This window comes from Microcaecilia unicolor, chromosome 8 (assembly GCF_901765095.1).
Source record: "Microcaecilia unicolor chromosome 8, aMicUni1.1, whole genome shotgun sequence".
Classification (NCBI taxonomy): Eukaryota; Metazoa; Chordata; class Amphibia; order Gymnophiona; family Siphonopidae; genus Microcaecilia; species Microcaecilia unicolor.
Window position 1 is genome coordinate 61,428,249 of NC_044038.1, and position 260,584 is coordinate 61,688,832.

Consider the following 260,584-nt stretch of genomic DNA (forward strand, 5'->3'; position numbering starts at 1 on the left):
CCTTAGGCACTTGCCTAATGAAGATGTACTTTGGTACTACAAACTTTCCAGTCATTAGAACTGTATAACAGTGTGTAAGAGGCTGAGGCCTATTCCTTCCCACTACCTCTGTGACTCATACATCTTGTTACTAGTCATAGGGTAGTAGAGCCAAGTGAAGAACACCATGCATATTAATACATACATACATCCACATTCAGAGTATCTCAGTGGTTCTTCTCAGGCATAAAATAAAAAATAATCAGAAAAAAATATTTATAATTTTTAGATGTTTGCCCAGAGTGAGAGGGGTGAGAGGCAGAAGGCATGATTAATATAAGGCTATTCAGGAGACAAGGCCAATAAATGTGGCTTACACACACAATATGCAGAAAGAGGTCCTCAAATCCAGCCACAAGCCAGCCTGGTTTTCAGGATTTCCACAATGCATATGTATGAAATCTATTTGCATGCAATGGAAGCAGAGAATGCAAATAGGTCTCTGAAAACCAGGCCGTCCTCGAAGACTCCACCTTACAACATGCAGGTAGAAAGGTACAGAGTATTTTATTTATTATGTATTTATTTATTAGGATTTATTTACCGCCTTTTTGAAGGAATTCACTCAAGGTGGGGTACAATAGGATGCACATTCAGAATTCACATGACATGTATGCTATCATCTGGAGTTAATATTCACATACTTAGCAGAACGTATAACGGGGGTAATTTTATAACCAGATACCTATGCTGAAAATCCAGGAAGAGGCCTATTTTATGCCTTTGTGCCATTCTAAAACAGGAACTTAAACCAACCCCAATAGCAAACAAATTCAAATGTACAAATTTATGCCCACTCTGAAAATAATGTTAATGTGTGTGCAGTCTTCGGGTGTACCTACATATCACAACTCTACCTCCACTCTGCCCAAATTACACCCCGGGAATATGTGGGGATTATCTTTCAGCGTGCATATTTTTCTGCATGTATATGGCCGCCCAATTTGATAAAAAGTATTTTTTATGTATAAAACAGGCTTCCACATGCAAGAAAATCTTTATGATTTAAGATCTTGCTTTTATTAATGCTACTGCTTTAACTTTGTTGTGTAGTTTTAACAATTCTTGTTATTGTCTTCATCGCTTTGCTCCATCTTGAAAATATCCACCACAAAGTACAACCAGTAGAACTGGCAAAAAAACAAAAATTTAAGAAGCTGCCACCCCTGGTTTAAAACAATGTCCATTACGCTTACCTTCATCTTTGTCAGCTTCTTTTGCCGGCATCTGTTACGAGACAGGGCCAAGACCACATTGTAATGTCAAAATCACGATTTCCTAAAGAGGACAGGCTTCTCAGAGGTAAAAGATGGTGCAGCTCACGGAGGAGTCAATGCTTGTGTAACAAGCACAACTCTTCTACTAATTTATTTCTGATATATTTTTTTAACTATTAAGAGGATTTCTGGTTTGAATCTTTGTCCATGGAGAGCTCGGAGAGTTAGATGTCCCAGGTGCTCTTTCTAATTGGAAGATCCTGGAGGACCCTTTTCAGAGTAGGCACCATTCTCGTGATTTTCCTTGACAATCTCCAGCAAAGATAGCCCCTTTTTGCTGCGGCAGAGATAAGAAGACTTTTCTCTCAGCTTTTCTACTTACCTCTTCCTGTGCTGTGTGGAGACTGCTTTCCTTCCTGTCTATTTTTGAAAGCTGCTAGACCGTATGCAAATTTCTGGTGCTGATCTTCTCAGATACTTAGTCAGCCATCAACAGGTAGAGTTCTGGCAGTGGCTCAGTGGAGACTTCACAACAAATTGACATAGGGAAGGAAGTCCTGCAGGCGACACCTGTAGAATGCAACAAACTAACTGCTTCACTAGAAGATTTTGCTGTCCAATGTGTGCTCCAAATGCTCCTGAAATTCCAGCATTTACTGCACCTGAGGGTATGGGAGATGCGCTTTGAACTCCAGCAAGTTTCTGAAAAAACAAAACAATACAGGAACGCAAGACCTTTGAAGTCAGAATGATTAAATATTTTGACACCCACCAGACAGGCCTTAACAAAGATCTGGGTTTTCTAGCCCAATATAAACCATAAAATTGTACTGCTTTATCACCCTCCTGTCTCCATGCATATCTCCCTGTCCCTCATCCACCCGGCTCTTCCTGTCTCTCACCTAACCACCCCCATCCTGTTATACTGTCACTGGAATGCTTTGATGTTTCACTTATATAGACTGTCATCTACCAACATTTGCTTATTTCCGAGCTGACGAAGAAGGGCAACCTTCGAAAGCTAATCAAGAAATGTATTAAGTTATGTCCAATAAAAAAGGTATCATCTTATTTTCTTTTCCATGTTTTATTTTGTATTATTTCTATTGGATTACCTTTAAAAGTGGACTAACACGGCTACCACACCTCTCTACTGAAAAAAAAAATGAAGCAGAACTGTTTCAGAAATCACCAGAGCAGCAGTGGTGCTCCTTAGCTTTTTAAAAGGTGCCATTAATGAGATGCAAGGTTCGTCATTAAAAGTCACCGACCAGGAAAGGGATCTAGGTGTCATTGTTGATGATATGTTGAAACCCTCTTCTCAGTGTGGCTAAGAAAGCAAATAGAATGTTAGGAATTATTAATAAAGGAATGGAAAACAAAAATGAGGATGTTATAATGCCTTTGTATTGCTCCATGGTGCGATCGCACCTCGAATACTGTGTGCAATTCTGGTCATCACATCTCAAAAAAGATATAGCGGAAATAGAAAAGGTACAGAGAAAGGCGATGAAAATGATAAAGGGGATGGGACGACTTCCCTATGAGGAAAGGATAAAGTGACTAGGGCTCTTCAGCTTGGAGAAAAGATGGCTGATAGGAGCAGTGGCGTAGCTAGGGTAGTTGACACCCGGGGCCGGTCATTTTTTAACAACCCCCTCCAAAATCCAGTACTAGGCATACCGAGAATACAAAACACTCAGGATCTCTAGAATAATTTTACCATACCATAAGCAGTAATTTCTACGAGTCACATAAGGAAAAGGAAAGCACCTTAAACACTACAGTGAGCACTAGAACCTCAATTCGCCTATTGTAAAACGTAACCAGGCAGAATAGTACAGATCGTCGATCCTGCACAGTCAATGCCAACTGAAAGCCGTGTCTTTTTCACAAACACAGATAAACCCTAAACCACTATAGAATAAGTAATCAAACTTTCTATTTAAACAAAAATTAAACTGAACCCCAAGAGGCCAGACTGAGCATACAATGCAACACCACAGAAACAGAAAATAAAATATCACCATTTTATTGGACTAATACAGTTAGCTTTCAGAGACCAAAACCTCCTTCCTCAGATCAGATCAGTACAGTATAGTGATTTTACAATATCCTATCCTGGCCTGAGGAAGGGGGTTTTGTTCTCCGAAAGTTAGTCAAAATATATTAAAATTAGTCCAATAAAGATTACCTTATTTCCATGTTCTATTTATTAACACAGCTACAATACTACTTTATCCTAAAGCAAAAAAATAAAAATATATATTTTACTTGCAGTTTGTTGTCTCTGGTTTCTGCTTTCCTCATCTTCTTTTCACTGTCTTCCTTCCATCCAGCATCTGCCTTCTCTCTCTCTCCCTGCCATCCAGTGTCTGCCCTCTCTCTCCTGTCCCCTCCATCCAAAGTCTGCCCTCTCTCCCTGCCCCTTCCATCTAGGATCTGCCCTCTCTTCATGTGCATCTCCTTCCTTTGTCTTTCCTTCCCTCCATCCTTGTCCAACATTTCTCCTCTCTTCCATCCATGTGCATTTCCTTCCTGACTTTCCTCCCCTCCCTTCATCCATCCATCCATCCATGTCCAACAACTCTCCATTCTCCCCTGCACTCTCCTCCATCCACCCATATCAAGCAAATTTCCTCTCTCCCCTGCCCCCATTCATCCATCCATATCCAGCAATTCTCCATCTATGTCCAGGAACTCTCCATTCTCTCCTGCCGTCTCCTCCATCCACCCATATCTTTCAAATTTCCTCTCTCCCCTGCCCCCATTCATTCATCCATGTCCAGCAATTCTCCTCTCCTCTGCCCTCTCCTCCATCCATCCATATCCAGCAAATTTCCTCTCTTCCCTGCCCCCTCCATCCATCCACCAGCAATTCTCCTCTCTCCCCTTCCCTCCCCTCCAGTGATCTCTTCTCTCCCCCATGCCCTCCTCTTCACTCCCCCATGTCCAGCAATCTGTTCTCTCCCCCTGCTCTCCCCTCCCATCCATGTCCAGCATTCTCCTCTCTCCCCTGCCCTCTCCATTCCTTCCTTCCCGCCCATGGCAGCCCTCCTCCTCCTCCTCTCCCCCCCCCCCGTATCATAACCCTTTACTTACCGTGGTGGCAGCGGCATCAGTTCCGTTACGAAGAAGGCACTGCAGGCTCCCCTCCAGGGTTGCCAGGTGGAAAATTTTTTCCCAGCCCAATCGAGCCCAAAAAACAGCCCAAAACCCGCCCAAACACAAACCCCGCCCCTGACACCCCCACCCCCGCGTCATCACCCCCGCCCCCGCCGTCACCGGCCCCGCCTTCCACGTCACCGGCCCCGCCTCCCCGTCATCGGCCCCGCCTCCCACGTCATCGGCCCCGCCTCTCCGTCATCGGCCCCGCCTCCCCGTCATCGGCCCCGCCTCCCACGTCATCGGCCCCGCCTCCCACGTCACTAACCCCGCCCAAAACGTCATTAACCCCACCCAAAAACGTCACTAACCCCGCCCCCCCGCGGCCGAAAAAACCGCCCTGAAGGCCAAAAACAGCCCAAAAAACCGCAACCCGCCGCGGGCAAAAATTTCCCGCGGCGGGTCGCGGAAAACCGCCCAATTGGGCGGTAAAACCGCCCACCTGGCAACACTGCTCCCCTCCGGCTTCAGCTTCTCCCTTCGCTCTTCACACAGTGAGTGAGTGTCCCGCCTTCGCGGAAACAGGAAACGCGTCATCGCGAAGGCGGGACACTCACTGTGTGAAGAGCGAAGGGAGAAGCTGAAGCCGAAGGGGAGCCTGCAGTGCCCTTCTTCGTAAGTAACTGACGTCGCTGCCACTACGGGAAGTAAAAGGTTATGATACGGAGGGGGGGCGGAGAGGAGGAGGAGGGCTGCCGAGGGTGGGAAGGAAGGAGGAGGAGGGTTCTATGAGGCGCCCATGGTGGGGGGCGGATTTTGGGTGCGGTGGGGGGAGTGCTTGGAAGCAGCGGGAGCGGCGGAGCACCCCCCTTGTGCTGACACCTGGGGTGGACCGCCCCCTCCGCCCCCCCTTGCTACGCCACTGGATGGGAGATATGATAGAGGTCTATAAAATAATGAGTGGAGTGGAACAGGTAGACATAAATCACTTGTTTACTCTTTCCAAAAATACTAGGACTAGGGGCACGCAATGAAGCTACAAAGTTGTAAATTTAAAACAAATCAGAGAAAATATTTCTTCACTCAATATGTATTTAAAATCTGGAATTCGTTGACAGAGAATGTAGTAAAAGTAGTTAGCTTAGCAGGGTTTAAAAAAGGTTTGGATAATATCCTAAAAGAAAAGTCCAAAAGCCATTATTAAGATAGACTTAGGGAAAATCCACTGCTTATTTCTAGGATAAGCAGCATAAAATGTATTGTACTGTTTTGGAACCTTGCCAGGTACTTGTAACCAGTGACATTCCTAGCCTGGTGCCACTCATGGCGGGTCGCTGCTGAGCCCCCCCCCAGCGCATCACACCCTCCTGAAGCACATCACACCCTTTCAAACCACATCACGAGAACTTTCCTCCCAGCAAGGGAGTGTGCGGATCAAGCGTGCGGCTGTCGGCTCTGCCAGTCCCCTGCCCCAGAACAGGGCGGACCACCCCCACTCCCTGCCCTTGTTACGCTACTACTTGTAACCTGGATTGGCCACCGTTGGAAACAAGATGCTGGACTTGATGGACCTTCGGTCTTCTGTCCCAGTATGGCAATGCTTGTGTTCTTATGTTCTCAGATAAAGGGATTGGAGGATGTTCAAAAGAAACAGCAACCTTCTCTGCTAGCACTGAACATGTAACTTCCTATTTCCTTCTCTTTTTCTTATTTTGTGGCACTCATGTGCAGGTAAGAAGCATCACTGCCTAAACAGTGATTTCTGGAGTTTATAGAGCACAGTTTTCAAACTGCCTGCAAATGCATCATTGTAAAGTCTGACAACACCTTTTACCCTCAGTTTCTGCAGCAATTTTCAAAGTACATACATACTTTCAATTGTAAAACTTATAATTGAAAAAGTAATCATAGAAATTCCTAATTGCTACAGGTACTCCTTCCTTACACAAAATCAATACATATAGCTTTGAAAATCCAAAACTGAGCCCCCCTGGAAACACCTCCACCACAATGCAGGTAAATGTGCATGCGTTATGGAACTCAAGCAAGGAACAAGGAGTAGAGGATGACACAACGACTTCCAAGCCAAGTGTAGAAGCAGAGGAAACTTTATTGAAGCACCAGAGAGGGAGCAGACATGGGGCCACATTTCGGTAGGCACAACCACCTGGCTGCTTCAGGGGTCACAGCAAACACTGGATGTAGTGTCTGGTGCAACAGCTCGATGTTTCTGCTTGTTCGCTGTGGAACTATACGTGTACTGCAGGCTGGGCAATTTTCAGACACCCAATTTACATGGGCAAAATGCATTTTTACCCACAGAAATTGCTATGAAAATTGCTCATCCCATGTGGAACCCCTGCATTAAAGCAGTATGCCACAGTAGCCACTATAGATAGATCTAGGTTTTAACTGGGCATTTGCTAAGAGAATCTGGTGAGAAGAAATCACACCAGAGGGAAGGAAGGTGTGGAACCAACAGAGGGTGGTTAAACTTCAGATAGCTTCTGAAACTAGTTGAGTAGCAGGGTCTTTGAGAGGCAACAGTTGGTAGTCTTGCATGAAGGAAATATCTATTGCCCGAGCCACAGACTAGGTAGAGGCTAACTAGCCACCTTAACCTCTTAGGGAGGATCATGAGACTTATTTATTTATTTATTTGTAGCATTTGTATCCCACATTTTCCCACCAATTTGCAGGCTCAATGTGGCTTACATTTGCCGTAATGGCGGTTGCCATTTCCAGGTAACAGAATTACAAATGTTGTTGCGTTAAGGTGCATACATGCATGGTAACATACATGGAACATAACATACATGGAACAGATCATGGTATATATATATACCATGTGCATACATACATGGTAAAGAAGAATACATTATGGTATTGCATGAAGGTTCCTGAGTAATTGGATTATAACATACATTAGGTCATCGACTATGGAGAGACCATATTCAACATAAGGATTGAGGTGGTAGTGCAAAGAGGTTAATCAGTCAAGTGATAAGATTTCGGTTGTGTCTAGGTCGTGTATAGTCTTATTATATAGTATTTAAGATGGATGTTTATAGTATGCCTTCTTGAACAGATCTGTTTTCAGTAGCCTTAAACACTTGTGTTCTTTCTTTTCTGGAAAATCTTTTCCTGTGTATAGCCAGAAAGTCACACACAATGGAGGCCCTGTCCACAGACTAGTACTCTGAATCTAGGGGTCCTGCTATGATCAGATTGAGCCAAAGAGGGAACAGATTCACAGGTACGTAGGGGGGGGGTAGGTTCAGCAGCTGGCCAACTTCCTAATTCTGTTCTTTGTGGTGGTTAGTGGAGCCAAATAAGATGCAACAGTTTTCCTAGTTCCTCATTGTAATGTGTATTGTCCTAAGTTCTTCTGTGGAAGGAAAAGAATAGAAAAGAGTCCCCGATTCAGCTCTTGTAATATAGTTCAACTGCTCACCACAGAAACAGAACTGCTACAACTCATAGTTTCCTGTGGAAAGCAACAGTCAGATCGGTTTGCAAGCAAGAATTACATCTGCAACCATAAAGGAACCTCTCCTTTACTTTGAGCCTGCTCCACCTAAGATCATTGCACCAGCTGATCGACCTATTCATCAGGAACTCATTCAGGCCTTTGCCTGAACAAAGTATTACACATATATGTTAGAAAATACTGAATAATACTCAATCTGTGGCTAATTTTCATTCAATGAAGTTCAACACAAATCCCAAAAGTACACCAACTAGGATATTTTCTGTGGAATCCAGTAGATATTCAATAGGTAACTTTTTAAAAACCATAAAATCTTCAGTATGATATTTTTACTTTCACTTTTACCTAATTTTGGTGACCTCAGCGGTGCTCATTGCTCAAGATGTACACGTAACAATGTAATTAGCACCAACGTCTTCATCGGCACACCCGATTATTACATTTTTATATTTTCACTACTTATTTTTACTTATCTTTTCATAGCAGACCCAGGGGCTCTGTTGTCCGACATGCATGCTGTATCAAGGACATTCCCCTATAATAAAAAGAAGAAAACATCAATTTTTCTCATCCCATTGCCAGACAAACCAACATTACTAGCTTCTCAAGCAAAGGATAACTTCGAGCCCATTTTATCAAAAATTCTTACCTCAAATCTCCCTTAGTGCCAGCTCTGCTATTATTTATTGGGACCAAACCTTTGCAAAGATGGCGCCGGTGTTCCTTATACCCCATTTAAATATACTATCAATGATGTCATAACCCCCCCCCCCCTTGACTCCTATTGGACATGAAGAGCAGTACTTCCTCAAATCAACGATGCCCATTCTAACTCGGCATTTAATCCGGCTGGCGCCACTGTCTGTAAAGTGAAAATGTAAAATTGTTCCCTGTAATTGAGTAACTTTCTAACTGACCCCCCCCCCCCCCCTCACCTGGGCCCACATGTTGTATTATTCTCCATCTTATATCTTCAACAGTGTGATGGTACTGTATGTAACCAATGGTCCACTAATGGTGCTTGAACAGTCTGAGTGGTAATTCTAGATTTGTGCTCAGTAAGACGCACCTTGATGGGTCGGGCGCTCCTCCCTCCGTAAATCAACCCACAGGGGCATGTTATACTATAGACTACATCACTCGTATCACAAATTGTTATATCCCTAATTTTCAAAATCCTATCTCTGCCTGGAACTTGCCAGGCATAACCCGTAATCGCTGTTCTGCACCATTGACAGTGCCCGCATTCCAACTGTTCCCCTTTAAAATGAGTAGGTCGAGAATAAAGCCCTGTCAGTCGCAACACCTATATTGCTCGCATAGAATCCATGCTAATTTCTGAACGATTTAAAGCTGTGCATATGTGGAAACGTTTTTTAGATGATGTATTTTTCCTTTGGACTGAATATCAAGCCCATGGTCTTTAAATATCTAAACCATAAAAGGAAAGATACTAAAATTAAATGCTAAAAGAACACAGACTGTGGTGCTGTCCAGGGGTTATCATATAAAGTCAGATTCAGTGTTGTCTAACTTGTGGAAAAGCCTGAGCAAAGAGATAAGTTTTAAGAAGTATTTTGAATGTAGAGATTGAGATTTCCACAGTGTAGGAGCTACGACAGAGAAGCTAGAAGGAGCAGCATGTGACTTAATATGTGGATGAGAAGGAATAGGAAGTAATTTGTGTTGAGAACAGTGTAGAGGATGAGAGAGTGAGTTGAGAATGAGAAATATGTTTAAGAACTGAAGAACTCCCGGCTTGATGAACCTAAAGTAAAAGAATAATAAATGTATACGTAATATGAAAAGAAACAGGTAGCCAGTGGTCACTAATAAGTAGAGGGGAGACACTCTTGAACTTTTTAGCACCGTGTAGAAGTTTCACCACAGTATTTTGAATTAACTGCCAATGGCAGATCTGGTATTGAGAAATATCTTGAAGGACAGTAATCAAGCCAAGAGACAATTAAAGAATGAACAAGAAGACAAAAAGAAGAGACAGACAAAGACAAAGAATGGCTGAGAAAGCCAAATTTGTCAGATTATAAAGAAGCATTTAACTACAGCCGAGATGTGTAGTCTGTATGCTACCTACGGCAAAACAGAAGACCTCCATTGTCAGTGCTATAAAACTACTTTTCATCTGCACCAGAATTCATTGAGAAAATATAAGCTTGCCATGAAAGAATGTAAATTTAGTATTTGACACAGTTCAGACTACAAGAGCTCCTGGATAAACCACAATATAACTAATACAGTCAGCAAGGTCCTCTTTCCTCTCCTTTCTGCTTTATACCAACAGGAATCACTGTAGTGAGGGGGAAGAGTATACGTCCAGTTTGTTCAGTGGTCCATTTAGGTGGTCAATCCCAAGGCAAGTGGTGTCAGAAGCTGACCAGCCCAGTAGAAGATTTGAAGCAGCAGTGCCCAATTTTTTTAAAAGAAAGTTTATTTTTTAAGATTTCCAGAATTTCAAATAAATATACTCCCATCTTACTAGTTTCAGGAGAAAGTTCCACCATTTGGTACATTGGTAAGGGAACTGTCTATAATTTTTAGCTATAAGCTATACAGTTTTACTTCAGGTATACTGCACTATTTCCCATCCCCCATCTCTCTTTTCCTATCAGCCACATGAAGGAATTTCTGGCTGGTCACATGCTCTGATGGGGTCTCATGTTGCTAAGGCAACTCAGATATCTGGTATATCCTGTTATGAAAATAATTTACGGAGAAAAGGTATGGCAAGGACCAATTGCAAGCGTCCAGCACATATGAAAGTCCCAATTACAAGTCTTCAGCCCATATGCAGCACCTATGATTGGTCCAGGGTAGAGGAAAGGTGGATGCTCACCACAGCCTATAAAACCACACTGCAGACAAAGGAACTCTGAAAAACTAGGCTTGGAGAGAGAGAGTTTCAGATCCTTCCAATGGTCTATGGTTTTCCCCGAAGGGGTTTTGCTTTCCCCCCTTCGTAGAATCTAATTCTCTATATCTAAGAATCTTTCTTTCCTTTATTCTAATCTTTCATTCATTCTTTCTTTCTCTGCCTTCTCTCTGTTTTCTCTCTGTTCTGTGACCTTTGTATGAGGAACAAACATTTCTTCCTTCTTCATATAATTAGTCTAATTACTTTTAATTACCAGAGGTACTGATGTTAGATTTTGTAAGTTTTGTTATAACTTTACAACTTATGTCTGATGCTGTGATGATGGGTGAGTAATTAAAAAGACTTTTAATTCTCTCTAATTCCTGTACAATTTTTTCTATAATATTTGATAGAATTTGTAAGTGTTTTAGCGAATAGCAAACCAAATTGCACAGCCTAGTACAGAACCCTGCCATGAAAGCTGATTTTTATATAGCAACTAGGATAATGGAGAGTTAAATAGTCCCTGGAACCAGGAAGAGCATTACATAAGGGTACATTAATTAAACGTTAATTAATTCAATTAATTAAAGATTAATTCATTGAAGATGATTTGCTGCTCTTCAGTTTGTCAATTTCTAGCCTTATAACTTCCAGGTTTTACCAAGATTTGTTTCAGATCCTCTGAATCTCACCATTAAATACCATTTCTTTCATGGGTATCTTCCCAGCATCCTCTTCAGTAAATACAAAGCGAGGAATTTATTTAGAGGCCCTTTTTCTAACCCGCGGTAGGAACTAGCGCATGCCTATCATGCGGCAAAAACATTGCCACTGGACGCATCCTGCAGTAGTGTGTCCATTAGCGCACGCTAGTCCCGCACTAAAAAATAGTGTTTCATTTTTGGTGTGGGAGGTATGTCTATGGGCAGAAAGGAGGCCTGCCCTGTGCTTATCAAGTAGCATAGGTACATTACCGCATGCTGCCTGATTAGAGTGAGAGCCCTTAGCGCCTTCTAAATAGTTGGCAGTAAGGGCTCCCGCAGTAATGGCCACATGCTAATGGGAAATTAGTGTGTGGCCATTAGTGAAAAATTTAGAAATGCAGCCATTTTATCACTGTGCAAAAAGTGGCCACAGTGCACAGAAAATCCACGCACTAAACACAGCGTCGGCCACTTTTTAGTACAGCTTAATAAAAAGACCCCTTAGTCTTTCCACTAATGACCTTGTCTTCGTGAGTGCCCCCTTTCACACCCTCACTATCTGATGGTCCAACTGAGTCCTTCACACAGGCTTCTTGCCTCAAATAGTCCTGAGTTGGTCTTGGGACTGACCTTGGGACTGACCACCTAAATGGACCACTGAACAAACTGGACATATACTGTTCCCACTCATGATTCCTGTTTTTGTCTCTGTAGCAAGCTTCTTTTCAGATTCTTGTTTTGCCTGCATTATCAGTGATTTACAGCTAATTTGCTTGCCTTTACGCTTTTTCTTATTCAGATTAACTTTCTATTTTTTTAAAAGATGTTCTTTTGGATATTATAGATTCTAGTGCCTTTCCTTTTAAATATGCCAGCAGTTGTTTGGCATTCCTTTTGCCTTTTTTAATTAATGGAATTTAAATATATATATTTTTTATTGAGTATTTGCATTACCACATTAATTGAACACCTATTCTCCCTATCTCTAAGGAAGTGACAGGGAGAATAAATGGCATGGGTGGGCAGACTGGACGGCCCATATGGTCTTTTTTGCCTACATTTTTCTATGTAGGTTTACAAATCAGAATATTTGTAAACTGAAGAATAAAATGAAGACAAATATAAAACAACTTCAAATATTAAAACAGCCAATAAATTAGGCAGCACAAGAGGGTGGGAATGAATAGCAGAACAAGCAGCAGAGTTATTAACATAACATATAAAATAACACATCTTAACTGTAGCCCACATTGATCATTTATTCCCCCCCCCCCCCCCCCCCCCCACTGGTCTGGTTTTCTAAGATATTGTGCATTCAAGTAGCCATGACAACTAGCTATACTGTTAGCTGGTTGTCGCGACTGTTTGAATACATATTCCCCTGATGCAGCTTGTGTGAAACAGGGGCCTTTGTTGGAAATCTGCTGAGCTTTTTTGGATGCCACCAGCTCTTTTCATTTAGTTGGCTACCCCAGTAACTGAAAGCGGTTTTGAAGACACTTTAAAAGCTAATTACTGCTTTCGGTATTTAATGCGCTTGATTATTGAAAGATAGGAGAAACATTATTTGAATTATTTTTTGAAGGATGGGATACAAAAAGTATATGGGATTTGTTTTTCTGATCAATGATGGTGGGACACCTGTATTTTGTGAAGATGTCACTGAGATCTTTTTTCTCCATATATAGGGCCCTGTTTACTAAGCCACACTAGAGGCGCCTTAGTGTTTTTAGCACACACTAAGCATTAACACATGCTAACCATGTAGATGCCTATAATATTCCTATGGGTGTCTACACGGTTAGCACACGCTAAAAACGCTAGCACACCTTAGTAAATAGGACCCTTAATGTTTATTCAATATAAGTTTATAAGTTCATGAGGTATCTGTTTAACATTATATACAAACTGGGTTTTGGTATTTGTTAATAATATTTAAACAATATCCATGGTGAAAAACAGAGAAACAGCAACCCTTGCAGTCACACAAACAAATCAAACACCGCGAGGGTGACAAAAAAATAGAGCAGCAGACGATGTCCAAAATATTTGTACTCCAGAGAGTTCAAGCGTTCATAGATTTATTTGATAGAAGCAAGCAGCAAGGAATCAGATAGCACGTATATTTCATTAAGGCTGGCTTAGAATCCTCATACATCCAATAGAAGACTCCTGAGGAAGGCCTTTTTAGGTCGAAACACGACTCATGTCGAGTCTTAGATGTTCTAATAAAGCACCAATATTTTGTATAATTTACAATGTATGATTATTTCCTTTAGATTATATGAGTAATCTTACATCTTGGATTGATTTCTTATTCTTGTGGTCGATAATTATATGAAACTTAAATAGTATTTGCTTGTTTATATAATTTTTCATTTCCAAATTGTGTATTATCATTCATAAATGTGAAATTATGTTTGTTAAAAAGCTTAATAAAAATAAAGTTTAAAAAAAAAGCCACAATATTTTGGACATCATCTGTTGCTCTATTTTTTGTCACCCTCGCAGTGTTTGACTTAAACAATGTCCATGCCATGCCTGATGTAAACTCTTAGCCTTTGCAGCAGTGGCGTAGCTACGTGGGGCCTGAGGGGGCCTGGGCCCCCGTAGATTTCAGTGGGGACCCCCCTCCCGGCGAACCCGCCCCCGCCGCCGCCTACCTTCCGTTTTGCTGGCGGGGGACCCCACTCCCCGCCAGCCAACGTCCTCTCCCGTAGAACGCAGCGGCACTGGCAGAGAAAAGTCTTCTTCCTTGCAGGCTGACGTCCTGCACGTTAGGACGTCAGCATGCAAGGAAGAAGACTTTTCTCTGCCAGACAGTGCCGCTGCGTTCTATGGGAGAGGACATCGGCTGGCGGGGAGTGGGGTCCCCCGCCAGCAAAACGGAAGGTAGGCGGCGGCGGGAGGGGGTCAGCAGAGACGGGGGGCGACAATGGCGGCGGGAGGGGGGCGGCGGCGGGGGGCCTAAAATGTGTCCCCTCCCCTCGAGCTGTGGACCCCCCTCCCATGCAAGTCTGGCTACGCCCCTGCTTTGCAGCAGCTCTTTTTTTTCTTTTCTGTTTTCTTCATTTCATCATAGACTCCATTTTGAAAGTTAAGTGCTAGAGCAGTAGTTTTACTTAACTGGAGGGAGGACACTAAAGTCAGATTCGATTGTAATGTTGTTATTACCAGTAGTCTCACTACTGTTACCTCTTGCACCACATCCTGCATTCCATTAAAGTTTAGGTCTAAACTAGTTTTCCTTTCAGCAGTTCCTGGCCTGTCTGCTCTATGAAGCAGTCATTTATTTTATCTAGAAAATTATACTTCCCTAGGATGTCTTGATGTGAAATTTACAAAGTCAACATTGGGGTAAATTAACTCTCAAAACTACAAGCAAACTTCTTCCAAACAACTGACTGAAAGTAAAGTGCTCTGCCGCTTCTAATACAGCACTTATGAAAAAACAAGATGTGGGGACTTTAGCTTCCCACACTCCTTTATATTTCCATTTTGGATGCTCACAAACTTAGAGCATTCCAACCATCTGTCTCACCAACATCCAAACATATCAAACCTTTGGGCAGTCTTTTTCTCCTACTTTAAGATATGTTTGGATGTTGGTGGTCCATTGAGAAGCTTTGTCTGCCCCTAATCCACCTTGGCAAAACGAGGAACCCTTCTAGGGATTAAAATATCTGCTGTTATATATATGAGGATTTACAGTGTATTGAGATAAGTAACCTCTCTTGTATTTTGGACTGTTTTGAAAGTTGAACTTTTGCAGCAGATTGTACAGACCATTAACTGGATACAAATTCCTCTTGGTATTTTTGTTTTGGGTGGGGTTTTTTCACTCTGTTTGGCTGATTTTGGTTGCAGTGTTTTTCTCCATCTGTGATATAAAAAAAGGGAGAATTGGTGACCGATGATTAAGGTGTCTGTAGCCTTCCAGTTAGGCTGTTGACTTCCTGGGGTGGGAGGTGTTTGGCGATGATGTTGCCCTCTCCATAAAACTTATGTCGTGTTTACAGTTTAGTGTGGTGAAACCTGTGAACAGGATAGGCTTTTTGAGTCTTTATTTTGAGATTACTAGTATCCTGTTGTCTCTGTTTTAGTATTACTCTATTCTTTCCCCCATGATCTTGTTTAAAAGCTGCTCTGTCTGCATTTTGAATGTTAGTCCCAGCAGTTGGGTTCTACCTTGGTTAAGGAGGAGCCCATGCTTCCAGAATAGGTTCCCCTACCCAAACTTTTGCCCAATTCCTAACAAGCACTCTAACCTGCACTATTGTCTCATCCATGCATTGAGACTCCAGAGCTGTGCTTGTATCTGGGGTCCTGTGCATGCACTTCTGAGAAAGCTATCCTGGAGATTCTGGATTTCACCTTCCTATCTAAAATCATAAATTTGGCTCCTAGAACCTCCCTTCCATATATTCCTATGTTGTTTGTACCCATCATAGCCAGCTCCTCCCTACCAATGTCTCAGTTCTATCCAGATGACATGTGAGGTTTATCATCTTTGCACCAGGCAAGACTACCAGCCACCCAACTATTTATATTCTTTTTGAAAACATTTTTATTTATAAGTTTCAAATATAACAACAATCAAGCAAATCTACTTGTACAGATGGCTGGGGGGGGGGGGGGGGGAAGTTAAATAAGGAAAACAAAGACTACCAAAATATCCAACTTAAGTCCACAATATGGAAGATCCAATATCAACAATGGAGGTTAAAAAGAAAGGAAACCAAAATCAAATCTTCCTACCTCATCTTCACCTCTGGCAGCAACAGGCATTTGTCCAAGTTTCCAAGTTTATTCAGGACTTATATCCCCATCAAATTGAAATATCTAAGCAGCTTACAAATATAAAGAGGGAGGGAGAATGGGCATACACGAAAGTGTGGGGGGGGGGGAGACAGGAAAGAACAGGAGGAGAGGAGAGGAGGGGAGGGGGAGATAGGAAAGAACAGGAGGAGAGGAGGGTATGAACTATAATAAGTGATAGGAAAGCAGGGGAGGGGGAAGCACAAGAGGAAAGGGACATGTGGTTCAGGCCGGTCGACAGTGAACCTGAAGTGGGACTGAGGTTAGCCATAGGCCTCAGAGAAACGTTTTAGCTCAGATTTAAAATGCTGAAGGGAGGAGCATAGTCTAAGGTAATAGAGCAAATTATTCCAAAGTTTTGGATCCTGGACTGAAAAAAAAAAAAAAAGAACGTTGAATGATCTAAATGAAATCACTAAATCAACCAAAGCAAACCAAAGCTTCCACATCATGCACACCTGGGCAGATGCATTCCAACTAAAACTTAACGCAGAAAAAACACAATGTCTTATACGCACCTCACAGCATAACACAAAACACTTCTCCACCATAAACACACCATACTGTTCTCTTCCTGTGTCACAAAACTTGAAAATTCTTGGAGTTACCATTGATCGAAACCTCACTCTCGATGCCCACGTGAAGAACACGACGAAAAAGATGTTCCACTCCATGTGGAAGCTCAAAAGAGTAAAACCTTTCTTCCCGAGACACGTCTTCCGAACCCTGGTACAGTCAATGGTAATAAGCCACCTGGACTACTGCAATGCACTGTATGCTGGCTGCAAAGAACAGACTATCAAAAAACTCCAAACAGACCAGAATACTGCCGCCAGACTCATATTTGGAAAAACTAAATATGAAAGTGCAAAACCCCTAAGAGAGAAACTTCATTGGCTCCCACTTAAGGAACTCATTGCGTTCAAGGTCTGCACGATTGTACACAAAATCATTCAAGCAGACGCCCCAATCTACATGCTAAACCTTGTGGACCTACCTCCCAGAAACGCCACAAAATCGTCCCGCTAATTTCTCAATCTGCACTTCCCCAGCTGTAAAGGTCTAAAATACGAGCTGTTCTATGCCAGTACCTTCTCTTACATGAGCACGCAGTTATGGAATGCATAACCCACAGACCTGAAAACAATTGAGGAAATAACTAACTTTCGCAAATCTCTGAAGACATATTTCTTCAACAAGGCCTACAAAGAGAACCTAAAGCCCAACAATCAATCTCATCAATCCATCCAGTTATGAAAGTCCACCTTCTAAACTTACCCGCCCAATCACTTCCTTCTTCTTCCCCTTACTTAATCTCTACATATTACTAATTGTATCTGATATCCTGGAATGACAATATCATTACTAAACTATGTAAGCCACATTGAGCCTGCAATTAGGTGGGAAAATGTGGGATACAAATGCAATAAATAAATAAATAGTGTGACAGAGTGTGAAAGGAAGGAACAATGAGAAGATTCAGTTGTAAGGGACCTAAGAGATCTGAAGGGACAATAAAGAGTCAAAGATTCCAAGAGAAGTAGCGGTTCGCCATAGACTCGGATCTTGTAGACTATGAGCAGTAAAATGAAAGGAAGGAAATGATCCAAGAATCGCTTAATAATACAGGAGGGTAGGGGGTCATGTGGAGCTGTAATTTTCAAAGTTTGATAGTTTGTCCAGGGGCTCCTGTATCTTGAGACCACATTACCCCCCCCCCCCCCCGCACTGCCAAGTTGTTCCACAATATTCTCCTGTGATTGACTTTTAAGGGCCTGAACCTCACCTCACCCTCTGGTTGCTTGCAATCCTTCAAAGAATGAGCTCCAGTATCTCTGGGTGGGGGACATCATCACAGCAGGTGCAGAGCCAGAGTCTTTCCATCTAGGCTCAAGATGGCCTCTGACCCCAAGGAACGCTCACCACCTCTTTGTTATCAGGAAGTTCCAGCAGGGCAGTCTCCAGATCTATATATCTGCCATCATTAATCTAATATTCTTAAAGATTGAGTTGCCAACTAGATTGGCCATCCAAACCCCTCTCACTCCTGAATACAGGCATTAAGAGATACCATATTGCCTGAAGGGCAGGTCCAAGTTACAGGAGCACTTCCTGCCACACCATTGCTCGCTTTTCAGGTGACTTGGTTCCTCCAAAGCAGAGTTGGTATCTTACTATTATATCCCTAAAAGTCTCTTCTATAAACCTCTCAGTCTGCCTCAGTTCTTTCAAGTCTGTCATTCTAGCCTCCAGACGTTGGACCTCAACTCGTAATACATATGTGGCACTCTGCACAAATCACTGGATAGCCCCCATCTTGTTGCTGGACTACTGCCTGAATTCCAATCAGTGGCGTAGCCATTGCCCCCCCCCCCAATTTGGGTTCAAGCCCCCAAAGTCTGCTGGTTTGTCTGGCAGGGGTCCCCAAGCCCCACCAGCAGAAGCATTTTTATGGCAATATTTACCACCACACTGCCTACCCTGCTTTCCCAGCATGCTCAATTTCACTAAAACTGAGCATGGCCACAGGAAGGCTTCTACTGGTGGGGCTTGGGGACCCCCACCAGCCCAGGTATGTGAGGTTGTGCCGGGGATGGAAAGCAGCGGGGAGGTGGGGCAAAATGTGCCCCTCCCCCCCAAAGTTAAGGTCTGGCTACACCTCTGATTCCAATATTTTGTTTTTAAGTTGCAAGGGAGTAGGGAATGTTTAATCTGATGTAAATCCTTCAGATTTATTTGGTGTATATTTTGTTGGTTAATGACTTACAAAGGGACTACAATTAATCTATGTATTAGGTCAGGCTTGCTCCCTTCTTAACTGTTGTGACAAATTTCCATTGTCTTATTGGGGTAGTCTGTAAATCAAGGACTGTGCTTGGGATGGATATAAGTTGGTGAGGGAGGGATGAAACAAACACACAAGAATTTTAAAACCATCTAAAGGCTATTAAGTACACTATGGTACAAGGATTTTACAATTCAACCCACCCTCTCTCTCCCTATACAAGTTTTAAGTCACAGGGAAGCCTGGCTGGTCAGGTACTATGGGAAAGGTTTCACCAGATAACAGCTAGTTGTGTCAATAGAAAATAAACAAGGACTACAATTGTAACATTCTGATGGAAATTTAAGTCTCAAATAGGGTAAATCTAATCAGAATGACTGAACACTTGATCATAGGTCAGCTGTCTATTTATTGTACTTACATTTATACATATGATGAACGTGGCTGCTCTCACTGACACTGCAGCTGCAGCCACACACATGATCTCTCTCGCTCTCGCTCTGACTGAAGTTTTCTATCATTCTGCCTCTTGCTGTGTTTTATTTCCTGAGGCTTCTCAGAAAAACCACAGTTTATTTTTTCAGTCTGATAATCAGTATCACTGGCATTTATAAACAATCTGATGGTGCATGCTGCTGTGTAAGACAACTGTGGCCTATCTTGTTGATCTGGTCTATGCTGTGTCCAGTTACGCACCTTCGCATACCTTCTGTTGTATTTGGCAGAGACGGGTTTGTTACTTTTTAAAAGTAGTTAAGTAAAAAGTAAAAGTACTGGCTTCAAAAGTAATGAAGTAGAAAGTCTTATTCCAAAAAAAAAAAAACTTAAGTAAAAGTAATAAAGTACAGTTCTTAAAGCTACTTTTTTACTACAAAGTAAAACGTATTCTTAATAAGTTGCACCACAGAATCCAGTATGTTTGTAAGCTAACTTCCAGGGGGTCACAGAAGGTCCTTCCTAGAAAAAAAAAAAACACCCTGAACATTGCAGTGACAGAAGAACATTAATACACCTATTGGAAAACAAAACAAGCTGAGGACTCCTTATACAAAGCCACAGTACATGCAATGAAGCCCATAGGAATGGAATTGGCTTTATCACATTTGCTGTATGGGAATCAGTACTGCTGCTTTATAGAAGGAGCCATGAATTAATACAGATCAGTCCTACAAGGACACTTGATGCTAACAGAATACCCAGCCTTTTTCACACATAAAAAGAGGTATCCCCTCATGAAGTACTGAATAAATAACCACAAAGTAAAAATAGAACTATGTAGACAAAAATTAAACTGAACTGCATGAAGCCATGCTCTAGATACAGTGCAAAACCAAAGAAACAAACAGTACACATTAGCAGAACTGTGGGGGCTGCTCAAAATGGGCCCCTCTTTCTATTTTCTCCCTTCCCTCTCTCCCCGTAGCATCCAACATTCCTGCCATTCCCACCCTTTCCCAAGGTGTCATACCATGTCTGGCTCTCCCTGCACCCATACTCCACCTTTTTACAACCCCCCCCCCCCTTCCCCATGCTTCATCTATAATTTTTTACAGGCCCTGGGCCTCCCCTTTTTTTTTTTACAGCCCCCCCCCCCTCCACTCACTGGCTGGGCTTGACTGGCTGGCCCCAGGCCACCCCTTTTTAATAGCCCCACCCCCACTCAATGGATGTACTTGGCTGGCTGGCTAGCCCTGGACTCCCCTTTTTTACAGCTCCCCCCCCCCTCACCAGCTGGGCATGGCTAGGCTTTTTGGGGCAGGAAGCCCACTCCTTCCTGCCTCCTACCATTGCTTTCCAAGATATTGCTGTGTATTCAAAATGGCCACCAAGACTTCCACTGGCGTCTCACAAGGCTGCCGTTTAAAGTTAAGTGGTGACCTTGCAAGACTGCCACTTGTCTTGGTGGCCATTTTGAATACGTGGTGGTATCGTGGAAACCAGCAATAGCGGGTATGAAGAAATGGGCTTCCTTCCTGACCCAAAGAGGCCACTAGACTACCAGGTGCATAAAGGCAGGCTCTAGGAGTGCACACAGAGGGGCCCAGGGGGTGGGGGGTGGGGCAAGGTTGACAGCCTTCCTTTTATTTTCCCTGCCTCTGGCTTGAACTCAATAGGATACCGTGTTCCCCGTTCCCGCAGTATCCAATCGGGTTCAAGCAGAGGCAGGGAAATACTTTAAAAAATACTTTCTTAACTTGTATGTGGTTACTAAGTACAAAAGTACTGGTTATTTGTAATGAGTCACAAGTAAAAAGTATCACAAATAAAATACAACTCGTTACAAGTAAAAGTACTGAAAACTGTACTTAAGTACTATAATGAAGTATAAGTACTTTGTTACTACTCAACCCTGGTATTTGGTATCCTGTATGTGGACATTGACCATGAATGTTCTAATGCGTGCTTATCAGGTGTTTCATTAGTAATATGCTAACATCGTATTATATCTCTGTTATTTGAATACAGTGCTGTTCAATCAGGGGCGTAGCCAGACTTCTGCGAGGGTCCACAGCCCGAGGTGAGAGGGTACATTTTAGTCCCCCCCCCCGCTATTGCCGACCGCTGCCACTGCCACCACCATCACCAACTTTGACCCCCCCCCCCCCGGCCGACGACCCTCTCAACCCCCCCTTCCGCCGCCAACCCTCCCCCTCCGCCTACCTTTGCTAGCGGGGGACCCCAACCCCCACCAGCCAAGGTCCTCTTCTTCTGGCGCAAGGCTTTGTTCCAGGACGTCCGACTCAGAAACAGAACGAAGCCTTGCGCCGGAAGAAGATGACCTCGGCTGGTGGGGGTTGGGGTCCCCTGCCAGCAAAGGTAGGCGACGGCAGGTTGGCGGTGGGAGGGGAGGGGTCGAGAGGGTCGTTGGCAGGGGGGTCCAGGGCCAAATCTACGGGGGCCCAGGCCCCCGTGGCCCCACGTAGCTACGCCACTGTGTTAAACATGTATATTTTTTTATACTGTTTCATGGTAGTCCTATTAGGTTTTAATTTGCTGTTTTCAAGTTTACCTCATTTAATTGTATTTATGTTTATATTTAGTCATTTTTACTGTTGTTATGCTGTTAACAAAATTGTAAGTTTTATGTTAAAATGTATATCCTGTACACCACCTTGGGTGAATCTCTTCATAAAGGTGGTTAATAAATCTCAGTAAATAAATAAATAAATAAATAATTTACCAGCGGCAGCACCTGACTCAGTACATTCAACTATATCAAGAATGCATCACTATTGTCAGTCACATATTGGCAGAGTGCCAGATTAAAGCTTAAGGTGTGGGGCACCCCTTGTGGTCTTGTCACAGGGCCAGCATATACAATTACAAGCAAGTGAACATCCTTTATGCCTTCAGACATTAGCACACTTTAAAGACATGCATTTATAATATGCTTTCTAAGCCTTATTTAATGCCCAGTGTAATATAAACACAAATTTAAGAACCATATCAGTTGACATTTCCTTTTAAAATAACATAATATTGGAAGATGGCAAGCAACACCAATCACTAATGTTTTACTATTCTTTATGAGTAATTTTATAAAGGAATTTTTACATGTATATGTTTTTTTTAATTATCCTGTGGGTTACAGAATGTTTGGGGTGTTGTTAAAGCAGAACAATGGTGGAGTAATGAATTACATGTGTAATTACAAAATAGAAAAAAAACAAACTTTCCTGCTTTTCAAAAAACTTTTTCAACACAATATTTTAATTTAGACAGCAGGATGTGAAAAATATACAAGGTCCTATAGGTTATGTTGATTTCTGTAAATGATGTTTTGTTTAAGTGCACAATTCCCAAACTTATATTTTATTTATATTTGTCAGAGTTTGTTTATGGAATATTTTATTGGATGCTTTCCTTTTTATGGTTGTCTTCTGACTTTTATTTAATTGTCTGCTTTTGCATTTTTTTTGTCTTTCATTTATAATGTATGTCATATACTGGCGTTTTATAAAATTTTGTAACTCTGACACATCCTGTAAATGCATGGCAGAATTCTAAATAAATAAGCAAACATACATACATCAATACATTTTATTAAAATATAAACTATTTACAACACAGAGCTGACACATGAGGGTGACAAAAAGGTGAGAGAGGTGACAAGATGTTTCATCTACCTCCTCTCCAAAAGACTCCTAAGATTTGCAGTGCTGTATGTGTAATTTTAAAACAGATTAGGGATTTGGGAGTCCAACTTGATTCTGCATTTTCAATGAAGAAGCAGGTTCAGACATAATGTTTTTTACAAGCTTAGAATAGTCAGACGTATGAAGCCCTATGTTACTGATCAAATCTTTCAAAAGATAATTCAAACTGTAGTCTGTCCATTAATGGACTATTGTAACGGTCTTCTTATTGGCATCACAAAAAATTCAAATCCTGAAAAACTCCAAACTGCCCAAAACACAGCCAGACTCATTTTAATCACGATTTGAAAGCACAACACCACTCCGTGAAAAACTCCACTGGCTCCCTATCAAAGAACGAATAAACTTCAAAGTCCATACACTGATCCACAAAATTCTCCACGGAGAATCTCCAAGTTATATGACCAATCTGATCAACCTTCCAACCAGAAACGGGTCCAAATCTTCTCAAACATATCTCAACCTTCATCTTCCCAATTGCAAAGGTCTCAAATACAAAACCTATTATGCATCCAACTTCTCCGTCATAGGCAGCCAACTCTGGAACGCCATACCAATATATATCCGAAGAACAAACGAACACCTACCCTTCAGAAAGCTGCTGAAAACTTACCTCTTCAAACAAGCCTACCCAAATGACCCAAAATAATTTACAAACCTAATCCACATCACCAACTTTACCTATACCTCAATCCTCACCCCACATCTCTTCCTCTTGTACTACTCTATACAATCGTGTTATCTCTGTGATACTCTGTACTCTACATTGTAAGCCGCACTGAACCTGCTATCGAGCGGGAAAGAGGGGGGTATAAATGTTACAAAAATAAATAAATAAGTTCATTGAAGGCACTTCACTTGATTCAAAATTCTACAACTAGGGTAATTACAGGTACACCACGGTTTGATCACATCTCTCCTATTCTAAAATCTTTGCATTGGCTCTCTATGAAATATTGCATTGAATTTAAAATTTTGTTACTCATTTTTAAAGTTTTAAATAATTGTGTTTCTCCATTGTTGTGCTCTGTTTTGAGACTTCACCAGCCATCATGTTTCCCTGAGATCGTCTCAAAAGAATTTGCTTGATGTTCCATCCTTTCTTCAAGTGTATATGGAAGAGTACAGATCCTCTATTTTTTACATAATTGGCCCAAAATTATGGAATGTACTACCTGTTGGGCTTCGTTCCATACAGAACATTTTAGAACAATTTAAGAAAGAACTGAAAACTCATTTCTTTATCCAAGTATATGGACTACTAGAGCAATGAGGACACTTTTTTTAATATGCTTTATGAACTTTTTCAGTTTACTTTATTTGTTTCCACTGCTGATTGTTTTGATAACGTTTCATAGTGCATTGCCTGTAATGTATTATTTCATTATGTATGTAATTTTGTTCATCTTTGAATGTTATGATAATGCGGGTTATAAATACATTTTATTATTAAAAGGAGTGGGATCTGCCTGTCAGTGACCGGTGGGATATAGGGCCTTGTTTACTAAGGCACGCTAGTGTTTTTAGCTCATTCTCAAAATTAGCGTGCACTAACGCTAGAGACACCCATAGGAATATATGGGCATCTCTAGCATTAGTGCGCTCTAATTTTTAACACATGCTAAAAATGTTAGCACACCTACAGCACAGCTTAGTAAACAGGGCGCAAAGTCTCTGAGCCTATCCTGACAAACACACTGAGCCACCCCCTGTGTAGTGGCAAGACAATGGGGTGCACAAACTGGAGGGATAGGAAAAGGAGACAGATAGTGAAATGCTAACAGAAATTGGGAAGACTCAAAGATTCGATAACGCTATAATAATAGGAGATTTCAGTTACCGAATACTCTGCCAATTAACCAACATGAAGCAGATGCAAAATCAATAATCAAACAAATACAATCAAAGAAATAAAGAGGTGGAGAACAAAAACCTCCAAGTACTACAGAGACTCAATTCCAGGTTCTGCTAAACCCATTATAGGCCATTAAAAATGCCACTCTTAGCATGCAGAACTATATTTTTCAATCCATTATTTCAAAACATTAATTTGCTCTGTGCTTTGGGAACTTAAAGATTGGGATTTAAAGGAGGAATTGTAGGTTATTGATAGGCAGAATAAAATTATAAAAATGCAAACTTTATCAACTAGTCTCCATACTCTTTCCCCCCTAGTTCTAAAGCTTGAACTTTGTACTACAGCATTAACAGGTAGCCTATAGCAGGCACACATCAGGAGGGTGAACAGTGCTATTTAACATATTTATAAATGATATGGAAATCGGAATGATGAGTTGCAGATGACACAAAACTATTCAAGGTTGTTAAAACACGTGCGGACTGTGAAATATTGCAGGAAGACCTTATGAAATTGGAAGACTGGGCATCCAAATGGCAGATGAAATTTAATGTGGACAAATGCATGGTGATGCACATTGGAAAGAATAATCCAAATCATAGTTACCTAGGGTCCACCTTGGGAGTCAGCACTCAAGAAAAAGATCTAGGTGTCATTGTAGATAATATGCTGAAATCTTCTGCTCAGTGTGTGGCGGCACCAAAAAAAGCAAACAGGATGCTAGGAATTATTAGGAAAAGGATGGCAAACAAGATCAAAAATACTATAATGCCTCTGTATCGCTCCATGGTGCGACTGCACCTTGAGTATCATGTTTGGTTCTGGTGGTCATATCTCAAAAAAGATATAGCGGAATTAGAAAAGGTTCAAAGAAGAGAGACCAAAATGATAAAGGGGATGGAATTTCTCTCGTATGAGGAAAAGCCAAAGAGGTTAGGGCTCTTCAGCTTGGAACAGAGACAGATGAGGGGTGCTATGATTGAGGTCTACAAAATCCTGAGTAGTGTAGAACGAGTAGAAGTAAATCGATTTTTTACTTGTTCCAAAAGTACAAAGACTAGGGGACACTCGAGAAAGTTACATGGAAATATGTTTAAAATAGGAGGAAATATTTTTTCACTCAAAGAATAGTTAAGCTCTGGGTAACAAAAGAAAAAAACTCTTTGCCAGAGGATGCAGTAACAACGGTTAGTGTATCTGGGTTTTAAAAAGATTGGACAAATTCCTGGAGGAAAAGTACATAGTCTGCTATTGAGACAGACATAGAGAAGCAACTTCTTGCCCCGGAACTGGTAGCATGGAATGTTGCTGCTAATTGGGTTTCTGCCAGGTACTTGTGACTTGGCTTGTCCACTGTTTGGAAAACAGGATACTGGGCTAGATGGACCATTGGTCTGACCCAGTATGGCTACTCTCATATTCTTATAATTTCAAGTCTTTAAAATAATTAAAAAATATATTAAACAGGCTGGCTCATACATAGAGAGCCCAGATAGTCTTACATCAAAAAAAGTCACTACAAAAGAGATATTTATCCAAATAGAGACCCACCAACTTCTTCCTCTATATTACACATGGAGGAACAAAAACATAGGCAGTGTGAGAAGCACAGAAACCACAGATCCCAGAATGCATGGCGGGAGAGGGAAAGCCGGAGCAGAAAAACTACAGATCCCAGAATGCTTTGCAGGGGCGGGAAAGACAAGTCCAGAACAGCTACAGAACCCAGAATGCACGACGGGAGGGGAGGAGGCAGGAGCATAGAGAGCACAGATTTCAGACTGCCTGGAAGAATAAGGGTGGTCATGACAAACGAGAACCGGAATGGCAGGAGAAGGAAAGAGAGGTGGCTGATTGGGAAATGGAATCAGCTGAAGAGAGGGTGGAACGTCTGAGTGAGGGAGTGGAGAATGAGAGGATGGAATGGGTGGGGGAGGAGGAGGAGGAGGGGGTGGAAGAAGAGATGGAGGTGGGTGAGGAGGTGGCTGGAGGAGAAGAATGATTGCTGGAGGAGCCCAAGGTAACAAGGAAAGCATAATAGTCAGGGGAGATCCGGTGGGTGGATGTCAAGAGATAAGTTGTTGACAGTTGTGGGTGGTGGATCGTTTTAGCCTGACTTGTGGAACTGTATTTAAAGCTGGGCTGGCTAAAAGGGAGTTTTGGGAGGCCTTGCTGATTTCTGAGGCCATACTAACTAAACTGTGTAGAAAAGCCTGGCTGGCTGAACTGTGAATAAAAGCCTGGCGAGTTAAACTGAGTATAAAAGCCTAGCTAGTTGAACTGGTGTCAGCCTCACCGCTCAGCCGAGTAATTGTCTCTCTCCCTCCCTCCCTCTCTCTCTTTCACTCGTCCGTGCTGTCCGTCACCGACTTCCCACTCGTCAGTGCAGTTTGCTCTTCTTTTCACCGTTCAGCTAGCCAGGCCTTTCTCCACAGTTCAGCTAGCCAGGCTTTTAAACACAGTTCAGATAGCCAGGCTTTTATACTCAGTTTAACTCGCCAGGCTTTTATCCCCAGTTCAGCCAGCCAGGCTTTTCTCCACAGTCCAGCTAGCCAGAGTTTTAAATACAGTTCAACTAGCTAGGCTTTTATACTCAGTTTAACTCGCCAGGCTTTTATTCACAGTTCAGCCAGCCAGGCTTTTCTACATAGTTCAGTTAGTAAGGTCTCCCAAAATTCCCTTTTAGCCAGCCCAGCTTTAAACACAGTTCCACAAGTCAGGCTAAAACGATCCACCACCCACAACTGTCAACAACTTATCTCTTGACATCCACCCACTGGATCTCCCCTGACTATTATGCTTTCCTTGTTACCTTGGGCTCCTCCAGCAATCACTCTTCTCCTCCAGCCACCTCCTCTCCCACCTCCATCTCTTCTTCCACCCCTCCTCCTCCTACCTCCTCCCATTCCATCCTCTCATTCTCCACCCCCTCACTCAGATGTTCCACCCTCTCCTCAGCTGATTCCATTTTCCAATCAGCCACCTCTCTTTCCTTCTCCTGCCATTCCGGTTCTCGTTTGTCATGACCACCCTTATTCTTCCTGGCAGTCTGAAATCTGTGCTCTCTATGTTCCTGCCTCCTCCCCTCCCGCCGTGCATTCTGGGTTCTGTAGCTGTTCTGGACTTGTCTTTCCCACCCCTGCAATGCATTCTGGGATCTGTAGTTTTTCTGCTCCGGCTTTCCCTCTCCCGCCATGCATTCTGGGATCTGTGGTTTCTGTGCTTTTCACAGCAGATAAAGACCATATGGCCTGCCCATCCATGCCATCTACTCTATCACTCTCTTAGAGATCCTATGTACTTGTCCCAAGCTTTCTTGAATTCAGATATTGCTTTCGTCTCCACCACTTCCACTGGGAGACCATTCCACAAATTCACCACTCTTTCTGTAAAGAAGTATTTCTTCTGATTACTCCTGAGTCTATCCCCTTTCACCTTCATTCTATGTCCCTTGTTCCAGCTTCCTTTAAATTAAAAGAGACTCACCTCCTGTGCATTTATGCTGCATATATATTTAAATGCCTCTATCATTTCGTCTCTCTCCCACCTTACTTCTATAGAACACATATTGAAATCTTAAGTCTGTCCCCATACACTATAATGAAGACCAGTGCCCATTTTAGCAGCCGCCCTCTGGACCAACATCATCCTGTTTATATCTTTTTGAAGATGTAGTCTCCAGAATTGTACATTATATTCTAAATTAGGTCTCACCAGAGCCTTACACAGGGGTATCATCACCTCCTTTTTCCTACAAGCCATTCCTCTCCCTATGCATCAATGCATCCTTTTAGCTTTCACCATTGCCTTTTCTATGTATTTGGCTACTTTAAGATCATCATATCTTTTTTACATCTCTCACAGGGCTCTTATTACCCTTCTCACTGCAAGGGTGCTTTGTTTCTTCATACAGCTTCCTCGGGGATATCTGCAATTCAGTTCACTACAACACAACAAAGATGACCATCAGTTATAATCCAAATGCTAAAATTGAATTAACCAGTGAGCAACATTCCTCTTCAATTACCCAATAACCTCATTCTCATGGAAGCATAATTGCTTTCAGTTTGCTATTGTACTCACCAAGCAAAACTACTATGTCCATCTAACAAATAGCCTACCCCCTACCTTTTCTTTACCCCATTCTCCTCCTACCCTTCTCATATCTCCTTTGCCTATACCTGACTGCTTCTATAACAAGGTTCATATGAATAATTTTGAGGTCTCCAGGGGGCTTTCTTCATCTTCCCTGCTTCAGTCTTTTTCCCTTGGCTCTATTGTCCTTTCTTTCTTTTCTGCACAGAGAGCTTTATCTTCTCATCTCCTCCAGATGTTCTTGTTCCTCTGACCCCATTCCTACCCGGTATTTCTGTTCTATTTCCCATTCATTATCTCCCACAACTGCAGTCTATCCTTTCCACAGGAACAAACCACATTGCCTTCAAATTCACTACGATTACACTTCTCAAAAACCTATACTGAGCTCTACCTTTCCTGATAACAATTGTCCCATCTCATGCCTGCATCTCATACCCAAACTACTCAAATGTACAGTTAATCTTTTCTGTCTTGACTTTCTCGCATCTTAAGCCATTCTAGATCAACCCCAATCTGGATTTAACCCACCAAAGTCTTCAATGACCTCTTTATGGCTAAGGCCAGAAATCTTGAATCAATCCTCATCCTTCTTGACTTGCTCACTGCTTTGACAGAGTTGATCATCACATATTCTTTGATATACTGTCTCTTTCAGTGTATCCTCTGGGGACCCTTCCTCCACAGCTGTCCCATTATCAGTTAGTGTGTCTGAGGGCTCTGGCCTAGGATCTTGTCAGACAACAGGCTGGCCTAGCAGCGCCAGAACATCATTCCTCCAAAAAGAGTTATTAGCACTCCTATGAATTGTTGTCCAGCCTCCCACAGCTTTCAAAACTATGTCTGTGTTGATAACTCCCAGATCTACCTCTCTGCATCAGAAATTTCACAAGGAATCAGTTTCAGCTCTCAGGCTGCTTGTCCTACATTGCCATCTAGAGATCTTGTTATCACCTTGAATTCAACATGGCCAAAACAGAAATTCTCTTTTCTCCTTTGCCCATCTCTGTGGAAAACAGTTAATCATTCTCCCCTCAGTCAACAACCTATGTGATTTTATGAAAGTTATTGTTGTAATTCACTTAGAAATTATGTGACAGGCAAAACGTGGTTTAATAGTAATATTATTTTACAATCACCTAGAAAAAAACATCTTTTTTATATAACATTTCTTCCACAGTCATCATGATCCTGCAACCACTCCCTTTTTTGTTTAAACCCATTATTTTGCTTCTTGCTTGTTCAAGCTTCCCGTACTCATCTACATGTGTCTTCACACTGCATTTTAAATCTCAAATCCTGATTTTCCATGATCATAGCTTTTGTTTGTTAACCATGTTTTCATAAATACATTTCCTGAAGCCTTTCATTTTAATTTGATGACTACTACTTATTTCTATAGCGCTACTAGATATACACAGCGCTGTACACTTGAACATGAAGAGACAGTCCCTGCTTGACCGAGCTTACAATCTAATTAGGACAAACAAGAGATAAGGGAATATTAAAGTGAGGATGATAAAATAAGGGTTCTGCACAAGTGAATAAGGGTTAGGAGTTAAAAGCAGCATCAAAAAGGTGAGCTTTTAGCTTAGATTTGAAGATGGCTAGAGATTGAGCTTGACGTACCGGCTCAGGAAGTCTATTCCAGGCACATGGTGCAGCAAGATAAAAGGAACGGAGTCTGGAGTTAGCAGTGGAGGAGAAGGGTGCAGATAAGAGAGATTTACCCAGTGAACGGAGTTCCCGGGGAGGAATGTAGGGAGAGATGAGAGTGGAGAGGTACTGAGGAGCTGCAGAGTGAATGCACTTATAGGTCAATAAGAGGAGTTTGAATTGTATGCAGAAACGGATAGGAAGCCAGTGAAGTGACCTGAGGAGAGGGCTAATATGAGCATAACGACACTGGCAGAATATTAGTCATGCAGCAGAATTTTGAACAGATTGAAGAAGAGAGAGATGGCTAAGTGGGAGACCTGTGAGAAGCAAGTTGCAATAGTCTAAGCGAGAGGTGATAAGAGTGTGGGTGAGGGTTCTGGTAGTGTGCTCAGAAAGGAAAGGGCGAATTTTGGTGATATTATAGAGAAAGAAACGACAGGTTTTAGCAGTCTGCTGAATATGTGCAGAGGAGAGGGAGGAGTCGAAGATGACCCCAAGGTTACAAGCTGATGAGACAGGAAGGATGAGAGTGTTATCCACAGAAATAGAGAATGGGGGGGGGGGGGAGAGGAGAGGTTGGTTTAGGGGGAAGATAAGAAGCTCAGTCTTGGTCATGTTTAGTTTCAGATGGCGCTGAAACATCCAGGCAGCAATGTCAGACAGGCAGGCAGATACTTTAGCCTGGATTTCGGCTGACATTTCTGGTGTGGAGAGGTAGATCTGGGAGTCATCAGTGTAAAGATGACACTGAAAACCATGGGATGAGATCAGAGTACCAAGAAAGCTCAGGTTCAATGCAGCTTGCATAACAAATTAAGAAGAAGCATTACAAGACAATTAATATTAATACTAGAATACGACTATTTAAAAATATATATTTTCATATTAGCTGAGAAGAGTGGACTACCCTCGCATCATTGCGAAATTCTGGAAGCATTGGGTGCTCTAGCTGAGAGAACTTCCAGTCCATAAGAAAGGAAGACTGTAATGCTTGAATGCGGGTCATCATATTGCTGACAACCAGGTCGGTACAGTCTACTGTCTCGAGAGCAAGAGCCCCCTGAAGATGGACAACCAGAGGCTTTTGGCTTATCCTCCAGCAACCCTGCTGTGGCTTAGTTTCCCCTAGTTCTTTCACCAAATTACAGATATCTTCTCCAAATAACCACTTGCTCCAAAAGGGTAGTTAAATTTATGGGGGGTGCACAGATATGCTCCTAAAAAACCTACAAACTGCCCAGAACACAGCTGGGCCAGGCTCATCTTTGGTAAATCGAGATTTGATAGTTCAAGACCACTGCGTGAGAAGCTGCACTGGCTTCCTGTGAAGGACCAAATCGCTTTTAAAATTTGCACTCTGGTGCACAAAATCATCTACGGTGAAGCCCCTGCTTATATGGACACCCTAATTAACCTGCCGCCTAGGAACTCTCACAAATCAGCTTGTTCGTACTTAAATCTCCATTACCCAGTTTTTTGTGGCATCAAGTATAAGACCACCTATGCATCCACCTTCTCCTATCTTAGCACTCAATTGTGGAATGGGTTGCCTCAATTGGTCAAATTTACTCCTGATCACCCAACCTTCAAGAAGCGCCTCAAGACCTTCCTTTTTGTTAGAGCATACGCTCCAAACCCGCCTGGTGTCTCTTCCTTCTGAATTACAACTGTCGTAGCGACATACTGATCACCGCTACTCTTTCCCCTTTTCCCACCTTGCTATTTGTAGCGCTTTAGAAATGTTAAGTAGTAGTAGTAGTAGTAGTAGTATTTCCCTCTCTCTTACGATATTGTTTGTTTGCTGAATTGTTGAATGTTTTTATAGACTGTTGTAAGCCACTTTGACCCTGCCCATGGGTGGGAATATTGTGGGATAGAAATGCTATAAATAAATAAATATGTGACTTTGACGCTCCATCGGATGCCAATGCTACGGAGTGGCTGACATGCCGCGACAGCCAAAGACATACCATGGGCCGTAACCCATAACAAATAGCATCCTCCTAATAGGTCAACCCCACTTCCAGCTGGGCATTATGGCACCCATCTTGTGTTGCAGACTGCTAATGCCTCTTCAGGCATTATGTCCCAAGGGATTCCCAACTTGTATGCACTGCAATGCCCCAACACCACCAGGAGACGTATTTTCAAAGCACTTAGCCTCACAAACTTCCATAGGTTACTATAGAACTTTGTAAGTCTAAGTGCTTTGAAAATGAGCCCCCAGGTCTCACAGCGGGAACACTGCTTAACTGCCTCCGTGGGAGTCACCATTCACCCTGTCATAAGCACAGCACAATGCGTCCCAAGCGGTGAGTTAGGATCCCTCACCCTGTACCAAGTAGAGCTTGCAGTCCCCCAAGCAGTTCAGAGTCAAACTTTAGTTGGATTTACCACTACCGTCTGCTCCCCACAAGCTCAGTGTCTCCACCAGTCTTACCCCAGAAGGGAAAGGATCAGGACTGATACTCTGTGCTATGTACTTCAGTAAACCTCTTTCCTTCTTTTTTTTTTTTTTTACATTTATGTATTTATTCTCCAAATTTTTGTACCACTTAAATCAAGGCTGTTGTGCCAGATAAGGAGAGCTCCACAGGAAACTGGGGAGAAGTGAAAGGAGGGAAGAAGTAAATTCACAGTGCACCAGAGACGGGTATCTTAAGACCTCCAAATATGACTCTGCAGACTGTAGCTACCCACAAAGCTCAACTTGGGACCAGCAGCAAATCACTCAGAAGCTGAAAAGTGTGTCCATCCACCTTCTGGAGACAGAAAATACTGAGGAGCTAGACTGAGATATGTCTCAGCTCAGTTTTCAGTTCTCTATCTCCACCTGCTGGTTAATGAATACTATTCCACAGGCACTGTTAAAACTAGATGTAGTCTGGTGTCCTTCCTCCCCCTCAAGTTCTCAATTGCTTAAGCCCCACTCCCACTCCATATTGGCTCTTCAGACACTCCACCTACCCCTAATAGCCTCTCCCCAATGCCTACCTTGTTCCAGAGGTCATGTGACAGCAACAATCCTTTAAGGCTAACACTAAAGAACAAGGGTGCCATTTTGAAAATAGTGCTGACAGGCACAGAAGTGACTGGGGATTGCTCCTGTCTTACTTTAACATAGGCTCAGAGGTGGGGGCAAAGCTTCAACATTTGAGAACTTGTGTGTCCTGGAAAGTGTGTGTGTGTGTGTGTGTGTGTGTATGTATGTATGGTGGGGGGGGGGGGGGGGGGGAGGTGTTTAGGACCATGCATCTTTTTGACAGTGCCAGTCCCTTTAAGAGAGGGTTCTGAGGAGCACTAAGCCACATGATTCTGTGAAGCAGAATAATGTAGCTTACAAAAGGTTGATCACAAGTTGATTTATTCATTTACTGCAGGAGTCACTAGCCTGGTTATGGACTCCTGCGGTAATCTTAGCTGCCATAAAATGCCTTATTTTACCACAGCAAAGTAACTTCCCTCCTTAGTCATGTTTTTAGGATACCGCCATGAGAGAAATTTGTATACAACAGAAGCAGTGCGTACAAATCTATCTTGACAATATTCATTGCAGATACCCTGAACACCTGACTAGATGGAGGTCCCCAAGCCAGGTTTGGAACCCACCCCTCTACCTGATCTCTTTATATCCCTTTTGGATTCTGGCACTTCATCACCAAAAGGCAGGTATAATGCCCAGTTAAATATTTCTTTTCCAGGGTGCACCCCTGGGCAAACCTCAGGCCAATGAGAGTTTTCCATGAGCAGCTGTACTCTTACAAAATGGATACATTGGGGTTTTTTTTTATTATTGTACATATTACACAACAACCATAAAATGCAGACTACACTGTACAAAATATTAAAAGTCATTCATTCATGAACATCACAGCCATAAAAGATTTTCTGTATGGACATTCAGTACTTTTTTTAGGGTTTTAAATGACTGACAATGTTTTTGAACATTTCAAATTTATATTACTTCTGTAAGCTATAAAAGTGTCAATATCTTTATTTACAACATAAGCTTATTTATACATTACTGATAATGTGATTTAGGGGCCAAGATAATGGCATTGCTCTATGCCAGCATAAACAAGACTTGGGTTCAATTCTTTAGACTTGCTCCCTTAAGCTGGTGGACAAGGAAAATCACATAGGCAGTGTGTCTGCAGCAGGGGCGTATCTGGAATCCGGCGGTAGGGGGGGCCAGAGCCAGAGAGGGGGGGCACATTTTTGCCTCCCTCCCCCCCCCCGCCGCCGCCTCTCTCCACCCCCTCCCCGCCGTCAACCCTCCCCCGTTGCTTACTTTTGCCTGCGGGGGGCCCCAACCCCCGCCAGCTGAGGTCCGACCCGCAATCTCCATATTTCATCTTCCTCCGTGGCCATGTGCTTCAAGGAAGTAACGCTGCAGTGCTGATTGGTTGAATCCAGTTCGGCGTCAGACGCCGAACTGGATTCAACCAATCAGCACTGCAGTGTTACTTCCTTGAAGCACATGGCCACGGAGGAAGACGAAATATGGAGATTGCGGGTCGGACCTCGGCTGGCGGGGGTTGGGGCCCCCCGCCAGCAAAAGTAAGCAGCGGGGGAGGGTTGACGGCGGGGAGGGGGGCCAGGGCGAAATCTGCGGGGGCCCAGGCCCCTGTGGCCCCACGCAGATACGCCCCTGGTCTGCAGCACTCAGAATGGAATCCTGACCATTATTTAAACCTAAGAGCATAGTTATATAAGGTTCTGCATCTGAACCAGATATTTGCTGAAATGATTCAAGTAAGCAGGAGGGAGGAAATACAAAATATGGAAAAGTCATCAAGTAGCTACGTACATATCGAAGGGTCATAACCCAGTTTCAATCACATTGGAGCCAAAAGTACAGGAGGAGATTTCTAAGCAAATATCAAAGGAAACTGAACTAGATAATAGAAGGAAATCACAAAGCAGATATACATGTAATGTTATCCAATAAAGGATAATATTATTGAACCATGTGCCAAGATCTTCCAAGTGGTCTCAATGATGACCAAGAATAAGATCAAAGTCACAGCTTGGCATTTTGCTACATTTCACTTGCTGGACCCACTCAAAGGTTATATTTTTAGTGTGCTGGTACACAACACAGCTACCTAGAATTGGTAGCATTTTGTCAGAAATATCTTATCATAAAATCTAATCTATAAAAAGAAAGAATAAATTAAAAAATATATTTTAAACCCTCCCACCTCAAAAACATTGATTTGCAATATAACAACTTTTCAGTCCAAGGGGAAGAGACAGACAAAAAATATGCTGGGGGGGGGGGGGGGTAGGGGGTCAATATATCTCTCAGTGCTACCTCTGCCAGGGGTAGAGACTAAAGCCATTTGAAAGATGCAATGAATACAGGGGCATAAATTTGTATCCTATGACTCAGAGGTTGGAGTTCAAGCACTACCTTCAAAAACTGGTCCTTGAAGTGATGCAAGCTGACCTGTGTTTTTTCAGAGGAGTCATACAGAATATTCCAAGAGATTGATTTGCACAAAATGGTTAACTTGGTGTTAAGTGACAAAGTTAGCTTCTTTAAAACCACAGACAATTTGGTGCTGGTGTTCAGACAATGACAGAACTTCAGTTAACTCTTCCCTCCTTTTCTCCTGCGCTTGCTTTGCTTTTTCTGTAGCTTTTCCTTCCTAGCTGCAGCCGTGGTGAAGGTGATACAATGAGAATCCAGGAAGTCCAGCAGCTTCCCTGCGGAGATCTTAATTCCATTCTGTTTGAGCTCTGCCTGCAGCTCCGCCAGCTCCAAGGGCTGGTACAACAGGATCTTGCGATGCAGCTCAGGGTTCAGGCGGATGTAATGCCTCAGTGCTTCTGTCCTGTCCTTCTCCTGGATTGCAGCTTGAGAGGGTGTGATTGCTGCCTCCTCTGCTTCATCCTTTTCCTCACTAGCTGAGAATGCCATCTCAAACTCATTAGTCAGAGAACTGAAAATAAGCAGGAAAGTTATCAGGTATAAGGATAAGAAGGTAAGAACTGACCCAAACATGCATTATAAAAACCTTATTTCTGTACTATACACATTCATGTAAAAAGTTCATGTTAACAAGTCGTTTAAAAAAAAAAAAAACAGAACTGTATACATGATTTTTTTTTTTTTAACTGACATGCATATTTCCCTGTAGTTCACCTCCTTCCCCTAATGTGCAACCCCTATGGTGATCAACCACCCTCTCCTTCTATCTGTGTGACTCAGTGGCGTAGTCACAGGTGGGCCAGGGCCCACCCACTTAGGGCTCAGGCCCACCCAACAGTAGCACATGTTTATCGGTAGCTGGTGGGGATCCCAAACTCTGCCAGCTGAAGACTTCCTCCTGAAGGTAATGAAAATGCTACTCTCCACGATACCGGCACCTACGCATCCTCAGTTTTCAGTGCATGCCTGCTGTAGACTGCCAAGGTGGAAAGAAGCGTTTTCCCTCCAGCTGAGATTTTTTTTTTTTTTTTTGGGGGGGGGGGGGGGGAGAACACTTGGTGCCCACACACTTCTTGCCCTTGCCCACCCAAAATCTGTTGTCTGCCTACGCCCCTGGTGTGACTCTTAATTCTTGACTTTCTTTTTTTAAATCTAGATACATTTTGATGACTGCAATTTCATTTGATAGTATGCATCACATTTTGGGTCTTGTCTTGAGATGAAATACTTTTTAATTACAAAGTAAAAAGTATTTATCATCTTAGTACTTTTGTACTTCCAAAACTAGTACTTGTACTTAGTAATGTTCACAGCCCTGCACATATTTCAGTGTGATTTCATATTGAACTGATTATTATAACATGGCTCATCTGTCGCTCCCATAGCCAGACAGTGCCCTCGGAATTCATCTATCTATGAATATCAGGACTTCTTTCATTGTAATAACTCATTACGAATTCTGTCTTTTGGTTGGATGTTCAAGCAAAACAAAACACACACACACAAAGACAATTAAAGGACTCAGTTGGCAAGTCAGAACAAATGTAATCAGAAAAATTCACACTTCTCTTTTAGTTTTTATTTCATTCCTAAAGAGATATTAATTGTAATTCATCCATTTTACAACCAAAAATCAGGCTGGAGTGAATAACTATTCATGCTGGCTGGCAAATAAATAAGTTTATCACAGAAACCCAGAAGAGGGGCTGTGTAATAAATAAGGCACAAAGAAGCATTTAATAAAGTATTTCAGGCCTGCTCAGCTCCAATCCCTCAGAATACACTGACTGTTGCATATCTTTATGCATGTGCCTCATTATCCCTCATCAGACATGCCAAATTACTCAGCTGGAAGTCAGTCCCCTATATATACAAAAGGAAACTGCACTGAGCATATTTAGGCAATGATATAAGCAAGAAATGATACATGCTTGCCCATACTTCTACTGTCACACTGCCCTAGATCTATATGAGTCAATGGGGAAAGCCCCAATGTTCACACAGAACACACTAAAATAAATGCTCATTATAGTCGGTAACCACATCATCAATGCCTTAGAAAGCTGTAGGGCATGAGAAACTACTAGTATACAATGTAAATACATGTCCAAAATAAACCAGTTACTTACGTGTAGCAGGTGTTCTCCAAGAACACAAGATAAGAATCCTCACATACTGGTGACATCATCTGACAGAACCTGCACGGGACGTTTCCTCAAGCACTTTCCAAAGCTTTTGAGAAAGCTTCACTGTCAATGCACGCCTGTTCCCATCTATTGCTGTCATGTGGGACATCCTCAGTCATTGCTAGAATACAACTCCTTGGGGACAAAGGCGAGTTGTGAGGATTCTTATCCTGCTGCCCTTGGAGAACAGGATAGCAACTGTGTTTTCTCCTTGGACAAACAGATTAAGTGAATTCTCAAATATGGGACACCCTAGATACAGCCTGCCTTCAACAGCAAAAAAGGGAAATAAAACCCAGTGGTGCTGTCCATAAGCCATTATTATTAAGATGGACTTGGGAAAATCCACTGCTTATTTCTAGGATAAGCAGCATAAAATCAGTTTTATTGTTCTGAGATCTTGCCAGGTACTTGTTACTTGGATTGGCCACTGTTGGAAACAGGACACTGGGCTTAATGGACCTTCGGTCTGTCCAGTATGGCAACACTTACACTCTTATGTAACCAGCAAACATCCAAAAAGATTTTTGTTGGCAACAAGCCTTATTTAGAAGTTTTAATTTTGGGGGGGAAGAAAGCCTGGAAGTGAAAGAAAGAGGCTTAGGGGAGTTCTAGGCATTCATAAGTGCCTAGAACTCCGCAGCCCCTCCAACCCCATTGCTCTAGTTACCTATTGTTGCTATCTTTACAGGGAACCAGTAGAGCCTAGATCCTTAGTCCAACAAGGTTTTTTTGGTTCAAACAGATAATTAGGTAGCCATGCACTATGTGATCCTCAGATAGGGACAGGTTAATACCTCTTGTGTTGGGAAATTGTCAGTGTGAAAACAGACCATTTCTTATGGAATGTTTCTCAAAGACACATATCTGGAAGGCAGGAACCAACATCCTGGCAGACGAGTTGAGCTTTCTCCCAAATGAGTAGTCCCTGGATGGCAGAGTCACCTTTAGGATCTTTCAAAAGTGGGACACCTTCTTGATAGATAAATTTGCCACTGCAAGAAAGTTCCTCAGTTCTGCTCCAGAATAGACGCACATGGCAGACTAGCCTCAGATGCCTTCTTCCTTCAATGGGTCTTTTATATCCTCCATTTCCCCTTGTAGCAAATTCATATCAGTGGTGGGAGTACATTAAAAGCATGGTATTTTGGGAGGTCTACGGGATTCAAGGCAGAGGTTCTAGACTTTTTAAATAAAGCATATATACTGGGGAAAATATATTCTGCCTCATTGATGCAAGATATATTCCCATCTTATTGGTATTGGAGAAACAGACTCCATGCACTAATGATGTAGGAAGCACAGGGAGCGCACAAAACTCTTGTATTGGACCGATTTTGGAATATGATCTAATCTTAAAAGGAGGAGAGAAGTACTAGGATTGCAATTGCTACTAGCCAAAGGCCATCCTACGCATAAAATTTTCGTATGTAAAGGGGGGAGGGGTTGGGATAGATAAGAGTGTAAGAAATATTTTCTTAAAAACTGGGATTTCGGATATGACCTCTCTTTCTTTCTTTGTTTCAGATGAGAATGATTCATTACTAAGTGTACGGCAGTATGTACGCAAAGTTGCTTTTAAATGGGCACCTGGTCAAAAGAAACCATACAAAAAAAGTTTCAAACAAAAAAGTTCCCGACATAAAAGTCCCTGACAAAACAGGCTCCTGACAAAAGGGCCTGATGAAATAGATTTATTTTTGAATGGTACGAATTTGAAGGGTACAAAGAAATGGAGGAGCCATAAATTACTGAGAAAGTCCACGGCTTGTCACTTGAAAGTCCGGGCACCTGCCTACGGCTTTGTCTTCAATATCCACACTTGGTATCTAGTAAGAATCATAAATCTGCTTGAAAACATAATCCAACTTGATTAAGAGTCTATTTTGTCTTGGGTTTTTTTGTTGTGGGTTTTTTTTTTTGGGGTTAATCGTCTGTTTTGGTTTTAGTCTGTTTTGTTGGGGGGTTTTTGTCGGGGTTTTTTTTTGTATGGTCTATTATGTCGGGGTGCCTTTTAAATGAAACTTGTTATTATAAATTTTTGATCCTGAATAAAAACCATTTAAAATTAAAAGCCAGGGATTTTGGGAAGATGTTTGGGACAAGACTATAAAAATGGAGTGGGGTAGATTGGCCATTGAGTCCTGAGGTTTGCTTGTTGGGAATCCTACTTACTGCCCCCCATAATCAGAAGGAACATCTAATGCTATCCTTGTTGCTAGCCAATGACATTTGCAAAAGGCTGGAACAATATGGGAGGTTCCACTGTGGCTACCTGGGTGCAGATATGCGCAGAAGTTAGGGAATATGAGGAAAAAAATCACTGTTTCTTTGAAGGGACGGAAAGAACAAGTTAAGGAGAAATGGGCAGGTTTTGCACAACAATGTGATAATTCGCACCTCCAACGTTCTGAAGCCAACTCCGTGGCAGTGAAGCCGTGTAGGGTTCGGAATCGCCCCGCCCTCAAGGGAACTCTGTATAGTTGCCAGGGAAACAAACGCGACGTCAGAAAGAGACGGGACCAACCACAGGCCTCGCACTCGCTCTCAGTGCCACGCCCTCGGAGGGAAGGGAAGGCTGCATATAATATTCACCCACTGGAAGTTTGTTCCCTCCCTCCGAGTTCCAGGGTCATCGTCCATCCATCCCTCCCTCCCTCCCAGTTCCAGGCCCCCTCCCTCCGAATTTTAAAAGTCATCCTGACTTACCTCGCGCGGTAAAAAGCGTGCAGGCTCGGCACTTCCTTTTTCCCCTTCTCTGTCTCTCAGCTCTGATCCTGCCCTTGTGGAAACAGGAAATGAGGGCGGGACCAGAGCTGAGAGACAGAGAAGGGAAAACTGAAGTGCCGAGCCTGCACGCTTTTTACCGCTGCTGCCGGCTGCCGTAACCCCGACGAGGTCGGTCAGGATGACTTTTAAAATTCGGAGGGAGGAGGCCTGGAACTGGAAGGGGAGGGAGGGAGGGATGACAACCCTGGAACTCGGAGGGAGGGACGACGACCCTGGAACTGGGAGGGGGAACGGACGGAGAGAGGGGGGACCCTGGAATTGGGAGGGAGAGAGGGGGGACGCTGGAACTTCCCTTAAAAACATTAATGGCATTTAAATGAGAAACGGGCTTTTTTACTAATGTGATAATACAATGGAACCTTTCCAGAACTTACAAAGAGAAGATTGGAAAGTATGGGCTGGGGAGAGTAGGCAACCTGTGGCTCATTTTTTGGCTAGGCAATATGTGCATAGCTTTGTAGAACTAGAAGTCCCAGTTTCAGTGTTCTCCCTTTGGCCCACCAGTGCCCATATGTTGGCTTCACTTGAACCTCATTTTCCCACTTCACTCCAGCACTTATTGGCACTTTGTCAGTTCCTTACTCTTGTCCTTGGTTGGAGCTATGGGAGGGAAGGAAAGAATATGCTGAGATGGGGGAGGGGGTAGATATTTGTGTATTTTGCAACTGTTTACTGTAATTAAATTGCAAATAAGTGTATTGTCTTTGTAAGAGGTTGTTGCATGGGTTTCAGTAAAAATCGAATGACTTAAGAAAGCCTTTAGAGTATTCCATATTGCCCCTAGCTCTACGAAATTTATCTGATGAAGTTTTTTCTGAGCAGACCACATGCACTTGATGTGAAACTCATCTACATGAATTCCCCAGCCCACTTTGAATGCATCCATCAGAAGAGTTGCTTGAATTTGAAATGGTACTCCTTTCATCAGTTTGGAATGATCTCTCCACCAGGAAAGCAAGTCCCTTGGGCAACTTGAGAACACAGTGCAGTTCTGGGGACCCACAGAGACCAATGCTTCTGATGCTGATAGACCAATCTTATTAGTGCTGAAAAGCCTTTCCTTCTGTTTTTCTCTGCCATGAATGCCTCTTTAACATCTGGGAAAACAGAATACAATGAGAGGGGCCATGGTTGGGTCCCACGCATTACATTCACCAGTTGTGAGTATCTGTTATCAATATGGTCCTGTTGCACTGGGAACACCTCCACTGGGGGTCTTCTTAGATATATCATCTGGAAAAACAGCCGCAGCAAAATCAAACAATTCAATGATGAAAAATATCCAGATGGGAACCTGAGGCCTACAAATGGCCTAGTCAGGCTCACAACAAAAAATAAACTTGGGGAAAAAAAAACCACTGGTAAAACATACCTAGGGAAGTCTAATGGATGAAAATGACTACATAATAGCAACAGGACTTACACAATGAAAAACCACAAATCCAGGTCACTGAAAAAGGCAAGCTGTGGCAAGGGCGATGCAAAACACATTCATTAAGCTCCACAAAAAAACTAAGGACTGAGGAGGACCTGCACAGCTGCAGCAGACAGGAACAGGCACATATGCACGGTGAGCTCTCTCAAAAGTTCTGGAAAGTGCTGGAAGAAGCTTTCTGAGTAGGCTCCGATGGATAGCGTCACCCATATACGAGGATTCACTTATCCTGTTGGCCTTGGAGAATTTTTTCCTATCTTTTGCTTCCATTCTAATGAAGTCCAAGCAAAAGGAAACAATGCACCATGGAATAGTTTCCACAAGGACACAATTAAAATTTCATTTTTCCCCCATGGAAAATACATGGGTAAATAGATGGCTGCCTTGACATACCTTTACACTGAGTTGGTGTAAAGATATTTGTGGAACAAGGTTTGGGCAAGTCATTAAAGCTGCTGTAGCTAGGTAAGTGAATTGACATTTGAGTGTGGGAACAGAGGCAGAGAAGAAAGCACAGAAGGGCTGCATTTCTCGATTGCACTAAATATCTTTATTCTGGCACTTACAGAAAAACTGTTACTTGTCCACTGTAAGAGTAGAACGGTCACGTGTAAAACAATCTGATTGTTCCTACAATAAATCAAAGTTTCTTCTTTCTTAAAACCTTCTTCCCTTATGTATAGCAATTATGTGCCCACAAAATACAGCACAAACTAAAGAATGGACTTGGGGATGATGATACAGAAGTGGTGTGACTATGTTAAAAGATATGATTATTCTTCTCATGTATTGTATATGTTTATGTTTCAACGGTTTTTATTGAAAACAGTGTACACTTTTATCAACATCAAATATTCAATACGTACAACCAGTCATGAAATTCCCTTCTATGTTTAAATCTGTTTATTGACGTATTATATAAAACATATAGACATCATGCCCAACAAATAACCTTACTAATTCAACAGACAACTTGTAATCCGTCCACAAACATCAAGTCATTTTCTTCTTTTATCCCTTGACACTCCCTCCCCCCGCCCTCCCTTCCTTTTAGTATAAGGTTCAACAGTTTTTGTTAATGACAATTCAAAGATAACATTGTTAATCTGGTGCATATACAGAAATTCAGAGTATTTAAACAAGCTCTGTTTAAACCGTATGATACAGCTCGTTATCAAACTTTTACATTATTATCTCTACCCCTCCCCCCCTCTAAGTGTGAGTCGATATGTGCATGCTTTGACTTTCCATATTGAACTAGCTCCCTCCCGTCCCGGAGGAGGTCCTAGGTCTTATACTCTGATGACCCCCTCCCCCGTTCTGGAAGGTGACACTTTTATTGTGCAGACTTCGTCTACTATTCCAAGCTACCAAGTGCTTTGGTTTGTTCTATTAACCATGTGTGTATCTTAGGTGTAGCTTCTACTCCACCTTAACAGCTCTCCCATACACTGTGACATTTAACAACCCCACCTTCTCCCTTTACCCTCCCACTCCCCCCAACCTAATAATAAACAGAAAGAAAGAGAAAAAGAAGAAAAGAAAAAAAAAAAAAATGAAATTCCCTTCTAATCAAACATCAAACAGTTCGGGCCTACTGCTTTCACTTTTTATTCCGTTTCTCCAACCCCCCCCCCTTTCCCAGTTCCCCCCACCCCCAAAAATTCTCCTCTGTTGACCCTCCTATTCTCTCCCTCCCCACGGAAAACTCATAATCATCCTAAAGAGGAATTGACCCACCTACAACTTCAATATAGTGTCTACAGCACATTAAGTACAAAACTCTTACCCTTAGCTGATAGGGTATCTATATATTTTCCCCAGATCTTCAAAAACTGATTTCTTCGTTTTAGGGATCCTCTGGCTTATCTTGCCTCCCACATCAGCAGCTGGTGCACCATATTCCGCCAGTGCCAAAATTCTGGTACTGCCTCTGAAGTCCAGTTTTGAAGTATACATTTCTTTGCCAGAAGACACCCCTTACAAAAAAATAATGTTTCCTCTGAGGTATTTCCTCTGAATGACCCATATATATCCAGTAACATCTGTGAGGGGGTTCCTATTATTTCACAAGACAGCAGGTTTGACAGATAGGTGGCCACTCTGGACCAGAAGCCCTGTATGGCTTCACAGCTCCAAAATGCGTGATAGAATGTGTTTTCTGCGGTTTTACATCGCGAGCATATTGAATTTTGTGTTCCCCCAAATTTTGCTAATTGTACTTGTGTGAAGTAAGCTCTATGAAGTACTCGAAAAGCACATTCCCGATATTGGGCTCCACTAACTAAGTTTGCAATACCCTTCCACTTGTCTGTTAATGTCCCAGTTGGGAAGGGCTATTCCCAAATCTTTCTCCCACCGTTCTTTAACTGTTTTCAAGTCTTTATTCATCCCAACTGACCCTAATGCCTTATACACATCAGAGACAGATGGTTCAGTATCTGAAATTTCCTCAAAGAATTCTTTCAACTTGGACCCTGACTTTTGTCTCAATTTTTCCCCATCTAAAGAATGTATAAAGTGCTTCAGCTGGCAATAAGCAAAAGTGTCCCCCCATTGCATTGGCTCATTACCCAGTATTTGCTCTTGCAGTTTTATCTGTCCCTTGACTCCCATTACTTCTTCCAAACACGTTATTCCTCTTTCCTCCCATCTTTTAAATACTGGATTCTCCAAGCCTGACACAGTATTGTATGTTTATATACACACATATAAATATGCATCTATATTATATTGTACACTTGTAATGGAACTCTCTCAGACACCATACATAGTACCACAGGCACAATGACAAAATTTAAAACTTGAGACAGTTTCCAAAGATACTGAAATTTTAAATTGAAAAAATATGACACACTCTTAAAGGCTATTTGCCATTCAAATATCACTGTGGTGTGCAGTGGCCTTTGTGTGGCAGGGAGAGGAGTGAAGGTGGCAACGGGAGAGATGGGGGAGAGAAGGAGCAATGGTAGTGACTTGTTGGGAAGAAAAGGGAAGTGAAGAAGACAGCCCAGAACAAGTAATGGAGGCAATTGTTTTGGGAAGAAAGAAATACTGATAGTTGTGGCAGTCTCAGTGGAGTGAGGGAGAGACAGTAAGCGTGATAATGGTGATGCAAAGGGTGGGGGGAGGGGGAGAGAATGACTGTGGCAAACCACAGGGTGGTGGGAAGAAGGGTTGGAGAGAAAGGCGTGATGGTGCTGGTCTAAGCTGGCAGGGAAGAGGGTGAGACTGTAAATTTGGAGTGTGTGAGTTGGGTCTGTAATTCTCATAACAGTTTCTGAAGAGAAGCATAGTGCTTTGCTGTGATGTCTGATTTAGATGGAAGGGGGCAGAGTGCTAACACTAGAAGAAATCTCTAGATAACTATAAATGAAGACTAATGATACCATAGCCCTAGTCAGGTTCTCAAATAGGAAGATATGGTTGGATTCAAAAACATATTGCTCTGGGAGAAGTCAGGTGTGTAGCTTCATTGCGACAAGCATTTTTAGCAGCACTGAAACATTTGCTTTGCTCATAGTAATAGCTTTGGTGAATTCATTATTTCTCCCCCTTACCTTTGTGATCCAAAGGAGTTGTCACTACCAGCAGCTGATGAGCCTGTAGATTCCTGTGATGCTGTAGGCTGCTGCCTGCAATCAGTACTGAAAGGCCTGTCCTTAACTGGAGAGGAAGCAGAGAATAAAGCTTGTGTCTCCTCTTTCCTGGTCATCTTCTTGTGTGGCCTTTTAAATCTTCTGTGGCTTACTCCTGGGGGCTTCTCTGTAACTTCAACATTACCTTTAACTGGAGCTGGCTGGGAGCAGCTCGATACACCTGGCTGATGCTTCCTTACTGAAATGGAGGTGCTAGCACCTAATTTCAGGTTCTTTGGAAGTGGCACAGGTTGGTTAGCACACACTGTTACTTTCTGTTGATGCAGCTGCGAGGACAGGATCTCATCTTCCGAATCGGAACTCAAAGTCTGGTGGGTATATTGAAAAATTTCCTTCAGCTTCAAAACCATCCGACGCTTGGGAAGACAGCGGACCCCAAATCTGACAAAAGCAAATGCAAGGTTTCATTACAGGAAAGAAGCAAACAGCCAGCACAGCCACATCACATCATATTCTATTCTCTTGTTCTCACTAATGCTATTTTTTTTTAATATTAGGATTTAACATTTTTTTTATATATCTGTAGCTACTATAAATATTACCTTACTACTGTCTTGCTATTTTGCCTTTGGTGGCACCAGCTTGTCAGGAGCAAACTCCCCCCAGGCATATGGGTTTCAGAGACAAAGAAAAACTGGAGGATTTACTTTCTTGAAAAGGTTGGCTATAAATGTATGAATTAAATTTAATAGCACATAGACATATATCTTATCATTATAAAATAGCCTAGGCAGGCTATTATAAAATTAGCTTCATAAGGGATCATTTTAGAACAGTGAGTCTATAAAAATGTTCAAACACACAGTTATTTTACACCTCCTTGATAAAGGCAACACAGATGCCTATATACCTTTATAAAATAGCTCCCAGACAATGATGCAGTGCTGAATGCTGGAAAAGAAAAGGGTCGGAGACTTGGCCTCCAGACAGGGAGACCAGTTCTGTAAGACTTGGTCGCCATTTTGGGACTCCTTGACACCTGTTGCAAGAAGTAGGCTTTTGAACTGTTGAGGATAGGGGAAGGGTAGGGTTGGAGGTTGGTGGAAGGGGGGAAGGAATAAAGTAAACAGACACAATTTTCAGACTTACAGGCGAATGGTTTCTTTGCGCTATTATCAAAAATGTTTGTCATTTACTTGAGTTTGCTAAGAAACAAGATTCTAACGACAAATAAGAGGGATAAGGAAGGGGTGAGGGGGTGGGTTGATTGGGGATAAAAAGGAAAAACAGTGACGACTGGAGAAATATTAATAGTTGTTTGTCTCATCAGTATTGTCTTCTTGTTGCAATATTATGTATTTTTTTAAATTTATGTCAATAAACAGATTTAAACAAAAAAAAAAAAATAGCTCCCAGAACTATCTCCAATAAAGATACAAATGCTCTAAGGAAGCTATAAATGTATGGATATGGATATGCACCTATCTTTATAAAGTACACACGCACCTCACAAACTCCATTCCTGCTCAAACTACACTCCTGGGAACACACCTATGCAAACAGTATGTAAACATAGATGCTATAAAAAAAAAAACCACTTTTTATTTATAATCCACATACATTATCCATATACACTATTGTTCTTCAATGCACCAGTGGTACATCTTCATATAACAAGAAGCTTTATCAGATTTTGAGTTATCCCCTCATCATCCTCTTGCCCTTTTTCTCTCTCAACTTCCTGCCCCCCCCACCCGCCCCCGATGAATTCTATTTCATCCCTTACAAGATAATTCTGGGCTGCCTTTGACCACTCAATTCTCCATGATATATTACTTATCTCTTACACTCTCATTCCCAAGATTTTGCCATCCAAATACATTTCCATATATCCTCAAATAGTTGGGAGTCTACTGGCCCATAATGCTGTCAGATCATGTGCTGCCTGCATCTCTTCCCCTCCCCCCCCCCCCCCCCCCCAATAGTCCAAACTTCCTTCCACCAAAGAAAATAAATTTCCATACTGGTTCACAGCAACGAAGCAACCACAGTCAAAGCACTAATATGTGCTTGAGAGCCAGCCCATATGCTTGCTTCCAGCTAAGGCCCTGCTGATCTTGCCTATGCCTCAGAGAAAGCAGGGCCAGCAGGTCCTTCAAGGGCTGGTTCTCCTGCAAATATTGGTGCTTTGATCAGAGGGAGGGAGGTAAGGAAGAGCTGCAGATAGAGAGGGGAGAAGAGGGAGAGAAAGAAAGAGGTTAGACTTAGCAAAAGACTAGGGATTTAAGGATAGAGAAGACAAGAGTGATAGGAAATGGGAGAGTTGGGTTGAGGGAAAGAAAAAGTAGGTGTTATAAAACAGTCTGTCCTAAATTTATGCGGAGAGTTAACCAAGCGCTGGTCTGAATACTGGCCAGTGCCAAGTTAACTTCTGGGTCCCTGCTTAAGTGTCGTGAATACCCTCTCACCCCCGCCCCCCCCCCCCCCATAGCACCTAGCCCTCCATTCTGATCCTCCTCCCCCCCCCCCCAAAGAGGCAAGATTCCCCCTTCTACTACCAAAGTACCGTAAGGCTGTCCCTATTGTCAGTGGGGTGGGGGAAGTAGGGAGGAATCTTGCCTCTTTTAAAAAAAACACTGACCACCGTGGCCTGGGTATCTTCCATAAGAACAGTTATACTGAGTCAGAACAATGATCCATCTAGCTCAGTATCCAGTTTCCAACAGTGGCCAAGCCAGGTCACAAGTACCTGGCAGAAACCCCAATGTCAAATCTGAATTTGTGTGCGCTACTACTATGCACTTACATACAGCTATGTTGTATGCTGATGGGTGGGGATGGGAAACACAGTTGAAATTTGAAACAGTGATAGTTGACTTTTGCAAAATTTAATTTTGAATTTGTTTTTGTCTATCTACTACTACTACTTATTTCTAAAGCGCTACTAGATGTACGCAGCACTGTACACTTGAACATGTAGAGACAGTCCCTGCTCGACAGAGCTTACAATCTAATTAGGACAGACAGACAGAACAAACAAGAGATAAGGGAATATTAAAATGAGGATGATAAAATAAGTGAAAATGAAGCCACTGCTTAATGGTCAATCTACCTTTAAAGATCAGCAAACAGTGATTTGCAAGTTTTGTAAAGGCGAATTCAAGTATCATCACAGCACGACATCTCTATCCTACCATCTCCACAATAAACACGCATTTTCTTCATCCCAACAACAATCTACTTCTAATCAACATCAGCCTACCCTACTTCAGTTACAACAGAGTCAGAATAAGCCGATGGATCCAATTAACAAGGAAAACCTTTTCAACTGTTATCACCAGGTGGTTAGCCAAGGACAGTTGCCCCATTAACATGTCAAACCTATGTACTTCCGAGCAGGCCAAAATTGATGCACGCATCAGAGATCTGTTCAAAGCAGAAAAGAACTAGGTTAAAGCACTTGTGGATGAAGCGACATGCTAAATTTACAGCAGATTATTGGACATCATTAGCCAATGACAGCTACTTGGGAGTCGTGTGTCACATGCTGGACCATACTTGGACTCTACAGTTTTATCTACTAACTGTTTTACCATGTGGCAGAATGCCACTTTACTTCAGCTTGTGCAGAATACTTCAGACTCCCCATTCCCTTGCATCCCAACTATGACAAAGTCACAACTATCAGTACTGACAACACTTGCAATGTAACTGCTGTGGTTGGTCTGCTGCCTTTTGAGTACATGCCATACTTTGCTCACAGTCTCCAGTTGTCTGTTAACAAAGCAATGGGCGAGTGTGGCATAGATGTCTTGGAAAAATATAGAAAAATTATCGGCCACTTCAAACACAGCCCTTCAAATCAAGTGGAGTTGGAGGACCACAGAGAAATGGATTTTGAAATATTTGTTCAGGACGTGTTCATGAGGTGGAATTCTGAAATGTTTGTTCAGGACGTGTCCATGAGATGGAATTGTACCCTAGACATGATCGAGAGACCGTTTCAGAAAAAAGAAGCGGTGATGGCAACTTTGACCCAATCTTCTGCGTGGGAGAAGCTTCACGTGATGCAGACCATTCTTGAACCATGTAAACATGCAACGGATTTGCGTGGTGGAGATTGATATATCTCATGTTCGGTGATACTGCCAACCATATGCCATCTTCATCATGCTATGATGGTGTCCGACAATGATCCAGCAAATGTGGTTTGCTTCAAGAAGCATTTAGTGCCGATATAAGAGGCCGACAGCTAAAATGGTCCTGGTCAACACTGCAAGTACATTGGACCCCCACTTCTGAAGTATATGCCAAAGAGTAGCAAAGCAATGTCTGGAAGGAGCTGCAGAGTCTAGTATCAGGTGATGAAACAGATGCTGAGACTGATACCCCATAGAAAGAACCATCAAAAAAGAAGGTTCACTTATACACAGAGTATTCATCAGATTCTGACAATGAAACATTATTGGAACCAATACCTGGTAACAAGGTTGTTGACCATTACATTGCTGAACCTCAGATAGACGAAGTGGTGGAAGAAACATGAAGTGTCACATTTAATCATTGTTAGACTAGCTATGAAATACTTAGAAAACCAGCTACAACTGTCCCTCGTGAGAACTTATTTTCATTAGGACACATTGGGGGGGCTCATTTTCAAAGCACTTAGACACACAAAGTACCAAAAGGATAATTCTATAAGGGGCGCCTAGTTTAAGAGAGCAAGCAAACTGTTAGTGATTTGCAATTTATCCTTAAAATCGAGTGTGGTACCGGAAGATTGGAGGGTGGCCAATGTATCGCCGATTTTTAAAAAAGGTTCCAGGGGAGATGCGGGAAATTATAGACCGGTGAGTCTGACGTCGGTGCCGGGGAAAATGGTAGAGGCTATTATAAAAAACAAAATTACAGAGCACATCCAAGGACATGGATTACTGAGACCAAGTCAGCACGGTTTTTGTGTGGGGAAATCTGGCCTCACCAATTTACTTCAATTCTTTGAAGGAGTAAACAAACATGTGGACAAAGGGGAGCCGGTTGATATTGTGTATCTGGATTTTCAAAAGGCGTTTGAAAGGTACCTCATGAAAGGCTACAGAGGAAATTGGAGGGTCCATGAGGGTCATGGGATAGGAGGAAATGTCCTACTGTGGAGTAAAAACTGGTTGAAGGATAGGAAACAGAGAGTGGGGTTAAATGGGCAGTATTCACAATGGAGAAGGGTAGTTAGAAGGGTTCCTCAGGGGTCTGTTTGCTCTTTTCAATGACGAGTGGTTCCAACTTCTCACTCCCATCCATATTGCAGCAAAGGAGGATCATCAGACGGTCCTTCGACGTTTTACCTCCTGTAGTTTCAGCTTGTTTGAATGCAAGTGTTCCATCAGGAATCGCTCACCAGTAGAGACCGTTTTCATCAGCATTGAAAATGTCATGAGGTGCAAACTCGTTCAAGATGGTAGGAAGAACTGAAACAACCCAATTTTTAGCACCAAAGTCATCAGCGTCTTGTTTTTCACCATGCTGTTTCTTGAATTTTATGTTGTTCCTCTCCTTCCATCTTTCCAACCATCCAACAGTGGCTTTGAATTCAGTTAGTCCAAGACTTTCAGCTAGCTGATTAGCTTTCTCCAAAAGCAGTGGACCACTGACAGGAAACTGTCTGCTCCTGACTTGAGAAAACCACCGAAGAAGAGCATCTTCTACCTCCTCAGCTTTTCCCGCCCGTATTCGTTTCCGGTGTGGATTTGTATTATTTTGCCAGTCTTCCAGAAGCTGGTCTTTCTGCTTCAAGATACGTGAAATTTGACTGAGATTGACACCATATTCTTTAGCAATAGATGCTTGGCTTTGTTTTCTAATTTTTTAAGAACTTCTATTTGTTCAGCCAGTGTTAAAGTCTTACAGTTGTGTGATGATGACGACTCCAGTGTACACTCTAACAACATTCTTTCGCTTATTCTGCATGTGGAAGTTAAAGGGGCGGTAAATTTGAAATCTCGTTGGTTGTCACGCGCCATTTGGCTTCCATATTCCGTGCATGCACTTATGCGGAGTCTTTCCTGCAGAGGAGCGGTCTTAAACCATGCATATAAGCGAATCTTGCACTTATCAGTGGTGCGCTAAAACGAAGTTTGTCCCCATAGAAATTGATGGCGCCAAAAACGGGACCGAAGTGCGGCATGCAGTTAAACAGAGCATGCGCTTATCTGACGTGCACTTAAATAGAGTGCACTGTATATACATCCTTCTAGGGCCCTGATGGCGAACCTATGACACGCGTGTCAGTACTGACACGCGTAGCCATTTTCGATGATACGCGGCCGCATGTGGCCGCATACAGAGAAGCAGCGGCGTTCCTTGCTGACACCCGGGCGGATCGCCGATGCGCCCCCCCCCCCCAATGTGCAGCACGACCTCCCCCCCGGCGAAATCACACCCCCCCCGGTGCATGTTTACCCGTGTGCGCTCCTATTGGCTCCCTCCGAGTCCTCCACTCGTTCCCTCCCTGCTGCTCCCTCTGCCCCGGCTCCTGCACGGCCGTTTGACCTCACTTCCGGCCGGCGGAGCAGAGAGCAGCGGAATGCCGTGGGGGACGCATCTCTGAGGGCCCTGTGATCGCCATTACCAGCAACCATCATCCAATCTACTGTTCTGGGGTGTCGTGGATTTCTAATTGACCATCATTACTGAGATAGGTGAGGGGGAGGCTGGGAGAGGCGAGGGCATGTGCTATGGGTGCCGTTTCCCGCCATTAGAAATAGCGGCAGCCATCTTAATTTACATAAGGTGGTCAGTTAGGCTAGTTAACCCCTAATTGCCTGCAGGGCTAACAGGCTATCTATAATTCTATCTTCTGTCACTGCCCCCCTGATGGAGAACCCAAAAAATAAAAAAACAAGGTTAAGTAAAGGAAGTGGTAGTAGCAGTAGCCGACCCTTTCAAGAGACATGGACCGAGATGTATGGCATTATAGAAAAAAATGGCAGATCATTTTGCGTTCTATGTACTGAAACGGTAGTAAGCAGAACGTGGAATATAAATAGACATTTTGAAACTAATCATTCCCAGCTCTTGAAAAAAAGTGAGGATGAAAGGAAGGAATACATTTCCAGGCAGCTACACTTTTATAAGAGCCAATCTAATTCCATCCTTACATTTGTAAAAGGTTCTACAAATTTAACATCTGCAAGTTTAAGCATTGCTCACTCCATAGCTCAGCATGGAAAAGCACTCAGTGAGGGAGGATTTATTAAAGAAACTCTCCTAAGATGTGCACCAGTTCTATTTCACGATATGCAGAATAAAGATGCAATTATTAAGAGAATATCTGAGTTACCAGGAAATTTGGAGTGCCTGGATCCGATTACCAGACACTTTTAGCACCCTGAAAAATATAGCAATGGCTTTACTCACAATTTTTCCCTCTACGTACTTTTGTGAAACCTTATTCTCAGCGTTAAATAATATCAAAACCAACAAAAGAAACAGATTGAAAGATGAAGTTAGTAGTGCTTGCTTGGGCTTGAAGTGTACAAAATACCAACCTTCAATTGAAGATTTAGCCAATGAAATTCAGCAACAAAAAAGTCACTAATAGGCAGATTAGTTAAAGAATTCCCCCTCCCCCTCACTTATCTTAGTTCACGGCACCCCACACAAGTTAAATAATATCAAGACCAACAATAGAAACTGACTGACAGATGAACAAAGAAGTCACTAAGCAGGTAAGTTAAATAATTAGGTTTTGGTTTATTAAATACAGTTATATATTACAATTATACATTTTTGTTATTTAAACTATAAATATCGCGAAATTATGGTTTTTTTCTCGAAGTGACACACCACCCGAGTTATGCTCGGTTTTTTGGCGAATTTTGACACACCAAGCTCGAAAGGTTGCCCATCACTGTTCTAGGGCAAAAAATATGGGTATGCCCATAACTGGGGTATGTGTCAGATGTGGCCATACGAAAGTCTCTTATCAACATTCTATCTGGGACTGCCCTCCCATTCACGCCTTTTGGACTAAAGTTTGGGCTTTATTGGGTACAGTTTATCAGCAGAATTGGATGGCCACGCCATAGATGTGTATTTTGGATGATATCACTGGCATTGACGAGGGCAACCGTAAAATAGTTCTTTATCTGCATAAGGTTGCCCTTATAGCTACGTAAGCGCTGTATTTTGCTGCAGTGGATTCACCCCACCCACTCTGACACAATGGAAAAATCTTACTTACGAATTGCTCACCATGAATGCCTTACTGTGGAGAAGGGTGGCATGAAAACTCGGAAGCGCTCTGTTAAACTTTGGACTCCATACTTACAGACCTTTTCAACCAGAATTTGTTCTGCTTTTTCTAATAGGGGATATGAAGTTTGGGAGAGGGGAATTTGGGGGGGGCCTTTGAAAAGTTTGTCAAACTTCAGGTGCTTTTTTGTAACAGTTTTGGTTTTGCTTTACATGTTGGAATTGCATTATTTGGCTATATTCTGTGCGACAATAAACATATTTTGAAATAAAAAAAAAAAGAAAGGAAGAATCAATAGGACAGAATAGGGACAAAGGAAGAAGGGGAAAAGTAATATGATTCACAGATCCAGCTGCAGTGATTGCTCCACCTAAAGGGTCTTTTAATAGAAAGGTTTTTAGGCCAGTTTTGAACTTCTCACACAAATGTTTGAGGTAGAGATGCAAGGGAGGGAATTCTATAGTGAGGGTCCACTAACAAAAATTTTTTGTCCGGATGTGGTGGAAAGATGGGATGACTAAAAGTTTAAGGTGAATGGAACAAAGAGTTCTGGATGGTGTGTAAGGAATCAGGAGACATGAGAGGTAAAGGGGAAGTCCCGAATGGAGTACTTTTAAGGTCAGGAATATAATTTTGTAGGTAATATGGTACAAAATGGGGAGGCCAGTTTTCATTCCAGAGGAGAGGGCTGATGTGATCAAATATCTGTGATTGGGTAGGCATATAGCAGAATTTTGAGCAAGTTGAAGGTGGCGAAGGTCCTGAGTCTTAGTGCCCTAACGGGCATTGCAATAGTCAAGGCATATCTTCATGAGAGTGTAAAATGTTCATCTTGTCTATACGATCTTTGAGTTGGTTAAGGACAATGTTTTTCTGTTAATTTGCATACAAAAGGTTGGGTGATCAAGTGAAAGTTTGACACCAGAGCTGGCCCTACTTTGGGGTTCTTAATTGTGGGACAGATGTAGGCGGCCTTATATACTTTAGAAAAGCAACCAGAGCTCTAACAATTAACAATCAGGGATTCTTCAAAACGCTTAATAAAGCAAGATAGGAGAGTTTTGTGTGGGGCCATCATAGGTTGGATTGTGTGAAGCACCTCGGAGAGGAAAGGTTAAAAGTTGCTATTTAGGGTAGAAGAATCACCTTTGTCTCAGTGAAAAACGTTGGAGACGTCGATGGTGAGGTTCTAGGGAGGGTCGACTGGAGAGAGATACCAACCATAATGTCAGCCATCACATTACGGTTGGTATCAAAAGATGTACTAGTGTCATTAGTAAGGGATTGTAAGATATGGTAGATTTTGCCAGTATTAGGGGTGCACGCATGTGGGTGAAATAATACTTTTTCTTTGCTGCTGTGATGGGTATTTTGTAATAGTGTGCAGTTGAGCGATAGTTGCTCAGTCTGGAGTTAGAGCCATGCTTTTTCCTCCATTGCCACTCAACCTGCCTAAGTTGACATTTGACCAATAGAAGATTGTGATCAAATCAGGGGGCTTTATGCAATTTGGGGAGGGATGCAAGATGATTAATCAGAGGAGCAAGGTTATTATAAATGCTATTAAGTACTTCATGCCAAAGGGTAACTGAGTATCCAAGTTAAGTGTGGAAAAATCATCTAAGGGAAGGGAAAAAAACATCTGGAGAATGTTTCAATTGTGATGTTTCTAAGATCTCTGGATAGGGTGGGTAAGGGACAGGTATTAATCACTACTAGTTAATTGATTGTGAGGTTAAATTTAATAAAAAAGTGGTGTGGATGCCTGGAGGTTAAGAGGGGGGTAAAAAGACTGAGTGTATGTCTTGCATTATGGGTTGGTAGTATGATGTGAGAATAGAGTGGCAAACTTAAGAAAATGATGGACGTCAGCGCTGTGGGGTGCGGGTTGAGGTCCTCAAGAATAACTGGGTGGGGAAAGTGAAGATAGTGATCACTAGTGAGTGATGGGAGGAGGTTGGGAACACTGACCCCCCCCCCTTGGAATTTGAGATCTCATTTAAACGACTGGACTGCATATGGCTTTGCCTGGCCTGTTGTGGGAGGCCGGCAAAGCGGTAATGAGAGGGGAGATTATATCATACCTGGCTCATCGCGCAAAGACATTACATAATTAAATTCTTGCATTGACAGTGCAGTTACAACAAGCCCATGGGGAACTGGCTCGAAATCTCACTAGGGAAACCAAAGAGCAATATCTTCAATTACAAAATGCATTAAATAGCCTCATTCATCAGAGAACACTGCATACATTACAATTCAGTTGCCATTGTTTATTCAGATATAGGAATCGGATGGGCACTTGTTTGGCCAGGCTGGTACATGCCGAGGCAGGGCCACGTCTTGTCCCACTTCTGCGCGACCCAGTGGGGGCTACCATCAAAGAAAATCATTCTATAGCCAAGTTCCTCAAGAATTATTATACTACATTATATGCTGCTCAGGATACTGATATAGATGTTATGGAGAGCTTTTATGCAGATCTGCCACTTCCCACCTTGCAACTGGAGGAGTCAGACTCGCTCAATGTGCCTATTCATGTGGCTGAGGTTTGGATGGCTATGCAGGTAATGTCAGGTCGCAAGACTCCGGGGCCTGATGGATTACCTTTGAAGTTTCATAAAATTTTAGATGAACAGGTGGCCCTGGTGTTGGGAGCAGTTTATGAAGAGTCCCCCTGGTCACAGGCCTTTTCCCTAGCACTATGAGGGAGGAAACTATTTTGCCAATTTTGAAACCAGGGAGAAACCCACTGCTTAGTAGCTCATACTGTCCAATCTCACTCCTCAATGTGGACATTAAAATATTGGCTAAGTTAATTGCCCATAATCTGCTGCCACGATTAGTGGCCCCACATCAGGTGGGGTTTTGTAAAGGATAGAAATGTGGTGGTCAATGTCCGTACTGTTTTGGGGGCCATAGAGATGGCGCATAGGCTTGACCTGGATGCAGTGTTGGTTAGCTATGATATTGAGAAAGCTTTCAACACTGTTTCCTGGTCGTGCCTGTGGTACGTCTTACGATATAGCTTTCATGGTCCCATTTTGCATCTTTTGCAGACATTATATATGGAGCCCAGAGATCAAGTATTGGCGAATGGGATTTCATCCCTCCCATTCTCAGTGCAGAGGGGCATGAGACAGGGTCGTCCCTTGTCTCCCCTGTTATTTATCCTCTGCATGAAGCCACTAGCCCAAAAACTATTATTGGAACCTCAGGTTCAAGACATATGCAATGGCACTCAGCAATTCAAGTTGGAGCTTTATGCTGACGATTTACTGACTGCCTTGGTTAATCCGCAGAATTCTCTTCCTAGGACTTTGGACATACTGAATCTGTATGGTTACTTTTCGGGACTTTGGATCAATGCAGATAAATTTGAGGTCCTTAGCTTAAGACCTGGGCAAGGGAGAGACTGGCGGGGAACTTTCCCTTTGTCTGGGCAAATGTAACTTTGAAATACTTGGGATTGGCCATACCTAGTAACCCGGCTTGGCTGCATGCAGCTAACGTCCCAGCACTCTTGCAGATGTCTAAGATCCTCTGTTCCTGCTGGGCCCCTCTGCCCCTCTCTCTGTGGGGTAGAAGTTATCTTATAAGATGGTGTTGTTGCCAAATTGGCTATACCCATTTCAACATTTACTTATTTATTTTAAGGCCATCTGATTTAACTTGCTGGAATGCTATCATTACGAGATTTTGGGGGGGGGGGGGGGAATATCACCTACCATTGCAACATCTTCAACTGCACCACAGGGAGGGGGGTACGGGTCTGCCGGATTTGAAAGGCGTACAATGTGGCTTGTCAGTTCTGGCAGATCTGAGATTGGATACATGATACCTCGAGTATTGTAATATAGCATTGGAAAAAGAGCTTCATGCGGAATAGTCATTGGGGTACTTGCTACATGCATATGGTAGACAACTGCCTTCTTGGCTGCGGAAACATTCATTGCTGAGATCATTGCGATGGGCATGGAACTATCTCTGAAGACACTTTCATCTGCATCCCCATTGCTCTTGGTTTCTACCTCTGTTGGGAAATGCATCCTTCACTCCGGGACAATTGGGATGTGGGTTTAGAAGTTGGGTGGATAAGGGCATTAAATTATTACATGTCACAGAGGAGGATGAACCGGAGATAAGATCTTTTGAATACTTGCAACAGCAGTATGGACTCTCACCTCGAGATTGGTTATAAGTATACCAATCTTGAGGTGAGAGTCCATACTGGACAGCTTTACCACTATGTCCAGTCTTTATTTCAGAAATTTCGTTTTGATTTTGAAGAATCCAGTTTTGATGAACATTGGCCACAGTTGGCAACTTGTAAACATCTATTGGGCAGTTATTATGATAGCTTTCAGAAACCTCTAAGCCCTCCCTATTTATCGACTGTTTTGGAGAAATGGCTTGCTGATTTTGGCCCATATGATTTGGATGATTTTTTGACACATCTACAGGAGGGACCTAGGTTAGCAGAAAGTGTTACACTGCAAGAACTTCACTATAAAGTTTTGATGCGTGCTTATATACATCTTTCTCGTGAACAGAAGATGGGTCTTCCAATGGATGGGAAATGTCCAAAGGGTGGCACAATGAATGCAACATATAAGCATTGTATGTGGGATTCTGGTCCCAATAGTCACTTCTGGGGCTCTTTATGGCAAAAATTATGTCAACTGTATGGAAGCCAGTGGGATTTGACCCCACAGCATTGCCTCCTGGACAATATGGCCAATATAGAGGATGGCATAGGAGTGTCAGTTCTGTTCTTATGTAAAGCTGTCCTAAACGCTAAACGCTGTATTCTGATCCAATGGATTAAAGATCAATCCCCAAAACAAGCAATGGAGGAATCAGATGTATGAACTCCTGCTCATGGAGCACCACACGGTGGACACAAAAGGGCCCTAGAGAGAAGAAATGCTTTCTAAAAATATGGCACGCATACTTGACAACTATGTAGATGAGAGTCCGTTCTACGTTTTTGAATACATTAGAGGTGTAACTATGTACTGATGGCATATTCCAGATTCAAAGCTTCTTTTGGTTTCTATGGGTGTATACTGCATATTGAGGGGGGGATAGGATTAAGGGTTCAGTTGGGTGAATATGTATAAACCTTATGTTGTAGTCACACAATAGCAATGGTGTACATTGTGGTAGATTTGTGCATCTGTTTGCCCAAGTTGTATCTTTTGAGATATATTTAAAAGTTAAACGGCTGGACTACTTCATCTCTAGAGGCACTAGACAGGAATGCCCCCCCCCCCCCCCCCACACACACTTGCCCTTGTTAATTTTTAGAGCCTTTTCTGTGCCAGATTAGGGCAGATCAAGTTATTGAGGGAGTGTCCTTCGGACTACTGGCAGTTAAAAGTTTTAAGCTTATGCAGATGACATTCTTATGATGCTCCAGATCTAAGATTACATTTATTTGATTATACACTTAGGGTCAGACCATCAAAGCGGTTAGATATACTAAAATAGTAAAAATAGAAAATATAATCCCTAATAAAAAGCAACATAGAATAAAGCAAACAATAATAGTTCTGCTGTGGCCCAACAGAGATTGCTGCTGTATATACTGGAGCACTTTAAGGAGTTCAAGACACTGTCTGGCTTAAAACTTAATTTGACCAAATCAGCATTGCCAACACAAAGAGAGCAGTGACAGGACTCTCTTCCTCTGGTATGGGCCCAAGGTTCACTAAAATATTTGGGCTTACATATCCCCAAATTGGGTTAATCTTTATGATCTCCATGTACAGCCTCTGGTTTTGGCTTTGCATGACAAATTATTCAAGAGGCAGTCATTTCCAATTTTCCTTATGGGCTGAATCCATCTCTATAATATACTGACAAATGTTTCAAATGCTGCCTATCAATCTTTCCTGGAGAGATCAGCAGCAGATTCACATTTTCTTAAGAACATATTTATGTCAAATGAAAAAAAGCTAGGATTCCTCATAAAATTTTATTAAAATAGCAGCAAAAGGGAGGTTTACAGTTACTTGACCTACAACCACAACTTGGCATGAGGAAGGGGGCATTTAAATGATTGGTTTCGCAATGCATCTCAGATAAAGTCCAAGCTGGGCACTCCTTTACATTTCAATTATCATTAATATGCCCCCCCTCCCCCCGTGGGTAATGGCATTATTTTCAGGTTGTACACAGTGAAGACAAAATTAAACCTTTTCGAGATCTATAGAGTTGAATTTCATAGATGTCCTAGACATCACTTTGCCTACTCACAATTATGCCATTATGTGACTAACTTGTCTTCAACCTCTTTGACAGAAGATACACATGAATCATTAAGTGGGCAGCTAAGTTTGGAGGCACAGGCTCAGGTGCGTCTTTCATTTTTCCAAAAAGACATTCAGTGGAGTACTCCAAGGTTGGAGTATGACACATTGGTGGAAGTCTGGCAAAGAAAATTGCAGTATGCTGTGACAGGAGATCTCTTAAAAGCTAGTTTACATAATATTATTAAGGAACCATTAAAACAGTGAGTTGTGAGAAATGCAGCATATTGGTTTGCACACATATATCACATATTACAGCGTACTCTACACATATCACTACTAGAGATGAACACCCAAAGTATAATGCACAGGGTACATTACTCAGTTTAATTTTCACAGTGGGGGAACTAATTCAAATTAGATTTAAAAGGGACAAGGGGGTTCTTTACAAATGCATTTTTGATTGCACATAAATGTATCTCATTGAATTGGAAATTCCAAGAGGCATCCTTGGTGTTCCAGTGGCGAGTACAGATGACCTCTGTTGGTCATGAAACGCAAAATGGTACATGCCAAGAGAGATGCAGTGGAAAAATTTCTAGTCTATATGGGAACCACATTGCACATAGTAGTCTGTTAAATAAACAACACCTCCTGGTCCTCTTGGAAATTCTAGTATGATAGTGAATCTTCCTATGTAATTATATTTCTTGAGGGGAGAGGGAGAATTGCTGGAAAACTGTATCTGTGTTATTCTTTTGTTTTAATAGTAAAAGATGTGCTTTGTTGCATTAGTCGCTGAGTGTAAGAAACAAACACACTCCAACTCTTTTGGAACATTGTTTGAATGCCCTTAATAAAAAAGAGTTATGAAAAAAACAATTAACAATAACCAAAAATTTGTATTTGGGAAAAATGTTTAGTACATCTAACCTGAAGTGTTAATTTTATAGACTTGTTTACCACACTGTTCTGTTTGTCAGTGAGGGCGGTATAAAAAGTCTAAATAAACTGTAAACTGTAAGTGTTGGAATGTAAGTACTATAACTATGTAAGTTGACTGGAAATGTGTTATACATCTCAATAAAAATATATTTCATTAAAAAGTATATATTTTATTTCTAAAACATTAAAAACTTGAATATAGGGTTGGCTCAAGTCTTCCATTCCTCAAGTTGGCTGAGACTGGGGATTCTGCAGATGCAGTGTTCACAGCCCCTTTGGTGGGGAGAGCCTCAGTCACTGCACAACAGTGACACCTAATAATAGGATTTAAGGCAGGGTTCTGGAAGGTGCCCTGGTCCACGGTCTCCAGTCATGAACTGGTGCTGCAATGACTGGACTAGAAATTAGAAAAAATGAGAGGAACAAGTCCCCAGATAGTTGCAGATGAAGGTTTATGGCACCAGATTCCAGCCCTGGTTCCAACTGAGCTCAAAGCTCAAATGGTTAAAAATATGAATATACCTACTTTCAAAGGAAAAGCACAAGAGACAACACTCCCATAATGTGCTGAATATGTGCTCATTAAGGAATGGTTGCCTTGTCTTGGTGCCGTCATAGTCTTTCATACAAAACATTGACATAACAAATACAAAACACATATCAACCTGTCAAGTTCCTTCTTCAGTTTTGGTGTGTCCATGTCTGAATAAGATGGCATTGGTGTGATGGGAACTTTGGGCACCTGGTTCCTCTTGTGGCAGACAGCATCTACAGCAGACGACATTATTGTAAAATAAGAGACTATGAACCTTATATTTATCATATATCACACTCTGCAAATGTCACATAGAGTGTTGCACAGGCATGCAATGCAAGAATTCTCTTAGCAAAAACAATCAGGTTGAAAGTTGAAAGAACATATTCGGTCAGTATAGTTGCTGGCTGCATATATGTTTTTGTTTAAAAATATTCCTCTGGTGAATGGATAAATTATTTCCATATAACTCATTACACAGCCAAAACTTACCCATTTAAGCAGATGCAGGATCAGAGGCATTTCTGTGGGTGATGCTAAAAGCTATATAATTTATCCATATAACTTACCTGTTTAAATGAAGCCACATAAATGAGTTCTAAACTGAAGGGATACATTAAGGGAGTCTTGGTTCTTTCACCCCCTCAAACCCCAAATAAGGAATGGCATGGCATGTTTTATGATCCCTTCCAGTAGTGGTTCTTTGGATGAGCAGTGCTCCATAGGAGGCTCCTCTGAAATTCGAAGTGCCACTAGAGCTTGTGTGGTCAGGGACAGCAATTCTTCCTTCTCTAGAGTATCATCTGTACACTCGACCACTTCTCCAGGAAATTCCTTGAGCTACTCCAGGGACTCCATGGATACTAGATAATCTAGTACCTTCTAGGGTTTCATCGAGGATGCTTAGTACCAGATGTTGTCATTGGTCTACGACTTCCCAAGCAGGGCTATGGAGTTGGTACACCAAACCTTCAACTCCATCTCCTCTATTTTTCTACTGTAGAACTCTGATTCCTACTGATATTAGGCTTTAAATTTTTTATTCTGGATCTAAAGTACTGGTAAATATAATGTAGATCCAGGAAAAGATATGTATATATAAGTATAAAATGATAAATACACCATATATTATGTTTTTTTATTTTGAAGTTGAAGTCAGAGTCAGTACATTTTTATCAACTCCACCCAAAATTGCTTCCAACTCTGGGACTCCACAGCCCTGCTCCCAAGGCGGGTGGGTACAGAAGGAACCCTTACGGAAGCAGGCGGCCTGATATATTTAAAAAAAAAAAAAACACCCTCTACAGTATATGACTCATCTACACTAACTACTGAACTCTACAATCCCTTTCTCTTCCTCACAAATCCTCTGTGCTCGTCCCATGCCTTCCTAGGTGTAGTTCTACCATGGATCAATATAGAGGTATTATTTCCTTATCTTTTCTACAGACTATTTTAGACATGTGTTTATGCTCTTCTGTCTCCAACTGTTGGCAGAAGAGAATAAACCCATGTGTCTAAATCGGTTTGGAGAAAAGATAAGGAAATGATGATTTTCTATTGAACCGTGTTGCAACCACACCTAGGAAGGCATGGGATTTCTGAGGAATTATGCTCTTCTATCAGCAGATAGAAACAGAACTAGTGTTTTTTTATATTATTCAATCTTTATTCAACATTCCAAAGTGTCTCAAGTAGTAAAAAACAGTACAACAGGTACAGCAACTAGTTTGATGACATCACCATACATAAGATCCTGTGCAGCCTTCACTAACTCAGTATTTCTGTTTCCAGCAGATGGTAGACAATATTAACTATGCAGCATCAGATGGCAAATAGTAAAAAGGGCTCTCAGGAGCAATGGTCCTTTGAAATTGCTATCCCTTCAGGGCATTCGGTCCAAATGAGAGCGCCTGGATGTGGTTGACACCAGGCTTGGGATCTAGAGATGCAGAACCCCTAAATGCCAGCAATTTCCATATGAAAAGAGGGCAGCCTGAACGCATGCTCCAACTCTGTCACACGGTCCACAGAAATTGTGATGAAAATATTTCCCACCAAACTGCTGCCTGCTCCCAGCCTAAAATCTACCCCTGTAGTCATTACCAACATGCTGTCCACTCTCAGGAAACTCCCTCCCATGTCTGGATCCTCCCCCATGCAATCTCTAAGACTGCTCTGCTGATTCCCTACACAAGGTAGGTATAGTGCATCACTGGTAGGAGCTGCAAGAGGGACCCCACTAACCAGCCTGGCACATATGCCCTGCAGAAGAACTGAGCTGCCTACTCACTCCAACTGATCCCTGGAAATCGTTCCCCCTTCACCTAGGCCTAATGTAATAGAAAAATTTGTGCTTGACATTGAGTTCTGCTAAAGTACTGTTATCATATTAAATTATGCACTGGTCTGTATTAAATGGATATTTAATGTTTCTTGAAAGTACATGACTGTTATCATAGTTAATGCTCTCTTGAAAGTACATAATGGACTCTCAGGACAGGAATTGATAGCATTATCATATTAAATGATGTACTGATTTGATACTAAATGGAATAAAAACATGCCTAGGGCTAAGGATGGCATTTCAAATGAGTCCCTGGAAACCTGGCCAGTTCCTGGGGATGCATTAGGAAACTGTCATCCTCAATTACACATCAGCCTTATTGAATTAAATGATGAGATCATGTTTATTGGTAGGTATAAAGACAGGAGCTCAAGGAACATATAGACAGATGTCTCTCCTGCGGAACAGATGTGTTGCCCAAGCCCACTGTGCCCGCTGAGACTCTCTGCCTGACTACACCCAGGACCTCCCAGTCGCTAGCGAAGATGTTGTCTGCAACTCAAGCGATGATGTATGATTTATGATTTACTTACTTGAATAAAGTTTATGTAATAACTTTTGAACACCACTATAGTATATGTCTGACAGAGATATACCCGTAAAAACCTAAAGCAAAACACCTATTCTCAACTAGGTTGCTCTTTTCTCCAACTGCTTTACCTTCTTTTTTAATTTTATTGAAGAGCAGACTCTACCATTAATACCCTACCTCCCATCAAAAATAGAAAAGACAAGGGGGGGGGGGGGGGTAAACCTGATCTAGTTGGGTTTTGCCCCCCTATACCCCAAATCCAGCATCAACTAGATCCAAGTCTGTTTCTCATCTGCTGGTAGAAGAGCATAGACCCACACATTTGAATTGGGCTGGAGAGAAGATAAGGAAATAATACCTCTGCAATGACCATATCTTGAGCTGCCACATCTCAAGAAAGAGATAGAAGGGCAATAAAATAATAAAGAGGATAACACAGCACCTTTATGAGAACAGGCTTAGCGAGTTAGGGCTTTTCAGCTTGAAGAAGAGAAAACTGAGATCCACCAGCAAAGATAAAAGGATGCTGCTGTTCTGGAGATGGAGGTAGGGTGGACTGGACTGGACTGGGCTGCCCCCCCCCCCTACACTACTGGAATGTACAGGCCAGGAGGTGCTGATATGTAATTCAAATATTGGACTTTTCTGATTTCTACTAAAACAGGGAATCCAATTTTATATTTTCTTTTTGTTTCAAATATACTGTAAGGTATCCAAACCAAATGGGGGTGGGAGCTGAGGTTCATCAGAGACTATACACAATCTTTGATGACTTGTGAGATTTCACTTTTGGAGCTGGCTTTCCTTCTAGCACCTGGTCAACATGGAAGGTTATGCTTATCATGGAGAGGAGGCATGGTCTGTGTGTGGAGAGGACAAAGAGGAACTGTGGAATAAGAAGTAAAACTGCTTCTCAGGAAAGTAATAAATTGATTGTCTTGCCCACCCTCTGGGGATGTATCAGCCCAAGTTGAAATTACTTTGAGCTGGAGATTCTGAAAAAATGGGTTTATTAATTATGATGCTGATAAGGTTATGCAATAGCAGTACACGCTAACTATGACATAGCTCACTCAGATTAACTTTGTCTGCAATGAGTCCAGCATTCAGCAATTCTTTTAGGGGTAAATGTAGTCTTATGATGCTGTTTGCCAATTAATATTATAGTATAGCTATTGCCAATAAGGGTACACAGTATCATTTAAGAAAAATTATGTACATGCATGGACCAGCCCAGAGGCTCAGTGAAAGGTCCCTGTTGTGATCCTGCTCTCTAGGTTGGCTAGAGCTGATACTGGGAAAGGGGGGTGGGAGTAGCTGTGGTCATTACTTGAAGGTGACACCAAGCAGTCAGATTCAGGATCCATGATTGCAGGCTCTGGAATGAGCCCTGGTTCATGGCCTCTGGCTCAGGACAAATGATGGAATGATCAGACTAGGTTCATGGGGCTAGGGGGGAAGAGATGAAACTAGGGGGTAAATGGTGCCAGATCGCACGCCCTAGTTCTGAATAAGTTAGAAATACAAAGGGACACGATAAAACTGCAGCGTGGGGAAAAAAGTAATAGTGTGTGTACATTTTAGATGCATTGAGCCAGGACAATGTCAAGCTAGTTGATTTATGCACAAAAATTGCTTTTTGCCTATGTGGCTTTTCAAAATTGTCCTTAATGGTGCAGCTTCTGGCTACTCAAGAACATCACAAATGAAAGCAAAGACAGATCAGATTCACTGTCCAATTATGTTGCACAACAAAAACACCACTGTGAATCTAAGATGAGCACTCTGGTACACTAGTGCATAGTGCCTTAGTACACTGATCTAATGTAATATGGAAGGAAAAAACCTCATACCACTGTGGCTAAACACAGTTCTTAAAACCGGACTGCGATATGAGCAAGCTGAAAACACACAGTTCAAAAAGTAATCATAGGTTAAAAAACCTCCCGTCAAACACCCGATTTCAAAAAGGGAAAACAATTTTCTATAAATTAGTGGTAAGCACTTATCTTAAAATGTGCTCAGAATCCGTTCTTCAATGCTCAATTCTGGCGGAGTCAATCTCAAAACAGTGAGGTCCCGACGAGACCGACTCCGCCAGAATTGAGCATTGAAGAACGGATTCTGAGCACGTTTTAAGATAAGTGCTTACCACTAATTTATAGAATATTGTTTTCCCTTTTTGAAATCGGGTGTTTGACGGGAGGTTTTTTAAGCTATGATTACTTTTTGAACTGTGTGCTTTCAGCTTGCTGATATCGTAGTCCGGTTTTAAGAACCATGTTTAGCCACAGTAGTACAAGGTTTTTCCTCCCATATTACATTAGATCAGTGTACTAAGGTAGTATGCACTAGTGTACCAGTGTGCTCATCTTGGATTCACAGTGGTGTTTTTGTTACTCAAGAACATCACCAGAAGTGTGGTCCTAGAGCTGGAATCACTTAGCTATTATTAGCAATGCTGTTGAACAGCCAGGGCACCTCACTGTCTCTACAAATCACGTTTCTGTGACATCAAATTCGTGGGCCAGGTAAATACAATGCATATTTAATTAGAAACTACCTCAATCATAGCTAAGATTTAGCTCTACTGATATAAAAACACAGGATTACTTGCCTGGGGTTTTTAGTTCCTTGGACTTTTGAGCAGGCTGTGAAGAAGATATTCTTTCATATAAAGGTTGGACCTTTGAGAATTCATTATCTTCTCCATCCCAATGATCCCATACCATGGAGTTTAAAAAACTGTCTTGAGAAAGATTTGCCTGGTGAAGATTCTTTTCATATAGTGGCAAAGAGGTTTTGCTATTTGCACTTTTAGTGGGAGTACTACCAAGCAGTTCCTTACTTTTTGTTAGCCTTTCCCCTCTGTCACTCTTGGAACCAGGGCTATTGGTATTTGCATGGTCATTCCCTTTAAACACCTTACTGCTAACTTCAACAGGTGCAAACGTATCAATATGCCAGCAATCATCATCAGCTGGAATGGGCGGTTCATAGACTACCTGGCACCTGTTGCTTAAGGAGAATGGATCCGTTTCTTGGTCATCGTTATTGTCCTCAATCTCAAAAATGTTGCTATCTAAAGGTTCATTTTGTACTGACTGGGTAAGGCCTGAAAGTCGTTGATTTGGTGAAAGTGGATTTCCAGGGTGTTTGCTTTTTACATTAGTAAAGCATTGGGAAAACAGAGGTGGAGGCACAGGAGAAAGAGACAAACAGTCCACAGACGACTGCATTTCGAGGGTCTCAGCATGAACATCTTTATTTTCTGTGTTGTTAGAAAGCACATGTTTTCCTGAAGCAGTCCTAGTCAGATCATCTGATGAAATTTTGGTTATAGTTGTCACATTCTTTTCATGTTTTCTACTGCTGTGATCTACTGAGGAACCTTTAATAGTCTGTTCAACTTTCTGATTGACCTTTGGCAACAGACAGAAGCTTGTGGTCTGAGTATGTACAGAGTTGTGCTGGCTCTTGCTTATAAGAGGTGTGGCTGGCACCAGCCATGATGTCTCCATGCTCTCTTCGTGACTATAGTCTCTTTCACAGCTTTGTTCCAGTTTTAACTTATATGTACTGTTTTCTACGTGGCTGGTACAATGTCCATTTGGAGGCAAGTTTAAATCATTTCCACTGTGCATGTCACCTGGAATTTTCAAGAGATTTGAATCCATGTCAACATAAACTGATGAAACGTCAGGTTCAGGTGATTGTGCCTCTTTCACTATTTTCTTAAGGGTTGATGACAATGGAAGAGATGTATCTCTCCCTCTTGAAAGATGGCTCGATACCAAATTTATGTTTTTATTGGACTCCAATTCTTCATCAGAATCCAACAAGATAATAACATCCTCCTTCTGACAGCACACTAATGATGGTGGTTTCTTAGTTTCATCACTGAAGGAAGAAGAAAGGCTCTGGGGGTGACTTTGCTTGTTTAATTCCATGGATGGATATTTTAAGGGGGAAACCAACTGGACATGCATCTCTTTCACCTCTTTGTTCCTACAGCTTGATGTGCAAGCCTGTTGGTTTGTCTTCTGGAAGACTTCATCAAAATGGAGAACACAAGCTTTTTTATTTTTTAATTGCCCTGGTGATGACAAGAGATTATTCTGCATTAATGGAGACATTTTTAAGGATGCCCTATTTGGTTTAGGAGATGATGGTGTCAGACCAACAGCAGGCAGAGTAGATATAGATGGACTAATATTATCACTTCTAAAAAACTTTGACTCAAGTGACAGGTCTTTCTGCAGCTGGCCACTTTTGTCTACAACAGGTGACTTAAAAACCTTACAGTTGTTTTCAGTAATGGCCCACCCATGGTCTTCCATCTGGTAAGTTGCCTGTGAAGGCTCAAGATATTCTCCCCACCTCTGTGAAAACATTCGATCATAGCTGTCATTCAAGTCACCATCAGAACCCTGACTATGTGACATGTCATGATCTCTTTCTTTTTTATCCCAAGAAGCTTTAGATAACCTGGAGCAGTTAACTACTACAGATGGTCTTTGAAAACGCTCTTTTCCATTAGAAACACAAGCATTAGACTGTATACCTTTACTACACTTAGAAGAGTTTTTACTGCATTCCAGGGCATTTGTATTTGTACTACACAAGTCTTTGCATACAGATACCTGCTGGCATTCTGATTCTTGTTTAGATTCCCAGTTGGCACCATCCACACATTCTACAAAGTTCTCCTGTAGGTCTTCACTTGTTCTTTCAGTTGAAAGAGACTCCAACATGACCCCATCATCTTTCTGTTGATGAACATCCTGGTCTTCTTTAGTTTCACAGATAAGATCACCCTCAGCATCTTCCACTTCTGCTTCATCTTCGACAACCTTTCGTTGTGTAGCTGCAAACTCATAGATTTCTTCCAGTTCCTGCTCATCCACCTTCTCATTCTCTTGCTCTTCATCTTCACCCTGTCCTACTTCCAATGTTGCTAGTGCTTCCTCATCTTCATCCACCCACACAGACTTCAGCAGCTCCTGGAAATTATCAGCTCTGTTGTAATTATCTTCTTCCTTCTCTTTGGAGAACAGATCATCTTCTGAATGATACTCATTCTCCTGGTCATCAATGGGGCTGTTTTCACATATATCAATGAGCTCTCTCACACCAAACCTGCAGTTAGAAGGAGAGTATTTATTGTTTGTGCTTCCCTTCATTATTCATTCATTTAATTAATAAATTGCAAAGAAATACATTTCAAGATAGAAAACATTGTAGGAAAGAAAACAGTTTAGTTGTCAGTTTTGGTTGTATAATGTTAGTGATCCTTCTTGTAGCATTTCCATATCTGTGTTTGTGGCTTATTTACATTTTCAAAACATCAAGCAAATCCTATGCTACACAAACAGTCAGATGGTGATAACTGAGAACGCATTGTATGTAAAGAATGCTTGCAATGGAATATTGATTATTGGTCAAAGCAGGCCTTCTGGTGACCTCCATGTCAATATCTTCTTTCCAGGATACACACAATATATATTTAGAAGATCAATTTGCATATACTAATCTCCAACTCATACCAATTCATCTCATGGCGGTCACTGTGAATATCCTGAAAACCTGTGGGCTGTGGAGTCACCAAGCTAGGTTTAGAAAGCCCTGGGTCAAAGTTTTTTCTTGTTCAATATATCTTAACTGGGGAGACCAGTTTTCATGGAACCTGCAAGCAGGTGCAACAGAACATCTTTTTACTTAGAAGAGCCAAACAAAGGAAGCCTTCTGCTCCCCATCTCCCTGGCTGCTGACATTGTGTAGAGTGAAAAATTGGTAGGGTCACGGTCCCTGTGGCCCATCCCATTCCACTGCTTATGCTTGCAACCCTGTTTTCAAAAGGGATCTCCCTGTGACGAGATGGTGCCACAGAGTTTCTTACCATATCTACATTACTGCTATAAACTATGCATGTATGTCAAAATGCCCCCAATGTAACCCCAATTTCCTGTGAGGGGGGGTGAACAATTTTCAAAGGGTTTCTCCCCATACATAAAATGTCTTCAAAAACAGACCTTAAGGGACCAAGTTAAATGCACCAGGTTTGCCTAAGACCTATGTCATTTATCTTGGGCGCTTCCATTATTTGAATTTGTTACCCTATTACATATTTCAAATTTCTGGCAAACTATAAAGCATGGACTATTAGATGACTACTTTATATACCACATCCCTATAAACATCTGTGTGGTTTCTGCCACAAATCTACCACAACAGATATTTTGTGCAAAGCCTCATAACTTACGAGGGCAGCAATTTTCAAAGCATAAACAGCAATTTACCCAAATAAACCTGCTATCTGAAAATCACCCTCTCTCAATTCAGCTAAAAGCATGTTAAAGTCTTCCAAACTACGAAGAAGCATTCCCAGAAATGTATTTAGGTGGGAGGAAGAAAATAATATTTAGGAGGGAGGAAGTACACAGATTTCAAATCTTGCAATACTCTTGCCAGATAGCATTTTGGCAGCAATCTATAAACTTCCAACATGGGTGCAAAGTCTACAGATACACCATGGACCTAATTTTCAAAGAAAAAAAACATGTTTATTTTCCCTTCAAAAGCTGTCCATGGGTGCAACAGACCTGTGTAATCTGGACCTATGTGGAAGTTTGAAAATTGTCCACAAAATATCATCTGGCAGGACAACTGCAAGGCTGTACAGTGTAAGAAACACCTTGCAATATTGCCGCACTTTTGAATCAAGAACTAAAGTCATATGGAATTTAAAAAAAAAGAGTTGCATACACAAAAAGCAAAACAGCTCTGCCAAATGTGGGCAGAGAAAATGCTTTGAACACACACACATGCTTTTGCATTTATAGTTTTTAAATATATGCAGCTGTGGATTTTTTTAAATGCTACATCCAGCAGGGTGTGCTAAACTGTTTCCCTGCTTGTGACATTATTAGGCAATACTTGATTATGCAATGATGCTAGAAGCAAGGATGGTACAACCTGAGCTGCGACATGCAAACTGAATATGGAGGGGAGTAATATTTAACGAACGAGGTAAATCAACATATCATAGATATAGAGGCAACCCAAAAGTTTATTTTCACATAGAGATTTAGACGCTAAAATACTTGCACAAACCTAAAAGTCAGCTGTACTGACCTGATAGCCAATGCAACAACATGAAAGCGCAAGCAGGAAGGAATGTCTGTGCTGGCAGAGTACAGGTACTGCAGAAACGCTAACACAGCCTCTGCTGAGACATCATTTAACAATACTCGACACATCCTCTCATTTCCATCTTCCTCAGCTAAGAAACCTTCAGAAAGTGCCTGATGGACAAAGGTGAAAAAATATTCATCAGCAGAGAGAAAGAATGACAATGAGTAGGCCATGCTACTCACTGTCATTCAAGTTAACCACTCCTCAGTCAAGCTAAATACCCCTCGTGTACTACAATCTGTCCCAACCACATGAGAAATCCCCACTACTAATGTCTCATGGATTTTATTTTCAGTGAAAGGGTAAAAGGGGTAAAGGGTCATGGATTTGATATACCGCCTTTTTGTGGTTCAGCCAAAGCAGTTTACATTTATTATATGCAAGTACTTTCTCTGTCCCTAGTGGGCTCACAACCTTAAGTTTTTACACCTGGGACAATGGTGGGTTAAGTGACTTGCCCAGGATCACAAGGAGCCTAGTGGGAATCAAACCCAATTCCACAGGTTCTCAGCATATTCTGCTAACCATTAGCCCACTCAGTGTTATCAAAACTGATCTCTCCCCAGAACTACAGCGCTTTCTGAAACAGCAAAAAGGTGGTCAAAATCACCTATAACATATAAAGTCAAAAAGATGAAGACCCCCCCACCCCCACCAAAAAAAAATTCTCTATTTCCAACAAACCAATTATATATTAAACTCTAATTTAGTACCTCATCCTTTCAGTGTATTTCAAAAACCTTTAAAAGAAGGAGGTGTTATCATATACCTTGTCTTATTTTAAGGCATTATGAAAACTCCCAGCACTCACAGATTGCGCATACCTGTTTACCTCATTTAGACAATTCTTTGAAGATTTTGTTTTTGAAGCCTTATTCTTGAAAAGCAAAATGTCCGACATCTAATGCACAAAAGCCATAAATCTGATGCAGATGGATGTTTACTGTCTAGATGATTTAGGGAGTTTTAGCTATACAGATGCAGGGGGGATAGTCAGCTGAAAATCAGCTTAACTAGCCACAATTTGGCAGGATAAATTAGGCATTCTACCCTTTTTTTGAAAGTTGACCCCTTGCTGATATCAGGCTATTCCCTGATAGAAATCATTTAAGGCTTTAGCTTTATCTGTACAGTTTTAAGTATGAATATACCTTAGATAGTAGAGGAAATGGCTGCTAGCATATATCTGGGACACTGCAAGAATGGAATTAAATCACAAGGAATGATCATTAGACACAGGGATCACCCCACTCTAATAGCTCTAGTTCTCCTAGCAGGAACACCCCTTTCACTTCATCCACAAAAATCTTAGGCATCATCCTTGACAACACTATGGAATTTCCAATCAAAAATCTCCAATATAATAAAAATCTTCTTCTTCAAACTTAAAGAAATCTACTCAGTATGAAATCTTTTTGACAAATCTGCCCTTCGTATTCTGACCCACTCATTATAACCCGCTTGGACTACTGCAATTCACTACTCCATGGATCTCAAACCCAAGATATCCGTCATCTACATATTGTTCAAAATTTAGCAGTAAAATTCATAACAGGGTCTAAAAAAACCTGTCTTCTCCTTACTCAAAGAACACTGGTTACTGATTTCTCATTGAATTACTTTCAAATCTTCTCTTTAGTACATAACACACGTCATTCTGCTATTCCCTCATATCTCTATCATTTACTTATACCCTACTCCCCCCCCCCCCAGGGCATTCTATTCCACACAAAGCAATAATCTCACTATTCCCTCAATTCACACCATTTGCTACGAGTTTATTAGTACCAGAATTTTTAGTGTAACATGTCCCACTCTCTGGAACTTCTCCGCTTAGAAGAATCCTTCAAAAAATTAAATCTGGCCTTAAAACCTTTTTATTTAAGGATATATATCCTATATAATAAAACGCACCTCCAACATTCTCAAGCTGACTGCATGGCTGAGGCATTCCTGCTCTCTGTATCCATCTCCTGAATTGACATCACGTACTTCCGGGTTCGTCACAAGCAGAAGTGACCAACCACACGAGGTTTCTCGGCTTCAGAATGTTGGAGGTGCATTCTATTAAATAGGATTGGTCACCCCTCCGAAGGGACACCACCTTGTAGAGGTGGAGGGGCTTGTGTGTTTCAATGACTTAGAGGGCTATGCTGAAGGGTTACCCATATCAGTCAGGCCTCTGAGGAGAAACCACTACTACTACTACTACTATTTAGCATTTCTATAGCGCTACAAGGCATACGCAGCGCTGCACAAACATAGAAGAAAGACAGTCCTTGCTCAAAGAGCTTACAATCTAATAGACAAAAAATAAATAAAGTAAGCAAATCAAATCAATTAATGTGAACGGGAAGGAAGAGAGGAGGGTAGGTGGAGGCGAGTGGTTACGAGTCAAAAGCAATGTTAAAGAGGTGGGCTTTCAGTCTAGATTTAAAGGTGGCCAAGGATGGGGCAAGACGTAGGGGCTCAGGAAGTTTATTCCAGGCGTAGGGTGCAGCGAGACAGAAGGCGCGAAGTCTGGAGTTGGCAGTAGTGGAGAAGGGAACAGATAAGAAGGATTTATCCATGGAGCGGAGTGCACGGGAAGGGGTGTAGGGAAGGACGAGTGTGGAGAGATACTGGGGAGCAGCAGAGTGAATACATTTATAGGTTAGTAGAAGAAGTTTGAACAGGATGCGAAAACGGATAGGGAGCCAGTGAAGGGTCTTGAGGAGAGGGGTAGTATGAGTAAAGCGACCCTGGCGGAAGATGAGACGGGCAGCAGAGTTTTGAACCGACTGGAGAGGGGAGAGGTGACTAAGTGGGAGGCCAGCAAGAAGCAGATTGCAGTAGTCTAAACGAGAGGTGACAAGGGTGTGGATGAGGGTTTTGGTAGAGTGCTCGGAAAGAAAGGGGCGGATTTTACGGATGTTGTAAAGAAAGAAACGACAGGTCTTGGCGGTCTGCTGGATATGAGCAGAGAAGGAGAGAGAAGAGTCAAAGATGACCCCAAGGTTTCGAGCTGAGGAGACAGGGAGAATGAGAGAGCCATCAACAGAAATAGAAAACGGGGGGAACGGGGAGGTGGGTTTGGGGGGGAAAATGAGAAGCTCGGTTTTGGTCATATTTAATTTCAGGTGGCATTGAGACATCCAGGCAGCAATGTCAGACAAGCACGCTGAAACTTTGGTTTGGATGCAAGGTGAGATATCAGGGGTAGAAAGGTAGATTTGGGAGTCATCAGCATAGAGATGGTAGGAAAAGTCATGGGATGAGATTAATGAACCAAGGGAAGAAGTGTAGATAGAAAAGAGGAGGGGACCAAGAACAGAATCCTGAGGTACGCCGACAGGCAGAGGGATAGAAGTAGAAGAGGATCCACCAGAGTGAACACTAAAGGTGCGGAGGGAGAGGTAGGAAGAGAACCAGGAAAGGACAGAGCCCTGGAATCCAAGTGAGGACAGGGTATCGAGAAGTATGCTGTGATCGACAGTGTCAAAAGCAGCGGAAAGATCAAGAAGAATGAGGATGGAATATTGACCTCTGGATTTAGCCAGTAATAGGTCATTGGAGACTTTAGTAAGCGCAGTTTCGGTTGAGTGGAGAGGGCGAAAACCAGATTGTAATGGGTCAAGAATAGCATGTGAGGAGAGAAAATCAAGGCAGCGGCGGTGAACAGCACGCTCAAGTAATTTGGAGAGAAAAGGAAGGAGGGAGATGGGTCGGTAATTAGAGGGACAAGTAGGGTCAAGTGAAGGCTTCTTAAGGAGAGGTGTGACCACAGCATGTTTAAAGGCAGCAGGGACAGTCGCAGTGGAAAGTGAGAGGTTGAGAATGTGACAGATAAAAGGAATAAGAGTAGGAGAGATGGCATTAAGAAGGTGGGTGGGAATGGGATCAGAGGAACAGGTGGTACATTTTGAGGAAGAAAGGAGAAGTGTAGTTTCCTCAATAGTAACTTCAGGAAAGGAGGAAAGGGAATGAGGGGAGTGGAGGAGTGAGTTAGAGGTATATGCTGAGACGGGGGACGTTTACAGCAGAACCCGAATCAGCGGAACCACTCCTAAGGTAAAATTATGTATCATACCTGATAATTTTCTTTCCATTAATCATAGCTGATCAATCCATAGACTGGTGGGTTGTGTCCATCTACCAGCAGGTGGAGATAGAGAGCAAACCTTTGCCTCCCTATATGTGGTCATGTGCTGCCGGAAACTCCTCAGTATCTCGATATCAAAGCTCCATCCGCAGGACTCAGCACTTAGAGAATTACACCCACAAAGGGACACTCTGCCCAGCTCACCACCGCCGACACGGGGGAGGGGAATTAACCCAGCTCATCCCCACACAAGTGGGGGAGGGGAATCCGTCCAGCTCATCCCCGCGGAGCGGGGGAGGGACACCACCCCGCCGATGCGGGGGGATCTGGCTTATCCTGCAACCGCAACCGCGGGAGGAGCTGACTGACCCTAACACCGCCGAAGCGGGAGGGGTACAAAGCTGCCCTACAGCCGCATGAAGCGGGAGGGAGTGCCGGCAGAATTTATGTCTCAATCCAGCCCGTAAAACGGAGGGGAGAGGAATGCAGCAGCTCACTGTAACACAAACTCGTCTCAACTCTTGAAGAATCCAAGTGAAAAAACTTGAACACGAAGTCCTCCTGAAGTAACTGAAGACTAAACTTGAACCTAAAATTCAACCAGAATATAAACAGTACAGATATCTGGGAGGGGCTATGGATTGATCAGCTATGATTAATGGAAAGAAAATTATCAGGTATGATACATAATTTTACCTTCCATATCATCATGCTGATCAATCCATAGACTGGTGGGATGTACCGAAGCAGTACTCACCCAGGGCGGGACATTGAAATCCCTGACCTCAACACTGAAGCTCCAAACCGGGCCTCCGCCCGAGCAGCCACAGTCAAGCGGTAATGCTTGGAGAATGTATGGGCCGATGCCCAAGTTGCCGCCTTGCATACCTCTGCCAAGGAGACGGACCCAGCCTCCGCCATCGAGGCCGCCTGAGCTCTAGTGGAGTGGGCCTTCAACTGAATAGGCGGCACCTTCCCCGCGGCCACATAAGCCGCTGCAATGGCTTCCTTGACCCATCTTGCCACTGTAGGCTTAGCAGCCTGCAGACCCTTACGAGGACCTGCAAACAGGACAAACAGATGATCCGATTTCCGGAAATCATTGGTCACTTCCAAGTATCTGATGAGGACCCGTCTCACATCCAGACATTTGAGAGCAGAATACTATTCTGGGTAGTCCTCCCTACGAAAGGAAGGGAGACAGAGCTGCTGACTCACATGGAAGCGAGAACAATCTTGGGTAGGAAGGAAGGCACTGTGCGAATAGTCACTCCTGCCTCAGTGAACTGCAGAAAAAACTCTCGACAAGAGAGTGCCTGGAGCTCGGAAACTCTTCTGGCTGAAGTGATAGCCACCAAAAAGACTGCTTTCAACGTCAGGTCTTTCAGAGATGCCCTCGCCAAGGGTTCAAAAGGCGGCTTTGTAAGGCTCTTAGCACCAGGTTGAGATTCCACGCAGGCACCACTGAGTGCAGAGGAGGGCGCAGGTGATTAACTCCCTTGAGGAAACGCACCACATCTGGCTGCGAAGCCAGGGAAGCACCCTTCAGGCGGCCCCTGAAGCAAGCCAGGGCCGCTACCTGGACTTCCAGGGAACTGAGCGACAGGCCTTTCTCCAGACCTTCTTGCAGGAACGCCAGCACTGAAGAAATTGGAGCAGTAAATGGAGAAAGTGAACCTGCTTCTGTAAGCAGTAGAAGTAGAGCACTTCCTCGCTCTCAGCATAGTGGCGATGACCTTGTCTGAGAAGCCCTTCTTCCTCAGACTCTGCCGCTCAATAGCCAGGCCGTAAGACCAAAGGGGGAGGGATCCTCCATCACCACGGGACCCTGATGTAACAGGCCCTGCTCCACTGGTAGTCGCAGAGGTTCGTCCACATACCAGGGACGTCTGGGCCAATCCGGACCCACCAGGATTATCCGGCCCGGATGCTTTGCCACCCAGTCTAGCACCCTGCCCAACATGGGCCAGGGCGGGAACACATAGAGAAGCTCTTGTGTCGGCCACTGTTGGAAAAGAGCATCTACTCCCAGGGATCGAGGGTCCCGTCCTCTGCTGAAAAAGCGCGGCACTTGGCAATTGGCCGATGACGCCATCAGATCTAGGCTCGGAAGCCCCAGCGCTTCGTGATGTCCAAGAACGCCTGAACATATAGCTGCCACTCTCCGGGCTCCAAGGTATGGCGACTGAGAAAGTCCGCCTTGACATTCATGACTCTGGCAATGTGGGCCGCTGACAGCTGTTCCAGGTTCGCTTCCGCCCACTGGCATAGATTCATGGCCTCCTTGGCTAGAGGGGCGCTCTTGGTACCTCCCTAGCAGTTGACATAGGCCACAGCCGTGGCATTGTCCGACAGGACCCGTACAGGCTTCAACGCCAGTACCGGGATGAACTCCAAAAGCGCCAACCGAATGGCTCTGAGTTCCAGGAGGTTGATAGACCACTTTACCTCTGCAGGAGACCAGAGCCCCTGCGCTGTCCTTCCCAAGCAGCGGGCTCCCCAGCCCGACAAAGAGGCGTCCGTCGTGACGACAATCCACTCCGGGGTCACCAGAGGCATTCCTGCAGACAATTTGTCTGTCTGCGTCCACCAGCTCAGCGCCTTGCGCACTGCTGGGTCCAAGGGAAGGCGCACAGCATAATCCTCCGACATCGGAGTCCAGCGCTGCAGCAGAGAGTGTTGTAGTGGTCTCATATGAGCCCTGGCCCAGGGCACTACTTCCATCGTGGCCGTCATAGAGCCCAACAGCTGCACATAGTCCCAAGCCCGAAGAGGAGAGGCTACTAGGAACTGGTCCATCTGAGCCTGAAGCTTGACAATCCGATTGTCTGGCAGGAACACTCTGCCCACTTGGGTGTCGAAACGAACTCCCAGATACTCCAGGGACTGAGTTGGGCGCAGCTGGCTTTCCTCCCAGTTGATGATCCACCCCAGGGAGCTCAAAAGAGCAACCACCCGGTTCACAGCTTTGCCGCACTCTGCATCAGAGGGGGCTCGGATCAACCAGTCGTCCAGATAAGGATGGACTTGTACTCCTTCCTTCCTCAGGAAGGCCGCGATGACCACCATTACTTTGGAGAAGGTCCGCGGAGCAGTAGCCAACCCGAACGGGAGGGCTCTGAACTGGAAGTGTCGGCCCAGTACTGCAAAACGCCGAAAGCGTTGATGAGGAGGCCAGATGGGAATATGCAAGTATGCTTCCTTGATGTCCAAGGATGCCAGGAACTCTCCTGCCTTAACTGCCGCTATAACAGAGCGGAGGGTCTCCATGCGAAAGTGCCTGATTGACCCCTTGAGGTCGAGGATAGGCCGTACAGAACCTCCTTTCTTTGGTACCCAAAGTAAATGGAGTAACGTCCCTTGCCAAGCTGATTTTCTGGCACCGGAACGACCGCACCCAGGCGGATCAGATTGTCCAAGGTCTGCTGCACTGCCACAGCTTGACCGGAGACTTGCAGGGAGAGAGTACAAACCCGTCTCTTAAGGGTCGGCAGAACTCTAGCTTGTAGCCGTCTCTGATGACTTCCCGCACTCAAGCGTCTGAAGTTATTGTGATCCACTCGCCCAGAAACGAGGACAGCCGTCCTCCAATCTGCACTGGGGCGTGGACCAAGGCCCCGTCATTGGGTACGAGACCCTAGGGGAGGACCGGAGGGAGCACCTCCGGGACGGCGGTCTCTGCGAAAGGAATGCTGCTTGGAGGAGAAGTTCCTCTTGCAGGAAGAGGGGGCAGAGGAGCCCGACCTGCCCGGGCGGTACCGACGGGCTTCCTGAAACCGTCCTCTGGAGGTACCGGGGCGAGCACTAGCCCGAGCCCAGACCTCTGGTAACCTCTTGCCCTTAGACGTGCCGAGATCGGTCACGATTTTGTCCAGCTCGACCCCAAAGAGCAGCTTGCCTTTAAAAGGCAATCTAGCCAGGCGGGATTTAGAGGCGTGGTCCGCAGACCTATGCTTCAGCCAAAGCCACCGCCGCGCAGAGATTGTCTGGGCCATGCCTTTAGCTGAGGCCCTCAAGACATCATACAGCAAGTCTGCCAAATAGGCTAAGTCCGATTCCAGGGCCGGCCAATCAGCCCTCAAGGAATGATCCGAGGGGGAAGCCCGCTGCACCATAGTCAGGCACGCCCTGGCCACATAGGAACCGCAAACTGAGGCCTGCAAACTTAAAGCAGCCGCCTCAAAGGACGACCTTAAGGCCGCCTCCAATCTTCTGTCTTGGGCGTCCTATAGGGCCGTGCCACCTACCACTGGCAACGCCGTTTTCTTAGTCACCGCAGTGATTAAAGAAACCACGGTAGGCCACAGATAGGCCTCACGTTCACTTTCAGGCAAAGGATAGAGGCGGGACATAGCCCTAACCACTTTAAAGCTCGCTTCCGGGACATCCCACTGAGCCGAAATTAAGGTGTGCATGGCATCATGCACGTGGAAGGTTCTATGCGGGCACTTCGTCCCCAGCATAATGGCAGAGCCAACAGGGGCTGAGGGAGAGACGTCCTCCGGAGAGGAAATCTTCAAAATGCCCATGGCCTGCATTAACAGGTTGGGCAAATCCTCTGAGCTAAAAAGAGCGGGGGAGAGACATGCTGCGCATCCAAGATGGCGTCCGGCGCGACACTCCGCGAAGGAGCCGCGCGGGAAGAATGGCGCTTAACTTTAGCCGCTTGTGCCGTCGCCCAAATTAAGGGCGTTCATGGCATCAATGTCTCCCACCTCAAGGGCGGCCCAAGAAGAAGCCGTCCGAGCCGCGTGGCCGGCCAATATGGCGGAGGCGAGCAGCGGGGGATGGGCGTTTATGGCGGGAAAAACCGCCACACCGGAGGAAGGACCGGGACACTCATCGGTCACGAAACTGTCACCCAACAAGGGCGAATCAGACTTTAAGACCCCCGCATCCCCTCTAGAAGCGCACACGCGATCCGGGGAGCGACTCTTTGCGCCCTCGCCCTCCGACGCCATAGGCCACGTGGAGACCAATCGGGGAACCCCCTGCCCGCTATAAAAGGTAAAAATTACCTGCTGTCCGCTCCGAGCTGTAACGACCTGGTGTCCCAGTGAGTAGCTGCAATAAACGTTTAAATAAACGTTGAAATAAACGCCTTTAAGGACGTTCAAAATTTTTTTTTTTTTTAAACGGAGCCAGCGGGAGGGGGGAGAAAAGGAGGGACCTGGCGCCACCAGGTTTGCACTTGCTCAAGAAGAGCCCTCAACCCCAGGCACTCAACAAAACCTAAAAATTAGGCTTGGAGGCCTAGCCAGAGCTGCTGCTGTGTGTGACCACCACCTGCTGAGATAGAGAACATACAGAGGAGTTTCCGGCAGCACATGACCACATATAGGGAGGCAAAGGTTTGCTCTCTATCTCCACCTGCTGGTAGATGGACACAACCCACCAGTCTATGGATTGATCAGCATGATGATATGGAAACACCTATGAGAAATCAACTTGGAGTTTTGGCACTTCGAGACCTAATGGTGGCAGTAAATCATTTTGTTTCAGATATAATTTTATTAGAGAGTTACATGAACTGTTTAACTGAACCCTTTGAGAGTAAAAAATTGATATAACAAAAGATTCTACATAAGCAAGAAGTGGTTATGATAATAGACCAGAAATTTTGAATAATAAAATGAATATTATTATAGATGATTAATATCGAGATTATTGTTTTTCCCAGAGTTCCGGGTATGACTCCTAAAGTTTTCCTCAGAAATATTTCCTCAAATTATTACTTTAAAAGGAGTGAAGCCTGTGAAAACTGGGATTACTTTAATCAGTGGGATTTGAATTAGAGACTTAAGTATATGTATTGTTAAATAATTTCTGGTTTTTAAAAGAGAAAGAATGTAATCAGATGTATTATTTCTAACTAATATTGGACAACAAGTATGTTTTTCAATGAAATGATTTGACTATACACCATATTGGCCTTGAAGAAGCCAACCAGATGATCAATGTGGAATAATGAATTAGACGAGTAATATCTGGGGATAATCAGGTTAATACCACAGTTTTTTTTCTTCTGTTTAATTGATCTCCTTATCTTGTTTCACTCTACCTATTTAGTGGTCTAAGGAAGAGAATAGAATTACCTGAAATAATTCCTACATATTACTTTCTCTGTATTTCCAGCAAGTTATTCTATCGCTTGTAAAAATTTAAATGGTTATAAATAAAAAATAAAAAAGGACTGGTCAGTTCCTTGAAGCACAGCCAGAGCTCAGCATCCTGCACAGTAACGCTCAGACACCAGAGAGAGAGGGGGGGGCCTGACACCAGAGAAAGAGAGGGGGGGGGCTTGACACCAGAAGGGGAGGAGGTATCTCTGTCACACACACTCTCTCTCTCTCTCACAGTCAATGTCTTTCTCTCTCTCACTCTCACACACTCTATGTCTCACACTGTATCACATTCACTCTCTATGTGTCACACAGTCACTCACACACTCTTTTGGTCTCATACACTCAGTCTCACAGAGAGTGTGTCTCACACACACTCTCTCTCTCGCACACACTGTATCTGTGTGAAACACACTCTCGCACACACTGTCTCTCACATACGCACTTGCACACACTCTCATTCTCACACACACACACTCTCTCTCTCACAGACACACTCGCACCCAGACTCACTCTCTCTCTCTCACACTCACATACACACTCCGAGGAAAACCTTGCTAGCGCCCGTTTCATTTGTGTCAGAAACGGGGCATTTTTACTAGTAGTCTATGATATCCTGCTTTTGTGCACTTTCGAAGACAGTTCAGAGAGCTATACTATATATTCTCTATTGTTTTCCTATTTATTGATGTATTTCTTTACATTTTCTTATTACTTATTGTAAACCACCCAGAAAAGCAACTCATAGGCAGTATATCAAGTACTATTAAATTTGAAACTTGATGTGGATGGCAACAGAGCTGAGAAAGAGTACTCACCGGATTACATTTTGACATTTTGACCTTTAAAACTTTAGCAGTCCCTGAGCCTCTCTGTCTTTTAAAATAACACCCCTTACACCCAGACACATATTCTGAGGTCATCCAAACTCAATTTACTATCTACTCCGTCTTCTAGAGAATTATTCCATGAGCATAGGAGGCATACTATGTTCTCTTATTAAGGCCCAAAACTGTGGAACCCCCGGCCACCCCACTTGAGACAAATTACCTCATTGTCCATCTTTAAGGCTGAACTTAAGACCTTCTTCTTTAAAAATGCTTATGCTTAAGCTTTGTCGAACCCTGTTGTTTTTACCTTTAGCTTACCCATCTGGTTTGTTTTTCCCTTGCCCCCCTCTTTCCTATTCATTTTGTAGTTCTGTTTACCCCATTTGTTTCTAGTTGGTGCTGTTTGTCCTCCCCTTTTTGTTTTTTTTAGATTGTATGCCGCCCAGATGGTATGTTCTATTGGGCGGGATAGAAAGTCTTGAATAAACTTGAAACTAATTTAGTATGGAAACATGTAATTACCACTTGATCCCCTAATCCTTACCAGCTGAAAGAGTTGAGGACAGCGAGCATATAGCACAAACTTGTGGGCATACAGAATGTCACCAGAGTCCATCTGAAGCTGCACATCACTCAGGTGTGGGTTGTTGACCATCCCACTGAAATCAACAGCCAAGGTATCAAGTGAGAGCTAAAAGAATAGAGAGATAATTGTAACACAATACAAGAACCTATTCCCTCTCATTATAATAATCAGTGACAATGTCAAGGTGAATAGAAAATCAGCATTTCCCATTCTAAAAATGTTGTAATAAATGGACTGGTGACAAGATGAACGTGTGTCAAGTAAACCAATCAATCAATTCCCCTTTACTGAGGATGACCTCCCCCCCCCCCCCCCCCAAACAAAAAAAACAAACCCTTTAAAATCACCAACCTATGGAGATAGTGTCCACAGCCACAGGGAGGTAAAGAAAATTAAGTTATTGCACAACAGTGACATCTACATGTGGGACACGTCATGTGTAACATATTGGATTCTAAGGGCTGGGTAAAGGGAGACTGGTGAGGCCTAAAAAGTGGGGGACTGGAAGCTTGGGCATAAAAGGAATCAGTTAAAAATTATTATGGATTTACATACACATCATAACATTACCACAGAAATGTTTATGAAGAATATTCTTTGTTATATGCATTCTGGTAAAAAAAAAAAAAAGACACCCTCCCATGTAGGGTGGAGCAATTCCTGCCAGTGCTGCATGATATACCACAGAGTAACAAATTAACTAAACAGCAGTATTCTGTATGGTTTGTAGTTCTCTTAATAAATGGTTTACAACATCCCAAATAAACAATGTTACAGTAATCCAATTTTGACAAAAATAATGCCTGAACAATGCAAAACTTTTAAACATGAAAATACCTTCCAACTATCGATAACGTATCACCTGTCTGCTTCCTACCTATTTAGGCTCAAATGTCTTGTTAACTATACCCTGTTTAAATTCAAATATAAATAGTGAGTTACCAGGACAAATCTCACATTTTGAATTTTCTGCCTTGTACACTGAACTTGCTGTCCAGACAAAAATTAACCAGTTAATGCACAAGGAGGAGAAGGGTATGCCAAAGGAGTGATTAAATTTCAACTGGATAGTATAAATATTTACCACTATCAAGATAACTCTGGTTAGAAAATACCTGGCCTAAAAGTAACCAGAAGAGTCATTTAGTCAACTTTGATCTGGTATATTTGGTGGTGGGCAGTTAGCCAGGTAAGTTTGAGTATCTGGTCAAACCGGATACCTTAAGAGTCTATGCTGCACATGAATATCAACCTCAGTACATACTGGTGACTAGGAGATTCAATTTCAGCATTGCTGATTACATACATAATAGATGACAGCAGATAAAGACTGTCACATAAGGTATGATGTGAAATTATATATGCATAATTGATCTAGATTTGTCTTGCAGACCGTAGAAGTATGTCTGGCACAGGCCCTGTTCTCCAACTACTGAAGATGTCATCGAAGCCCCTCTCCAGCCCATCTAAATCTGTCCAGCCACAATAAGGGTACAGACCATAGAAGTCTGCCCGGCAGTGACTTTGTTTCCCAGTTGCAAGAGCTACAATCTACGTACCACTAAGCTTGTTGGGTTCTATTCTTTACATACAGGATTCCTTTGTGTTTATCCCACGCATTTGTGAATTCTGTTACAGTTTTCATCTCCACCATTTCCCACAGGAGTGCATTCCAGGTATCTACCATCCTCTCTGTGAAAACGTATGTCCTGATGTTATGCCTGAGTTGGCCCCCTGAAGTCTGATTGCTACAAGAGAGGAGTCTCAGCAAACCAGAAAAATACTCATAACAGTCAAAATGTTGTTTCTTATTTTTTAAAACTGTATGGTTTTTTTTTATCCCAGTAAATCTCTGATTTCCCACAAGTTCTATCGAGGGTAGAGCACAGAAAGCATCCACCTTCTATTTGGAACTGATGGAAACCAGAGAGTAAAAAGAAAGAGAATGAAGCAGGGCTGGTGTTAAGATATTCAGGGGCCCAGTGAAGAAACTGGGGACGGGGCCCCAAAGCTGGTCCTCAGCTTATGCCTTCTTCAGCTTGAGGCAGGCCCTTGTAGTATGGGAGCCCAGGGCAATTGCCCTGTTTGCCATCCCCTATCGCTGGCCCTGGAATGAAGTTTCTGGTGCTCATTACATCAACAATTAGAGAAATGACTCCAATCATTACAGCGAAGTTCTATATAACTCCATCCACCTTAAAATTTATATTTACATACAGCTCTTACAGTGCAGTGGCTGCCCATCCTCCTCCTCTTCTTTGCGTTAGGTGATGGGACAAACCCACTAGGGATAATATCACTGGCCTCTGACCCATTTCCTGGGAGGGGAGAGAAAAAAATGGATGAATTTGGCTAATGTCTTTCGGAAAAAGGACAAAGGAGTGGAAATCCATTTAAGGAGGACAAATGTCGTAAACTACGAGATCAAAGATATATCAGGGGTTCAGCTCATGTTATCACTTAAGTTCATCCTTTTATTTTACAGACTAGTTAGGTACAGTTGATACCTTAAAGGCTAACACAGAATTAAAGTATTAAATATAAAAGATAAGGGTGTAATAAGGTCACCTAAGGTTAGGCACCTAAACTGTGCGCACTAAGCACGAATTCTATAACGGCAATTACATGTGTAATTACTATTATAGAATACTAGTGTCAGGCATTTAAACTGCGGACTTACATTAGGCAAGAGCTTGAATGCTAGATCAACAGCTGGTGTAAATGCCTGCACCTAACTGCTGTCTATAACCTTAGCGCTTAAGTGCAGTTATACGCGTAACTGTGATTAATTCCAATTATAGCCAATTACTATTTGAAAATGCCAATCAGCACCCAATTTAACAATTCATGTACATGCGTAACTGGCAGTATCCTATAACACATGCGTGCAATTTTGCGCATTAAGCATGAAAATCGGCATGCAAGATTATAGAATTAGGGAGTAAATTAACACAAAAAGTCTGATGTGCACTACACATGAACCAGGCCTGACCCCTTTCTCCTTTTTTCCAACTGTGCTGTTTGACCATTGGTGAGCATGAGCAAGAAAAGATACAGAGGATGGCAAGCAAAAAATGAGAAAGGGTAAAGCAGAGAGACAAAAAAAAAGGAGGATGAGGGGCTGAACTAGGGAGCAGAGCAGTTGTTCTTTTGCTCCAGGCTCACCCCTTCCCCTCCTCTGTCCTAACAGGCTGCCTGGAGCTCAAACACACCTGCTGCTCTAGTTCTGGAGTCTGAAAAGAAGTAGTGAAACTGCATTCCAGGCTATTCCCCAGAAATTAAGCCCTGCTTAAATAGGAAGAGGAACTACTGTAAAAAAAAAAAAAAACAATGATGTGGGGCAGTGGTGTGCTGGTAAATTTTTAACAACAGGCTCTCTCCCTGCGCCCCCCCCCCCCCAAAAAAAAAAAAACAATTGCAGAGCTGGCTATACCCGGGGAGACAGCATGCTTTCAAACAATCCTTACATCCAAATTTACCTTCTTTTAATGTAAAAAAAAAAAAAAAAATCCTTTATCCTCCATCTTTTAAGACACTGCCTACCTGCTGGACAGTGATGGCACTTGAAGGAAAGCAAGTTTGGTCCAGTGAAGACCAACTCAAAATAACCTGGCTGTTCCTTAGATGGACTCTAGTATTGTCATATTGAAAATGCGACCATATCATGACTCTGCGGTTATGCTCCACTAATAAGTTAAAAGATTAACTGGATTTCTTGAAAGGATTATATAAACTTAGGATGCAGGACTAGGGACACACATACACATATTTAGTCAAGATCATAATTCTTCATGTACAGCCACAAAACAACCTTATAGGGTGGATAGTGTTCACAATGAGCTCCTTTTATTATCGACCAGATAGAGATAAGAGTTTTCAGTTTTGGCACAGTATAATTTATCTCAAGAACAAAATATAAGAAAACCAATGGACTGCATTAGGGACTTATGGCCCATTTATGTTTAAACCAAAAAATGAAACAATATTTATTTTTATTTTGACTAATAAAACCACTTGCCCCTGAAACATGTTCAAAACAGAATAATATATGTGTGTATTTAAAAGGTAAACTGCTACAAAACAGATTAAGATTTGATTCCATGTGCCCCTATGAAAGGAGAGTTTAATTCTACTTCCATTTAATTTCAATATATTCCATCATCTTTCTAACACCAGGCTTCCCAAGGTATATTACAACAACAGTTAAGATGAACCCATCAGGAAACAGGATATCCTCACTGAAATTTGGTCATCTGTATTGTATACAGTGTATTTATTTATTATTATTTTTTTTAGTGTAGAAAAATGAGCACAAAATACAGAGTTTAAAATTGCTGGAGGTTGTTGATATATATATGAGAAAGTTTTGCGATAAATATGTTCAGCTATGTGGGAGTTATGTAAACAAAAAGTTAATAAAAAGAATTTAAAAACAAATTTGCTGTTTCTACCAGCTATAAAGCGAATGCTACATACCTGTAGAAAGTATTCTCCGAGGACAGCAGGCTGATTGTTCTCACTGATGGGTGACGTCCACGGCAGCCCCTCCAATCGGAACACTTTACTAGCAAAGGCCTTTGCTAGTCCTCGCGCGCTGATGCGCACCGCGCATGCGCGGCCATCTTCCCGCCCGAACCGGCTCGTGTTCGTCAGTCCTATACGTAGCAAGACAAAGACAAGGGAAGACACAACTCTAAAGGGGAGGCGGGCGGGTTTGTGAGAACAATCAGCCTGCTGTCCTCGGAGAATACCTTCTACAGGTATGTAGCATTCGCTTTCTCCGAGGACAAGCAGGCTGCTTGTTCTCACTGATGGGGTATCCCTAGCCCCCAGGCTCACTCAAAACAACAAACATGGTCAATTGGGCCTCGCAACGGCGAGGACATAACTGAGATTGACCTAACAATTTATCCAACTAACTGAGTGTGTAGCCTGGAACAGAATAAACATGGGCCCTCGGGGGGTGGAGTTGGATTCTAAACCCCGAACAGATTCTGAAGCACTGACTGCCCAAACCGACTGTCGCGTCGGGTATCCTGCTGCAGGCAGTAATGAGATGTGAATGTGTGGACAGATGACCACGTCGCAGCTTTGCAAATCTCTTCAATAGTGGCTGACTTCAAGTGGGCTACCGACGCTGCCATGGCTCTAACATTATGAGCGGTGACATGACCCTCAAGAGCCAGCCCAGCCTGGGCGTAAGTGAAGGAAATGCAATCTGTTAGCCAATTGGATATGGTGCGTTTCCCCACAGCCACTGCCCTCCTGTTGGGATCAAAAGAAACAAACAATTGGGCGGACTGTCTGTTGGGCTGTGTCCGCTCCAGATAGAAGGCCATTGCTCTCTTGCAGTCCAATGTGTGCAGCTGATGTTCAGCAGGGCAGGAATGAGGACGGGGAAAGAATGTTGGCAAGACAATTGACTGGTTCAGATGGAACTCCAACACAACCTTTGGCAAGAACTTAGGGTGAGTGCGGAGGACTACTCTGTTATGATGAAATTTGGTGTAAGGAGCCTGGGCTACCAGGGCCTGAAGCTCACTGACTCTACGAGCTGAAGTAACTGCCACCAAGAAAATGACCTTCCAGGTCAAGTACTTCAGATGGCAGGAGTTCAGTGGCTCAAAAGGAGGTTTCATCAGCTGGGTGAGAACGACATTGCGATCCCATGACACTGTAGGAGGCTTGACGGGAGGCTTTGACAAAAGCAAACCTCTCATGAAGCGAACAACTAAAGGCTGTCCTGAGATCGGCTTACCTTCCACACGGTAATGGTATGCACTAACTGCGCTAAGGTGAACCCTTACAGAGTTGGTCTTGAGACCAGACTCAGACAAGTGCAGAAGGTATTCAAGCAGGGTCTGTGTAGGACAAGAGCGAGGATCTAGGGCCTTGCTGTCACACCAGACGGCAAACCTCCTCCACAGAAAGAAGTAACTCCTCTTAGTGGAATCTTTCCTGGACGCAAGCAAGATGCGGGAGACACCCTCTGACAGACCCAAAGAGGCAAAGTCTACGCTCTCAACATCCAGGCCGTGAGAGCCAGAGACTGGAGGTTGGGATGCAGAAGCGCCCCTTCGTCCTGTGTGATGAGGGTCGGAAAACACTCCAATCTCCACGGTTCTTCGGAGGACAACTCCAGAAGAAGAGGGAACCAGATCTGACACGGCCAAAAAGGAGCAATCAGAATCATGGTGCCTCGGTCTTGCTTGAGTTTCAACAAAGTCTTCCCCACCAGAGATATGGAAGGATAAGCATACAGCAGACCCTCCCCCCAGTCCAGGAGGAAGGCATCCGATGCCAGTCTGCCGTGGGCCTGAAGCCTGGAACAGAACTGAGGGACTTTGTGGTTGGCTCGAGATGCAAAGAGATCTACCAAGGGGGTGCCCCACACCTGGAAGATCTGTCGCACTACACGGGAATTGAGCGACCACTCGTGAGGTTGCATAATCCTGCTCAACCTGTCGGCCAGACTGTTGTTTACGCCTGCCAGATATGTGGCTTGGAGCACCATGCCGTGACGGCGAGCCCAGAGCCACATGCTGACGGCTTCCTGACACAGGGGGCGAGATCCGGTGCCCCCCTGCTTGTTGATGTAATACATGGCAACCTGATTGTCTGTCTGAATTTGGATAATTTGGTGGGACAGCCGATCTCTGAAAGCCTTCAGAGCGTTCCAGACCGCTCGTAACTCCAGGAGATTGATCTGCAGATCGCGTTCCTGGAGGGACCAGCTTCCTTGGGTGTGAAGCCCATCCATAGTCAGCACTTTTTGTGGCTGAGGAATTTGGAAAGGACGTCCCAGAGTCAAATTGGACCAAATCGTCCACCAATACAGGGATTTGAGAAAACTCGTGGACAGGTGGATCACGTCTTCTAGATCCCCAGCAGCCTGAAACCACTGGGAAGCTAGGGTCCATTGAGCAGATCTCATGTGAAGGCGGGCCATGGGAGTCACATGAACTGTGGAGGCCATGTGGCCCAGCAATCTCAACATCTGCCGAGCTGTGATCTGCTGGGACGCTCGCACCCGCGAGACGAGGGACAACAAGTTGTTGGCTCTCGCCTCTGGGAGATAGGCACGAGCTGTCCGAGAATCCAGCAGAGCTCCTATGAATTCGAGTCTCTGCACTGGGAGAAGATGGGACTTTGGATAATTTATCACAAACCCCAGTAGCTCCAGGAGGCGAATAGTCATCTGCATGGACTGTAGAGCTCCTGCCTCGGATGTGTTCTTCACCAGCCAATCGTCGAGATATGGGAACACGTGTACCCCCAGCCTGCGAAGTGCTGCTGCTACTACAGCCAAGCACTTCGTGAACACTCTGGGCGCAGAGGCGAGCCCAAAGGGTAGAACACAGTACTGGAAGTGACGTGTGCCCAGCTGAAATCGCAGATACTGTCTGTGAGCTGGCAGTATCGGGATGTGCGTGTAGGCGTCCTTCAAGTCCAGAGAGCATAGCCAATCGTTTTCCTGAATCATGGGGAGAAGGGTGCCCAGGGAAAGCATCCTGAACTTTTCCTTGACCAGATATTTGTTCAGGGCCCTTAGGTCTAGGATGGGACGCATCCCCCCTGTTTTCTTTTCCACAAGGAAGTACCTGGAATAGAATCCCAGCCCTTCCTGCCCGGATGGCACAGGCTCGACCGCATTGGCGCTGAGAAGGGCGGAGAGTTCCTCTGCAAGTACCTGCTTGTGTTGGAAGCTGTAAGACTGAGCTCCCGGTGGACAATTTGGAGGTTTGGAGGCCAAATTGAGGGTGTATCCTTGCCGGACTATTTGAAGAACCCACTGATTGGAGATTATGAGAGGCCACCTTTGGTGAAAAACTTTCAACCTCCCTCCGACCGGCAGGTCGCCCGGCATTGACACTTGGATGTCGGCTATGCTCTGCTGGAGCCAGTCAAAAGCTCGTCCCTTGCTTTTGCTGGGGAGCAGAGGGGCCTTGCTGAGTCGCACGCTGCTGACGAGAGCGAGCGCGCTGGGGCTTAGCCTGGACCGCAGGCTGTCGAGAAGGAGGATTGTACCTACGCTTACCAGAAGAGTAGGGAACAGTCTTCCTTCCCCCATAAAAACGTCTACCTGTAGAGGTACAAGCTGAAGGCTGCCGGCGGGAGAAATTGTCGAGAGCGGTGTCCCGCTGGTGGAGCTGCTCTACCACCTGTTCGACCTTCTCTCCAAAAATATTATCCGCACGGCAAGGTGAGTCCGCAATCCGCTGCTGGATCCTATTCTCCAGGTCGGAGGCACGCAGCCATGAGAGTCTGCGCATCACCACACCTTGAGCAGCGGCCCTGGACGCAACATCAAAGGTGTCATACACCCCTCTGGCCAGGAATTTTCTGCACGCCTTCAGCTGCCTGACCACCTCCTGAAATGGCTTGGCTTGCTCAGGGGGGAGCTTGTCCACCAAGCCCGCCAACTGCCGCTCATTGTTCCGCATGTGTATGCTCGTGTAGAGCTGGTAAGACTGGATTTTGGCCACGAGCATAGAAGAATGGTAGGCCTTCCTCCCAAATGAGTCTAAGGTTCTAGAGTCCTTGCCCGGGGCGCCGAAGCATGCTCTCTAGAACTCTTAGCCTTCTTTAGGGCCAAATCCACAACTCCAGAGTCGTGAGGCAACTGAGTGCGCATCAGCTCTGGGTCCCCATGGATCCAGTACTGGGACTCGATCTTCTTGGGAATGTGGGGATTACTTAAAGGCTTGGTCCAGTTCGCCAGCAATGTCTTTTTTAGGACATGATGCATGGGTACTGTGGACGCTTCCTTAGGTGGAGAAGGATAGTCCAGGAGCTCAAACATTTCAGCCCTGGGCTCGTCCTCCACAACCACCGGGAAGGGGATGGCCGTAGACATCTCCCGGACAAAGGCCGCAAACGACAGACTCTCGGGAGGAGAAAGCTGCCTTTCAGGGGAGGGAGTGGGATCAGAAGGAAGGCCATCAGACTCCTCGTCAGAAAAATATCTGATGTCCTCCTCCTCCTCCCACGAGGCCTCACCATCGGTATCAGACACAAGTTCACGGACCTGTGTCTGAAGCCGTGCCCGGCTCAACTCTGTGGAACCACGGCCACGGTGTGAGCGTCGAGAGGTAGACTCCCTCGCCCGCACCGGCGAAGCTCCCTCCGCCGACGTCGTCGGGGAGCCTTCCTGGGAGGCGACCGGGAGACCTCACCCCGGGCAAGGGGCCAGCCGGCGCCTCACTCGACGGTACCGGAGGCGCAAGCACCCCCGGTACCGGAGGGGAAGGGCGCAACAGCTCTCCCAGGATCTCTGGGAGAACGGCCCGGAGACTCTCGTGCAGAGCGGCTGTGGAGAAAGACATAGAAGCCGATGCAGGTGTCGATGTCAGAGTCTGTTCCGGGCGTGGAGGCTGTTCCGGGCTGTCCAAGGTGGAGCGCATCGACACCTCCTGAACAGAGGGTGAGCGGTCCTCCCGGTGCCGATGCCTACTGGGTGCCGACTCCCTCGGCGACCCAGAGCTCTCTGTACCGACGCGGGAAGGAGACCAGTGTCGATGCTTCTTTCACTTTTTCAAACGAAGCATGTCACCGGAGCTTCCCGGTACCGACGAGGAGGACGTAGAATCCAGCCGTCGCTTCCTCGGGGCCGAGGCCGAAGAAGGTCGGTCTCGGGGGGGGCTGTACCGCAGGAACCCTCAGGGTAGGGGGAGACCCACCCGAAGGCTCACCGCCACCAGCAGGGGAATGGACAGCCCTCACCTGCACTCCAGTCGAAGCAGCACCGTCCGACGACATCAGCACTAGTGGAAGTCCCGGTACCACCGACGCCGACGCAGCCTTCCGATGTCTCGGCCCCAACGCAGAGGGTCGATGCCTCGATGCACTCGATGCAGTCGTGGCCGAGGACGGAGGTCTTGACGCTGTCGACGTCAACGCACTCGATACTCCTGGTGCCGATGCCGACGAAGGGCCTGAGAACAAAACGTTCCACTGGGCCAATCTCGCTACCTGAGTCCTTTTCTGTAAAAGGGCGCAAAGACTACAGGCCTGCGGGCGGTGCCCAGCCCCCAGACACTGAAGACACGACACATGCCTGTCAGTGAGCGAGATTACCCGGGCGCACTGGGTGCACTTCTTGAAGCCGCTGGGAGACTTCGATGACATGGGCGGAAAAATCACGCCGGTGAAATCAAAACTCGTAATTGCGGTAAGGCACCAAAAAGAGGGGGAGAATAAATTCGACCCGAGGCCTCAAAAGGGCCTACCCCGAAAACGAAAGAAAACTTAACGAGGCAAAAACTGGAAATACAGGAAGGGGAAAAAGACCGAAAGGCCTTCTTCCGAAATCCCTTTTTTTTTTTTTTTTTTAGCGAAAAGTCAAAAAGACGCGCGAGGGTCAACTTAAGGGGCGTGAACAGCGTAAACACGACCGTACCGAGCGCGGACAAAAGAAGACTGACGAACACGAGCTGGTTCGGGCAGGAAGACGGCCGCGCATGCGCGGTGCGCATCGGCGTGCGAGGACTAGCAAAGGCCTTTGCTAGTAAAGTGTTCCGATTGGAGGGGCTGCCGTGGACGTCACCCATCAGTGAGACCAAGCAGCCTGCTTGTCCTCGGAGAATAATTTTTAAAGATGTTTTAGTGATATTCAATTGTTATTTCATGCTATTTATATCATATGGGAAGCTTTCAAATAAATTAAAAAGCTGTCCAATAAGTACAAAAAGAAACAAAAAACCTTGACCTCTACCTTTTAAGGCACTACTCCTATCCAATTGAAACAGCTTTAGACTTGTTACAGATGAACAATAAAGAACGACAATGTGGATGCAGCATTGCAGCAGCTCATAGGTTTGCTTGCTTTGGTTTGAGTGTACACTAAAGGAGATGACAGCTGTGTGGGGGAGTGAAAACAGAGATTAACCAAATTGGCTTCCTTGCTTACCGTGGAGTAGATAGGCAGACTCATCACTTCAAACCTGCTTGGTCCCGACAGTGTCCTTTGCCTGCCACGTCCTGCCTATGCGGAAACAGCAAATTGAATCAGAGAAGGCGGGACGTGGCAGCAGAAGGACCCCGCCGCTGGCATCTTGTCCTAACCACCGCCTGCAGGTAGGGTAGGATGGCGGGGAGGGGGGGGGGAGAGGTTGAGGGAGGGAGCGGATGCGGGAGGGAAGAAACTGAAGGGACAGAAAGTTCAAGTTAAACGCATGGGGCAGTGGGAAGGGCAGCAGGGGAGAGAGAATCAGAACTCGGACGGTTGAAGTGTTTTTTTTTTTGGGGGGGGGGGCCGGGGACAATGCTCCCCCAAACTAATTTCCACTTGACTTGTCCTCCCCCAACAAACATGCCCAGCAATAAGCCTGCTTAAATTCTTACCAGGTAATGCTGCTGTGCACTTTGTAGCAACAATGAACGATCAGCCCAGCAGCCAGCAGGGCTCTCCTGTCTCCTCTGTCCTCTCTGGCAGCTGAATTCTCAGGAGGACAGCAGCGGGGCAGCCAAGCTGAGTGTTGGACGGTACAGCTCCATGACCAGCTGAGCTGAGCTGTGATCAGGAGCGCTGCTGAGGTGAGCCAGCCCACGAGCACACAAATCTCTTGCCTGCAGTGCAGCACGAGGAGGCAGGATTGCCACACACCACACATGCACCAATATCAGGTGACAGCTGGTGTGTTTGGGCATGCGTGCCTCCAGCCTCCCACTGCAATTTGTGGGGAAAAAAAAAAACCTCCAACAGCACACACTGATGTGGGGGAAGGTGGTAGTGGTGCAAGCTTTAAGCCCTTGTCCCTTTAAGTTCAGTTCTCATTATTTGATTTCTACAATAGAAGCTTTTTTTTTAATGTTTTATTTATTCAAATATTAAAAGGCAAGTCAATACATTGTAACAAAATACAAAATAGGAGCTTTTTCAGTGGTTACTGATATGATTAAAAAATTAGTTTAACCCATATCATGGTTTTAATAAAGGCCTGGAACACCGTTCCACCACAACTTAAGCCTAGAGCAGAAACAACATTAGACAAGAGACTTATACATTTATATATTGTATTACCTGATCCCTGTATTTGCTGGGTCTGGCCAGCACCAGGATTCCACTGGGTGAGAGTAAGCCCTTCTCTTGCTAGCTCTGTCAAGTCTTGCAGAGTCTGTCTTTCCTTCTGGCTGTAAGATAAAGCCTGATAACTATTGTTGACACCCCATCCAGGCTCTCTGAAGGCTTCTCCGTTCCCTGCACTGCTCATATGAACATCTGAAGAAAAGTCAGGCGCAAGGCTGAAGGAAGCCTGAATCAGAGATGTTTGTGGCCTCTCTGATGACCTGGGTAGCAGAATGTTCTCCTTCTGTTAATTATAAATAGATAACTATAATTTTAAAAAAAACCTACTTATAATTTTTCTAACATTTTGAACAAACAGTAGGAAAACATTTATAAAGTGATTAATCTCTACATGCATCCAGAGGCATATCATTCTTCTGTGTGAACCAATCAGGGTCAAAATTAGTTGAAGGACAACCTTGGGTCTAGAATTTACTCTACTATACCAACATAGTAGATGACAGCAGCTAAACACTGAAATAGACAACGTAATCTGTGCAGTAAGGTAATAACAAGTTGCACAATTAATTCAAGCTGATATGGCTCTAGTCACACACAAGGTTATGTCACACCAAAAAGTGCAGGGAAAATTATCTACTACTAGTAAAAAAGCCCCGTTTCTGATGCAAATGAAACGGGGGCTAGCAAGGTTTTCTTCAGAGTGTGCATGTGGGAGTGTGTGTCCCTGCCCTCTCTCCCTCCCCCTCCCCCCTTGGAGTCCAGTCCTTCAGTGTTAAGTTTCCTGCAGTTCTGTGTTACAGAGAGAATGAGGGCATCTCTCTCCCCTCCCCCTCTGAGTCCTTCACTGTTACAGAGAGAGGGATTTCGTGCTGTGCTGTTTTCCTTCACTCATGGGGAAACCGGATATCTCTGGCGCTTCACACTTCCGGCTGGAGGCTTCATAGAACGTTGGTCTTGCCTTTTATATATATAGATAATAATTTGCACCTACAACGTTCTGAAGCTGACTCCGTGGCAGACTTCAGTGAAGGGTTCATAAGTCTGTCACCAATCTCTCTCTGTCCCGCCCTCACGTCAAAAACGTGATGACGTCAAGGGCGGAACAGTGAGAGGGAAGGGCACGCTGCAGAGTTGCCAGGCAAAGGAAAGTGACGTCACGTGCATGAGGGTGTCGTCGTCCCTCCCTTCCTTCCTCCCTCCCTGTTCCAGGCCCCCTCCCTCCGATTTTTAGAAGTCATCTTCACTTATCAAGTCAGGTTTACGGCGGCAGCGGTAAAACGCATGCAGGCTCGGCCCTTCTCTCAGCTGTGGTCCCGCCCTTGCAGAAACAGGAAATGAGGGCAGGACCACAGCTGAGAGTGAGAGAAGGGCCGAGCCTGCACGCCTTTTACCACTGCTGGCAGCCACCGCAACCTCAACGAGGTAAGACAAGATGACTTTTAAAATTCGTAGGGAGGGGGCCTGGAACTGGGAGGGAGGGAGGAGGACCCTGGAACTCGGACCGAGGGGGGGGGGAACCCTGAAACTCAGACCGAGGGGGGGGACCCTGAAACTCGGAGGGAGGGGGGAGCCTGAAACTCGGACCGAGGGGGGGGGACCCTGAAACTCGGAGGGAGGGGGGGGGAACCCTGAAACTCAGACTGAGGGGGGGGACCCTGAAACTTGGAGGGACCCTGAAACTCAGAAGGAGGGAGGGGTTGACCCTGGAACTCGGAGGGACGGTGGGGGGGGGGGGTCGACCCCGGAACACGGAGGGACGGTGGGGGGGGTCCCCTGGCACACACTCTCAATCTCACACACACGCACCCAGTCTCACTCTCTCTCTGTCTCACACACACACTTGCACATTCACTCTCTCTCTCTCACACACAGTCACTCTCACACACACTCTCTCAAACATACACACTCCAAGGAAAACCTTGCTAGTGCCTGTTTCATTTCTTTGAGAAACGGGCCTTTTTTACTTGTGTATAATAGAATCTTTTCAGGACAGGTGATAATGATTTATTTCATAAAATATGAATAGGAAGTATGTGTGCACCTGTGATACAATCACTGTTTTCCTCAAGAAATGCCTTACAAAATTACCCCCTATGAAGGTAATTTTCTAAACTTTGCACAGATTTTGCACCAATTCTCAAAGGAAAAATATGCATGTCCTTTCTATTTCAAAATTACTCAAGTAAAGAGGAGCTGCAGAAATTTACATCACCTTTTTTTTGGTCAGAACTATTTGTGTTGGTGCCTCTCCTGGTGTAATCTCACCTCAAAAAGAGGAAGTAAAAGTATAACAGCCCCCCCACAAAAACCAAAAACAACAAAAAAAAACGTGAGGTATGGATCTAAAGGCAAACGCTAATCTATATGATAAACTAAACTCCATAATAACAATGCCACAAACAGGTAGATATGAGATAAGACACTTAAAGTCTGGAAGAAAAAGCCTCAAAATTGGCACTTCAAAACTGTGCTCATAGATATTCAAATCATGGGCAAAAACCTTTCTTCAATAGTAACAACTCATATTTTTTTACAATTCTCAAAATCCAAACAAACTTTTATACGCAGTGTGTACAGAGCAGGTCCTCATGACAATGGCCAGCATGTCACAGTTACCGTACTGCTGCATCATGGACTCTCAGGACCAAAATGGTTTTCATGCATCACGTGGTCATATTCAGTATCCAGTGTGATATGATGCACATAAACTGCATATAAAAATTACACTTGGATTTTCAGAATTTAAAAAAAAAAATTTCCACTAAAATTGAGTTATCACTATTGAAGGAAGGAAGGTCTTTGAATACATGTGAGCACAGTTTTGAAGTGCCAATTCTGAGGCTTTTCCTTCTAGACTTTAATAGTCTTTGCTGATATCTACATGTTTCTGGCATTGTTATTGTGGAGTTTAGTTTATAAGGTAAAAGTATATCCAAAGTTCTTGAACATGAATACCTTATCCATATTAATAATTCTCACCTGGACAACGTTCTGAAGCTCACTCTGTGGGAGGGAAACAATGAAGGCTAGGCTGTCAGCTCACTCACTCTCACTCATACACCACTCACTGTCACTCATAGACACGCCCTCAGCCACGCCACTTCCGGACATAATTCGCGACCCCAACGTTCGAAATGAAGCCTACAAACTGGAAGTGTGAGGCCAGAGATATCCTTTTGGCCCATGGCTCAAAACTGGAACTCTGAGGTGTCCTGTGGCCCGCCCTCACGTCAGAACGTTATGACGACGAGGGAGGAGCACAGTCCACAGGCACACGCGATCTCACCCTGCCCCTCGGCGGCCATGTTGGTGGCTCAGGCGGGACCTGCATCACAGCGCGCAAGTGCCTGGAGGGGGCTTCCGGCACAGCTGGGTCGCTGACCATGGGACAGCTGAGTTGCTGACGATGCGTGCGGATGGGGTGCCGGCGCTGGAAACGCGATCTCCCCGTGCCTGCACCGGGCTTGGGGGACAGCTGGGTCACTCACGATGCGTGCGGATGGCTGAGAAGGCTGCACACGCCGACCCCAACGAGGATCGCTGCACACCAAAACCGGCGGTTGAGGGACACCTGCGTCGCTCACGATGGGTGCCGATGGCTGGGGAGGCTGCACACGAGCGTCCCTGCACACCACAACCTTGCTAGCGCCCGTTTCATCTCTCCCAGAAACGGGCATTTTTTTTACTAGTACATATATATAGTGGGTAATCTTCAAAATACCATTTTATTCAGGTAAACAGTAGTTTACAAGGATAAATGGCTTCTGAACACTGCTTTCTTGCAATGTAGGCTTTGCTGTAGAGGCTTACTATACCTGAACACTTAGAACCACAATATAGTGCTGCATCTTTTCCCATTCCACTATAAAAATTAACCTTTTTTTTTTTTCTTTTTAAAGACTGGCAACTGCAAGCTAAATTAAACCTACATATACACTGCCGACCCCTATCCAGGTTCCGGCACTGAATATCCAGGTATTCAGCAGCCTACCAGAGGTTACTCAGATATCTCTGATATTCAAAGCCAATACCCAGAAAGCTACCTGGAGAGGTTAATTCAGCCTTTTTGCTGACCTGTGTTAACCAGATTGTTATATGGGTACTGACTCTGAATATCAGCATGGCTGGGTAACTCCCAGCTCTGTCCTGGCTCAGCACTAACCACATAGTGTTGTAGCAGTCTGCCTGAATATCTACTACTGAATATTGTCTTATAACTGCACATTTTTATAAAATAAATCAGCACTTGTGCACTATTAGGACTGGATCTGGGCAACTGGGTGCTTGAGTAACCTTAATAAAACACATACTTTTCTGAACTTCTCATATAGGCATCCTGTTATAAAATCAGGTCAAAATACCCAAATCCTCCAATGGAGTCAAACTGAAACAGGCCAAAACATGATGATATATTCCATATTAACTTGATGATATATTCCATATTAACTTGATGATATATTCCATATTATACAAATGTTACTCATACTGAATTTCTGCTGAATCTTCTATCATTTGATTGACTCTGTCTCATCTGCTGGTTGATGGACATAACTCATTGGTTCTGGACTGGTCTGGTAATGATGATAATAAACAATAATTGCTAAAGCTGTTTGTGAAGCAGTCCTTACCTCGGGTGGTTTCCACACTGAAAGTGGAGGAACAAGTGCATCCAAGTAATATGATTCAGGTGCATAGTTCTCCTGCAGTGAGCTCCTCTCCCACAGCTTGCTGTGCCCACTTCTAGCCAATGTTTGACACAAGGCTGAATCTGGGGCACCCTCCTCCCAGAACCTGCTGGGAGGAAGCACAGGAGTGTTGGGTGATTCGTCATCCTCTGTCAGGAGCAGGGCCACCCGCTGCTGGATCTGCTGAAAGGCTGACACCGGATCCTGGATTAACAGTGGAGGTACTGGAGCTTCCTTCCTCTTCTTCCGACTCTTTTTCTCTTTGGTAGTAATGAAGAAAAAAAAAAGAGTAATGTGGCATAACTGCACATACCTATTGGTACACATTCAGTTTGCTCACCCTAACCCCATATTCATCTTGCAGAATCACAGGACGTTCATATCATGAAAAGGAGCTGTGCTGGTGGGAAAGTGCAGGTAGCTCATCTAAGGAGAAATTAGACCTTACCTGCTAATTTGCTTTCCTTTAGTCCCTCCGGACTGGCCCAGAATGTGACAGATGGGTTGTGCACGCCTTCCAGCAGGTGGTGACTGAGAACTGTGACTCTAGAGAGAGAGCCAATAAGAGCCCTTGCCAGCTAGAGAAAGATCCAGTATTATCGTAACAAAGCAGAAGGAAAGGAGCAGAACCTGGGCTGTGCATCTGTGGACCTGAGCAGCCACCGGCACTTCGACAACACAGAGCCAGTGCCTAATATCACACGTGCTTCTGAGAGATGCCACTCCAGGCAGAGCACTTAAGTTTGTTGTGTCCTTTTATTTATTTATTTTAAATCTATATCTTATTTATTTATTTGTATATACCAGCAAATGTACAATGCAGCTCCAACAGGAACCCAACAGAAGACCAGAATACACTGAGGGAGGGATCTGAGCCGGTCTGGAGGGACTAAAGGAAAGCAAATTAGCACGTAAGATCTAATTTCTCCTTCCTTAGAATCCCTCCAGACCAGCCCAGAATGTGACTGATGGGAAGTAACAAAGCAGTAAGAACATGGGAGGGATCTAAGTAACCCCGCCGAAAGAACCATTGTACCAAACACAACATCCTTACGACACTGCACATCCAACCAAAAAGCTTTGAAAAAGAATACAAAGACAAACAAGGGACCACCCTTAGAAATAACTCTCCGAAGAGGCTGCCTGTCATGGAAAGCGCCGTATCGAATTTCTGGAGAGCAAATAAGCGGAAGCAATCACGTCTTTAAGCCAAAGAGAAACCATAGGATTAGAAGCCATGATCCATTTGTGCAAAGCCCTGACCAGAAGAAACAGACAATTATGGCACAAACTTCCATAGACTAACTACAGCTTGAAAACTTCCCAGACAAGAAAAGATTCCAAGTGGCACCAGACATACAATCTTGAAGAAGACCGAGCCAAGACAATACCACCAACTAGAGACAAGAGGCACTGAGACAAGCCCTTGGAACCTAAGACTTTTGGAGTGGAGGAGTGGCCTAGTGGTTAGGGTGGTGGACTTTGGTCCTGGGGAACTGAGGAACTGAGTTCGATTCCCACTTCAGGCACAGGCAGCTCCTTGTGACTCTGGGCAAGTCACTTAACCCTCCATTGCCCCATGTAAGCCGCACTGAGCCTGCCATGAGTGGGAAACCACGGGGTACAAATGTAACAAAAACAAAAAGAGGGAATGGGGTGTAACACCACCCGACCCTTAGAGACGTCCAAAATCGGAGACACACAAGAAAGAAACTGCAGTTCTGCAACTTGCCGAGCCGAAGCGATAGTCCCCCAAAATACTGAGTTAAGTGCCAAGACTCATAAAGGACTGGAAGTCAAAGGCTCAAACAGAGGCTTGGTTAGAACCGAGAGCACCAAACAAAGATGCCAAGCAGTAAAACAACCGACCGGGAAGGAGGAGCATAAGGTTTACCCCGCACAAAATAAAATCCCGGCTAGAAGGCCAACGCCTTACCTAGAGCGGAACCACGGAAAAACAGGACAAGGCGACACCTTGTACCCTAAGAGAGGCCAAAGGTAGAGCTTTGTCAAGACCTTGCTAAAGGAAGAGAAATACAGCTCCTCCCACCACGCTTCAAGAAGTCCACCAGACCTGATATAAGTTAGGAACGCAGACTGATGCCCCAACTGAAGCATAGAGACCCATATGCTCACCGAGTACACTCCGTTTGATTGCCAACTATGTCTGCTCATGAGCCAAGTCATAAGACAAAAACAAGCAGATCCGGAGAAGACATCGGACTCTGACCCAGAAGACCTATCTACTGTAGAAACCGAATAGGAAAACTGACTGGAAGGACCCAAAGATTAGTGCACCCAGGCCTGCAAAGCTAGTCCGACTCCACCAAAAACACTCGGCCTTCGAGTATTGGAATCCTCCGAAAGAGAGGGCCTAAGAGAGGTCTCCGAGGCCAGACCTAGAGTAGACTGGCCAGCCAAAAACAAAGGAGCGTTATTCCCCTCTATGTTCTTGGGTCTTGCGACTGACGTATAGAAGAAGCTTCGCATTGAGCACGGACGCAAAAGAAACTATCGTTGAAAGTCCTCAATGATCTGCCATTGCTTGAAACGCTAGACGCTGAGAACCCACTCTCTGGGATCCAACGCATTTCGACCTAGAAAGTCTGCCTGAATGTTTTGAATGCCTGTGACATGAGCCGCGGAAAGAGCTACACAATGTGAATTCGCCCAGAGCAGAAGTTCTTGCCGAATGTTATATATGATGAGAACCGACTAAACCGCCAGCCAGCGACGAAACGCCCAGGGAGTCATCCGAAGTGCTCTGGTGTCCCTAAGGTAGATCGGGCAAGCTGTCTCCTGTCAAGACTGGAGACCATGAGCACAATGTCAGTAAGTACCTCAGCCCCCCGAGACCGGCATCTATTGAGATGACTATCCGTGTCGGGTGCTCCAAGGGCCCACCCTTGAATAGATTGGACCTCCAGAGCCCCCAGGAGGGTGCCCTCCACCTGCTTCAGCAGGGATAAACCCCTCCGAAGGGACAGGGACAAACCCCTCCGAAGGGACACCACCTTGTAGTGGTGGAGGGGCTTCTGTGTTTCAATGACTCAGAGGGCTAAGCTGAAGGGTTACCCATATCAGACAGGCCTCTGAGGAGAAACCAGACAAAGAGTGTCCCAAACTAGGGAGAGTGGAAAGATGGTGACCTGAAGCTCGTACGCTCAACGGCCCAGCTGCCCTCTGAAGTTTTGTCTTTGTTTACTTGAAATTTCCTCTCTGCATTTGCAGTTACCTTAACTGAGAGGAAGGGGAAATGGGGGGGGGGGGGGGGGGGTCAGCTGCTGATGACCAGCGTTTTGTCCCCCTGAGCAGCAAGTGTGGGACTGCTGCGCGATGAGCTGCCCACAGATGATTGGGTTGATGAGTCCTTTGATTAGCGCCGGCGAAGGAGCGTCGATGCTCTTGGACCTGGAAACAACTTCATCGCTCTCAAGTCATTTAACCACCATGTCCAAAGGAGTGGAGGAGTGAGTTAGGAGTGTATGCTAAAACGGAAGTCGTTTACAGCTGAACCCGTGTCGGCGGTGCCACTCCTAAACCAGTAAGAGCTATCAGCTTGGAGTTTTTGGCTCCCATGGAGATTACATTGAATATCATCTGGAAGGCGCTCCAGGACCTAACGGTGGTAGTAAATAATTTTGCTTCAGATATAATCTTATTAGTAAGCCACATGGATAATCAAATCGAATCCTTTGAGAATGAAAAATTGATACAGCAAATGAAGTTCTACAGGAGTAGGAAACAGTTAAGATTTTGAAAATGATAATACACCAGAAAAATTTGAAAATGAATATTATTACAGATGATTAATATCGAGATTGTTGTTTTCCCAGAGTTCCGGGTATGACTCCTAAAGTTTTTTCCTCTGAAATGATTCCTCTTAGTATATTAATTCAAAAGGAGTGAAGCCTGCGAAACTGGGATTACCTTAATCAGTGGGAATTGGATTAGAGATTCAAGTGTTTGTATTGTTAAATAATTTCTGGTTTTAAAAGAGAAAAAAAATTAAATTTAGGTGTATTATTTCCACTAATATTGGACAATAAGTATGTTTCCAACGAAATTGACTATACACTGTCTTGGGTTTGAAGAAGCCAACCAGACGATCAATGTGGAATAATGATTCAGATAAATAACAACTGGGGATAATCAGGTTAATACCACGTTTTCTTTGTTTATTGTTGTTTAATTGATCTCCTTGTCTTGTTTCACTCTCCCTATTTATTTTGTGGTCTAAGAAAGAGAAAGATTGTATATAATCCATTTATTTAGTTGAGATTGTTTTCCTCTAATATTGTATTAATGTACAGTCATCTCTGTATTACTGCAAGTGACCCTTGTAAAATGAAAAATTATAAATGATTAAAAAAAAAAAAAAAAGCAGGGACAAAATTTGTCTGCAGAGAATACCTCTGCGGCGACTACCTGGAGAACAGAGAGTTTTAAAAAGGCCGCGTGTGAACCCATGCTCAGGGCACTGCTTCTATTGCTGGCACTATTGAACCCAGCCTGAATAGAATACCTTGCTTTCGGCCTCGAGGACTGTAACCGCAGGCGAAACTGAGACTGCAACTTGAGGCTATGGACCGGGAAAGGAAGAATCCGCTCCAACTGATTATGGAAATAGCCTCTAGACACTCCAGCAACTGGAGAGACAGTAGACAACTCTGCTGCGAGTGCACTACCCAACCTAGGGACTGCAAAACAATGGAGCCTGACTCGGTGGATGGCCTGACCACTCTTCTGCTATGACTGTTCTGATCAGCCAATCATGCAGGAACTGATGAAAGAGGAAGTCCTCTGTTTTGAAAGACACCTCCACTACTACCATCACCTTGGTAAGCCTATTAAGAGCACTTGCAAGCCTGAAAGGCAGCGGCTGAAACTGATAGAGCACGGTCACCCCTGCAAGCCGAGAAAAAAAAATGTAGATGCGCTGTCCAAAAAGATTATGAAGATATGCTGCTGGTAGAATCAGAGCAGCCAAAAATTCTCCGTGTGGGCCATTTACTAAGTGCGCTAAGCAAGGACTATGAGAACTGGCATGGGTAAACTGATTCTGCACAGGCAGGTAAGCCATTACTGAGGAGACATGGTGGCTAGCACATGCTAATTCGCATGAACTCCACATTGCCAAACTGAGTGGAAATTAGGCGGGACTAGGATACAGAATGAGCATAGACTGTATACTACAGTTAGAACTCAATAAGTACGGTACATTAACCGACCCTTTTTCACATAGGCAGGTTCCCTGAGCACCGCCTCAACAACAGGCGCTGAATTGGATCCATGCTACTTGCCACCAGGAGTATGTACACAAGTACAGTGACTTTTTCTTTTTCCATTGCCACAGTCGTAGAGAAGATACTGGCACACTTCCAACACTACTACACAGCCTTTGCAATTATCGCGATATAACCCCTGACAGATCTAGATGCAAACTACTTCTCAGCTCTGTAGACTGAAGCTAGGCACATGCTGCAAGAAATGCAAAAAAATCATTTACTAATAATTATCATGAAAGAGGAGAACTAACACATCCCTTTGGAACTTATTAAGACCCCATCCAACAATCCTCCCAAAAATCCATACACCGTGCCTCACACCAACTTTTTTTATTTTTTTTTAAATCAAGGCAGAGCGTGAGTTAGCAAGAGCAGCTTCAGCCCTCTGTGGACTGAGCAAAGTGGGGTGTTTGCTCTCAAAAGTCAGGAATCAAAAGCCTGTATGTGAGCGCGCGAAGGCTACTCCCAGCCCCACCAGCCGAGAAGTCCAGTGATGAGCTCACGCCCAACGCAAGAAAAGCCATAAAAGCCTAACTTAAGCTAAACTCTGTACCAAACATACCTAACCACACTAGAAGCACCACATAGGTACACTAAGGTAAAAAAAATAGAGCAAAATAATTACCTACTGTAAGACAGCATACAAACAAGAGAGCACATACACTGTACACTGAAAAGAATCACAAATACTTTTATTCAGAGCTGCCTGCAAAGTAAATACTTGTATTGAGGGAGTACTCCTCTGATACCTGAGCAGCACTCACATTTATAACACCCAGAATTAAAACCAGAAACTTTCAAACGGAAAACTCCAGGAAATCTGCCCCGTATTCAACTTTATGACATCAAATGACACTGACAGGAACTGGAAATATAAGCATGTAAGCTGCCCATGCAAAAAAACAAATAAAATAGAAGGATCGCTATACACTGCAAAACATGCCAACCTCCTTCAGGGAGGACTTGCAGTCCTCCCCAAATGAGAAAAGCAGCCTGCCTAGACCTGTGAGCCAAGCTGTTCTGAAGGGCAAAATAAACAAGAAGAGAAGCTGAGGGGAATCCCAAGATGCCTGACCAAACCATTCATAGAACAGATGGTACAGAAAAACAGACATCCTGGCAAAAGGACCAAGAACCGAAAAATGAGCCGCAGTGCTCAGTATCCACGTCCCCCCTGCAGATACAGCTGGCAAAACAGATGCAGTCACCTGAAAGCAAAGGCACCAAGAAAACTGCGAGCCAAGAATCTAAGACAAAAAATGGTGGCATTCCCGCCAAAACCAAAGCAGACAGCAGCAAACAAGAGCCGCCCGAATCGGACCACCCCGATACAGGCGCTGCTAACTAAAAAGTCATGTCCCTATCTCTGAGGACTGTCCAGCACTGCAGAGCACTTGCCACAGCCACTGGCTTAAAAACTGCACCACCGACACCCAGCACAGCTGCGGAACTTGTCGCTGAAACCGGCGCTCTCCTTTTTTTTTTTTTTTAAACCTGTGCCACAGCAAAAGCAGCAAGAGGAGAAGGAAAGGCTAGCCGCAAAGGGAGGAAAAGGAGCTGCCTTGCTAGCTTGCACTGACTGAACAGCTGATAGCTGTAATTTTTTTTAAGTAGCTGCCTCTCCCTGCCTGTACAGCTCTTCCCCCGAAGAGACTGAGGCACAATCAAGGACACAAATGCATCACTCCAATGCTAGGGAGGACATGGGGGGAGGGACCAGGAAACCCAAGTGTGACACCCCCGAGGTTGTAAGAGACCCCCACGGGCCTCAGCCTCTATCAACAGACAAAACCTCGGATGCACAGCCTGACTTAATATTCTACACAGAGGAAAAAAAAAAAAAACTCTATGCCAAGCCTTAAAAACAAACCAAACAAAGGAAAACCATAGAAGAGAGATTGCAAGGAATGAGACTAAAGGGCTCACCACCTTCCACCTGCTGGAGACTGAGAATACTGGATCTTTCTCTAGCTGGCAAGGGCTCTTATTGGCTCTCTCTCTAGAGTCACAGTTCTCAGTCTCCACCTGCTGGAAGACGTGAACAACCCATTAGTAACATTCTGGGCCAATCCGGAGGGACGCTAAGGAAGTGTCATTACCTCTCTCTTTCCAGTTTACTGACATATACCAGAGTGCTTTACTGCTATTACTGAATTTTTATGTTACTGGTTTTCTAAAGAGATTTAAGTACAGTTCAGCTGTCAGACCTGATTATTGATTAGTACTGATTATGTATTACACATTGACCTATGATGTTTTATCTACTGTAGTACCAGCTACCACAGGATTCCATGAGTCAATTACAATACTTTGTAGAAGTTTAATTAAGGATATAGATTCAAAATTAGCCTGTGGGTACTTTCTATCCATGTTTCAAAGAAAAATTAAGTACATGTTTCCTTTTTATACTTTAATAAAAAGATTTAAATATAAAAATCATAAGTGTTCAAGGCTTCTGCAGATAAGAACAGAGCCCATGGGGATGGGACAGATACAGAACCCACGGAGACAGGGTGGGGACGGGGACAAATTTTGTCACCGTATCATTCTCTACTCCCAACTCCTACCAAGACTTCACTCAACACCGTCAGGCACTGTGCCCTTTTTAGTTCACAACCCACACCCATCCTGAAAACTCACACAACCAACCACATTCACCACTTACAACATGCACACCTTCATCTCCATACATGCAAACCAGTTCTCTGGTCCCCAAACGGGATATATAGTAGTCCCAAGCAACAAAACAGCAGATTAGAACAATCGAACTCTCCAGTGCCGCTACGGCCCGGCTCCATCCGAGCTGCTGAGGTAGACATCTGATTCACCAGAAACCACTTCTTAGGCCCTTTAGGCACTGCCTGCCATCGGTACTGTGCCAACTTGTGCATCACCGCCAGCTGTGGTGTGCTCAGCCTGATGACCTCGAACCCTGGAGCAATGACTTGCCGATGAGATCTGTGAATGGTGATCAGAAGGCCAAAAGGGATTAACCACTTATATTTAAGGGAATGCTGTCAAAGTACTGCAAGCACCTCTTTGAATGCCCTGCAGCGCTGAAGTGTGATAGCTGATAATTCCTGGAAGATTTCCACTTTATGGTTCTGCCAAGTGATGGACCCCTTCTCCTTGGTCTTGCGCAGCAGCAATTCTTTGTCCTTATGAAGACAAGCCATGATATCCTTAGGAGAGTCAGCTTTCTTGGGGCTTAAGGCCCTGTGTGCTCTGGCCACCAGGATTGCTTTAACAGCACCACCACTCACACAGACCTCCCCATGAGTTACTAAAGTATAAATGCTTTGGAGCAGCTTTTGGTACTCCTCTGGGTCGCTTATGCCCCCAATACACGTTGTGCCTCCTGGACTGGTTTCCAGGTCCTCCACCTGGCTCAATATATCTCCCTGATCCTTGTAAAAGGCCATGGTAGTCGCGTGGAGCTTTTTCACTGCAGTTCTCTACTCATCAATCAGCTTTTCAACATCTTCCATGCGGCCCACTAACTCTGCCAGCTCCTGTCTGATGTCTCTCACTGCCTCTTTGATTTTACCGTGGACACCCTGGAATTCATTTTTCATCTTTGTGACTCAATCTTTAAAATCTGCTTTAGTAAGTGGCGCAGAGTCAGCAGGACCTTGCCGCTGCAGTGATCAATGTGCTGCAGAATTGTCCTCGGAATCAGACGGCACCTCAGGAGAGGCACCACGCACATGGCACAAGCCATTGGAGTCCACAGCTCAAGTCACCCCTCAGAGATCATTGTGCTTTTATTTATTTTTTTAGCCTGTGTGGTCGGTTCCCAGTACTTTCTGGGGACAGGTAGCTTACAAATTACAGCTCTCAGGTGAGTCGCAAGCTCAGGGTGAGGGTTGCTATACAGTATCAGTCCAGATCTCCAACACTGCCATGCCACCCGATTAAATCGTTGGAAGTCCCTGAATCAAAGCAAATTTAACTCCGTCAAAGCAGCACATTTACTGCTTCCAGTAAAATGGCTTTACCTCTTCTCAGCACTGCTGTCCCTTGTGCTGGGGTTTTTTTTTTTTTATTATAACAGAGTTGGAGGAAAGGAATAAGAAGAAGAAAAAAAAAGGAATAGGATGCAAAATACTACTATCTCAGGGAAAGAAGGAGAGGGACTAAGATTCTTCTGAGTATTCTTGTGGCTTCTTTTTTCCCCCCAAATTAGGCCTTGGATTTCGACCCTTCTTCTTGCCCTGTCACCAGTTCTCCAACTGGCTTAGGAGCTAACCACAGCAGACCAGACCAACTGATGCTCAGTTTGTCACCATTTGCTGAAGACAGAGGAAAAACTAGTGAGTTTGGGTTGCACAATACATTTTATAGGGTAGAGCTCACGAGCAATTGGTCTCTGTCTCCATCGACTGATTAACTGCACAATCCATTGTTTTTGGGCTGGTCTGATGGGGATGACAAGGGAGCACTTTAGCCATCCCAGAAGCACTATTGCTGAAGTAAAAAATACCAAATACTTAAGACAGCAACAGCCCTCTTTACAGAGAATGAAGTCAGATTTGAGGGGTTTTTTTTTCTTTGTCTCCATCTGCTGGCAGAGGGACATAACCCACTTGTCTAGAGTGGTCTGGCATGGGCAATAAGGAACACTAGAAAAAGAATTGGCTTACATGAGGCAAGCTGAGTGCACCATGGTAAAAAGCATTTTGTAGGCAATATTGAGTGTTACATGCAGTGTACCTGTTCCTTGATTTATCTTGATTGGAAAATCATTCTCCAACCTTGAGCCAATGGATGGCTCAATGTCTGTTAACTGTGGGCTGTCCTGCTGCAGCAGAGAGCGAGACATCACCATGGCAAGAAGAAGGTTCTCAATCTCTGAGTCATTCTTGATGGTCTTCTTCTTCTTCTTTGCAGCTTCCTTCTCCTTGGCAGACCCCTTCCGCTTTGACCCTGTGAGCTGACCACTAAAACACAGGAAAGGAGAGTGGATCTACAGTTGAGGCTCACTGCTGAAATATATTTTTTCACCATTATTAGTTATCATTCTTCAGTGTATTCCAACTTGTTAAATGTTTCTTTTAAATAAAAAATAAAAAGAAGAAACAACGTAGAACCAACAAAGTGAATCTCAGCATAGGTGTTGCTGTTACTGGTTTATATTTTATGGGGCTGGCAACACCAACGCTACTTTCCTATCGCTCATTCTGTTCTCTTCCATGCTCCTCCTCATTCTCCTCTGTCCACATCTTTTTCATTACTCCTTCTCTTACCTCTTGGGCAAAACTACATTCTCTAGTCCTCCTGCTCTTCCTCTTGTAATTTTTAACTGTTTCAAAAACCTGAATTGGTCAGAAATGATTTGGCTGCTTAAAGACAACAAACATACCCTGATATGTCACACAAAATCAAATAAAAATCTTAATAGTGTCAATTAAACCAGTAACTGTTTTGACAACAAAAATGTTTTGTGCATTTTCATTTCAAGAGTGACTCAAATCCATCAAGCTGCTCTTTTTTTAAATCCCTTCTATAATTGCACTTCCTTAATACAGTCTCCCAGCCCTAAAACAATCACATTTTTTTGTAATATTCCTCTTTTATTATTAAGAAACAACCATCAACATTGTAACAAACAGAAGATACAATTATGATCTTTCCAATATACAAACCCATATCATCTTATATAGTTCCATAATATGGCATGTTTCAAATTTTATTTTGTGTGTTTACCCACTCTCCACCCTCCACTGTACAACGATACCTCTTTCCCAAATCTTTACACAATCAAAGAAAAGAATCAAATTAAATCACTCATGTGGACACTTCATGATGACCCCTACCAATTCAGAGAATATTTACCTCCTAATCCAATCATCCATCCCATACCCCTTCTCCCACCTCACTCTGTAACTGCATGTTAATATACCAAGATAGTAACTTACATATTCAACAAATTACAAGCCTTTGAGAAAGTCCTTATAATCATATTAAAAAAAAAGAATCTGTGATGAGTGGATCACATGATGCCTTAGAGGGAAGCAGCCGCATTGTTGTTTTCCTCCCAGGGGCCCCCCCCCCCCGGTTTTCTGACCCATCCAGGAGATGCGCACGGTAAACGAGAGAAAAACCACACGCAAGTAGCAGACGCTATATGGATCCCTTCATCACTTGATCAGAGGTGGGGATGCCGAGCAGAGCAGGGAAGAAGGAACAAGTGAAGACATGCGGCCCGCCAGAAATAAAGATGGCGTGGAGCCCTGGCACAGAGCCGTAATTGTTCAACGAGTCCCAGCTGCAGCAGATCACAAATGCAGTAAAAAGCGCAACAGAACCACAGTTCGCCCAGCTATCAGAGCAAATAGCGACAATAGAAAAAGCATTGGATGATACCGTGCGTCGCACGGGAGATTTGGAAAGTTGAGTGGCAGAGGCAGAAGAGAGAGAGACAGCAATGGTGTCGTCGGTACAGGCACTGCAAAAGCTGGTAGGAGAACAAGGACAGATGCTGGACGATTTGGAAAATCAATCCAGATCAAACCCTAGTAACAGTGTTGGAACGCTGGCTGAGCTCAGATCTGGCGCTAACAGACATCATGGGGAAGCTCTGCTTAGAGCGCACGCATCGGTTGGGCCGCAGACAAGATGGTAAGGTGCGCCCCAGAGTGATAATAGCCAAAGTACACAATTTCATCCATAAGATGGAAATCCTGAGGGGAGCTCGACAAAAGAGGAAGAGCCTCAGTTATGAAGGACAGCCTGTAAAGATATTTCAGGATTACCCACTGGCGCTGCAGCAACGTCATCGGGAGTTTACCCCATTATGCAGCACATTGTTTGCAAAGAAAGAAAAGTTCATGCTATTATACCCAGCAACTCTTAAAATCTTCCACAAAAGAGCATGGCATGCTTTTACATCGCCCAAGGAGGCGGATGTTTTTCAGAAGGCCATGAGCCCAAGAGACTGTCAAGATGGCGCTGCACAAGAAGATGAGCAGTGAATTTAAAATGCCAGACCAAAGGACAGACAGCCAAACACCATGAGGAGGACTGAGATTGTACTTTGGTGGACTGGACTTTGGTGCAGTAACCGAAGGAAAATTAAGGCACTCCCAAATAAATCATCACAATGGTGGGTTGAGTGGAGTGTGGAGATGTTCTGTTGAAATGTGTTATTAAGCGCTAACGGAAGTATTAAACAGATTTCAAAATGTGTTAATGTTACAAAGTTGGAACGGTGTGTGTGGAAAGGAAGGGGTGGGGGAGGAGGCTGGGGGGGGGTATATCACAGTGATTGACGATTTCCTCGGTCTAGCGGGGAGATATACAGGGTGTTATGGGAGAGCTGGGGACAATAAAGGAGGGGAGGGAAGGTTATGGGAGAGAGTGAAGGAGGGGAAGGGGAAGGGAGGGAGTGCAGGGAGGTGGAATTAGGGAGGGACCCAAGAACAATATACAGGGATTAATCTTTTCTCTCACTGACACTATTAAAGCAAATGGAAGAATGGGTAGACATAATCAGCTGGAGCAAGACAGGGACTCAGAGCAAGAGGGATCTGGGCGAGGCTGGGCGCCTGATTCCCAACAAGATAAATTAATGTGATGCAGTGCAAGGCATGGTCAATATGGCGGTTAAGTCAGTCAGATTTAACACATGGAATGTAGGAAGTATCACATCACCTCTCAAACTAGCAAAAGTATTGATGGCTTTACGTAGGAGGCAGGCTGATATAGCATGTATTCAGGAAGGTAAAATTATGTATCATACCTGATAATTTTCTTTCCATTAATCATAGCTGATCAATCCATAGACTGGTGGGTTGTGTCCATCTACCAGCAGATGGAGATAGAGAGCAATCCTTTTGCCTCCCTATATGTGGTCATGTGCTGCTGGAAACTCCTCAGTATGTCGATATCCAAGCTCCATCCTGTATATTAAAACAATCTGCAGGACTCAGCACTTAGAGAATTACACCCACAAAGGGACACTCTGCCCAGCTCACCACCGCCGAAACAGGGGAGGGGAATCCGTCCAGCTCATCCCTGCGGAGCGGGGGAGGGACACCACACCCGCTGATGCGGTGGGATCTGGCTTATCCTGCGACCGCAACCGCGGGAGGAGCTGGCTGACCCTAACACCGCCGAAGCGGGAGGGATATAAGGCTGCCCTACTGCCGCACGAAGCGGGAGGGAGCGCCGGCAGAATTTAGGTCTCAATCCAGCCCCATAAAACGGAGGGGAGAGGAATGCAGCAGCTCACTGTAACACAAAATCGTCTCAACTCCAGAAGAATTCAATCATAAAACTTGAACACGAAGACCTCCTGAACAGGAACTGAAGACTAAACTTGAACCTGAAATGCAACCAGAATATAAACAGTACAAATATCTGGGAGGGGCTATGGATTGATCAGCTATGATTAATGGAAAGAAAATTATCAGGTATGATACATAATTTTACCTTCCATATCATCATGCTGATCAATCCATAGACTGGTGGGATGTACCGAAGGAGTTCTCACCCAGGGCGGGACATAGAAATCCCTGACCGCAACACTGAAGCTCCAAACCGGGCCTCCGCCCGAGCAGCCACAGTCAAGCAGTAATGACTGGAGAAGGTATGAGCCGATGCCCAAGTTGCCGCCTTACAAATCTCCTCCAAGGAGACAGACCCGGCCTCTGCCATCGAGGCCGCCTGTGCTCCAGTGTAGGCGGCACCTTCCCCGCAGCCACATAAGCCGCTGCAATGGTTTCCTTGACCCATCGTACCACTTTAGGCTTGGATGCCTGCAGACCCTTACGAGGACCTGCGAACAGCACAAACAGATGATCCGACTTCCGGAAATCATTGGTCACTTCCAAGTATCTGATGATGACTCGTTTCACATCTAGATATTTGAGAGCAGAGTACTCCTCTGGGTAGTCCTCCCTACGAAAGGAGGGTAGACAGAGCTGCTGATTCACATGGAAACGAGAAACAATCTTGGGCAGGAAGGAAGGCACAGTGCAAATAGACACTCCTGCCTCAGTGAACTGCAGGAAGGGCTCTTGACATGATAGCGCCTGGAGCTCGGAAACTCGTCTGGCTGAAGTGATAGCCACCAAAAAGACTGCTTTCAAACGTCAGGTCTTTCAGAGATGCCCTCGACAAGGGTTCAAAAGGCGACTTCTGCAAGGCTCTTAGCACTAGATTGAAATTCCACGCAGGCACCACAGAGTGCAGAGGAGGGCATAGGTGAATAACTCCCTTGAGAAAGTGCACCACATCTGGCTGCGAGGCCAGGGAAGCACCCTTCAGGTGACCCCTGAAGCAAGCCAGAGCCGCTACCTGGACTTTAAGGGAACTGAGCGACAGGCCTTTCTCCAGACCTTCTTGCAGGAACACCAACACTGAAGAAATTGGAGCAGTGAAGGGAGAAAGAGAGCCTGCCTCACACCACGATGCAAAGGTACGCCAAACCCTGGCGTAAGCAGTAGAAGTAGAGCGCTTCCTCGCTCTCAGCATAGTAGCAATGACCTTGTCTGGGAAGCCCTTCTTCCTCAGACGCTGCCGCTCAATAGCCAGGCCATAAGACTAAAGGGGGAGGGATCCTCCATCACCACGGGACCCTGATGCAACAGGCCCCGCTCCGCTGGCAGCCACAGAGGGCCGTCCACTGAGAGCCTGAAGAAGTCCGCATACCAGGGACGTCTGGGCCAGTCCGGACCCACCAGGATTATCCGGCCCGGATGCTTTGCCACCCGGTCTAGCACCCTGCCCAACATGGGCCAGGGCGGGAACACATAGAGAAGCTCCTGTGTCGGCCACTGTTGGAGAAGAGCATCTACTCCCAGAGATCGAGGGTCCCGTCCTCTGCTGAAAAAGCACGGCACTTGGCAATTGGCCGATGACGCCATCAGATCTAGGCTCGGCTGGCCCCAGCGCTTCGTGATGTCCAAGAACGCCTGAGCCGATAGCTGCCACTCTCCGGGATCCAAGGTATGGCGACTGAGAAAGTCCGCCTTGACATTCATGACACCCGCAATGTGGGCCGCCGACAGCTGTTCCAGGTTCGCTTCCACCCACTGGCATAGATGCATGGCCTCCTTGGCTAGAGGGGCGCTCTTGGTACCTCCCTGGCGATTGACATAGGCCACAGCCGTGGCATTGTCCGCCAGTACCGGGAGAAACTCCAAAAGTGCCAACTGAATGGCTCTGAGTTCCAGGAGGTTGATAGACCACTTTGCCTCTGCAGGAGACTAGAGCCCCTGCGCTATCCTTCCCAAGCAGTGGGCTCCCCAGCCCGTCAAAGAGGCATCCGTCGTGACGACAACCGACTCCGGGGTCAAAAGAGGCATTCCTGCGGACAGCTTGTCTGGCCTCAGCCACCAGCTCAGCGCCTTGCGCACCGCTGGATCCAAGGGAAGGTGCACAGCGTAATCCTCCGACACTGGAGTCCATCGCTGCAGCAGAGAGTGCTGTAGAGGTCTCATATGGGCCCTGGCCCAGGGCACTACTTCCATCGTGGCCGTCATAGAGCCCAACAGCTGCACATAGTCCCAAGCCCGAAGAGGAGAGGCTACTAGGAACTGGTCCACCTGAGCCTGAAGCTTGACAATCCGATTGTCTGGCAGGAACACTCTGCCCACTTGGGTGTCGAAACGAACTCCCAGATACTCCAGGGACTGAGTCGGGCGCAGCTGGCTTTTCTCCCAGTTGATGATCCACCCCAGGGAGCTCAAAAGAGCAATCAACCGGTCTGAAGCTCTGCCGCACTCTGCATAAGAGGGGGCTCGGATCAACCAGTCGTCCAGATAAGGATGGACTTGTACTCCTTCCTTGCGTAGGAAGGCCGCGATGACCACCATTACTTTGGAGAAGGTCCGCGGAGCAGTAGCCAACCCGAACGGGAGGGCTCTGAACTGGAAGTGTCAGCCCAGGACTGCAAAACGCAGAAAGCGTTGATGAGGAGGCCAGATAGGAATATGCAAGTAAGCTTCCTTGATGTCCAAGGATGCCAGGAACTCCCCTGCCTTCACTGCCGCTATAACAGAGCGGAGAGTCTCCATTCGGAAGTGTTGAACTTTCAAGGCCCGATTGACCTCTTTGAGGTCGAGGATAGGCCGTACAGAACCTCCTTTCTTTGGTACCACAAAGTAAATGGAGTAACGTCCCTTGCCAAGCTGATCTTCTGGCACCAGAACAACCACACCCAGGCGGATCAGATTGTCCAAAGTCTGCTGCACTGCCACAGCTTTGACCGGAGACTTGCAGGGAGAGTGCACAAACCTGTCTCTTAAGGATCGGCAGAACTCTAGCTTGTAGCCGTCTCTGATGACTTCCAGCACCCAAGCGTCTGAAGTTACCCTGGTCCACTCGCCCAGAAACGAGGATAGGCATCCTCCAATCTGCTCTGGGCCATGGACCAGGGCCGCGACATTGGGTACGAGACCCTGGGGGAGGACCGGAGGACGCACCTCCGGGATGGCGGTCTCTGCGAAAGGAATGCTGCTTGGGGGAGAAGTTCCTTTTGAAGGAAGAGGGGGCAGAGGAACCCGACTTGCCCGGGCGATACCGATGGGCTTCCTGAAACCGTCCTTTGGAGGAACCGGGGCGGGCACCACTGGCCCGAGCCCTGACCTCCGGTAACCTCTTGCCCTTAGACGTGCCGAGATCGGTCACAATCTTGTCCAGCTTGACCCCAAAGAGCAGCTTGCCTTTAAAAGGCAACTTAGCCAGGCGAGACTTAGAGGCGTGGTCAGCAGACCAATGCTTCAGCCAAAGCCAGCGCCGTGCAGAGACTGTCTGAGCCATACCTTTAGCCAAGGCTCTCAAGACATCATACAGCAAGTCTGCCAAGTAGGCCAAGCCCGATTCCAGGGCCGGCCAATCAGCCCTCAAGGAAGGATCCGAGGGGGAAGCCCGCTGCACAATCATCAGGCACGCCCTGGCCACATAGGAGCCACAAACTGAGGCCTGCAAACTTAAAGCAGCCGCCTCGAAGGACGACTTTAAAGCCGCCTCCAATCTTCTGTCTTGGGCGTCCTTTAAGGCCGTGCCACCTTCCACCAGCAACGCCGTTTTCTTAGTCACCGCAATGATTAAAGAATCCACGGTAGGCCAAAGAAAGGCCTCCCGTTCACCTTCAAGCAGAGGATAGAGGTGGGACATAGCCCTAGCCACTTTAAGGCTCGCATCTGGGAAATCCCATTGAGCCGAAATCAAGGTGTGCATGGCCTCATGGATGTGGAAGGTTCTAGGCGGGCGCTTCGTCCCCAGCATAATGGCAGAGCCAGCAGAGGCTGAGGGAGAGACGTCCTCCGGAGAGGAAATCTTCAAAATGCTCATGGCCTGCACTAACAGGTTGGGCAAATCCTCTGAGCGAAAGATCCGCGCTGCAGAGGGGTCATCCACTCCATCCGAGCGGGAATCCGTCTCCTCCAAGGAATCCCCAAAGGACCGTTGGGAGAACTCAGATACGCTGCTCTCATCTACATCAGAGGAGACAGAGTGCTCTAGGGCCTGGAAATCCACCCGAGGGCGTTTGCTTCCGGAGGCTTCAACCCCCTTTATCAGACAGGGGAGCAGGGGCAGCGTTTTGCATAAGAAAAGCCTGATGCAGCAGCAAAATGAACTCAGGGGAGAAACCCCCCAAACTGTGCACTTCTGCAGCCTGGGCCACGGCCCTAGACGCACCCTCAACCGGCGCTCGCAAGAGCGGGGGAGAAACATGCTGTGCATCCAAAATGGCGTCCGGCGCGAAACTCCGAGGAGCCACGCGGGAAGAACGGCGCTTAACTTTGCCGCTTTCTTGCCTTCGCCCGAATCAAGGGCGACCATAGCATTAACATCTCCTACCTCGAGGGCGGCCCAAGAAGAAGCCGTCCGAGCAGAGTGGCCGGCCAAAATGGGGGGGAGGGGGGGGGCGAGCAGCGGGGGATGGGCGCTTATGGCAGGAAAAACGGCCGCACCGGAGGAAGAACCGGGGACACTGACCGGACTCCAAACTGACGCCCAAAAAAGGCAATTCAGGCTTTGAAATCCCCGCTAGACGCGCACACGCGGACCGGGGAGCGATTCTTCGCGCCCTCGCCCTCCGACGCCATAAGCCACGTGGAGACCAATCGGGGAACCCCCTGCCCGCTACAAAAGGTAAAAATTACCTGCTTCTCGCTCCGAGCTGTAACGAACTGGTGTCCCAGTGAGCAGCTGCAATAAATGCTGATATAAACGTTGAAATAAACACCCTTAAAGAACGTTCAAATTTATTTTTTTTTAACGGAGCCAGCGGGAGGGGGGAGAAAAGGAGGGACCTGGCACCACCAGGTTTGCACTTGCTCAAGAAGAGCCCTCAACCCCAGGTACTCAACAAAACCTAAGAATTAGGCTTGGAGACCTAGCCAGAGCTGCTGCTGTGTGTGACCACCACCTGCTGAGATAGAGAACATACTGAGGAGTTTCCGGCAGCACATGACCACATATAGGGAGGCAAAAGGATTGCTCTCTATCTCCACCTGCTGGTAGATGGACACAACCCACCAGTCTATGGATTGATCAGCACGATGATATGGAAACACGTTTTTCACAGGAGGAACACCAAATGTTGCAGAGAAATTGGGTTGGGGAGGTTTATGCCTCCCCAGCAGAGGGACATAAAGGAGGGGTGGCAATTCTAATAAGAAAAGGCTTAGCAGCAAAGTCGGAACTCCTACTGACAGACTCCAAAGGAAGATATGTGCTAATACACCTCTGGTTACAGGGCAGGGAACTACTATTACTAGCATTATACGGGCCCAACAATTGCAACCCAAAACTTTACCATGATCTAGTGCAGGTGTGCAGGCCCTACAAATCTTTAAAGTTAATGGTAATGGGGGATTTTAATTTGGTGGTTAGCCCCTTAAAAGATTGCTCAGCACCAGGCATGGCACACCGAGGGGGCCCAAGGGCCAGAGTCATGCCAGCATTTATGCAGAGTCTGGATGGTGGATGCTTGGCGAGTCCTGCACCCGGGGGAGAAGGATTTTACCCATTTATCAAGAGCACACGGGACTTATTCACAGATTGACTACATCTTAGTGGCACGTTCAATTTTCCCGGAGGTGCTCTCGGTAAACATAGGAGCAGCGGACATTTCTGACCATGCTATGGTATCGTTAGTCTTAGAGGCACTGGGATATTATCAGCAGCAATCAAAAGCGCTGTCAGTGTATGGTGCTGCAAATGTAGAGGGGGGAAGGGATATAACAGTATTAGACAATGGGGCGCCTCTTAAATATCTGGGAGTGTATATTACACAGAACCTAAGTCAGTTATACGATAACGTAAAAAAGCTAATGAGTGACACAAATGCTAGATTGCGAGCATGGCAGGGCTACCCATTGTCTTTAATGGGACGTATTGCACTGTTCAAGATGCTAATAGTGCCGCGATGGTTATATGTGTTCCAAGTTCTCCCTCTGTATCTAAAATATAACAATGAAAAACAACTCAATAGACAACTTCAACAATTTCTTTGGAGAGGACGTGTACCTCTTGCAGTCTTGCAAATACCGGTGGAATATGGGGGCTTAGGCTTATTGAGCATAAGACATATAACAATAGAAGGAATGAGACATGTAGCGGATTGGTATAGAGCAACACAAAACTTATCAGCAACTACAATTGAACTAGCCCTTACAGGTAAAGTGCATTTCAGTTGTCTGAAATGCACATGAAGCAGGGGAACCCATACCACAAGTGCTGGCGCAAACATCAATACTACCTACAGCAAAGAAAGTTTGGCGATAGATATGCAAGCTCCATAACTTCTCAGCAAAGGCTACCCTGTTCCTTTCAATCTGTGGAAATCCAGCTTTTCCTCCAGGAGATATGTATCCAGTTTTCAAACAATGGCAGCAGAAAGGGATGAGCTACCTGTACCAGATTTTGAAAGAAGAGGGACACCTGCAAACTTTCCCAGAAATACAACATAAATATTCTCTGCCCAACTCTGACATGTTTCATTATAGACAGTTGAAGCATTATACTGAAAGTTTGGCATGGCAGAACCTGACTGAGGATGTACAGGATGAACTCGCCTCAGCATATTCATTGACAGCACAACAGAAAATCCCACTATCATTTTACCACAGACATATCCGGGACTCGGTATCAGAATTGAACTTTGAGCAATTGGAGAAGGCCTGGTCCACCAAATTGGGTGCATCCCTGTCTACTGATATCTTTAAGACACATGTTCTAAAAATGAAGGGAACGACACACTTTACTTGGTGCTGGGAGATACAATACAAGTTTGCTTTGAGAATGTATATTGCTCCAAGACGAGCTTTTCATATGGGCCTGTCCCCGGTGGGGGAATGCCAAAAATGCAATGTGGTGGGAACTACACATTGGGGCATATGTTTTGGACTTGCCCACATATCCACCGCTTCTGGAGGTAGCTCTTGCAAAGAGCATCACATATGTGGGGAACGAGTTGGAGTCAGGACTGTAAGCTGTTATTTGGTCAACCCAGAGCTGTAACCCCGATGCCCAAAAGATTTAAGGACTTCACAAATAGAGCAACCATAGCAGCGAAGAAGGTGATACTATTGGAGTGGATGTCAAGGAAAGCTCCAACGATGCAACAGTGGAGAGCTCAGATGATTCATTTATTGAGAATGGAGAGACTGGAAATAAAAAGGCTGGATACAAACAGAGGTCAACAATTCCAGCAGAGGTGGTCAGCATTGTGGCAGACCTTAACACCAGCAGCAAGAGGCCATCTACTGAACATTTAAAGACATTGATGGGAGAAGGAAAGATTCATTTAGTCGTGGGATAGGTTCAGGGAGGGTTGGGAGGGGATTCAGAGAGGGAGGGTAGGATTAAGAGTGAGACAACAGAAGCAATGGTAATAAATATACTTTAATCTATAATATCTTACTTCCAAGGATTGTTGTATGTGTTAACCAGGACCCCCAATGCTATTGACATAACCAGTAGGGGTGGGGAGGGGGGAGCAGGTAAGTCATAATGGAAACTAAATGACAATAGAGAAGACTGTTATGGAACTCATATTTGTAAAGTGTTATATGGAAGTTATATGATTCTAAAATTGTTGTGTTCGTCAATAAAAATGATTAAACATTAAAAAAAAAATCTGTGTTAATGAATTCCAAATTACAAAAAATCCAAGAGGAAACCAGAAGAAAAAATATGCCACTAAGTTCTGAGGACCCTTTGATGAAGGCTACAGTCAAAATGCTCTGAAAACAGAATTAAAGAGAATTTCAGAGTCATTCAAAGATACATGATAATTTATATTACAGCCTTAATCAACCTTCCAAAAGGAAAAATATAGTTATTTTGTTCCTGCTTTTCTGGATAGTCCATTCGAATCAGTCCAGAGAGTAGCTATTAAAATGGTCAGTGGTCATTATGAAATATATGGGGACAGACTTAAAGATCTAAATATGTATACTTTGGGAAAAAAAGACAGGAGATATGATAGATATATTTAAATATCTTTAAAGTTTAAATACACACAAAACAGACTTATTTCAACTCATAGGAAGCTCTGGAACAAAGGGTCATAGGATGAGGGTGAAAGAACATATTTTCTCAGATTACTTCTGAGTCTTTCTTCATTGAAAGTGTGGTAGATGCCTGGAATGGCCTTCTCAGTACAGGTAGTGGAGACACAAACAATATTTGAATTCAGGAAAGAACGAGGAAGGAGTTGTAGAGCTTAGTAGTTGATGTAGATGGGCAAACTCTAAAGAAAAAATGATGAGACAGGAACATATGGCCTAAGTTTGTATACATGGAGCCCTAGGGGTTTTAGAAGGAAGACAAACCATAGGAGTCAAGGGGCTCTGAAAAATCACAGAAAGTAAAACTTCTAAACACTTGTATGTACCAAATATTCATATTCGATTTGGCCCAGAATAGTGCCATGAATACATTATTCGTATTCAGTTGAATAGTGATTTAAATTTGAATACAAATAATCCATGGCTCTACTGTGCTAAAACCTACTGAAATAACATGATCTCTGATTTCACATTGCTTCGTTTATTAAAGCTCAAAGTCCATTATTCGTATTCGGTATTTGAATTTGGCCAAATAATATTTTTCATTATTCGCATTCAGCCACATAGTAAAATATGCTATTTGGTGCAGCTCTAATTCTTACACAGCTTACAAAGTTAGATATGTTAAAATGTTCTCCTAGGCTAGCTAAACTTACTGCTTTGAAGAAGAGTGGGAATCATATTTCCTGGGTTTCTAGTCTTATGGCAAATGTGTGAATGTAGATGGGTATTTTATTTATTTATTTAGTGAATTTTTACCCCCACCTTTTCCCACAGGATGCGGGCTCAAAGTGGCTTACAATAGACTGGAAAGGCGATCACCAGACCAGTGGCAATACAAATACAATATTTAAACAAATAAGTAGGCAGAGAGAAGAAAGCAAAAATAAGAGAAATTAAGGAGTCCAAAATCAGGTCTTGACTCACTGAGACACATTAAGGCAGGTAATCAGATCCTGCGAACAGGACAGGAATGCAGGCGGTGGCCAATGTTTCCAGGAGGAAACATGCAACGTGCAGCACTCTCCAAACACAAAGCAGCCGCAGATGTCCAGCAGCCGACAGCGCCGAGGACAACCACCCCGGTCCAGCAGCAAAGCTGAGAAGGTTTTGACTCATAGTGACAGATTCCGGGAACACGCAGCGTAGGTGACGACCACGGCCTGGAGGCAAAGCAGAGTGGAAATCGGCGCTGGCGGAGCACACCGAAAGAGGACCCACAGCACGGGAGACGCCAGTGGCCCAATGGAAAGGCTGGTGAAGAATCGGGTCATATGGACGCCAGGGAAGAGCGGATCAACAGTATATGATCTGGTGTGGCCCTTCTTGGTTTCGCTTTGCCTAATGTTTTTACCTGAATTCTCCAGGGGAACAGGGGAAGCTGTTAAAGGGTTTTGTTACTCACTATGTTGTCTTATTATGCTTAACAATTTGTCTGGATCCTGATACACATGTATTGTTCTGTTGCTTGACTACATAAGTGATTTAATAAGCATTAAGCTTAAAAAATGCTGTCCTAGGGGTGCTGAATGTTAGCATTCAAGATTTTATGTCTTTCCTGCAGAAAATAACTTCCTTTCAACAAATTCTTTCAGTGCTGCATCTTGTTTTCATAAAAATATAGTACGAGACAGATTTTGGGATTTCCCAAATGGGAGGTATCCGTATCTGAAAGTAGGTTTGTATGCATAGGAAAATAAGCACACACAATTTGTTAAACATGTTGTTCTCAAGGGAACTCAGTTATGTTTGCCTGCCTATCTCATTGCACAAACTGTAAAAGTGGTAGCATGAGAACTTTCTTTCCAGCACAGCTAGAAAGAACCAGAGCAGAGCCAGAGATCAGCCATCAGTTCAAAACTAAAAATTAGAGGCAATGGCTTCCTTACTTCATATTCATTCCTACAAAGCAAGTGAAGAACTGATTGGTTGGCCACGATGACGCACTGCATTAAATGGAAGCCCCAAGAATTTGTACCTAAGATTATTGTTTCTACTCTATATAGAGCCACTTATTACAAAATAGATAGCCAAGTTAATCAACTACTAGATTCAGAGGACTTCACTGGATAAATCGGCAACTGGACTCATCAGGCACTGACCAACAGAAAAGCCTGCTGAATCCTGCCAGCCATATAAGCATTTAAATGAAAATGTACATGAAGAATTCAGCAAGAACACCTTATGACTATCCATAATGAACATGGATGGGATAGGGTTACATTCAATGGAGGCAGTGAATGCAGCTCTCACTCAAAAATATTCGTTATGGATATCCTGAAAACCAGATGGCTGGGTGTGTGCTGAGGACAGAGTTGAGAGCCCCTGAATTAAACAAAAAAACAAAAAGGCACACAACTGCTTACAAAACAGTAGATAAAAAACAACAAAGCAGTGGAATCAAATGCATTTATTGGAACAATACCCGACGTGGCCACGTTTTGCCCTCAGGCTGCGTCAGGGGTATAAACCATTTATCTGCTACTTCCAACTGAACTGAACTGAATGCTAATGCATATCAGTTCAGTTGGAAGTAGCAGATAAATGGTTTATACCCCTGACGCAGCCTGAGGGCGAAACGTGGCCACGTCGGGTATTGTTCCAATAAATGCATTTGAGCCCCTGAATTAATACATTTATTAGTTTCAAACTGGAATTCTTTCTAAACTATACAGTGCCTGAGTGACTAGATGAAGTGAGGCTCACCTGGTTCCTGTATGGAGCCCCTCTGCAGGGGAAGTTGTTTGCCTCTGAACTGCCTGCAGCAATAGCTGTGGAGAAACCTGCATTTTGATGGCACAGCGTTTCAGGTGAGCTGCTCGGCTCTTAGTCGTATTAAACTGCTTCCCACAGATTGGGCACTCTGGGATGTTGGACCTCTGGAGCGATGACACCACAGATGTTGAATTCTCTGTCTCATCTAAACACCTGCTGGAAACAAACATCTGTGGGTGTTTATAAGGCATAGAATAAATAAGCAAAACCCGTAGCAAGCTGCATGCACCTTTGGAAGCCTGGGTTTTGTCAGTTTTAGGAATATAGAACCAGTGAATAAATTAAATCCAGCAGGAGAACATTGGAGAGCAGAGGACTCCATGACAAAGAACTAGCAGGAGAACTGTGAGCAGTAGAACAAATCAGAGGAAGATCTCTTCTTCACTTTTCTTCCCTGTTCTATTCTGCACTATGTTCACGGGCTTATTTCCAAAAACCTGATGTCCATTTAAGTTGCATCAGAAAAAGAGAAATTAGGTCTTACCTGATAATTTTCTCTCTTTCTATTAGTCCTTTCCACTATTCTAGAACCTGTGGGATAGTTATGCCCATCAACCAGCAGGTGGAGATAGAAAACTGAGCTGAGCATCTCTCTTGGCATCCAGTCCAGCTTCTCAGTATTTACATAGACAAGCAGTAAACAGAAACAAACACAACCTTAAACAACTCGTTAACCTAGCACTAACCAGACATGCAAGCATAAAGACCTCTCATTTCTACAACTTTTACAGAACAAGAGATATGCATTATGCAAGGTGACAGTCGTTATTTGACCCATTACTTCACAATGACTAAACATCTTGGAAACCTCAAGCAGGCCTCTGAAATAGTGGGAAGGACTAAAGAAAAGAAATTTATCAGGTAAGACTTAATTTCTCCTTCCATTATGTAGCTTCCCACTATTCCAGAACCTGTGAGATGCTCAAAAGCAATCCCGAGACTGAGTGGAATCCAGGCACTGCCACCCCGAGGACCAAAGCTTCAAAATTGGCTTCCAAGCGTGCCACAACCTCCACCCAGTACAGCTTGGCAAAGGAATGCAGCATTCACCACTTCGCTGCCTTGCAAAATATCCGCTGGAGACAGTAAGGTAGTCTCCACCCAGGATATCGCTGTATGCCGTGTAGAATGAGCCCACAAGGCCTAAAGAGCCTGCTTCTGTGCTTCTGCGCAAGCAAACTGACACAATAGTCTCCTTCAGCCACCTATAAATTGTGAGCTTGGAAGCCATGATGTCAAGGCTCTGTTTACCAAAAATCAGACTGTCTGATTTGTGAAACTCATTTGTGACTTACAGATATTTAATAAGGACTCTATGCACATCAAGAAGCTTCTAGGTAGAATACTGAGTCTCCTCATCCTCTCTGATAGAAGATGGAAGCTCCACAGATTAGTTGAGATGAAATGTTGATACCACTTTTGGAAGAAAGGAAATAACCGTGCACAGGGAGATCCCGCCTCCAAAAAGCGAAAGGACCCCGACAAGAAAGAGCTTGAAGCTCTGAAATCCTACGTGCCAACACAACAGCAGCGTAAGATCTTTCAAAGAGGCCTTCCAGAGTAGCTCAAAAGGAGGCTTTTGAAAAGCCTGAAGGACTAAATTAAGGTTTCACTCTGGACATTAAGTACGAAAGGGAGATCACAAGCAGCCTGCTCCCCCCAAGAATCGAACGATATCCCAAGTGAGCCGCAAGAGACGTCTTATGTAGTCGGCCCCTGAAACAGGCCAAATCCGCAGTCTGAACTTTTAGAAAACCCAACACCAATCCTTTCCGAAGGCCTGCTTGGAGGAACACTAGGATATGCACAATCTGAGCAAAGAAGGGAGAAAGTCTGCGCTCAGAACACCAGCCCTCGAATGTCCTCCACAACCTCGCATACACCATGGATGAAGAGTGTTTCCAAATCTGAAGCAATGTAGCAATGATCAAATCAGAACAACATTTTTGCCTCAACTGAGCCCTTTCAATGGCCAAGCCGTAAGACCAAAGGGGCACACATCCTCCATCAGTACCAGATCTTGTTTCAATAAGCTGTGTACCTGCAGAAGGTGGAGAGGACCCCCATCCAGCACAAGAATCAGGTCTGCATACCACAGCCTTTGCAGACTATCCAGGGCTACGAGAATTATTTGACCCTAGTGCAATGTGATCCTTTTCAACACACAGTTTACCATGAGCCAAGGAGAGAAGACACAATAGATGTGTCTCTGGCTAGGGCTGCAGTAGGGCATCAATCCCAGTTCATTCCAATGGTTGAAGAACTTGGGCACTTTGGCATTCCTTTTCGTTGTCATCAAGTCCAGAAGCGAAGAACCCCATAGGTCTGCTGTCAGCTGAAACCCCTGGGTCCAAGGAGTGCCTGCTGAAAAAGTCCACCTCCAAATTCAAGGACCCTGTGATGTGAGCTGCTGATAAGCAGAGATGATTTTTCTCTGACCAAGTCATGAGGTCGCTTCCACCACCATCGGATGAATGTGGATCCTGCCTTGATTGTCAATATTAGCTACCATTATCACACTGCCGGAGAAAACAAGGATCAGGGCCACCACCAGAAAGGGAGCAAAGTCACATCAGGCATTCCTCAATGCCCCGAGATCCAAGCGATTTATCACCCACCGAGACTCCAGTTCTGTCCAGGTGCCCTGTGCCAGATGGAACTTATAATGAGCTCCCCAACCTGACTTACTGGTGTTTGTCGTCACCGCTCCCGTTGTGTTATCAAAAAGGGAGCTCCGACCGTCAAATTCCTGTGTGACAACCACAACTATATATCCTGTCTGGCAAAACAGTGACCAAGGAAGATGAAGGTTGTACTTCCGTGACACCAGAGACTGGCAGCTGAGGAGAGATTCCTATAACAGCCCTTACCCATGGCAACACATCCATTGCCAAACAAGCAGCAGAGAAGGGCCAAAACACCACAAAAAGTCAAAACCTCCAGCACAGTGAGGAGATGGAGACCTTCAATTTAATCAATATTCTTTATTTCTACCAGGAGACACAGTTCCTTCACCATGTTACTGAGATCTTCTCTAAATAGCCACTTGCCCTGAAAGAGCAGTTTAACTAGTCATGAATTTGACGCTGCATCCACTGCCCAATGCCACAACCAGAATTTCCGAGGTGCTGCGACATGCAAAGACGTACTGTGGGCCGTAACCCATAACATGTCATCAATAGCATGCCGTTTGGCTTTTCTTGCCTGCTGTGCCTTATTTTGTGTTAGTGACAGGGAGTAGGCCAGTGATAATTTCTGCTGTAGTCCCTGTTGAGATTTTGTCCTGGAGGGACGTTTAGCTTTGAGGCTTCACTCCTTGCCTTTTTTTCTTTTCTCTCATTTGTGGGGTTTTTTTTGGCACTTTATTTGGTTTTGTGTAGTGCTTACATGTAAATCAGCAAGTTGAGAAGGGTTCTTTAAATATTTTTGATATCTGCCCTGTTTCCTCTGTGGATATTTTATTTCTGATAAATAGCATCTGTCAAGTACGCCAACCCCTCTTCCAGCTGGGTGTTATGGTGCCCACCTTGTGTTACAGACTGCTGATGCCCCTTCAGGCATGTTCTAGACATGAACAAGTTGCACATTGTCACTTGAGGACCTAAAGAAGCCACTTCAAAGGCTTGTTTCAGCAAGCCTTCTAGCTTCTTGCCCTATAGGTGATTTAGGGCAATAGCCCCTTCCAACAGCAAGGTGGTCTTCTTAGTCACCACCATAACAAGGGAGTCCACTCTGGGAAGCTCTTTCTCCTCCAGAACCAATGGGTAGAGGTGAGCCATGACTCTTCCCCTCTCAGTCCCACGCCCGGTAAGATCTAGTCTGCTGTAATCAGGTCTTAAATATCTGGATGCATCAGGAAGGCCTTAGAAGGACCTCTAAGCCCATTCATGATCGACCAGGATGGAACTCCTGATGCTGAAGCAGAAGTCTCCTCAATGGAAAGCACTACCAATGTCTCAGTACTGAGCTCCTCTTTTTGAAACAACTTCAGTACTTTTGGGTCATCCCCCTCCTCAGGGGGGAGCTTTCCCTCCTCTAATGGATCCTTTAATGACAGCTCCTCTGAATAGACCAAGACCACATCAGAAGGAGGGAGACGCTGAGATAGACTTCCAGGAGTGGACAGATGAGGCTAAACAAAATCTCCTAGGAGCCAGAGGGGGCAGCGAGGTGAGAAACTGAAGCACCTTGCAGCAAGTCTGACTGTTCCTGCATCAGTAAATAGGCTGACAAAGGCTTTGTCAGTCAGCCCCGACAAAATGGTGCCTGTTCCCGTGTTCTCCTGCATCAAACTGCGCACCGGTCAGAGAGCCTGAAGTTCCCAGCATACTTGGATGCTGCGCCAAACCACAAATCATCCCCTCCCTCCCATCTCCTGTTTCCCCCACATCCTGCGGAATTCCTGGTTTGCAAGCACTGCAATGTCCCAACACCAGCCAATGAGTCCCACAGTGGGAAAACTGTTTAACTGCCTCCATGGGAGTCGCCTTTCACCCCAACTGGCACAAGCGCAGGACAAGGCAATCGTACGAGGTGAGTCAGAATCCCTCCCCTGCACCAAATAAAACTTGCAGCCCTCCAAGCGGTTCCGAGACAAACTTTAGTCAGACTTGGAAAGGGAAGTGGGGAGGAGAGGGGGAGATCTGGGTGGGCTGGATGGGAATTTTTTTTGTTTTGTCGAATGGTGTTGTCCCTGTTGTACTGATACTTTGAAATTTTTAATAATTTATTGAAACCAAAACTTTAGTAGGACTTACCACTGCCAGCGGCCCCCCCAATCTCAGTCTCCACAAGTCTTACCCCAGATAATAAAGGATCAGGACTAATACTCTGTCCCATGTTCTCCAGTAAACCTCTTTACTTCTCCATTTTAAAGGTTGTTTTGCTGGAAAAGGACAGCACCACAGGAAACAGGGGAGAGGTGAAGGGAGGGAAGTGGTAATTTTGTGGGGCTCCAGAGACAGAGATCTGAAATCCTCCAGAGATGACTCTGCAGACTCAAGCCAACTACGAAGTTCAACTGGGGACCAGTTGACCAACTGGACCAGGAGCAAATCACTCAGAACCAGAGGCTGAAAAGTGTGTTCATCCTTCTGCTGGAGATAGAAAATACTGAGAAGATGGACTGGGTGACTAGAGAGATAAGTCTCAGCTCAGTTTTCAGTTCTCCTCTATCTCCACCTGCTGGTTGATGGACACAAGTATCCCACAGATTCTGGAATAGTGGGAAGTTACGTAATGGAATTGTTTTAAATTCAGCATCTCACTTGGGTCTTCCAACTTTCAAAGTATCTACACCTTACCACTGATGGTTTCACTGCATTAACCACTAGTCAAATTTTGGTGTCAATTTAAAATTCTCAGTCTCCTATTACAATTATTGCATGGCCTGTCTCTTTTTTCTCTCCTTTTTGACTGGTTCAGACTCCTCTTACCCCCAGTTCCTGGCCAGTTCCCCTCCTAACCAAACACATACCAGGCACTACCTTGTTTTTGTGCCTATTCGTTCCAATCCCCTTATATTTGGAATAAACTCCTGCTCAGGACATCCAGGAGAATGTGCAATTGTCTATCTTCAAATCATGTCTCAAAACCCACCTGTGCACAAAAGAAGAAATGGACTTGGGGGAAGGGGGTGACCGTATCATATGATCTGAAGGTGGTCAAACAATATTGGTTCATAAAGCCTTTTATAGCGGTTTGACTGCGCACTTCTCTTCCCTGCTCATTCCTCATTCATTCCTCACACATTTTTACATACTCTTCATTTGTTGAATGCTCATCTTTTAGTAATTCCATCTATGTTTTGATGTTGACTTGGCTCCACTAGAGGCTTAAGTTCTTTCTTTTTAGTTCCATCATTATAGAAGTCTCTCCCTCTCTTTCTTGCAGTGAAACATCTTACAAGAAGTTTAAGCAGGGGCCCAAAATATTGTCCTTTGAGGCCGCTCTTGGGCAATTCCAGCGCTTCTGGTGCAGCAGCAAATGGCGCACGTCTGCTCTGCATGATTTTACCTGTAGTTTGAGCCATCAGCGTTAGTTTAGCTAATAAGTATTACATTTAAATCTTCGGTGTGTATTTGTACTGTACTTTTTTTTTTTTTTTATTTCTACCTTAATTGTAAACCACATTAACACTGACTGATAATACATAAATAATAAACAATAAAATTTGTGTTTGTGGTCATAAGTTGCAACTGAATTTGGAAGACGGGAAACAGGAAACATACTGTATCTGGTAATGTCCTCCTCTTTGAGTCCCTTTTAATTTATAACTTGTCTTGATAATACGGTAGGACGTGTCTGCAGCCGAGGAAAATTAGAATGCAGGCTGCTTGTTAACAAGTGGGTCTTGTTTAGTGTAACTAAGGAATATTTTCTCGATAAGAAGACTGGGTTGGGGAAATGAAGTGCTGTTTACTAGTTTTCTTGCGTTAGTACATTAACCATGGTTCTTAATAAGATTGGGTTGCTACTTAGTAACAGCACATAAGTTTTAACAATGTTACTTTCCTTTCTCCTATATTCTGTTTTTTTGCATGATAGATATATACTATGTAAACCACTCTAAAGGCCCCTGCCACAGGGCAGGATATCAAATCTTAATAAACTTGAAACTATTGTATTTTAATGTGATTATTTTGTAACTCAATTTGAAAAAAAAAAAAAGATGCTTTTGACTGATGCGAGAAAGAAACTACAGTAAATAAAATAAAGACCACCATGTATTTATACAAAGGATGTGATGCATCCTGTATTTATACAAAGGAGGAGGAGTGGAGGAGTGGCCTAGTGGTTAGAGCACTGGTCTTGCAATCCAGAGGTGCCCAGTTCAAACCCCACTGCTGCTCCTTGTGATCTTGGGCAAGTCACTTAACCCTCCACTGCCTCAGGTACAAACTTAGATTGTGAGCCCTCCTGGGACAGCGAAATATCCAGTGTACCTGAATGTAACTCACCTTGAGCTACTACTGAAAAAGGTGTGAGCAAAATCTAAATAATAAATAAAATAAATAAACTGCAGCAAAGTGAGCCATGAGAGGAGAGGGCTGGTTTCTGACCTGTTCACATGCTGCTCTCTGAGTGCAGAATTCATGGCTGAGAGATCCTTGTGGCAGATCTGGCAGAAGAAGCAGCCCTCCACTTCCAGACTCTCTGTGTTCTCAACAACTCCCTCTTGTCTCAATTTCTGCTGCAGGACTAAAGTCAGAGCAACATTCTCCACTGCGGGTGGGGCTAGAACAGCAACCAAAATAAGAATCAATTTACTGAAATCTAACAAGATATTTCAAATGCATAAATGCATTATGAGACAATGCAATAGAGATGGAAAGGATCTTGAATAGTTATGGGTGTGCTGAAGTGATGTCCCACACTTAAAGACAGAAATATCACTGTTCTCAGATGCAAGACCATCAGTGGACACAGTTCAAATCAGCAGCTCCTTGTAGTGATTTCTAACTACACTGTTACCTTGCTTTTTTTCAGCTCAATCTATAGCCATGAACGGTGCCAACTGCAACAGTAAAGGCATCCTGAGTTCCCCAAACAAAAAGAAAAGTCAAACAATGCCCCAGGCAGCAACTCATAAGAAAGAGTTCTATTGTGGAACATTATACTGCATGCTACAAAACAAGGAATGCAATTAAAGTCAATAATAACGTAAGAAGTGTTCAAAATCAAGTAGCAATAGTAGAGAAAGCTGGGCTGGGCTCATGCTTACATCCCTTAAAACTGGGTGGTATGAGTACAGAATGACATTTTCCCACAAGCTCCTTGTCAGGCAACATCTTGAGTATGGAGGGGGTACCATATGACACAAAGTGCTAGATGGACCATTGGAGAGGGATACAAACACTGAGACAAGCCCAGGAATAACAAGAGAAAAGCTTTGGTTCTGGGGTTTGGAAATAAAAGCTGAATTTGGAGTGGTAAAACAGGAGATGAATGGTAATTATTTTGATTCCTTTGTGTTAGCAAGGGACATTTGTCAAGGGTGTTCACTATTACCCCTATTATTTGTGCTATGTATGAAATCCTTTGTGGTGAGGGTCTGACAACAGAATGATGCTAAAGACCTGACCACAGGAAATCAGGAATATAGAATTGTTACATGATGATGTTATCTCCATCATTCAGCCTATAGTCTCCCTCCATATGCTTATGAAATACATGGTGTGTCAGGCTTTAAAATTCATGCAAGTAAATCTTATATTTAGAGAGAATATTTAACCAATGTGACGTTTACTAACTACCTGACCACATTATTTGGATATAGGATAGTGGGATTACCTCAACAGTTGTTGTTGAATCTGCCGGGATCGGTTGGGACGGGGACACTTCATGGGACACACCTATTTCGTAAACTTACCTTGCTGGCAAAGAAATGTATCTTGCAGTATTGGACATCTGATATGGGACCTGAGTTTTGGCATTGGAGAAACATGGTGCATCAGTTGATGATGTGGGAAGCAAGAGAAGCTAAACGTGGACCAAAACGTAAACTTGCATTTTTTAAACTGTGGGGCAGATATATAGACTCTTTGACTCACAGGGGGAGAAGTTTGGTCTTTAACACACTGTAACTGCTGAAAATTGATTAGTTTGAAATCAGACATGAGCGGAGAATCAAGGGGGGGAGGGGGGATTGATTACTTGATATGAATCAATGGTTGCATTATTTTAATATAAGTTCAATAACCTTGTTTAATTTAGTTACAGATGTAGAACATATAGAGGGAGGGGAGGGAGGGGGAGATAAAAATGATAAAAAATTTGATGACTGTTAGTAACACACTGAATCATTTGTTTATTAGACCCAGAATGTATCTTTGCATATTCAGAATGTGGATTGTGATTTCTATTTGAATGTCATTAATAAAACGTTGAAACATAACCAATGTGACGTTGGGACAATTTTCTATTTAAATGGGCTAAGAAGAGACTGCAGTACCTTGGAGTAAAACTTCCAATAGATCTGTGCATCTATGAACTTAATTTTGAGCTATTACTTGAGAAATTATATTATGACCTCAACCAGTGGAAACGGGTTAATTTGTACTGGTTGGGCTGTAAATGAACTTATTACCCCAAATGTTATTTCTTTTCAAGCATTACCTGTACATATCCCCAGAAAGGTGATTGGTGTGCTGCAAAAGAAGAAGTTAAGTCTTACCTGATAACTTTCTTTTCATTAGTCCTTTACACTATTCCAAACTTGTGGAACAGTCAAGTCCATTGACCAGCAAGTGGAGATAGTGAACACATATATATGTTACGAAACACCTAGCTACCCACCTGGAGTTACCCCATGGCCATTTAGAGGGTATATCCCCAGTACAGCTCAAGTCCACCTGCACCTGCCGCTTGTGCTTTACACTAGCACCCTCCTCCCACCGACTAGGTTACAACCGCCTCTGGGCAAGTCTCCTGCTCTCAAATTATCCCCAGTGATTACTAGGTTGCTGGGGTCACACTCCCAGTGGTCCCACAGTTCCCAGAAAGCACTCACAGACCCAACACACAAACCACTAGGATTCTTTATCAGTCTAGACAGTAGAGACAACAAACAAAACTGTTTACTGTCTAAAAAACTGAACAATGGAACAAACTGCAATCAGCAAACAATAACAGGTAACTGAGTTCGATTCCCACTTCAGGCACAGGCAGCTGCTTGTGACTCTGGGCAAGTCACTTAACCCTCCATTGCCCCATGTAAGCCGCATTGAGCCTGCCATGAGTGGGAAAGCGCGGGGTACAAATGTAACAAAAATAAATAAAAATATGGATCAATTTTAACACTAACTAAACATTCACATATCATCTAAACAGTACCTGGGAAGATCAGGACATATAATTCACCAAGCCTCAGCAAAGAGAACTGTCTCTCTTTTCTCCTGGGCTAAGACTGAAGCAACAGCCAGCAACTGCTGGATAATTTCAAACTCCAGCCAATCAGAGCCCAGTCAACAAGTTTTAAAAGTATAAAAAGTATACTGCTCACAGTACTGTAGATTCACTTCTTCACTGAGTGAAACTGAACTAGGGCATTCACATTTCTATAACAGCTTTAACATAAAGCACGTACCACCTGCTGGCCAGACTAGAGAAATGCACTTCAAGGTTTAATAAAGGCAATTTACAACCAAGAGAGAGAGAGAGTGGCAATGAGGCATATTTTCAAAACACTTAGCCTTCCAAAGTTCCATAGAAACCTATGGAACTTTGGAAGGCTAAGTGCTTTGAAAATATGCCTCAATGTCACCAAAGTGCTCATGATTCAAAAACTATGGTTGACCAAGATTTTAGGGTTCTTTTAAAATCTTTGATGGAAGTAATATCCCTAATATCCCGTGGTAAGTTGTTCCATGAAGCAGGGGCAGTAAAATAAAAAGTGCAGTGTCCTGTTGATTCAAGGAGCACTTGTTTTGGGCCAGGAAGGACTAATCTATAATCATTTATTGATCGTAATACTCTTGCTGGAGTATATGGGATTGTAAGAGTGGCCAAATAATCCGGAACATCCATCTTAAATGCCTTGAACGTAAGTAGTAACTTGTTAGTGATTCTTTGCTCAATGCTTTTCTCTTAACAGAGGAGTAACGTGATCAGATTTTTTTTCCGTGATATAACAACTTTATTGCAATATTTTGAACTGATTGAATTTATCTGTGAACACAGTAAACCCGAGTAAATGATATTACAGTAATCAAGTTTGGTAATCAGCAAAGATAAAATAAGACTATGGAATATATCTCATTTAAAGAAGTGTCTAACTGCATGTAACTGTCTCAGTGTAAAAAAAAAAAAAAAAAAAATACCTCTTACATACCCGAGGTCTGTGAGACAAATGGCAGCTTAGAATCCAACCAAACCCCCAAGTATTTAAAGGAGTCAACTGGTATAACAATATTACAAAGAGGGAAATGGTGACTGGTGGCTTAGGAAGGTGACCGGTGATCCATGTCACTGTTTTTTCCTTGTTTAGTACTAAGTGATGTTCATACAGCTACTCCACCACAACATCTAAACAATCTTGAAGAGAACCTATTGTAGGAGAAAATGGATCTGTTGGGTAGATTAATAAATATCATCTGCATAAAAATGTGTAGATATTCCTCTTTCTTCAGTAAGAGCAACCAGTGGGCTTAAAAACAAATTCAACAAAAGGGGGAGAGGACTGAACCCTGGGGGACTCCACAATGTAGAATCTTATCAACAGAGGTAATGTGTGACGAGACCACTTGAAAGGTTCGATTTGATAAACATGAAGATAACCAAGAAAGGACCTTTCCAGATATCCCTAATGCAGAAAGATGAGAAAGCAGTAATATAGGTTGAACTCACTTTATGTTTACCTAAGTGCTGATGAATTTCACTTAAAACAGAAGCGATCACTGTCCCAGTACTATGTTATCCTGAATACAGACTGTCTAGGATGGAGGCAGTGGTGTGCTGGAGCAGGCTCTCACAGGCTCGCAAGAGCCAGTTGTTAAGTTTTTAAGAATTTTGGGAGCCGGTTGTTAAAGTAGGGCCTTCCATGGCTACTTTAACAACTGGCTCCCAAAATGTGGGCTTGGGTCCCCTGCTGAATTATCTTTTACTTTGCCAGCCAAGTAAATAGACTACTGCTGCTCTCAGCTCCTTGTTTCCAGCTCTGGGCAGCAGGCTGGGACTTCTCGAGCATGTGAGAGAAGTTCCAGCATACTGCTCAGAGCAAGACGTTGGGAGTGGTGGCAGTCCATTTATTGGCTGCCAGCAAAGGTATGCCTAGCGTGCCCGCACGAAGGGAGGGAGGAGAGAGAGGCAAGTGTTGCTCCCCCCCCCCCCCCGGCCACCCCTGGCCCTTCCAACTGCAGAGCTGGCTACGTCCGGAGAAAGAGCCTGTTGTTAAAAATTTACCAGCACACCCCTGGATGGAGGGCTAATGTTTTTGCAGCGAAGGATACAAGCTGTGTAAAAACATTTTTTTTTTTCAAAAATTTTTGATAAGAAACAGAGATTTGAAACTGGACGATAACTGGCCAATATTGCTGGGTCTAATGTTGCTTTCTTTAAAATTGGATGAACCACAGCCATTTTCCAACATTCAAGTAATGATCCAATAGTAAGACTGTGGTTTATAATTTTCAACAATGGAGAGAGCAAATCAATATTTGTTATCTTGAGCCAGGATGTAGGAAAAGGGTCAAGAGAACAATATGTCAGTTTAAGAGAGGAAAGAATTTTTTGGAGTGACGTAGTAGTTGTAATTGAAAAGTGGACCACATCAATGGTCGTTTTACTGAATTAGTTAATTCCTGTAATTTAAAAAAAAAAATTTTTGAAATTACTAGCAAGTTCATCAGAAGATGTCATAAGACCCTTGTGGTTTGGTCCCAAGCAGTGGACACAGAAGATATGGGGGTCAGTGTCCAAAATAACCATGATGCACCAAGCAGAACACTTAAATCTCTTCAGGGCCTTCTGGGACACAGTGGAAAACGACCCAAATCAAAGGGCTCAACAGGTAATGGGACTAAATTTAAACTACACCCTAAAACTGTCGATGCAAACTGGCTCGACCTGGGCCTAAGGCGGCCTTGGGGGACCCAAAATAATTTTTTTTAAGTCAGTAATGCACAAAACTCACTAGGGCACACAATAAAGAAGAGAAATTTTTTTTAAAAGATTTGAAGGAGCACAAAAACCCACAAGGGAAGAAACCGCAAAAAGAAAATGTTTGACGCGTTGAGAAGAGATCACAGACACGACCTCTCTGCTCTGCGGAAAATGAAAGACTGCTAGTCCCGCACATGTGCAGTGAGCGTTGCCAAAAACCTCTTGCTGGGCAGCATCAGCGCTGGGCTCCGTCACATGACATTGCCATATGTGAGAAACAATGTCCTGTTTGTCCTTGGAAAAATGTCATTTTACATACACTATTACTGGCAATGAGCAGAATCGTTTCCAGGGTCAGATTTGATATGGGATTGGATTTATGTACATAATTTTGGATTTTCACAAGTATGCATTAAAGTTTCTTGAAAACTTTGTATGTACTAATGTCAGGAGTAAACGTGTGCATACATGTTTGGTGGGGTCATTTTCAAAGGGAAAGAGAATGCACACTTCCTCTTTGAATTATATCTACACATTTTCATCCTCTATTTAGTATGCACAAATATGAGATATACGTATGTGTGTACCTTTGGAGATTCAAAAGCATACATTAAACTCATACCTCACCTAAAGGATGCCCCCCAGAAAATACTCTGCTCACCACAGGTAACAGTATGTGCAGAACAGAATTACCCACACGGGAAGAATTTCATATTCAGCATCTAGGACCCCAGATGCAGTGTTTTTTTTCTCAACATCCCTGGATTAGCATATAGAACCATTAAATTATCAGAAGGTTGGACATGTAGGTTCTCTGGTCTTCCTTGAGGTTCAATCAACTATGCAAGAAAACCTTTAATCTGATGTTGATAGTGTATCTCTTTATAGTCAGTTACATTCATATACGAGCAGGGGAAGGAAAGAGATAAAGGAAAACAGAGGGGCCCAGAAGAAATGCTTTTCATTTCACTTTTGTGCTGTTTCAGTTGGAGTTCAATGCCAGCTTTAGAGTATCACCAATGCGTTCTCCTAGCCAGCAGATGTTCACAGGTCAAAAGCCACTACCCAATCATTTCAACCATCAGTTTTCAGCACATGCCTATGTAGTTAGCATAGAAGAGAGAGAGAAGGTACCTACTGTGCTGCTGGCTCACAGCAGAGACACATCCTTGCATTCTGACCTCGGCTGTAGTTTCAACTGGCTCATGCTTCAGGCGCTCTGGGTCTCCTCTCTTGAAGTGCTGCATCCTCTGTAAGATGAGCTCTACTGTTTGAGGTCTGGCACCCAGCACTGGTGTGCTCCTTGCTACTGATGGCAATGAAGCTGATTCTTCAGAAGCAGGACATGCTGATACTGTCTGGGGACAGAAATCCTGAAAACCTACATACAGTGCAAATGCAACAAGAAAGCCACTTCAGTTTTATGTTTACACTAGCCGTTAAGCCCGTAAAAACGGGCAAGATTTCCAGCTACCCTCCTTGCCGCCGCCGCTCCCTCCCCCCTCCATGCCGGACCCCCTGCACTGACCTGACAGCGCCTCTCACCTCCGTGTGAAAGCGCTGCAGGCAGCAGCAGATCACTCTGCTGCTGCCTGCAGCGCTTCCACACGGCGGTGAGAGGCGCTGTCAGGTCAGTGCAGGGGGCCCGATACGGAGGAGGGCGGGAGCGGCGGCGAGGATGGGGGGGGAGGGTAGAGGGTGGAGGTTGGTGCGCGCGATGTTCGTTTCCAGGCGGCAGCATCTGACAGTGACTCTGACTCCGTTTCCTTTTCTGTTCCACCCTCTGACGTCATCACGTCTTGACGCGAGGGCGGGACAGAGAGGGAAGTCTGCACTGCGCATTTGCAGGTGAGTCGGTCACTTGCCGTTTATATGTTTGATAGCTGACTGGAACACATATTAACCTATTATAAGACAAATACGGCAGAGGCATGTTTTTTTGCCAAGGTGATGTACCATCATTTAATCCAAAACTGCATGTAACAAAATCAGCCTTAGGATTTTTTATTTTTATTTTTTTAAATATAAGAGGTAAAATCCTCCTCGTCTGACCAAGATTCAATTTCGTATCTTTATTGGGATCATTAACCCCCTGCATGTTCCCCACCATCTACTCCAATATTATACAGGTTATAATCTCAGTCAAATGGTCAAGAAAAGATTGCCTCAGCTCAAGACTCAGACCTTATATTGGTTCTAAAAGAAGGTCTGTTAGCTCTGACTGATAACATGCCATGCTACTTTACATGCCCACTCAAATCATGCCCTCCTACCACAGCTTTATAAAGAGAAGGAAAAGTCCAGTTTCAAAAAGAAAAGAGCAATGGCTGGGTAGCCGGCAGTCTAAAAACTAAATTCCACCATGCATTTCTGATAAAACACTATGGAAGCAAAGATGGAAATTTAAATAATTCAAAAAGAACCAAAATGCCTATCTTTTTTCTTATAAAAACACCAAATGTTTTAAAATCCCTCTCCTACTATAAATCAAACAGTTTTGAACATGTTCTCCCAATAAAGGATCTGCTTGCATTGCACAATGTGGGGTTATTTATACGGGAAATTCTCCCATACTGAAGTGTGGCATCAGCTTCCCAGTAACCATGGCAAACAAAACCCTCTCTCTTTGCTTTTAAACTAAAAGAGGCTTTTCAAGCATTTTAAAGAACATTTTAAAAGAAGAAAGGAGAAATTAGGTCTTACCTCCTATTTGCTTTACTTAGGTCCCTCTAGACCGGCACAGATGGGTTATGCACTCCTATCAGCAGATGGAGACTTAAGAACCACTGAGTTTCAGATATGGGTATAAGTGAGCTGTGTAGACCCCTGAACATCAGTCTAAGAACAGCCAAGCAGAAACCATGATGAGGAGAGAAGGGATCAGGGTTGTATATATCAGTGGCAGCAAATTATCACCCAGTAGCAAGAATCCTTTTTTTTTTACCAAGATGATTGTCTACTGACGTAAGTTTCAATTTTCTTGTTATTTGGACAGATTTTCTATCTTACATTGGTCACAGAACTGCACACAGTACAGAGACTCTTTTGTTTGCCTTAACTACATATGTTAAACAATATTTATGCACAGGTAATCAGGTTCAGTTTGAGCTCTACTGTTTGATGCAGTCGATCATGTATTCTTGCTGGAACTGCGTTAAAATGGTTCAGGGAATTCCTATCTAATTGGAGTTACTCTGTAAAACAAAATAAACAACTCTCTAGATATTGGTTTCTGGGTTGCAGGGTCTCTCGGGGATCCCCACTTTCTCAGATTTTCTTTAATTTTTTTATGTTATCTCTTGGTAACATACAGCTGGGGTTGGGTGAACTTTTATATGATATTTTGCTATTAGTGCAGAAGCAAAAAAGTAGGGAAAGTAGGCTCTTCTCAAACACTGGAGGAGGAGACGTGATAATTTTTTATTATTTTTGTTACATTTGTACCCCGCGCTTTCCCACTCATGGCAGGCTCAATGCGGCTTACATATTGTATACAGGTACTTATTTGTACCCGAGGCAATGGAGGGTTAAGTGACTTGCCCAGAGTCACAAGGAGCTGCCTGTGCCTGAAGTGGGAATCGATCTCAGTTCCCCAGGACCAAAATCCACCACCCTAACCACTAACCAAAATCTTTATTGCAAGAAAAACTGAATGATTCAACACAGCTGCCGTGTTTCGGCGCCCAAGCACCTTCCTCAGGAGTCTTATGATGTATGGCTGATTATGAAAAAGATATCTTTATTGCATCAATAAACACAAAGTATATCAAACTAATCTGAGAAGAGTCTACTTTCCCTACTTTTTTGCTTCTACATTCTTTTGACAAAGGGGACTAGTGCACCTCCACCTTTGGGTGATTTCCTTTGTTTGTGTTATTTTGCTATTACTACCAGTGCCACCACTATATCAAGATTTGATTACTTTTGTGAACAGCTGGGATGAATGCAATCCAAAACTGGGCTTTGATGAATAGACTAAAGTTGAACTCTCAAAAAAACAAAATTTTGTGGTTTAGGAATCAGGGTGCCAATATCTCCTCTTCGCTAACAATGTTTAATGACAAGGTTTTTGTGGTAGAACCTGAAGCTAGAGTATTAATGGTATTCCTTGATTGCTCTTTAACTTATGCTTCACACATTAATCAATTATGGAAAAAAAAACACCTTTGTTTAAAATGAGGCACTTATAAATTAGCTAGACTATTTTTTGACCAGCAAGCTTTTGTATTGTTGGTACAGATCCTAATTCTGCCATACTTAGACTATTGCAATGTTTCATTTTTTGGAATAATGAAAAAAACATCAGGGGAAACTGCAATTAATACAGAATACAGCAGCGAGATTGATTTTTAAATTGAAAGGATATACTAGTGTCTCCTCATGTCTTAGCAAATTGCATTGGCTTCTTATAGCTGAGAGAATCAAGTTTAATGTTATTTGCTTGGGGTTTGTTTTTCAAATTTTATATGGTTTTACATCGGAATTGTTGATAAATATTGCATCATTATTTATAGGCCGTTTTGTTTGATTACATGAACAGTTGGTTTTATGTCCGCCTTTTTACAAGAAAGTTCGGTTTCAGAAAATATTAAATTCTATATTCTCTGTCTCAGGAGTTTCTTTATGGAATTCACTACCCCTTTTTATTAGATTAGATAATAAGTATCTTAGTTTTAGGAAGAAGGTAAAAACCTATTTCCGAAGAGTGATGTGTGATCGTTTTTAATTGTGTGTTATGACTTATTTTATTAATTGCTGTTGTGATTATGTATAGTGTACACCACAGTGAACCCTGGAGATATTGGCAGTATATAAGATTTGTTTTGATTTGAAAAGAAAGAACAGTACTAGACCCAACCCCCCCCCCCCCCCCCCCAATGTAACTGAAATATGACACGGCCAACCAGGCCCAACACCATCTGTTGCTGCTGCCCAGTGCTGTAAAGGCTACCAGCACAAAAGGGTCACCAACCGAGCTCCCCCAAGCTTATAGATGCCAATTATGAATGTATCAAGATCTGGCCTTTCTTTTTCCTGGTATGCAAATGGGAGAAGACTCCTGCCTCAGAAAAAAGTCAGCCACCAACTCCTCGCCGGTATCCACACTTAAACCGGGATTCCGGCAGAGAAGCAGCAGTGGCTCTACTGGGGTTGGAAGTGGAGTGAAGTGTGTGTGAATGACATCCCAGATATTCTAATGCATGGGGAAGGACCTGGAGGACTTCCTGATGCCCTTTAAGAGGGAATCCACCGTAAGTGGAGCCTCCTGAAATTTCAAAAAAAAAAAACCCCAAGACCTGACAGATGAGCTCCTGGAGCTCCTCCCTACAAAATATACTGACCTCCAAGGAGTCCTCCCCCACTCCAGGTCCAAATCATCCTTCGACCCCCCCCCCCCCCCCCCCCATAATCCTGATCCGCCTCAGACAGCGGGGAGCCACATTCTAAAAATTCCTCTACACTCTCATCCACCCGCTGCTTTTTGGAGGGTGGCGGTGCAAGAGGGAAAGGGGAAGGGGTCCTCTGGGCCTGCACATGCTGATCCTGCAGCAAATGGCCTCCCTCTCTAAACAAGCAAAAGGCCCTATACATGGCCAACAGAAGTCTGGTGGAAATTCCACCCCAGATAGCTGAGGAACCATAGCAGACTACGGACCAGGCAGAGAAGAAAACATGGGCTCTAACTGCGGGGGCTGATCAGGAGCCAATGCCGCCTGCAAGATTTTCCGCCGAAATTAGAACCGCCACCACAAACACTTGCTCCCTTGCTTGGCCCTACACGGCCACAGCACAAGGAGGACCCAACGACTCAACTTCCAACCCCAGTGGAGCCACTGCCACTTCCCAGCCGGCACAGGAAGAACAGTGCCCCATCAAATCCACTGCATGGTGCAGACAGTGCATGCAGCGCTGGGAACTCATGGTGCCTGTAGAAGCCTCCTCTGAGCACCAGGCCAAACAGTCGCCAGACCCCTCGCATGGGAAAAAGCTGAAATGGCCCAAGGAAGAGCAGGTGTCTGACTCACAGCACTGCTCGCTCTAGCGATACTCTTTATTTTATTTAAGAGCAGAAAACAAGGCTCTCAAAGCAGGCTAAAAGGCCAATTGGCAGACCTCTCAGGTCTCAAGATTGTCTGTCCACCAGCAGGCAGAGGATAGCCGAGGCTCCAACAAGGGGAAAAGCGGGGCAGGGACTCGGCCACCAAAGTATGACACCCCCAGGGCACACAGATACCTCTGAAGGCCTCAACCCCAGTCCAGCAACAGAGAGAGAGAGAGGGTTTGGGGATTTTTTTTTTATCATTTTATTTCAGTGCTTGAAGATTTTTTTTTTTTTTTTATCTCCTCTAAAGCGCAAAAGGCACCCAACCAAGGAAAGGAACCAGGCACCTCCAGAGACCCACAAATAAAACCGGGACTGTACAGGCTTACCACTTATTTCACAGGGCTGCACAGCTCACTTATACTCCTATCTGAAACGCAGTGGTTCTCAGGCTCCATCTGTTGGTAGAAGTGCATAACCCATCTGTGCCGGTCTAAAGCAACACTATAGGAGGGACTTCTCTCAGAGCAATAACTATGGTACTCATCTACAGTGCTGTGGGAAAAGTGTTACTTCCTTCCATGCAAAAAATACAACTTTCATCAAAGCAAAGGCTTGCAGGGTCCACACTTTTGTGTATGAACACTAGACACAGAAAGGAGTAATGATGTGTGTGGTAGTATAAAGAACACACCTTTAATCTTAAAGAGTGAAGACAGCAAGAAAATGTGGGCTATGTTACCTGCCTGGTTCTTCTGATCATCATTCTGGAACACAGACCGAGCTGGATTTTTTACATTCTGGTCTCCATTTCCTCCTGCTTTTGCCTTCTCATCCTCTGCATGGGTCTGCTGTTCACTCCTCACTTGTCTCTCTACAGCAAATGTTGTTCCATCCAAGACAGGTTCTAGCATCTCCTTGGAGCAGCCTGCAAACTTGTTACACTGTTCCACTTTCTTCCTTACTTTGCCATCCTGCCTTTTGCTCTTTGTTACTGTTGTTTTGGTCTTTTTTAATCTGCCCTTTGCTGCCGAGGTTTTTTTCCCATTCTGAACTTCCCTACTACCCTCCTTCTCCTCACCCTCTGCCCTGCTCCTCTTTACCCTTCTGAGATGGTTGGAAAAAAGCTCAGTAAAATCATCATCTGAGTCTTCCATTGGCTTCCTGCCTTATTTATAGCATGCTAAGCAATGCTGTCACACTTCCATTCCTTTACTAACCCTCAGTCATATCAGGTCCCCGGGGTTCTTTTATCTTCCTATTGCTAACACACTGTTTTGCTATTCCAACATATATGCCCCCCTTGCCACTTCTCCCCCAGGATATATTTTTTTTTGTGAACTCTTTAAAAGTGAAGTGCTTATGGCATAAAATTTGTTCTAGGAGGCTCTTGAAGTGTTTCTGAATGAATCTAGAGAACAAGAGAGAAAATAAACAAATGAAATCCAATTTGAATCTATTTCATAGGAGCTGAACAAAAATAATCTTGACTTATTTAGGTTATTCATTTATTTTTTTTGTTTGCTTACAATAGCTTCGGGTTCTTTCCAATTTATGCATGTCATCACCACTATTCTTTTCCTTTTCTGAAGCACTTTTTAAGACCTGGGCCAGCCTAGCACTGCAACAGTACACATCTGTGATATAGTCAGCCATTTAGGACCCTAACAGGAAGGCCTTTCCTCTTAATTCCCGGTCAGTTGCATAAATCTCAGGTTTAAAGAAAGCCTATTCTAAATATTCATGAGATATTTGCATATACTTGGTCTAAAGGCAAGCTCATTGACCTTTTCTGCCTACGCTGAAAATCGGACCAATATGTGGAACTCAAACTGCCCTGGATGGTATCTGCCACCACCCCCACAAGAAAACTTTTCTTGTAGATGTAAAGACTGTGGAATGGAGACAGGGATCCTCAAATACCATAAAACTAAGATTATATTACAGCCACGTTTTACCACCATTTTAAATGCCTAATAAACATCAAGCCCCAGGGGGATTCTTCTGCCACTCTGCCAAATCAAATCATCTCTACTTTTCACTCGCTCTTCCTTACTAGATCAGAGAGGTAGCACAACTAATGTTCTTTTCCAAGGACTTTTCTTTTCCCCTTTAAAGCAGTACAACCACATCCTGAACCCATCTTCTCATGTTGTCCTCTGGGCCATACTCAAACCCCCACATTTTCAGACTGACCTTTCCCACCCTATACAGTTCTAAGCTCCTCCTATCCTTGGGTTCATATATTAATTATGTGCCTTTGGTATATTTCATCCATAGTATATTCTATCTTCTTTGTAAATTGCCAAATATACATAAAATTAAAAATCAATCTACAGTGGTAGATAATGACAGAAAAATATTACGAAACCTTCCAGGCATTCCTGTCTACACTACCAAGTGCTATAATACAGCTACCAGCCACAGATATGACCCCTATGGCTTGCAACTGGGCAAGACAGTACATAAAAACAGCCATACTGGGTCAGTCCAATGGTCCATCTGGCCCAGTACCCTGCTTCCAACAGGTCACAAATACCTGACAGAATCTCAGATAGTAGCAAGATTCATATTACTGATCCCAGGGACAAGCAGTGGCTTTCCGCAAGTCTATCTCAATAGCAGACTATGGACTTTTCCTCCAAGAACCTGTCCATACCTTTTTTAAACGCAGATACACTAACTGCTGATACCACATCCTCTGGCAAAGAGTTCCAAAACATAACTATTCATTGAGTGAAACAAATATTTCTTCCTATTTCTTTTAAAAGTTATACCATGTAACTTCCTTGAGTGCCACCTCTAGTCTTTGTACTTTTTGAAAAAAGCAAAAAAAAACTCTATTTACATTTACCCGTTCTACACCACTCAGTATTTTGTAGACCTCTATCATATCTCTCCTCAGCCATCTCTTTTCCAAGCTAAAGAGTCCTAACATCTTAAGCCTTTCCTCATATGAGAGGAGTTCCATTCCCTCAATCATTTGGTCGCCCTCCATTGAATCTTTCCTAATTCTGCTGTATCTTTGATACGATGACCAAAACTGTGCACAATACGCAAGGTGTGGCCGCACCATGGAGCGTTACAAAGGCATTATAATATTCTTTGTCTTATTTTCTAGTCTTTTCCTCAGCGTTTCCTAAACTGTATGCTGTGGCACCCTGGTGCGCCGCAGTACACTCACTGGCGTGCCACAGCAAATCCCAACTGCCTCTCCCACCCGAACCACTACTGAAGACAGCGGTGGCACAAAATCAAATACAAAAAAAAAAGCAAGCACAGGGCTGCAGCAGCATTCAAGCATGTGTTGTCACTTCTGCCAGTCCTCTGCCCCCGGAACCGGAAGTTGACGTCAGCAGGGCCAGAGGACCAGCAGAGCCGACAGCACATGCCTGAAGGTCGCTGCGGCCCTGCAACTTTTTTTTTTTCGCAGCCACTGGGGACTATACACCGTTTTGGGTTTGAAGAAGCCAACCAGATGATCAATATGGAATAATGATTCAGACAAATAATAACTGGGGATAATCAGGTTAATATCACATTTTCTTTGTTTACTTTTGTTTAATTGATCTCCTTGTCTTGTTTCACTCTCCCTATTTTGTGGTCTAAGGAACAGTACAGAATTACCTGATTGAAATAATACTTGTGTGTTATTTTCTCTGTATTTCTGGCAAGTTATTTTAGTGCTTGTAAAATTAAGTTGTTATAAATAAAATAACCAAAAAAAAAAAAAAAAGGAAGCACCAAAGGAAATAATAGCATTGCCATTACACGATGTCCTCGCAGATCAACATAAACTTGTTTGGTCTACTCCCTTCACATCTACGCCTACAAAAAAAAAAAAAGAGTCTAGATACAAAATACAAGGTCCAGGACACTTTTGGATTTGGTAAGTCGCAACTATCTCACTAATATGTTATGCACGTTCTTTTCGTAACACTAACTGTCTATCTTCTGATCTATTATCCACCAAGAACGATACATTGTAAGGTTGTTTAACTTTCTATTATGTCATGCATGATCTTTATGTAACACTAATTGTCTATTTTCTGTTCTATTATCCACCAAGAACGATACATTGTAAGCCACATTGAGCCTGCAAAAAGGTGGGAAAATGTGGGATACAAATACAATAAATAAAAATAAAAATCCATAGTAGTTCATTCAGCCATGCGTAACGCATAAGAGCTCACGGGACCATTCTAATTTTCCACCAACTAAGGAACTCTGGACTCAAGACTTTTAACCAATTTTACTAAATCCTCACTGAAAGTCAACCCTCCTTTGAAAGGTAATTTACTGAGATGCATTGTACTGAGCCAGAGATAACGTCGAGCAGCTAAGAGGAAAGCCATATATTTTGTCAATGCTCTGATCCAATCACATAATGCAGCTGCCAAATAGGTCGTGCCCAATCTAAAAAGGTAGAACTTGAATCATACCCCACCGATGACTATGGAGGCCAACTGAACTTTGGTATTGAATCCGAACAAAATCAGGGTTCAGGTTTCAGCTGGAACCAAAACTCTTCTCCCCACCAGGCCGCACGACCACCCATAGGCCATCCCTGAAGAAGCCCTGGTGGTCTAGTGGCCTCTTTGGGGGCAGGAACAAACACCATTTGTTCCTGTCCAGTGCTGCTGCTCAGTACAAAATGGATATCGAGACTGCTGCGGGAAGTCCTGGCAGCCATTTTGAGATGAGCAGTGACACCAGACAGAAACAAGTGAGGTTTGTTCCTGCCCCCGTTGAGGCCACTATACCAACAGGGCTTCTTCAGGAGGGTCTATGGGTGGTCAGGCGGGCTGGGGGGTTGAATAGTTATTTGGGGGGGGGGGAGTTTCGGTTTCAGCCAAAACCTGAACCTGTATTTCGAACCAGGTTCAATGCCAAAACTGAAACTCAGTTGACATCTACAGTTGTCAGGTGGGATGATGTAGGTTCTACCTGTTAAGATCAGGCATGACCTATTTGGCAAATGCTTTATAAATCAGAGGTTTGACAAAAAATATGGCTTTCCTCATATCTGCTCAGAGTTGTCTCTGGCTCAGAAATTGGTCTGCTGCGAGAAGTTTCTGCAGCCATGTCCACTGGAACCAGCCATGTGCAGGAGCAAGTGAGGACGCTCCTGTGTCTACTACCCACCGACGAGGCAGGCCCAGGAGGGAGCCGCTGCCAGGGGGTGTGCTCAGGAGGAGGTTTTTTTAGTTGGGTGTGGGGGAGGGAGAGTGGTCTGTTGGAGGAACAGGTATGTCCATAAAATAAACCTAGTAAATTGCAGAAATATAAATGCAATACCATATTTAAATCCTGCTCAAAACACAAATTGTACAGATAAAGTGGCTCTGTCTGAGATTTGTTCTTGTGAAGAGTCCAAAATAGCAGATATATCCAAAGCTGATTACTGATTTTAGGTGGTGGGTGGTGTTTTCAATCAGGTGGCCATGTTTTCTGTTGGAGGGGGTTTGTGGAGCCTGCTTTTAGTCAGGGTGGGGCCGTGCCACCCAGTTTTAGCCGCAGATTTGGTTGCAGTCAAACCCAAAATCCCTGGTTTTAGTTATCCTCTTAGGCTAGTAAACAGAAGACAGCTATAAGGTGCTATAAGGTGCAATTATGCCAGGTTCATGACCTCTAAAGTAATAAGCCACTAGCAGTGTTTAAATGCAGTTTAGGTAAAGGTTTAAACCCAGTCCATTATTATTAACAGACAAAACTTCTGAACAAGACCACTGCAGTTCTTCACATAAGAGACAGTTTCAACCTATTCTATTGGAGTTTTATATACCGCTAATATTCCCAAAGGATTCAAAGCAGTTTACATATTGAGAAAACAAACTCCAATAATAATGGACCAGTCTAAAACAGAACCAATTTCAAAACTGCTGTTCAAATAGATAAATATTTAGCAATTTACTAAAATGAAAAAAAGGAAGATTATTGCATGATCTAGCCCCTACAAAAAGAGGCTGCAAAAACAGATTTAAACCAGAAATTTTTCAAACAAGGATAACCCAACTTCAAAGTTCTCGAGAAACTCAAAGACCTCTCTACAGATGAAAAAGTCAATAACTCAGTTCTACCCTCAGAATTAATGGACCAAAAATTGACTTAAAAATCAAACAGAAAATCTTAAAATCAATGCACTTAGTTATATTAGCCAATGAAAGACTCGGTAAATAGGAGACACGTTATCAAAATGCCCGAGCACACTGATCAATCTAATAGCTGTATTTTGCATCAACTGCAGATGTTTTAACTGCTTTACTGAAATGCCAGAATAAGGTGAATTACAATAGTCCAACTGCGGTAGCAAGACGGTCTGAGCAACAGATCTAAAATCATCTTTCATTAATGAAGTCTTATCGCCCGGAGCTGTCAAAGCTTGAAGTAAAACCTTCTACCGAAAGTATTAATCTGTTTCTCAAAAGATAAAGTTGAATCCAAAATTACTCCTAACACTCTGGAATGATCCTCAATATTTAATACCTCCCCTGAAGGTAAAGTAATAATTTTACTTGAAAGTTTAACTGTATCTCCAAAGTACTTTCATCTTCTGTTTATGTAATTTCAAGAGATGACCTGTAGCCCAATTATTTATCAAAGAGATGTAATTTTTGATAGAATGTACTGTACTATGCCAGCTAGATAAAGCAGAACCCAAAAGAAATATATCGACTGCACAGGAAAGTACAGAAATCTCGTCACCCAGAAAATAACCACCCAAAAAACTCAAGTATACATTAAACAGAGAAAGAAGAGAAACCTGTGGGACCCTACAACCAGGATGCCAATCAGATCTTACATACCTTTCCTGAACACTATAAGTTCTATTTTTTAAAAACTGTTCAAACCATCTAAGTACACTTCCAGAGATGCCCAAGTCATTCAGCACCTTGACATGAGGATTTGTGGGTCTTCACTGGAATTCATTCAGCTCTTTGGCCTATCCATTGATTTCCTGGAATCTACCTGGTATCCCATGAATACTCTGCAGACCAACCCGGATGCTAACAGTGGGGTCATACACTAGGCTATTGGCTGTCTGACCCTTGTCTGTAGCTCTGAGAATAAATCCCAGTCCTGAACCAAGCAGGGTACAGATGCAGCGAGCACTGTCTTAAGGCCCCCATCCCTCATAGGAGTTGTGGGGGACCGGGCCCCTTTCCACACAGGAACTGGAAAGTATGAGTAGGTTGGGATTTTTCCCTCACAGTTGTAGAATGCACACAGGCTGGACCTTTCCTGTACAAGGAGGTGCAAAAATGTGCCCCTGGAACATTGATCCTAATCCTGTCTTCATACCTCACAGGAATCCAGAGTTTGGCATAGGATTGCTCCTCACCCCTTCCCTCTATGATTGGTGCAGTACTACACCCAAAAGCGCATCAGAACATAGAAGGGTTGGGATTGTATTAGTACAGCATTTATCACTGACAATTTGAGGGCTGCAAACAGGTTGGGTTTCAGGCTAACCCTAATGAATAAGCATTTTACTTTGTAACTATAACAAGGGTGAAATTATCTTGCAAATAGTCTCATATATATCAATAGTCAAAACATACAGGACTAATATCATTAATCACCTAATTTTTAAACATAATACACACAGCATCTCTCAAATGCCAATTATTTAAACATTTATTACGTCTTTCACAACAACATTCAAAAATGGGGGTTAACATTGACATCAGACAGTTTCACAAAACAAATTATCTTTCAGAGTATAGACCTCTTAACTCTGTCCACAAGAGAGGATCAACAACCAGGTGATCACTCAATCTGTTCATCCAATGTTCTGTTGAAACTCCAATCATAAATCTTCTTAGCCACAATATCGATCTTCAAACAATCCAGCTAACTACAGATCAGTATCCAGAAATTGAAGATGTAGAAAAACTGATGACATTGAAAAAATTGTTTTGAATTCCTCAAGAACAACGAATGGAGTGTTGTAAGTCCCTCAACAATTTTGTCAGTTATATGGCATAGAAGAAATCAAATCTTCATTCAATGAACCACCATATAAAGCGTATCCACTTGTACCACTTTCATTCAAAACATCAAAGCAGGTCTCTACACAGGCCGTGTTTCTTTTTTATTTCATCAGAAGACCTTACAAAAATAATACAAACATTAACTTTGTAACCTCACAATCATTTACTCACATAGTTTAAATACAATACTTATTTCAAACTACCTTAGCAGCTACATTATAGCACTGGGTACATCCTTGCCTTACGTAGCTTCCAACGTGATAACATCACAGTAGGCTTGAATGATTCCACTCTACATATGCCTTTATTTTATACTGACATCAGCATTGGTCAATCAACTTCTTTATTAAGACCATATGGTTGCACGGTTCCCCAATTAAAGATCAGCCGCTGTTCACGGCGAATCAGTTCTCTTTCAATATTACCCTCCCCTCCTTGTAAACTTATTAAGACCAGAAATCTTAGATCATCTATTGAATGTTTCAAATGCAACCAACTTAGTGTCATATTATTTTGGCAAGGTCTGTGATGCTAGTATTTACCCCTTTAATCCTCCATGCTGATTGGCCAAATTTAAGCATGGGGTCTGACGTAGCCGGCTTTATAGAACGGCCATTTTTTTGCTTTCACTTGTCTTCTGAACGACTATCAGTGCGGAGGTAATATGGCGTTTTTCGCCCTTCTTTGATTCTGTTAATAAGAGCAGATGATGATTTCCTTTTCCATCTCCTAGATTACACGCGGACCACTGAACCCTGAGGCAGGTCTATGAAACCGCGGCCATCGTTGGTCATGGTCGATGTGTAGGAAGAACCCGCATGATAAAACACCTGATGAAGTTAAGTAAAATCCTGTGTGAATTTTGTTTTATCAAGTGAAGTTATTGAACAGATAAGATCATTTAGATTCGCAGAGGTTTTCTGGCCGATGATGAACAAGTCCAGCCCCTGAAGCTTTGTTTGTATGCTGGGGGCTTCTCGAGGCCTTTCCTCTGTGTATAAACAGACATTTTGATGATCTCTCCCCACTTTCCAGATTTTTACCTGTATAAATAGGGAGATCACCTCCTGGTTAGTTAAATAGTATACTATGCCATACTTTGTATTATTTGAATATTTTTACTGCTGTAATTGCCTATTGCTCATGTTTGATTTATTCTTACTGTAAACCGCCTTGAGTAAATTCAAAAAGGCAATAAATCCTAATAAATAAAAATAAATGCTGTGCCACAGGTGTGTTTGTTGGCTTTTTAGATGATTCGGTTCTAATTAGCATTCTTCAGTAGCAGGAACAAAGCCGGTGTTACAGTTCTGCTCACAGTCAATGTGGTCATGCTAAAGGTTAAGATTTAGTATACCACCTTTCTGTGGTATAACCAAAGCAATTTACATTAAATCATATATGCAGGTACTTTCTCTGTCCCTAGTGAACTCACAATCTTAAGTTTTTGGACCTGGAGCAATGGAGGGTTTAGTGACTTGCCCAGAGCTGCAGTTGGAATCAAACCCAGTTCCCCAGGTTCTCAGCCCACTGAATTAACATTGGGCTACTCCTCCAGGACAAGGTTGAAAGTGTTCCAGTTCTAAACAGATAGGGGGAGCGGGATGCCACTTTTGCTAAAAATCCACATCATTTACTACCTGCCCAGTGAGCAATGCATAAATCTACCATAAATACTTGAATATAAACAGACATTTTTTGCCCCCCCCCCCCCCCCCAAAAAAAAAAAAAAAATTTACATCTCTGTTTACATTCAAGCCTTTCCTCCACCCATGTGGTGTCCAGCATTCCTCCCCTTCCCAGTGGTGTCCCTCCTCGCCCATTCCCATGAACCAAAAGTTTCCACTTCCCCCCCTCCCCTCAAATTAAAGACTGCCACTGGAAGTCACAGCAGCCATTTTGACTGTGGAGATGGTATGGGCAGGAGTGAGTGGGGATCGCTCCTGCCCCAGCTCACACTAGACCACCAGGGTACTATGGTAGGCCTGAGGACGGAGGAAAAGGGAACTCTTTTGGTTCACAGAAAAGGGTGGACAGCAGAGGAGTGGCACCATGGGGGAAGGAAGAAAGGGGAGCAATGCTGGAATATAAACCCTCAGTTTATATTCTAGTTTACATTTTTCCCCTAAAAAAAGGGGGGGGGAATGTTATCTTGGTTTACTAGCAAAAAATGCCCGTTTCAAAAGGGAAGGAAACGGGCGCTAGCAAGGCCATCCCCCACCCTCTCTCGCTGTTCCAGACTCTGCCGTCCTCCGTTTCCCCCCCCCCTTCCGCGACCCAGTCAACCCCCCCTCGCGGCGAAAACCATCCCCCGCCGTCGTCCAGTACCTGTGCTGACGGGGGACCCCAACCCCCGTCAGCCATAGTCCTGTGCTGGCCTTCGCGGCGTTGCTTCTTCAATGATTTTGTGTTCAAGTTCCTCTGCATGCGGTCCCAGGCACAATCGAACGTTGGAGGTTGGCGTTTCGAGTGTCAGTGATCCGCCCTCGTCGTCATTATGTAGTGATGCAAGGGCGGGGCAAACACTCATGGGCAAAGGGGATATCTTGATGCCTCAACTTCCGGTGGTGGCTTCATTTAGAACGTTGGGGTTGCGAATTATGTGCGAATGGAGCATGGCTAAGGGCGGGTCTATGACTGACAGTGAGTGGTGCAAGAGTGAGAGTGAGTGTTGCTGACAGCCTAGCCTACCAACACTGCAGGGCTTCAGTGTTTCCCTCCCACAGAGTGAGCTTCAGAATGTTCCAGGTGAGAATTATTTATATAGACATTCGGATGGGTTTATATTTGAGTATATATGGTAATTAACATGCAGAACCCAGGGTGCGCTCCATATGCTGGTTCCTGAGGATGATCACTCCCTCACCAGGTTCCAATTCAAAATGGCATGTGGCCAGAGGCATCAGAGTGGTATGGGAAACAAGGCATGTGGTGGCACCAGTCACTGCCTGCCACATAGCAAATAATGGAGAGATGGGAACAGCCAGCAGTGAAGGCCATGATTCTGTAAGGTGCCAGAAAAAACATTCACAAAGACAGAGGAATTTGTCTATTCTATGTGCAGCTGCAGCATATTCACCAAGGATAAATGCACTCATCAGACATTATACAACAGTTAGCATGGAACCCTAGGCAGTAACTAGATTATGCCTAACAGTGGAGTGCTGTATGGACCAGTACTAGGACTGGTGCTTTCTAACATATTGACAAATAATCTGGAATTGGGAGCAGTGAGTGATCAAAGTTTCCAAATGACACAGAATTATTCAAAGTTATTACACCAACAAGTAGATTCTGAGAAATTGTAGGAGGACCTTATTGTATTGGGAGACTGGGTATCCAAATGTCCGATTAAATCCAATGTAAACAAGTGCAAAAAAATACCCAAACTATAGATACACGATGTTAGATTTCCTAGCATGCAAAGGATCTACTCATCATTGTGGATATGTTAAAATTCTTTGCTCGGTGTGCAACAATGGACAACAAGTGAATAGAATGTAGGAATTATTAAGAAAGGAATGGAGAATAAAACAGAAAATGTCTTGCTACATGGTGTGACTGCATCTCAACTATTGTATGTAATTCTGGTCACTGCGTCTAAAAAAATTGAAATTTTAAAATGGTACAGAAAAGGGTGACCAAAATGATTATGGTGATGGAATAACTCCGCTATGAGAAAATGCTAAACAGGTTAGGGTGTTTCAGCTTGGACAAGAGATAACTGAAGGGAGATGAGGTCCGTAAAAACATGAGCAGAATGTGTAAATGCAGTTGTTCACACTTTCAACAAGTACAAAGACTAGGGGACTTGCTGTAAAAATACTGAATGATACATTTAAAACATAAGAAAAAACAGTTTTTTCATCCAATTAATAATTGAGCTGTACAACTCAAAAAAATGTAGAGGCCATTCTACTAAAGCTTAGCACACACTAACGGATAATAGCGCATGCTAAATTATCCTATTTTATACCTATGGGCCACGTAGCACCTGTTAGCATGTGCTATGCTTTAATAAAAGGGCCTCCTAGATTGTGAGCCCACTCGGGACAGAGAAAGTACCTGTCTATAACATGTAACCTGCTTTGGTTGAAAGGCAGTATATCAAACCCTTTACCCCATGTAGTAAAAGAAATTAGTGTTGCTGGATTTAGAAAATGTTTGCATAAGTTCTTCGAGGAAAGTCCATCAACTGTTAAGGTTCACTTGTAGAAAACCACTATTTCCTGGGTATAAGTTAAGTTTTTTTTTTGGTTTTTTTTTTTGCAAAATCCCAAATAATGCCTTAATATGGGGAAAGTCTTGAACTTTTCAAAATTTACTAAGTATGTCCACAAGACCTGTTATATGTGATCACAAAAACTTCCACGCAGTCGCACTTTTATACAGTGGGTACCAGGCACTAAACATATTAACATAACTGAATTTTGTTAAGCAAAAGAGCTTACTAGTCTAACAATAAAAATTCACTAGCATAGCTCAATAAGTACATAAGTACATAAGTAGTGCCATACTGGGAAAGACCAAAGGTCCATCTAGCCCAGCATCCTGTCACCGACAGTGGCCAATCCAGGTCAAGGGCACCTGGCACGCTCCCCAAACGTAAAAACATTCCAGACAAGTTATACCTAAAAATGCGGAATTTTTCCAAGTCCATTTAATAGCGGTCTATGGACTTGTCCTTTAGGAATCTATCTAACCCCTTTTTAAACTCCGTCAAGCTAACCGCCCGTACCACGTTCTCCGGCAACGAATTCCAGAGTCTAATTACACGTTGGGTGAAGAAAAATTTTCTCCGATTCGTTTTAAATTTACCACACTGTAGCTTCAACTCATGCCCTCTAGTCCTAGTATTTTTGGATAGCGTGAACAGTCGCTTCACATCCACCCGATCCATTCCACTCATTATTTTATACACTTCTATCATATCTCCCCTCAGCCGTCTCTTCTCCAAGCTGAAAAGCCCTAGCCTTCTCAGCCTCTCTTCATAGGAAAGTCGTCCCATCCCCACTATCATTTTCGTCGCCCTTCGCTGTACCTTTTCCAATTCTACTATATCTTTTTTGAGATACGGAGACCAGTACTGAACACAATACTCCAGGTGCGGTCGCACCATGGAGCGATACAACGGCATTATAACATCCGCACACCTGGACTCCATACCCTTCCTAATAACACCCAACATTCTATTCGCTTTCCTAGCCGCAGCAGCACACTGAGCAGAAGGTTTCAGCGTATCATCGACGACGACACCCAGATCCCTTTCTTGATCCGTAACTCCTAACGCGGAACCTTGCAAGACGTAGCTATAATTCGGGTTCCTCTTACCCACATGCATCACTTTGCACTTGTCAACATTGAACTTCATCTGCCACTTGCACGCCCATTCTCCCAGTCTCGCAAGGTCCTCCTGTAATCGTTCACATTCCTCCTGCGACTTGACGACCCTGAATAATTTTGTGTCATCGGCGAATTTAATTACCTCACTAGTTATTCCCATCTCTAGGTCATTTATAAATACATTAAAAAGCAACGGACCCAGCACAGACCCCTGCGGGACCCCACTAACTACCCTCCTCCACTGAGAATACTGGCCACGCAATCCTACTCTCTGCTTCCTATCTTTCAACCAGTTCTTAATCCATAATAATACCCTACCTCCGATTCCATGACTCTGCAATTTCTTCAGGAGTCTTTCGTGCGGCACTTTGTCAAACGCCTTCTGAAAATCCAGATATACAATATCAACCGGCTCCCCATTGTCCACATGTTTGCTTACCCCCTCAAAAAAATGCATTAGATTGGTGAGGCAAGACTTCCCTTCACTAAATCCGTGCTGACTTTGTCTCATCAGTCCATGTTTTTGTATATGCTCTGCAATTTTATTCTTAATAATAGCCTCCACCATCTTGCCCGGCACCGACGTCAGACTCACCGGTCTATAATTTCCCGGATCTCCTCTGGAACCCTTCTTAAAAATCGGAGTAACATTGGCTACCCTCCAGTCTTCCGGTACTACACTCGATTTTAGGGACAGATTGCATATTTCTAACAGTAGCTCCGCAAGTTCATTTTTTAGTTCTATTAATGGCAACAGATGTATGTAGTTGCTTAAATGCAGAAGTAGTTCTTTGATTCACTTCTGCTTTTCTATCCAAATTGTTGTCCCTTTTATTTACCTTCTTATTTGTAAAACTGTAAACTGCTCCTTGTAGTAGTATATCAAATAAAGATTATCTAGATGGCAAAAAATTGTCGTATCTTTCTTTCTCTATAACATCAGCAAAATCCATCCCTTCCTCTCTGAGCACGCTGCCAGAACCCTTATCCACACTCTTATCACCTCTCGCCTAGATTATTACAACCTGCTTCTCACCGGTCTCCCACTTAGCCATCTCTCTCCTCTTCAATCAGTCCAAAACTCTGCTGCGCGACTCATTTTTCGCCAGAATCAGTATGCTCACATTAGTCCTCTCCTCAAATCACTTCACTGGCTCCCTATCTGTTTCTGCATTCAATTCAAACTTCTCTTACTGACCTATAAGTGTATTCACTCTGCTGCTCCCCAGTACCTCTCCACTCTTGTCTCTCTCTATGCCCTCCCTCGGGTACTCCATTCCGTGGATAAATCTCTCGTCTGTCCCCTTCTTCTCAACTGCTAATTCCAGACTCCGTTCCTTTTTATCTCGCTGCTCCCCACACCTGGAATAGACTTCCCGAGCCTGTACGTCTAGCCCCGTCTTTGGCCGTTTTCAAATCCAGGCTAAAAGCCCACCTCTTTGACGCTGCTTTTGTCTCCTAACCACTACTCATTTGCCCTGTACCTTTAATCTCCTCTTTAATTTCCTTGCCTCTTGCTTGTTCTGTCTGTCTGTCCTATTTAGATTGTAAGCTCTTTGAGCAGGGACTCTCTCTTCATGATTGGTGTACAGCGCTGCATATGCCTCGTAGCGCAATAGAAATGATAAGTAGTAGTAGTAATATCTGGAGAACTCAGAATATCTATTCCACAAGCTATTACAAACCTATAAAACTAGTTTTTAGGGGCTAACACTGCTCAAAAAAGGTAATCATTAAATGGATTAAATTTGTCCAGTGGTTCTTGATCCAGTCCTTGGAACACACCAAGCCAGTAAGGTTTTCAGGATACTTACAATGACTATGTATGTGATAGATTTGCATATAATGGAGAACATGCAGGCAATTTATCACATGCACATTGATATCCTGAAAACTGGCAGGATGTGTCTTGAGGACTGGGCTGGGAACCCCGTTATTACAATGAAAAGGTACTGCCATGTTTTATTTGCTAGTCTTCATTTATATGCATTCAAGAGGATTAATCTGGAAACCACAAGTTATTTTTCTCAGTTGCCTAGCGGTGCCATCAAAACAATTACCTATTTCACAATTATTATTGTAAAAAAAAACCTGGGGTACAACAAAGTAGACGTGCTATAATCAGGCAGAATGCATTTATTTTGGCCCATAATAACTTTAGAATAGCAATAGGAAGACAATTATTTACTGTTTGGAAAGAAGGTCAGCGTGTGGCTGTTTAATAAACTACTAGTAAAAAAGCCCCATTTTTGATGCAAATGAAACGGGGGCTTGCAATGTTTTCTTCTGTGTGCATGTGGGAGTGTGTGTGTCCCTGCCCTCTGGCCTCTCTCCCCTCCCCCCTCTGAGTCCTTCACTGTTACCGTGTTTCCCCGAAAATAGGACATCCTCCGAAAGTAAGACCTAGTAGAGGTCTTGCTGCAATTTGAAAATATAAGGCCTCCCCCGAAAATAAGACCTAGCAGGGGAGGCCTTATTTTTCGGGGAAACATCGGGGTCACCCCCCCCACCCGAGATCGCCGGCTCCCCCCCTCGATCAGCGGCTCCCCCCGCCCTCAGTCGCTCCTGGAACTAACCTCTTACCCGCTTCCTTTCACCTTCGCACTCGCCGCAAGCAGCAGGGCTGGCCACTCCTTCCTTCCGTGTCCCGCCCTCGCCTGACGTTACCTTACGTCAGGCGAGGGCAGGACATAGAAGGAAGGAGTGGCCTGCCCTGCTGCTTGCGGCGAGTGCGAAGATGAATGGTGAAAGGAAGCATTTAAGAGGTTAGTTCCGGGAGCGACTGAGGGCAGGGGGCGCCGCCGATCGAGGGGGGGAGCTGGCGATCTCGGGTGGGGGGGTGACCCTGATGTTTCCCCGAAAAATAAGGCCTCCCCTGAAAATAAGACCTAGCAGGTCTTGGGGAGCAAAATTTAATATAAGACAGTGTGTTATTTTCGGGGAAACACGGTACAGAGCCAGCGATTTGATTTTGTGCTCTGCTGTTTTCCTTCACTGACTGTATTACAGAGAGGGCGGGGCAGACACTCATAGGGAAACCGGATATCTCGCCCCTTCACACTTCCGGCTGGAGGCTTCATAGAACGTTGGTGTTGCCTTTTATATAGAGAGAAGATTATTATTATTATTTTTATATGTCAGTGCTTTCTGATGCCCTTGAGTGGCCTGAATGGACTTTAACTACTAGGGGACACGATTGCAAATTTACTTTGTTAGCTTGCACGATATTTCCCTTTTTAAAATGGTAAATGTATCTAATTTTGGTCTGTGCATACGGAGACGGCACCCCACCGTTGTTAAATATGACTTACCATCCGTCTCCTCCCCGTCCGCGGTCTGATGTTTTCTCTCATTCTCAAACTCTTCTTCATCCCACCTTCAAACTTGTCTTTGAGGTCTCCGACAACGGCAACGATCCATATAGGTGGCCTACAACCACCCCTGGAACCAGCCTTCCCCGGCCGGCCCGGCGTCACGGCGTCCCGCGTCACTCAGAACAAGGTGGGACGATGGGGAAAGTAAAGGTCTATGCAAGTAGTTAGATTGAGAATAGGACGGAGGAGACGGGAAACGGAATGACGTCTAAAAGTTGAAGCCGCTTAGGTTAGCCCGTTTCCTTGTCCCCGCACAGCCGTCATCTAGTACACTCAAAACAAAGCAAGCAAACCCGAGAGCTGCTACATCCTCGTTGTCGTTCGTTATCATTTAATCTCACTTATATTTTCAAAAATGCTGGCTTGTGCAGCATACGAATGTGCACAGAGGAAGTATTGGTTTCATCGGTTAGAGTACTAAATTGTTCTACATTTTAAATCATTGTGTCATTTGGAGGGGCTGGCTATAGGCACTCACTCTGTTCGTGCAGAGATGTTTTCGCCTAGTAGAGTCACCAAAACAGACATCGTGTTATGAGAATCACATACAATCAGACTTTCAATTTATAAGTACAATTTAAAAAAATTAATTAAGTTGAAACTGGGTGCATTTAAAGATAACATGTCACATGTGGGAACTTGCTCCTTTTTGCTTTATATTGCAGTGGTGTGCTATAAAAATGCACTTGCTTTTTTTTTTAATTACTATTACTTCACAGATATGAGTTGAATAATGAGGTAGGTACTTCCTTCATGTAGAAGTTCTTTCCAGAGGCAGTCTAAATGTACCAACATTGTCCAGTTCCTCTACCTTCAATTTACCTAACCACCGATGTATCCAAACAGGGGTGGGGAGCACACGTGAACTCTTACAAGACACAAGGTCTTTGGACTCACAAAGGGACATTATATAGTATCAATCTCCTGGAGTTGTGAGTTTTTAGTAACTGACTTCAGCATGCCGTATTGGTGAGATCCAGGCTCTCGTCCACTATTTTTTATTACATTTGTACCCCACGCTTTCCCACTCATGGCAGACTTACATATTATATACAGGTACTTATTTGTACCTGGGGCAATGGAGGGTTAAGTGACTTGCCCAGAGTCTGCAGTGGGAATCAAACCCAGTTCCCCAGGACCAAAGTCCACCACTCTAACCACTAGGCCACTCCTCCACTATCCACTGTATACTCAGTTACTCCATGATAAGGCCGTGCTTCGCACTCACCCTAAGTTCTTACCTAAGGTAGTCTCACCTTCTCACTTAAATCAAGTAATAGTACTTCCAACTTTTTATCCTCCTCCACATGATTCTGAGGATCATAAGAGGTTTCATACTCTGGACTGTCTGAGGGATCTAACCATTTATCTGGATAGAACCAAATCCAATAATAGACCTTCTCAATTATTTCTTTCACTTCGGTCTACTCTTCAACTGCAACCAGTGACAAAAGGAACTCTATCAGTGGATTGCGAAGTGTATCACCTTATGTTATCATCTTGCACAGCCATCTAATCCCTCAAACATTCCTCATGTCACAGCTCATAATCTCAGGGCCATGGCGGCCACAAGGGCTCACTTGCAAAGAACTTCGTTACAAGACATTTGTAGAGCAGCTACGTAGTCAACGGTGCACACTTTTATGAAACATTATTGCATCAATACAACTTCATCTACTGATGCTGTTTTTGGTCATGCTGTCCTTTCTTCTGTACTCTGAGGCATCAACTACCACCTCCTCACACAGGTACCATATGTTTCTTAATCTGTTACCTGTGTAGCTTGGGAGTCTTCATTTGTGTGGCTGCAAGATACTCTGTCCAGGGAGAAATAAAAGTTGCCTACCTGTAATGGTAGTTCTCCTTGGACAGATGATCTTGCAGCCACACAATCCCTCCCAACCCTCCCTTAAGTTGCCGCTAGATGAAAAGGGGCGGTTCTTGCCTGATGGTATATAGTGTGGACTAGAGCGGGAATCTGCACACACGCATATTGTGATAGCTTTTTAAGCTTAACGCTTTGGTATTGGTCCGGGTCAGTAACGTCACGGGAGAGTCACTTAATTTGTGTGGCTGCAAGATCATCTGTCCAAGGAGAACAACCGTTACAGGTAGGCAACTTTCATGAGTGGAAGCAAGGGGGTTTAATATACAGTAGTGGAAGTGAGCCTATCTAGTCCACTGTATGCAAGGAAGCCAATTAGGACAGCTTAAGTTTCCCCTTGCCTTCGCAGCCATCATCCCCGTTCACTCAAAACAAAGCAAAAGGTGGAGGGCAAAAGTTTTTTGTTTTGTTTTTTTGTACTTATTGGACAAATTAGTACTCTAACCGATTAAACCAACACTACCTCTGTGTACATCCATATGTTGCACAAGCCAGCATGTTTGAAAATTAAGTGAGATTAAATAAAAATGCTATCAATAAGAATGAGTGGCTTCAAGGATGCAGCAGCTCATAGGTTTGCTTGCTTTGTTTTGAGTGTACTAGATGACGGCATGGAATGGAAAAATACAACTAACCAAAATGGCTTCAACTTTTAGATGTCATCCCATCTCCTGCTTTCTTCAAACTCATTGGTTGGATCCAAGGAGGTTGAATCCAAGAAGGTTTGATTGAGAACAGGAGCCAGTATGACATCAAAAAGTTGAAGCCACTTTTACTAAGCTGCACATGCCCAGCTACCGTGAGGCCCAGGCAGTAATTTTTTTTACGTGCATCCACTAGGTGTGCCGGAAACTTTCTGGCATGTGGCACTAACCAGGCGGTAATTGGCATTGTATGTGCATAAACCATTACCACCCAGTTAATGTGTGAGACTTTACCAATAGGTCAATGGGTGGTAATAAGGTCTCAGGGCCAAAATGGACACGTAACAATTTTAATTTTACCGCACATCCATTTTCGGCCAAAGAAAAAAGTCCTTTTTTTTTTGCAGGTGTTCTGAAAACTGGACATGCATGCATTCAATACACGCATCTACACCAGCACAGCCCATTTTTCAGCGTACCTTAGTGAAAGGACCCCTACGTTTCCCCTTCCCCGCGCAGCCGTTGTTCACTATACACTCAAAACAAACAAAAAAAAACCTATAAGCTGCTGCATCCATGTTGTCGTTCTTTATAAAATATAAAATGCCCCAATCTATCCACCCTATCAGATTAACTGTTCACTCGTCCTCTAGATTGTTCACTTGTCTTTAGATTGTTCTCTTGTCTTTTAGATTGTAAGCTCTTTGAGCAGGGACTGTCCTTCTATGTTTAAATTGTACAGCGCTGCGTAACCCTAGTAGCGCTTTAGAAATGTTCGTTAGTAGTAGGTAGCATTTTTATTTAATCTCACTTATATTTTCACACAAGACAGCTTGTGCAGCATATGAATATACACAGAGGAAGTATAATAACAGAATAACCTTTCATAGGTAGAGTAGTAATTTGTTATAAATCATACCCATTTGGAGGGGTTGGTTACAGGGACACTCTAACATATTTGTGCAGAGATTTTTTTTCTCTTGGTAAAGGGGACACTAAAACAGACATCACGTTATGAGAATCAGGTGTTTAACATTCAGAGTTTCTATCTATCTATGGAAGTTACATCCCACAGTAAACATGAATTAGGTTGAAACCTGGGAGCATTTTAAATATTTTTTTCCTGTGCTTAGATCAAAAAAGAAAGATGGTTTGTGGGAACTTGTTCCTCCTTTTGTTTTGTAGAATGTAGTGGTATATTATAAAAACACACTTAATATTGTTTATTACTACTATTTAAAAGAAAGATATTAAATAATTAGGGCAAAACTACCTTTATGTAGAGTAAGTCTAAATGTAACAACATTTTCCAGTTCTGTGATATATATTTATTTCTTCTTCAAGTCAGTTTTCAACAGCATTTTATCAGTTATTACCCAAACGTGAACACAATTATAATGTTAATAAGTTTTGGATGTTACTGAATTCTATTATTCTGTCTTACTGTATTTCCAGTTTTGGCACATTATAAATTATCACAATGACATATGAAAACCAATGGACTGTATTAGCGGCTTATAGCCCATTTAGTTACGTTTAAACAAATGAGAAATCTGCATTTACTTTTATTATTTTTACATAAAATAACTTGTTCCAGAAAGATGCTCAAACACAGAAATAATCCATTTGTACAAAAGAGATGAGGTGAAGATGTGATTCTATGTGCCCCAATGAAAGGAGAGTTTAATTTTACTTCCAGTCTTTATAACACCATGCTTCCCAAGGCAGGATTACAACAACAGTTAAAATAAACCCATCAGTACACGGGATACCCTTACTGAAATTTGGCCATGTATTACTGTATTGTATAGAACAAGGTAGAAAAAAAACAGCACAAAATACAGCCTTTATTAGTGCTGTTTCCATAAGCTACAATAATTTTTGAAGCTGTTTTAGTGATATTCAGTTTTGACTTAATGATATTTATATTTACACTAGTAAAAAAGGCCCATTTCTGACCCAAATGAAACGGGCGCTAGCAAGGTTTTCCTCGGAGTGTGTATTTTTGAGAGTGTGTGTGAGTGACTGTGTGAGAGAGAGTGAATGTGCGAGTGTGTGTGTGACAGAGAGTAAGACTGGGTACGAGTGTGTCTGAGAGTGTGTGTGAGAATGAGAGTGTGTGCCATGGGCCCCCCTCCCTCCCTCCGAGTTCCAGGGTCATCTGTCCCCTCCCTCCGAATTCCAGGGTCGTCCCCTACTGTAATATATGGTAACATATATTAAATGTTTTTTTCCTTGGGGCTCTGGGGGGGGGCTGTTCCAGGGTTTTGGTGGATGCTGCTGGCTGGAAAAGGGTTAAAGTTAGTTTGGGAATTATTAATGGAGTTAGGTGACGTGTGAGATGTTTCTTAAATATGGTTTTATTTTTCAAGGAATAAACCATGATTAGGTGGGGATTGTACTTTAAAATGTTCCTTTCTGTTTTGGGTACAAGTCAGGTTAAAATTGATTTTGAAATTCTCTGTATAGGAAGTTTTGCATTTACTTCTATGGGGGAGGGAGATTCTAAACAGATCAGAGAAAAAAAAAACAGTCTTTAGCTGACAAGCTGATTGGTTGAGTGATGTCAGGTGTTCCTCTAGTGGGGGTGGGTTGCCAGGGAGACTGCTGAGGAGCAGTGTTGCCAGGTGGGCGGTTTTACTGCCCAATTGGGCGGTTTTCTGCGACCCGCCACAGGAAATTTTTGCCCGCGGCGGGTTGCGGTTTTTTGGGCTCCTTTTGGGTCTTTTGGGCGGTTTTAAAAGCGTTTTTTTCAGCCGCGGGGGCAGGGTTAGTGACGTTTTGGGCGGGGCCGATGACGGAAGAGGCGGGCCCGATGACGGAAGAGGCGGGCCCGATGACGGAGGAGGCGGGGCCGATGACGGCGGGGGCGGGGTTGATGACGGCGGGGGCGGGGGTGATGATGCGGGGGTGGGGGTGTCAGGGGCGAGGTTTGACTTTGGGCGGGTTTTGGGCTGGATTTGGGCTCAATTGGGTGGGAAAAATTTTTTACACCTGGCAACCCTGCTGAGCAGATAGAGCTAGGGAAGACTGGGAAAGAAAAAATGTATGGTGTGTGTGTAATGTAAGAGGAATAAAAGTATATTTTATGAGTTTAAAGTGAAATGTGACATTGAAAAAGGGTACTTTGATATTGAAAGTGAGCTGAGGTGAGTGAATGTTCCAGTATAGCCCTGAATTTCGAAAGATAAGTGATTTACCATTTTAGGGTGAGAGAGGCTTTGATTTGTGGTGGGAATTGTACTACATGAGAAAGCCTGTAAGGGTGTCAGGAAAAAGTGTGTAAGGATTTTAAGTATGACACAGGGGAAGGACTGAGAAGTGAAGTTGATATTTGGGAAAAGAAGCCATTAAGCTGTGTCTGTGGGGAAGGTGTGTTTTGTGCATATGTTTTGAGTTCAGTACAAGGTTTGTCAGGTGGCAGATTAAGCCCTGCTTTTGGATGAGAGTGCTGTATTTTCCAGATTGATCTGATAGCTGTGCAGGGAAATTTTATGTTTATATGTGAAGTCTCTGAGATGCAATGTTGAATCACCTCTTATTTAGACAACTGCAATCTGCTTCTTGCTGGCCTCCCACTTAGTCACCTCTACCCCCTCCAGTCGGTTCAAAACTCTGCTGCCCGTCTCGTCTTCCGCCAGGGTCGCTTTACTCATACTACCCCTCTCCTCAAGACTAGAGAGTTGCACGGGGACAAAAATCCAACCCGTCCCCTTAGGAAATCTAACCCATCCCCGCCCATCCCCGTGGGGAATCTAACCCGTCCCCGCCGGGAATCTTACCCGTCCCCACCAGAATTTAACCTGTACTCACCCACAAGAATTTAATGGTACATTAAAAGAAAATTCCTGTCAGCTCTCTCAGTCTCTGGGTTTGAGCCGCAGCACAGCAGGCAAGGAAGGAACAGAAGCTGGAACACTCTAGTGCGCACATATAAGACTTCTCTGATTCACTGGCATTGTGTGCTAAGAGATGACCACATGCACGCGCCAGTAGGTCAGGTGACATCTGATGCTCATGCTTATGTCAGAGCTGAGGTCTGCGCATCAGCCTGGAAGCAGAGAGGATTAATAGTAATAGTAAATGACAGCAGATAAAAACCGGATCGGTCCATCCAGTCTGCCCAGTGTTCACAATCATTATCAATTCATGATTAAATCAACAATGAATGTGATATTATATACTTGATTATGGTCTTTCTGTGGTGTTTCTGGGACATAGACCATAGAAGTCTGCCTGGCCCTATCCTTATGTTCCAACTGCTGGAGTTGCCCTCAAAGCCCACTCCAGCCTATTCATCTTCTCATTTGCGGGACACAGACCGTAAAAGTCTGTCCAGAACTGTCCTCATGTTCTAGCCACTAAAGTTGCTGTCTAAACCCTTTCCAGTCCATCCAAAACCAGATTGCCATTTATGAGACACAGACCATACAGGTCTCCCAGTATCGGCCCTAGTTCATCACAGCCAGAGTCACCATGTAAGTGTTATGCAACACATCCACACACATGCAGCCATTTAAGTTTACGTTTTTTATAACTTCCATTTTCTAAATAGAGATCCTCTGTGTTCATCCCATGCCTTTTTGAATTTCGCCACCATTTGTATCTCTACCACCTCCTTAATGGAGGCTTTCCACATCTGTGCTGTTAAAGCAAGGAGGAGACAGCACTCAAAGAACTTGGTACTCGGTAGGTGAGAGGCTGGCACAAGTGCAGCATACACTTCCACGGGAACCCCACAGGAACTGCTTCCGTCCCCACGGGAACCCCACAGGAACTGCTTCCGTCCCCACGGGATCCCCGCAGAACTGCTTCCGTCCCCGCGGGAATCCCGCAAACCCCGTTCCTGTGCAACTCTCTACTCAAGACCCTTCACTGGCTCCCTATCCGTTTTCGCATCCTGTTCAAACTTCTTCTACTAACCTATAAATGTACTCACTCTGCTGCTCCCCAGTATCTCTCCACACTCGTCCTTCCCTACACCCCTTCCCGTGCACTCCACTCCATGGATAAATCCTTCTTATCTGTTCCCTTCTCCACTACTGCCAACTCCAGACTTCGCGCCTTCTGTCTCGCTGCACCCTACGCCTGGAATAAACTTCCTGAGCCCCTACGTCTTGCCCCATCCTTGGCCACCTTTAAATCTAGACTGAAAGCCCACCTCTTTAACATTGCTTTTGACTCGTAACCACTCGCCTCCACCTACCCTCCTCTCTTCCTTCCCGTTCACATTAATTGATTTGATTTGCTTACTTTATTTATTGTTTGTCTATTAGATTGTAAGCTCTTTGAGCAGGGACTGTCTGTCTTCTATGTTTGTGCAGCGCTGCGTACGCCTTGTAGCGCTATAGAAATGCTAAATAGTAGTAGTAGTAGTAGTTACTGTGTGAGATCTCTGAATGCAGTGTGAAGCCTGCTGGATTTTAGAACAGGGAATCAACAGTGAGAAATAGGTTTTGTAGTGAGAAAACCTTTAACTTATTTTATTTCAATTAGAGAGTGTGGCCACAGTATTGAGAATTGGTTAATAGTCACCAGAGCCTGAACAAGAACAGAGGGAGTTCAAGGGTCTTGCCTCCATTTATTTTATTTATAAGTGAGGTTTAGGGAGAAGAAATCTGGGGGAGTCATCCTCTGAAGGGTTCCAGATGAGCTCCAACGCAAGAAAGACATCACCTAAATAAATTCAACTACAGCTAAGTGACATTGCCAAGGGTGTTGAAAGAAATATATTATTTTTTTTTTCACAACCTTTTGAGGGAAAGCTAAAGAACAGAACATCAAATATAAAAAAAAAAATCCATGTTTTCCTGACTTGCTAAGTGTTCTGGGTTCAAGTGAGATCCCTGCACAAACATCCAGAATACCATAAAGACTCAAATTCTCACATCCATAGCAAAGAAGAGAATAACAACAAATATCTGATTTTGATAAAAAGACAATTTAAATATTTATCTGAAAAGCTTATTTTCTACCTTTTTAGGTGATTTTGTTGAAAGAAACAGAAAAGGTTAAGGGTATAAATGTAAAACTACATTTGAATGTTGAATATGTTATTGCAGTTCTATTAAGCCACACACTAATTGTGAATTTGAGTTTATTTGAATGAAAATTTGCTTGCATTTGTATTCAATAAAGAAAAAGATATCTTGCAAATCTGAAGGTGCAGTTCTTCCAGTTCAGGAACAAATCCTAAATTTAGCTTCTTTTCCTCCTTTATTCTTTGAGAGTAAAGGACGAGGTTAGTTTATTTGTTCCACTCCCTCGGCTGTGAGTGTGTGTTCCCTGGATAGTCGCCACGACTACAAACATCAGGTATCTGGGAGCACATCACTACAGCCGAGAGGGGTGGTAACACTACCTCCCTCTGAGTTCCAGGGTCGTCGTCCCCTCCATCCGAGTTCCAGGGTCATCCCCTCCGAGTTCCAGGGTCGTCCCCTCCCTCCGAGTTCCAGGGTCGTCCCTCCCTCCGAGTTCCAGGGCCGTCCTCCCTCTCCCTCCCTCCAGGGTCATTCCCGTCCTCCCTCTCTCCGAGTTCCAGGGTCGTTCCCGCCCTCCCTCCAAGTTCCAGGGTCGTCCCCTACCTCCCTCCGAGTTCCAGGGTCGTCCTCCCCCTCCCTTCCTCCAGGGTCATTCCCTTCCTCCCTCTCTCCGAGTTCCAGGGTCGTTCCCGCCCTCCCTCCAAGTTCCAGGGTCATCCCCTCCCTCCCAGTTCCAGGGTCGTCCCCTCCCTCCCAGTTCCAGGGTCCCCCCTCCCTCCGAGTTTCAGGGTCCCCCTCCCTCCCAGTTCCAGGATCCCCCCCCCTTGGAACGCGACATCACACGCATGAGGGTGTCGTCGTCCCTCCCTTCCTCCCTTCCAGTTCCAGGCCCGCTACCTCCAAATTTTAAAAGTCATCTTCACTTACGAAGTCGGGATTACGGCGGCCGGCAGCAGCAGCAGCAGCAGCAGCAGCAGTAAAAGGCGTGCAGGCTTGGCCCTTCTCTCTCTCTCTCAGCTCTGGTCCCGCCCTCATTTCCTGTTTCCACAAGGGTGGGACCAATGAGGGCGGGACCAGAGCTGTGAGACAGAGAAAGGTCGAGCCTGCATGCCTGTTACCACTGCTGCTGGCCGCCGTAAACCCGACTTCGTAAGTGAAGTTGACTTTTAAAATTTGGAGGTAGGGGGCCTGGAACTGGAAGGGAGGGACGACGACACCCTCATGCGTGTGACATTGAGGCAGCCATGGGCATAATATATATAAGAAATCATATTAAGGGTTAATTCTGTTTAAAGGTGCTCAAATACTATTTTAAATTCTCAGTCCTGCAAATGAAGGGATGCAAGCTGGAGTTAATTACTCAATGTCTAGCTTGCCGAGCAAAAGGTTAAAAAGGTCAGAGACAGGAATTTCTTTCACCCTTGTGAGTGATGGATTGCTAAATGCTGGCACAGCTGTAAATTATTATGAATGAATAAAGGAATGAGCCAGACATATGACATACTGTAGTTTAAAGCTGAAATAATTTCAGAAGTTCTTGATATGTAGATTTTGTTATAAGGAGATAGCTTAGATATAGATATAGAGACCATTATAAGTATGTAGAATATGTCTTATAAGGATGCTTACTTTAGAATATGCTGTATTCTGTGTAAATTAATAAGTTTTGTGTCTGTGTAGAATGTCTGTTAAATTCTGTATTACTCTTTGTCTGCTGTTTAAGAGGTCAAGCAAGGACTGCAGTGAAGAGGCCAACATGTGTTTTAAGTTATCTGCAGTTCTGGCTGGTTCAATGTATAAGCTGATAGGTGAAAGAGGTCAGGACTAGTCAGCTCTCTTCTCCTTGATTAATTATAGGTAAAATGTAGAAATGGTCTTGAAAGTAATAACCCGATATGTATGCTATTAAGTAAGATTGGCCCTTGACCCCTTTAATGAATGCCAGAGTTTAGTTAGCAGTTAGTACTAGGAATATGAGAAATCAATCATAATAACATGTAAGAGACTGGAGCCCAAATGTCTGGTGTAAGGGGCCCCAGGTCACAGGTCAGTTTAGGATGTCTGGAACCTATGTAACTGATATTTGTATGGAGCTGATTGGTTGAGGCAAGGTAATCAATCTATTCCTTAACCAATTGGAGAGTAAGGGGGCTAGGCTAGGCTAGATAGAACTGTATTTAAGTGGGAGAAGAAGCAGTTTACGTCAGAAGGAGCTCAGAAGAAAGAGAAGGACAGAAGGAACAGACAGAAGAAGGAGAAGACAGCATAAGAAGAGAAGCAGCTGAGACAAAGACACAGAGAGCTGAGAAAGAGAAGAAGAGACTTAATGCTGATGTTCTACTTTGTTTGCTGGCAAATAAAGAAGATTTCTCTCTCATTCTGGTGTGCTGTCTGACTCCTGAAGTATCATAAATTCATGCATCAATTCCTGCAACAACATTGCGTTCCATTGCCTGGCAACTCTGCAGCGTTCCCTTCCAGTGATTGGTCTTTACGAACACGGAAGTACGTGACGTAATTTCAGGAGATGGATCAGGGGCATAGCCAGACACCCAATTTTGGGTGGGCCTGGGCCCAAGATGGGTGGGCAGAAGAACCCCGCCTCATCCCACAGATGATGTGGTCTCTCCTCTCACCTGCATGCTATATGGTCTCTCAAATATCCTCCCTCTCCCGCATACCTTTAAAATAGCAGATTTTCACCGGCAACGGGCAGCAACTAATACACACTGCTGATGTTGGCTCCATACCCTTCCCTCTGATGCAACTTCCTGTTTCCGCCTAGGCAAGAATACATCAGAGCGAAGGCTATGGGGCCGGTGCGAGCAGTATGCATCAGTCACTGCTCACTGCAGGCGAAGATCTGCTATTTACAAGGTATGCAGGAGGGACAGTTGTTGGGAGTTTTCGGCTGGTGGGGCTTGGGGATCCCTGCCAGCCACATTATAGCCATGCTGGTACTGGGTGGGCCTGAGCCCAAAGTGGGTGGGCCTGGGCCTACACAAGCCCACCCTTGGCTACGCCACTGAGATGGATACAGCAGGAGCACGAATGCTCAGAACGTTGGCGGTGCTTTTTATTATATAGGATATGGGACACTCTCAAATAAATTGAAAAGCAGTCAGATAAGTAAAAAAAAAAATATATATATAAATCTTTTGTCTTCCTCCTTTTAAGGCACTGCCTATCCAACTGGAACATTTTTTTACTTTTTACAGATGGACCACGCACAGGCAGTCCGTTATTTCTAATAATCTTTTCCTATTGCTTTCAATAGCATTTCCTATTGTTTTAGGTGTATTTGTGAATCCACCTACTGCCAGCAAGCTACACCTACTTGTTTCAACCCATATAATGGTCTAGATAGCCTCGTACTGTCTCCTGTAGACGGCATGACATCAGAAAGCTGAAGCCATTTAGGGAAATCTCCTTTTCCATCTCCTCCATGCAGCCGTAATCCTCGTTCACCCAAAACAAAACAAGCAAACCTATGACCTGATCTATCCACTTTGTCGTACTTTATTGTTGGTAGTATTTTTATTTGATTTCACTTATATTTTCAAACATACTGGCTTGTGCAGCATATGAATATACACAGAGGAAGTATTGGTTTAATCGGTTACAGTAGTATGTAAATCATTGTGTCATTCAGAGGGGCTGTTATAGGGATTTCCTGTATTCGTGCAGAGATGTTTTGACCTAGTAAAGGGCCACCAAAACAGATATCATGTTGTGAGAATTAGGTGCTTAAGAATAAGACTTACTATTTATAAGTACAATTAAAAAAAAACATTAAGTTGAAACTGGGAGCACTTAACATCTCTTTTCCCTATACCTACATCAAAAGAAAAAATGGCACGTGGGAACTTGCTCCTTTTGCTTTGTGGAATGTAGTGTTATATTATCAAAATGCACTTGAAATTTTTTATTACTGCTATTTCACTGGGGAGTATTGAAAAATGTGGGAAGGGCTTCCTTCATGCATAAATTATCCAGAGTCACTCTAAATGAAAGAACACTGTCCAGTTCAGCACACTATTAGCCACCAAGTTCATACAAAGTTAATTATGGTTTATTTATTTAGTTTCTGCATTTGTACCCTACATTCTCCAATCAAAATTGTCAGTTCACTGTGGCTTACAGTTTACAACAATTAATGTAAAATGCTTTGTCATTACAAGTCGAGTGCTTTGTTCAGTTTCTGTTAGTGATTTCAGTTTCGTGGTGTGTTGGTTGGTGTTCAGTTTTGCTGTGCAGGATCATCTAGTAGAGATTTTCTGCAGTGGGCTTTCAGGTGTTTTCAGAAAGTTAGGTAGTCAGTCATGCATTTTAGAACTTTTGGTATTGTGTTCCATATCTTGGGACAAATGTATATGAAGTTGGTTGAATATGAAGATTTGTATTTTAGGCCTTCACATCTTGGGAAGTGTAGGGTGAGGTAGGTCCTTGCACCTACTATTGCATTACATATAGGTAGTTCGATTCGTTTTTCATGTAGTTCGGTGCAAGGTAGAAAATTATTTTATAGGCCAGGGCGCAGATCTTGAAGCCTATATGCAGTGGTGTGCTGGTAAATATTTAACAACAGGCTCTCTCCCTGGTCCACCTCTGCGCCCCCCCCCCCCCCATCCACTTCTTTGCCCCTCGTCCACCTCTGCACCCCCACCCCCAAATTGCAGAGCTGGCTATAGCCGGGGAGAGAGCCTGGGAGGGGGGGGGGGTCAATGCATTACTCCAGGAAAAAAATGTAATGATCCCAGGTTCCAATCTAATTCATTTTTAATGTGGGATAAAATGCCATAAATAAGTAAATAAATATAAACTTTTAATGTTGAGCCCCTGATTCTCAAAGTGGACATATTCAAACACTATAATGAAAATAAAATGATTTTTTCTACCTTTGTTGTCTGATGACTTTGTTTTTCTGATCATGCTGGCCCAGTATCCAATTCTGCTGCTATCTGTCCTCTTAACACCGTTTCCAGGGCTTCCTTTCCATTTATTTCTTTACTTTCTGCCTTTCTTCTTCATTTCTTTCCTACATCCGTAAGTAAAAGCTGGGTGGTTCACAGATTTGACTGTCCAATGGATCCAGCTTCTGTCTATTTTCTTCATCCATGTGCAGTTTTTCTCCTCTCTTCCTTTTCCCTCATCTCATCTCCTTCCTCACTCTTCCCTCCCCTCCATCTATGTCCAGCATTTCTTCTCTCCCTTCCCTCTCCTCCATCTATTCCAGCAACTCTCCTCTCCCCTGCCCCCCTCCAGCCATCCATACCCACCCAGCGATTCTCTCCTCTCCTCTGCCCCCCCTCCAGCTATCCATACCCACCCAGCGATTCTCTCCTCTCTCTCCCCCTGCCAGTAGCCTACATTTCCTGCCTTCTTCCAGCCCCCCACTCCCCAGTTCGTCCATCATCTCCTGCCTGCTAGCTCCCCAATAGCCCTCGTTTCCTTCCTGCCGCCACCCTGCCTTTAAATATTACTACTACTAATCATTTCTATAGCGCTACTAGACATACGCAGCACTGTACACAATATATGCAGGTACTTTGTCCCTAGAGGGCTCACAATCTAAGGGGGGGGGGGGGTTGTACCTGGCAATGGAGGATTAAGTGACTTGCCCAAGGTCACAAGGCACTGAAGTGGGAATTGAACCCTGGTTGCCAGGGTCAAAGTCCACTGCACTAACCATTAGGCTACTCCTCCAAATGAAAACTACAATTCTATGCATGAAATGAAGAAAATACCAGGACGCAATCAGTCCCTTCATGATGACCTGGGATGAGATGATGACCCAAATATCTCATTCAAATTATGGAACCAGGACTCTAGGACTTCTGTTTCTGTGATGGTTGCACTGAGAGTCAGCTTCTTCATTACCTTTGCCTCCAACTGGCATTAGCCACAGTGGCATAACCCTAAGACTGACAGGCACATGGACACAGCTGTTCTGAGACTCGTCGTTCACATCAACTTCATTTACTGACTAGAAGCACTCTTACACAGTCTCAGGTACTGCAAAGAGAAAACAGCGCACAGTGCTCAAGATGTGTTCTCTCTCTACCACACTGTGCTTTCCCGTTTTTTTTTTTCTTTCTTGGTTTCCTTCCACTAGATCACTGCCAGGTGTTTCTGAGCCTCTTCCCTTCCCATGTCCCACCTCTGCAACATGCTCTCATCTGAAATGCAAGCAACTGCTTTCCAGTCCTCAGTCTGATCTAACATTATACATAATCTGCCTAGTTCTCCAATTCTTTTATCCACTGCATCTCCTTTCCTTTGCTCAATTTTGTCCTGCAGATAGGATTTTATGACTGTATCTCATAAGATGCCCCAAGCAGGGCACCATAAAAAAAAAAACTAAAATTATTTTATTCTGGCCTTTGTAACCCATTTTTCCAATCCACTGCTCAAGGCAGGAATGCAATTGAAACCACAAACTTTAAAACCTGTTTACACATATTCAAATTACAAATCTGGTATCTGCAGCCTGGCTCTAATGATAACAGCTCCATTGTCTGCTGCTTGGCCACAGAAAGGACACAGCTAGAGTTCTGTGCACTGACCAGGTAAAAAAATGTGAGTTTACTCATTAAACCCAGACGCTAGTTTCAGTTTGGTCCGGAGGACTGCGGGGGGCGGGGGAGAGGTTGAGGGAGGGTGGAGCGGATGCGAGAGGGAAGAAACTGAAGGGGACAAAAAGTTAAACGGATGGAGCAGTGCGGAAAGGGCATTGGGTAATGCTGTAGCATGTTCAGCCCAGCAGCCAGCAGGGCTCTCCTTTCTGTCCTCTCTGGCAGCTGAATTCTCAGGAGGCCAGCGGCGGGGCAGCCAAGTTGAGGTTGGATGGTACAGCTCCACGACCAGCTGGGCTGTGATCAGGAGCGCTGCTGAGGTGAGCGAGCCAGCCCAGGAGCACACGAATCTGTTGCCTGCAGTGCAGCACGAGGAGGCAGGGTTGCCACACACCATGCATGCACCAATATCAGGTGACAGCTGGTGTGTTTGGGCATGCATGCCTCCAGCCTCCCATTGCAATTTGTGAAAAAAAAAACCCCATTCAAGTCCCAGCTGAGAGCACAACAACCGGCTCGCAAAATTGTTCAAAAATTAACAACCGGCTCTGCAGAGCCGGTGCGAGCGGGCTCCAGCACACCACTGCCTATATGTGCTTTGATGGGTAGCCAGTGTACAGTGTAATTTTTGGAGCAGTGGTCTTGCACTTTCAAATTGATTTGTTCCAAATATTAATCTAGCAGTTGCAATTTGTGCTGTTTGAAGTTTATTCAGTAGATTGTAAGCTCTTTGAGCAGGGACTGTCTTTCTTCTATGTGCAGCGCTGCGTACGCCTTGTAGCGCTATAGAAATGCTAAATAGTAGTAGTAGTTGTTCCTTGCATCCAGCATAGATTCCATTCAGTAGTCTGCATGGGTGAGGACCACGGATTGGACTAATGCGTGGAATACGTCTCTTGGGAAGTAGTTTTTTATTCGTTTCAGTTTCCACATGGTTTGGAACATTTGCTTCGTAGTATTTGAGATTTATCGAAGGCTAGATAGCAGTCAATGGTGACTCCTAGGATTTTTAAGTTGTCAGATATTGGGAGGGATGTGCCCTTGGCATTGATGTTTGGGAAGTGTTTGGTGTTGTGTGATGATGTATCAGGCAGTGTTTTTCCTTGTTCAGTTTAAGCTTGATTCCATTATGTTCCAGGATTCCATTATGTTTATCCCGGTTGTAATTTCATGCAGATTCTTTTTGAAGGGGATGTAAATTGACACGTCATTGGTGTAGATGAGGGGGTTGAAGCCTTGACTGGATGTTTGGGCAAGGGGGGGGCCATCATCAGATTGAAAAATATTGGTGAAAACAGCAAGCCCTGTGGCCCCCCACTTTCCATGGGGGAGAGAGAGAGGAAATTGTCTTCACTTGATAGGATCTTTCAGTCCGGAAACGTAGGAACCAGTCAAGAACCTTTGCTCCAATGCCAATTTTATCAAGTATTCTTTTGGGGATTTGATGGTTGACCTTGTCAAACGCGCTTGACTTGTCAAATTGTAGGAGGATGTTCTTTCTGTTTGAGATTTCCTTTTTGAAGTTAGCCAATAGTGTAATCAGCATTGTTTCAGGGTCTGAAAGCCTGATTGGGATGCATGTAATATGGAGAATTTGTTAATATATTCAGTTTATTTGTAGCATTTGTATCCCAGTTGGTTGGCCACTATACCTTCCATCATTTTAGTCGTTAGAGATATGGATGTTACTGGCCTGTAGTTCAAGGTGTCGGTGATGTTTTTCTTGCGTCCTTTGGGATTGGTGTGAGCAGTGTTTCCCTTTATCTGCAGGAAGTGGCCTTCCTGGAACATGTAGTTGGGCTATGAATTGGGCTGGGGCAACCTTTAGTACATAGTTGGGACATGTGTCTAGCATGCAGTAGGCAGAGAATTTTCTTAACGTTTGTACTACTGTCTCATTTGTGAGTTGTGTGAAGGTGGTCCCTGTCCTGTCTGCTGGGGCTTCTTCTGGCAGGTGATCTAGTTCATCTATGAGAGATTTGAAGTTTGTGTCGACTTGTATTAGGCTTTTCCTAAGTTTGAGGATCTTTTCTTCAAAGAATTTGGCAAGATCATTTGCTGACGGGGCATCTTTGTTTGTTATTGCCAAGGGTTTTGTGTTCAGATGATTATTTAGAAGTTTGTATAGTTTCTTTGTAGTCTGAGCCTACTTGTTATTTGTAGAATTTCTTTTTAGCCTGTCTAATTTTGATTCTGTATCTATTTTGAGCTTCACTCCATGCGGCTTTGCTTCATTTTTTCCCCCATACTCGTTCTAGACTTCTACAGTGAGTTTTAACCGTTTTTAGTTCATCAAACCACAGGACTGGTTTGCGCCTCTGTCCAAGCTTTAGTCCTGTGGTAGCTCGGTTGATCTCCTCAGCCTCTAAGTTTGATTTGATGACTCCACTGCTTGTGGAGTTGCATTGGACTCTAATCAAAGCAAGGTCCTAATTTAAATTGTGTACCATCATTTTTTTAAATCTTGACTGGTTCGGGCCCATCTGACTGAGCAATTCTTTTCCATACCACTCATACCCTAGCTGAGATAATATTTAACCATCTCTCCGTCCTCACATGCAACTTTCTTCAAACTTTCTAATTCTTCCTACTTTTCTTACTCATCTATATGTTACAACTTTGCCTTACCCTTCAATACCAATTATAATGTTCTAGTACATATTGTGTTGTCAGTGCAAGTAGTATACCATGCCATACTTTGTATTGTTGTTCGAATATTTTTACTGCTCTAATTGCCTACTGCTCGTTTGATCTTTTCTTACTGTACACCGCCTTGAGTGAACTCCTTAAAATAAGGCAGAAAATAAATCCTAATAAATAAAAGCTCTATTGGTAAATGTTATGTTGCTGCTCTTTCTGACAGTTAAAGGGGTGAAATCTCATAGAATCTTTACTTTGTCTATGTATTACCAAGCATCAACAATTTGTAACTCACTGCCAGTATATATTCAAACAACCACAGACTATATGATTTTTCATCACCATCTTAAAACTTTTTTTTTTTTTTTGCTTTATCCGCTAATGTAATTCTTGTACATTTTGTGTTCAACCTCTTAAAATTGTAATCTGCACTGAACTAAATAGGTTGTTGTGGAATACAAATAATGTGTAACAATAACCCACAGTAACTGGACAGCACACGGTCCTTAATTTTCTTTTAATAAATTAAGGGGTCCTTATACTAAGGTGTGGTAATGTATTTAGCATGTGCTAAATAATATGCCCATTATATTCCTATAGGCATCTTGTCATTTAGCATGTGCTAAACCCTCTGTTTACAAAGCTGCATGTCAATGTCAACACAGCCCGTTCAAAGTGCATGGGCTATGTCAGCATTACTACACCGACAGCCGCTAGTGTGGTTTTGTAAACAGGTGGTGGTGGGGGGTAAATTTGTTAGCGCACCTTAGTAAAGGACCCCTACATTAAAAAGAAAATATAATAAACAGCCAGAACACCCCCATGCTCCACTGACCAGGACACCTAGGCCAGGAGCTCCCCTAATAGAGGAATCCAAGAGCTAGTGGAAGACCATCCATCCGCCTGCTGGAGACAGAGATATACTGACTTTCTGAGGTTTCAAGTCAGTGATCTCTATCTCCATCTGCTGGTAAACAAACACAATCCACTGGTTTCTGGATTCATCCGCAGCTGATGCAAAGGAAAGAATCATTCATATATTTGAAAGGTATTAATGTGCAAACAGGAAAGTGGTAGAACTAGAGGACATGAATTGAGGTTGCAGGGGGGACTGATTCATGAATAATGTCAGGAAATATTTTTTCACAAAGAAGATGGTATATGCCTGGAATGCTTACCCACGGGAGGTGGTAATGACAACGGTAACGGAATTCAAAAATACATAGGATAAACATCAAGGAATCCTGTTTAGAAGGAATGGATCAAAAGAAGCTTAACGGTGATTAGATGCAACACCAGTAATTGTGAACAAAAGCCAGTGCTGGGCAGACTTCTACTGTGCCCTGATCATGGCTGAACAGATTTGTATGGACTCGAGTGGGGCCTTCCAGAGGCTTCAATGACAACTTCAGAAGTTTTAGAACAAGGACAGTGCTGGGCAGACTTCTACAGTCTATGCCTTGTAAATGGCATGGACAAATCAAGATCAGGTATACATAGGAGGAATCACATCATACCTTATGCTATGAGTTTATCTTGTTAGGCAACTGGATGAACTGTACAGGTCTTTACCTGCTGTAATCTAGTATATAACCCATTACAGGTATGCAACTTTGTTATACTTGGGTTGTGCAAAAGATCTTCTACTGGAGTTCACAGGGTTTAATATGTATAGGCAAGGATCAAAATGTGCTTGGAAATTGGCTCAGAGTGTAATGTAATGATTCTCCTGTGGTTACACCTTACAAAGATTTATGTTTTTGGCATCAAATCATCTATATGTAAAAAAAACTATTAACGAATTATTTTCCAACTAATAGTGACTGCCCTGGCAAAATAAAATTAAAACAGGCTTGTGACAACATAAAAAAGCTGAAGCAAGACCAGGTTTGGAAAAGCAGCAAGGCAGCCAGAAAGCACCAGAACACATGGCAATGAGCAGCCCTTCATGATTTATTTAACAGCAAACAAATGTTTTTTTTTTTTCCTGGTCGGTGCAATGTTCTGCACAGAGCGCCAGACCTTAAGTGTATGTCCTACATTTACCAGTGTAAGCTATCTCAGCCCAACAGTGCTGCACATTCTCCTTTAAACAGGTGAGCTGAACTATTGCCCTAAAGCACAGACACCAATGGTGGTTGATGCTCCAGTCCTATGTCAATGAGCCCACTCATGGCTCATACTAGCTCAGGCTTTCAGCTACAAGGCCCTCTGGGCAAAACATGTAGGGCTTAACCTTCAACACGATTTAACCGGCCAGAAACAGCTCCTGGACAGTTAAATCACCTGTTCAGAGCTAACCATTAATTTTCAGTGCCACGTAAGCAGTTAGTACCACTGAAAATAACCGTTTAGCGCTGAACAGAAACTCAGCTATTTTGTGGGCTTTCCAGGGGCAAAGTCAGCACTTGGCTGGTTAAGTACTGATATTTAGCACTTAACTGGCAAAGTTAACCACATAAAAGTCAGTCATCTTTATGTGGTAACCTAGAGCTGGTAAAGTGCTGAATATAGCACTTAATCGGCTATTCATTAGCCAGCTCCTCAAACCTAGAAATTCAATGCTGGAACCCGAACATAGCCTGCCATTAAATTTCTAGGTTTAACACCAGCAACTGTCAGCAAAATGCTGATCACCGCTGGCTGAATATTGAGCCACTTGTGTTTAAGTTCACTCCACAGGGATCATGTATGTTGCTAGAAGACAGTAGGCCCAGGTTGTCTTTAAGGTGCTCTATGCTCTCACTTGGAACTGATTTTTAAAGACAGAATTTTAAAACTCAATTTTAAATTTGCACTTGAGACATGGGTTTGCTGTTAGATTCGGTATACAACAGCTCTGCAGTAGGCTCTACGAACAAGAGAGAAAGTTGGGCTTATGGCTCCAATAAACTGGGCTGAAAAAGTCCAGCAGCATTAGAAGCTGATCTTTGTGCCTCCTTCACTGTAGCCTGAAAACAAAGGCAGATACTCCAGATTAACAGTATACAAGGAAGCAATCCCAGTCTACAAAGCAAAGAGAAGAGCGTCAGAGATGGGGTGCAGATCCATGCAGTCAGTGCTTTTCCAGGGCTTTCGTCAGAAGTTCATTCAGGCGGCTCACCATCGGTCTTGGGTCATCATTCAGTCCTGCAGCAATCATGGCATTCTCATAGATCTGAAGAGGAGGGATACAGAAACAAAGACATCAAAATCAGCAGCCAGATGGTGACTGCAGAGTAGGTCTATAGGAGAGAACGCTATGGATTAGCACCTGCCAGTCCTGTATTAGAATATATATACGAGGTTTAGGTGTCAGCACACCCTGTGATCTGGGAGTGGCATGCATGCAGGAGTTTATGGTAAGATTGGTTATTGGCCCCAAGGCAGCTAACACATAAGGTGCAATAATTTCTTGCAGTCCTGGAGTACAGGTGTGAGTAGGCCTCCTAGACTTGGTATGCTGGAGATTAATAATAAAGAAATAGATCCTAACTATAATATTAAATCCCCCAAAATCCAGCAAACAAATTAAGGTCAGTCACATGGCCCATTACTGTTGAGCTATGGTAAACCAAATTATCCTATATAATAATTCTTACCACCAACGTTCTAAAGTAGCTGCCTGTGTCCGTGGCTCCTGGAATTGCTGACTTCACTCACAGCTGATTCCCAGGCAGGGGGAGGAGTAGGGAAACACGTGGAGCAAGTTGCTCCGCGTGTTTCCCTACTCCTGCCCCTGCCTGGGAATCAGCTGTGAGTGCGCCACTCAAACACCCCCTTGGCGCATCACCCAAGCCCCCCCCCCCCCCCCCCCAAGCACATCAACTCCCTCGCCACCTGTAGCTGCCAGTGGTAACGCTGTCCTGTCGCTGCTGCTTCACCTGTTGAGCAGCAGCAGCCGCTACAAAAAGAAAAAAAGCCATAAATGTTTCACCCCTCAGCGCATCACCCAAGCCCCCCCCCCCCGGCACATCAAACACCCCCCTCCCAAAACACATCAACCCCCTTGCCACCCATAGCTGCCACTGGTAACGCTGTCTGGCCGCTGCTGCTTCTCCTGTTGAGCAGCAGCGCCCGCTACAAAAAGAAAAAAAAAACCATGAATGTTTTTAAACATCAAGCACGGCACCGCACACAGCCATCAGGCATTGGCTGTTGGCTTTGCAGCCGCTCCTCCTCTCGCCTCCACGTCACTGCCCCTGGAGTAAGACCCCGGAGGAGCGCAGCGAAGTGAGAGGAGGAGCAGCTGCAGAGCAGACAGCCAATGCCTGATGGCTGTCTGCGGTGCCGCGCTTGGTGTTTAAAAACATTTATTGCTTTTTTTCTTTTTGTAGTGGCAGCGGGTCGTTGGACATGGGTGGCTGGAGGGGGGGCAGGGGGAGGGTCGCTGGACATGGGTGGCTGCAGGGGGGGGGCAGCGGGAGAGGGAGGTGGGGAGGGGGTCCTGAGACCAGAGAGGTGGGGGTGGGGAGGGGGGGGGGCAAACCTCACTGTCTCTCACATACACTCTCTCTGACACATTCTCTATCACACTCTTATCTCTCACACACACACAGCCACACAAACAGCCACTGTCTCTCTCACACTCTGTTTCTCACACACACACACACTCTGTCTCTCTCTCATTCTCTCTCTGACACACACACACTCTCTCTCTCAAACATACACACTCCGGGGAAAACCTTGCTAGCGCCCGTTTCATTTCTGTCAGAAACGGGCCTTTTTTTTATTAGTGTGTATATATATATATATATATATATATATATATATATAAAAGGAGATTTGTAGCTATACTGGTCAATGAAAACAAAATAGGCTGTAGGAAACCACTCAGACTACAGATAGTGGCATTATAAAATTGGTATGTCATTGTGTTGTAATCTGCCTTGATCCAAGGTGGAATATAACCAAACAAAAATGTACATGTGTAAATGCTACTCAACTGTTCTAAAATGACCTATTTAATCTAATTAAAGCACCAATGCAAGATGTATTCCACCATTTATTCACTTCCTGCTCCATTTTGTGGAAGGAAATAAAAGTAGACTAAAGAAAAAACTAACTGCTGCTACCAGTTTTAAAAATATTTTTATATTTTGGAATAAAAGTGATATATACTTAATTTTTTCCATTCTTCTGAGTCTGAGCCCCACAGGTGCTGTGCTTAGTTGCTACATTTGAGGCTGTTAGATGATGCAGGCATTTATAATACAGATGAGTTCCTACTCCAACTTGTACAAAAGCCATATTTACATATTTAGATGCCACAGGACTCAAAGAACTTAAGGAGGTATGTTCTGAACATTTGGGCAAATCTAAACACACTCCACTCAATACTCAGTGCTATTTAACCGACCAGAATGGCTGCTGACCAGTTAAATAACACTTAACCGGCTATCCCTCGCTGAATATCCCGTTAGCGACTAGCAGATAGTCATTATATTGGCCGATATAACCAGCAATCACCTAATTTTTAAAGCCGGTTTAGTGACCATATTTAGAAATAGAAAATCTGGTATATCTTTGGCCGGTTTGAAGATAACCAGCTAAGTCTGAATATTGACTTAGCCGGTTATCTTCAAACCAGCCAAAAATAAACCAGATATTCAACGCCAGTAACTGGAAACGGCACAGCACTGAATTTCCGGGCTTAGTGCCAACCGCAGGAGTAAGCCAGTCTAACTCTCGCGTTCTGAATATCAGTCCCACTATGCATATGTTTCCTATTTTCCAATGGGACTGCAAATCTGCTTAGATAGAGTTGCGGACTGACTGCAGGCTCATCATCTGGTTCTAAACTCATAAAAACAACTGCATGCTGGATTACAGGTCATGCCTCTCCACTATCTCTTTGGTCTACCAATTTCTCCCCTCACATCTCTTCAGTGTTGAGATCGGGTGTCACAAAATGCCTAACCGCCTGCCACCTGCCTAGGGCTACCCTGCGGCCACTTAAGAGGGTATATCCCCAGCACAACTCAGGTCCTCCTGCACCTGTCATTTGTGCTCTACACTAGCACCCTCCTCCCACCGACTGGGTCACAACCGCTTCTGGGCATCTCTCACTCTCAAATTATTCCCCAGGGATTTCTAGGTTACTGGGGCCACACTCCCAGTGGTCCCACAGTTACTGGAAAGCACTCACAAACCCAACACATAAACCCACCAGGGTTCTTAGTCAGTCCAGACAAGCAAAGGCAATAAAATTGTTTACCATCATAAAAAAATATTGAACAGTGAACCATAAAAACAGATGAAACAATTATAAATTATGGTCCTAGCCCATGCAGACTACTACTGCAACAGAATATACACAGGATGTAAAGAACAAATGCTAAAGAAACTGCAAATGGCGCAAAACACAGCAGCAAGACTCATAAATGGAAAAAAAAAACAAATTCAAAATGAAAGCACAAGGCCTCTACTTCAAAAACTTCACTGGCTACCTATCAAATATCATTCAAGATCTGCACACTAGCCTACAGAATAATTTTCGGCCTAGCCCCAGCTTACATGACAGACCTACTAATATTACCACAACTCAACACAAACAAGAACACAAGATCCTACCTTACACTCCACTTCCTTAAATGCCAAGGCCTAAAATATAAAACTTTTTATGCAACAAGTTTCGCCTACATATGCACCAAAAAGTAGAACTCCCTCCCAAAAGACCTAAAATACAAGAACTACCTACAATTCAGAAAACACCTGAAAGCCCACTTCTACAAAACAACCTACCCTCCTGATGATCCCACAACCATGCAATTAATCAAACACTCGTACAATCATGAACCTCAAAACAAACAAAAAGAATGATTAAAAAAAAAAAGAAAGAAGAGAACTAGACCTGACTCAAACACACCGGAATACTCAGAACATTTGATCCCCATAAAGAAAACACGTCTCATCTTTTCCATCTATACCTTTGAACCTGCAAACTGCTATTCTCTTTACTAACTGTAAGCCACATTGAACCTACCCACTAGGAAGGAAAATGTGGGGTACAAATGCAATAAATAAATAAAAATAAATAAAATTATATGGAACAATTATAAAACTAACTAAACATATGTTTACTATCTACATAGTACCTGGGAAGTACAGGAAATGTAGCTGCTCACAGATGACAGAATATAACTGCTTACAGGGTCTCAGTAAAGAAGTCTTTCTCTCTCTAATTCCAAGCTGAGACTGGAGAAAAAGCCAGTACATTCTAAATGAATTGAGCTCCTGGGCCAATCAGAGCCCAGAACAACAAAGTTTTAAAAATAGCTGGCCATATCACTGCAGGTTACCTCTTATTTGAGTTCACTAAAGAAGGAACAGTCAGTTCTCTGTAACAGCTTTAAACATAAAGTGGCCAAACCACAGATATACATTTCAAAAAATAATCAATACAGTTTACAGGTTTAAAACCTACCGTTTTGTCACATCGGGCTTTATGGCTCTTCATAAATTTAGATCAAAATGAAGTGGAGGAGTAGCCTAAAGGTTAGTGCAGTGGCCTGAGAACCAGGAGGACCAGGTTCAATTCCTACTGCAGCTCCTTGTGACTCTGGGCAAGTCACTTAACCCTCCACTGATCCAGGTACAAAATAAGTCTGTATATAATATGTAAACTGCTTTGACTGTAACCAAAGAAAGGTAGTATATTAAATCCTATCTCATTTCCCTTAAATGTGTTACATACTCTATTCCATGCTTTTGCTGGATCTCGAATTATTGTATCATTGTTTTTGCTGGCATTTCTAAATCTGAAATAAAAAGATTTCAAACACTGTAAAACACAGCAGTTCGTGTCTTGTGCCGGGTCAAGCAGAGGGATCATTTTTCCCCTCTCTTTGTAACACTTCATTTGTTTACACATTGAATACAGAATTTGATTTAAAATTCTTATAATTACACACAAAACTCTCCACACTGGAATTCTAGATTACCTAATAATTCCTTATGCTCCTGTACACCTCTGATCCGTGAATGATCATAGACTCCCTTCCCAGCCCCTCACAGGCTTATTGGGAATGCACTAGAAAACGTGCATTTTATTTTCTAGCTCTGTTTCCCTGGAACAGTTTACCCCTTTCTCTCTGTTCAGAGTCATCACTTAAAACATTTAAGACAGGACTAAAATCTCATCTTTTAATGTTGCCTTTTAATGGAGTGCAGGACATAAGGACCTAATGATTTAATCCTTTTAGGAATTTAACCAGAGGAAACTTGTAGTTGATACTTTGACATTTGAATGCTCTGTGAGTGTGTGAATTGACTTTCTTTATTTTAATGGAGTTCTTTCTTGATGACTTTTAAATTGTAAACCACCTTGATTTGCACTGTAAAAAAGGCAATTTTAGCAAATACTAATAAACAATAATGAAGCAATTATACACTTTCCCCATCAGCAATTATGTTGGAATGTAATTGTATTTTACATGCATTGCCTGTCACCTATTATTTCTCTGTGATTACTCTGTGACCTCTGATGTGAATTACTTAGAGAGGTCACACAGCTATGCAACTTCCTGTGGGGGTTTAGATGCAGCACATGCAGCACATGGAGCACATGGAGCTCATGATCTCTCCTAACCTGAGAGGATCTATGGTGGTGTGAGCATCCATTACCATCTAAGCACATGGAAGGAGCTGATAATACAAATGTATAGTAATATGTAAATATAAGCCTGTCTGATTATAATCTAACTACAAACTGTGAGTAAACAGATGTTTTGTTACTTCAACTTTAAAGTGACTCAGCAGTGAATTATTCAGGGGTGAATGAGAGAGAGATGAAGAAAGAAATTAACATTTCTAAAGCTGAAGCTGTGTGTACTAAAATCTGCTAATTATTTACTACAAATAATCCAACAAATTACACCTGGTTATTTGGTTCTGAGGTCTCTACCACAGGTCGAGGGGCAATTGTGCTCCCCTCAGCAACATCCATGATCTGAAAAATGTTTTAAAATATTATTTCACTGAGCTCCTTAACAGGCTCTTCTTGTACATGCAGTCTTGTGAAATCAGTGACAGCAAACACATGTGTATGTTGCTAAATTGGTCTTTTACTTCCTATATAGATTCAGTGTTCAGAAGGAATGGATCCTAAAGAGCTTAGCCGAGATTGGGTGCCAGAGCCGGTGGTGGGAGGCGGGGCTGGTGGCTGGGAGGCGGGGATAGTGCTGGGCAAACTTACACGGTTTGTGCCCTGAAAAGGACAGGTACAAATCAAGGTAAGGTATACACAAAAAGTAGCACATATGAGTTTATCTTGTAGGGCAGATTGGATGGACCATGCAGGTCTTTTTCTGCCGTCATTTACTATGTTACTATGTTTGATCCAAGGTGTTCAGAGTAGTTTTTCTGTAGAGGCTTATATGCTTTCCGGTGAGATAAGACTTCAGGGGAAACAGTTAAGGATAACAGTAAGAGCTCCATTTTGTTCCATAAGCTGCATTACTACACAAACATCCTTTGTAGACTCCTGAGGCAGGCCGTATAGGCAGAAACACAGCTCGTGTTAAGTCTTGAATGTTGATTAATAAATTTTTACATCTTTTTGGAACATTGTCTCATCATTCTTTTAGTCACCTTTGCTGTGTTTGGTGTGGCTAAATTAGCACTTAGATGTGTAAAGCACAGAGTAATGTTGCTCTTTTTTTGAAAGTGAATTTTTTGTGAAATCAGTGCTCCCGCTGTACATTCAGGTAAATACATGTGCATTTGAAGGTGTCCTTATATACTTATTTTACAAAAGGCATAGCTTTCTACAGAGCTTGTAACCTCCTCTGGACATGCTCAGGACTTTCTACTCAAGACAAAAAAAAAAAAAAAAAAGCAAAATTGAGCAAGAAAGAAGGAAGAAGCATTGTGTTCATCATTATTTCTCTTTTTAACAGCAGCAGGTTCCATATTAAGAAACCCCTTTTTCTTGTCATATGTCTGCCTCTTCACTCACAGCAGCCAACTCCCCATGGGTTCAGCTCCAGTACCACCACAGGAGGCGTCTGGAAAGTCTGCTTCACCTGTCAGCTGCCCTGCAGTATCAATGAAAGTGATACAACTCCCTCAAGGTGGTGATGCTCCACTCCTTCACCACCCGCCTTCCAGCCCATGTGCAGCGATGCCTTGCTGAAGGGCTCATGTACTGCCTGTGACCACACATTAGGTGAAAACCATAGTTTTGGCACAATCCACCAATTTATCCAAAATAAGACAGAAAGGCAACAAATGGACAAGGAGATAAGGTTAATACAAAAAAAAAAAAAAAAAAAACAACTTTAGGATAAACATTCAGGGCACCGGCAGATGTCCCCATCCGTGCAGGCTTCAAGCATTCCTCATCTCACACTCTGATCTAGCTCTGGAGTTTATGATGTAAAGAAAGGTAGTAATTTCAACTTAGCACCCAATGACCTGACTATTTACATAGAGCACAGAGATAATCTGTCTTACCTGATCAAGCAAAAGCTGGGCCAGCTCTGGCTCGCTGTCCTTCAGCTGCCTGAGTTTCTTGATCAGAGCATGTCTGCAAAAGAGCAACAGGTGAGAATGCTCAGGAACCACTGGCAAATGACTTCATACATGATAAACTAAGGGAACACGCACAGGCAATGACATTCCCTGAATACAGGATATCCCACTGGTAAAATTCATACCAAAATGTTTCAATGTTGAAAGGGCTTTCCTCCCTGGCAGTCAAATCAGCAGTAGTCACAGCAGGCTGGCGGTGTGGGGAGCCAACAGGCACGCATTAAGCATCCATTCCCAGTCTCTGCAGCTGCTTCCCCTCCTACTCCTCTATACTTCTGAATATAAATGCACAGCCTGGGGAAGGGCAGCCAAGGAGACAAAGCACATGCTCACTGTGTCCCTGGCCTATTGGCCTACCACTAATCTGTTCATACTATTGTGCCTCGAGAATCCGAGAGGAACCAGAAGGGGAGATGGAGAGGATCCTTCCTTGTGAAATAATATGTCAAAGGCATTGAGGCTGCAGCAGAATCTTGGGGCCTTCTGAAAACATGGGAGCATGGGGCTGGAGAAGATGCAATTATTTCTTGTGTGTTTTTATAGTCACATGCATTTTGTTTTATATTGTATTTATAGACTGATTTGAGGTTGTAAACTGCCTTGGGCAACTTTTTTAGCTGGAAAGGCAATATATAAAAAGTTATGATAAACGTGGGAGGGGAAAATTAGAAAATGACCCCATGAAACAAAAGGAGAGGTATCTTAATTTGAAGGAACTGAAAAAGACAGGTAGGGCAGTGAAGAGGAGAGGAGAGAATATGAGGTGACAGGAAAACAGGCGATGGTGATGAATTTAAAGACAACGTAGAAGAGAAGCTAGAGAGAAATGCGAGATTGGAATGAGTAGGGGTGGAAGAACGGGAGCGAGAGAGAAAATGAAAAACATTGGCTTTCAATATTAACATATACACATACTTTCATTTTAACAACTGCTGCAGGTACAGAGCATCTGGATATATTTGTGTCTATTTTTCTGCAAGTATTTTTCCCATTGATAACATATGTTGATTAGAAAACCCAGTCTATGTGCGTTGTTTCTCTTCCCTGAACTAAACATTCCCCCAGTGAATGCCACCTCCTAATGTGGCAATAAAGTACATGTGCTTTGGATCCCCATGCATAGTAGCCGGATTGGAGTTTGGAAATTCCCATTGCTTTTGAAAGCCCTCACCACTAACAAGATTTTTTTGTTTTTGTGTCCACTATAAAATTAAATAAATTGCTCTACTACAGGTCACACATCAAAGTATGAATGATATTCTGTACTATTAACTTTTCTCTTTTCGTTTTATTTTTATATTTGTTGTAAAGCCTGAACAGATAAGATAAGCAAGGTAAGATAAGCACACAGGGAATCGGAAGTGGTTAAATATCACATAAAATAAATAGCTGTTTCCTTTTAACTTGGAGAACAGCCTTTTCCAGGGGCGGACTGACCATTTGGGCAACCGGATGCCCGTCGCACACTACAGCCCTCCCTGGTCCTACCTTTAAAGGAGCGCCGCTGGTGATCTAGTGGCCTCTGCAGGGGATAACATGTTCTTTCCTGCCCGTTGTGCTGCTGCTTTCCCCCCTGCTCGGCACTGCTGTATTTTAAAAATGGCGGCCGAGACTCCCTGTGGAAATCTCATGAGATTGTTGAAACCTGCGAGACTATCACAGGAAGTCTTGTCCGCCATTTTGAAAACACGGCAGTGCCGGCAGGCGAGAAAATAGCAGCAGCACAGCAGGCCGAAAGAACATGCTCCCCACCACCACAGAGACCACTAGACCAACAGGCCCTTCAGGTAGGACTGGGGCAGCAGGGGCGTCAGCTGCAGTGGTAGGGGGCAGCAGCACAGCGGTAGGGGGTGTCAGACGGCTACTGGGCGGGGGGCCCAGATCACCCTCAGTACCCGGGGGCCCATATCACTCTCAGTCCATCCCTGGCCTTTTCTGTTTTCTTTCAACAGGTACAAAAACACCAACAATTGAAGTGTGGCTAGGAAAACGTACTTACATTGGTGAGATATACAGGCCTCCTTCAAAATCAGAAAAAGTGGACGAAGATTTAATTTAATACTTTCACAAGATAGTCATGAAAGAAGAAGTGACACGAATAGGTGATTTCAATATGCCGGATGTTGATTGAAGCGTCCTGGTTGCAGGATCATCTAGAAGTAAGATCTTGAATTCCCTACAGGTAGAACTGTTCTAGTAGATTGTAATGGAACCCACACAGGATGGATCCTTGCTAGACTTAGTGCTTATTGTGAGAAGGAAGAGGCTGTCCTACCCTGGTTAGGCCCCTAGAGGGCGCTGTTCCCCTAAAATGTCCAGGGAGAACGGCTGGGTGAGTCACTAAAGGGATTCAATAAGGGGATGTATAGCAGGAGGTCACTAGGACCGAGGAGAGTCCTGGGGATAGAAACAGGTGCAGCAGGTTATGGGCTGGGTCCTGTTTGGCCATTAACCACTTAATACCCCACCTGAGTGTGAGGGAGAAAGGAGAGCTAGCCGCTGCAGAAGGGAGCTGGTAGCTGAAGCAGGAGGATCCCCATGAGAAGTACTGGCTGAGCCCTTTGGACTGCTAGTGAACTGTGTGCAAAGCAAGGAAGCTGGCTGGGGTAAGAAGGCCCTAGAGTGTCAGGTATAAGAACTGTGTGTTACAAGGAAGGACTGTGTGTCCAGGTGCTTAAGCTGGAAGATTGAACTGAGTGGGAAGAAATATTTAAGCTGGAAGAACTGTTTAAGCTTGTAAAAGTGTTTTAAGCTGGAAGAGGTGTGCCCCAGGAAGCGGGAATAAAAGATTTGTATGAGAAATATCCTGTTGGCGAGACCTGACTATGTTGCCGTTTGAGAAGCAGGTCACCCTGAGCAGAAAGGGGTAGTAGCCTACTTTTCATAAAATCTGCATACTGAGAACCAGCTCACCCTGAGTGAAAGAGGGACCTGGGATCCTAAGGTGGGAGCTTCATCTTTATAACAGTGGCGTAGCTACGTGGGGCCTGAGGGGGCCGGGGCCCCCGCAGATTCACCCCAGGACCCCCCTCCCGGCGAACCCGCCCCCGCCGCCGCCTACCTTTACTTTTGCTGGCGGGGGATCCCACTCCCCGCCAGCCGACGTCTTCTCAGTCCTTCCTGCACTTCAATTTGTTTGCTGACGTCCTGCACGTAATTGTACGTGCAGGACGTCAGACTCAGAGTACGTGCAGGACGTCAGACTCAGAGAACAGAACTGTTCTCTGAGTCTGACGTCCTGCACGTACAACGTGCAGGACGTCAGCAAACAAATTGAAGAGCGGGAAGCGACTAAGAAGAAGACGTCGGCTGGCGGGGAGTGGGATCCCCCGCCAGCAAAAGTAAAGGTAGGCTGCAGCGGCGGCGGGTTCGCGGCGGGAGGGGGGGCGGCAATGTCGGCGGTGGGGGGGCGGCGCCGGGGGAGGGCTAAAATGTGCCCCCTCCCCCCGGGCTCTGGACCCCTCTCCCACGGAAGGCTGGCTACGCCCCTGCTTTATAATAGCCTCATCTTCACATTATGTATGGGGAGATTATTTCTGATGTTATAATGGATGATTGTTTGACATCTACTGATCACCAGATGGTGTGGTTCAAAATTAAGACACACGTGGAGAGGATATGTTCAAAATTGTTTCAAGAGGAGAGAATACCTCAAAGAGTTATTAGATGGATGAGAACAGCTGGGAAAGAAAAAAGCAATGGACAAAACTGAAAGGAGCTATTTTAAGGGCAATAAACACAAGAGGAAAAGAAGGCTACTTTGGTTCTGAAAAGTAATGGCTGAAAAGGTAAAAGGTTAGACTTCATAAATTACAAAAGATTGCAGAAAGAAAAAGACAAGCAACAATACCTTGAAAAGCCAAGAGATACTGGAAAGCAAAGATACAAATGGAAGAAAAAATAGACAATACAGTAAAACTGGGGGACAAGACATTTTTTAGATGAGTAAGGGTTAGAGGGTGGTAGATACTTGGAATGTCCTCCCTCAGGAGGTGGTGGAGATAAAAACAGTAACAAAATTCAAATATGTGTGGGATACACACAAAGGAATCCTGTATGGAAAAAATGGAACCAAACAAACTTAGTGGTGCTTTGAAGGCAACTCCAGTAATTGGGAAACAAAGCCAGGGTCAGGCAGATTTCTACAGTCTGTGCCCTGATCATAGCTGTACAGATTTAGATGGGTTGGAGTGGGGCTTTGATGACTGGTTCAGTAGTTGGAGAACAAGGCCAGTGTCGGGCAGACTTCTACGGTCTGTGCCCCGAAAATGGCAAGGACAAATCAAGATCAAGTATGCACATGCAGTATCACATCATATATTATACTATGAGTTTATCTTCTTAGGCATACTGGAAGGACTGTACGGGTTTTTATCTGCCGTTATTTACTACATTACTATGATAGAAGGAAGTGCAAAACTTGCACTGTGAAGCTCAAGGTTCAAGGGGAGCAATACATAGAAGCTGATATGGATAACACAGAAATGCTTAACAAATGTTTCTATGTTCACAGATGAAGTGTCAGGGGTAGGACTGAAGATGACAAATGCAAATAAGAATGGATGTGTGGTAGACCTTGGCACCTATATAGAATTCTCCTGCAAATGTAGTGTGGATGAAAGATGTTTAGTACATGCAAATTATAAAGTACATTCTCTCACTCAGACGTCATATGTCCCATTAGCCTCTGGCCCCTTCTGCCTTCATTGCTTTTCCTGGGCATATCTCTCTTTAGATCTGTACCTCTCCTCAGTGCTCTATACCAAGTGTTTTAGACCACAGCCTCCCTGCTTTACCCTGTGTTTATCTCCAGTGTTGGCTGCAAGATCTGGGCTCGCTCCTCTTTAGTCTTCGCCAGTTGCTGGGTTCGAAGAAAATGACGTGCAGCTCCCATCTCCAAGACTGTAATCATAGCTGGGTGTGTGTCCAGTCGCGGGGTTACCTTTCAAGAAAAGTGAGAAAGGGCAAGTAAAACAAATTTTTTGGTTTATTCAGACTTAAAATAGCGTAGAAGAAGAAGAACAACTGCATATCCCAAGTAATATAAATACTGTGATGAGAACATGTGGGAGCTTTCTTCCTACACACACACATTTTATATATTTTAAGTTTGAATTCTTTCAATACTCTGGTGTGTATACCATCTGGTCCAGGTGATTTATCACTCTTGTCAGTTTGGCTCAGTATGTCTTACAGGTTTACCAAGATTTCTTTCAGTTCCTCCACGTCACCCTTGAAAAACATTTCTGGTACAGGTAGATCTCTTACATCTTCTTCCATAAAAACTGAAGCAAAGAATTAATTAATTCTCTCTGCTACAGCCTTATCCTCCTTAGGGGCCCCTTTTGCTCCTTTATGAGTAAGAGTTCGCAGAACCTGGTGACACGGACTGCGCCACTACAATACGTTAACAGTACACACTAAGGCAATAGCACACCTTAGTAACTCTAGTTGTATGTTTTTAAATACATTTTCTTGTACTGAAAATCAGAACACCTTCAATAAAGTAATTTGAAATAAAAATTTGATGTTTACGACCTTAAAGACTTATGGTTTTGATGGACAGTGGATTAAGGCGGTAAGGGCACTGTATAAAGCACCACGGGCGGTAATGTGGGTGAATGGGATTTCACCAGAGCCTATTCCCATCCAGTGGGGAACACGACAGGGGTGCCCACCGTTGCCATTATTGTTTGTTTTAAGCTTAGATCTTTTGATAAGGGAGATACTGTCCAACCCAGACATACGAGGAGTAGAAATGGGTGGGCAGGAATTTAAGATATCGGCCTTCAATGATGATCTTTTGGTGCACCTAACCAATCCCAAGGAATCCCTTATAAACTTGATGGATAGCATCACCAAATTTGGAGATTTCTCTGGGTTTAAATTAAATCTGGATACATCTTTAGCCTTACCAACCAATAGTTTGGTGAAGCGTCATTGGGAGGGTCAATTTCCTTTGAAATGGGCTTCACATCATTTCAAATACCTAGGTATTAAACTCCCATATAAGACATTTTTGGTACAGGACTTGAACATATCTCACTTGTTAGAGCAGCCCAGCCAGCTCTTGTCACAGTGGACGTCATTGCCTATTTCAGTTTATGGGCGCATTCAAATGTTTCATATGATCCTGTTTCCCAGATGGTTGTACACGCTACAATTGCTACCCATTAAACTTACTAGGAGAGAAATTAATGTTCTATATAGAATGATCTCAAACTTTTGCTGGCAAGGAAAGAAACCCAGTACTCCATTTAGACAGGTCCATGGCGACAGGGGGGTCTGGGTTTGCCGGATATGCAGAGCTAATTGGGCATGTCTACTCAGACACCTGGGAGATTGGGTGTTAGAGTCAAATATACACGCCACGGAAGTTAGAGCAAGCAACGTATGGTAAATGGAATATTTTCTCTCTAGTCCACTGTCCCAATGTAAAATTGCCAGAGGAGTTACGTGGCAACTTTCTCCTGAAATTGATTCGGATATCATGGAGGTCTTTGATAAAGTTAATAGGGGGGAACCCACAGCAGTCTGATCAAATACCCTTGGTAGGGAATGTAGACTTTGCTCTGGGGATGGACAATATCTGTTTAGACGATGGGAAAGCAAGGGGATTACATATATTAAAGACCTTTTAGATGCAGAGGGGAGACTAATAACATGGGAGACGCTGTTGTCCTCAGAGAAGGTGGACAGGCATGATATATTTGCCTACAGACAAGTACAACATTATATTCAGAGTCTGGATTTAAAGGATTCGTGGTTCCATCTTAGACAGCAGTTATTAGAATTCTTTGAACCTATCCAGGATAGAGGGGTTTCGGTATCAACCTTGAAAAGAGCGATGGAGGCAATACAAAAGAGACAGGAGAAAGGGGAGCTGCAGAGATGTTGGAGTCAGGATTTAAGCATACCGGCCACAGCAATAGATCTGAATCAATTAGTGGGGCGCATACCTTCAGGGTCGGTTAGTGCAGAGCTTCGTGAATGTAATTTTCGAGTGTTGCATAGAGCTTATTTTACACAGGAACGCCTTTTTAAAGCGGGTGGAATAGAATCCCCGATTTGCAAGAAATGTAAGACAGAAGTTAATTCATTTATACATGCATTTTGGGAATGTGTACAGACTCAGGTTTTTTGGAAGGCTATAATCTCCTACCTGGAGAACCTGGGGGGAAGAACTATAAAGTTGTCTCCTGTGGGATTTTTGTTGGCCCAGTATGAAGATTTTGGGCTACAGGACAAATATTTTAAATTGATGATCAGGAAGGAAGGGATGCTGGGCAAACGAACCGTGTTGGGGGTGTGGACTAGCAACCAAGCTCCGTCATATTGGCAATGGAGGAATAAGCTGCATGCCTTGATGTTGCTGGAATTACAGTATACTCGCTCAACATTTAAAAGGAACAAACTGTTTCTGTCCATTTGGGATAAATATATTCAAGCCTTGTCCCACAAAGCCCGCAGCCTGGCATTGAATTTGTTTTCTTGAAGAAGAGAGAGGAGGTCCCTGGATGGCAGGATGGTGGGGGGGCTTCGGGGGCGCTCTACATGTTCGGATGGTACAGAGTTGAAGGGGAAGGGGAGGAAAGGGAAGGGAGGGGAGGGGGGAGAGGAATAGGGGTAAATGGTTAAATGTCTGATGATGAATGATGCCATCGGGCTTTTAATGAAGGTATCATACTCATTAATTGGGTGAATGTCTTTTGTCTTATCAGATAGATTGTTGAGCTGTAAAAAGAGAGAATTTGGGGGTCGGGGTGGGGAGAAACACGGGAGGGGGGGGGGAATGATGATAGACTACACTATTTTGTTAGAGATGAACACATTTTTGGTTCAGAATTTTATAATCATCTATTTGATATTGTTCTTTTGGCTTTTCATCAATAAAATGTTGAAACTTACAAGTTATAAAGGTTTGAGGGGAGGTGGGGAGAAAATTGTAAAATCTTGATGATAGAAGTTAATGATTCATTCATATAAGTGTGTAAAGCGAATGCTACATACCTGTAGAAGGTATTCTCCGAGGACAGCAGGCTGATTGTTCTCACTGATGGGTGACGTCCACGGCAGCCCCTCCAATCGGAAACTTCACTAGCAAAGTCCTTTGCTAGCCCTCGCGCGTCCGCGCGCACCGCGCATGCGCAGCCGTCTTCCCGCCCGAAACCGGCTCGAGCCGGCCAGTCCAGTATGTAGCAAGACAATACACTTCAAGGGAAGACACAACTCCAAAGGGGAGGCGGGCGGGTTTGTGAGAACAATCAGCCTGCTGTCCTCGGAGAATACCTTCTACAGGTATGTAGCATTCGCTTTCTCCGAGGACAAGCAGGCTGCTTGTTCTCACTGATGGGGTATCCCTAGCCCCCAGGCTCACTCAAAACAACAACATTGGTCAATTGGGCCTCGCAACGGCGAGGACATAACTGAGATTGACCTAAAAAATTTACCAACTAACTGAGAGTGTAGCCTGGAACAGAACAAACAGGGCCCTCGGGGGGTGGAGTTGGATCCTAAAGCCCAAACAGGTTCTGAAGAACTGACTGCCCGAACCGACTGTCACGTCGGGTATCCTGCTGCAGGCAGTAATGAGATGTGAATGTGTGGACAGATGACCACGTCGCAGCTTTGCAAATTTCCTCCATGGTGGCTGACTTCAAGTGGGCTACCGACGCTGCCATGGCTCTAACATTATGAGCCGTGACATGACCCTCAAGAGCCAGCCCAGCCTGGGCGTAAGTGAAGGAAATGCAATCTGCTAGCCAATTGGATATGGTGCGTTTCCCTACAGCCACTCCCCTCTTGTTGGGATCAAAAGAAACAAACAATTGGGCGGACTGTCTGTGGGGCTGTGTCCGCTCCAGATAGAAGGCCAATGCTCTCTTGCAGTCCAATGTGTGCAGCTGACGTTCAGCAGGGCAGGAATGAGGACGGGGAAAGAATGTTGGCAAGACAATTGACTGGTTCAGATGGAACTCCGACACAACCTTTGGCAGAAACTTAGGGTGAGTGCGGAGGACTACTCTGTTGTGATGAAATTTGGTGTAAGGGGCCTGGGCTACCAGGGCCTGAAGCTCACTGACTCTACGAGCCGAGGTAACTGCCACCAAGAAAATGACCTTCCAGGTCAAGTACTTCGGATGGCAGGAATTCAGTGGCTCGAAAGGAGGTTTCATCAGCTGGGTGAGAACGACATTGAGATCCCATGACACTGTAGGAGGCTTGACAGGGGGCTTTGACAAAAGCAAACCTCTCATGAAGCGAACAACTAAAGGCTGTCCTGAGATCGGCTTACCTTCCACTTGGTAATGGTATGCACTGATTGCACTAAGGTGAACCCTTACGGAGTTGGTCTTCAGACCAGACTCAGACAAGTGGAGAAGGTATTCAAGCAGGGTCTGTGTAGGACAAGAGCGAGGATCTAGGGCCTTGCTGTCACACCAGACGGCAAACCTCCTCCAATGAAAGAAGTAACTTCTCTTAGTGGAGTCTTTCCTGGAAGCAAGCAAGATGCGGGAGACACCCTCTGGCAGACCCAAAGAGGCAAAGTCTACGCCCTCAACATCCAGGCCGTGAGAGCCAGGGACTGGAGGTTGGGATGCAGAAGAGCCCCTTCGTCCTGCGTGATGAGGGTCGGAAAACACTCCAATCTCCACGGTTCTTCGGAGGATAACTCCAGAAGAAGAGGGAACCAGATCTGACGCGGCCAAAAGGGAGCAATCAGAATCATGGTGCCTCGGTCTTGCTTGAGTTTCAACAAAGTCTTCCCCACCAGAGGAATGGGAGGATAAGCATACAGCAGACCTTCCCCCAAATCCAGGAGGAAGGCATCCGACGCCAGTCTGCCGTGGGCCTGAAGCCTGGAACAGAACTGAGGGACCTTGTGGTTCACTTGAGATGCGAAGAGATCCACCAGGGGGGTGCCCCACGCCTGGAAGATCTGTCGCACCACACGGGAATTGAGCGACCACTCGTGAGGTTGCATAATCCTGCTCAACCTGTCGGCCAGACTGTTGTTTACGCCTGCCAGATATGTGGCTTGGAGCACCATGCCTTGACGGCGAGCCCAGAGCCACATGCTGACGGCTTCCTGACACAGGGGGCGAGATCCGGTGCCCCCCTGCTTGTTGACATAGTACATGGCAACCTGATTGTCTGTCTGAATTTGGATAATTTGGTGGGACAGCCGATCTCTGAAAGCCTTCAGAGCGTTCCAGATCGCTCGCAACTCCAGAAGATTGATCTGTAGATCGCTTTCTTGGAGGGACCACCTTCCTTGGGTGTGAAGCCCATCGACATGAGCTCCCCATCCCAGGAGAGACGCATCCGTGGTCAGCACTTTTTGAGGCTGAGGAATTTGGAAGGGACGTCCCAGAGTCAAATTGGAGCAAATCGTCCACCAATACAGGGATTCGAGAAAACTCGTGGACAGGTGGATCACGTCCTCTAGACCCCCGGCGGCCTGATACCACTGGGAGGCTAGGGTCCATTGAGCAGATCTCATGCGAAGGCGGGCCATGGGAGTCACATGAACTGTGGAAGCCATGTGGCCCAGCAATCTCAACATCTGCCGAGCTGTGATCTGCTGGGACGCTCGCACCCGCGAGACGAGGGACAACAAGTTGTTGGCCCTCGCCTCTGGGAGATAGGCGCGAGCCGTCCGAGAATCCAGCAGGGCTCCGATGAATTCGAGTTTCTGCACTGGGAGAAGATGGGACTTTGGGTAATTTATCACAAACCCCAGTAGCTCCAGGAGGCGAATAGTCATCTGCATGGACTGCAGGGCTCCTGCCTCGGATGTGTTCTTCACCAGCCAATCGTCGAGATATGGGAACACGTGCACCCCCAGCCTGCGAAGCGCCGCTGCTACCACAGCTAGGCACTTTGTGAACACCCTGGGCGCAGAGGCGAGCCCAAAGGGTAGCACACAGTACTGGAAGTGGCGTGCGCCCAGCTGAAATCGCAGATACTGTCTGTGAGCTGGCAGTATCGGGATGTGTGTGTAGGCATCCTTCAAGTCCAGAGAGCATAGCCAATCGTTTTGCTGAATCATGGGGAGAAGGGTGCCCAGGGAAAGCATCCTGAACTTTTCTTTTACGAGATATTTGTTCAGGGCCCTTAGGTCTAGGATGGGACGCATCCCCCCTGTTTTCTTTTCCACAAGGAAGTACCTGGAATAGAACCCCAGCCCTTCTTGCCCGGATGGCACGGGCTCGACCGCATTGGCGCTGAGAAGGGCGGAGAGTTCCTCTGCAAGTACCTGCTTGTGCTGGAAGCTGTAGGACTGAGCTCCCGGTGGACAATTTGGAGGTTGTGAGGCCAAATTGAGGGTGTATCCTTGCCGGACTATTTGGAGAACCCACTGATCGGAGGTTATGAGAGGCCACCTTTGGTGAAAAGCTTTCAACCTCCCTCCGACAGGCAGGTCGCCCGGCACTGACACTTGGATGTCGGCTATGCTCTGCTGGAGCCAGTCAAAAGCTCGCCCCTTGCTTTTGCTGGGGAGCCGCGGGGCCTTGCTGATTCGCACGCTGCTGACGAGAGCGAGCGCGCTGGGGCTTAGCCTGGGCCGCAGGCTGTCGGGAAGGAGGATTGTACCTACGCTTGCCAGAAGTATAGGGAACAGTCTTCCTTCCCCCGAAAAATCGTCTACCTGTAGAGGTAGAAGCTGAAGGCTGCCGGCGGGCGAACTTGTCGAATGCGGTGTCCCGCTGGTGGAGAGACTCTACCACCTGCTCGACTTTTTCGCCAAAAATGTTATCCGCACGGCAAGGCGAGTCCGCAATCCGCTGCTGGATTCTATTCTCCAGGTCGGCGGCACGCAGCCATGAGAGCCTGCGCATCACCACACCTTGAGCAGCGGCCCTGGACGCAACATCAAAAGTGTCATAAACTCCTCTGGCCAGGAATTTTCTGCACGCCTTCAGCTGCCTGACCACCTCCTGAAAAGGCTTGGCTTGCTCAGGGGGAAGAGCATCAACCAAGCCCGCCAACTGCCGCACATTATTCCGCATGTGTATGCTCGTGTAGAGCTGGTAAGACTGGATCTTGGACACGAGCATAGAGGAATGGTAGGCCTTCCTCCCAAAGGAGTCTAAGGTTCTAGCGTCCTTGCCCGGGGGCGCCGAAGCATGTTCCCTAGAACTCTTAGCCTTCTTTAGGGCCAAATCCACAACTCCAGAGTCATGAGGCAACTGAGTGCGCATCAGCTCTGGGTCCCCATGGATCCGGTACTGGGACTCGATCTTCTTGGGAATGTGGGGATTAGTTAATGGCTTGGTCCAGTTCGCAAGCAATGTCTTCTTCAGGACATGGTGCAAGGGAACAGTGGACGCTTCCTTAGGTGGAGAAGGATAGTCCAGGAGCTCAAACATTTCAGCCCTGGGCTCGTCCTCCACAACCACCGGGAAGGGGATGGCCGTAGACATCTCCCGGACAAAGGAGGCAAAAGACAGACTCTCGGGAGGAGAAAGCTGTCTCTCAGGAGAGGGAGTGGGATCAGACGGAAGACCCTCAGACTCCTCGTCAGAGAAATATCTGGGATCTTCCTCTTCCTCCCACGAGGCCTCACCCTCGGTGTCAGACACAAGTTCACGGACCTGTGTCTGCAACCTCGCCCTGCTCGACTCCGTGGAACCCCGTCCACGATGGGGGCGTCGAGAGGTAGACTCCCTCGCCCGCATCGGCGAAGCTCCCTCCGCCGACGTAGTCGGGGAGCCTTCCTGGGAGGTGGCCGCGGTCGGTACCGCACGCGGTACCGACGTCGGGGACCTCAACCTGGGCGATGGGCCAGCCGGCGCCACGCTCGACGGTACCGGTGGCGCAAGCACCGCCGGTACCGGAGGGGTAGGGCGCAACAGCTCTCCCAGAATCTCTGGGAGAACGGCCCGGAGGCTCTCGTTTAGAGCGGCTGCAGAGAAAGGCTGAGAGGTCGATGCAGGCGTCGACGTCAGTACCTGTTCCGGGCGTGGAGGCTGTTCCGGGCTGTCCAGAGCGGAGCGCATCGACACCTCCTGAACAGAGGGTGAGCGGTCCTCTCGGTGCCGATGCCTGCTGGGTGCCGAATCCCTCGGCGACCCAGAGCTCTCGGTGCCGACACGGGGAGGAGACCGGTGTCGATGCTTCTTCGATTTCTTCCGAAGCATGTCACCGGAGCTCCCCGGCACCGACGAGGAGGACGTCGAATCCATCCGTCGCTTCCTCGGGGCCGAGACTGAAGAAGGTCGATCTCGGGGGGGCTGTACCGCAGGAGCCCTCAGGGTAGGCGGAGACCCACCCGAGGGCTCACCGCCACCAGCAGGGGAATGGACAGCCCTCACCTGCACTCCACCCGATGCACCACCGTCCAACGACATCAGCAGACGAGGTCCTGGTACCACCGACGTCGATGCAGCTATCCGATGTCTCGGCGCCGATGCAGAGGCCCGATGCCTCGATGCACTCGATGCAGGGGCGGCCGAGGAAGAAGGTCTGGACGCTGACGACGTCGATGCACTCGAAGATCCCGGTGCCGATGCCGACGAAGAGCCCGAGAACAACACGTTCCACTGGGCTAGTCTCGCTACCTGAGTCCGCCTTTGAAGCAGGGAACACAGACTGCAGTTCTGAGGGCGGTGCTCGGCCCCCAGACACTGAAGACACGACGAGTGTCGATCAGTGAGCGAGATAACCCGGGCGCACTGGGTGCACTTCTTGAAGCCGCTGGAAGGCTTCGATGTCATGGGCGGAAAAATCACGCCGGCGAAATCAAAAGCCGAAATGGCGAAATTTGAAGCACCAAATTTAGAGGGAGAAAAAATCTCGACCGAGGCCGAAAAGAGGCCTACCCCGACGACGAAAGAAAACTTACCGGGGCAAAAAAGCTGGAAGTACGGGGAGGATTTACACGAAACCCGGCGGGGGGTTTCCGGAGCACTTCCCGACTAGGACAAAGCTTTCCCGAAGGAAAAAAACACGTTCAAAACAAATTGGACGCGCGAGGTCGACTTTCCGGGGCTCGACACGGCGAAAACACGACCGTACCGAGTGCGGACAAAAGAAGACTGGCCGGCTCGAGCCGGTTTCGGGCGGGAAGACGGCCGCGCATGCGCGGTGCGCGCGGACGCGCGAGGGCTAGCAAAGGACTTTGCTAGTGAAGTTTCCGATTGGAGGGGCTGCCGTGGACGTCACCCATCAGTGAGAACAAGCAGCCTGCTTGTCCTCGGAGAATGTTATTTACACTGTCATATATTGAATCCTATGGCAATGTTTAACTTGCGGAATCATCAATAAAAAACTGTTGAAACATAAAAATTTGTTATACTTTTTTTCTCAGAAAATAATTCATTTTTCCATATCTGCCTTTGGATTTCCTAGCTGCATGTAACAATGTTGCATAACTGCTTCATACCATTCCCTCATCCGCCATGTGTTTTTCATTTTAGAGCTGGGGCCTATTTTTGTAGATATACACCACAAAAGTTGTTCCTTTTGGACTAACTCAGTGGCAGAAAAATCTGTGTTCAATTCTCAGCCCAGGTCTTTCACCTCCTCAGTTGGCTGGGACTGGGGATGCTGAGAAAGTAACACAACTCCCTGAGAGGGAGGGAATTTGTTCTATTGTAGTGGTGGATTCCAGCTGTAGTTCTGAATTATCACCTCTTGCTTGCTTTGCCTGTTAATCTGCACTACAGTTTAAGTTCCACAGACTGGTAGCACTACAGAAATGATTGCTAGTAGTAGTGGCAGTGGGGCTGGCAAATCTGGGTCTCTCTCTTGCTTTAATTCTCAATAGCGGTTCAATGTCTGACTTTCAGGATATACACGGTGAACATTCAGACTGTCTATCTCTGGCCACTGATGATATATAAAATATTTAAGAATTTTGATCAGCTTTTGCATTCACTATGACAAAATGTGAGTTTATTTTAAACTTAAATTACTACCATGTCAAACATCGATAAAGTTTTTTTATACAGTTATCCTGAAAAGAGACTTGATTTTTCAAGCTTCCCTCCATGTGTATTTATAAAGACACAAGTTTCCCATGCAATTCACTGTGATATCAGTACCATGAGTTCCTCATACCATGGTTGTATATTTCTCATAGTGAGATATGTCAGTGCCATGGAGTGGAGTACCCTAATGGGTCTACGGTCTGTGCCCTGATCGTGACTGAATAGATATGGATGGACTGGAGTGTAAATTTTAAGGGGCTTCGACGTTAGCTTCAGATCTTTTAGTACAGGAACAGTGCTGGGCAGACATCTACGGTCTGCACCCTGAGAAAGGTAGGGACAACTCAAACTAGGGTATACATATAAAGTATTACATACCATGTAAATGAGTTTATCTTGTTGGGCAGACTGGATGGACTGTTCAGGTCTTTATCTGCCGTCATTTACTATGTTACTATGTAATGGTTAGTGCAGTGGCCGAGAAACTGGGGAACTGGGCTTGATTCATACTGTGGCTTCATGTGGTTCTGGGCAAGTCACTTAACACTATTGTCCCAAGTACAAAAACTTATGATTGTAAGTCCAGTAGGGACAGAGAAAGTACTTGCATAATAAATGTAAACCACTTTGGTTGTACCACTGAAAGACCGTATATCAAATCCACAAGTTTTTGCCGCTTTACCCATGAGTTCCTCATGTAATTCACCTTGATGTTTGTGACATGAGTTCCCAAGCCATTCTTCATCCATGCCAGGAGGTCCTCAGTCTCCTTCTCTGTCAGAAGCTCAGTAGCTGGGAAGGTAAACGGGAAAAGGGCATTAAATACAAGAAGTACCCTCAGTACTTCAATAGTGCATACACGATACCTGGTAAAAGGGTTTTTTCCCCCAGCCAAGTCATTGATAAACAGCTGCCCTGCAATACCCTTGAGGTTTCTGAGTTCTGAACAGTAACAAAAATAAAAATGCATCTGGAATTTGTTGAGAGAGGATCAGTTGGTGCTGAATGTGACACCATAGTTAACATGGACCAGTAAGATCCATTGAGTGTGACATTTTGTTTAAAGATCAGAAACCATTCAGTGCTACATATCCTATATAATAAAACGCACCTCCAACATTCTGAAGCTGACTACATGGCTGAGGCATTCCTGCTCTCTGTATCCATCTCCTGAATTGACATCACGTACTTCCGGGTTCGTCACAAGCAGAAGTGACCAACCACACGAGGTTTCTTGGCTTCAGAATGTTGGAGGTGCATTCTATTAAACAGGATTGGTCAGTTCCTTGAAGCACAGCCAGAGCTCAGCGTCCTGCACAGTAACGCTCAGACACCAGAGAGGGGGGGGGGGGGGGGGTATCTGTCACACACACACTCTGTCACAGTCAATGTCTTTCTCTCTCTCACTCTCACACACTGTCTCACACTGTATCACATTCACTCTATGTGTCACACAGTCACTCACACACTCTCTTGGTCTCATACACTCCGTCTCACAGAGTCTGTGTCTCACACACACTCTCTCTCGCACACACTGTATCTGTGTGAAACACACACACTCTCTCTCACACATACGCACTTGAACACACTCATTCTCACACACACACTCACACCCAGACTCACTCTCACACACACTCGCACATTCACTCTCTCTCACACACACTCGCACATTCACTCTCTCTCACACACACTCGCACATTCACTCTCTCTCACACACACTCGCACATTCACTCTCTCACACACTCGCACATTCACTCTCTCACACACACTCGCACATTCACTCTCTCTCACACACACACTCGCACATTCACTCTCTCTCACACACACACTCGCACATTCACTCTCTCTCACACACAGTCACTCTCACATACACTCTCTCAAACATACACACTCCAAGGAAAACCTTGCTAGCGCCCGTTTCATTTGTGTCAGAAATGGGCCTTTTTTACTAGTATGCAATAATAGGGGAAATCAGGAGGGGGGATAAATACTTTTTTACATCACTGTATGTTAAAGTTGAAACATTTTTAAAAAAATAATCTTTCAGCCCCAAACACCAAACCCTTCAACCCCTTTCCCCATTTCTCTCCCACCCTTCCACTCTGATACATCTTTTTCATATACAGTGCAATCCGCTTAAGTGCAAGGATCTGGGACCAAAGAAATGCATGCAGTTAACCAGAGCGTGCACTTAACCATTGTGACCCAAATAAGCTTAACATCTGATAAACATATGCACAGTACTGTTTATTATTATATGTACAGTATACAGTCTCAGTTAACTGACATTAGGCTGGCTTGAAGTAATCAGTTATAGTCCTCTGTACACTCTTGGGTCTGTGAGTTCCATTGACGTCTGCTAGACGGTAAAAACTGTCATAGCACTGACATCCAGTGGCCTCCAGATAGGCCCGCACGGTGTTGAGACTCTCCAGCACTCTTGCAAAAGTGACAGGAGGAGGTTGTTGAATTTCATCAGCATGTGCCTCGCTGCTCATTTCTTCATCTGTTCCATCATCAGCCGTTGTTGCCTGCATGTAGGAGCATATCAACATCAGTGCTGTCTTCAACTGTTTGTAGATCATGGAGCGATGGAACTGCTCTTCAGTAAAACCGGCTGGGATGTCAATAACCTCCTCATCTGACGCGTTTGCAACAGCTGCACCTGTTTCGTCCCTCTCCACATCCTTAACAAAGCTTGCCCGCTTGTAGCAGTTCACAATGGTTGCCTGTGTAACATGATTCCAGGCTTCTTTTTGCATATGTAGGGAATACAACAGTGATAGATTACGAGCCAGTTCAACAGCACGTTTATCCTTCCCAGTCTGGCCATCCATAATGCTCATCAGATGACGTAGCACAAGAGCCCGATAATGTTGTTTGAAATTGGCTATTATGGCCTGATCCAGAGGTTGGATCAGAGAGGTAGTGTTTGGTGGCAGGAAGACCACCTTGATGTTAGACAGCCTGACATCATCCCTGTGTGTAGCACAGTTATCACAAAGGAACAAAATCTGACACTTTTGTGCCCACATCCTAGTGCCTAACTTCTTTAGCCACTGCTTCCAAATTTCCACAGTCATCCATGAATTTGCGTTAGCCTCGTATGACACAGGAAGTCGCTTAACTTTCTTGAAAAAAACGGAGCTGTTTGCTCTTTCCAATGACGAGGGGTTCCAATGTCTCACTCCCATCCATATTGCAGCAAAGGAAGATTGTCAGTCGGTCCTTCTATGTTTTACCTGGCCAGTAGTTTTGGCATGTTTGAATGCAAGTGTTCCATCAGGAATCGCTCGCCAGTAGAGACCGTTTTCGTCAGCATTGAAAATGTCACGAGATGCAAATTCGTTCAAGATGGTAGGAAGAACTGAAACAACCCAATTTTCAGCAGCAAAGTCATCAGCGTCTTGTTTCTCACCATGTTGTTTTTTGAATTTTATGTTGTTACTCTCCTTCCATCTTTCCAACCATCCAACAGTGGCTTTGAATTCAGTTAGTCCAAGACTTTCTGCTACCTGGGTAGCTTTCTCCATAAGCAGTGGACCACTGACAGGAAACTGTCTGCTCCTGACTCAAGAAAACCACTGAAGAGCATATCTTCTACCTCCTCAGCTTTTCCCGCCCTTTTACGTTTCCGGTGTGGATTTGTATTGTTTTGCCAGTCTTCCAGAAGCTGGTCTTTCTGCTTCAAGACACGTGAAATTTGACTGGGATTGACACCATATTCTTTAGCAATAGATGCTTGACTTTGTTTCCTAATTTTTTTAAGAACTTCTATTCGTTCAGCCAGTGTTAAAGTCTTACAGTTCCGCCGCGACGACGACCCCGGTGTACACCCTAACAACATTCTTTCGCTTATTCTGCCTGTGGCAGTTAAAGAGGCAGTAAATTTGAAATCTCACTGGTTGTCACGCGCCAATCAGCTTCCATATTACATGCACGCATTAATGCGGAGTCTTTCCTGCAGAGGAGCGGTCTTGAACCATGCATATAAGTGAATCTTGCACTTATCAGTGGTGCGCTAAAACGAAGTTTGTCCCCATAGAAATTGATGGTGCCAAAAACGGGACCGAAGTACGGCATGCAGGTAAACAGAGCGTGCTCTTATCAGACGTGCACTTAAATGGAGTGCACTGTACTTCTATCATACCTCCCCCATCGCTTCTCCAAGCTAAAGAGCCCCGACTTTTATAGCCTTTTCTCATAGAGGTGTTTTTCCATCCCCTTTATCATTTTGGTTGCCATCTCCTGTATCTTTCCTAATTCTACTGTATCTTTTTTGCAATATGGGAACCGGAATTGTACATTGATTTTGACCTATAGGAGATGCAGCTAATGCACTACATAGCTAACCATCCCTAACCTTAAACCCATCAGTATATTCAATAAAAAGCTTAAACATAACATCAAAATCCAAACCACTCTGATGTTACAGCACTGACAGTGTGTGTAATGTTGCCACACAGTACAACTATCCTATATTAAGCTCTTGTTCTTCAGAAGAAGGCTTCAGTATAGCAGGGGTGGTAGTAAATAGGGTGACGGCATTAACCTCTCTCAGGTATGAAGGTAAAACCAACACAAATATCTACAACCATCAAGGAGGCATTTGAACTAAAATTGCTGGGGATAGATTAAAAAAAAAAAAGGTATCAAAGCCATAAATAACCCCAAGGAAGTTAAGACATCGAATGCCCCCTATAGAAGAGGAAAAAAAGAGTAACATCTGGAGAGCCTTGTATACCAATGCCCGTAGTATGGGAAACAAACTTCTAGATCTATAGGCTACAATGACAGAAGCATACTTGGATTTAGTGGCAGTCATGGAGATGTGGTTCATGAAGAACCATGACTGGGGTATACCTATACCTGGCTATAATCTTTTCAGGAAGGACAGGGTAGGAAAAAAGGGTGAAGGAGTGGCATTATATGCTAAGAATGATATTAAAGTGATGGAACTGCAGGACTCATTGGGGTACAGAAGAAGCACCGTGGGTTAAACTGGAAAGAGGGAAAGGAAGATGGATTTATATCGGAGTAATATACATGTCACCTTCACAGTCAGAGGAAATGGACAGAGACTTAATTGAAAACAATCACAAGATAGCTAGGAAAGGGGAAGTACTACTGATAGCTGGTTTTAATATGCCGGATGTTGACTGGGGCGTCCCTGCTGCGGTGTCATCTAGAAGCAAAGAGATCTTGGATTCCCTAAAGGAAGAACTGTTTCAGCAGTGAGTAACAGAACTGACATGGGATGCAGCTATTCTGGACCTGGTGCTTGCAAATGGAGAGAATGTTTCTGACGTCAAGATGGGAGACCATTTGGCACTAGTGATCACCGAATGATGTGGTTCAATATTAAGAAAGGGGAGAGGGCTCATTCGAGATTGAAGGTCCTGGATTTCAAAAGAACTAACTTTGCTGAGATGGGGGAATTTCTCAAGGAAGAGTTAGTAGGATGGGAACAGCTGAAGGAAGTAGAACAGTAATGGACAAGACTGAAACGAGCTATTTTAAAGGCAACTAACCTTTATGTTAGAAAATAACATAAAAGTAAGAGGAAAAGAAGGTCACTCTGGTTTTCAAATGTAGTAGCTGAAAAGATAAGGGAAAGGAGTTTAGCCTTCACATGTTATAAGGCGACTCAGAAAGAAAAAGACAGGCTGGAAAAGCTGTCAGTAAAGCAAAATGGCAAATGGAAGCAAAGACAGATAATATGGTAAAACTGGGGGGAAAGACGTTTTCACATATGTAAGTGACAGGAGGAAGTTCCATAAAAGTGTTGTGAGGTTCAAAGCCAAGGGGGAGGAATATGTGGAAGATAAGGATAAAGCTGAACTGCTAAACAATTATTTCTGCTCTGTGTTCACGGATGAAAAGCCGGAGGTAGGACTGCAGAAAACAAATGCTAAAGGGGATGGATATATGGTAGAACAAGACCTGTTCACAGAGGACTGTGTTGGTGAGGAGCTAGCTAAACTAAAAGTAGACAGAGCGATGGGGCCTGATGGGACACACCCAAGGGTGTTCAAGGAACTTGGAGAAGTTCTGTTAGCTCCACTGACTGACCTCTTCAATGCTTCCTTAGAGACTGGAGTGGTCGCTTCCTGGATGTCCAACCGCCACCTGAAACTGAATATGGCCAAGACGGAGCTCATTGTCTTTCCACCCAAACCCACCTCTCCTCTCCCTCCACTCTCTATTTCAGTTGACAATACCCTCATCTTCCCCATGTCATCTGCCCGCAACCTCGGAATCATCTTCGACTCCTCTCTCTCTCCTTCTCTGCGCATATCCAGCAGACAGCCAAGACCTGTCACTTCTTTCTCTATAACATCAGCAAAATTCGCCCCTTCCTCTCTGAGCACACCACCCGAACTCTCATCCACTCTCTCATTACCTCTCGCCTTGACTACTGCAACCTACTCCTCACTGGCCTCCCACTTAGCCATCTATCCCCCCTTCAATCTGTTCAGAACTCTGCTGCGCGTCTTATCTTCCGCCTTGACCGATATGCTCATATCACCCCTCTCCTCAAGTCACTTCACTGGCTCCCGATCAGGTACTGCATACAGTTCAAGCTTCTCCTACTAACCTACAAATGCACTCGATCTGCAGCCCCTCAGTACCTCTACCCTCATCTCCCCTTACACTCCTACCCATAACCTCCGCTCACAGGACAAATCCCTCCTCTCAGCGCCCTTCTCCACCACCGCCAACTCCAGGCTCTGCCCTTTCTGCCTCACCTCACCCTATGCTTGGAATAAGCTCCCTGAGCCCATACGACAAGCCCCTTCCCTGCCCATCTTCAAATCCTTGCTCAAAGCCCACTTCTTCAATGTTGCCTTCGGCACCTAACCATGATACCTCCATTCAGGAAATCTAGACTGCCCCAATTTGACAGAGGGTCAATTGGGCCTCGCAACAGCGAGGACATAACAAAAATTGACCTATGAAGAACAACTGAGAGTACAGCCTGAACAGAATAAAACTGGGCCTAGGGGGGTGGAGTTGGATTCTAAACCCCGAACAGATTCTGCAGCACCGACTGCCCAAACCGACTGTCACGTCGGGTATCCTGCTGGAGGCAGTAATGAGATGTGAATGTGTGGACTGATGACCATGTCGCAGCCTTGCAAATCTCTTCAATAGTGGCTGACTTCAAGTGGGCCACTGACGCTGCCATGGCTCTAACACTATGAGCCGTGACATGACCCTCCAGAGTCAGCCCAGCCTGGGCATAAGTGAAGGAAATGCAGTCTGCTAGCCAACTGGAGATGCTGCGTTTCCCGACAGCGACCCCTTCCTATTGGGGTTAAAAGAAAAACATTTGGGCGGACTGTATGTGGGGGCTTGTCCGCTCCAGGTAGAAGGCCAATACTCTCTTGCAGTCCAATGTGTGCAACTGACGTTCAGCAGGGCGGGTATGAGGACGGGGAAAGAATGTTGGCAAGACAACTGACTGGTGCAGATGGAACTCCGACACCACCTTTGGCAGGAACTTAAGGGTGCGTGCGGAGGACTACTCTGTTATGATGAAATTTAGTATAAGGACCATGGGCTACCAAGGCTTGAAGCTCACTGACTCTACGAGCTGAAGTAATAGCCACCAAGAAAATGACCTTCCAGGTCAAGTACTTCAGATGGCAAGAATTCAGTGGCTCAAAAGGTGGTTTCATCAGCTGGGTGAGGATGACGTTGAGATCCCATGACACTGTAGGAGGCTTGAAAGGGGGCTTTGACAAAAGCAAACCGCTCATGAAACGAACGACTAAAGGCTATCCAGAGATAGGCTTACCCTCTACAAAGAAATGGTAAGCACTAATGGCACTAAGATGGTTCCTTACTGAGTTGGTTTTGAGACCAGACTCCGATAAGTGTAGAAGGTATTCAAGCAGGGTCTGTGTAGGACAAGAGCAAGGATCTAAGACCTTGCTGTCACACCAGACGGCAAACCTCCTCCACTTTAAAAAGTAACTCTTCTTAGTGGAATCTTTTCTGGAAGCAAGCAAGACTTGGGAGACACCCTCAGAAAGACCCAAGGCGGCGAAATCTACGCCCTCAACATCCAGGCCGCGAGGGCCAGAGACTGGAGGTTGGGATGCAGAAGCGCCCCCTCTTTCTGAGTGATGAGGGTTGGAAAACACTCCAATCTCCACGGTTCTTCGGAAGACAACTCCAGAAGAAGGGGGAACCAGATCTGACAGGGCCAAAAGGGGGCGATCAGAATCATGGTGCCGCGGTCTTGCTTGAGTTTCAGCAAAGTCTTCCCCACCAAAGGTATGGGAGGATACGCGTACAGAAGGCCGGTCCCCCAATGCAGGAGGAAGGCGTCCGACGCTAGCCTGTCGTGGGCCTGTAGCCTGGAACAAAACTGAGACAGCTTGTGGTTGGTCTGCGTGGTGAAAAGATCCACTGAGGGGGTGCCCCACTCCCAGAAGATCTTGCGTACCACATTCGAACTGAGCAACTACTCGTGCGGTTGCATAATTCTGCTCAACCTGTCGGCCAGACCGTTGTTTACGCCTGCCAGATAAGTGGCCTTGAGAAGCATGCCGTGCTGGCGAGCCCATTGCCACATCTCGACGGCTTCCTGACACAAGGGGCGAGATCTGGTGCCCCCCCTGCTTGTTGATGTAGTACATCGCAACCTGATTGTCCGAATTTGGATAACTTGAAAGGACAGCCGATCTCTGAAAGCCTTGAGTGCATTCCAGACCGCTCTCAACGTCAGGAGGTTGAACTGCAGACCTGATTCCTGGAGGGACCACAGTCCTTGAGTGTGAAGCCCATCGACATAGGCTCCCCACCCCAGGAGAAATGCATCCGTCGTCAGCACTTTTTGTGGCTGAGGAATTTGGAATGGACGCCCCAAAGTCAGATTGGACCGAATTGTCCACCAGTGGAGTGAATTGCGAAAACTAGTAGGCAGTCGGATTGCATCCTCTAGGTTCCCCTTAGCCTGATACCACTGGGAAGCTAGGGTGCATTGAGCTGATCTCATGTGAAGATGAGCCATGGGAGTCACGTGGACTGTAGATGCCATATGGCCCAGGAGTCTCAACATCTGCCAAGCTGTGATCTGCTGGGACGCTCGTACCCGGGAGGCAAGGGACAGAAGATTCTGCGCTCTGGCCTCGGGGAGGTAGGCATGAGCCGTCTGAGAATTCAGCAGAACTCCTATGAATTCAAGTGACTGAACTGGGCGGAGGTGGGACTTTGGGTAATTTATCACAAACCCCAGTAGCTCCAGAAGTTGAATAGTCGCCTGCATGGACTGAAGAGCTCCTGCCTCTGAGGTGCTCTTCACCAGCCAATCGTCGAGATAAGGGAACACATGCACCCCTAGCTTGCGCAGCGACGCCGCAACCACCACGAGGCATTTTGTGAACATCCATGGCGCAGAGGCGAGACCAAAGGGCAGCACACAATACTGAAAATGCTGTGTTCCCAGACGGAATCGCAGATACTGTCTGTGAGCTGGCAGAATCGGGATATGAGTATAAGCATCCTTTAAATCTAGGGAGCATAGCCAGTCATTTTTCTGAATCAGGGGAAGAAGGGTGCTCAGGGAAAGCATCCTGAACTTTTCTCGTACCAGATATTTGTTCAGACCCCTCAGGTCTAGGATGGGACGCATCCCCCGTTTTCTTTTCTACAAGGAAGTACCTGGAATAGAATCCCAGCCCTTCTTGCCCGGGTGGTACGGGCTCGACCGCATTGGTGCTGAGAAGGGCGGAGAGTTCCTCTGCAAGTACCTGCCTGTGGTGGGAGCTGAAAGACTGAGCCCCCGGTGGACAATTTGGCGGAGTGGAGATCAAATTGAGGGCGTACCCACACCGCACTATTTGGAGAACCCACTGGTCGGAGGTTACGAGAGGCCACCTTTGGTGAAAAGATTTTAACCTCCCCTCGACCGGCAGATCGTCCGGCACGGGCACTTTTACGGTGGCTATACTCTCCCGGATCCAGTCAAAAGCCCGTCCCCTTGCTTTTGCTGGGGAGCCGCAGGGGCCTGCTTGGTCGCACGTTGTTGACGCAGTGGAGGAGTGGCCTAGTGGTTAGGGTGGTGGACTTTGGTCCTGGGGAGCTGAGGAACTGAGTTTGATTCCCGGCACAGGCAGCTCCTTGTGACTCTGGGCAAGTCACTTAACCCTCCATTGCCTGCCGCATTGAGCCTGCCATGAGTGGGAAAGCGCGGGGCACAAATGTAACAAAAATAAATAAAAATAAATAACGAGTGCGCTGGGGTTGAGCCTGGGCAGGCTGTTGGGAAGGAGGATTGTACCTACGCTTAGGGTAAGCGTAAGAAGCAGTCTTCTTACCCCTGAAAAACCGTCTACCTGATAAGGTAGATGCTGAAGGCACCCGGTGGGAGAGGTTGTCGAGGGCAGTTTCCCGCTGGTGAAGCTGTTCGACCAATTGCTCGACTTTCTCACCAAAGATGTTATCCCCCCAGCAAGGAACATCCGCCAGCCGCTGCTGGGTCCGATTGTCCAGGTCAGAGGCGTGCAGCCATGAGAGTCTGCGCATCACTATACCTTGGGTAGCGGATCTGGATGCAACATCACAAGTGTCATAAATACCCCTGGACAGGAATTTGAGACACGCCTTCAGCTGCCTGACCACCTCCTGAAAAGGCCTGGACTGCTCCGGAGGAAGCTTGTCAACCAGGTCTGCCAGTTGCCGCACATTGTTCCGCATGTGGATGCTCGTGTAGAGCTGGTAAGACTGGATCTTGGTCACGAGCATGGAGGAATGATAGGCCTTCCTCCCAAAAGAGTCCGGAGTGCGAGACTCGCACCCCGGAAGCGCCGAGGCGGTATCCCCCTCGAACTCTTGAATCTCTTGAGAGCAGAATCCACCACCGCAGAATCGTGTGGCAACTGAGTCCTCATCAACTCCGGGTCACTGTGGATACTATACTGGGACTCGGCTTTCTTGGGGATGGTGGGGTTAGATAAGGGCATCAGCCAGTTCCGAAGCAGTGTCTCCTTTAGGACATTGTGCAACGGTACCGTGGAAGACTCTCTAGGTGGTGATGGATAGTCGAGGACCTCGAGCATCTCAGTCCTCGGCTCATCCACAGGGGAAGGGAATGCTCACAGACATATCCCTAACAAAGGAGGCAAAGGAAAGGCTCTCCGGTGGTGAAAGCTTCCTTTCTGGTGAAGGAGTGGGGTCAGAGGGAAGACCACAGGACTCCTCGGAAGAGAAATACCTAGGGTCCTCCTCCCCCCACGAGGCATCCTCCTCAGTGTCGGACATGAGCTCCCTGACTTCAGTCCGGAACCAGGCCCATCTCGACTCAGAGGATCCTAGTCCTCGCTGATGATGTCGAGAGGTGGACTCCCGCACCGGCGGGGGCGAAGCTCCCTCTATCGACGTCGATGGAGAGTCCACCTGAGTGGCGGCCGACACCGATGCCGCAAGCGGTACCGGTGTCGACGACCACACCACAGGGCCAGAGCCAGCCGGCGCTTCCATCGACGGTGCCAAGGGCGCAAGCACACCCGGCACCAGGAGAGACTGGCGCAGTAGCCCTTCCAGGATACCTGGAAGAATTCGCCAAAGGCGCTCGTCCAGAGTCTCTGTTGGGAAAGGCTGAGGGGCCGGTACAGGAGTCAGAGATAGAATCTGCACGGGGCCAGGAGGCGGTACTGGACTGTCCGAATGCTGACGCATCGACACCTCCTGGATGGAGGGGGAGCGGTCTTCCCGGCATTGACGCTTCTCGGGGGACGAATCCCTCGACGCCCCGGAGCTCCTGGTACCGTGAGAAGGGGGCGGCCGATGACGATGTTTCTTAGCTTGTTTCTTGTGATGCATGTCATCGGCGCTCCGCAGTACCGACGAGGACGTGGAATCCGCACGCCTCCTTGGGGTCGGGTCCGAAAAGGGAACTGTCGAGGCAGATGGAGGTACACTCGACTGCTCACTGCTCCCAGCGAGAGGTAGTCGTCGGGCCTGTGGTACCTGCTCTCCTGAGGTCGATGCCATATCCGGTGCCGAAGTTGACGCCTCCGGTGCCGATGCTGTCGAAGTCGACGCCTCCGGTGCTGATGCTGTCAACGTCAACGCCGAAGAGCCAGACCAAGCTCCAAAAAGACAATCCCGCTGAGCTTGTCTCGCCACCTGTGTCCACTTTTTTAAGCTAAGACACAATTTACACGCTTTGGGATTATGCTCAGGCCTGAGGCACTGAAGGCACCAAACGTGGGTGTCAGAAAGTGAGATTGCCAGGCCGCACCGACCACACTTTTTGAAGCCGCTGGGAATCCTCGATGTCATCGACGGAAAAATCGCGGCGGCGAGGTCAAAATCGTCGATGGTGGCGGTGAAAAGGGCCACAAAAAGGGCTGCGACGGCGGCGAAAGGAACCTAAAGTCCCAAAACTAAAAACGACGGGGAACAGAGTTAAAAAAAAAAAAACTTTTAAAGAAGAAAAGAAAGCGCGAACGGCGCCACGAAACAAAGAAAAAGCGATAAAATCTCCAAAACCGGTTTCCGAGGGCTGAGAGGAGAGGGACGCAATGCAGTCTGTCTCCAACTGCGGAAAACGAAGAACTGAGCAGGAGCAGTCGCGCATGGGCGAAAAGACGGCCGCGCATGTGCAGTGGGCGTGCCCCACGCGCGGGACCTCCCACGAGACATTTTTGAGTTTGCTCTGAAACTCTTCCGGTTGGAGGGGGCTGCCGTGGATGTCACCCAGTCGTGAGAACAAGCAGCCTGCTTGTCCTCGGAGAAAGGAAGTGACCCTTTTTCAACTGAAGGAAAACTCTGGCATAAGGGGGCATGCGATGAGGGAATAGGCTTAGGAGGAATCTAAGAAAGTATTACGGAAAGGGTAGTGGAAACGTGTAATGGCCTCCCAGTGGAGGTCGTGGAGTTGAGGACTGTGTCAGAATTTAAGAATGTGTGGGATAAGAACGTGGGATCCCTTAGGAAAAGGAAGAGTTAGGAGTTACAGAGGATGGGCAGACTGGATGGGCTGTCAGGATTGCGGGAGGTCAAAATTATTGCTGGACATACTTATATTAATATGAAACCAGCTTGACAATATTAAACCAGCTTCTGACCTCTGAGTACCACCCCCTCCCTCAGGGAGCACTGAGGATGGCACCAAATGGTGGTCAGAGGCCTGATAGCCCTTTGGTTTCTCAATTACTCTTGATTAACATACCTTTTGTTCCACCTGGGAGCAGGGCTTCAGAGCAACCAAAGCCAGACAGTGAGGCTCCATGACTACTAACTTCAAACAGGACAACCTGTGAAAGTTGTCACCTTTCCTGACTTCAGAAAGTATCTGGAGTTCTGTAAAGGAAATAACTGGGAAGGAGAGAAGTTTTTGATCTCTCTCTGCTTCTGTTCCCGCACTCTGTTCTTAGTAGGTATAAAGTAGAGCACAGGGGGGCACTTCTCTCTTGGTCTCTGAACCCGAAGGGCACGGGACTCTGCTGGGCTGCCTTTGTTTCTTCTTCTTCTTTCTCTGCACACCTCCATCTTTAGCCACCAGAACACAGAGCTCTGGTGGCTGGCAGCTTCTCTCTCTTCCTTTCCCTCTGCACACATATATACCTCTTGCAGCACAACCCCAAGGCTTCTCTCTTCCTCTGAACAAACACCCTATCCTTTCTTTCTCTCCCTAAACACACACAGATACAGCCCTATACCAGTTACCTGTACTAAATGCTGTGAGCCAATACATATATGCAAATATAACATACTTTATATATCCAAATCTGTGTGGATTGCGTATTCTTTGGGAACCCACTGCCTCTGTGAACTGGACCCCGGGACCACCCTAGACAATGATTGCTGACATCTTGGGGGCTCTGTCTCGGTCTCACATAAGGATCTCCAGCTGGGTAAGTAAGAAAATTTCTTTTTGCTCTCTGCATGCTTGCATATGTACTTATAGCCTTGTTGGGGGGATTGAAAGTTGTTGGGGAGATTGAAAGTTGAAGTAATTTAATGCTGTGTTTGGGGCTGCTCAGAAAAGACTGATAGATCTTCCAACTTTATTGGAAGGGGTACCAAGTGAAACAGTCCCACATTTTTAAACACTACATATCTGTCTTTGGTAATCACTTAATTTCCTGTCACTTTGAACTATTTCTCTATATCCGGCCAGTCTCTGTCTTGGAGAAAAGTCAGCTCTGCCTGACAGGAACCGACAGTTGGCATATCTAATTTAACACCTGCCTTGCTTAATCTATATTCATTCTAAACTGTCTCTCCAGCCCCTCTACTTTATAAAGAGGGCCTTTCCAAATCCAAGAGCTACACAGAGCTAGTTCCATATATGTATATCTATTAAGAAACTAGCCAGGCCCCGGTACCAATTAAAGTATTTTTCAGCAGCCTCAACCATGGACGCTTTTGATCTTAAAGAACTAAAAGTTATGGTACAGACTTATTGTAACAAAAAGGGAGGGCCATTTGAAGGGGAATTCCCAGAGGATTCCTGATATGACATTCAAAAACAAATGGTACACCATTCCCAAGAGTTCAAAAAGAAAACTAATAAACGGAAATACCTTTTTATACAAGGTCTGTGTAGGGGACTAATTACTTTGAAACAGCAACACGTTAATGCTTAGGATTGCATCTGTGTGGAAAACTCAGCCATCCCAGGTAATTACTGTGTCAGAAGCAAAGAAATGGCAAGCAGAAGGGCCCTCCCACAGCAATAGGTCAGGAAACTCAGGACAGGCCCCATGGAGAGTGCAGAGGTAATTTTAGAAATTCCTCAGGCTACATCCCGTTTCATGAACTCAAAGCACAGACAGACCAGTTGAAACAGCAACAAATTAAATGGGAACAAGATAAATATATCATGCAGCTAGAATTAGACAGAATAAAAAGTGAATTGATAGCTGCCCAGGATAAGCAAGGAAAAAAGGAATAGGGATGTCCTGATCTCCAGTGTCCAAATATCAAACAATCCGAAGTATTTCGTGCCCAGCCTGACTCCTTTCACTTACCTGAGCACGCACTTCCAGCACCTCAGGAGAGGGGAAAGGAGACAGATTCAGAATATAAATTAAAGTTTGTGGCACCCTTGATTTTGGACATATGTGGACGCCCCAATGTGAACAGCAGGATAGGGGATCAGGATAAATTAGCGTTGATTGACACAGGGGCTGGAATCAGTTTTATAAGTAGGGCTTCTCTTACTGCAGACCAGGAAAATGTGCAAATATATAAAATCCAAGGGGTCAATGACACAGTTACCAACTGTGTGGCTATCCCAGTTAAATGGGGTATCCTGGTGCAGATGCAGAGGGAACATGATAATGAAATTTTGGAAGCCAATGCAGCCACTATAGTAAGCACAGAAAAGGAAATAATTGGAATTGATGTCCTCAACCAGTTAAATTTGGTAGTGGATATGGCTAATCTTACCTTGTGGCAATGTATTGGATCTCCAAAAATGTCTACAGTTTTGGTGCACAAAGCAATTCCCATGCATTTGGCCACACAATGCACAAAAGCTGACCAACAGTATGATCTGAGTGTAATTCCCACAGAGGTCACAGACATCCCTGTTTGGGCTCAAGACAAACTAGAATGTCCACAGAAATCCTGTTAGAAGGTGAGGATTCTCCACCACAAAAGCAATCCAGTACCTCATCAGGCAATAGAACCCTTAGCTAAGATTATACAGGTACTGGAAGAGAGGGGCATAATTAGACCAATCTCTTCTACATGCATGGGCCATTTCGCCTTTATCTATTATCATGTTTCTATCTGGACATTAAGTTCTTTCTGAATATTAAGCTGTGAAAAAGACTTAAAGCAATGTGTCCATTCTTATATCACCACAGGATAGTCTCTGAATTATGCAATAAAAAAAAGATTTTACTCTAAAATGGACTCCGCTTTCTCCTTCTGGGCTGCAGAGACATGTATGAGTCTGAGGGCGCCTGCTGCTGATGCTGTATTGGTACCTGGCCGGCTGTCCTGGAACTTTTCCTCCTTATAGTGATCCACCACGATGTCCGTTTCCACAGAGATCAGCTTCTTTTTGTCAAATTCCCGCAAGTGCAGCAGGGTCAACTCATCAAACTGCGCATAGCAGAACAGTACCTACAGAAAAAGAGACTCCCACTGAGACAGAAGAGGAGACAAGGAACAGAGAGGGATGCCTATGCAGGACCACAAACAGGCTCACAACACTGTTCAAAAAGGATGCCGGAGACCTCTTGCCCCTCATTTTCTGATCCCCAATCCCTCTGCAACATCTTATCCTCATATCATCTGAGAGATCTCAAACCCCTACTATTTCCCATTCCTCGGAAAGATCTTGTTCCCTTAACTACCTCATCCCCCAATGGTGTCTCATCTCCAATGTTTCTGCCAGCTCTTGCCCTTCTCACAATCTCAACCTTCCTATTTCATATACCCCCCCCCCCCCCCCGTTTTTCTCATGAGCTCATCCTCATCCCCTCACCCCTTAGTGTTTTACCTCCATATCTTTTTGTTTCATGGCCTCATAGTAGGGAGAATGCTCAGCCAGGTGACGATTTGGTGCACACAGGTAATAAATGTTCCGGGTTCCTGGCTTCATTCGACTGGCGTACTCCATCAGGCTGGTTTGCTGACCCGCAGGCAGGGCCGAAGACTCAAACGCAGCAGTTTCCCAATATCCTCCTGGAGGGAAGATGTGTAAATAATGGCAAGAAATAAAAGCACACTCAGGGGCTCCAGCCCAGGTTCAATCTGCTGAAGAGACACACTAACTTGGACCTCACATCACCACCACCACCCTATGCAACAAATTGTTTCACCTTAGATACAGATTACAGAACCATGGGCAGAAGAGTGTTTAATTTCTCACTATATTTTAAATCTTCCTCATCAGTCATCTGTATCAGTGTCACCAATCTTTCAGCTAAGGCCATCAAATAAATTACCTCAATCTGATCTAAAACACTTTTCTCTTGTACATAGATATATGGGTGCATCTCTATTGAAAAGGAGTTTGCAGGATGGTTTTATGTTAAAGGCGAGTGTATGCTGTAGCAGGTAGCTAAACAAGCTAAACACACTTAGGTTGGGAGATGCTTTTCAGGCTAGATGTTATTTCTACAAGTCTCACGCACTAATGGAAAAATTAGCATGGGACCCACAAAAAGAAAAAAAGGGAAACTGACTTTTTTTGGTTGCATTAAAAATGGGTTTAGCATATGGGAAAGTCCAGCATTAAAACACGTTATGTCCATTTCTTAATACATTTTACTAAAAGGACCCTTTAAATTCTATAGTTGAATTTATAAAGATAAAACCTAGCATGGCCATGTTTCGCCCTCAGACTGCATAGGGGTGGAAAGTCACATTCTGAAATAAACATGAAAAATACACTTACTACAAATATTTTAATTGTTTATATTATAGATTAATAAATGTAGGTCCAGGTAATAATTACATATATACACAAAATAAAAAAGTAATCATTACATATATAAACCGTAAAAAAATTAACATATCTCAAAATATGTAAATACCTTATATGAAGTCTTCGGTAGACCATCAAAATATACTACCAAGCAGACTGGGATGGACCATACAGGTCTTCATCTGCCGTCATCTATTATGTTACTATCAGGCTTATTTTCGAAAGAGAAGGGCGCCCATCTTTCATCCCCAACTGCTTCCCATTGCGGGGACTACCAAAGTTCCCGGGGGCGTGTCGGAGGTATAGTGAAACAGACAAACAAAGCAAACACTGGGCCTTCAGGATCGAGAAAAATGTAGTTCTTTATTTATAATGGAGACCCGACACAGTCCGTGTTTCGGCGTACAAACGCCTGCATCAGGGGTCAAGGGACTCCTATAGGTCAGCAAGATAATAAGTTGACAAAGATGTGGAAAAAACAATCAGGTTATATTACCCGCTGTTTGAACAGCTCGTTTCTAGAACGCCTTCAGCTGTGTCAACCGCCAAACAGACAAACAAAGCAAACACTGGGCCTTCAGGATTGAGAAAAATGTAGTTCTTTATTTATAATGGAGACCCGACTCGGCGTACAAACGCCTGCATCAGGGGTCAAGGGACTCCTATAGGTCAGCAAGATAATAAGTTGACAAAGATGTGGAATAAACAATCAGGTTATATTACCCGCTGTTTGAACAGCTCGTTTCTAGAATGCCTTCAGCTGTGTCAACTGCCAAAAGCTGAAGGCGTTCTAGAAACGAGCTGTTCAAACAGCGGGTAATATAACCTGATTGTTTATTCCACATCTTTGTCAACTTATTATCTTGCTGACCTATAGGAGTCCCTTGACCCCTGATGCAGGCATTTGTACCCCGAAACACGGACCGTGTCGGGTCTCCATTATAAATAAAGAACTACATTTTTCTCAATCCTGAAGGCCCAGTGTTTGCTTTGTTTGTCTGTTTGGTTGTTCTTGTATGCTGTATTCCCTCTCTTTTGTGACTGGAGGCATAGTGAAGGCAGGACTAGGGCGTGCCTAACAGACGAGCACTTGGGCGACTTGAATTTTATGTTATTCCTCTCTTTCCATCTTTCCAACCATCCAACAGTGGCTTTGAATTCAGTTAGTCCAAGACTTTCAGCTAGCTGGTTAGCTTTCTCCATAAGCAGTGGACCACTGACAGGAAACTGTCTGCTCCTGACTCGAGAAAACCACCGAAGAAGAGCATCTTCTACCTCCTCAGCTTTTCCCGCCAATTTACATTTCCTGTGTGGATTTGTATTGTTTTGCCAGTCTTCCAGAAGCTGGTCTTTCTGCTTCAAGACACGTGAAATTTGACTGGGATTGACACCATATTCTTTAGCAATAGATGCTTGACTTTGTTTTCTAATTTTTAAAGAACTTCTATTCGTTTAGCCAGTGTTAAAGTCTTACAGTTCCGCCGCGACAACAACTCCAGTGTACACTCTTAACGTTCTTTCGCTTATTCTGCCTGTGGCAAAGGGGTGGTAAATTTGAAATCTCGTTGGTTGTCACGCGCCAATCGGCTTCCAGGATTTGTGTTCGTTAATCACAGGGCGTCTACTCTGACCTATGTATAAGAAATCACACGATTTGCAAACTCCAAGATGGAAACCAATAAAGCAGATCAGAGCAGATGCCGAGTCTTTCCTGCAGAGGAGCGGACTTAACCATGCATATAAGCAAATCTTGCACTTATCAGTGGTGCACAAAACTGAGGTTTGTCCCCATAGAAATTGATGGCGCCAAAAACGGGACCGAAGTACGGCATGCAGTTAAACAGAGCATGCGCTTATCTGATGTGCACTTAAATGGAGTGCACTGTGTATGTGTGTGTGTGTGTGTGTATATATATATATATATATATATATATATATATATATATATATATATAAAGTATGTGATATGTTTTATTTCTTGGGTTAAGGCCGTTTCAGTCTGAAATACAAGTCCCAGAAGGCATTGACGGCAAGGAGCCAGGGGGTGAGATGAAGAACCCGGACTGGACTCCTAGCTGCAATAGGGGAAGACATGGGTGTAAGCTGGCAGGATGTGTAGATTGGCTGCCACTAGGGGGAGAGAGAGATAGGAAACCCTGTGTGCAGGAACTGATCATTAGTCTAATGCTCAACTCAGCTGGTATGGGTGTGGGGGAAGCTAATGGAAGGAGAGTGATTGGTTGTGAGAGAAGAAGCCAGGGATTGATTAGGCAGGTGGGAAGGAGTCCCAGGGAAGAGAGAAGCAGGAGAGAAGAGGGTAGACTGAAGCTGATGCAGGGTGAAATCCCTTGGGTACGAGGAGTCCCTAAAGTATTGAATTCTCCTGAAGGTAAAGAGAGTAGAAGGTAGAAACTGCTGCTTTGTGATTTAACTGTGATGAATTGAATGAACTGCTTCTATTTGGAATTGAACTACTGCTTATTGTGCACTGGATAAAGAGCCCAGACTGGAGCTGACTATGAGCCTGTATTGAATCCTGGTATGTGCTGATAACCTACTGCTTAAAGGGGACTATTTGCCACACACTTTCAGGTGGCTTATATGTGCTTAAGATTGAAAGTGAATGCTACTGTTGGAACTGTGCATCAGGTCTACTAGAAACCTGCATGGAATAAAGTCCTTAAGACTGAAGTTGTGGTGGACATTTATTTCTTGACTGTACCAGGAGCCTGTGGCTGGAGGAGATTGTTCTCTCCTTAGCTGCACCTACCTGCTTACATGGGCGAAACATGGCCTGTGTCGGGCAGTATATTCTATATGTTTTTATTAATAAACCTTGTTTGAATTTATACTGATCTGCTTTATTGGTTTCCATCTTGGAGTTTGCAGATAGTGTGATTTCTTATACATAGGTCAGAGTAGTCACCCTGTGATTAACAAACACAAATCCTGGATCCATACGAGATCTTTGCAAGCTCCTCTGGTCCAACATTGGGTAGATAAACAGCATTTAGTACATAATATTAGATAGCGATTGATAAATCAATTGCAGGTAGGGTGGGAGGGTGGTGACTTGGAAAAAATATTAAATTACCGTGAACAAAACTAGATATATTAGGTTGAACCCAGTTGCTCCTAGTGGTCTAATCTTAGAAACTGAATGGATAACCTTGTTGTGATCCAGGGCTCTGTGACTGGTTCACACTTACATTATGTGATTTTTTGAGAAAGATGTAAGGTAGTGATAGAATGCCGCCGCCATTTTGAAGTCGGGAAGAAATGCGGACTGAAAAATGCTGGTGTCATTCTAAGCAGGTATTCTAATGGTGATCTTAGTTTTGTGTGGGAAGAGCCATTGGTGTAGTTTTTAACATTAATCTATACCTTTGTTATGTTTTTAGGAAGTATGCCTTGATACACCTGAAAAGCGAAAGTCTATGTTGGACAAAACTCCCGCCTGAATAACACCTTTAAGATGTTTTTAAAAAACCATAATAAAAAGTATTTAAGTAAATAATTGAATAACGTGATATTGACCATATGAAACAAACAAAAAAAAAACAACGTAAAAAACTTTTCAAAAAATCTAAAATTATTTCACCACGTACCGATGAGGAGGTGGGTGCATAAGTCTTACTAAGAAATTAATATGCATTAGTAAGCGGCACCGCTGAGGTTCATGGTAAATTCAGTATATGTGGGAGGCTGAGGAGTGCTAACATGTGCTCCCAAGAAAGGATTTAGGGTTCCTTTTACAAAGCCGTGGTACTGATTTCCGGTGTGGTAAATGCGATGAAGCCCATTCAATTCCTATGAGCTTTGTTGCGTTTGCCGAGCAGGAATCAGTACCGTGGCTTTGTAAAAGGAGCCCTTCCAGCTTATAATCGAAAGTAATCGCCGACTATTTCCCGACACAAATCGGGATATGGCCGGCAATTTCACAAAAGCGGCGAAAAGCGTATAATCGAAAGCTACATTTGTGATAGCTTCGCCGCTTTCCCTTCGCCTCGCCGGCGAAAGTTCAAAGGCGGAACATGGGCAGGCTTGGGCGTGGCTACCAGATGGCCGGCTTTCGCAGATAATGGAAAAATAAAACCCGGCGATAAGCAGTATTTCGCCGGGTTTACTTGGTCCTTTTATTTTCATGACCAAGCCTCAAAAAGGTGCCCCAACTGACCAGATGACCACCGGAGGGAATGGGGGATGACCACCGGAGGGAATGGGGGATGACCTCCCCTTACTCCCCCCCAGTGGTCGCCAACCCCCTCCCACACTAAAATTATTAAAATACAAACCTTTTTTGCCAGCCTGTATGCCAGCCTCAAATGTCATACCCAGCACCCTGACAGCAGTATGCAGGTCCCTGGAACAGTTGTTGTTGATTGCAGTGGACTGCAGAAAGGCAGAGCCAGGCCCATCCCCCCCTCTACCTGTTCCACTTGTGGTGGGTAATGTTGAGCCCTCCCAAACCCCCCAAAACCCACTGTACCCATATGTAGGTGCCCCCCTTCAGCCCTTAGGGCTAGGGTAATGGTGCACACTTGTGGGCAGTGAGTTTTGGGGGGGATTTGGGGGACTCAGCACACAAGGGAAGGGTGCTATGCACCTGGAAGCTAATTTGGTTGTTTATAAAAGATGTTTGAAGTGCCCCCTAGGGTGCCCGGTTGGTGTCCTGGCATGTGAGGGGGACCATTGCACTACAAATGCTGGCTCCTCCCACGGCCAAATGCCTTGGATTTTGCGGATTTGAGATCGCCGGCAGTTTTTTCCATTATGGCGGAAAAACAAAACTGGCGATCTCAAACCCGGCGAAATCCAAGGCATTTGGCCGTGGGAGGAGCCATCTTTTTTGAAAATACGGTTCCGGCCAGCTGTTGCGCCGCCGCCAAAATAGATCGCCGGCAACCTATTTCGCCAGCGACGTTCGATTATCCCCGCTTTAGTGTCTTTAGTGAGTATACAAAAGACAACAAAGAGAGTCCAAATCTCCCGCAGAAACCCAGGAAACAGCAAGTCAAGCGGAAGATATCCAGAAGGACCAGACTGAAGTCACAGATGTTAACAGCCAAAAATAATTTATTGGGACCCTACACGGTCCATGTTTCGGCCAAAAGGCCTTCTTCAGGGGTCTAAAACAAAAGTATAAATAAAAGTATAAATAAAAATATGAAACAATTGTTCCATATGTAGTGCTATGTATAAAACTAAAAAGTGACAAATATAAATAACAACAGTTACATATGATAGCAAGCAAATTATGCAAATAAATAGTAAACACATATGTATAACATCAATAATAGCAAAATACATAATGAAGGCAAAAGAACTTAAACACAACAATTTATCATAAACAAAAATATGGACATTAATTAAAGTAAAAATTAAAAGTGAAACTCTTATGTATCAGTTTAAGGGATAAAAATGTATATTAAAAATATACATACTAATACTTCAAGGCAAGATATGTTTATAAAAATTATCATAAAAATGAACATTAGAATTTTTATAGGTAAGGGCAAACATAAGTGATAGATGGTGATACCAAAATGAGTTAACATTGCTGAGATACAATTGAAAGTGTTTCATACCTTCAAATTGGCAAATACAGATAATCCAATCGAAAGTGCTATGGAATAAACCAATCTGCACAGAACAGAGTAAGAAGCTATAAAAATTAAAAACCAAAGAAAATAAATGTCAAAGAAAATAAATATGTGAAATCACATCATGAAAATGAGCAACTGAATAGTGTAATGTAAAAACTTGAACGATAAATATATGAAAATATATATATGAAAAAACTCTGTTATATGAGCTACGAACACAAAATATACCATACTAGTAAAAAAGCCCTGTTTCTGATGCAAATGAAACGGGGGCTAGCAAGGTTTTCTTCTGTGTGCATGTGGGAGTGTGTGTGTCCCTGCCCTCTGCCCTCTCTCCCTTCCCCTGTGCTGTCTGTCCTCTCTGTCCCCTCCCCCCTCAGAGTCGAGTCCTTCAGTGTTAAATTTCCTGCTGTGCTGTGTTTATGTTACAGAGATAGTGAGGGCTTCTGCCCTCTCTCCCCTCCCCCCTCTGAGTCCTTCACTGTTACAGAGAGAGTGATTTGATTTCGTGCTTTGCTGTGTTTTCCTTCACTGTTTGTGTTACAGAGAGAACGAGGGCGGGGCAGACACTCATGGGGAAACCGGATATCTCTCCCCCTTCACACTTCCGGCTGGAGGCTTCATTTAGAACGTTGGTGGTGCCTTTTATATATAGAGATTACTGAGAGGAATAAAGTTACCCGACTTTATTCCTAAAAAGCGCTCTATATCAATGTAATGGTATAAAATAATATAATACGTATGTGACACGAAATATGATGAACTGAAATGGAAGAAAAATGTGATGGTATGATTATACGGAACGACCCAACCGTCTAGACAGCTTGATAACCATTAAAAATATAAAAAAATATGAAAAATGTAGCGCAAAAGGCTGCAGGTCGAATGGATGATATCGGGATTAAGAAAGAAAACGGATATGCATCTATGTAAAAATTAAAACCTTACCGCTAAAACTGTCCGAATGCTGCATTAGCTTCCGAGTCTGTGAGAAAGCCTGCTGTAGTGAAAACGCTGCTATTTAAAAAGAACGGAATGACGTAATGAACTGTTTAAAGCAATGAATGGTATATACAGTCCATATAACCCAGTAAAAGCGCTGAATTTCAAAAGTAAACAGAGTGACGTTGCAACTGTCTAAAAGTAATCAGTGACATGTACAACATCAGAGCCAAAGCTTGAATGGCATGCAGGCAATCTTTATACTTGAAAACAGCTGAGAGACAGGACTAAAGCACCTTACCTCTAAAAATTCTAATGTTCATTTTTATGATCATTTTTATAAACATATCTTGCCTTGAAGTATTAGTATATTGTAACCAGGTCACCCTTCCAGGTGGGAGCCGGGGTCGACCCTGCTTAGCTTCCACTGGCTTCCGTCCGCTTTCCTAGCCAGCCACCGCACTTTTGCTCTCTCTCTCTCCACCTTGCCAGCTGCTGAGAAACTCAGTCCCACTCCGACAGTAAGAGCAATCCAAGTTCTTTATTGTTACAGATGTCAGCCTTAGTTAAACACCTCCAACCATCAGCAAACTTCAATTCAGTTTCAATTACAGGCTTTTGTTTTAAATCCTCCCCCAAACCTCCAGCCGCACTATCTTCACAGCAGATAGTTTTGGAGATTTAGCTGAACCACCTCCTCTCTCACCTCCTACAGTTTAAGCTCCAAAATGCACATGCCTTCCTGTCTTAAATCCCTTCCCACCTTCCACAGCACTACCTCTTGGGAACAGACAATATGGTAGCAAGTTGTGCTTTCCAGTTGCTTCCCCACTGCTTTGCTCCCAGCTTCCCCCAACTCCACAACCGGGGCAATGCTGAGGCCACAAAAGCTCTCACCCTGTCTGCACGGGTTAGAGCCAAACCACCCACCTCCATACATTCCTCCTTACCTTCTCCTTCTACCGCTTCTTTATTCCACTCCATCTCCTCCTCCTCCCCAAGCTGGGAGATGAGGTCTGATCCTGGAGATGGGGAACAGCTGGGGGAGTTCCTTCCTCCCCGTCCTGGGAGTTCAGCTGACCCTGCACTGGCTTCTGGGGAGTGTAGTTTTTCTCCTGCATTACAGCTTTCCCTGGCAGTTTGATCCCTAGAGGGCGCACTGCTCTCCTAGCTGGGCTGAATGACCGGGGATGATGCCGGCTGAAAGAACCACTATCCACTTTCCCTCGCACCCGCCCTCCGGAGTGCTCACAATATATATTTTTAATATACATTTATATCCCTTAAACTGATACATACAAGTTTCACTTTTAATTTTTACTTTAATTAATGTCCATATTTTTATGTTTATGATAAATTGTTGTTTTTAAGTTCTTTTGCCTTCATTATGTATTTTGCTATTATTGATGTTATACATATGTGTTTACTATTTATTTGCATAATTTGCTTGCTATCATATGTAACTGTTGTTATTTATATTTGTCACTTTTTAGTTTTATACATAGCACTACATATGGAACAATTGTTTCATATTTTTATTTATACTTTTGTTTTAGACCCCTGAAGAAGGCCTTTTGGCCGAAACACGGACCGTGTAGGGTCCCAATAAATTATTTTTGGCTGTTAACAGCAGTTATTATTAGGCGTAGAGGGGAAGCAGAAATAGGGTCCAGTTACAAGGATTTCAAGAACCTGACACTCAAGATTGCTGGTTTTCCCTTTGTGGCACACTGGTTGAGAACCACTGCTATAGAGACAACAGACAGAACCTTTTCCAAAAGGAAGGTACCATTCAAGAGATAAAGTTGAGAGTACTGATAGTACAGAAAATAAGACTGGGAGGATTAGGAGAAGGATAAGAAGCAATGAAGATGAGATGTCAGACCATTCTGCCTCTTTATTCCCTCCTCGTTCAGGGAAAAATAAATAAATTATGCAATATCATGTTTTTAATGGACAAACTTTGGATGGGAGATCCAAAGAGAAGACATCAGTGCATTAATCTACCCTTGAAGCAGCCTGAGGGTGAAACATGGCAACCAGGGGTTTATTTTGAAAAGAAATTCAATTTTAAGAACTTCTTCAGTGTGACGTACGTTTGCACTGATCTTGAGGATTTTTTGTACTACCTAGCCTGTGTGTGTATAGGCAACTAAGGCAGCCAGAAGAATCCTAAAGTGCATAGAAAAGGTATATCCAGTAGAAGGGTGGTGATGCTGTTGCTGCTGCTGCTGTAAAGTCAATAAGGAGATTTCGCTTAAAGAGTAGTATGTTCAATCCTGGACAACTACGAAGGATACTTTGTGGTGAGAAAGGCAGAGAACAAGCAGAGTCCACAGTATTACAACAAGAAGCAAATCAGCACACTAGATGAACCCAACAGTCCTCATCTGTCATGAAATTCTCTGCTTCTATGTTCCCACTCCTTGGGTGCGCTGCAGAGCAACCAAGCCCGCTCCTCTACTTCCTTTATCTTCCTCCCCTCCAAGATACTGCAAAGGGCTAAAATCTGGTCCATCCTTTGAAGTGCTGCAAGAGTCTAACCGTGCAGCCACTCATGGTGCTGTAGAGTGATACAACCTTTTCCTTCATTTCCCTTCCTCCATGATGCCACAAAGTGACCAAGTCCGCTCTCTCCCTTCTCACTAGTTACTTTCCACCACAATGATGCAGCCCTGTACCTTGGTGAAAAAGTGTAATGCAGCCTGTACCCTTCCTCCTGACACCCAAAAGCATCACATTAACATGGCAATATCCCTGGGAATCCTGAACTTTCCCAGAATTCAGGTATCATCCTATTTTGCAGGAATCGATATCTGTTCTGTATTTTACAGCTTTGACTGAATCAATCACAAGCATTAACAGTAAATCTGAGAGGACACAGATCATCTCCAGCGTACCCTGGGGTAGGTGTAAGGTTCATTCTTGTCATGATATGCACAAAACTAGACTATTTAGGGACAATTATCCTGAGAGCACCCATGCTTCCCCACCACATCAGCATTCTACGCACCTATGCTTCTCCATCATATGTGCCAGACTTTATTAGCCTCCTAAGCAATCATGTTTTAGGTCAGTGCCACTCTAGCCTTACCATGACTTCCTGCTCTGGTGTTGTCACAATGCCCTCCCTGATAAACAAGCCGTAATCGTCAAAAAACTTAGCATATTCTCAGGGTCCTTTTTGCTTTGATCCATGAAGAACTTGATCATCCTCTTCTGTAGCACATCCCGTAGTTTCCTGCATTTTTCAGAAGACAGAAAGTGAGAACCGCTTTAGAATAATAAAAATAAATTTGGTTAAAGGAAAATCAAAATACTCAGGAAAAGATGATACCTTTTGAAGGCTAAGGGGATAATTAGAGATTCAGTCTTACAAAACAATATCCTTTGTGCCTGAAGAAGGGACTTTAACAGCCCCAAAAGCTTGTGGCCTTAATCATTCTTTTGCAGTTTAAAGGCTCTCTCTCTTTCGGGAGGGAGGTAGATTGGCGAGTGATTGAGATGGAACTACTTTAATTTTCTCCCAAATAGGAAAAGATGGCGAGTAATGCTTTTATTCACTTGAAAGATGTTTTTGTGTCTGTTCTGATAATGACTTTTGCCTTGTTGTCATTATATTTCTTTGAATAAAAATTATTGCACATAATATAGTACAGAGGATGTGTGGGGGGAGGGGGAGTTAGGGAAGAGAATGAACCTGTAAAAAATTGAAGAATGTTTCGTGGATTGAATGCATCTTTATTTGTTCAATAAAAACTGTTTAAACAAGGTTATTCCTTCTAATTAATTTTATTGCAATTCTGATTGTTATATAAAATCATCTTCTGTATAGCACTAGCAAGTATATACAGCACTTTAAAGATGCATCTAATAAACAGCCCTTATTTTCAAAACTTTCAATCTAAAATAAAACAGTGGGGTCAGTTTCAAGAAGTGAGGCCTAATGGGAGGTAGACTGTGGGTGAAATAATGCAGCCATATGTGGGAATGGTAAGGTTCAGGTTTTAAAAGTGGCCCCAAAGAGGTGTGCTTAAAGTGGCAAAAAAGAGAAAGTGGTACATGTGTTCAGGAAGATTATTCCAGGCACTTGGCATAGAAAGCCAAGATTTAGCAATGGAGGAAGCGAACCTTGCTGACGAGGAAAAGTCTGTGAGGAACGGTATGGGAAAATAAGAAAGAAAAGATAATCAGGTGTTGCAGAGTGAATGCATTTGTAGGCAAGAACAGGAAGCTTGAATTAATGAGGAATCAGATTGGGGCTAACTGTACTAAGATTTAAGAAGAGGGATTACATGATTGTATCAGCTCAGAGGAGATAAGCTGTGCTGATGATTTCTGATCAGACTGCAATGGGAGAGAGATTTCAACAGAAGACTCATGAAGAGTTGGTTGTAGTGGTTAAGCAGGAGGTGATAAAAAAGCCAATAAAATCTACTATTCCGCCCTTAAAAAAATTTTGGAATGCCAAATATGAGCTAAGTTGTTTTGCCCATTATGGTCCCTTTAACATCAGAAGGAAGATTGTTCAACAGAAAGCCCAGCCAGAACTATTTAAGATTTAGGAAGAAAGTGAAGACATTAGAATGTAAGAAAAGCCATGCTGAGTGAAACCAAGGTCCACTGAGCCTGACATCCTGTCTCCACAGTGACTGACACAGGTCACAAGTGGCTGACAAATCCCAAAGAGATTATCTAGTTTTTCAGGGATGAGCAATGGCCACCCACTGAGGTGGTGTTAAGGGCTCCTGTGCTAAAATGGCGGTAACTATGTAGCACACGGTGCTGCCCAATTACCACCACGTTAGCTAGCTATTTTCTAGTGCAGCGCTATTTTCCCTAGCGAGTCAAATGGCGAGGGCCAGGGCTGGAACTACCGCCGGCACCCGTGTTGGGCCAGCAATAGTTCCAGATTGGCATGCGGCAAGCCTGCGTTGGGCTTACTGCCATTCTGTAAAAGGGCCCCTCAATGCCTGGTCATGTCTGGGGCACCAGCACTGAATATACGGGTATCTGCAGATGGCAGACCCTTAACTGGTTAAGTGCCGATAATCAGCTTTAACTGCTTAAATTAAATTGACCAAAGATGGGACTGCTATTTATGTGTTACAAGGACCACGTAGGGGATCTTCATAGAAGAGAATAAACATAAGATGTGCCCAGAAGACATACCCCAAGCAATAGGTTCCTGACTCCAGAGGGTTATGGTTGCATATGAGGCTGCATTGCCCTGACTAGGGCCCACCAGTAACAGGAAGAGAAACATCCATCGGTGGCCTGAAGGTACCAGAAAGGCCCACAACGACCGCGATATAAAGCAGCAGATGGAAACTCCCAGGATGATTTTCCTCCCGAAGAATGAAGGAAACAATGGCTGATTAATGGAAACGGAAATATGGATACCAACACAAGGCAACAATGGCGGGATCATGCCGAGAGTCACCTTTGACAATGAGACACAAATAAGGGATCTGCACAGAACATTGTCAGCATTTCAAATTAGCGATTGAAGCAAGTCAAAAAAAAAAAATGCTGACCATGCAGAGATAGAGCCAGTTCGAGCATGAAGGCACACAGGAGAACTCCGAAGTAAGACAGGGCGGATCCTGTCGCACAACAGGACTGAGGCCTAGGAAAGGGTAAGACTGTGCCCCAGGCTCACAGCCAAGCAGAACCCTACAGACGTAGGATGAGCTGAAAATACAATGCCAGTGAGCGACATGCTGAACAGAAAGGGCTGAGCTGTGCATTATAGAACACCATAGGCACGCACCCCCAGCAAGAACAGATCCCCCAGCAAAGTGGGAAAGTCACAGAATAACAAGGATGAGACCAGTCCGGGAGTCAGATATGGAACAGCATGGAAGTTGTTGTGCACATTCAGAGATAGATGCACTTTTACCTCCATAAGTGGCGCAGTACTCTTCTTCCAGAGATGCAGCTGCGCCTAGATCCAGACAAGGAAGAGTGCTCCATAAATCAGAGATGGAACTGAAAAACAGTGCTCCATAAATCAGAGATGGAACTGAACTACGCATCCAGAGATGATGCTTTAGACAGCTCCATGGATGAAGCTATGAGGAATAACCAGAGGAAGGTGGTGATGAAACCTGACGGTCAGAGATGGAGTTGGGCTCCACAGTCCGATACAGAGCTGTGCCCTATAGCCGTAGAGGGTGCCATGCCCTAGAGCTATAGATGGTGCCATGCTCTACATTCAGAGAGAGTGCACACTAGACATACAGAGAAAGAGAGAGAGAGAGAGAGACGCACTCAATGAGCAGTGATGAAGCCATGCTCAGTCATCAGACATGGAACTGTACCCCACAAAGGAGCCACTGCCATAAGGCTCAGGCAGTCGTGTTCAGAGTCATGACTAGGGCTGCTTTCCACACAGAAAAAAAAGGAGGGGTTTGTTCTATTCAGATGTGGAACTGCTCCAATTAACAGAGAGGAAACTGGGAAAGGCATCCCAAGACTGGGGCCAGCGAAAACACAGACCACGCTAGATATGGTGATGTGGCAACAAGGTGTTGCCAGAACTGTACTCCACACGTGGAAAGGGGAAATCATGCTGTACAGACAGTGATGGAGCCACGCTCCACATGTACCAATGGAAAAAGCTCAAGAGCCATGTAAAGGTTGAATTCTGCCGATACCACAGAGCCGCAAGCTAGCCAAGCAGCTTGTAGCCGTGCACTGAGCTGAAGCTGTCGTAAGGCAAACACCAATAACAGCCACAAGAACTGCAAGAGGCCGACAAAGCTGGAGATACTAACAGTGAAGGAGTGCCTGTAGAAGCAAAAAGACACAATTATGCTGCCTGTCCAGTGGAGAGAGGGCACTTGAGACAGCAAGCACCTGACAGGTGCAATGGGCAGTGAGGAAACAGGAAACAACCACTGAAAGTGGAGGAACACTCAGTCCCTATGATGGACAGCCTGCGCAGCCTCCAACAGGAGGGACACGGAACAGCAGCCATGAAGAGGCCAGTGAAGGCACCACAAACTGTCTTCCGCTGATCAGTAGCAAAAAAAAAAAAACAAAAAAAACAGAAGGCTGCAACCTGCCAGGTACCCAGAGGGCATCCCACCTGCCACCTAGTCCAAGCAGCAAGGCTACAGAGGCCCGAAGGCCAATAGTGCAAGCGTTAAATAATCTGAAGGGCTACTGTCCATGCCGTAATAGCCCCAAAGTGGCTAAAGGTGGAGAGATGTGAAGTGGAAATGCCGACTCATGCTGAAGTCGAAGTTCATGAATGCAGTTGAGAGCTGAAGGCTGACAAGGCCACAAGGGACCGAAAAACAGGTAATTCAACAAGAGTCTAAGGCTTCCAATGCCACATGGGATCGCTGCCTTAGGGAGGCTGTTCTGGAATGACTGACATGCCCCGAAAGCTGCCGCAGCAGCAGCAGCAGCACACAACTAGATGTGCATGCGGAAGTGGGCCGCCAGCTGAAACCCGCATCAGACAGGTTACAGATCACTAATAGCAGATCAGCAATTTCATGTTTGAGTTCCTTCAGTATCCTAGGGTGCATGCCATCTGGTACAGGTGATTTACTACTCTGCAGACTGAAAACTCAGCTGGGAGCAGTAGCCTGGAGAAGGCCGCAAGGCCAGCCGAGAGTGACCTGGGAGCAGCAAGGTTCAGGCTTCTTCTGTGCAGAAATTTGTCATGTGAGAAGGAGCAGAGACCCCAAAACCACAAAAGCTAACAAAAACCCTCTGCCAAATCAAGGGAATCGGTGCCATCTGTACCACAACATCCCATAAGCTGCTAAGTCAGCAAAGGATAAAGAGCAATCTGTTATTGCTGCCGCCAACTGAAGAGAGGTACTGTAAAAAGCGCACCAAAATTGCTCCTGCGCTGGCCCAACAGTACTGTCGCAATAACACAGGCAAATCCCCACACAGGCTGCTCAAAAAGAAATGTGTACCACCACAGATGCACTGACTTAAACAGCACAAACCCAACAGAGAGGAAGAATACAAATTCATACCCACAATTTTGCCACCCTTATCAGTACCCACAGGTCTTCTGACTCCAATCAGGTGGTTGAATCCAAGCAGCTGCAGGAGCACAGACACAGCCCCTCTCCTCTAGAATGCCACATACGCAGGAATCTGCTCTCTTCCACTATTCCGCCCCCCCCCCCCAAGTTCTTTGAGGAGGAGGAAAGTAGTGGCAGGAAAGGGGGGAAAGGGGGGGCAGTGACTTGTCACACCAGATGTACCCCAAGTCATACACCTCTACTGGCTGTTTAGTATAGAGCTGTTTGGTTTTGCAGATCAGCCAGATTTGTATAAATAACTTATTCCCTTATCTATGATCTATAGCTATAGCTTGTGTCTTCTTGGCCTTCTCAGGAACACGTTAACAGACAGGTTTGCTTGGCCTAAAATAACGGCCATAACTTTAAAACCTCTGTTTGTTTTCAATCAGACTCTGAATTAATATAGAGGCACTCTCGAGTGATAAGCAGTGGTGTGCTGGAGCCGCCGGTTGTTAAATTTTTAAAGATCTTACGAGCCGGTGTTCTGCTGGGCGAGCTGGCTCCGGTAAACGAGGTAAGCATGGCAGGAGGGCGCCACAAGCCATGCTTACCCGTTTACCTCACCTCCCACCACTGCCCTTGTTTGTCTGCGCCGCCCTGGGGGGGGGGGGGGGGGGTTTAAATCATTTTTATTACCTCCATCGAAGCGGCCCGTCTCTAGCCTTCCCTTCATGAGTTCATTCCTTCAGAGTCCCGCCTTCTGAAGTCATTTCCTCTTTCCGCGAGGGCGGGACTCTGAGGGAACGAACTCGAAGGAAGGCTAGAGACGGGCAGGGCTTTCAATGATGCGGCCCGCTTGATGGACGTAATAAAAAAAGATTTAAACCAACTGTGGCAGGAAGAAAAGGGGGATGTTGGAGGGAGAAGAGGGCAGGTAGGTGGATATGAATGGGAGGGGAGGATGGGGGCAAAGGAGAATTGCTGGACATGGATGGGAGGGGAGGGGCAAAGGAGAATCGCTGGACATGGATGGGAGTGGAAGGGGAGGGCAGGGGAGAGAGGAGAATCGCTGGGTATGGCTGGCTGGAGGGGAGGGCAGGGGAGAGAAAAGAATCGCTGGGTATGGCTGGCTGGAGGAGATGGCAGGGGAGAGAAGAGAATCACTGGGTATGGCTGGCTGGGGGGCAGGGGAGAGAAGAGAATCGCTGGGTATGGCTGGCTAGAGGGGGGCAGGGGAAAGATGAGAATCGCTGGGTATGGCTGGTTGGAGGGGGGCAGGGGAGAGGAGAGTTGCTGGACATGGGTGGATGGAGGGGAGGGCAGGGGAGAGAAGAGAATTGATGGACATGGGTGGATGGAGGGGAGGGGAGGAGAGAGTTGCTGGACGGGGGATGGAGGGGAGGGCAGGGGGAGAGGAGGGTTGCTGGACATGGGTGGATGGAGGGGAGGGCAGGAGAGAGGAGGGTTGCTGGACATGGTTGGAGGAGAGGGAAGGGAAGAGTGAGGATGGAGATGAGATGAGGGAAAAGGAAGAGAGGAGAAAAACTGCACATGGATGAATAGGCAGAAGCTGGATCCCACTGGACAGTAAAGTCTGCGGAGGACCCAGCTTTTACTTACGGATGTAGGGCAAGAAATGAAGAAAGGCGGAAAGTAAAGAAATAAATGAAAAGGAAGCCCTGGAAACAGAGTTTAAAAGAACAGATAGCAGCAGAATCGGATACTGGGCCAGCATGATCAGAAAAACAAAGTCACCAGACAACAAAGGTAGAAAAAAATAATTTTATTTTCATTATAGTGTTTGGAATATGTCCACTTTGAGAATCAGGTGCTCAACATTAAAAGTTTATATTTATTTACTTATTTATGGCATTTTATCCCACATGAAACATGAATTAGATTGGAACCTGGGATCATTTAATTTTTTTTTTCCTGGAGAGAGTAATGCATGGCCCCCCCCCCAGGCTCTCTCCCCGGCTATAGCCAGCTCTGCAATTTGGGGAGGGGGGCAGAAGTGGACTGGGGAGAGAGCCTGTTAAACATTTACCAGCACACCACTGGTGATAAGTATTAGAGGAAGGGAGGTTTACAAAGGGCAAATGATAGATAATTGGGAAAAATACCAAAGAAGCAGAATTATGTGAAGGTGACCTTAGAGGACAGAGTTGAAGAATACCAGATAAGTAAGAGAGAAAATATAAGGAATTAAGTGATTGGACAAAAAATTAAGCTTCAGTAATCTGACAAGCACATCTTGTGGCAGTCAGATTTTGTTAAGCTTCCAGGGAAATACACAGACCAGAGAGAGATGTTATTTTCCTTATACTGAAATTTAGACTGATATAAATAAGAATTCAATTTTCTATAATACTGGGATAAAAGAATTTTTATTGTATCATTTACTCTAATAAATTTTAGCATTATTATAAAAGATAAAAACTAAACTCTGAAGTGTTTTTCCTTTGCCAGAAGGGCTTTCTTTCCGTCTCTTCTGAAGTTGTTTAGCTCTCCCTTTAGAGGCAAGAGAGTGGGCTGTACATGGCCTAGACACCTCCCCCCCCCAGCTCAACTGAACCAGGGAATCCAGGAGCCACAGGAGCAGGAGAAACCAGGAGCTTGCGAGAGACCATCCACCGCTTGCTGGAGACAGAAAATACCAACTGACCAAGCAGCATTCCGTCCTGTGTGTTAAAATTCAGTCTGGTTATCTCCACCTGCTGGTAGATGGTCCTAACCCACAAGTCTCTGAATTTGGCTGCTGATGACAAGGAAGAGATGTTTGCTTTTTGTAGTACAGTGAGAGAACATGTTCCCCATAACAATAACAAAGATAGTATGTACCAGCTGCAGTACAGCATGTGAACATATTTCCTGCAAGTGTGTGAGACAGAATGTAGCTCCTACAACAGAATGAAAGAACATGTTCCCCACAGTAAATCATGTTCCCTGAAGCAAAACGTGTTATCTTTTATTACATTTTAATATACCGCTGTATTTGCGTTGCATGTCAAAGTGGTTTACAAGGTAAGAATAACCAGTAAAAAGAACTCCACAAATATAACTTCAATAGAGCATCCTCTCTGCCACAGTACATCAGCATGCCTCTTGCCTTTGAGTATGGTGCAGCCTCTGCCCAATAACAATCTATTTCGAAGATGTTCAGCAGGATTTCTTGCACAGCTGTCAGCTCACCTGATGAGGGCACTTTCCTGTAGAAGCTCACGACTCAGGTTCAAGGGAATGTCCTCACTGTCCACTACCCCTGGAATAAATCCAGTGCAACAGCATTAAAAGAATAAATGGCACGCATCTCCCCTAACCCTCAGAAAGTTCCCTAATGACACGACTCATTTTCCCCAAGTAAAGGCCGACCAAATTTCAGTTTTGGCACTGAAACTGACACGAAATCCAGATTCAGGTTTCAGCCAAAAATGCTCATGCATTTTCGAATGAAACAGAAACTCGACCCCCTGCCAAAAAAAAAAAAGGGGGGGGGGCCTGCAGGTTGATCAGTCTGAATGGCTTCCAGGACTTTCTGCAGAGACTGGAATATTACTCCTGCTTATGCTGCTTCCAATCCCAAGATAGACACTGGGACCCTCCCATTTTGGCTGAGGAACCTGCTGGGGTGACTGGGGTAAAGGTAAGCCCAGGAATGGCCTTCAAATGGTGGGAGGGTGGAGGGGTTGGGGGTTAAGGTGGCTGTCCGGTTGGCCAGCCCTTTTCCAGGAGGGGTTGTGGTTGCGGCAGAGCTGGCACGGGAAGCACTGTTTTTGGTTTTAATTCCAGCTGAAACAGAGTGGCAAATTTTGACCTTAGATTCTGTTCTGGCCAGAACCAAAACCACTGGTTTCATCGGTCTCTACCTCCAAGAACAGCCAACCCCTCCCCCATCCCCAGTGATACAAAAGATGTTCTCTACTGAAAAGGCCTCCCTTCTCCTGCTTGAACCCACACTCTTTCTGGAAAGAACTTGTTTCATCTACATAATTCCATTGTAGAGTAGCACTAGAACCACAGTATAACAAGGCAGAATTATATGGCCTTTTCAACAGTATATTAAAGAGACAGAGTATAACACAAAGAGGCGTATTTTCAAAGCACCTAATCTTACAAAGGTCCATAGTAACCTATGGAACTTCGTAAGTCTAAGTGCTTTGAAAATGAGCCCCAAATTGCCTGAATGATGGGTTGGAGAAACTTGTCCTGCAGTATTAAAGGTAAGTGTTATCTAAACTTTGAATTTTGCACACAGTTTGCTTTGACACAAAAATATTTTTGGATAAAAAGATTAAAAATTATAAACACTGGGGTTCCAAGGATCAAATGGATGTTCCTTTCTTTAATAATATTGATACAGTGGTTTTTGTAACCCCATAGGATGATCGTAAGTAGACTGATGGTCCTTTAAATAAGATAAACAGCTCATCATTCTTAATTTTTTCCTTTTAGCCTTCTTTGTACAGATTTTATCATTGCTACCAGGTTGGACCCTTTTTCTGGCCATGCATTCACTTTGAAAACTGGTGCAAAGCCTATGGGTAAAAAGTGCCTATAAATTGACATCTTAATTAGAGATGAAAAATAACCGAGATTATTCATCTAGTTATTAATCTACTTCTGGGCTTCTTTTATCAAGCCACACTAGTGGCTCCCTGTAGAGTAGTGTTTGCCAAGTCAGTCCTGGAGTACCCCTTGCCAGTCAGGTTTTCAGGATATCCAAATGAATATGCATGAAAGAGATATGCACATAATAGAGGCAGTGTATGCAAATCAAATTCATGCATATTCATTGTGGATATCCTGAAAACCTGACTGGCAAGGGGTACTCCAGGACTGACTTGGCAAACACTGCAGTAGAGTAATGCCAAAAAGTCCACTCACTCTGAATGGGCTCCACTGGCATTATCACGTGGCTTGATAAAGAGGATCTCTGTTAGTAATTCTCCACCGCTGCTAATATACACAGTCTTAGGTGACTATAAGTACAATTTTGATACTATAAACTCATTAAATCATTTTCACTCCCAAAATCCTGCCCAGAAAAAAATACTCAGAACAGAGTGGGAGTTTCTAAATGCCATCTCTATGCTGGGGATGTGGAAAGAGTTTTTACCAGCATGTTATAAAGGCCCACACTATGTCTTACTGCTGTACAAGATTATCAAACCAAAGAAAATTATCAGGTAAGACCTAATTTCTCCTTCCTTTACGTAGCTTCCTGCTATTCCAGAACCTGTGAAATTCTCAAAAGCAATCCCTAGAAGTGGGTGGGATCCTGCTGTTGCTGCCCTGAGGACCAAAGCCTCAAAATTGGCTTCTGAGCACACCAAAACAACCACCCTGTAGTGCCTGCCTTGCAGATATCCCCCAGAGACAGTAAGGTAGTCTCCACCCAGGATATTGCTGTAAGTCTCGTAGAATGAGCCCACAAGGTCTGTGGTGCCTGCTTCTCTGCAGCAAATAAGCTGACGCGATAGTCGCCTTCAGATATCTAGCAATTGTGGGCTTAAATGAGAAGCTACAAGGAAGAATACCGAGTCTTTTTGTCCTCTATGCGAAAGGACAGAAGCTCCACAGATTGGTTAAGATGAAACGCCGATACCACTTTAGAAAGTAAGGAAGGAATCATACACAGGGAGACTCCCACTGCTAAAAAAGAAGAAAGGGATCCCAGCCTGAAGCTCAGAAATCCTATGTGCCAACCCAACAGCCATCGAGAATGCTGCCTTTAGTGTAAGATCTTTCAAGGAGGTCTTCTGGAGTGGCTCAAAAGGAGAAGCTTCTCAAGAGCCCGAAGGACTAAAATAAGGTTCCATTTTGGACATCGCATACAAAAGAGAGGCTGCAAGTGGCCCGCTCCCCAAAAGAACCAAACAATATCCAGGTGAGCCGCAAGAGACGTCCTCTGTAGTCAGCCCCTGAAACAGGCCAAAGCCACAACCTGAACTTTTAGAAAACCCAACACCAATCCTTTTGAAGACCTGCCTGGAGAAATATTAGGATGTGTGCAATCTGAGCAAAGAAGGGAGAAAGTCCGCACACAGAACACCAGCCTTCAAACTTCCGCCTCCCTCTTGCATATTTATTTATTTGGAACATTTAAACCTTGCTTTCTGCCACTGAAAGCAGCCCAAAAGCGGTTTACAATGAACTGAGAAAACAATTACAATGACAGTTGAGGAGGTAGAAGAACAGAGGAAGAAGGGAAGCAAAGGGAAAAGAGTAAAATGGACTGTGGAAATCCAGATGCTGAGATGTATCAGAGTGGCTGGAACAGCACCCAACAAGGCACTGTAGGCAGGCCCAGCAAGTGCAGATGAAATGCTGAAGATGTACAGCGTTTCCGAGCCTGAAGCAAAATAGCAATGACCAAATCAAAATAACCTTCTTGTCTCAACCAAACCCTTTCAATGGCCAAGCCACAAGACCAAAGGGGCACGCATTCTCCATAAGCACCTGACCTTGCTTCAGTAGGCCGTTGTACCTGCAGAAGACGGAGGATCCCTATTCAGCAGTCAAATCAGGTCGATGTACCACACCCACTGTAGCCAAACTGGGCCTACAAGAAGTATTCGGTCCCGATGCAATGCGATCCTTTTCAACATGCAGCCTACCTTGGGCCAAGGAGGGAAGACATACAGTAGATGTGTCTCTGGTCAGGGCAGCAATAGGGCATCGAGCCACATCAAGCCTGGTTCTTTCCAATGAATGAGGAACTTGGGCACTTAGGCATTCCCTTTCATCACACCAAGTGCAGAAGCAGAGAACCCCATTGGTCCACTATCAGCTGAAACCTCCGTTGGATAGTTCCTACTCTTCTGGGTACAAGGCGTGCCTGCTGAGAAAACGTCTCCACATTCAAGGACCCAGCAATGTGAGCTCCAAATTGCAACATTCTGTAAAATATACAGAACCCACTGGTCTAACATGATTTTGGCCCACATCTCCCAAAACTCCTAAATCGTCCTCCCAACGGAGGAAGAGTGAACCACCCTCACATTACTGCAAAGCTCAGGAGGCACTGGGAGGAGGACTTCCTGTCCTCATGAAAGGAAGGCTGGCATGCCTGAAAGTGAGACTTCTGATCATATTGCTGATGACCAGATCAGTACTGTCTACTGTCTCAAGATTGAGAGCCTCCTGAAGATGCATCGGGAAAGCCTTAGAAGGACCTCTAGGCTCACTCATGATCGACGAAGGTGGAACTTCTGATGACAAAGCAGAAGGCTCCCCAATGGAAAGTAATGCCAATGCTTCAAATAAGAATGCCTCTTTATGAAACAAACAATATTTTTGGAACATTCCTCTCCTCAGGAGGGCGCTCTCCCTCCTCTAACAGCTCCTTTAACGATGGCTCCTCTGAAATGAGAACTCCTAGGAGTTGGAGGGGCCACAGGGCGAGAAACTGAAGCACCATGCAGCAACTACGACTGTCCCTGTTTCACTAAATAGGCCTAGTGTGAAAGCAATATAAAATCTGGACGAAACAAAGATCCCGATGAAACTGAATGCTTTGTCAGGCCCTAAGGTTGTAAAACGGCGGTTGTGCTCCATGTATGATCAGACAGAGGCTGTTCCTCACTGCCAGTCAGCCCCGACAAGATGGTGCCCGTTCCCACATTCTCTTGCATCAAACTGTGCACCAGCCCTGCCAGAAAGCCTGAAGTCCCCAGCATATTTGGATACTGCGCCAATCCGAAGATATGCTGCTGCTGACCGTTTCCTCCATGTCCTGTGGGATTCCAGGCATGCACACACTACAATGCCCCAATGCTGGACAGTGGGACCCACAGCAGAAAAAACTGCTTAACTGCATCAGTGGGCTTCACCATTCACCCCGATTGCACAAATGCAGTACAACGCAGTCCCAAGCAGTGAGTCAGGATTCCTCCCCTGCACCAAGCGGTTCTGAGTTAAACTTTAGTTGGACTTACCACTGCCAACTGCTAATAGTCTCCACAAGTCTTACCCTGGACGAGAAAGAAACAGGATTGATATTCTGTCCTATGCCTCCAGCAAGGCTCTTCCTGTTTTATTTATTTGTTACATTTGTATCCCACATGTTCCCACATATTTGTAGGCTCAATGTGGCTTACATAGCATTGGAAAGGCATTTGCCAACTCCGGTGAGAACAAATACAAAGTGATGTTGTGGTAAGATAAAGTTCATGTGGCACAGCCACAATTAGGGAATCGTACAACAGAAGAGTTGAGTTATGTCAATTACGTACTTTAGTTTTGTTGTGTCACAGAGATCAGACCTTTAGGTTGGATCGGCAGGGTATGCCTTTCTGAATAGGTTAGTTTTTAAGTGATTTCCGGAAGTTTAGGTGGTCGTGCGTCGTTTTCAAGGCTTTTGGTAATGTGTTCCACAGTTGTGTGCTTATGTAGGAAAAGCTGGATGCGTAAGTTGATTTGTATTTGAGGCCTTTGCAGCTTGGGTAGTGCAGATTTAGATATGTTTGTGTTGATACTGATGTGTTTCTAGTTGGTAAGTCGATCAAGTCTGTCATGTATCCAGGGGCTTCACCGTAGATAATTTTGTGAACCAGGGTGCAGATTTTGAACGCAATGCGTTCTTTGATTGGGAGCCAGTGTAGTTTTTCGCGGAGGGGTTTTGTGCTTTCAGATCGCGTTTTTCCAAAGATAAGCCTAGCTGCCGTGTTCTGAGCGGTCTGGAGCTTCTTTAATGTTGCCATTAGCATGCAAGCCATTTTTAGAAATTACTGAGGCAGCATTTACCACCATCTATTTTGAAGGCGGTAATGGCTCCCGTGTTATCAGTGTGCTAACCAGTCATGTTATGTATATGCACTAACCAGTTAGCGCAGAAGAAACACCCACTCTTTACAAAAATACATAATTTATTGTACACAAATGCAAAAAATTGATGCTTTAGCACATCCCATGGTAGACCATTTTTTTTGCTGCATTAGGCGTGCGTTTTCAATTCTGGGAATACTATGGTCCCTTCCCTAAGCAAGAAGGTACCTTACCAGCCCTTAAATCTTGCATCTTAAAAACATTTGGCCGTCTTCAAAAAAAAAAAAAAAAAATAAATCATCCTTACCCAATTATATTGCAGATTACTTTTCTAAAAAAATATATCCTTACCTCCACCTTCTCCTGCTGGTGGTCCTTTTTTACCTGCAACATTCCTTTTTTGGGGGTTGTTTGTTTGTTTTAAGGTTGTTGTGCTGGAAAAGAAGTGCTCCACAGGAAACAGGGGAAAGGTGGGAAGAAGTAAATTCACAGGGCACCAGAAACAGGGATCTGAAGACCTCCAGATATGACTCTGCAGACTCGAGCCACCCACAAAGCTCAACTGAGGACCAGCTGACCAACTGGACCAAGAGCAAATCACTCAGGCTGAAAAGTGTGTCCATCCAACTGTTGGAGATAGAATATACTGAGGAGCTGGACTGGATGTCAAGAGAGATGTTTCAGCTCAGTTTTCAGTTCTCTATCTCCACCACAGGTTCTGGAATAGTGGGAAGCTACGTAATGGAACACATTTTATGTGGCACACAAGTAGATCTCCCTTCTCCCTCATGGTTCTGCCGGACTGAAGAAAAGTACCTGGCCCGGCTCACTCAGTAACAGCAATTAGGTTTGGCACAGAGGAATCTTGGTACCACATGCGAAGGTCCTGCTAATCCTGCCCCCACTGATGTATATGCAACATGTACAGAATGCATTGGGGGGGGGGGGGGGGGGGGGGCATTTGTGCATGGTGCCAAGGCTCCTCCACACTGAGGTTAATTTATCAGTACTGAGCAAGCTGGGCCAATACTTTTCTTCCATTCAACGGGACTGGAACAGAGAGGAGAGATCTGCTTGCGGTGAGGGAAAGAGACAAGGGTAATATTGGGATCAGGGGAGGCGGGGAGATAGAGAGGCAACCATGACACATGGAATGTGGGGAAGGGAAGGAAACTGCAGCAAATGGATTGTGGGACAGAGAAGAGAGAGAGTACGAAGGAGAGAAGACAACCACTGGGAAGGAAACAATGAGAGATTCTGGAAACCATAGGGGTGAAGTGAGAAAGGAAAGAAGAGAAATGAAGAAGACTATATATGAATGACAGAATTTTATGTGGGGGTTGGGGAGCAGGAAGAGAGGAAATTTTATGTGTGCAGCCCCCTAGGGATAGTGATGATGTTCATGTGGCCCTCCGTGTAAAAAGACTGCCCACCCCTGTGTTAAATGGTCAAACTGAACCCATATAAGAAGGGCCTGGCATTGTAGTCAGTTATATGTTTAGCAGCAATATTCAGCCACTAGGGAGCTAATTAGATACAGGGGTGCCTTTTAAGGCACCTATGTTACATTTATTTTATAAAAATAAGTAGCAGCCTACCTGATTTATGCAATTCTGGTGTTCAGTGGCAGGCACGGACATTTACACCAGCCCTGGAGCTAGTGTAAATGTTCACACCACTATCTGTCAAGTACATGCATAGACTAGACTAGTGTATTTTTTAACCTGTGTGAATATATTTGTGTGCTTCACCCAAATTCCACCCCTGTGTACGCCCAACAGCAAAGTATGTGCCACCATTTCAAAGCATATACTTCTGCGCTAGTCAGTATTTTAGAAGTCACTTACCCATGTATGTGGCCACATTCATGCATAACTCACTAACACACCAAACAGGTTAGGTACTGCTTCAAGTATGTGCACCATTATAAAATTACCTACTACATGGATAAGTTATATCTTCAAAATTAGGCCAGCTAAATAGTAGGCCTACTTTAACTGAATAGACCAACATGATCACAGTTTAGAAACATATTCAGCGGCACTAGGTAAATGGATTGCACCAGTGAATATATGAATAAAAATTCACTTAACTTTATGCGCTGGCCAGCTTGGCTGAATATTGAGCCCCTAAACACACAAAAATTGTTGCTTAAAGTTGTTCTTTCATAGGCAACTGTGATGGCACTCACTTCTCTGCGTTATAATCCTGTCTTCAAATTCTAAAGAAACATAACCTTAACGACTTTTATTTTAGTATCAATGACTGGACACTTCTAGAATTTCCAGTGGTAAAGAGGTGCAGGGCTTGTGTAACAAATATTAGTAGCCCAAGTGAAACAGATTAGGAAAGACATTTTCAGGATTCATTTACCTAGGTAAGTACCAGTCTGAAAACTGTCCACCCTTAATCTGACTCACAGCACCCAGGTGGTTCCACAGTGTATGTTCTTTTGGCTGTATTAGGAAGTGACTGTCCAGGGGTATTAATACATCAGGCAGGACAATAATGCACAGACTGCTTTTTCAAATCCACGCGCATTCTTCCATTCAAAACATACCTGCATGAAAAAGCAGGTGCAAATCTTAGTGGATACTTTTTACCCCAGTAATTTTTAAAGTGAGAGTACACTTGTAAGCTCTTTTGAGCAGGGACTGTGTTCTTCATGTTCAATTGTAAAGCGCTGCGTACGACTGGTAGCGCTATAGAAGTGATTTATAGTAGTAGTAGTTGTGCAAAGGCAGCAGAGAAGAGCACTGTGGACTTTGTAGTTATGTGGCTAGTTTCAAAATTTCCCCGTCTAAAGACAAATGGGAACACGAAAAGGAAAGGCTTGTACCCACACAGATTGGCCCAATTAAAAAGAACTTTCAAGCTAAGTTTGATGTTTCTTGCATATATTACTATTAAACATTTACGTTGCATGACGAGGTGTGTGCAGCGCTGAATATTAAACCTTTTGAGCTCTAGACATAAGCTTTAAGGACCAAAGCAAGTATTAAAAACCACCAGCACTAAAGTTTACAGACTGAAATGGTACTTAGTATAGCCTGGCTTAACAGTGAGGCTCAGTCCATGGAAAAAAATTCTCACTCGCACAAACAGAAATCTTCTTTAGGTGCCCCAGCCTACCCATAACTGTGGTAAGTTACCTCGAAGGAAACGGAGCCACTTAGGCAGGATGTCAGTGGCTTTGGTCTGGATCAGAACTTTGCGACTGTAGAGTGCAATGCAGGAACCCATCTCCTTGCTGACATCAAACATGGAGGGCTTCTGAGGACCAGAGCAAAAAGATGATGAAATCAGGATACAGGTCTAGGGTAAATGCAGGGAGCAGAGGGGTGGGAAGGAAAGTATATCTGCCATTATTTAAACAGTACCGTGCCATTATTTAAACAGTACACAGCTCCTTCAAACCCTGCCCATAAAAGACAGTGCAGAAAGTGCAAGTAGGTCTCACTGAAGAGGCCACAAAAAACTGTGAACACCTCTTTTACTATTGGACAGCTACCAATAGCATTAAAAAGGGCAAAACTGCTGCGTTAAAAAAAAAAAAAATTTTTACAGAATTATTCAGGCTCCAAACACCGATACTGCCATTGTAATGCCAATATAAATTAACCAAAGACAACATTTGCATGGGCAGCTAGGAAGAAGAATACACTGATAATAGGATTTCAGGGGTTAAGATCTCACTATTTGCAGATGATGTCCTCCTTACATCACTAAACCCGAAGACCTTCCTGGAGCTCTTGGTTCAGGAGATCTAGGCATTTGTAGCAGTGTTGAGATTTCAGATCAACATGTCAAAACCAGAGATTCTTAATATTAGCTTGAAGGACAGAGTCACATAAAAGCTCGAAAGCAGTTTCTTTTCGCTGGTACTACGATGAGGCTGCCACAAGGTCGCAGCAGTCATTTTCCAGAGGGAGCCTTTAGGGGCAGGAACAAGTGGGGTCTACTCCCGCCCCCATCACCCTCACTGGGCAAACAGGGGCTTTTAGTAGGTCTGGGGGGGGGAGTGATATGGATCTGTGGTGGGGATCTTGCGTCTTCAGGGGATGGGAGTGAGAGGGAGGTTGGTGACAGCGGTTAACCAGGCACGGCCGACATTTATACTGGTATTCGGTTAACTTTCCGCATAAAGTTTTTTGTCCTAACGTTATGCGGTTGCTCATCCAGTTAACAGACTGAAAATCACAGCTAACCTGCTAAGCTTCTGCTCATCCCTAATTCCATTCCCAGGATGCTCACAAACTAGCCAGTTTCAAAATAGGCAGTTAGAAGTGATATTCATTGGCACTGTCCAGTTAAGTGCCACCTCTGCGTGTGCGCAATCTCTGGTACTAGCTGAAATATTTTAAAAATATTTCCACAGTGGGTTACCTGGTGGTAATTGGGCAGCGTTGCGCACTATTTACCACCAGGTAAGCGCTGGAGCCCTTACCGCCACCTCAATGGGTGGCAGTTAAGTGCTCCCTCCCCTAAACGGTCAAGTGGAAAGTGTGAACTTATTGAATGGCCATTTCTTTTTTCAGCCTTTTACCCACTGTGGTAAAAGGGGCCCTAGAGTGCAGCAAAAACACGCACTGCTGCTAGCAAAGGGCCTGTTTAACCGCAGCTTAGAAAAAGGGCCCCTAAGCTTTCTTTTCCCATGGGAAAGAAGTCTTAGTAAACTGGCCCCAAAGAGACTGCAGCAATTCTCTTAGGGGAAGTGACTCCCTCAAGCTCCCTCTCAAACTTTGGTTGGGACAATGAGGGGCAACGGGTGGAGAAGGGTGAGAGGTCTCAGCCACTGCCTCCTGAGTTTTTGGGTTAGTTCCTAGATTGAAAGAAAATTTGTCAATCTGCCCTTCTCTGTTTTTTTCAGCATATCAAATGGGGTGTATACCGGGGTGTAAATAATTTGAACTCATAAGTTTTGCAACTACTTCTATTAGCTTTTTTTTTTTTCTTTACACCATTTTCCTCATTTTATCATAGTTGCCCTTTAGAAAGTTAAATGCTAATGAAGTCTATTTCCTTACTGTCTTCCCTCCAGTTATTAACTCTGATTTGATCATTTTATCACTATTGTCAAATGGCCCCAACACCTCTACCTCTCGCACCAAGTCCTGATTTCCACTAAGGACAAGATCTGGGGGGGTCACGTGATGGCAGGAACCTAGACGGACGTCCCGCGGCTGCTCTCCTCTGCCACGCTACATAAAACGGCATTTATCGCACTTTTTGCCCCGATTCAACCCCCAAGTTAATAAGAAAAAGTCAGCGAACAGCACCAGGAAGAGCTAGTGCCGACGATTCAGCGGCGTGGTGCGGCAAGCAGGTAATGCCGGCAAAGACCCCGCGAACACAGAAAAGGCGCGGATCGCAAAACACAGTCAAAATGGCGACCGGAAAGGAGAAGGGGGAAGAAACAGCGAGCTCAGATCCTCCGGTGGTCGCTCTGCAAGCGGCGGCAATCCAAGAAATAATGAAGCACATGGCTGCAGTGCTGGATGATAAGTTGTCCACGCTACATGTCTTTATGGACGACTTAAAAGAAAATATGGCGGCACAGAGTACCCGACTACAGCATGCAGAGGAGCGGATCTCCCACCAAGAAGATGCGGTGAGTGGAATCGAAGCTAAGCTGGCGGTCATGGAAAAAAGATGCAAAGTGCTAGAAGACAGGGTAGAGGATCAGGAAAATAGGAGCAGGCGCAACAACATTCGGTTGGTAGGAGTGCCAGAGACTGTGAAAGAGAAGGAGATCTGGGAACTGGTGGAAACGTGGCTACCAAAAGAGCTGGGCCTAGAGGTGGAGGGGCAGCGACTGAAGGCGGAACGGGTGCATCGAGTGGGTGCCCTGAAAGATCAGAACAGCAGGCCGCGCCCTGTGATTGCCCGAATTTTCAATTACGCTGACAAGGCGAGATTAATGGAAAAATATCGTCAGAAAAGGAAGCTGGAGTACCAGGGAACCGCAGTGCTGTTATTCCCAGACTTCTCGCCGAAAGTATCGGAGCTCCGGAAGCGCCTGTCTCCATTTTGCTCCCAGCTTTTTCACAAGGGGATCAAGTTTTCACTACAGTACCCAGCAAAGGTGAGAGTGCTGCATGAGGGGCAAGTTCTGTTTATGGAGAAACCAGAGGAGCTTCAATCGTTTGTAGACCGACTGAAGTGAGCTGGGATCATGCCAGGGGACTTAAGCCGGCATTGGATAAAACTGTGAATCAGAACATCGGATATGTTTTAAGGACAGTAAATCAGGAGATGAGCACGTGGCTCCACAATGCGGGGATTGCATTTTTTTGCTTTATGATTTTGTGACCAGACCACTCCTCACATAGGGTGGACAACTTCCCCTGGGAGATATTGTTACAGAGGGGTTATGAGTCTGTGAGTATTAAGGAAGAGGCATCTGAGGCCTGGTGGAAATGTAGACAAAAGTAAATCATATATTAACTGCGGAGATGTGACGGCGTCTCTGAGCCTGCTGCTTTGGAGTCTGCGGGGATGCAAGTGAAGAACGCTGCAGGCATGAGGAGGATACCCATAGCTCGCTCACCCGCACAGAGCATGTCTGCATCCTTTTATGTTTCTTCCTTTTTCTTTCTTTTGAGTATAGTTATGCGGATAATTTACTATTTGTATTCATTTAGCCTCGCAGGTAATGCTGTAATGCAGTAGTAAACTAAAGAGGAGGCAGTAACACAGGATGTATTTTATGAGGAAATATTCTGGGTTAAGATTACTAAAGGTGTTACTAAAGGTATTCCTGCTTAAGAGGGGGGGGAGTAGTAAGAAGCTGTGGCCACGAATAGCATAATGGCAGCAGTAGAGGGGGGGATCGGGGAGAAGAGGAGGGAGGGGGGAGCAGCTTTCTTGGGCAGGGGTTGCAACACTGGGTGTTCTGGAGGGAAGGGCAGGGAAGGGGGAGGCAGTAAAAGGGAAGGTAGGTGTGTGTGTGAGTGGGGAGAGCGGGTGGAGAGCGGATGTGGGGTGCGAATGGTGGACGGGATGTGAAGGTGGGAGAGAGGGCGGGGACTGGGGGGGGCGGGATAGGGGGAGGAGGGAAGGGGGCTCCTGGAGTAGGGGAGACGACAGCCTGGCGTGAAGACAGGAGTGGAAAAAGGAGAAAGCCATTCTTTGAGAGGGAGGTGGTGAGCTGGGACACTGCCTCTGGATTTCAGGTAATCAGCAAGCCCACCAGATGCACGAAGTCATATGGGTAGTTTGAGATTTGGATCCTTGAATGTGGATGGTATCCATTCCCCTATCAAACGCTCTAAGGTTTTGTCTTATTGTGCCAGGATGAAAGTTGATGTACTTTTTATGCAGGAGACACATCTCACGCAACAAGAGCATAGAAAACTACAACGAGGATGGGTGGGAGAACTAGTTTCCTCGTCCTTCAACAACAGGCAGCGAGGGGTTGTCATTCTGTTCCATAAAAAGCACCATGTTACTACACATAAAATAGTGCAGGATCCGGAAGGTCGGTATGTTATTTGGTTGGGGGAAATAGTGGGTCAGAGAGTAGCTCTTTGTTCTATATATGCTCCCAATGTATACTCCCACTCTTACTTCTCGGGGGTGCTAGCGCAGTTGGTGGCGATTAGCGGGTACAAGTTGGTAGTTGGGGGAGATTTTAATATTACTGCAGACCCCCTGATAGACTGCAAGCCAGCAAAACCACGTCCCTCGGCGTGGAAAGATAAAAGGGTAAACTTTCTGATGAAGGAATTGGGGTTAATTGATATCTGGCGCATGCTGAATCCAGAGTCCTACGATTATACGTTTTTCTCACAAGTGCATGGGGTATATGCGAGACTGGACTATTTATTGATAGATTCCTCTCTTCTATCGAAGGCGCATGCGGCAGAAATAGTAGACGGGGCAGTGTCAGATCACTGTTTGGTATGGGTGGATATACAATGGAGGCAGGGCAGTGAGACGAGGATGTGGCGTATGAACCCTACCTTGTACTTAGATTTGGAATTTCGCACTTTTCTAATGTTAGCATGGGACAACTATATAAAGGACAACGATCCAGAGACAGTGAACCCTATTGTGTACTGGGAAGCGGGAAAGGCCGTACTTAGGGGACACATATTGGCGTATACAGCGAAAAAGAACAGGGAGAGAAATGAGCGCTTAGTTACCCTGTCAAACCAACTACAACAGTTAAGAGGGAGATGTGCCCGTCAGAAAGATGAGGAGGCGAAAAAAGAGTATTGGGCAATACGGAAATGCATTAATGACGTTTTGAATGAGAGAGCAGCCCAAGATATAAACATGTATAAATATAATCTATTTCGATGGGGGAATAAAGCAGGGAAGTTGATGTCATCTCTGGTGAAATGTAGAGGGGCAAGGAAGATCATCACAAAGATAAAGTCGCCTGTAGGGGAGGTAGTGTCCACGAATGAAGGCATACAAGAGGAGTTTGTGAGGTTTTATAAAGAGTTATATAATAAAGGAGAGGTAGACAGGGAGCAAAGGGAGGCATTCTTCAAGGATATTTCTCTACCACAGATATCCAATGAGCAGAGAGACCAACTGAATGAACCGATAGTGGGAGAAGAGGTTAATCTGGCGATTAAACGTTTAAAGTTGGCCAAAGCGCCGGGTCCTGATGGGTTAGGGCCGGAATTCTACAAGATTCTGGGAATCAAAATCTGTTCCCCTTTTCAAGAATTATGTCATCACTTGTGTATTTCCGGAAGAGCGGGAGGAGGGCTCACACATGCCCATATAGTAGTGCTTCCTAAACCTGGCAGGGATGAAGAGAAGTTGGGCTCTTATAGACCAATCTCGCTCTTAAATCAAGATATTAAACTGTTTGCGAACATTATGGCAAATAGGTTGGGAAGGGTTTTGCCTGAGTTAATACACACGGACCAAGCAGGATTTGTACCAGGGAGGTATGCCTCCTCTAACATCTTGAGAGCGTTGACAGTTATACAAAGAAAAGGAAAGGTTTCCGGAGACGCAATAATTACAAGTTTAGATGCTGAGAAAGCTTTTGATAAGATTTTATGGGATTACTTGTTCTGGGTCTTACCTCAATTTGGCATTATGGGAAAATTCTTGGGTGGAATCCGAGCTCTATATAGCCATCCTACAGCCCAGATACTAATCAATGGGGCATTGTCTCAGACTTTCTCATTGGAAAGGGGTACGCGGCAGGGTTGCCCACTCTCGCCCATGCTATTTGTACTGTCTTTAGAGCCCTTTGCTATTAAAATTCGCCAGACCAGTGCAGTAGAAGGTATTAGACTGGGGTCCCAGGAAGTCAAAATCAATTTGTTCGCTGATGACATGCTCATCTATTTAGATAATGCCTCAGCAAGTGTCCATAACCTGGTAGGTTTACTCGTGCAGTTCGGATCGTTTTCAGGCTTACGGATTAACTTCGATAAGTCGGAGGCCTTGCCGGTGTCATCCCCGTGCACATGCAGGCAGCTGCCTAATTTTCCCTTGGCATGGTCAGAGGGTACGCTAAAATATTTGGGAGTGTATTTACATAGTGACATGCGAGAGATTTACAGGCGGAATGTACTGGATAAGTTGGACAGCCTTAAGGCGTTGTGCCAGCGCTGGAAGGAGTTGCCGCTCTCCCTACTGGGCAGAGTAGCCCTCGTTAAAATGGTAATGCTACCAAAAATTCTGTATTCATTGCAAATGCTGCCACTGTGGATTACACGCAAAGATGAGCTGTATTACAAAGGATTCATAGGCACTTTTATCTGGGCCGGGCGCAGGGCTAGAATTAGCTTTGCTAAGCTAACCTTACCCAGAGCTAAGGGCGGGCTAAACTTTCCAGACCTCCGCCTGTATAACGTGGCAGCCTTACTTAGATGGATCTACGAACTACATGGGAGTACCGATAGATACGCACCGAAAAACATCTGGCAAGACGAACTTCTCCCTCACTCTGCATTTAACCTAATACAGAGGAGGGTGGGTAGGAAGGGAGAATTGCAGTTTTTGTTACAGCCGTTACAGAGGGCCTGGGAGTGGTGGAGAGTAAGTCTGGGGAAGGCTATAGGAGCATCTCCATTCCTGGCTGCAGTGGACAACCCTGACTTTCCAGCGGGACAAGGGGTATCACGGTTTAAGATATGGGCAAAAAATGGGTGTCGTTATGTGGGACATTTTATTACATCTGAAGAGGGGTCCTTCCCCTCATTTGAGCAGACGCAGGCCCAGTGGAACCTAGAGAAAGCAGACTTTTTTCCATTTCTACAGTGGAGGCACTATTGCGCCACACTGACTCCTGCGAAGTCCCGGGGGCCCGCCTTCACCCGATTGGATATGCTGTTCTGTCAGATGCCGGAATCAGCAAACAAGCTGGCGGTGTGGTATGCCCTGGGGAAGGAGCAGAAGGAAGCTACTTTTTTTGCTGGCTTGGCAAGTTGGTGGGGGGAGCAGGTGGGAGAAGAGGTCACAGTGGATATGCTGTCTAATTACTTCACATTGGCCTTTAAATCAACCCCTAGTGCGAACTTGCAAGAGATGCAATTCAAGCTACTGCATGGGGCTTTCATAACACGGGAAAAGGGTAAGCGCATGGGGCTATGGGAGGATAGTACATGCATGAGGTGTAAACATAGAGAGGGCACACTGATTCACACTTTCTTGGAATGCACAAAGTTAGCTCAGTTTTGGAGGAAAGTATTGGAAATGCTGGAGTGCACGCTAGGGAGTCCTATAGAGTGGTCTTATAAGATCCTGTTGTTGGGGGATGAGTCTCAATTAAGTGAGCAGGGCCTGCAATATCCTCAAGTTCGGTTTGTGGGTGTAGCCCTCTTGGTGGCACGTAAAACAATCCTGGCACACTGGACACTTGAAGAGCCCCCGGTTGTCAATCTATGGCTAGCCAGAATGAAGCAGATGGCCCGCTGGGAGCAGGAGCGCCATAGGTCCTTGGGACAGAGCAGACGGGGATATGGACATGTCTGGCAGCTCTTTGAGAAGTCGTATCTTGAGTCTCAGGTTTCTCCAGGAGCAGGGGAGGGAGGGAGGAAGAAAGGGGGGGGAGGGACGGGAGGGGGGGAAGAAAAATAAAAATGAGGTGGAAGGTTGTACGAACTAATGGCTGAAATGATACTTGCTTATGTGTAAGGGGAACTGCAGCTCTCATGTATTTATTCACAAGTTAAGTATTTACAAGTTGAGAATTTGTATGACGTTTGAGCTGCTTATCATCCAAGATATACGAGCTGCTGTTGCTCTGGTGTTACTAGAGAGACTTTACAGACATGTTATGTATGTTGCAACTTACGAAAAATTTTGCCTGGATTTTGTTATATGCCTTTCATACTTTTAATAAAAATATAATAAAAAAAAAAAGGACAAGATCTGAAAACTCTCACTCGTCAGGTTCTGAATCAGCTCCTACTCAATGAAGCAGTCACTTATTTCATCTCGGAACTTTAACTCCTAGCATTTTCTGACATGACATTTATCCAGTCAATATTGGGACAATTCAAATAACCTATTATTACAACGCTGCCAAATGTGTTGGATTTTCTAATTTCAGCTAACATTTCATCATTTGTTCAATTTTGGGCCAAGGGAATGGAAGTATACCCCAACCACTGTTATCTTGCCCTTTAAACATGGAATTTTTAAAAATTTAGATTGTTATATACTGCCTGCAAGCCCAAAAGCTAACAAAGCAGAGTGCATTAAATTTCTCTCCATATAGATTCCACACTGCAATTTTTTCCTTCAGAACATTTATTCTATTAGACTTAATATCTTCTTTAACATATAATGCAACCCCTCCTTCAATTTGATCTACCCTATCATTGCGATATGTGTACCCTAGTATTACAACATCCCATCAGTTATCTTCCTTTCATCAGGTCTCCGAGATGCCTTTTATATCTACAACTGTATTTGGTACGATATACTCTAACTCTTCTATCATAATTTTAGGCTTCTAGAATTTGTATGTAGATATTTCAAAGTTTTGTTTTTATCCACAATTGGGTTAACAGTTGCCAGATAACGTGCTGTCTTTAATCTCCGTCTATTTTTCCCGTAAAGGCACCTGACTTACTTTTGCCTTTACTCCATTCTCTCTATTGGGATCTCCTATCTTCAATGTTTTGATAGTATCCTTCAAAGATACCTTACTTCAGTGTTTCCCAAAGTCCAGTCCAATTCCAGTCAGGTTTTCAGGATATCCACAATAAATATGAATGAACTTGATTTGCATATACTGCCTCCATTATATGCAAATCTTCCATGCATATCCTGTGGACATCCTGACAACCTGACTGGCAGGGGGGTACTCCAGGACCAGACTTGGAAAATACTGCCTTACTCTGAACCATATTCTCCTGAATAACTATCAGCTTTCCCCCAGGTTCTAGGTTAAAAGCTGCTCCATCTACTTTTTAAATGTCAGCACCAGTAGCCTGGTTCCACCTTGGTGAAGGTGAAGCCCATCATTTTAGAAAAGGCTCCTTGTCCCCAGAAGGATGCCCAGTTCCTAATAAATCTAAATTTCTCTTCCTTACACCATCCTCTCATTCATGCACCAAGATTATAATTCTGTTTGTAAAATTATCCCAAGGAATTTACACTTACATTTATACCTGCCTTTACCATGCAAATAAATGTGCAGCAGCAGCCAAAAAAGCAAACGGGATGCTAGGAATTATTAGGAAAGAGATGGAAAATAAGACCAATAATATTATAATGCCTCTGTATCGCTCCATGGTGTGACCTCACCTTGTGTGCAATTCTGATCGCTGTGTCTTTAAAAAAAAAAAAAAAAAAAAGATTCATATGAGGAAAAGCTAAAGAGGTTAGGGCTCTTCAGCTTGGAAAAGAGATGGCTGATAAGACAGAACTCTACAAAATCCTGTGTAGAACAGGTAAAAGTAGATCGATTTTTTACTCTTTCATAATGTACAAAGACTAGGGGACACTCGATGACGTGTTTAACATACAAAAGAGAAAATATTTTTTCACTCAACAAATAGTTAAGCTCTGGAACTCATTGTCAAAGGATGTGGTTAACACATCTAGGTTTAAAAAAAAAGGTTTGGACAAGTTCCTGGGGGAAAAGTCCATAGTCTGCTATTCAGATAATAATGGGGAAAGCCATTGTTGTTCCTGAGATTGGTAGCATGGAATCTTGCCACTATTTGGGATTCTGATAGGTACTTGTAACCTGGATTGGCCACTGTTGGAAACAGGATACTGGGCTAGATGGACCATTGGTCTGACCCAGTATTGCTATTCTTATGTTTTCAAAAAGGATGTGCAGAAATGGAAGTCCCTCCCCTCTCAAGCTTCCAGGAGCACCTGCACTCAGTTTGAACCAAGTTACATCTGTATAGACTGTATGTGTATAACTTTATGCACAATTTCATAACTGCTTATTTCTCTTATTAAAGCAGTGGCCTCTCTTAGCTACAGATCAAACTGCATTAGCTGTCTTGGATGTGCATCCTAAGAACCTCTTCTGTCCACCAGAGGGCGCAGTACCATTCTGTTGCATTCAGCCATTAACAACATGATTGAGAAGCAACAATTAAAGAGACTGCCAGGTTTAATCCGTATATATTTGTAGGCCGAATTGTTTTTTGGATTAAATATTCAGATAAAGCAGAAAATGCAACACATAATTTACAGGCCTGGTTTCCAGTTTCATGTTATTTATACCCATAAATGCTAGATAACACTGAGGGTCGTCGGTCTCTAGAAAGGACAAAATGAGTCAATTGAATAGTGTACCTAGATTTTTCAGAAAGTATGACAAAAGGCCTCATGAGAGACTCCTGAGGAAATTAAAGAGTCATAGGACAGGAGCAATGCCCTACTGTGAACTAGTTAAAAAAATAGAAACAGAGAATAGATTTAATTGGTTAATTTTCTCAAATGAAGAAAGGTGTATAGTTGCATGCCCTAGGAATCTGTACTGGGAACAGGGCTTTTTAACTTATTTAGACATGATATGGAAATAGGACCAGTGAGTGTGGTGATCAAATTTACAAATGATACTCATACAAAGTTGTTATATCAGAAGTGCACTATAAGAAAATATAGGAGGACCTTACGAGGTTAAGAATTCAAACAGAAGTTGAAATTTAATGTGGGCAAATGCAGTGATGCACATAGAAAATAATAACCCACATTATAGCTACATGATGCTAAGTTCCACAGAAATCTCCACCCAAGAACAGTACCTAAGCACCACTGTAGACAGTACGAGGCAGTAGGCAAAAGAAAAAAAACAAACAATGTTAGTAATGATTAGGAGAGGAATAAAGAATAAAACAGAAAATATCATAATGCCTCTGCATTGCTCCATAGAGCAACAGCATCCCCAATACTATATGCAATTCTGGTTGGCACATTTCAAAATAAATATAGTGGGATTAGGAAAGGTATAGAGAAGGGCGACCAAACGATAAAGAGGATGGAAGGACATGCCTCTGTGAGGAAAGGCTAAAGAAGTTAGGGCTCTCTGGGATGAAGAGACAGATGAGATATGATAAGAGGGCCATAAAGTCATGAATGGATTCGAATAAGTAAATACAAAATAGCTGTTTACTCTTTCAAAAAGTATAAAAAGACTCTGGGATATGCCATTCAGTTACAAATAGCACATTTAAAACAAAATTTGAGAAAAGATTTTTTTCGTAAGCAAGTTCTGGAATTTGCTGTAACGTAGTTTACATTTTTGAGTTGTCATATTGTTATTATGCTTTTGAGATGCCATGCTCATTGCATTCTTGCTGCCTTCACCAATAAAAATCATTTTGTGTAAAAATGTACCTTATAAATAATGAATATCAACATTCATTGAATTCTTACCTTTATATAAAAAAAAAGAGGAATATGGAAAATTCAGATCTGACTTACACTACTGGAGACCACAGATGCCTTCCAAGACACAACTGAATCTATCCCAGGGATCATACAGGTTAATTCTACAACTAGGCGCATGTAGTTTCACACATCTTATGCACATAAGTGGCGCTAGTGCATTACGTGGGCCTTTTACAAAGGTGCGCTAGCATTTTTAGTGCGCGCTAAATGCTAGAGACGCCCATATATTCCTATGGGCATCTCTAGTGTTTAGCACACGCTAAAAACACTACCATGCCTTTGTGAAAGGCCCCCTCTCCCCCTCTATGTTATTCTATAAGGTAGTGCACAAATGCTATAGCACAGAACTGGAAGGAGCCATGGGTACATTATAGGATACTAATCAGTTACATGTGTTGCATGGCCCCCTTAGTGTGCCAACTTATGCCAGCCATTGACTGGCATAAGAGGCTGCGAATAAAATTCATTGTGCCAAAATGGGTTTTCTTTTGTTTTTTTTGAAGGATTTTTAACAGAACAATCATTCAATTCTTTAACAGCTATAAAACAAGCTGAACAATAATATTGCTACCCCATCCCATCCCTTCCCACATCCTACCCCTCCCCCCTTCTCATCTCAACACAACACATAATCCAGATAGTGGCCCTCTCAGGTCCCTAAAGAAGTCTATAATTAAATCTAGAAAGTCAAATAGGTGGTGCTATCAGCCGTGGAGCATCAAGGTCTATCCCTGAGAGGGATCTCTGAGTGGTATATCTGTCCCATTGTTTGTGGAATTGCACAATTTGACCAATTCATATCGCTGATAATTTAGACATCTGGTATAGGTAAAGTGGCTTTATGTTAGCATTCTATAATGACTTAGGTGTATCCATTTGTTATAGAATTGGTGCTCCATGTGCACCACTGTAGCGTCTAAATCGAGGAACAATTTCAAAGACTTGCCCCATAGTAAAGGTAAACCTACTAACTATCAAAAATGGCCTTCAGAGGGATATTTCTTGCTCCAAGTGCATCTTCTTATGCAGATGCACTTGGAGCAAGATCACATATGCATGACTGTAGGCAAATCATTATAGACCAGGTAACACACAAATGATGGCTCCATAATAAACTCTAACAAACAGGCACTAGACAGAACATATTTGCATGGTCATATATGATCAATTCCTTGTAATAACATTCAACAGTGTAGAAGCCGTCCACGGGAATGTCTACTGGGATGACTTGCAAAATTCTTAAGACGAAGAAAATAACACAAGGTCTCCA

At 44.3% G+C, this 260,584-nt stretch overlaps 2 protein-coding genes across 7 annotated transcripts in view; both read right to left on the reverse strand.

Annotated features, from left to right (window-relative positions):
- Positions 1–35,462: 35,462 nt before the first annotated feature.
- On the reverse strand, positions 35,463–160,681 carry SLX4 (SLX4 structure-specific endonuclease subunit). 6 transcript variants are annotated; one of them, XM_030211227.1, is made up of 15 exons: positions 160,523–160,681; positions 144,617–145,285; positions 138,970–139,212; positions 132,293–132,467; positions 125,163–125,384; positions 110,641–110,867; positions 100,583–100,899; positions 95,949–96,237; positions 86,144–86,244; positions 83,885–84,031; positions 72,248–72,417; positions 67,731–70,252; positions 62,365–62,467; positions 46,211–46,690; positions 35,463–36,750 (listed from the first exon to the last, which is right to left on the reverse strand). In XM_030211227.1, exons 2-15 carry the CDS (start codon positions 145,029–145,031, stop codon positions 36,399–36,401), a joined length of 5,763 nt encoding a protein of 1,920 aa, XP_030067087.1. In that variant the 5' UTR covers positions 145,032–145,285; positions 160,523–160,681; the 3' UTR covers positions 35,463–36,398. The 6 variants fall into 6 exon arrangements, with proteins under 6 accessions (XP_030067087.1, XP_030067088.1, XP_030067085.1 ...); XM_030211228.1 differs by having other exon boundaries at positions 86,153–86,244; positions 125,163–125,387; XM_030211225.1 differs by having other exon boundaries at positions 125,163–125,387.
- Positions 160,682–180,243: 19,562 nt separating this feature from the next.
- Positions 180,244–260,584, reverse strand: part of TRAP1 (TNF receptor associated protein 1) — a 186,329-nt gene continuing 105,988 nt past the window's right edge. Inside the window, exons 14-18 of the mRNA XM_030211743.1 lie at positions 219,715–219,853; positions 204,465–204,550; positions 193,619–193,764; positions 188,745–188,817; positions 180,244–181,467 (exon numbers count right to left, since the gene is read on the reverse strand). Coding sequence (XP_030067603.1) covers positions 181,366–181,467; positions 188,745–188,817; positions 193,619–193,764; positions 204,465–204,550; positions 219,715–219,853 — 546 coding nt within the window. The 3' untranslated portion in view covers positions 180,244–181,365. The remainder of the gene's footprint in view (positions 181,468–188,744; positions 188,818–193,618; positions 193,765–204,464; positions 204,551–219,714; positions 219,854–260,584) is intronic.

Excerpts from the sequence above, each read along its gene's own strand:
- SLX4 (XM_030211225.1), bottom strand. The coding sequence starts at position 145,031 with ATGGAAGACTCAGATGATGATTTTACTGAGCTTTTTTCCAACCATCTC. Across the intron at positions 110,868-125,162 it reads GGGCTCCATACAGGAACCAG|TGGTCAGCTCACAGGGTCAA; the intron begins GTGAGCCTCACT and ends CCTGTGTTTTAG. Across the intron at positions 100,900-110,640 it reads CAAGATAAATCAAGGAACAG|AGAAAAAGAGTCGGAAGAAG; the intron begins GTACACTGCATG and ends TTACTACCAAAG.